Source organism: Peromyscus eremicus, chromosome 18 (assembly GCF_949786415.1).
Source record: "Peromyscus eremicus chromosome 18, PerEre_H2_v1, whole genome shotgun sequence".
NCBI lineage: Eukaryota > Metazoa > Chordata > Mammalia > Rodentia > Cricetidae > Peromyscus > Peromyscus eremicus.
Window position 1 is genome coordinate 21,224,190 of NC_081434.1, and position 279,831 is coordinate 21,504,020.

Genomic DNA, 279,831 nt, shown 5'->3' on the forward strand with positions numbered 1-279,831 from the left:
ACTAGCACATTGGCTTCATCAATGCTTAATGAATGAGATACATATATACACTAATAATCTAAGATTTAGTGCAGTTGTTGAAGAAAAACAATTTTAAATTTGTAGAAGGACAGAATTACCCAGTCTCCTAATTTCCTTAGGAATTGGATTTTCTATGTAATCCTTTGTCCCCTTATTCTAATAAACCTAACTCCTTCCTTTAAGAATTGTAGGAATGGTTACAGGAGGAAACATTTCAGATTCTCATGTGTGTGGACTTTAAACAGCGGTCAGTCACTAATAATTTATTATGAATCGATTAGACTTTACCTGTAGGTTCAATCTTTGATTTTCAGTCTTTTGGCTAACTAGCGAGATTAAATGATTTGCCCTACATAATGTAATTGCTTTAAGAACCAAGATTTCATTAATAATTCATGAAGAATCATATATTGAGTGACTATGAGAATCAATCTTAGAGACTGAATTAGTGAAGACTTGTGACCACATGTGATCCAGTGTGAATTGCTGGATTGACTCAGTACTTTGTGACCATCCCATGGGACTGGAAGGGGAAGGGAGATGGAATCTCTCTCCAAATAGACCAACGAGATTCAAAGATAAAGAGTTCATCTGTATTTTGAACTCTGAAGGACAGGTTTTCATATTTTAGAGACTAGAGACTCAATTTGCACAGCATCTAGTATTTATCAAACATGTCTGTAAAGTTATTAGGCCATCTGTGTCACATTTGTTTGAACTGAAAAAAAAAAGCCTTCATGTGAGGAACCTGCTTGATTCTCTTTGAAGGCAGAAGTCATTATGCTGTATTGTTAAAAGTAAGTTTCCATTTACTGTAAGAGCTGGGTTTCTGTTTTTAAGTCCCTGTTGCCTGGAACCTAACCTGCCCCAACCCATGACCTTGACTTGTTTTGGAGAACACCCAAACCCTCTCTAGTCACCCTAACCCCACCTCACCCCAAATCACATGATGACCACGTGGCGATGGCTGGGTTTTGTTTCGTTTTCTTTTGTTTGAGATTTTTCTCCACTTTCTTACTGCTCCCTTGTCTTGGTTCTGTAAACCTAGTTTGCAAATACTTGAGATTTTACTTCTTAAAGGGGTCTTAAGAAATGGACTTGAGGCTGCTCTCTTTGACCCAACTTAGGAGCCAGTTGCTGGTCAACTCTCTGGTGCACCCAAGTAAGAAATCATTGCTTCAAATTTGGCTCAAAAATTGTGGTAGTGGTCTTATTTTTGTCTGGTGGGATTACCACATGCAGGTCAGTTATATGTGGGGCCTAGGGCAGCTTGGCTACACTGCTACCATGACAGGCTCAATAAAAACCAGCTAGAGAGTAGGCCTAGGTTTTGGTTTACTCTAAGGCTCTACCCAGTTCCAGGAAAAGCCATAAACTCGCACAGCCCTGGAATGGGCGAATCAGCACCCAAGGGGTAAATATTTAACATTCTCATCCAAGGGAAAAATACCTAATGTTCCAGTCATTATAGATAAGATCACCAGATGCTCCTTAGCCCTGCGTACACTTATCCTCTTTCACCAAGACATCCTTAGAAATGTCAGCCAATCAGGGTCCTGATCCCTGGAAATCCCCTTATTCCAACCTCTGCTATGATAAAAACCCTATACTGATCATGCTCGACCATGCTCAGGGCTTTCTGCTCTCACCACTGCTTTGGACAGACAGAGAGTCCAAGCTCAAGCTTGAATAAAGGCTCTTTGTTTTTGCATATGGATTCCATCTCCGTGGTGGTCTTTGAGGATTTTCTGAGATCTGGGTATAACATTATAGTTATTTTTTTTCAACCAACCAACCAACCAAACAAACAAATATCAGTCTATAAATCTATAAAATAAATTATTCTGTTTGGTTAAATAAGTGGTGAAAAATCTAAAAATCAAAACATTCTTTTAAGCTAATAAGCAGCAAGATCCTCATCACCTTCTTAACTAGTGATTTGGGCAGGATAAATCTGCAGAAGCAATCCTTGGTCCTGGAGAGTTATCCAAATTTTTCTAAATGTTTAATTTAATATTGGATTCTATTTAGTGCTCTATGAAACTCACAATAAACCCATTAATTTTGTTATGTGCTATCTCCCAGCAGCTGTAATGCACTGTATAACTCAGTCTTCATGGCCATAGTTCATTGATTCTGGACCTAATGTGGGTTACAGCTATTTCCTCAAAACAGGGCAGTAGGTACTGAGAGAAATGGTGAGCTCGGGATGCACCATGAGGGTGGCATCCTCAGTGTGTGTGCGTATACACACACACACACACACACACACACACACACACACACACACACACACCAAGCAAAGAAATTACAGGATCAGGCACACTGGGGTGAGAGTGAGTATAGAGAATAGAGATTTGAAGTCTGAGAAACAGCCCTTTATAAATTGTCCTTTATAAATTCTTTATCTGCTTTAACTAGAGAAAAGCCTTTGAGTTTACAAATGCACCTCTCTGAAAGGCTGAAAGTCAGGTCCTTTTTTAAGTTAAACACTACTGAAGTCATCTAGGGGGAGAGAACCGGAAGAGCCCCAGGTGCCATCAAAACAGGTGTAATCACTCTCATTTGTTTCTCCACAGAAGGCAACCTCCCTCTTCTGCATTTACATTTCTTCACTGACAAGGAGACTGAGCCCAAGAGGGAAGGAGCGACTGTCCATCCTGATCTGCCAGTCCTCAGGTTTGGCAGGGAGAGAAGAGTAACACAGAGTGAGTGCCCCAGGCAGCGCTGGCCTGCAGCTCACCTAATTTCACTCTGTGGATATAGGATAAGGCTTGAGTCTTTCTGCAGGTATCGGCATTAAGGAGGCAGCCCTCAGGCACTGTTAGGGAGTGGAAAAAGCAAGAAGGAAGTGAATGTAAATGGCTCATCTCCTGAGTATCCTTTCCCTGACCCCTCCTTGTGTTTTGCCCTAGGCTAGCCTTCACTTTTCTTCAGCTGGCTAGCTCAAGAGAGCCTTCTTTCTCTCAAGGATTATTCCACTATTATTTTCCAGATTTGCTTTTGTAAGGGTGTAGGGAATGTTCAGACCTAGCTGTCTAGCTTATTTTGCCATTTTGGCAGGATTCTGAATTCCATTAGATTTTTAAATAACTAGTTTAGACTGAAGAAACTCAGACAAATCCAGTAATAGAACAAAGGGCTATACCTTCTGGGGGAAAAACACTGTATTTATTTTTCTTCTGCTTGCCTTTGTGTACCTGCCAAAGTACATAAGAAGCAAACCCTTTACCACACTTGATTAAATTTTAGAGCAGGCAAGTCCACTGCTATGGTTTGATTTTATTGAAACATAAGTATTTGCAAAATGGTAAGATAATGAGAATATATCGGAATCGGACTGTGGAATGGGTTTATTCAAGGCTCCCGTACCTTGGAGTCTGAAAATGTTTCTGTTCTTGTGGTTTCCATTTCTTGACATTGTTTTTAGCAATGATTTCTGGAATTCCTTCTTGCATATCCATTAGGCTGTATCATAGGCACAGTCTGCAACTTTCTGGCACTTAATGTTTTACAGAAATTAAAACTTGTTCTATTATAAACGGCAAATCCTTTACTTATATAATCTAAAGTCTTTTTAATCCAAAAGCAATCTTTGCCATTGTGCTGGTTAACTTTTTGGCCACTTGACATAAACCTAGACATATCCAGGAAGAGGGTATCTCCACTGAGGAATTACCTTGGCCAGAGTGGTCTTTGGCAAATCTGTAGGGCATTTTCTTGGTTGAAGTTGCTGTGGAAGGGTCTAGCCCACTGTGGCGCATCCTACTCCTGGGTCGGTGGTCCTACGAGGTTGAGGAGAGGTCACTGTAAACCTGGAAGCAAGCCAGTAAGCAGTTTTCCTCCATGGTCCGTTCCAGTTTCTGCCTCCAGGTTCCTACTTGAGCTCCCTTCCTGACTTCTCTTTACATGGACTGAACCTATATGTTGAAATAAACCCTCGGAGTTGGGGGGCCTCCCCCGCCCCAAATTGCCTTTTATCGGGGTTTTGATCATAGCAATAAAGAATCCAACTGGGACACAGTGTTCCTTAAAGTATGGCTCAGGAACGGTTTGAAATAGGCCAGAGACTAAGAACAAACAAACATTTAGAAATCTGTATGTAATTAAGTTTTCTGTTTGTTTTGTTTTGAGGCAGGGTCTCACTATTAGTTCTGGCTCACCATTAACTCTCTACATAGACCAAGGTGTCCTTGAGCTCACTGAGATCTGCCTGCTTCTGCCTCTGGAGTGCTGAGATGAAAAGCAGGCGCCACCGTACATGGCTGGAATTAAACTTTATGTAGCATCCAGGCCCATCTAAGCCTGTCCTCTAACTTCAATGCTCACAGGGATAGAGTGGAACTGCTAAGACCCTCTCAGGAGACTCATGAAAGACAAAGAACATGGGATGAGGGGGAGATTGTCCTCATCTTCTCAGGCAACACATTCAGCTTGGCACAGACCTATGAGAGGACAGAACCAAACTATCTTTGTTTCCATTCGCATTGGCTTTAACCTGAGAACCATCTCAGAACACTCCAGGAGCCTTCTGATCTCATTCAACTATGGAAGAATGGACACTCTGTGGAACTACGGGTTTTTGTAGTTCAGCATTATCTAGCTGGAGGTTGTTGGTTTTGAAGTGTGGCGCTGTTACCGGGCGAGAAAGGTCACGAGGCACAACAAAACTCATTATCAGAGCAGAGTTTTATTAGAAAGGAGAGGGGAGGGACAAAGAGAGTGTGGCCAGGCCTGTTGGAAAGACACGTTTGGATGAGGGAGAGATGGGGGAGGAAGAGAGAGTAGAAGAGAGGGGAGGAGTCTGTGACTAGCTTTTTAAGGATTCCACTGCACATGAGCATGTGGGCTTACTGAGCTATGCCATGCATGCAAAGATTGCATGACCACGCTGCACACATTGCACAATTATGCCTTGCACAATTATGCAGCGCATGGATTACATAGGACATAAGACCCCTTGCTTGGCTACTGAACTGCAGATGTGTGGTCATATAGCTGGAGGAGTGGCCAGAATCCTAACAGAGGTGAGTTTCTTTCTTTTTTCTTATTGAAAATAGATTTTTTAATAAGATATATTCTGATTACATTTTCACCTCCTCCAACTCCTCCCAGATCCTTTCCACTTCTCCACTCACCCAAATTAAAACCTTTCCTCCTCTCACTAGAATATAAACAGGTATCTAAAATAATAATGATAATAAATAGTAATATTTTTTAAATAAGATAAAATAAAAATAAACTAGAATAGGACAAAACAAACAAACAGAAAAATGAGCCAAAGAAAAAGCAGAAAAAACATTCATAGACACTGAGAGACACACTTGCCCACACAGAAAGCCCACAAAAAAAAAAAAATGGAAACCATAATATGTCATTGTTTAGTTTTGCTCTTTTGGGGGACCTGCCATCCAGCTCCCAAATAAACCACACATGGAGGCTTATTCTTAGTTATAAATGCCTGGACTTAGCTTGACTTGTTTCTAGCCAGTTTTCCTTAACTTAACTTATCCTGTCTACCTTTTGCTTCTGGGCTTTTCCTTTCTCTTACATCTGTAAAGCTTACCCTTACTCTGTGGCTGGCCGTGTTATTGGGTGGCTGGGTGGCTAGCCCCTGAAGTTCTCCTCCTTCTCTGGCTACTTCCTTCTTTTCTCCTCCCAGATTTCTCCTCCTATATATCCTCTCTGCCTGCCAGCCCCACCCATCCTTCCTCCTGCCTTGCTACTGGCCATTCAGTTCTTTATTAGACCATCAGGTGTTTTAGATGGGCACAGTAACACAGCTTCACAGAGTTAAACAAATACAACATAAACAAAAGCAACACACCTTAAAATAATATTCTATAAGAATAATATATAAACAAAAGATCTGTAAGGTAAAAATGTTTGGCTGGGACAGCTTGCCCCTGAGAAAGCCCCATTTCTACCTCTTCAAACCCTGCCCCCTCAGAGAGTCCCCAACAAAGAAAAACCACCAAAAAGTCCAGTTCTGCATTCTTGGCAGCAGCTGGTAACTTCTCCCTGTAAGTTACCAGCAGCCCAAGACTACCTAAAAGCGTACCATACTTGGGCACAAACCCAGCTTATGACAGATATGTCATCACCTGTGGTGATATTTTATTTGTGCACCCCAATAAAGCTTATGTGGTGATCAGAGGACAGAGCCAGCCACTAAATTAGACATAGAGATCAGGCAATGGTAGCACATACCTTTAATCCTATCACTTATCACTCGGGAGACAGAGATCTGGATCTCTGTGAGTTCAAGGCCACACTGGAATAGAGCCAGGTGTGTTGGCACACCCCTTTAGTCCCAGCAGTTGAGATCTTGTCCCTTTGGTTGGGAAGAACACACGCCTTTAATCCCAGGAAGCGATGGCAGGACACAGAAAGGTATATAAGACGCGAGGAGACAGAAACTCGCGCTCTTGAGCCTGAGGATTTCAGTCAGAGGATTCGTGGAGTTGGTAAGGTGAGGTTGGCTGTGGTTTGTTCGGTTTCTCTGATCTTTAGCTTTCACCCCTGTATCTGGCTACAGGTTCTTTTATTAACAAGACCATTTAGCAATTCGTGTTGCAATCACCCTTTGACTGCAGGGTACATAAGCTCCCCTTTAGTTCAGCTATGTGATTCTCTCCTGCCCCTCTCCCCTCCATGATCTCTGGGGGCTGCAGGACTAACCTGGGAGTTGCTTTGCTCAGAATAAACCTGGTCTTTTACTTTCTAATTCAGCTTGATCTGGCTTACTGCATCAGAGGAGAAACCTATTATCGGGGTACAGAAAACCTGTGTAAAAAAATCAATTAATTAAAAAAAATACCCAGATAAAGCATTATGAAATGAAAAACTTCCAAAAATATATATATGTTTTTATGTTGGCCATCTACCACTGGATGTAGGGCCTGCCCTTAAATGTGGTTTGTTTTCCCAGTGAGACTCCTTTGCAGAAAACTATTTTTTCCTTTGTAAGCAGTTGTCAGTTGGAGATAGCTTTCTGGGTTAGAGAAGGGAGCTTGTTTCTACTTCCACTCTCAGTACTGGGACTACAGAACCTTGCTCAGCCATCACTAGAAAAGCTTCTTCCCGCAGCAGATGGGAACCAATCCAGAGACCCACAACTAGGCAATGTGCAGAGCGAGAAACCTCGGAACATTCAAGTCGAAAAGGGATGTCTCCATCAAACAAACCTCTTCTCTCAGGGCTCCGGGAGCTCTGTGGAAGAGGAGGCAGAAAAACTGTAAGAGCCAGAAGGGATAAAGGATACCAAGGAAACATGGCCTTCTAAACACAACAGGATTGATGCCCATATGAACTCACTAAGTGTGTGGCAGCATGTACAGGGCCTACACAAGTGTGACCCAGAGGAGGTGAGTTTCTTATTGTTATTTATTAAGTGGTGCAATGTTATTCATTAAGTGACACTGTTTATTTTTGAGAAAAGCCATGAGATACAACAAAATCCACTATAAGAGTTTATTAAGAGAAGGGAACAGAAGCAGGTGCTTAGGCCTATGGAAAGATCGTGCAGGAAGAGAGGGAGGGATATGTGGAACCCACTTTTGTAGATTCCCCTGCACATATGCATATGGGTTTATGTAGCTACGTTACACACGTACATAGATTATGTGATCACGCAGCACATGGATTACATAGGACATAAGGCCCTGGGATGACTAAGCGTCTTGCCAGCACATGTGTGGCTAGGAATTCTAACACTTATGGTAATTTTTTTCTTTTAGAGATTATAATTATATAATTACATCATTGCTCACTTCGCTTTCCTCTGTCCAAACCCTCCCTTCCATATACCCCTTCTTGTTCTCTTTCAAATTCATGGCGTCTTTTCCATTAATTGTTGTTATGTACATATATGTATGTTTTATATGTATGTGTGTGTGTGTCTGTGTGTGTGTGTATTCCTAATATATGACCTGATCAGTCTGTATAAAGTTACTTGCATTTATTAGGTCTCAAAGAAACCTGGGGCAAGTCTCACTCAATACCTGTGGCTCCTCCCAGTTATTCTCACCCTTCCCCCTACCTTCTCTCTTCCAGGGGATGAGCTCCTGTTTCCCTTCCCCTCAGCTTCTCTTTCCTACATCTTTCCTACATGATCTCTTGCTCTCTTGGCTCTTGATCGGCTCTGCTCCTGCATCTCTCTTGGTTCATTTGCTTTTCCCCTCCTCTTCCTCTCAGGCTCTCCTCCCCCTCCTCTCATGGCCCAGTTCAGTCTGTTGGCCATGCTCAGTCTGGACCCTGCCACATGCCTCTGGCTGTTCTCTCCTTCATGTCTACAATAACTGTCTTTGCAACCATACCCTGGAGCAGCCCATGTCCTCATTTTTTCCTTCACTGACATGTTTTAGCAATTTCAACATCCTTAATTTTAGAGAAACAGTCCACTAGGACAGTCTTGATGGAGCTTATTAGTAAAAGAAACACAACCAAGTTCAAGATCAGGAATCCCTTGTATTTTTTGAGCTCTGTTCTTTATCAGACATCAGAATACTTTGCAAAGTCACTGCTTGGGTTTGTAACTGTGTACATTAAAATTGACAATTACTAGAATGGATTCAACATTTTTTTTTCTCCTAATGCAATCTAGAAAGGCAATTACGATAAAATGCTGAAGGGAGTTTTCTCTTTTCATTAGCCCAGAATTACAGCTAGGAAGCAAAATTGAAATCAAAGTGAACCACATATTTTCATAATCTAAATAGAGAATTAGATTTTCAGTAAGGAGGCTGCATTGTGCCCATCTACTTCAGACTCTGCCATCAAGCATGACACAAGAAATCTTGCCCAAGCTATGTGAATAAGGAAGGCTTTGAGATAAACTCCCATAGCTGATATGGAGGCTCACACTTTACAATCCAAGTACTTGGGAGCCTGAGGCAAGAAGATTACTTTAAGTGTAAGGCCTCCTGGGATACATAGTGAATTCCAAACCAGTGTGAGACCATGTCTAAAAGAAAACAAAACTGTAACACGAATTGCTAAATGGTCTTTTAATAAAAAAAAAAACAACCCAGAACCAGATATTGGAGTAAATGCTGAAAGATCAGAGAGACAAAGGAACAAGCCACCTCTTACCTCTAGGACTTGTCAGCCTGAAAGCCTCAGCCAATAGGCCTCTAGCCGAATGAGCTTCCTCAGCCAAAAAAAAGGCTTTAGTTCCTTATATACCTTTCTCCACCCTGCCATATTACTTCCTGGGATTAAAGGCATGTGTGCTTCCCAAGCAAAGGCATGAGATCTCAAGTGCTGGGATTAAAGGTGTATGCTCTGTTTCTCACCTAGACTGAGTCAATCTCATGTAGTCCAGGGTGGCTTTGAACTCACAGAGATCCAGATGAATCTCTGCTTCCCAAGTGACAGGATTAAAGGTGTGTGCCACTACTGCCTGGCCTCTATGTTTAATCTAGTGGCTTGTTCTGTTCTCTGATCTTCAGGCAAATTTTATTAGGGTATACAATATATCACCACACAAAACAAAATAAAAAAATATACAAACCCTAAACTATCATAAAGAAGTATGAATGATTATAGAAAAAACACACATATTACTGGATGAAAAAAATGAGGACATGACTATTCCAAGGTATGGTTGAGAAGAAGGTTTACTGTAGATATGAGGGAGAGTACAGCCAGAGGCGTTTGGAAGCCAGACTGAACATGGGCAACAGACTAAACAGGAGGGATGGAGGAATGGGAGAGGAAGAGGACAGGGCAAGTGGACCAAGAGAGGTCCAGGAGCAGAGCCAGCCAGAAGTAAAGAGAGCAAGAAGGCAAGAAAGCACATGTCCAAATGGCTGAGTTGAATAGGGATCAGAAGCTGAGGGAAGAGAAACAGAAGCCCAATTTTTGGAAGAGGGAGGTTTAAGGTGTGAGAGGGTGACAGTTGCTGGGAGGAGCCACAGGTACTGAGTGGGACTTGTCTTGGGTTTCTTTGGGACCTGACATTTCAGCTTTTTTTGTTGACGAGAAAAGAGCTAAGTAATCTCTTCCATAACTACTTCCTGCTGAAATGTGGGTATTTTTGTAGGGGCCCCAGAAGGCTGGAATGATGGTTGAAGAACAGCAGAAAGGAAGGAGTGTAGGTTGGGGGACATCTGTTTCCCTAGCTGCTTGCTGCCCAGGGTCTGGGGGACCACCTTGGGGCTAGTGAAGTGCAGGCAGTTTTGGAGCCTGGGGCTGAGGGAATGCAAGCAGCTTTGGAGCCATCTGGGATGCAGAGGCTCAGTCTGGTTGAAATCCATCAGAAGCATCTAGGGCTGGCTCATTTGGAGCAGTTTGCAGTCTTCAGTTGATTGGAAATCTGCTGGGACAGATATAGACTAGGGACAGAAGGTAAAGTTAAGGAGTGTAGGGGACAATTTTTATCTTGGGTATATATTTGAAACGTCTAAGTCCATGTTCCTGGTAGTTGGGCAGGAGAGTCTTAAGATCAGGGGAAGGCAGAGTGGGGGGTGGAGGGTTGGGTGGAGAGAAAGAGAGATTGTAGATTGTAGAAAAAGCAGTAGATTTGAGTCAGAGTAAATCTTTAGGACTCAAAGAAATTATTTTGGGTTAAAAACATTAACACTGTTTCCTCTATCCAGAGGGCTGGATATATAGATAGATATTAGACAGATATTTTCAGCACAATAAGAAACACTTTTTGTCTATACGTAGGAAATAATCAAAGAAAATTTTAAAATTCAGATTTAAGAATTTGAACTTGTTGACTATGATAATAGTAGCAATTTTTACCAGGGCAAGATTAATACCTTATCAAAACTCCATTGATTAATTTTAAAACAGGACTTTTGAAGTCTTAGTATAGCAATAACATAAAGAGGGAAAGAATTCTCAAACATTTTTCCCTTAGACCTTCACAACTTGCATTTACTTTCTTAGATCATCATAACTTGGATAAGCTTCAAACCTTTTTCTTTCTGTCCAGTCATTTACCATGAGACACATGGGTTGATTATTGTGAGTAGTCGTCACAAAGCAAGTTCCTTTGAATAAAAGGATAGTAAAAAATTATATTGGAACTTGTTTTGTGAGTTTAACTCTTTCAGAGTCAGCCAGCAAGGTAAATTGTAAGTCTGTCTCAGCAGGAGACCTAACAGCTCTAGAAAAGTAAAGCCTGAGTTTTACATATGAAGTGAACTAAGAAGGTAGTTGAAGTCTTGGGGAAAGAGCTGGTTTTGCTTGCTGCTTTTAGCATAAAGTTAGAGTTAGCTGTCAGTATCATCAGAGATCTGAAAAAAATAAATTATAGCAGGAAGTATAATCCAAATGACTTATGTATCAATTAAAATGACAGAGACTTACCCACAACCTAGATGGTTACCCTTGGTTTCTGTGGTCTCAATGGCTTCACTGGGAACAGTGGACATAGGTCTCTGGCTGTCACATAGAGCAGCAGTGTATCTTCAGATGCTGCCTAAGACAGCAGAGGCCTTTGGCTGCCAGATCCAGAAGGTCTGAGAGATTTTTCTGTGGAGAGGGAACCTGGGAAAACTGACCTGCTGTGGCAAGGCAAGAGTCAAACAGTCAACCCAACAGTGTCCATGATGTGAGCAGAGCCCTGGTAGCTGGTGAGGCTAGGAGTAGTTCCACCCAGTGGTTAGAGCTAAAACAATTCAGGTGGAGTCTTCTGTGCCCCATCTTCTTGGGAGACCTTATGGTGGCCTCTAGGAGCTGGCCTTTCTGTTTATCATGGGAAGCTTTTCACTAAGCATTTTAAATAACACAGTCAGCAGATCTCTGAAGAGTTTGACGACCATTATCTATTAAGTATAGCTGATTTTAAACAAAAAGTACATATTTTTAGTTACTAGTTTTAGGCTTAACCTTGAAAACATATACAAGAGGCTAAATAAAGCTTGTCCCTAGAAATGAATTAATTACATTTATAGTTTTGAGCACATTAGAGAATTTGATCATACATAAGGTGACTGAGCATTGGCTTGGATGTCTTAATTATCTTCAGGAGTTTACAACAAAGTAGTAGCTTTTATAAAATTAGGATTTTACAGCTTTATTCCTGTTCAGCTTGAGCCTTAAAAATTTGAGTTGAAGATTTAGTTAAAGATCTTTTAGTATCAAAATAGAACTTTAATCTATAAATGCAGTAAACAGTAAATCATAAATGCAGTCCATAGAGAAACTTGGAACTTTATTGGATAATAATTACAGTCCATAGAGACTGTGAACTCTACTGTTTTTGATCCTTTTTATAGTATACCATTACAGAATATTATTTTCAAGTCAGTTACTATTAACCTGAGTAGACCTTAGGAATTTATAAACATTATTTATCACATACACATTATTTATTAAACATATGTTGTTACTTATCTAAAACTTTCTAGAAGTCTGGTGTTGAAAATAGCAAAGATATAGTAGTTAGACATACATCTCCAAGTCAGTATTTGTTAACCTGATTATACTTTTATAACCTTAGGAATTTATCTTCACATAGAAATCCATCCTAATTCAAAATACTTTGCTTCCTTAGTTTTAAAATGAGATACAGTGATAAGCAGAGAGCTCAACAAGACTAAGAAGTTTTATAATTATTGCTTTAGTTGCTTTGTACCATGTGGGCCTCTTACTTAGCATGGTGGTGAAGTTACATGGCATGTACTCTTTAACCTTAGTAAAGATGGTTTCCAGCCACATGTTTGCTTCCATCCCTATTAGGCCATCAATCAAGACAAAGACAAGTTACATGGCTGCTACATAAAAATATCTATTTTTCTAATAGATCTATTTTTTAAAATTAGAGTTAAATCTGTTATACACAATATATATATATATATATATATATGTGTATATATGTATGTATGTACATTATATGTGTGTGTATGTATGTATGTATATATACCTTAAACAAGAGTTAAACCACATATAATATGCTGTAGCAAATTAAAATTGCCTATGTATAGATTTTTTTAACTATAAACTTTTTGTTAAGGTTTTAAGCTAACTTTTTATTACAGATTTTTTTAAACCACACCCAGTGAATTTGTAAGTCCTGAGATGAAGAGTGTTTACATAATAGTCCTAGAAGATTTCTTGTGAGCACAACACTGAGAAGTCACAGCAGTTAAGAAAGTTTTGGGGAGCATAGAGCAGAGAAAGCTTAGATAGAGGAGATTTGGTGGTCACTTGTTTGTGTGGTGGCAGAAGTTGTTATGATTTAGGAGAATTTGAAAATCAAGTATGTCAGTTTTTGGCCATTGATTGAGCTGTATTGAGTCCAAGCCATTTGCAGTAAGACAGGAAGATTTAATATAATCTCTGAGTCCAAAGAAGAAAAGAGAAAAGATCAGAGAAGCCCCAGAAGAGTGTAAGGAAGCTAGAGGCACAGGGAAGAGATAGAGCAGGCAGCATGGAGGGAGAGGCAAGGAAAGGGTTACAGGTCCAGAAGGGCTTAAGGAAGTAGGACTGCACCTCCTGGGAGGAGACAAGGAAATTCCAGGGAGAAACTGAGAACAAAGGGAGTAGAGGAGGGTTAGATATTGTAGAACAAGGATTTCAATCCGGAGCATCCCCAAATGGACTGAATGACTTGCCCGAGAGAAATATCCCAATCACAGAGGAGAGGCATCCCTTTCCATGTTATAGGGTGAGAGGAGCATCCTGGTACACCAGTATGACTTTTGTAGTAACAGAAAAAGCAGGCAGCTCTGGGGTGACACTTATCTAGTAGAGGAGGAGAGGCTTTTGGGAAAAGGGGTGGTTCCAGTGGAGTCCAAAGAGTGTCTTAATAAGTAGCGAATTGCCCACATGGTTGGGGGCCCCAGAGGGCATAGTCAGCTTGAGATGTCTACATGATGAGTTCTCTGAAGGACATAGGAAGCTCCATGAGCAAGAGAAAGACCACCTATTGAGTAGGAGAGGAGAGATGGATAGTCAGAGCAGGTGAAGGGAAGAAGCAGCTGAAGAGGCAGACTCTAGGCATTGGAGTCAAATTTGGTGGGTAGCAGAAGCCAGCAGAAATATATGATCTGCACATACATACACTACGAGGGTCAAATCAGCAGCCTGGTTCAGAGAGGCCAAGTCCCTTGCAAAGGAGCTCATATATGCTACTCCCATGGTTTTGGCACCAGATGAATGAGTAAATGAGGACATGATGCTCCTAGGTAAGGTTGAGGAGGTTTATTGTAGATATAAGGGAGAGTATAACTAGTGGAGAATGGAACGGTCCATACTGAACATGACCAGCAGAGTGAACCAAGGCATGAGACTAGAGAGAGAAAGAGAGAGCAAGAGGGGAGGGGGCAGGTAAGTGGATCAAGACAGATCCAGGAGTAGAGCCAGCCAGGAGCAAAGAGAGAGCAAGAGACCACCTAGCCAAAATGCCTGAGGTTATGTAGGGATCAGAAGCTCGGACAAGCAAAATAGAAGCCCAGCCCCTGGGAAGGAGAGGTTTAGGGTAGGGAGTAAGGTGAGAAGTACTGGAAGGAGTCAGGGGTACTGAGACTTGTCCTGGGTTTCTTTGGGATGTGACAGCTAAGAGATACAAAGGTCTTGAGATATGAAAGTCCTTGATACTGAGTAAGGTACTTGATACTCAGTAAATACTCATATGTCATCAGTTTTATGTTGTGATGACATGCAAACAAGTTTGTTCCCATTGACACAATTTTCAGTTCACTGTCTCCTCTGACTTTCTGAAGGTGGTGTATTTCGATATCTGCACGATGTAAGAGCTTCTCGGTGATTCCTCATTGGTCATTTAACTGCTGTGCTCTGTAGAAGCTACAGAAACAGAGATTAGCCACTTACCCAGAATAACTCCCCAGCTCATACTGAGATAGGTGACCTTCCTTGTTATGAGGCAAGGTTTGTGGTACTGAGCCTCTTGCAATCAATGTCTGTCCAGTGCTAATTCACGTGGCAGGTCCCACTTACTTTGCAGCACTTGTTTGTATGGCTTCTGTTCCAAGAAGGTACTTCTAATTTTTCAGGTAAAATGTTATCTCAGTAACCCAATGTTATCAAAATAACTCAATCTGCTTTTGGATATCTGTATTCAAGGGCAGTTCTTGGCTTGCTGTATACTAGAGCCATGGTGTTCCTCTCATCCTGGTTTCTGTGCAGCTACTACATAAAGACCCAATGGATATGAGAATCTTGCCTGGGCCTGGTCGGTCATTTAGCTTATAGCAATTTGCTTCATTAAGGGACCAGAACCACGAAGAGTTATTCAGAATCTTCCTATAAGATATTGACACCAAGGAAAAGAGAATTTGCTTTCCTATTTGTTTGTTCATGCATTATTTTTAATTACGTGTATGTACGAGCCTCTGTGAATGTGTGTGTAAATACCCAAGGAGGCATGAAGCATCAGATCTCTGGAGCTAGAGTTATAGGCAGTTTTGAACTGCTCAGAATGGGTGCTAGGAACTGATCTTTCTTAGCCACTGAGGCCATTTCTCCCGTCCTTAGTTTTGCTCTTAGATTCATAGCTTCAGGACTGGAGGAGAGTGACTTACAAGGAAAGAAAATGACAGTAGCAGGAGAAAAGAAACAGAAAGAGGAGAGATAAGCAGATCCAAGGAAGAGGGAAGAGGAAAAAGACAAAATTTTATCATCGCTGAGGCCTAGATTATCATCTGCTTTCGAGCTGATTTATTTTCTCTCTTTAAAACGTGTGTTCAGTTGTTGGTTTTGGTTTCTTGCAACAGAAAAAAGAGAATCCTTTCAATCATGTTGTGGATCGAGGAAGGTTAATCTGGTCCTTGGTCACACCGTTCCTTCTTCTTCGTGGGTTGACCACACATTGTGTTCTCTACAATGAGACACTTCTGGCAAATGAAGGGGACCAGTGATATCGATCTGAAATATACATTTTATTTATTTATTTATTTATTTATTTATTTATTTATTTATTTATTTATTTATTTATTGTTTTTTTCTGTTTTCTTTTTTTTTAAAAAAAATTTTATTTTGCAATACAATTCAGTTCTACATATCAGCCACAGATTCTCTTGTTCTCCCCCCTCCCGCCCCCCTCACCTTCCCCCCAGCCCATCCCCCATTCCCACCTCCTCCAGGGCAAAGCCTTCCCCGCGGACTGAGATCAACCTGGTAGACTCAGTCCAGGTAGGTCCATTCCCCTCCTCCCAGGCCAAGCCAAGCGATCCTGCATAGGCCCCAGGTTTCAAACAGCCAACTCATGCAATGAGCACAGGACCAGGTCCCACTGCCTGGATGCCTCCCAAACAGTTCAAGCCAATCAACTGTCTCACCCATTCAGAGGGCCTGATCCAGTTGGTGACCCCTCAGCCATTGGTTCATAGTTCATGTGTTTCCATTCGTTTGGCTATTTGTCCCTGTGCTTTATCCAACCTTGGTCTCAACAATTCTCGCTCATATAAACCCTCCTCATTCTCGCTAATTGGACTCTCAGAGATCCACCCGGGGCCTAGCCATGGATCTCTGCATCCAGATCCCTCAGTAGTTGGATGAGTTTTCTAGCACAATTAGGGTGTTTGACCATCCCATCACCAGAGTAGGTCAGTTCGGGCTGTCTCTCGACCATTGCCAGCAGTCTGTTGTGGGGGTATCTTTGTGGATTACTGTGGGCCTCTCTAGCACTTTGCTTCTTCCTATTCTCACGTGGTCTTCATTTACCATGGCCTCCTATTCCTTGTTCTCCCTCTCTGTTGTTGATCCAGCTGGGATCTCCCACTCCCCCAAGCTCTCTTTCCCTCGACCCTCGCCCTTCACTACCCCCACTCATGTCCAGGCTGTTCATATAGATCTCATTCCATTTCTCTGTCATTGGGCGATCCCCGTGTCTTTCTTGGGGTCCTGTTTTCCAGGTAGCCTCCCTGGTGATGTGAGTAGCAGTCCAGTCATCCTTGTTCCACATCTAGTATCCTCCTATGAGTGAGTACATACCATGTTTGTCTTTCTGAGTCTGGGTTACCTCACTCAGCATGATTTTTTTCTAGATCCATCCATTTGTCTGCAAACCTCATGATGTCATTGTTTTTCTCTGCTGAGTAGTATTCCATTGTGTATATGTACCACATTTTGTTTATCCATTCTTCAGTTGAAGGGCATCTAGGTTGTTTCCATGTTCTGGCTATTACAAACAATGCTGATATGAACATAGCTGAACAAGTGCTCTTGTGGTGTGGTTGAGCATTCCTTGGGTATATGCCCAAGAGTGGTATAGCTGGATCTTGGGGGAGATGGATTCCCAATTTTCTAAGAAAGCGCCATATTGATTTCCAAAGTGGTTGTACAAGCTTGCATTCCCACCAGCAGTGGAGGAGTGTTCCCCTAGCTCCACATCCTCTCCAGCATAAGGTGTCTTCAGTGTTTTTGATCTTAGCCATTCGGACAGGCGTAAGGTGGTATCTCAGAGTTGTTTTGATTTGCATTTCCCTGATGATTAGGGATGTTGAGCAATTCCTTAAATGTCTTTCGGCCATTTGAGTTTCCTCTGTTGAGAATTCTCTGTTTAGTTCTATAGCCCATTTCTTAATTGGACTGTTGGGCATTTTGATGTCTAATTTCTTGAGTTCCTTATATATTCTGGATATCAGTCCTCTGTCAGATGTGGGGTTGATGAAGATCTTTTCCCATTCTGTAGGCTGTTGCTTTGCCTTGTTGACCGTATCCTTTGCTCTACAAAAGCTTCTCAGTTTCAAGAGGTCCCATTGATTGATTGTTTCTCTCAGTGTCTGTGCTACTGGTGTTCTACTTAGGAAGTGGTCTCCTATGCCAGTGCGTTCAAGACTACTTCCTACTTTCTCTTCTAGCAGGTTCAGAGTAGCTGGATTTATGTTGAGGTCTTTGATCCACTTGGACTTAAGTTTTGTGCATGGTGATAGATATGGATCTATTTGCAGCCTTCTACATGTTGATATTCAGTTATGCCAGCACCATTTGTTGAAGATGTGAAATACACATTTTTAAGTGGAACTCTCTGTCTCTAGTTTTCTTAGAGAAAATACATGATCTAGGATCTTCAAAGGTGAGGACTAGATTCTGAGTCACTGTGTTACAAGGCACATGCATGCACAGCTCCTCCACATGTCTCCGTCCCTGTGTCAGGCAGTCTGCTTCTCACTCTTCCAGCTCTTTCACTATCTTTCTAAAGATATTACAGTGCAGTTAATAAACAAATGTTCACAGGAAGCTTCCAGGTAACAGTGAAATTCTTTGAAACTATACTCATGTGATGTGTTTCTCCTTTTTGTAATCCAATTTAATGAAAAAAAAAAAAGGTAGGTTGTAGGTCTGTTGTATATTTCCTTCAGGGTATTGTAGATTTTCATCCTTCAAGAACCAAATGACACCTTGGGAAGGCTCAATGTGGGGGTAATCTGTGTATGTGTCAGTCAGCTTTGTTGTCCCCATGACTAAATATCAGAGTGAAACCAATGCATAAAGAGGCAAAGTTTGCTTTGCTCAGTTTTGAAGGTGTCATTTTGTGACAGGTTGGCCCTGTTGCTTTGGGCCTGTGGTGTGTAGGGGGAAACACACAACTATATGGCTGAAATGTGAGAGAAAAGAAAGGGGCTGGAGACCCAGTACCCACTTTCAATGGAACTTTAACAACCTCCATTAACCTTTGCCACCTCTCAATAGACTATTCTGGCTACTAAGCTCTTTCTATTTCATTCTCTAGGGACACTTGTCTAAATGATACCAGAGTATAATTATTAATCTCAGATAAAACATGACGTTGACATGCTGTGGATATTACTCTGTATAAATAAAATGCTGATTGGCCAGTAGCCAGGCAGGAAGTATAGACGGGACAAGCGGAGAGGAGAATTCTGGGAACAGGAAGGCTGAGTCAGGAGATGCTGCCAGCCACCATCATGAGTACCAACATGTAAGATACTGGTAAGCCATGAGCCATGTGGCAAGGTATAGATTTATATAAATGGTTAATTTAAGATGTAAGAACTAGATAGCAAGAAGCCTGCCACGGCCATACAGTTTATAAGTAATATAAATCTCTGTGTGTTTACTCTGTGTGGTAACATCCAAAGCAAATGATTAGATTTCAAAAACCAAACTGGTATCCAGACAGGACTGGAGAAAACTTCAGTTACACTGACAACATGATAAAAAGTCTAAGGCTGACTACGTGTTTTGAGTTTTATTGGTAACTTCCATTAACTTATATAATCAAAGTAGTTATGAGGATGATTATAAGGCTCACAAGCCTTACGACTGGAGCAGGATAGGAGAAGCATCCTATAGCTGAGTTGATAAACTGAAGCCCACTTTTGCTTTTCAGAATTTCTCCCATGGAGTATTGTATGTGGGGAAAATGGGAGATGGTGAGGGTGTCATGAAAAATATTGAAACAAATCTCCACGCTCATTCTGAGGATAAAAATCAGATCAGGAAAGCTGAGAGAATAAGAGATAAAGATCTATCTGGGGACCCAGCGGTTAAAGTACTATATCAGCAAGAGAACCTGAGTTTCAAATCCCCAGCATTCATGTCAGAAAAAAATTTTAAAAAGCTAGGTGTGGTTGCATGTGCAGGATTATAAAACTCAGTATAACTTCTCTACAGGAAAACTTAGAAAGGTGTGGCAGATAACATCCAAAGCAAATGATTAGATTTCAAAAACCAAACTGGTATCCACTTGTAGAATGACTTAAAGATCTCCACTTTTTTTTTTTTTTAATTTTTCGAGACAGGGTTTCTCTGTGTAACAGTCCTTCCTGTCCTAGAACTCACTTGGTAGTCCAGGCTGGCCTCGAACTCACAGAGATCTGCCTGCCTCTGCCTCCCGAGTGCTGGGATTAAAGGCGTGCGCCACCACCGCCCGGCCGATCTCCACTTTTTGATCTCCACTTTTTAATTTAGTCTCTGAAGTTCTTACATGGGACGTGAAGGGGGAAAGAAGGAACTGTGTTCTCTCTTTCTTAAGAGAACCTCATCCCTACACGGAAAGATCTCAGTATGTGTTAGGTATAGAGAAACATATGAGTCTTCACATCCAAATACACACATGTATTAGCATCTGATTATCCCCATGATGTTAATAAAAACAATACTTCCAGTCTGGTTTCTAATACGTTTACTTCCCAGCAGCATAATATCACTTTGGTCAGGTTTAACCACTGCACAATTTTGCAGCTCTTTCATAAAAACAATGAAAACAATTGGAAAGACACGATGTACATGCAATGGTGGAAAAAAAAACGGTACAATTGGCCAATCCTTCCCTATACATATGAAATATCCTTGGTTCATCTCTACACTGTGTATTTATAAGCCCTTAGAGCAGGGGTTTTTGTTCTTTCGGTTTTTGTAGCACCAGATAGACACAGTGGCTGACAATAAATAATTCTGAAGTCATTGAAACATTTTCACAAATAGAAATTTTCCAGATCTGAACTTGTATGCATGTCCCTGGCTTGAAGTACTGTTCATGAGAGTATGCTATAAAAGTAAGATTCAGTTCTAACCCTGTTTTGTGTTTCTGATGTGATTTGTTGACTATCATGAGTTATAATTTACTAATATCTTTTACTACTTTACAAATTCAAGGTATTTCTATATACAACGACTCATCCATTGTAATGTAATAGTGCTCCCCAAGCCCACATATGGTTAGGCATATGAACTATTCTGTTGGATTTCATAGGTTCAAGCCCCAACTCCACCAGCTAATCAGGTGACCTTGGAAAAGTCATACAATCTTTGCTTTCCTATTCCCAGGTATAAATAGAGCCTAGTAAGAAGAGCTGTTGTGGGGAGGAGTTTGTGAAAGCATTCAGTACAGAAGCTGCAACCTAATAGGAACTGATGCAATTGTTAAGACTGTTACAATTGCTTACGTCACTGGGTTGTAACTTTGCTTTATGGCTAAACTATGTGGTATATTTGAGTGGTATGTTCAGAAATTAGCAAGCTCACATAAGTTATGCAGGAAATATTTCATGGTTCCCATGAGGTGGGTGATAAAACAGTTCGGCCAGAATAAGCGCTAAGGACTACACCTTAGGATGGCATTACATTTGACTTGTTTCATAATGCATTTCCAGAATCTAGCATGCACCAGCAACACAGGAATTTAAATAACTAAGTACATGGAAATATATATGTATACCTGAATTCCCAAGCATTGCCCCTGACCTAAAGGTCCTTAAATCTTTGAGATATTTCATGTAATTTGATTCCACATCATATCTTAGAGAAAATCCTGGCTCTGCTATGACATGTGAAATTCTAGTGCCAATTAATAAGGTATGTCAGTCAGAAGTCAAAATCAATTCATTTATCCCCCTCCTCAATCATTCATTTATTCAACAAATATTCATTGAGTACCACACAGTGTGCCAGCCCATCCCCAGGAATGTAATCGCATCCATTGGTCTTATGGACTTTGGGATCTAAAGAAGGACAGGATGGTGGGGAAGGTCTTCCTTGTAGGGCTCCCTGAACCCTCAGAGAATGATTTATATTTATGTCATAATTTTGTCTGAAGCTACTCTTAAATATAGGCTATGAGTGCTTATGAGCAAAGCCCCGCTAAAAGGTGAGAAATCCAGGCACTCATTCACAAAACCACAGATAGTCATAGATGTTGAAAGCAATGTACCACATTTGGAGCCCTGAGTGTGCGTCTGCGTAAAAAGAAATAAGATCAACTTGATGTCACGTTTGGGAACCGCATTTGTAAATGGGTGTAATTCGTCTCTAAGTTCTTTCGAGATAAGCTCCAGTTCTTAACAAGCCCCTGAATGCTAGAGTTTTCATCTAGATCTTAGCATTGTCTTAAAAGATAGGGGTGACTCTCCTCGCTAGAGAGTTCCTTATTGATTACATGATTGAGGAACACAAAAGTCTGTTATTCTTCCGAAGTCGATTGTAATTTAGGCTCATTATCTCCCTGCAGATGTTCCCGTTGCAAATGGTGACAGAATCAAAATGTAAATGCTCCAATGAAAATGTTCAGGGATTCTTTTACCTTCTGTGCTTGCTTCAGAAATTGCAGGAGGGAAAAAGTACAAAAGAGATTTGTTGCACTGCCTACCACCTTGACCAGAGGAAAGAACTGAGATTCGATTCATCAGGTCCCTGCTAAGAAGTCACAACCATTTCTCCCTAACTTTTAACAACCTGTTTATTATATTTATATTGAATTGAATGGAAGAGTAGTCTATTATGCCTTTTTTTAAAAAAAAAAAAAATGGATGACATCAGCCATGTCCGTGGCTCTGTATGTGATTCTTAGGAATAAAGAAGGTCAGGACAAATTGTGATGGATTTGTTCTTTCTTTTCCATCTTGCTTCAGGGAAACTTCAGAGACCCATTAGTGACATGCTAAGACATGTGTCCCTTTGATTACAATTTTAGGGAACTGCTTACATTTCAACAAGGTAAACGTCACTAAAGTGAACCAGCCATTTGTATGTAAGACCACCAAGACGTATAACCTATCCTTGGCTTCTGTAGGTATGATGAATTGCTTCATTTCAACAAACAACTTGGCATACATTTATCAGCACTACACATTGTACAAATGAAGCATAAAATACAAAGACTTCTAGAAAACACCAGTGTAAAGTATCTGGTGATTTCAGAGTTGCTTCTGACAATACTTGTATTGATGTGAAACCATATATTAACTTCAATATTCACTAAACATGTAACAGCTAAGGGAAAACATACTCATCTTAAGCTCCAAATTTATACAATGTACTGAAACTCGTTGAAATGACCATTTTCTCATTATAAGGGTGAGATGGTTTCCTTTTATGAGAGTTTTGTGGCATCTCCTGAATAGCTTTAATATTTCTTTGTTAAATGATAACTAAAATATATGTTTATTACATTTTTTTCTTATAAAAATGAGAACTATCTTTCAAACTGAATAATATTCATATAGTCTCCACTTAGTTCTTTTTTGCCATGCTTGTCCCTTTCATTGACCTATTTTATATAACGTTCTGGGTCCTTGCTGACCCCTCCCCCAACCTCTCTCTAGTAAAAAATGATGTTTTCCAGGATGGGAACCTGTTACCACAACAGGATAGTGTTGAAATAAATTGGTGTAGCTCTCGGGTTTCTCACTCTTTGTCACCTGGTGGGTGATGCACTATCTAGAGTAGGAAGAAATTGCTATTGACAATAGTACCACCCGACGGCGTGAAATAAAACGTGCTGGGAAAATCTAATTGGTTTTGTTTAGTTTCAAGAAGATAGCCTGCAAGCCAAGCTTCACAAATTTCTATGCTGGAAGACTATCTGAAATATCAAATTTGTTGTATCTTTGGAGGGGGACGGACCATTTTCTGCATTTGAAAAAACGAACATGTTAAAATACCTGGCTCTATTTCAACAGTTTAACTTGGCAGTTATTCTTGTGTGTGTGTGTGTGTGTGTGTGTGTGTGTGTGTGTGTGTTTGTGTGTGTGTGTGCATGTACATTTTTGTGCTTAAGGTGTTTAAGTGCCCAGATAGTTATAGCTTCCTTCCTTTTCATTACATTATGGAAAACCAGATTAGGAACCCAGATTCACCCTAAATTAAAAAGTATTGTGTGTACAGGAAGCACTAATAGTGCTTTGTGAAAACTGAAAAATCTGATTGCATGTTTGCAAATGGAAATATGCAAAATGAAACACATTTGCCTTTGGAGGAAGCAATGTCTATCATTCACAATACTGGTATCGCTGAGTTCCACATACCTCAATGTAAGAGGGCCAATACCTTTGATATTAGACTGTCAAAAAATATGCAGTTTGCATTTAGGGAAACTGATGGAAACTTTGTGTGATATATCCCCTTGGATATATATCTATGTGCACCTTTTATAATTCAGTTTTATAAATCTCCAAGAGTTAAAATATCAAATAGATATCTATGAAAGCACATCAATGTGTGCAGGATGGGTTTAGACTTCTCCAAAGTTTACCAATAAAAATAAATAAATAAAATTTCACAAGAAAATATGGAGGGCAGGTTATATATCAAGTGAGGATGAGTTCATAAAGTGGAGATAATCTCTTACCAGGATAGTAACCTTTGGTAAATATAGAACAAATGTACTCTGATCTTATGTATTTTGTGGAATAAATGTACATTCTACTCTGTTGAAATAAATAATAGATATAGGCAATGCTTAAATTTTTAAAAAGGACAACATTGAGTTACAACCCTTGCTTCTAAAAATTAAAAGGTCAGGTAAAATATCCTACTCTGTTAATACAGCCAGAAATTGATAAAAACAGAAAATAGAGAGCCAATTGTTTCTAGGTTCTGCAGAGATTGTGTGGGATAAAAACTTGCCATTTTCAAGAGGAGAATGGAGGGAGGTTGAGTTTGTAACTAAATCCAATTCCAATACTGACAGCTCAGCAATACAGACTGTGGAACAGGTGAGGGCAAGGGACAATGTGCAGGTTCCTTTCAAGTGGCCACAACCTTGAACTGATGCAGTTTGAACTATAGCCTAATGAAGGGTTTGCTAATCTCTGGAAGAGCCTTAGACTAAAGATTCACATCATCCTAGCCCTGGTGATTTATTCAAAAGTCACAGACTTTATTCTTACACCGCTTCAGTCTGCAGACTGGAAAGTTCTTTCCCTCAACACACCGAGAGTTTCCACTGCCGTGAATGGAAGGTCTGAGTAGGTAAAAAGCAATGAACAGGGGGCTGGTGCCCAGAGGAGGAAGATGTTGAATTGCCTTGGTAAAGAATGGATACACCAGGTGTTCACAGCTTTGTAATGGGTGCGGTTATTGGTGTCGCCTTTCCCTTTTTCTATGTGCTGGGATTCTGGAGCACAATTCCAAATTAGTGACTGTCTGATGACTGACCCGGTAGCTTTTCTTCAGGGCCTAAAATGGGGGCGGGGGAGACAGTGGAGAGAAATCAGTGATTAGGATTCATTTTTAAACTGTAAATCACTAAAAACATCAAGAGTATGCACTGTATCTTTTAAGACGATAAGTCACTAAAAACATTAAGAGTATACATGGTACATGTCTTAGTTACTGTTCTATTCCATGACCAAGGCACCTTATAAAGAAGTCTTTAATTGGGGGATTGTTTATAGTGTTAGAGGGTGAGTCCATGACCGTCTTTGGGGACAGTATTGCATCAAGCAAGTGGAAATGACAGAGAAGCAGTAGCTGAGAACTTACATTTTCTCCATATCAGGAAGCAGGGGGTAGAAGGCTAGGCCTGATAGTAATCTTTTGAAACCTCAAAGCCCACCCCGTATGACATAACTCCTCCAACAAGGTCACACACCCCCTAAACCTTCCAAAAATAGTTCTACCATCTGTGAACCTAACATTCAAATATGAGACTATGGGGGTGTGCTGGACGGTTTTGTGTATTTGATATAGGCTCTAGTCATTTGAGAGGAGGGAACCTCAATTGAGAAAATGCCTCCATAAAATCAGGCTGTAGACAAGGCTGTAGGGCATTTTACTGATTGATGGGGAGGTCCCAGACCGTTGTGGGTGATGTCACCCCTGAGCTACTGGTACTGTGTTGTGGAATATTTAACTATGTAAAGGTGTGTTACATTTGTTTATGCTGCATTTGTTTAACGATGTAAGGATGCATGTTTAATTACGTAAATGTGTTGCATTTGTTTCACCTTGCCTGCTTAAGGCACCTGATTGGTCTGTTAAAGAGTTGAATGGTCAATAGCTAGGCAGAGAATGGATGGGCAAGGCTGGCAGGCAGAGACAACAAATAGGAGAAGAAATCTAGGCTCAGGAGAAGAATGAGTGAGAGAAGGTAGAGAATGAGAGAGAAAGAGAGGGACATGCCCATGCCCAGGGCAAGAATCCAGGCAGCCACCAGCCAGCCAGACACTGGAGGAAGCAAGAGAAAGTAAGACATACAGAAGGAAAGAAAATTAAAAAGCCCTGAGGCAAAAGGTAGATAAAGAGAAGCAAATTAATTTAAGTTAAAAGAGCTAGCCAGAAAGGAGCCTCAGCTAGGCTGAGCATTCATAACCAATAAGAAGTCTCTGTGTCATGATTTGGGAGCTGGTTGGTGGCTCAGAAGAAAAGGCCTGGTACAGTCCTGGGTGCTATACAAAAGTAGGAGGAGCAAGCTATGAAAAGCTAGCCAGTAAGCAGCACTCCTCCATGGCATCTGCATAAGCTCCTGTCTCCAGATTCCTGCCCAGTTTGAGTTCCTGACTCGGCTTCTTTTAGTGGATTCAGGATATGTAGGCCAAATAAACCCTTTCTTCCCCCAAAGTGGCTTTTGGTCATTTTGTTTCATCACAGCAATAACCCTAACTAAGACAGGGGGCCGTTCTCATTCAAACCACCACAGTGGGAATGGCTTGGATTACTTGAGGCATCATCATTCATTCACGGTCTTCCAACATGAAAAAGCAAAACAAAGCAACACCAACCGTCAACCTGTTATGAAGGAAGTAACTGATGAGCATGACAGGAAACGCCACAGCATTTCCCCAAAATGAAACAAAGAATTTCAGCTTGGCAACGTGTCAAATACTTAACATTTCTTCCTATCCGTGCTAGATGATTCTAATTCTCTCCACGCAGGCAAAAGGTACAAGCCATGTTCATAGTGTGGCTATAATTAGTACAAGAGCATTTAGTAGTGCCTTTCCTGAGATACAAGCCTGCAAAGCTTATGACTGACCAGTTGGAAGCACCAATATCCCTTCTCTGAGGCGGAAATTAAGTCCTCCTTCAGGGTCAGCCTAACGCTATTTGTCTGACCAGATTTGAGGGTGCTGCTTCCCTGAAACCCTCCCTCAGAACTGCCACGCTTCCGCTACTACAGACTCATTTCTCCCAATCCTTGCTTTAAGAGACGATGCTATTTTCACTTCACTTAATGCCAAAAAATTTAATCGCACACGACAGATTTTCAAAAAATTATTCTGCCTACTTCTGACCGACCCACCAGCTGAAAGTCGTCTAGTGATGTGCCAGCAGCCCCGTGGGCTACAGAACAGACAACAGACACGTAAGGGGCCACTGTGCAGAAGCAAATTGCCTTCCTGCATTGTGTAAAGAGTGAATGCCATTGATTGACATTTTTACCCACTGCAGCATCGGTAGCAACAGTATCATCATGACTGAAATGTATTAAATGGTCACACATTAACTTTTTTATTGTTTTATTGAGTTTACATATTCCCCTTGTGACAGAGCTAGAGATTTTTTTATTTTTAATTTTAATTTTATTTTTTTTTCTTGTTTTGTTTTTGTTTTTCAAGACAGGGTTTCTCTTTGTAGCCCTGGCTGTCCTAGAGCTTTGTCTGTAGACTAGACTCGCCTGGAACTGGCAGAGATCCACCTCCCTCTGACTCCTTGAGTGCTGGAATTAAAGGCATGTGCCACCACGTTCTGGCTTAGAGATTGATTTTTTTTTTTAAAGTAACCAAATTATCACAGTCATATGTCCTAAAGGAATGGGGATCCAAACACAGTTTATACATTCAGAATTGTAGAGTTTCTCATATATCCAGGAAGGGAATGGAACTAAGAAATATAGCAGTAGCTGAGAGGGTAGTAGGCAAATGAAGTAGAGGTCAGCATAACTCCTTCTGGGAGGAACCATCTGATTATTTACCTATCACATGATTTATAACTCAGAAGATTAGTCATTCATTTTTAAGTGGATTTATTTTTAAGTGTGGTGTGTGTGTGTATGTGTGTGTGTGTGTGTGTGTGTGTGTGTGTGTGTGTGTGTATGTGTGTGTGTGTGTGTTAGAGGTCAACTTTGTGGTCTTGGTTTTTCTCTTCCATCTTTATGTGGGTTCTGGAAATCAGACTCATGTCTCCAGGTTTAAACATGGCTAAAATTGCTCAGTTCGGAAAGGGTTAAGACTGAAAGTTACCAGTGTTTTGTGACAAGCGCCTTTACCAACTAAGTCATCTTGCTGGCTACAGTAATTTATTTTCACGCAACAAACTTGGTTTGTGTTTTAGAATGAATTTTGTTGAACATATTTCTTTGTCAAATCTCAGAGGTGCCGCTGTGGTCTTCAGAATTATTCCTCCCATCCCTGCCTTGATAGGTATACCTTCCATCTTGTAGGGTCTGTGAATGTGCTGGATTACATATTAGAGGATGACTCGGGTTGTAGATGAAGCAATGGTTTGATAGTCAGTTGATGTCAAACAGAAGGGACTGAAGACCATCATAGTAAGAAAAGTAAACCAGGCACACAAAGACATATATGGCATGTTTTCTCTCATATGTAGAAACTGGGTTGAGCATACATGGTATATACAACATGAAACATGGGGAGAATAGCAAAAATGGGCAAATGAAATTTTTGAAACAAAAAAAAGCTTCTTCATTTCAAAGGATACAATAAAATGAAGAGACAAATGACCAGAAACTGGGAGAAAAATACTTATGAATAATACATTGGATGAGGGGCTAATATCCAAAATATGTTAAAGAACTCAAGTCAAAATCAAAACAGCAAAACCAAAACAGTTAATCAAAAAGGAGCCAAAGCACTTAGATGATTATTTCCCGAAGAAGATAAATAGCCAAGAGACACATGAAAAATAAACAAATAAATAAAACACTCATCATCATGAACTCTTGGGGAAATAAAATTTTAAGTCAAAATGAGTTTTCTTGGCTACCAGAATGGCTATTTGAAAGATTAAAAAAGACAGCAAATGTTAAAACAGTGCAGAGAAAAGGCAGACCAGTATTGGTGGGTGTATTATTTGTGATTTACAACAGTCATTGTGTAAAAACAGCATGGAAGCTCCTCCAGTACCATGCTGTTTGGTTTACTATGATTAAACGATTCTGCAATACATTTCGAAGGCAGGAAGTGTGATGATCCCAGATTTGTTCCTTTTACTCTAGATTGTTTAGCTATTCAATGGTGCAATGGTTGAAATTTTTTGGACTAGTGTTTATATTTTTGGCAAAAAAATGTCCTTGGGATTTTTATAACAATTGCAATGAATCTTACAGAACTATAAGATATTAAAGTTGTGTTACCTTCAAGCACTAAATATATAGCGAATTTTTGTGACAAAAATGGACAACTAGTACTATTGTAGTAATGAAGCTTTTTTAAGGGTGGTGTACTGCTTTGGAGGTGACTGGGGAGGGTGGTTTCGACGTGGATAACAGTAAGCAATGTAAAATTGCATCTCCAGGAAGTTCATGAATGTGAGGTGGAATCAGCAAACACTAAGTTTGAGTGCCTTCGAGCAGTGACACAATGTTTCAGTGTAGTGAGGAATAAGAGGTGTGGAAGCACATATTTTTTCAGTCTAAATTCTGCCCTGTCATTTTCTAGTTGTAAAATGTTCCATTTGTTTAAAAATCATTTTATGTCTCTCACTCATGACTTAAAACACAACTGAGATGTAGCTAGGCATCATGGGGCTATTGTGAAGAAGTGCCATTTAATATGTCTGAATCACTCAGAGGGGGTCTTGCTTGTATCATTTCATAAACATTAGCATTCTCGTTATGCCTGCTCCCAATTTCTGCTTGATGGACTCTGGACTCCTTTTATTTACCTTTATCAGGTTGCCTTATAGGATCTACTGCTCCCAGTGGCTTGATCAGTGGTTTTGGCAACTATTCCTTGATATTAACAGGGGGTAGAGGAAAATTTCAGAAAGGGCAAAGTAAAAGAAACAGATTTAAAGAGCAGAAGGTAGGGTCAGCCACATTGCTAGCCACTGTGTTCACCTTTGGGAATTTATGGTGGTTTCATAGCTGGTGAATTCTTCATCCTATCCTTGCCCAACAATGGAGGGAAGGAACAGGTTTGGTCTTGGGATGTTTCTTGGAATATTAATATCTGAAATATTGTTCGTGTTCCTCTTCTTTTTATTCTTTGAAAACCAGAGTGAAAACCCAAATGTGTACACGAAGTCGTGTTTTAAAACTAAAAATCCATATAAGATGAATAAACATAGCACTTTCTCAAAAAGTGCCATGACATGACAAATCCTGTAATCATATTTTCTGTTTAGATTCCTTTCATGTAACTGTGGAGTATTCCTATTTTTACATTTTTGGAAACGGGATCTAATCTTCTCACTTCACAAACACAGAAGTGAGGATGAAAGACAATTTTAGTTCGGCAGAATTTAAAATTCAAGTAGGTATGAAAGACAAACCCTGTACAACTTACATTCCATCTGGTTTTCTTTTTTATCCACTTCCCATTCATAGTGACTCCATAATTTCTACCTTCTCAGATAACATATATTACTTCTGATTTTGAGAATATCAAGTTATATTTCATCCAATAAGCAGTGAGACTGTATCTGACAAATATTCTAATTTGATTATCTGGTTTTGGCTTGAATGGCAACAAAAACAAAAAGTCCAAGATCTGTTTCAAGTTAAATAGATTTAATAAGCTTGAAAATTCTTAAAAACAACTGTAGTATAACTTAGTAAGTGTTGTAAATCTTTTCTGACTCCCTCAAGATCAAGTTAATTAAAAATTAAGCAAGAGCTAATATGGGTCTTTTTGACTGAATTCACCATAAATCCATGGGTGCCACAAATTGGGCATATTCTCATTGTTCTTGAAATGGTCACTACCATTTAATCTCAAGGGGCAGACACTGTGTACTACAATATCTCTCTTGACAGGCATAGATACAAAATTCATGCTCAAGCAAACAGAACTCTTCTACATCCTACGTAAACAACAAAGGACAGCCTGTGCTTTTTTTCTGGTTAAATATGTAAGTAAATTTCTAATGAGACATAAGAAATCTTGAGGTGACTTAATGAAGACTGAACAGGGAATAGAGATCCAAATGGTTGTCTATGTCAAATTGTGTATTTCCAAAGATAATTGAATTAGCAAAACATGGGCAGCTTTCAGTAAGAGCTCAGAAGTCTGATTGACACATATTGCTTTCAAAACATCCCTGGACAGTTTTACTCAGGGTTGACATCATGAATCACTCAGGAGAATAGGTATGAGCTTGTATTACCAGGAAAGCGTGCTAGTGGTTGATTAGAGAATCATGGATGTCCTCTATTACCAAAAAGACTTTTGATAGAATTTTGAGAGTACAGAATGGATAATTGAGAAGAAGGCTTTAGGCAAAATGACTAGTCCACATCTATTCATGGTATCTATCCCAACCACATAGTCTAATTTAATCTATCTCTTGCTTGGATCACTATATTTTAACCTTCCAACTTGTCTCTTTCTGTTATAACCCTGTAATGCTCTATTGTCACAGGAATCAAATTATCTTTATGGAGCGTCAATCAAGTCATGCCACCTTTTTGCTTAAAAAACTTCATAGTCTCCCATTGCAATAAAATCTAATTTCTCTCAGGGGGTGGAGAGGCTTTCTGTACCCAGTTCCCACATATCCTTTGACCTCACAATCCACCACTATCATTATCACTCAAGGTTTATCATTTCCAACTCTCAAAGTCGTCTTTCTGTTCTTCAAATATAAAACCACTCATACACTAGCACACTGCCCATTTCCTCTCTTATAATCTCCTTGGGGGCTGGTCCTTGGCATTCAGTTTCATCTCCAATGCTATCTCTTTTGAGGGAGTCTGTGTGGAGTAACCTCCTAGCCAGAGTCCATTCAAACAGCCTTAGTTAACTTTTCAAAATATTGCTCCCAAAAGGATGTTGACTTATTTTCTTGCTTATATATTAATTATTCCCTCTTAGCAGAATGCAGCCTCATAGAGATAAGGTGTTTGCTCACGTTACCTCTGGATCTCACTGGAGAGGGCCTGACCACAGTTGTGTCAAAAGACATCTGGTGTTGGAGCTAAATACTTTTGGGGCAAGGGATATAATTTTTAAAAAATGTATGTACATGTGTATGTATTTCATTATTTAGTGTGTGTGTGTGTGTGTGTGTGTGTGTGTGTGTGTGTGTAATTGTCTTTACATGTACCATGTGTGTGGTGTACTCTCAGAAGCCAGAAGATCAGAAACCTTGGAGCTAGAATTGCAGGTGGTGTGAGCTCTGTGATGTAGGTGTTGGGAACCAAACCCAGGTCCACTGCAAAATCAGTAAGTGCTCTTAACTACTAAGCCATTTCTACAATCTCTAAAGTATGCTTAAAAAGAAAACTCACTATGTAGATTTTCTTTTTTCCCAAGTGTCATTTTTTAAAAGGCATGTTTCATGTCTCAATCAATATTTCTGTTAAGCAAACAGTAAACCAATATGGAAAAACGGAAAATCATCATCATCACCTGTTGTCACTTTTCTAAGAACATTTGAATGTCCTTACCAAGGCACACTGAAAGACATTGTAGTACACAAATGCCTAACGATAAAATTGCTCTTTTTCTAGTGAATAGCTCGGAAAATATAAAAATAACTTCAGAGCATCTTACACTGCCAGAAGAAGAACCCTAATTCCAATCTACTTGTTAGTGTTGGCTGATCACAGCTTCAGACTGCTCATATCAATGATGTGGCTTGTGGTGGTTTGAATAGGAATGGCCCCCATAGACTCATGTCTTTAAATGTTTGGCTCATAGGGAGTGGACTATTAAATGGTGTGGCCTTGGAGTAGGTGTGGCCTTGTTGGAGGAAGTGTGTTACCATGACGGGGGGGGGGGGGGGGGCACGGCGTGGACTTTGAGGTCTTATATGCTCAAGCTAGGCCTAGTGTGCCAGTTTCTGCCTGCTGTCTGTGGATCCAGATATAGAACTCTCAGCTTCTTCTCCAGCATCATGTCTGCCTGCATGCTACCATGTCCCACCCTGATGATAATGGACTAAATCTCTGAAACTGTAAGCCACCCTCAATTAAATGTTATCCTTTATAAGAGTTACCATGGTCATGGTGTCTCTTCACAGCAATAGAACACTGACTAAAACATGGCTTTAATGTTAATTTCCTTGAAAGGCTCTTCAGAGGCTTAGGGATATGTGATAAAGGTGTCCCTGACACATAGTACACACTTCAAAGGTGGCAACTTTTACTATGAATAATTTTTTCTTCAATTTTCTTGAAAATAGATGCAAACCTTGATTTATCATTTCTTGTTGTGAAGTGGAATTTGGGAGAAGGTAAAAGAGTCAGATATATTTCAAACCCTTAAGTATGTCACATTGTGTTGACTATCATTGTGCTACTTCATTCTTAATGTGGAACACATTTCCAATACACTATATCTCTCTGATCTAAAGTATATGTAGCCAGGTATAGCACTATTCTATTATGGAGCTTGTATACTAGGTAAAAACTGCTAGTCAAGGGGATGAGTACACTAGAATCTACTCCCATTCCTGCATTCATCTGGGTTGGCAAAGAGGATACATCACCCTAGTTTATAAAAACGCATCATGGATTCAGTAGCTACCACTGCCATAGCACATTATTTTCCAAAATATCTTACACAAGCAGAGGCTGTAGTTGAATGACACATAGAAATGGAATAACCCATTTATATTTTCGGACACCATCACCTTTCATTTGATTAATTTTCCTTGGAGTGTCTATTACACCTGACAGTTTCATTTCAGTTGGCCCAGGAGCTGTCTTTCGGGAGTGAGGCACTTGCACACGGGGAGGAGGGTGAGTCTCACCTATGACATGTGGTTTTGTTGTGGCTGCTGTTGCTGCTGCTGTTGCTGCTGCTGAATGAGCAATTGCTGCTGCTGCCGACGCCGAGCTGTCCGAAGCTTTTCAAAACGAGCCTCCATCTCCTCCAGGACCTTCGGGGTGTATCTGACCACTAGCTTCACGCTGTCCTTCGCAGCCTTGAGAAGTTCCACGGCTTTCTCGTGATGCTCCCCTTCCACACTCTAAACAGATAAGGAGAGAACTCATTTGTTTCCTCCGGGCTAATGTGAAATAGCTATCCTAGTAAAAACCCAAACTTTGAGGCAAGCATAGCTCTTAGCTGTCAATCTCTGTACTCACAAGGCTGAGATAGGAGGGTTGCTGAGAGTTCAAAGTGAATCTAGGCTGCATTATAAGCTTCAGGTCAGCCTGATTGACAATGTGAAAACCCTATTTCAAAAATCAAAACCAAGGGGCTTGTGCTGTATCTCAGTTTGTAGGGTACTTGCCTAGCATGATGATGCCCTGGAGTCTATTAATATCACATACAACCATAGTTGGTGGGACATGCTACTCCCCAAACAAAATCATCAGAAGCTCAAGTCATTCTTGGCTATATAGTAAGTTCAAGATCATCCTAGGGTGCAGGAGATCATATTTAAAACAAAACAGAACAAAATAATAATAATAATAATAATAATAATAATAATAATAATAATAATAAAGAAAACAAGAACACTATACTACAACAAAATCCTATAAAACCCTGGACAAAATATCTGAAGTCAGCAACTTCCAGAAGACACGGCAAATAAAACAATATCATCACCATTATTATCTATGTTTATAACTGAACTACAAGTTGGTTAGGTGGTATTAGGACGTACAGGGTGGATTACATGGTTTGAGTCAGGAGAGCAAAAGATAGGAAAGACCTAATAATAAGTCAAATATTCAAGTGGAATTTCTAAATTTCACCTGGAAGGGTAAATGAATGAATCAGAAAATATTTTGAAAAAGAAAAGTTAAAAATTACAATGAAGGGAAGTTTTCTCAATCAGATAATAACCCCCACTAAGCATCTACAGTGATTGAAGTACTAGAATTTAGACACAAGGAAAAGATTATTAGATAATGATACCGAAACAAATAAATAATAAAAGCTAATTGATATTCCATTCCCATACTCTAAATTTAATGTCTTCGTTCAAAAGCTTAATGCTTTGAATTACAAAGGCTTAAACTAGCCTAGAGGGACTTTTATCATCTCGCAATGGAAAGGGGATTCATAAGTGAAAGGCAGGAAGGAGTGGAATCTCACAATCGGATGTCCAAAGTTTAAGTTTCTCTGTTTCAGACACTGCACAAGGAAAGTAATACATTGGGAGAATGTTGGCAAAATATCAGTGAATTTATCAAGTTTTTCACATTGGGCCCTCTTACAAGTCTAAAGCCCAGGAAAATAAACATGTTCATTGATGGCTTCATTCTTTTGGTTATTCATTCAATCATTGACAGTCACTAATCAGACTTTTATTAAGCATTAATCTGAACTATTATAGTCCACAAAATTTTCAAGTAAATAAAAGATAAGAGAAAAATCTTGATAATAGAAACCTCTTTTCAAGTTTGCTTGTTTTTTACTTTGTAATTTGTCTCAAGATGATTTATTACTGTGTGGATTGTTACTTTCAAATGAAAGCTTGGTTTGTTTATCCAAACACTTTTTTTATTTTTCCACATTAAAACTTACATGAGATTTTTGTTATTGTTTGGTTTTATAGGGGTCTTACGTAGCACAGGCTGGTCTAGAACACCATATGCAGTAGAGGAGGACTATCAACTTTGGTCCTTCTGTCTCTACTGCCAAGTGGCAGAATCAAAGGTGTGTGCCACAACACCAGATTTTCCTGTTTAATAACAGTGGTTCACCACTTCTGAGGCCAACTGGTCAACCTCCAGAACTTGCTTTTGCATTTTTGTGCTAGTTGCTCTCATTTAGTTGAGGCCAGACCTGGAGGGGCTCATCATTTGCCTTTAAGCACTATTGTGCTCATTCAGAGTGTCACCAGAGGCCTCTGGCACTAATGCAGGGGCCACCAGGCACTCCTGACAGGGGAGATGGCAGATAGAAAGCTGAATCCCATGCCCCATACTTTGGCCCTGAGAACCACTGTTGCCTTCTCTAATCCCTGGCTCTGCTGTCTTTCAGGAGCAGCTCACAAAAAGCAACTCCCATGCTCTTCCAATCTAGTAACCTGGCCTAGATTGTGACAGAGATTCTGTCTCAGGGGCTTACCAGCATCAATAAGTCCTTGCCTTTGTTTTCCACACCAGAGCACAAAGCCACTAAATGAACCCGTACTCTTTTCTTTATTTCTACTACATGAAAAACACTTACATGGCTGCAAGTTACACAACTCAGTAGTATCATGGAAACAAAGATGGACTACAGAGGTGAAGGAATATAAGCATGCTTGCAGTTCATTTCAAATACTCTGATGTTGTTTTCACCAAATGTCTTCACATTTGTCTTAAGGATCACTCAGAACACCACACTTTTCCCTCTGTTTGTATCCATTCATGCTTTGGCAGACATATGCTTGTCTTGACTTACCATGTGTCTATCCCTAGAATGCTTTTAGCTCTTCAGTAAACCTTTAAATAGGAAAAGATAGATTGACAACCCTCCTCTCTCCTTTTCTTTTCTTATTAGAGTTAGAACAAAGAAATGGATCATCATCCTATAGAATTCTAGTTTTGTGAGTTAGAAGAGGCCAGAACACTTGCTTAGTTAGGAATATACATTAATTCGCACTCAGGACAAGTTATGTCTTAAGCCCTGAAAGTTTAGCATCTTTCCTGTTTTGGACTTTATTTCTTATTCTTGCTGAAAGTATCCCTCCTTTCTTATTAACTATTTAAAATATGTTTTAAATTGGGGCACATTATAGAGACTATTTTGTTGAAAACAAAATTGGCTATATAAATCTCTTCTAATTTAAGGATTTTTTCTTTACAACATTTACCTGAAATTTGACTAATGCTGTAACCTCGTGACAAGAGCTTTCTACACAGATGGCAACTGTGGTTCTTATGTACATTGAGGAGAGCTAGAAAGGCTTCCAATGTTGAAATGAAATACCTCTTCCCTTTTAAAACCAGAATTCTATACTTTCGGTTTTCATCTCTTTGCTTGATGGGTTTTATTGTATCGGTTGCAATTTGAAAGGGTACTTAGAAAAACCTAGTTCAATGTGAGTCTTCCTAATGGACATCTAGGAAGAGGTTTTATAAATGTGAATGGCAATGAAGAAGGCATGTGAGTATACTAGGCACCCAGAAAAGGTTTGAACATAGTGTTGTCCTAAAACAGAAAAACACTAAAAAGCAACTTTATGAACCACAGTTATGCCTCAAGGGCTGTGAATGTTCACAGAAGTAAATCAAGTGCACCAGGAAGAGTGGACACTTCAGTCCTGAAAACATTCATGTCTATCTGACTTCAAATATTTAACACTTATAAAAATAAATATGGAAAAATTCAAACCATTTTATAACTACTTTTGAAACTCATAAGGATGGGGCAATAAAATACGCAAACCCCTAAGTGCCGGGTTTCCTGTCAAGTAAATGTATAAAGGAATATTTCCATTCAGGAATCTGGAAAAGAAATGAGCTCAATGAATAACCCACTATACATTTGTTTTGTTAGCAATCTTGTGCAGTAGAAAGTAGTAGGACACTTTAAAGTTTGTTGATTTTTGGAAACTTTAGCAAAGTTGTGTCTGCTAAATGAACCAACCTTTAAACTCGGGTACATTCTGACCTTTGAATACCTTAGCAATTTCACACAGAGAGATATCAAAATACTATTTCTAGTATGGTCTATTTCCTAGATGACTGAGAATTCTCTTAAAAAGAATTTGGATTGTGCTACCTACATGAACTTGCTCACTGTATGTGCCTCCCTTTTCAACACAGTTACATTTGACCTTGCCTAGACAGCAGAGAGAGGACACCCTTGCCCTGGGAAAGAGTACTATACATGATAAGTATCAACTATGCACTATCAACTGTGAAGTGCCCATGCCCAACACTTTTCTCTGGCTTTTCTTCTTTGAAACTAAAATATAATTACATCACTTCTCCCTCCCCTTTCCTCTGTCCAGCCAGGCTTTTCTCATAAAGAACATTTGGGTCTTAACTTGTTGGAGTTTGTTGTTGAATACCTTCGAGAATCACTATTGAGTAACCAAGAGATAGTATGCCTCATGGGTTGTTCCTGGCATGCTCAGGTTTCCAAGTGACATCTGTCATTTGGATTGGGGGCTAGATGATTTTATCAAGAAGGAAAAGATACAAAAGGTATGAGATTATAATACCTTAGTATATTAAGTAGCTTAACATGTTATCTCTGAAAGGGTCCTTATTCTCGTGTACCTCCTTGTTTTTTCATAATAAGGAAATAGGGACCAAATCAGATGGGACCCAGCTCACTGCATAAAGCTATTTGTTCCAGGATTTATTACTGATGAGCGATTTTAAAACAACCCCATCCTACTATTCTAACTGCTCCAGAAATGAAGCACATGGCTGGTCTGTTTTTCTCTGAGGTGAAAAGATGGGAACTAACTGCAGATGAAGGATCGGTCAACTCCTAGCTAACTGTGAGCTGACTGGTAAGAGAGCAGTGGGAATTACCTGAAGGGGTCTCTGTTTTGAGTTATGGTTCTCAGGTTTGAAAAGGCCCTATGTAGTCACACAGAAACCAATTCTTTTCCCTCAAAGATGATTGTGATTATATTTTACTTTTTATTCTTTTTACAGAAATATATTGAAGTTGATAAAATGTTAAATATTCTAAGTAGCATCCGGCCTGCTGTCTTTCAAAGGTTAAGCTGCACACTTAATGGTATCAGGAAAGCCCTTGAATATGTCAGAGTAGCAGAAGGTTTACCTGCATTTACCAAACATGACTGTTTAATCCTTAGAGCAAAGGCAAACATAGGATAAGATATTTACAAGCGTCATCATAATCCAAACCTTTGAACAATTTCTACATAATGATGGAAGACTAAATTCTTGAGAGTATAAAACTGTATTGTTGCAATGAGAATGGATCACTTTAGTCTTATGATGGTTTTTATGTATCTATGTTGCTTTAATCTTGTTAAATTTGAACTTGCATTTATGCATATGAGTATATGCATGCATGTATATATGTATATATGTATATTTTAATACACCTACTTAGTGAAAGGCTCATTTTTTTCTTTTTTTTAAATGTGTATTGGATGCACATCTTACAATAAGTATATGAGACAGGTCTTGGAAAAGCTAAGAAATTTGTCCTAGTTCTGGTAGTTGGAAAAGCACAGTCACAAGCTGACATTTAGCTCTTTTGAGAATCTAAGCGCTTCCTGGTGAACTGACATTCTAAAACAAAATAATAAAAAGTAAATATGGAAGTGTTTCTTTCTTTTTTTTAGGAAATTTTTAGACCAGTGGTTTCTAAACCATAGCTGAGGAACTTTGTGAAGAGAGGTGACTTGGAGATTCCACCATGTGTTCCGTCAAGAGCCATTGCACTTTGACCTAAGTATTCATGACCATGTGCAACTCTTGGATCTGGCTAGCCAATCACCAATGGACAGCTTATGTTTGGATGCCATGTTCTAAGCTTATGCTTAAGGGTTTTTTAATGTTGTTATTTTAGTGTGGCCAGATGTGAGAAATCTAATCATCTTGAGCTTGGTGTAGAGCTCTGCTGAGTTGGTATTTAATTAGGACAGGAATATCTTTGAACATTTAAAGGCGGTGTTCAGAAAAGAACTCTATGGTTCTTTGATCCTTCCCTTTTCTCAAATATGCTAATTTCCCTGTTCTAAATGCATTATCTTCTGCTTAAGAAAAGTGGCAAGTGTATGAAAAGTGTCACATTTATCCCTTGGAAACAATATGCTAATGTTCTCTCAGAGTACTTTTGTTCCTGCCTACATGCTAATATCCATCTCTGCGTACTATAATTTGTCAGTTCACAATCATACTCTGCTACTCGATTCTCCAAGGAGAGATGAGCCTTGTTTAGCAATCTCAGTACCAGCTTCGACTATGGACCCAATAAGTATTTGGTCAATAAGTCTATCTATCCATTCATCCACCATATACCTCTTTCCTTAATTTACTATTTATTTCTTTAGCAATCTATTATCCATACATCCAATTATTGATGTATCTATCTACCTATCTATGCATCTATGTATCTATGTATCTATCTATGTGTCTGTCTCTCTGTCTGTATGTTTTGTCTGTCTCCTGTCTATATTCTACTAAACTAAGGAACCAGTACTCCTTGGGACTGAATTTGAGCTTTTTCACTTACCAGGTCTGTGAACCTAGAGGATCTACTTCATATCTCTGGGCCTCAATTTTCTTATTTGCAAACTGAGTATAGAACTATGCAAAATCATTACAAACATTGGAAGAATGTCTTCTTTTGCAAGGTTCCAACAAATATTAGCTCCTTGCTTTATTGTTATTTATTTGTTGGTCTTCCTGTATAGCTTCAAATACTTAAAAAAAAAAAAAAAGAAGATCAGGAAAAAAAATGTAATTGTAGTTTTGAATGGGTAAAAGTTTGCTTTATATTTTCTGGGAAACAAAGGTTTACTGCGTAAATTAATAGAGTGTGGGACTTGTTAGAAATGTGCTTGAAACCACTAAGATGAATCCACAGCCTTACTTACCCTCATGTAAATTAGCTGCATCATTTCCATACATATAGTGATGTGCTAATTACAAGTGATAATTAATTATTGAAAAAAAAAAACCTGTTTCTTTCAGTTCCTCTCTGGTATCATGCTTAGCTAAGGACAAGACTACTGTGTAGGAGATTCTTTTGATAGGAGCATGCACAATGTGAGAGACCTTGAGAGGAAAAAAATCAAATAATTGAACACTAGAAAAGAGCATGGAGGTTAATGGGAAGGAAAGTACACCTAACTGTACATATTTTTATCCTATGAGAGGAGTTACAAATATAAAAAGTTTTGAACCATGAAAGTGGAGAATGCAATATATTATTAGCACTAGGCCTAGGGGGCAGAAAATCTAAATTGAGTAAGTGCTTCAAAAAAAAAAAATCCTGCCAGAAATAAGAGATTCAGAAATCTAACGTTTAGTTGATCTCAGCCTGTCTTTCAGATCCGGGGACTAAAATTGGAAATGTATTCAGCTTCTTCATCTTAGCAGTATCTCAGTAGTGATGCTTCGTAGTAACTCTATGGCATCTCAGTAGTAATACTTCATAGTAACTGGACCTCAGTAGTGATGCTTCATACTAACTCTACTGCATCCCAATGGTGACGCTTCCTAGTAACTCTACTCCCTCCCTATAGTAACATATCATAGTAACTCTATTACTATCATTCATGGAGTAGGGGGAAATTCCCAATAGTAGTAGAGCTGAAGACTGAACTCTACCTCATACAGGTATCTGTACACACACACACACACACACACACACACACACACACACACAGAGAGAGAGAGAGAGAGAGAGAGAGAGAGAGAGAGAGAGAGAGAGAGAGAGAGAATTGATATGCTAATATTGAGTGGTAGGTTTTGATAGTATCATGCCACTTTGTAACACTTTTTCATTTTGGTTGCTCTGTGACAATTGCTGAAACTACAGCAATTTGGTTTCCAGAAATAGATCTATCCTTTCTGTAGATTCTTGCCCTCTCTGTTCAATCAACCCCCAGCAAAGGTTGGCCCTGGAAGATGCTTATCAATCACCTGATACTCCTTTTACTTATCACTACCTGATTATTCCCAGCGATGGCTGGCCAACCTCATTCCAAAATAGGAAACTTGTCAATCACCTTCCCCTATTTTTCTAGATTTACCAGGTCTCTTGACTTAGAGAATGCACACCCCCCACACGCTGTAAGTGTTTTCTGCTCTGAGATTAATCCTGTGCTGTTGTAGAGTCTTTTTTTTATTTATTTTTTATTTTATTTTATCACTGGCCTTGCAGGTTACATGGCAGAACTTGAGATTCCAGGGACCTATTTGCAATGGGGTTGCATGGGGAGTTTTTGTACCCACCTATGCTGTGGGATATCTTTCTGTACACTGTGAATATATACTGTTCCCATTGGTTAGTAAATAAAGCTGTTTTGGCCTGTGGCAAGAAAGTTTACTGCCAGGCAGGAAATCCAAGTAGAGATACAGAGAGAAGAAGGACGGAGTTGGGAGAGACACCACCCACTGACGATCAAGGAGCAGCAAGATGCCAACAGACCAGTAAAGTCATGGCCACTTGACAACATATGGATTAATAGAAATGGGTTAAGTTATAAGAGCTAGCTAGCCAGAAGCTTGAGTCATAGGCCATCCTGTTGGTAGTTAATACAAGCCTCTATGTAATTATTTTATAAATGGCTGTGGGACTGTGGATGGGAGAGATTCATCCCAACTGTGGGGCTGGGCAGGACTGGAGAAATTTCCAGCTACACACTTATGTGCTCCAGGTGCATGCCACTCAGACACCAAATCCACAGAGGTCTTCTTCCTTTCTTGTGTTTTTAACTTTTTTCCATACCATGTACTTTTATGTTTTTCCCCTTCCCCAACTCCTCCCAGGTCTTCCCCATCACCCTACCTACCCAACTTTATGTTTTCTCTTTCTCTTTTTCTCTCTCTGCTCAAGTAAAAACAAAAATAAAAACAAAAAACAAAAAACAAAACTCTGAAAATCCGCCATAGAGACTCAAGTGTCCTCATTCCTGATTCTCCACTTTGGCTTCCAGGTCTGGATGAACACTGGAGAGGGGTTGTGGCAGTCGTGGACCTCTCTCCACATTCACCCCAAAACTTTCTTCCTGTACCAAACACTACCATAGCGCTAGATAAAAAGCCCAAATATTTAGAGACAAAAATTTAGTGTCATTCCTCAGTGAGATCACAGATACCTAGCAGAGCCTGCGTGACAGTCAGAAAGGCTAGAAATTGGCATCAAGATGGTCGGTGTTGTATTATGAAGATAGGCTCGATTAACTGCCATCTTTAGAAAGTGTCCTTTCCTCTGTCCCAGTTCCCAGGTTCCTGTTGTCCTGGTTTTAGCACTCAAGGATCCAGGGAAGGCTTTAATTCCAGGGAGACTAAAATAATTGATCACTAATTTGTTCAATAATGGAAAAAATAATGAATATCCCTCATGGGACTAGAATTTTCAGAGGAGAAGAGGGGAAGCGATTGTTTAGGAAAGAAGAGTCATTGGGCACAAACAAGATGCACAAACAGCAGAGAAGGGTTGAAAGAGTAGCTTTGAGCACACCCAAGTCATTTTTACCCTCTCTGCCAAGACAACAAAGGCAGATATAGTATTAAGGGACATTATCTCATTTTTTTTTCTTGTATCATCCCAAGGATGAGCCAGACAGGTGAGAGCTTTGGAATGCTATGAAACAGTTCTGGTATACCAGACGCTGGCTGACTTCCACAGGGCCAAATTAAAAGCCCCTGCTTCCAATCTTCCCTGCTGGTTTTTATGGCAAGTAGTTTGCCAATATAACTGGTACAGCTGTGTAAGGTCCTGTGAGAGATTCTACAACTTAGAAATGAGATGGAACCTTTAGGACTTCTTTTACAAAATGAAATCCTGCTATCCTAAACAGAACATAGGCCACTTTGTGTTCTCTCCCAGACCACAGCATCTATTATGTGGCAATGACATCTAGTATTCATTCAATTCATTCAATTAGAATTTATTATTTTTGTCTAATAGAGTTGTACTTCTAGCAATCTCACTGAGTTAATAGTTTTCTAAAGGGTATTGTAAGAACAATGGATGGCTGCAATATTTCAACCATTCTCTTCAAAAGATCCATTTTAATATCTAATTGTTTTGGAATCCTGGATACCCAGACAATGGGACATAAGGGAGAAATACAGTGTGTTTAGGCACCAGCTCTCTGTGCCTGGGGTTGTCAAATATATTTCTGGTGAAATGTATAATGGATGGACATTTCTGCTGCTGTGTAGCACAAATAGTAGAATGTAATAACATTTAATTTAATTGCAGAGACTCAACATTGCAGCTGCCTTCTTCAGAAGTAAAAATTTAGAGAATATATCAGTTTTACTGTCTAATATCTCTTGGCTCTAGATGCAAATGTCTTTTCCAATTAAATGCATAGCCACAAATGATTCTTTGCGTTTGTTGTCATTGATTTATACTAAGAATTTTTCAGTTATTCTAAATGTTCTAACTTGCTCAAACTTTCAAAAATTCTTTCAACTCTCTTTCATGCCTCCTACTTTAACTGATCATGTAAGTAGCCAAAACTACACATTGGAGGCATCTTTAACTCCTTCCTCAACCCATATTCAATCTTGGCTGATATCCATTTACCAGTACACATCAGTCTTTCTGCTCCTCTCTTGTTTTAATTATTTCTTTCATTTTTTTTGGAGATAATATAATTACATCATTTCCCCTTTCCATTTTCACCCCCTGTATCCTCCCATATACCCTTCCTTGCTCTCATTCAAATTCATGCCCCCTTTTTTTGTTAATTGTTACATACATATAAATACAATCTGCTTAGTCTATATAATGATACTTGTATGCATATTTTCAGGACTGGATAACTAGTTGGTATGCTCTTCGGGATACATCTACAATACAAATCCCACACCTAAGGCTCAGGGATCATTTTGGAAAGGAGGGGGCAGAAAGATTATAAGAGCCAGAGGATTAGGGCATTTGCTGTGAGATTGTGTCTCCTAGGACTGTCAGAAGCCACACTCATAAAGTTTTACCAAGGTGACTTGAGCTGCCTAAAGTTGAGCTGAACAAGGACAACAGTAGACATGCTAATGGATGAGATTTGGAGACCTCGGAGGCCACAACCCTACACAAAGGACTATAGGTAACCAAGGAATGTGGAGGGAGGGAGAAATAGCCCGCTCTTTATTTCTTATGTCCTCCAGGTTCAGAACTGAGTCATCTTGACTTTGCGTGCTTTTGTTTAAAATCTATTGGTAAGTGATAACAACACGGCCCTGTCAGATACTGTCCCTGACTGCAGGGATTTATCTATATCACTCCTTTCCCCCTCAAATCAAGTGTAGCGTACAGTACTCACCTCGCACTTGCCTGCCTAATGTAGAGTATGCTGGCTTTGAAGCGTAAGCTTAATGAATATAGCAATGTACATGGTACACTAAGAGTAGTGCTCATTTCTAGAAATGAACATTAAAATATCTTAAGCATATAGCACCTGCCATGAATTCTACTTCCTAATATTCATCTTCCTCACAGATAGAACATCGTGTTGATTTTCCATAGGTTTGTAAGACTCCATAATCTTTCAGTTTTATTCGTTAAGTCTACGATACTCTTTATGCATTTCTTTGTTTCAATAAATCCCCATCCATTGTTCAATCCCCTTCCAAGTAGCACTCAGTCTCCACAATTCAACTTTCCCGCTCAACTTAAAGCACTGTTGTTTTTTTTAATGCAAACAAACAAGCAATTTAGCAATAAAGTAAACATCCAACAACTGAGGATGGTTGCATCAATTATGGAACCCATGTGTCCCAGAATATTATACACTGGGTTAAAAAAAGTGTGCATACTGATAAAACTAGCTCTCTAAGACACATTTCTGATCAAGAAAGCCAATCAAAGAATAACGAATATACACAAAACTATCCATTAAAAAAACCTTAGTAATAATATCATTCATCATTCACTGGATATTTATGATCAGGCAGTTTTCTGATGCTTTAGATACGTCAAAAAGTCTTAACAGTGCTGTTTTATAAAGAAACTGAGATTATGTAAAGGTTAGGAAAATTTCTAGGGCCTCACACAGCTTTAATGAATCACAAGTTTATTGCTGGAGCCTGACCTTTCAGTAGTCAGTTCTCACACTGTCTACTTTTTACACTAGAAAAAAAGAGAGAGAAAAACTAAAAAAGGAAAAATGTAAGCATGTGTGCCTGTGTGTGTGTGTGTGTGTGTGTGTGTGTGTATACTTCAATGCAAAAAGAAGTTTGCATAAATATCCATCATGAAAGTATTTTCTTGAGGGAGGAGGGAATAAACTGGAATGAAATAAGAGAATAAAGAACTTTATTTTTCTCTAATTTTAGTCTCTGTGTGTGTACGTGTGTGTGTGTGTGTGTGTGTGTGTGTGTGTGTGTGTATGTGTGTTTGTCTGTTTGTGTATGTTAAAGAAAATTATCTGGTAGATCTATAACATCCTAGAATAAACCAAAGAAGGTAGAGCAAATGATAATGTTGCTTAAATAGTGCTATGAACTAATTTGAAGTAAAAAAAAAAAAATACTACTGTAATTACCTAGGCAGCTTAAGTGAAAGGCAGGGATTTTAACTGAATTCCGTCAATGATCATCGGTGCAGAAGTGTGTGGTCTGTGGGGTGTTTGAATACCCTGACTCTGTGATGCTGTTTCAACAGTCTCCACCAGATCTGCTTCCTTTGGTATCACTAGTGAACTGGAATGTGAGGATTTTCTTTTCCCCCTACATCCTCTTCGCAGTTTATTTTTGCTGCCTGTATGTCAATAACATGCCTGGGAAATAATTCATACTCGTGTCTATTGGCTATAAATCCATATTTTTAGGGATAATGTTTGACTGAGAAATGGTGAGGAGAGATTGCAAAACACTTAATGTTTAATTTTTGCTTTTCGTTTAATGGCTCCTGAGATGAAAAACTGGAGTGCTTTCAACCTTGACAGATGTGAGACTGCAGAGGGAGTTACAAATCAATCCACGCAGGGATTTTTCTGAAAGTGAAATGAGTCAGCTTTGTATTTCTACGGAACAACTAATATTGATCCTTTCTTCTCCCCCACCTCCAAATAGCATTCTGTTGTAACAAAGAAATACTACTATTTCCTCTATGACAGATTCATACTGAGATATGTTTCTTCTCTTAGCATTAAATTATTTCTAAGCTTTGTTGTCTTGCCTCCAATTCTGTCTCCTTTGAGGCTACTCTTTAAACCCTGTAATCTCAGGAATGGCTCAAAGATTCAAATTGGATTATGTGTTATTCTTGCTTAAAATTTTTGTAGTGTTGCTGAGGCCAAAATCTACAGCTCAGGGTAGCGCACCTTTCTAGGTGTGCCCGTACTTGTATTTTGTACACTCAATTGTGAATTCTTGAGACTCTAAACAAAAGAACTCAGGATTTTCTCCAATGCTGGAATCTCCATGTTTTGACCAGGGAGGTTCATCATTTACTGCTCTGTGGAGAACTGTCTGCCTAGCTCAACCTCACTTCCCATGCTTTGGTTAGCAATACTGCTGTGATCTTATTGGTCATAAACGAATCTGTGTTGCCCAGTTGATCTATTTTGCTATCCATTTCTTCCTGGTATCTTTGGGTGAAATCAGAGAGAAATGACTTTAATTTTTTATTTCATTTAGTGACTAAAACAATGCCAGGGTTACCCAATAACATTTGGGCAAATAATATCTAAACTTTATGGTTTAGTTAATGTTTGTCAATGATTTTGAAACTGAAATGTGGGATTATTTTTAAAAGACTCTTATTTGTTCTTAAAACCATGACTTCAACCTTCATTAGAAAATAACAGCAAAAAACCCACAATTTTGCTTAGTACTTAGAGTATATTCATAAGTTGCATTTTGCCATGTAAATACTAAAAGTATAGAGACTAAGTAGCTACTATTATTATCATCTCCTAGCAACAAAGACACTAAGATTCAAGAGTGATTAACAAATGAGTCACCAAACTCCATGAGTTACATAGAGTAAGTTTGTGTCTTATGGTGATTGGGTTAATTAAATAGCCTGGTGTATCTAGAGTGCTTCCCAAGTGCCTGGCCTGGTTGATCTCTAAGACAGTGAAGCCCTTTCTTTCTCTTACATTTTGGTCAGTGTGGTTACTACACTTGGGGCTGCTCACTTTGTTTCTAAACCTGTTGTTAGGGTTGTTATCAGTAACAATTTAACTTAGTGGCATCTGTGTGGAGTAAAATATATATCCTTCAAGCTAATTTTTAAAATAAATATGTACATATAGGCAACACTAACTGGATTAAGTTGATTATATATTCTATCTGTCTATCTATCTATCTATCTATCTATCTATCTATCTATCTATCTATCTTCTATCTATCTCAATAATAATTGAAGAAGAGGCCATGAATTTGAGGGAGCTATGTATGGACATAGGAGGAATTGGGGTTGGGAGGAAGGGGTGAATATGATAAAAATCCATTGCATTAATGTATGAAGATCTCAACAAGAAGTTCTATTGAAAATTTTTTGCTGAAAGTCATTGGTTATTGCTGGCATGTCCTATTACTTTATTTTACTTAAAATAATGAATAAGGAATAAAAAGTTATTTAAAACAAACATCAGTGGAATTAGGTTTACTGGTAGAGTGTTTGTCTGGCATGCATGAGGCTCTTAGCTCAATCCCCAGCATCCTGTAAAACTGAGAATGATGGTGTCTGTCTATCATTTCAGGATTTGTGAGGTGGAAGCAGAGAGGTTAGAAGTTCACAGTCATCCTTGGTTAGAGACCTTGTCTACACTAATTAACTAGTTAGCTAACTAGTTAGCTAGTGAGTTAGTGGTGAGTTACTGTCGGTGAAACTTACTACATTGTCTTTGATCTGTCTTCATGTCAGGTTCACTGGCTCCATTCTTGCCTCTCTGCAGCACACAGGTGTCCCTCCACCACAGACATCTTGCTGCACTTTGCCTGGGGATGGGATAGTCTTCCTGGCACACTCATGTGGCTTACTTCACACTTTTGGGATCTGCTTTTGTAATGGTTTCTTTTCACCAAGGCTGTTCTGCCCTGCTGCAAGATGTTTCTTCCTCTGGAATTCCTATCATCCCCCAAATTCTTCTTTAATTTTGTATATAAATTCATATATATATATATATATATATATATATATATATATATATATATAAGAATTAGGGAGTTGGATGGATGGTTCAGTGGGTAAGAGTGCTTGCCCACATCAGGAGGACCTTAGCTCAGATCTCTAGCACCCATGGTAAAAGCTGGGCATGATTGTGAGCACCTGTAACCACAGTGTTAGAGGCAGGGACATACACCATAGAATTACTGTGGGGCTTGTTGGCCAGAAGGCCTATCCCTAAAACATTAAGCTCTGGGTTCGATGAGAGACTCTTTCAGAGACTAGGGGAAAAATGATACAGGAAGGTATCCATGTACTTCTCTGGCCTTCACGTGTGCAATCACATGCACATATACACACATACATATATGCACACATACCACACATGACACACACATACAACACACATGTTAAAAAAATTAGAAACCAATAAGAATGAAATTGATTTGGCTTCTTTGTGGAGTATACTAAATATGTGCAAAACTATATCCAACACAACTGAAAAGAAATATATTTTAAATATTGATGCCATAAGATGATGTAATGCTGTGTAATGTCCTTCTGTATGCTGTGAATATGTGTTTCTCTCATTGGTTGACAATACAGTTGTTTGGGCCTGTAGCCAGGCAGAATAAGGCTGTGCAGGAAAGACAAATGGAGACACAGGGAGAAAAAGGGTGGGTTGAGCAGACACCAGCCAGCCACTGAAAAAGCAAGACATGTAAAAAAATAAGGTAACAAGCCACGAAACTACATGGTAAAACATAAATAAGAAATATGGGTTGGTTTAAATATAAGAGCTAGCTAATAATAAGCCCGAGTCACTGGCCAAACATTTATGAGTTATTAATATAATAATGTATTAATTAAATGTCTGTGTGTTTATTTAACACAGAAAGGCTCCGCCTCCATTTACAATGTATGGTTGACAGTCAACATCATACAGTAATGTGTCAATGTCACCTAATAAATGTCAACAGTTTTGGGTGACTAGCTGCATCTAAGTTGCCAAAGCATGGGCAGCACTATTGGAAAGCACCTTCACATTGCTTAAGAGTGACTGGTAGAACAACCATCATTTGGTTTGGACTTTGAAAAACTAAAAAGAGCCTGAACACAGAAACAAGACGAACTTCAGGAAAAACAGCAGCCTGCCCTATAGCCTGAATGCCAGTCTCCTTTCAGACTCATTATAAAACTGGAGAGCCGAGAGGTTCCCTGTGGAGTTTAGTTATAGACTTTATTGAATTTTCTAGACCTGAGCAGAAGGGCAAAGTGGCAAACTTTCGGTGTATTTCTTTTTTGTGATGTGTTGGCACGATATTTCTTCAAATCACAAAAAGCTGAAGGGAACGCCAGTGTTGAGTACTGCAGCCATGAAAAACGTAACTACAAGCTTCTAGAGCTCCCAGGTACAACAGGCTCCTTTTGGGGACAAGCTGTGTTTTCTTTGAACTGTTCCTCTCCCAGTATTAGGCACAGGATGTGGCTGACAGATCGTGCCGGCAGTCTTATTGAGGACTTTAAAGTGATATTCTCACAACAGTGTTTTCCTCTAGAGATGAAGCCAATGACAAAGCTAATTATAGGGAGCTGCTGGTGACTTCGCCTTGGTCGCCTGGGTAATTAGCGTCAGTCGGGGTTCTTGTGCCCATAGAGCCCAGTCTGAGACAAGATTTGGGTGAAGTATCTTCCAGAATGGTTCCCATTTGTGGATTCCCATTTGCCACCATCTCAAAGAAACCCCATTCTCATGTACCATACAATATACGTTCTGTGGTGGTATTTTACTTGTACTGAAATGTGATTTTAATTGTATGTTAATAAATAAAGTTGCCCGGGGGTCAGAGCTATTAGAGCCATAGCAAGAGCGTGGCGGCAGTGGCGCACGCCTTTAATCTCAGCACTTGGTAGACAGAACTAGGTAGATCTCTGTGTGTAAAAGGATACAGCCAGCATTGGAGACACACGCCTTTAATCTTAGTACCATAGAGGACCTGGAGGGCTGTACATACAGGCAGTGACGAGGCAGTCATGTGTTTGGGTTTACAACCAATGAGAAGGCAGAACAGCTAGACTATATAAAGACATACACACAGGAAGTAGGTCCCTCTTTTTGGAGAGCTCTCTTGACTTAAGAGGCTAGCTGGAGCAGGAAGGGTGAGGCTCTTAGCTCTGACCTCTTGGCTTTCTTCTCTGAATCGGCTCTGTGTTTCTTATTTAATAAGACGGTTGGTTACATCTACAACGTTCTGTGCAATTAGGGCTTAATAATTCAGTTGCTATGTAGTTTGCATCAGTTTTTTTTTTTTTCTTAGTTTGCTGATTTAGTTGAAGATCACGGTTCTCGACTAGACATAATTTTGCCTTTTGGAGTGGCATGTCTGAAGACACTTTATTTATGGGTGTGGGGGGGCTAAGGTGTGGGTGTGTAGTGCATGTGCATGTGTGTGCTTAAGAAGGCCAAAGCTAGATGTTACGTGTCCTCTTCCATCACTTTCCATAACATTTTTGGAGATAGAGTGTCTCACCACACATAGAATTTATCATAGAACTGACTGGACTGGCTGGCTGGTGAGATGCAGATCTCTCCTATGTCCATCTTCTCACTGTCAGGCTTATAGATTCCCAAGGTTGCACCAAGCTTTTACACGGGGATCTGAACACAGAGTGCTCCTGATTGTGCAGCATCTACTTTACATACTGAGCCAACTCCTCTGCCCCTGAAGACACTTTTTGATTGACGTGTCTAGAGGGCTGGGGTGTCATGTTGTCAGGGAGAACATTCTCCAAAGTATAGAAGAGCGTTTCCAACAAATAATTATCCATTTGAAAATATAAACTATTTGAAGGGTAAGAAATCCTTATTGAGACACATGTAATTTACTGAAAGGCTTTCATAGTCAAAACTGTAAAAATATAATAATGATAAAGATTTTTACATTGAATTGCTGTTAGTTGGGTGGAACTCAATCAATTTTTCATTTTGCTCTTACAAAAGCTAATGCTAAATTACCACTCCATCCCCATGCCATCTCCAGTAGATTAGCCTGCAAATACTACATATGGCTGGGCAGCCAGTCTCTTGGCTTTCCCCCTTCACTATCATTTTTTCTTGTGACAAAAAAAAAAAGGCAAGATTCAGGTTTGGGGAACCCATCTTTGGCAAATTCTTGCTCTTCACCTATCACCCTCAGTCAACTGTGCGTCTTACTCTTGGTATCATTATCTCCAAAATAATTTTCAAATCTTTTTTTTAACTTATCACACTAGTCATTATTCTCCCATGAAATATCTCCACTATGTCTCTCCAGAATCTTAACAGTTTCCTTGTTGCTTTCACTAACTCCATATTTTCTTCCAGAAAATTCTTGTCAGAATCATCGAAGTATAAATAAAGCCATTGTGAATCAATTTTTTTTCTACCTTTAAATGATAAATGCAGGCTCCCAAACAGGATTTTGTAGTGCCTTTTGTAAATTCTTCCAATCCTACTTTTTAGCTATAGACTCCTATGCTATTGTTATGCTATATTGTCCCTTTAATGGAAGACATTCCATCAACCTTATCACACTGATAGTTCATGAATTCTTAAATCTTAAAGCTCATTAACGCTTAAAGAATTTGGAGTTGAAGAATGGATGTTGAAACATTGGACCAGGCAAAACCTGAAGACAATGTTTGCTTTTTACAAATTAAGAATTTGTCATGAGAGGAAACACAGACAAACTCATCTGGGAGTTGGATGAAAAGGCTGTTTAGAAATTTAAAGACATAGCAGTGGTGCTGTCTTTGGGGAAAATAATTAAGGCATATTATTACAATGCTTTATCATTCCTCTTTTTTTATCTTGATTGTCATCAGCAGAGCAACATAGGACGGATATTGTTACATTGGTTCTGAAGGTGTAAGGGCACTGGAATATCCAGTGACTTTCCCGTCATCATCCTGCCAAAAACTAGTATACGACTGCCTTTGATGAGGTTTTTTTTTTTTACTGTCTCTTGATAGAATGCTGTAGTAGTTTGAATGTAGTTGGCCCTTATAATCTCATAGGGAGTGGTACTATTAGGAGGTATGGCTTTGTTGGAGTGAGTATGACCTTGTTGAAGGAAGTGTGTCACTGTGGGGATGGGCTTTGAGGTTTCCTATGCTCAGAATACCATGCCATCCAGTGTCAGAGTAGAATTTCTGTTACATGCAAGATGTAGCACTCTCAGCTCCAGCACCATGTCTGCCTGCACACTGCCATGCTCCCCGCCATGATGATAATGGACTGAACCTTTGAAACTGTAAGCGAGACACCCCAGTGAAATGTTTTCCTTTATAAGAGTTGCTGTGGTCATAGTGTCTCTTCACAGCAATGAAAACCCTAACTGAGACAAATACATAGTGAAGGATTTAAACTGAGCTGAGAGGTTAAGTTCTTCTGTGGGCAAAATTTTAAGATAGGCCCAGTCACTGGGTATTGCAAATATATCCAGCATAATAATAGACTGATACACTGCCTCTCATGTAACCTTCAGATTACCCTTGCCGGAAAGGCATTGCTATTTCTGCTTAATGGATGATAAAAGAAAGTCACAAGATAAATGAATATACTGTGGCTGGGACATTCTCAAGCTCCCAAGAAACTTAAAGAACCTGAAAATTAATACATCCCTTCCAAGAGATTGAAAATATCAATTAAGTATAAAAATTTCCAATTTCCATTAACAGTAACAATAAAAAATAAAGTTATACCACAGTTATCAGATGCTAGATCCTAGTCAGGTGATTTAATGATGCATAAAAAGGAATTTTATTAAGGAAAAAAATTGAGCAGAGATTAAAACTAATGGAATTTATTTCTTCATGAACAGCTTCAGGAAATACCAGAAACTCTAAGCACATCAAGGGACTTAAGAGTTGATGTACTGGGTTGAGATTCATATTATGCCTAAAACAGAAGTAAGGCTTTTGTGAACAGCTGGTAAGGGTCTGTTGGTTGGATCTCAATCTTCTGCCTCATTTTATCTCACAGACTATGTCCCTCGTCCTCCTGATCTTCTTTTAGTTACATGGAAAAAACCTTGGGACCATGGACTTTCTTACCTTGGTAACTCCATTCAAACTCTCCCATACTCTAGCAATGAATTGGTTTTTTTTCCCCCCTTTCCTATGCAACATCAGAGTGTTTAATTACAATGCAGTGCTGCACCCTAAAGTATCAACTTGTGTTCTTTGTGCGTCGTCCCTCTTCCTTCATCCTAGGCCTAAGAAGGACAAAGGACCCCAAGACCCCAGATACCTAAAGCATTTGACAAGGTAAAATGATGACTTCATCTTTTCATATTGCATTGGAGCCATAGGGAGGAAGAAGAGGAGACTTGGGGGCATCACTGAATATCGGATAGAAGTAGAAGCAGTAGAGCAGCCAAACAGGGAAGGGAAGAAGGAACTTACCCAGGGTGCAATAGAAAAGACTCAGTACATGGTGTCTGAGAACAGAAAACTGACATCCCCCTGGATGGTAAGTTGATATTTAGTCGGTGTGATCCATGGGGTGGGAATGCTTCCTTCATCTGGCGGCTGGTCCTATAACACTGCCTACCTGGAAGCATGTCCTGTCACTGTCTACTTTGGTGAGTTTTGTCAACATAATCCCAAGTGGTTTCCTAAGAGGTAATAGGTGGGTTTCCTGATACTAGTTTTGTAGGTTGGAGTCACGGGGGAGATACGGCAGTTCTAGCCTGTGACTTGCAGTTTCCTGTTCTACTGAGATGGGGCAATATTTCCTTCTCTTTTTTTCAAAACTAAAGATCTCTGTCATGAGTCGGCTCGGACTGAAGGGGGCAGTGTAAAGCCTGCTCAAGGTTGCCATCACACAGAGGCTCAAACTACAGTGCCTCAGTCATTCTGAAGGTGACTGTGATAAAGCAAAAGCGTTCATCTCTTGGCTCATTCACAACTGTGAGTGAAGTGTCACATGACGTCATCCCGAGAACAGAAACGTTCCATACATAACTGAGATTCCAGCTTGCCACTCCTGTTTAATTCTAACCCAAGCAATCTCCCACGCTCGGCTGCCAAGAGCGGGTAGAAACCTGCAAATGGCACAGAGGCAGAGGCCGGATGTGATAATAGCTTTATTTCAGACCTGGAAGCCTAGAGTTAAGTGGGAGATCCTCATGCTGAGCCCATAGGGAAACTGAGGGTCGAAGCCCTTCACTCCCCTTGCCAGTCATTGCGGATCCTTCTAAGACCCAAATGGGTTTGCACAGTGGTTGTGAACCAGGGTCGCTCACCTTGCTGAGGGGAGGTGGTTGGCTGTTCGGGCCACACTGAGGTACCCAGTAAAAATTGCATTGATGGGCCAGGAAGGGATGAAACAGCTTTAGACACAACCAGGCTGAGGGTTTGTTTCCCACTCCTCACTACTCCGAGACTTTGAATTAAAGTGCACTTGTTTTTCAAAATATTACGACCTTTATTGTGGTTCTCAGCTTTTGAAAGGTCAAAAGTGAGTAGTTGAGAAAAGCACTTCACCTTCTCCTCCCCGAAAGTAGAAGCCCATAAAGGTTAAGAGGTCTTGATCTTTTCTATATCGTGCATGAAAGCACAAGTTATTTGTGGCTGTAATATTTATTTACTTTTAAATTATAAAGGGAGTCTGAGTCAGAAGTCCAGCTCTGCCATTCAATAGTTGTTAGGAGCTTGCCTAAGGTACTGGATCTCTCTGTTTCCTCATTTATAAAATGGAAATGATATTAACAGCGCTTGCCGCAAAAAATCATTATGAGGAAAATAATACATTCATTATGTAAAGTTCTTACAGCAGTGCCCGGCATCCAAAAATATTTATCGAGCATCATTCGACTATGTACTGGGCCTGTTCTTGGACTGGACTCGAGACAATGGAGAAAAATTATTGCTGCTCATGGTGAATGTGTTTCATTGTAGAACTTGCAGCTCACAGAAATATCTTGTGATCTATTTCAGAGGAATTAAAAAAACCCTTTGGTTATTTTATAATCTTCATGCCAAGAACAGAGGAATAAGATTTGAGTTCAAGTTTCTCTACTGGGATGGTAAAGCTTCACACAGTCTCAAATCTAACTCTTGTTTTGCTTTGTTGGTGCAGGGTATCAAATTTCAGGCGTTGTATATGCTAAGCAAGCTCTTTACCACAGAGCTACAATCCCAGTCGCAGCTCTAATTCTTGATTAATCTTTACTACCCACCTGACAGCTCTCTGGGTAGTTAATTTCAGCTGTGAATCCCACCCTTAACTTGGCATAGGCATTTATAAAATGGGGAAAAGGCCAGGGACCAAGAAGACTATTTATTCTCTTCCTTTCCCACATCTTTATTCATTCATCTGTTATGCTTAAAAAGCAATTAGCGATGTGCATGCACTGTACTAACAACGTGATTTAGGTTTAACTACAGAGAAGCAGATGTAATTGCAATTGTCCTGCCAGTGGGGCTCTGAGGCAACCTCTGGATATCCAAAGCTAGCCAGGCCTCTTTTCAACAGGGCGTGTGATTAACGTTCTCTTGCTTCTGTTTCATTTTTCTTCCTGTCCTTTGTTATATTTCCCACCTTCCCTTGTCCCAGTAGTACTGGTAGGCTATTGTATTTGGGAGTGACTGTTCAGGAGCTTCTCCTTGTAATAAAAAAAATATCATGAACTAATTATAGCTTTATAAAAGGATGAAGAATTGTACAGGGGCCTCTCTTGTACCTTTTATCCAGCTTCGTTCCATATTAACATCTTACAAAACTATAAAATAACAAGACCCCCAGGAAATTAACATTGATGTGGCTGCAGAGTTCATTCAGATTTTTCTGGGATTGATTTTTGAACAATCATTTTTTTTTATACTTGGTAATCAGTTAACACCACAGTAAAGGCTGAAATTCATTTCATGTGTTTATTGTGGGTCTGTGTGTGGTCACTACTGTGTGTGTGTGTGTGTGTGTGTGTGTGTGTGTGTGTGTGTGTGTGCACATGTGTGTAGTGCCAAATGTCTGTCCCATTTTGTGAGACTGATTTGAGCAACCAATGGGAAAATAATATGTAAGCAAGCTTAACAACTATAAGATATTAAACATAATGAAGTCTGGTGTCCCAAACTTTTAATTCTCTCATTTAAGGACAATATCTCAAGAATAGAATCCATAGACAGTAGGTTGTATCAACCTTCCAGCTTTAGAATATAAGGTGGTATATGTTGGGGAACTGTTGTGTACAGTGAAATCAACAAAAATTTCATCCAAGCTATAAAATCAGAGTCACAGAGATGGCAGGAACCTTTGAGCCTAATACAGCTATGTATCCATTACCTGTATTTTGAAAGACTGAATGCAGATAGTCTTCTAATCTCTGATTAAAACGTCAGACAATGGGCATGCACTCTTTATGGGTGAGTCCCCTTCTGTTTATATAGCTTTACACGTATACAAGGTCTTTATTATGAAAGCTGGACTTTGCTTTCCCTGCAACATTCATGCATTGGTCTTGGTTCTGTCATTTGGGACCTGGCACAATGGAGGTCACCTGGAGATATCATCATTCTCCTAAACTTTCTCTTCTCTAGCCAAATGACTTACATCCTTTAATAATGTGTGCTTCAGGGGAATATACTAAATTATGGTTGAGTTCACTTGATCAGAGTCCAGTAATATATAGACTGACCACCACACACCACATTCAAGGACTGCACCAAGATCTTTGTGTCTGTCAAAGATATTTGAATTAATGTTCCTACAAACACATTGACACAGTTTCATTTTTCTCTTTTACTTCTCAACCCAATTTACTTTATATTGCTTTTAAAATCAGTTACTACCCCCTGGGTGTATTTTTCAAGCTTTGATATTTAGCGATGTCTCCCTGGTCCTGTATATACACAGTCTCTGGCATAAGATCAGGACTTCAGGAAGAGCCTTCTTCAGTGAAGCCTATTGTGCCATCTATTGAGATTTTCTCATATCTGGGCTCCACCACTAACTATATTTACTGTCCCTGTTGGATGCACAATCTTTAGAAATAGTCCTTGGGAAAACACTTGCACATAAGAGGGTGAAAAGGAGAACAATAGAGAGCTATAGATTCTAACTGCAACATTTTGACCTCCTATTAATGTTAAATTTTAATACAGTTATTAGTTTTTGCTAACATTTGACACACGAAGTAGCCACACATAAAAGGACTCTGTATTTTCAATGAAGTTATATTAGGTGATTCAATGTCTCATTTATAAGAACCCCATGGGAAATTTCTTTTTCTAGCCAGAAATGATAAAAAAAAAAAAATCCTTCAGTGAGAGTTGAGCTGTTATGAGTTTCCTTCTGTTTTGACTTACAAGAAGAAAAAAAAATCAATTGCTCAATTGCTGTATCTTTTTTTTGTTTCTATTTATTGATCTCCCTTCTCTCTCCCTTTATTATCTAGCATCATGTTATCATCTTTATGTTAATACATGATAAATTTTGGCAGATATCATGGCATACCCTTCCTAAATGTAACCAAGATATAAAAATAACAAAAAAAATGGTGCCATTAGAAACATCATTTAAGATTCTTGGGTCCATAGGATAATTTAACACTTAATTATGTCAGTAAGGAATTGTTGTCAGTATGCTTACTAAAGTAACATTTGCCTCAACCTTTCAAATCACTTCTCTCTAAAGTTTACAGCTTAGAATGCTATGTTCTGAGAATCTTGCAAATGGTACCTTGTTTCAAAGCATACATAGCAATCACTCGATTATTTGTTAACCTTGTCTTTGGTTTGCTTTTGGTCTTTCAAATGCAGGGCCTCCAACCCCATTTTACTGTAAAGTATTTTTATGTTCACTAAATATCGTGACCTGTGTGAAATTATTTCTACTGAAAGGAGCTTTGGACCCAGAGCTAAAGGCCCAGGCTCCTGGAATTGCATTAGCTACTATTTCTGTGACTAGGAACAGGGTGGTGAGCCATGTAGTTTCTCATTATAGAAAAATATCTTGAGATGAGTACCTGAAAAAATGGACATAGCTTTCTTTCTGATTTACTTACAAGACATTTTTCTTTTTTTTTTGAGATTAATCATTTCCTCCTTTCATTTCCTCTCTCCAAAATATTCTCTATACCTCCCTCGCTCTCTTTCAATTCATGGCCCTTTTTGATTTCACTAATTGTTATTCCATAGATATGTGTATATATGCTTTACTCTTAAACACGTTAAAATAGGTAATTGTTACCATGTGTTGTATGGAGGTGCAATATTTTAAGTTGCAACTCTTGGAGCTTGATTAAACCAGGCTACTGTGAGGGTAGTAATCTAGCATATGTCTGAAGCAACACACTAGCCAAGACAAGGAAGGGTGAGCATTTGTTAGACTTACTGCAGTCAACAAACGTTTTGTTTTCTTTAACAAACTTTGTCGGAAATTGTCTTTGTTGAAATTAGTGCCTTGTTCACAAACATGATATGGTTACTAAATGGAAACGACTAGTAAATTGCAGCTTTTAAGTAAACGCAGACTCTAGGGTTGTTGGAAACATAAATGGGGTGTAAGGATCCTGTACATGGGGTTAGTAAGAATGTGAACATAGGATAAAAGTTAAACTGCATGCTTAATAGAATTTATGGTTCTCCGAGGCTGAATATCAGGCTAAAAAATTTGACCCTGGAGTATTCCTAACTGACTCAAGTGGATCTTTCTTCCAAGTTTATGGCTGGAACACCCAAATGGACAGAGAAGTATGACCTCACCAGCTTCCCCGAAGAGAGGCAATGGCAACTTTACTACTGATAAATATTTGCTAATTGGCATATGGCTTTATGTCCAGCAGAATTTTCCTTAAGGTTTACTCCTCACAACATTAATAAAAGCAATATTCCCGGAGTTTTAAAAATCTCACTCACTTCAACCTTCTTTAGTGGTCACAACTTCTTCTCAAAGGTGCCTATGACCAAATGATCACAGGACGACTTCAGGTAGACATGTGGCCTCACTAATTTTCACTAGTGCTCTTATGATTAGCAACTCCTCTGCCTGCTTGCCTTTTAGATAGCAAAGCTGGGGATCAGGCACAATTAGTCTGTAACAATATGGTAAAACTAGGTCTGTTTGATTTCATTGTTGCATTACTCCCTGCTGCTTCCCAGGTTCATCCCAAGGTCACGGCAGGAATAGACACCAGATTGTGAAAGGCTTGGAGCCCGGCTCCTTACAAATGCCTGGGTTAAGCACAGGCTGTTTGCTCCCTTGATAGATAGTTCAAAGTCAATTTACCTATTAAATTGATGATTGATGTCATTATATGGTTATGATTGCTTTCTACACCTACGATGACTATGCACACATTTGAGTGATTTTTTTTTGCTACCCTTTTTCCTGTTTTTAAACCTATACATTCTTTAGGTCTGCAAAGTATACTCAGAGAAATGATAAATTAATAGCCCAAAGCATAGCTTACTGTGGATAATAATGTTTGACCCTGTTTGGGATCCTCTATCAGAAAGCTGGGCTCTACAATTATCATTGGATACAAGCTTTGAAAAGTGATAGCTATTGAAAGGTCAATAAAGCACTTATCTCAAAGCACTATCGCCTAGAGAAAGTAGAGGGAATGGTAATTTGGGGGTTGGAATGATGATATAAAATATTCATGGACCGCTAGTTTTGATGTTCACTAAAGAACAGCAGAGTTCAGTGAATAGCTTTTGCTAATATAAAATAACTATTTCTGGTGTATGAAATAAGTTTTTATTTGTCTAAATATAAACAAATGCAAACAAGATTAAAGTTATAAACACATTTTTTAACCATAGTTACGAATAGAATATCCCATTTCAAATATGATGTGTTAGATATTTTGTTTTGAGTGTAAATCAATGTAGCCACAAAGAATTAAAATCTAGCTTACGTATTAAATCTTAAGTTCTTATAGTAAATGTTTATAGGTCAAGGGGTAAGTATATTTTGATAAATTCCTGTTTATATTTCTGGAATTTGGGCTCTTAGATTGGTTATGTTTGATACAAGTGGAAGATAAGGAGAAATACTCATTTATTTATCAAGGCTATTTCTTGGGGTGGGGTTGTGGTTTGGTGGTGCAGTACTTGCCTAGCATGGGCTTGGTGGTACAACACCTAGCATCGAAACAAATGAACCAACAAACACTCAAACTAAAACAAAACAAAACTTCAAACCCAACTGCTTATAGGAATTTAGGATGAAAATGCATTGACATCATATTCTTCTGAAGACTAATTTAATAGCAGTATTCTGAGGGGGAAATTCTTGGCGATAACTTCTTGGAATGATTTTCCATCTGTTGATATTTACCGTGCATGCGCAAGATGAAATGAGACATAAAAATATAAAAATTACTGCCTTTATAGGTTTGTACCCATCCAACCCCAGGAAACTGGGTGGATACGGGTATGAAATTATTGTCTGTGCTAGGATTTCAAGACTGGCTTCAGTAACGGGAGCGGGAGGGCAAATGTACTTAGAGGGAAACATCTCTGTGTATTTTATCAACATACCACTCCATTCACTGACAGCAGCTGGTCTCCTCTTTTGAGGCCTCCGTGTCTTTCGGCTACCCCTCCAGGGATGATGCGGGAGATATAAATTGGGGAATTTTGTTCCTTTCCTCCCATCACGTTAAAACCCAGGCCTTCATCGGTCTTTGGCAGTTCGACTACCCGAGGGTGGGAGTGACCTTCGCTGGCTGCAAAAGCTGCAACTGTTGCCTGAAAGAAAAGATGGCCTTTTGGTAATAAAACAAGGGAAATAAGGCTAAGTATCTGATCTTCAGGGAACAACTTCTTAGACATCGCGCTAGCATTCTCCTGTAGAAGGAAGAACACAGAATGTCTTCTTTTAGATGCTGTATAGGACTCTTTTCTTTGGTAAACTCTCAGCTAGTTATATCCATCTTTGTAAGGCTTATCTACTAAGAAAAGTAAAATAAAAAACAAAACCAGTGTGAAAGCTTTCAGACTTCTGTCAGCTGCATGCAAATCCTGATTGAGGACTCCAGATACATTTAATACACATACTGCCCATGTAAGTGCTGAATGCGTATTGACCACAAGCATTTTATGGGCAGTCTGTACCATGCTTTTGCTATGGCACACAGTCTGTGTTGTTACCTGCACACACAAGTTCATAAACACTATTCAGTAAACTGATGAGCTCTTTTGTATGTGTGTGGTCATGAAAATACATGTCATCTTGCTATTGCTGAACCACTGGTTTAGTAAATATAAAGGTTTTTATTTTTTAAATTCAGAATGTCTAAAAGAAAATTAAAATTAAAATTGAGTACTAGATCAAAATATATTATTGTTCTACCATTATTCCATATTACTAAGAACGATGTCTTAATAGGTCATTGATTATATCTCTTTTAATTCTACACTAACATTTCAGCTAGTATAATAAATGGCACAGGCAAACTAAACAGCTTGGGGCTTTATACCTAGGTATACAAAATGTTATTTAATATGGTCATAGTTCTATTTTAAAATTAACATATTAGTTTCTTTAAGTTCACGAAATCAACTTACCATTAGTTCCCACCCAATAAAAATAAAATAGTCATTTCAATCAAGAAAAGATTCTCTGCCTGCTCCTTGTATTCCACTTCCATTAGCTTGCCTTAACCACAGTTGATTAGCTGCCTAGCATAAAGTGATTTACTCTCAACACTGTGAAAATATTGATTTCCAACTACTGTACATTCTTTTTCCACACACCACATTATCACATCAATTTAGCATTATGCTACGGCCTGCATTTAATGAAAGATAGTGAATGACATGGAAATAATGGCTTGGTTTTTAGCTACATGCATTTGCTCATGCAAACCCTGCTGTCATGCAGAGGTTTTAATGGCTGACATGGATGCAATTCAGACAGCCCAGAAACAACCAGAAAAATATTGTGTGCTATTGCAACATTATGCTGCTATCCTGCTGTTCTACATTGAATAAGAAATGAGAATGGTAAAACACGACATAATTCACTTTCCCCTTAATTAAACCATGGAGGGATCATTTTTCTGTGTGTGTTCCACTTCAGAACAAGCAAAGCATGATGTAATGGTAATCATACCCTCTATTTGTCAGGGTGAGGGAGGAAAAAAAAAAAGGAGAAACTTAAAAATAATCCACAGTATTTAGTTACAGAATGAAAACTGAAAATATCAGGGGAGAAATCAAAGAACAGGTGACGTAACACAAAGGGATCAGATGAAAAATTCTGAATATTCTCAGTGGTTCTCACTTGTTGGTATTATTAGGAAGTTACAAGCTCTGTGTGAAGAAAGTTGTATTCTGTTAAAAGATTTCTGTATTTGTAATAAAGAAAAAAAAAAAAAAAGGAGCTGCAGAGCTGCTGGAGCAACTTCAGATTACCACCATTGTTTCCCAGTGATCCACCTTCCAGAAAATGTCATGATCCTCTTTCTGTATCCTTTTCAATGGGACCTCTGTAATCTCTGGGTTTGATCCTTTAAGGAACAAAAGCGGTCCCTTGCCATCAAGGTGCCAGGCCTTCCTTTAGGTCAATGCCGCGTTCAGCAAATTATCCACTGCCCAGCGGAATACAAAGAAGAGTGCTGGATCAGGGGGTGTCAGGTGAAGCCTTTCGTGTCTGACTTACATCAGGGCTTTCCGCCTGTGCAAATGAGCTTTCATGCTCTACATCGGACACAGGTTCTTTTGCATCCGCGGGATGTACTAGAAACCATGTAGAACTTGATACAGTGAAGCAGCAGATTTGCTTGTGCCAAATGGACATTTAGTGAGTTTAATGAAATCATTCTCCTTCCTTAAGCTACAGAAGCAGCAGAAAAGGTCAATTTTTCCATTAGGATTTTTTTACCTGGTAAGTAGTACTGGTTCTAGACTCTGGGCTGCCACTGAGGTCTAAATTCTCTTACAGTGTACACACGAGAATACCTGAAACACACACGCGCACAATCAATTACTACATCACTGGGGTCGAGTATACTTTTAAAGTTGCTCAAGTCTTACCTTTGCCGTGGCCCTCGCACGGAATTCAGGGCAGCCATTAACAGTAATCGTTTCATGCATGTATTGATACACCTAAAATAGTCATGTAAAAAAAGAATGTGTAAGAATGTAATAAGAACATCAATTCTTTCATTACAGATAGGACAACAAATTTTCATTGTAGGATGATGGGTGCTCTCTATCACAATGGGTGAATCAATTATCTTGATGATTTGGACCAAATATACCTCCTACTTTCTGTGTGTGCATGCGTGCATGTGTGTGCATGTGTGCGTGCGTGCGTGCGTGCGTGTGTGTGTGTGTGTGTGTGTGTGTGTGTGTGTGTTGGGCCAGGGAAAACTGTTGCATTTATTTAGAAGTCGTTAATCTGTCTGTCCATATATATGAACTACAACAGCCCTTTTATTTCTAACTTTATAAAACTCTATGTTTTAAATATTTTTCTATGTTTGTATATATGTATGTGTAGCTATAAAAATAAGCTATTAAGTTACATGGATAGTTACCTCTTGAATTTGGCAAAGTGTTATAAAAACTTTTCTAAATTAAGATCACAGTATTTTTACTTTTGCTTTAATTCCAACATGTTGGGAGGTGTGTTGTTATTAATGATACACATTTAAAAATTTGAATGCCCAGAGCTAAACATTGTGATAAGCAAACAGGATACTCAGTTACTCCCTTAAGCATGGAGGTAAAACTGGTATTCTAGAGAAACAAGTAAGGTAAGAGATTTGTAGAATTACGGTATCAGCTGTCATGATGCGTTGATACCTTGTACATGATAAAATTGAGGGGAAACAGAGAGGAAGGGGTAAGCCTGGAGTCAGGAGGCTGTTGAAAGCAGGCAGTGGATGGATTTAAGATTGTACTTTATAACACAATTGAGGAACCCTGAGGTCGTGTTTCCTAATACTTTCCACCTTTCTGCCAATCTGGAAAATGGGGAAGGAATGTTTGCTAAGTAGGTTTCTAAGTAGGGGCCTGGCTCCTAATGGAACTCTTTAAACAGCAGATAACACAACTAATTAGTGTTTCAGACACAACGATAGAAGAAATTGTTGGGACATAGTAAATAAAAACTGTTTTCTTTCTCCAAGTCTAGTGAGGAGATCATAAAATCTTTACATCGGTGATAAAAACAAAACAAAACAAAAAACTGCTTCATCTTCCAAGAACTGGAGTGTAGTAAGTGGCTCTTAATGATATAGCTTAAACAAGATACTTGGCGGAAAAAAAAAAAAGTTAAGAATGTTGGACTGTATGCTGTATGCTTATTTTGAATTTAAATAATGAAGTTATAGAATCTATCACATAATGCATAGAGATAAAAAGCCCATTTGGCATTATACTGCAGAATTTTATTTTGGAGAGAAGGATGAACCATTAATTATTTTCTGAAAGAATGAAGTAGGAAAAAAAACAACTTCCACTAAAGGTCTAAAAGCGTATTTCTTCCCTTTAATTATTCTTATGTTAAATGCGTGAGTCAAAGGTTATTAAAAAGAACTCAAAATTTGATTAATTACCATTCAACAATCATTTACTAAGATTTGAGGCTAGTCTCTTAACATATTTAGCTGGCTCCTCATTTATCAAATATATTTGGTGGAGTCTCTGCCAATATTGACTCAGATTAACCAGCTGATGTTCTCAGAGGTAAACTGGTGCAATGGTCTAGCTTAGAGAGAAATGCAACTTCAAACCTATCTTATAGCTTGGAACCTGCCTAACTAATTCAGGTTAATTTGGGTGTTCAGCTTCTGTGGGAAATCTGGAAGGGGTAAGAAGATCCAGAAGTATGTTACTCCATATTCTGCAGGTTACTGAAATGGCTGTTAAACATATTACCATATTATCCCTGAAAGTGCGTTATTTTGCTTCCTTCATAGTTCTTCCACACAAGTGTTCTACTTACTTGTTCTTAGAGCTCATTAAGAGAAGCCACACCCCCTACTGTCTGCTTTTCTTCTCTTGTTAATAAACTCTCTCACCTGACCCTTCTGTCCACCTCAACTCTTTCTGAATGGCCCTTGCTCATGTATGTAATCTCACCATGATCAAACACCCTTCTCTCCAGCTGCCTGGTCAGGTACCCACTTGACCATGTGTCTAGTGTGATTTTGGCTTGTCTCCTGACCTCAAGTGACAAAGCCAGGCCAGAGATCACTACGCAGAACCCAACATTTTCTTCATTTTTTTAGCCTCTCTTGTGTTCTTGGCTCCTGCAATTCTCCAAACATAACAAACCCTTCCACTTGTCCAGATCTTTGAGCACCCTTATAACTCTCATTAAAATACCTCTCCACCTGGCAGGCCTTTATTTACCCAGCTTTAACAGGGTGTCTAAAGACCCAATTCAAGATTTATCTCCTTTGTTAAATCCCCTCCCTCATACAGAGTTACATTTCTCCCTTTTCACTCTGGGACTTCTGAATTGCCTGTGCCTCACACTGATTACCTTTTTCCAGGGAATGTGATGTCTTTGCTTGCATCCATAGACGTTTATAAGAAGCGTCACTTAGCAAGTAATTAAAAGATTGTCACCAACTGATTAAGATGAAAGGTCATCATTTTGTCAGTGGGGAAATGTAAATACTTAATAAATATGGCAAATTAAGAATTCTCAATTAAAAACTGGGTTCCGAAGGGTTAGAACTGTCTAGATAATTGCTCAGACTCTGGAGACGGCTGGCAAACAAAACCTGGCTGTGCAGCTTTCCAATTGTATGATGTTGGTCAGTTAAGTGCTTGATTTCCCTGGGGCTCAATGTTCTCAATCGAAAAATGTGCCTTGCAATGGTAACTTCCAAGCTTTTTGTGAGGATTGGATAAGAGCATAACCGTTTGCCACATGTAGTTAGATAACCAACAGTTTGCTAATAACACTGTTTTCACTGTGGCTGTCTTTTTGATGTTGCTCATCTTATTTGACCCTGGGATCTCTAGGGGAAAATCTCCCAGGATAAACAGTCTATGAACAGCTGTAGCTCTCAACTGGGGACAAATTCGCCCTCCAGGAGGAGACATTTGACAATGTCTGCTGCCATTAAACAAGTGGTAGCTGCAAATGCACATGGTAGCAACTCTGTATCCAAAAAAAAAAAAAAAAAAAAAAATCACCACTGAACAAAAGTGAGTGAGATAGCGTATTAATCTTTTTTTTAAATAATGCTAGCACACTAAATGAAATCCATCCAATGTTATCACCTATCTTTTTATTTCTGTAATGCACAGTAGATTCTGAATGCTTGGTCTTCAGAAGTGAAATAAGGAACATACAATCTTGTGATTCAGTCAGGCCAAAGTTTTGAGATGTGCGTTCTGTTTCCATTAGCTGTTTCAACTAAGGAGCTTCCACTCATTTCCCAAGAGAAAAGATGTATCCTTGCACATCTTTCATGTCAAAGACAACTAGAAGTATGTTTGTATATTTTGAAGAAAGTTATCAGGGCAAGACAGTCATTTTCCCAGCTACCCAGAGAGGGTTCTTAAAGGCAAAAGAGAAAATAGTTGTATATGATTCAGCAAAGGAAAGTGGGGCTTATTACCTGTTGTTTGAATTTTAAAAGGTCTTATTAATTTAAAAAAAAAACCAAACTTGGAACCAGATATTGGGGTAAATGCTGAAAGATCAGAAAGACAAAGGAACAAGCCACTGCCATGTCTCATCTCACCAATTCCACAAATCCTCTCACTGAAATCCTCTGAGTCCTCACTGGAAAGACTCCAGCCAAAAAAGCCTTTAGTTCCTGTCTCTTCACATCTTTTATACCCTTCTCCACCGAGGCATCACTTCCTAGTGCTGGGATTAATGGTATTCTGTTTTTCTCCTAGACTGAGACAATCTCATGTAGTCCAGGGTGACTTTGAACTCACAGAGATCCAGATGGATCTCTGCGTCCCTAGTGCTAGGATTAAAGGTGTGTGCCACCACTGCCTGGCCTCTAGGTTTAATATAGTGGCTTGTTCTGTTCTCTGATCTTCAGGCAATTTTTATTAGGGTACACAATATATCACCACAGTTGCATTTTAGCTTTGTTTGTGATAGTCATCCGCACTTTGATATTCCACAGGCTCTGTGACACAGTATGTCACCACATTCCCCCTTTTTTTGGTCTAAAATAATATTAGGTTATAACTAATATAAGAAAAACTATATACAATAACTACAATAAGTATCTACAGTATATACAGCCAATAATTACATTAACAATGTCCAGCCCATTAATATTTGACAAATTCAGAGAAAATACTCCATTATTTATCTGATTTTGGTGAGTCCAAAATGATGAACCTAATTCATGTTCTATCCTAACTTGTATTACCAACTCAAAACTGTCTTTTGATGTTTTTTGAATATACACATGTTACACTTCTTTAGTGAGTTTCTTTTCTGAATTTGTTAACAAGGAAAACTATAACTATAACTGTCTAGTCTTCAACTCCATCAGATGTCCAAGAAGGAAATAATATTACCTAAGTAAGCAGGAAGTGCAGATAAGCAGCTTCCAAAAATGGGAGCAATGAAAGAAACAGCTGGCTGCCTGGATAATCACCCAAGGTTCCTCTACAATGATGGGGCATCCATCTTCAGCCTACAGGCCTAGTATATCTGACAGACTGATCTGCAAAGCAGGATTTTCTGAAGGGCCTTCCCACCTTGTCTTGGCAAGGTACGGTAGTCCTTTCATTTGTGTCCTGCTTGTCCATTTTGGACAGCATACTGTCAGCAGTCGAGGCAAAGTTACTTTCTTGCCCAATGGTAAACATTTGCTGTAAAGAAAGTAAACTCCATAAGGAGTTTCTTCAATGCCCATCATATTTGAAATATATTGGTGCTGCCAGGAACAGACATGTTTCATTGTCATAAAAAAAAGAATCTGTGTTATTAAAACATCTTAAATGCCATATTCTGTAGATCTCTGAAGTGTTTGAAGATGACCTGTCCATCTAAAATATATGTTTGACCTTGAAAACATACCTAATACATACAAGTTGGACTGCAATAATTAACTACTAACTTTCATTTATTTGTATCCTAAGTAGTTGGTAATAATAACTTTTAAGGACTAGCAATTTGCATTACATTGTTAAATGAGCTGTATAGGTACAATCCTCTGAACAAGATTAGAAATGTATGTACAGCATATTCTAACAAAAATAATCTCAAATTTGTATCAATATACAAAATTTGTATACAATATACAAAAATCCAATTCAATGCAAAATATTTAAAACTAGTAGTTGCTTTTTAAAAGTAGATTCAATAATCTACCTGTTTATCCTATCATTTCTATTTTTTTTCAGAGCAGATTCAATAATCTACCTTTTATCTTATCATATCTATATCCTCATTTTTTTTTCTTTTTACAAACAAGAGCTCTGAATCTAATTTCCTTTGTTTAGCTTTTTTCCTGATCATTATCAATTAACAACTTGTAACCATCCATCCTAAACATTGACAATTATCCATAACCCAATGAATCCCTCAGCTCAGATGTCTAATAAATTTGTGCTACTGCATTTGTAGGCAAATTCCACTAGGCAGGATAGGTTTCATTTCTAGGCAAGTGAGATCACTGCTAGAAGGTTAATGTAGTTTTACCTTCTTTTACAACATTAGCAATTTCCCAACTTTAAATACTTTCACAGGTTCCATAAATATTTAGAATATTTTGATATTTATAATTTCACCCAAGCTGCTGGAAATTTAGAAAGGCAAGTCAACTAGATACAAAGAACAAGACGATGGCATATTGGTTCAGAAAGTGCATTGAATCATGTGTTTGGCTAACAGTTCTTTCTGAGTTATTCTGTGTTAGCCAGTTATACTAAATTATTAAAGGACAAAGTCTACTTCCAAAACTGAAAGAACATTATTTTCATTACTGATTGGTTCTTTTACATTTTTTGTTGTTGTTTTTATTTTTTAATTTTAATTTTATTAATTTTTATATTTTTATTAATTTTACATATCAACCACAGATCCCCCTCTCATCCCTCATCCCGCTCCCCCCCCCCACCTCTCCCCTCCATCCCCTCCTCCAACAGGGTAAGTTCTCCCATGGGAGGACAGCTAAGCCTGGTACATTCAGTGGAGGCAGGACCAAGCCCCTCCCCACTGCATCAAGGGTGAGCAAAGTGTCCGACCGTAGATAACGGGATCCAAAAAGCCAGCTCATGCACCAGGGATAGAGCCTGATCCCACTGCCAGGGGCCCCTCAAACAGACCCAGCTACACAACTGTCTGCTGTATGCAGAGGGTCTATTTTACTTTTCTGTGCAGAATTTTATCAATGAGAAGCTAGCTGGTACACATGAAGTAAAACCTTCACTTTGAGTTCAGTTTACCAATGAAGCCCTCAATAGCATTGCCATTTAGATAGAGTGAAACCAGACAGCTAAGAGTCTAGTATGAGAAGAGATTTTAGATTTGGACCTTCACTTATACAGAAGCTAAACACCACAATAAAAGCTTTCAGTGTACACTTCCCAATCTTGAAAATTCTCAACAATATACAGAGGTAGGAAAGTGTGGTCAAGTCTAGGCTATGAATTTCTCACCCCAAGTCCCTTTTCTAGGAGACCTTAACAGTCCTCATTTGTGAACTGTATTTTCCACAATGTATCAAACAGGCAGTCAAAGAAAGATAAAACACATGACTTTTTGGCATAACTCATTATTCATATGCTCTAGTTGTAGTAGTTACAATAGCTTGTATTTCTATTATCACTAGCTCCTGCCTAACAAAGATCTTTTTTTTTTTTTTTTGGTTTTTCGAGACAGGGTTTCTCTGTGTAGCTTTGTGCCTTTCCTGGGACTCACTTGGTAGTCCAGGCTGGCCTCGAACTCACAGAGATCCGCCTGGCTCTGCCTCCCGAGTGCTGGGATTAAAGGCGTGCGCCACCACCGCCCGGCCTAACAAAGATCTTTATAATGATATCTTTAATAGGTAAATGCTTGGCTGGCTGCAAGTTGAAAGTTTTTCTTTGCATTTAAACCTAGACTTTGAGTTTTTCTGTCTTCTACTATAATAGAAGAATAGTTTTGTTGTCTTTTGTATTTTGAGGTTATTTAAATATTTCTGTGCTCACCCAACGTAATCAGCATTTTATCTCCCCATCACAGTTTTGCCTGGCTACATGACTCAGTTGCGTTCAGGGAGAATTAAATTAGGATTAAGTGGGATGCCTCTAGGAAGCTCTGTTCTTTCTCCATTTTCTTCCCTAGGGTGCATATGTCCAGTGTAGTTGCAGACATCAACTTCCAGAGAAGGGGCATGGAAATGTATCATCATCAGATGTGATTAATTGAGGGCCTTGAGTCTATGGCATATATGGCCACTCATTTCTCTGCTTGCTGCAATAATGAAAAATGGTATTTTTAGGAGGCTGGAGAAATACCTCAGTGATTGAGGACCCAGATTTGCTACTCAGCACCCGCTTGTCACCCTACAATGGTCTGTGACTCCAGTTCCAGGGGATCTGATGTCCCCTCCTAACCTCCACTGGCACCAGGCACACACCTGGCAAGTAGGCAAAACATCCATGTACCACAAACACCAAATAAAAATTAAAATAAATAAAAATTTTAAAAAATATCATTTTTAAGTCAAGCCAGCAAATTTAGATTTTCCTGCTGCTCTTGGCCAAGCATTCCCAGTTGCTATATTTTCCAAGTAAATTTTGTATAGAACCATGCTATCTTTAGTTGCTTTTCTTGTATTTCTTCCAGTGCTGGAAGTTATGATTTTGTTCATTAGAAATTAGAATTTTCTAATATAAAGAACAAGATATAGAGAACAAACTAAGACACAGTTTGAAAGAAGCCAAAATGAACTCTTCGCAAACACTGTTAGGGAAGTGAAAAGACAAAATGACCGGGACAATAATGCTTGCAAGAAACTAGCTTATCCGACAAAACCTTCCTATCCAGAATGTGTAAAGAACTCTTGAGGTGGTTTATTAAGAAAAATCATATCAAAATATGATAATTTTAAATATCACTAAAATATTTGAGCAGGCATGTCATCAAGGAAGATACACATGCATGTGTGGAAAATACGAAAAGATAGTCATGAGGGAAATTACAATTATAATAATAACTATATCAATCTGCATACTTACTAGAATGTGAAGTTTAAAAATATGAACAATATAAAATGTAGGCAAGAACTTGGAACAATGGAAACTTTGAAGCATTGCCAGTGGGCATATAGAATGGTACAGCCACTTGAGGAAGGATGATAACAGTTTTCTATAAAGCTAAACCCACATGTACTCCAGAAATCCATTCATCTACTCCTACCTATTTGTTCAAGACAAATCAAAGTTGTGTTCACATAAAAATGAGATGTGAGTGCCAAATAACTTCTTTGTTTGCAATCGGCTTAACCTGGGAACCGTCAGGCTAGCTTTCAGCCACTTCGTGGAAAATGAAAACGGCACTAGACGCAGCTAACTCGTGAGCAGGAAGAGCAGGAAGCGATAAGCATTCAGCCTAATAGGAACAAACGGGGGAGAAGGAAAGCGCACGTGACCAGTGAGGTGGCCCAGTGTTCATCACACTGGCGTGTGCATTACCACTGGGTAGAGACACGGCTTTTAGTTAGGAGTGTCAGGAGTTTTGAATGGAGTTCTTGATTCTTCAGCTTTGAAGGCTCATCATCAAATTAAGAGAGGGTATTTCGTGTGGCACCTTACTTTAAGATATTTAAATATTTCTATCTCATTAAAAATTAAAACTGGACGCCGGACGGTGGTGGCACGCGACTTTAATCCCAGCACTTGGGAGGGAGGCAGAGCCAGGTGGACCTCTGTGAGTTCTAGGCCAGCCTGGTCTACAGAGCGAGATCCAGGACAGGCACCAAAATGACACAGAGAAACCCTGTCTTGAAAAAACAAACAAAAATTAAAACTGGACTCTATGTATTCTTTTAGAGCTATTGGCCAGCTGAATAATCACACAACATTCACAAAACTGAGCCCTGAGGTATTTATCACAATATGTAAAAGCACTGCAGATTTTCTGAGACTGTATTTTAGTGTGGGGAACATAGGAAACATGAGTCACTGGCTTACTTATGCCTCTAAATTTAATCCCACTCAGGAGGGTAGAGTCTGTGTCTATGAAATTAAGGCCTTGATATGAATGTGCATACTAATTTGATATGACTAGACGATAATCAAATATATAATGGCAACTTAAATGAAACACACAAAACCTCAATTTAGGGTATGCATATGTATGTCTAGATGCATAGATATATGTGTATATACATTAACAGAGTCTCACATAACCTTGGTTGGTCTCAAACCTTCTATATAGCCAAGCATGACTTTGGATTTCTGATTATTTTGCTTCCGCCTCCAAGCACTAGGATTACAGATACAGTGTCCGACACTCAGGGCTCTGTACATAAAAGGCAAGCACTCTGACCACTGAGCAACTTCCCCAGCCACATTTATGGAATGTAGAAACAACTTCAGATGAATTGAAAATTGATTCCTCTCGTAAGGAGGAGATTACTCCAAGGTAGAGAAAGACATTCTATCTTCAGTGTCTTACCATTTGAAACAAGGGCATAGGTTTAAGTTTGGCTTAAAGCTGTAATTGTCAATTTATCTTTTATATTTATTTTCATAAATTATTTTGCAGTTGTGGAAATCAATATTTTAAATGACCGTTTTAGAATTCTTATAAACTAAGGAATTTAGATTATAAACTTTGATATCTGGTGCCAGTTATTATTAAGTGGCACACACTATTTACAAATCATGACTATTCGAGTCAGACGACACCATTCAAATCAATCTAGAGAAAGGTCCAAGGCAATGGAATCCCACAGTATACTTTTTAATGTTTCTCTGAACTCATTAATTGTATTGGAAATAATATCATAGTATCACTTACAATTAAAGACAAAATAAGATACACTGAATTTAAAAACCGAAGAAAAGCACGATGCTTTGGAACTGAAAGCTTCTGACTTGCCTCACACTTTTTAGCTTTTGCACCTAGTTTAATTTGCCGCCCCACCTGCTATGAAGGAAGACCTGCTCGTGTGGTTGTTCAGCACCCAGCAACTGTATTATTCACTGGCTTAACTAGTGGTGGTGATAATGTCCCTAAAAGTGTATGAGACAGCCGTGAGACAGGCTGAGAGAGGCAGGTGTGTGCAGTGCTTTTATTTTATGTTGTATTGTTAGGTCAAACCAGTCAGGTTTGATTCAGACTAGAAGAAAAGAGAGGCTCGCCTCGAGTGTCTGGGCCCAAGTGGCATCTTCTAATCTCTGTCTTTCCAGAAAGAGGTGCATTAGGGGCTGGGCGATGGTGGTACATGCCTTTAATACCAGCACTCGGGAGGCAGAGCCAGGCAGATCTCTGTGAGATCGAGGCCAGCCTGGTCTACAGAGTGAGCGAGATCCAGGACAGGCACCAAAGCTACACAGAGAAACCCTGTCTCGAAAAACAAAACAAAACAAAACAAAACAAAACAAACAAATAAAACAAGAAAAGGTACATTAGGGAAGATCTGACAAAGTGGTACTATATCTTTCATTTCCGGTAGTGCTCTCATTGTGCTTCGTTGGGCTGGTAGGGTCAAACAGAAAGAGCCTGCAAAAGAGAACACAGACTCACCTGGACTTCAGCTACACTAAGCTCTGAATACTAAAACCTCAAGCCTAGTTCTCACAGTCCACACATATACGTATGTCTAAGCTCAGCTCCTTATCTCGGGCACTCTGCTGCAAAGAGATCCATGCCATTTCCAGTTTACTTTCACGTACATTATCTGGACTACAGCTGTAGAAAAAGCTGAGTGGAAATCGTCTAAAATTTGTTGCCAATCTTACATGTTAGAGATGAAAATGGCGTTACCAGATTGAAGGAAAACGTAGTCTCAAATTGTAAGTGATCTCCAATGTTGGGATATAGATGAAAATTCAGAAAATTTGGGGCAAAATGATGTCCTTAAATATATGATCGTTTGCCTACTCAATTTGCAAAGAAACGAAGGCTCTTTTCTGAATTACTATTTACAGATAAAGGTTATTGAGAAAAGCACATTGAGAAACTTCTCTAGTGTTCTACCACCTAAACGATATGGAAAAGATACAAGGATTCTTTGGGATGGTATTTGAGAAAAAGAAGATTAAATGTTCCCTCTAGCCTGACAGTAAATGGCTTTCCCTTTGTTTTTAGTGTGAAAATTCAGAAGGATGGATGAGAACTGCAGGTATGTTACATAACACAATCCTTAAAATCTCTACTAATTTGGAAAATTCTGGAAGTTATTTTTAGCACTTGTTTTAAGTGAATTAAAATGACTAGGCAATATACTTAATTTTCCAAAGGGAACAGAAAATACTTGTTCAGTTTTATGGCTTCACAACTAATTATTCTGTTATATAAAAGCAAAATAATTAGTTGTAGAACTATAAAACTGAAGAATGACTCTAATTTTAAGAAACTGTGCCATTAACCTTTATTTCACTGCTTATTTTTATAATTGGTTTATAATTCCAGTGGGTAGTTAGAACATATCACTTTCATAAGGTAGCACACACTAATGCGTATGGATAAGTTAATAACTTCAAGGAAGAAATAGAGAGCACAAATAACAGCAAATTTCTGCAGGGTCCATATGGCAGGTGGCCAAGCCACCAGGGAGAAATATCTTTCCTTGCAGTTCAAACAGAATATTCCCTTGAGGCAGATATTCCTGTCCTGTTCTTGTCACACAGCCAGACTCTCCTGTGACAGGAAACGCCTGAGCAAAATTTTGGGAACATGTCATTTCCAATTAGTGTTACAGTATTTAAAGTGAGTGGATTATTTCCACTTGCTTATTTTGAGCGAGATTAAAAGACGCTTTTTCTTAAGATTGTTTGTTGGCTGGTTGGTTTTCGTTTAAAAATTCGGTTGGATTAGGTGACTAGAAATCTCACCAAGACCCCCAAGGCACAAAGATGTTGGTTCCGAAGTTTCGAAATTTGCCAGAGAAAGTTTGTAAAATTTGTAAAATCTGTTCCACTTAAAATACGACTTTGTCAGGAAAGTGAGTCAACCGTTTTTGGAACCTTTAGTTTTGGAACCTTTAGGTGTCTGATGTCATTGTTATAGAAGCCATATCGGCTAATCACATGAACGCCAAAGAAAAGAAAACAACTCCAGTTACTTTGAACTAGCCTGATGATTCAGTTGATTGGAATTAAAATTATAGCCAGTAAGGCTGTCGGATGTGGCAATAAAAATTCTGGATACTCAATTAAATTGGAATGTTAGAAAGGTGATAAATAAATTTGTAGTTCATGTTATGCCATATATACTATTTGATATATGTATATTTCATAGCTAATACTCCATCACAAATGCATTAAGGTTGAAAAGGAGATTATAGTCTTATCAGGGAGCTGTTAGTCATGCAGCTAAGGGGGAAACAGAATTTGGTTATGTTTGGCTCCAGAGAAGAGAAGGTGAAGAGAGGCTCAGTAGGGTCATGGTGAATGACGTGAAATAATGAAGTTAACTTGGACAATGTCATCTGATTTCTGATCTTTAAGAGATAGTTTAGCAGACAGCTAAGTATGTAGGCGTGGTACTCAGAGGAAAACTGTAGGTTATAGAATATAATTTGTGAATCTTCTATTTAGTTGTCTTACAAACCTCTGTGTCTATGTGGTCCTCTCAGAGAAACACACAACAAGAAATTGAGTCAAATTCAACACCTACTTTCTTTTAAATAAGCCTAGCCTTCATCCTATATTGAAACCATTGAAACAAGCAAATTATTTTTTAAATTGGGGTAACTTACATATGTTCATTTTTCAGTTCAATTATATCTCAGGAGAAGAAGATAGAAGTGTAACACAATTCTTAAATGGTGTTATTAATTAAAAAAAAAAAAACAACTCAGTGCCAGCTATTGGGGTAAATTCTGAAAGATTAGAGAGACAGAACAAGAACATCCAATCTCACCTTGCCAACTTCTCAGTTGATCTTGTTTCCTCAGGCTGAAAGCCTCTAAGTCCTTATCAGAATGGATCTCAGCTGAACTGCTGCTAAAAAGCCTAAAAGTTTAAAAGCTTCTAGTTTCTGGTTTTCATGCCTTATATTCCTTTCTGCTTCCTGCCATCACTTCCTGGGATTAAAGGTGTGTGTTACCAAGCCTGGCTGTTTCCGGTGTGACTTTGAGCTCACAGAGGTCCGGGATCTCTGTCTCCGGAATGCTAGGATTAAAAGCTTGAGCTACCCCTGCCTAACCTCTATGTTTAATATAGAGGCTGTTCTGTTCTCTGATTCCCAGGTAAGTTTACTGGGGTGCATAATATATCAACCACAAAGAAGCAAACTTTTAAGAAGTGACTTTTAAAGTAAAAATAATTTACCCACACCACAGAAACTGTAAAATATAGAACTATACAAGCAAGGAATTGAAATAATCTGTAACTCACCCCAGAAGAACAACTGGCAACAGTTTTTGGTATTTACTCCTTATCCATTTCAGTTAACAATTTAAAGTATCACTTGCTATTATATTCTTTTATAACCATTTTTTAATCTTTTAGAATGATCTTAGAAATTGTGACATTAGGCCTTAAGTTGAAAGAATATTGAAGAGCCAAAAGTATATGCATTCCCAACATTAATAGATATCAATATATTGTCCATTCCATAAAGTTTTACAAACTGCAGCAGCATTTAAAAAAAATCTAGTCTAGTCTGTCTACAGATGACCCTAAAAGCAAGTCCACTCCTGTTGGAATGATCCAGATGTCCATCAATGGGTAAATCAATAAAGAGAAGTATAATTCTAGAATGAATTACTACTCAACAATATAAAAGAGATGAATCATTGATTCATGTGACAGTATGTATGATCTTTATTCTGAGTGAAAGAAATTGAACAGAGAAAGAACAACACTATATAATTTATTTATGCCTAATTTGCAAGAGATCATTTATCAGAATTTAGTGCTAGATTCACTGAATGTCGTTAAATTATAAGAGGAAATTCCAGCAATATCACAGTTCACCATTAATAATTTATTAATTTTCAGATTGTCAGAGCTTTAGAATACTATTGAATATTAGAAGTAAGGCTATTTCAGAAAATTTATCATTGAAAGAATGAATGTAAGTAATGTTATTCAAATTGTAAAACAAAATCTCTCCAATTGACACTCTGGGGTTCATACTAATCTCTGGGCTTTTTCTTTAGCAAAATAATTGCTGGGATGGGATCTTAAACAACGCAATGACCATTCTGCAGCTGATTGTCTGGTGGCTGTTTTATCCTGATGGGATTTACTTTCCAGTCCTGAAAGAGAGTTTTTGCAAATCCTTCGGGTACATTTGGGTTTGTGAATGGTCCATTCCCAGCAATGTTGGCAGGGACTGATTCCTTCAGAAACCAGAACAGCTGAATAAGCTATAAATATCTTTGAATTTGGATGAACTAATTGGCTTATTCTTCACAAATGGCATGCAGATTTTTATCCTTTGAAAGAGGTAGATTAGGATGTGCTGTTTAGAGGTCCAGAGGCACATCTTGAAGTTTGGGAATGGTTTCTGCAGAGTGGATGTTGTGGAGGAAGCTAACACCCTTTCTTCCCTAACTGGGATGACTACAAAGCTAATGTCACCAAGATTCATCCTATCCTGGGTCTTCCTGACACCCTTCAGAGATTGCAGTCCCGGGAGAAGTGTAAACTCTCCTCTGCTACCTTCAACAGACCTCTGAGTGTGGCCATTCAGATAGAAAAGGCTGTTAGGTATGTCCTGAGCTGCTGTGGAATTTCCTACTCTTCATTAGCCAATCTTGAAAGAACTGAGTCTTCCCATGCCTGAAAACCTGTTTCAGAACTCAAAGTCTAAGAATAATTACTGTGTCTGGTTTTCCACACTACTTCTGATGTCTAAGGTTTGTGTTCCTTGTACTGTGCTCTGTGTGGTCCAGAGAATGATTTAGAATAGCTGTGGTCCACTCGTAGAACAGATGAAGATCTGATTGTGCTCTTGCATAATCATATTCCTTATTCCTGCTCTTGATAAAGTGGAGGAACTTCGGTCATTTCTGTCCTCCTGTCCAGCTGGATGTTCTTAAAGTGCCCTTCCTGAGACCCATGATGGCAAACAAGCAAGAAAAACTGTTTTATACATCTATAAATGTCTCTCAAAAGAGTGACAGAAGTTGTGCCCATATTTGATGATGATGAGGTCACTCAGGAAACCTAGACAGGTGGCATAAATGCCTTTTGCCTGGACTCCTACCAGAACTGCCAGCTGGGCCGCTGTATCTGGTCTAAGGTAAGTTTCGTTCTGGAAGGCTTAGCTCTGGTTGATCTGCAGTGAGAAGTAGATACATCCTTGGATCTCACTGTCCTGCTGTGTGCTATTTTCTTGCTTTAACTGGACAGCTTAACATTTTGGGGGACCCTTTGTTCTCAGTTACAGAGGGTGGTACCCAGAGGATCTCCACTTACAATCTGGCATGATCTGTCCATTAGTTAGGTGATAAGTTATCTCTGGAAGAGCAGGATATCAAGCCTAGATAAAGTAGTTCTCCTGGTCAGAAAGCATATCCAACTCAAATGTGCCCAGAGCAGACAGTTATGTGGTATGTCTATGAGGTACATATGCAAGAGATGCAAAAAACATCTTATTTTATCTAGATGATATGTATAGTCTTATATTTTAAATATAGAAAAGGTTTTCCATGAATTTAATACTCTTCACATTATCTTAAAGATGGTACCATATTTAATTTATAAATGTACCATCAAATGTATATAGACAGATAATTGAAAGATAAAAAGCCACTGTTTATTTACTGACTGCTCCATTTATGAATGCTGAATGTTTGTGACCCCTTCCAAAATTCATATGCTGAAACTTTATCACTGATTATATTAGGTTTACTAAAGACTGATTGGATAGTAATAGTAGCTTTGAAAATAGATCTCAACATAGAGAAAAGAAAGATTTGGTTCTTTCTTTCTTTCCTTCCTTTCTTCCTTCCTCCCTCTCTCCCTCTCCCTTTCTTCCTTCTTCCCTTTCTTCTCCCTTCCTTTTTCATCTATTTATTCTTTTTCTTTTTGTGTACATGTGCATGCTTGCTTGCATTTTTTCATGTTTGGGAAAGTACACTTGTGTGGGAGCCCACAGAGGCTTCCTAGTGAGAACTTACTCAAGGTCAGAGAATCTGAGCTTGCTTTTACCCAGCAAAGCTGTGTAAGGAGATGATTTGGCCATGGGTGTGTTTACCAGGTGTTTGGAAGGGTCTACACTTGGCTGTACTGTGTGCTTTGATCTTGCAAGGGGGAGGTCCTTTGCTCCTCCCCTTGGCATGTTATAAAAAGCCCTTTTCAATAAAAGACGGGTGTTGGGTATTGACCCAGGCACTCCTGAAGCTATCCTGTGTTTCTGTCTTTCTTCTTTTTAACCTTGTCTCTCTTTCTATCATTTCTTAATTCCTCTCTACTCTACCTAAGAACCCTTTGAAAGGTGGGAGCCAGACTCCACAGATGGCACCCAACGTGGGGCTCAGAAGGAACACCTCAGAGCAGGGAGCATGTCCAGTAATTAATTGAAGGAGGTGGTGATATTCTAATCTTCAGGAATAAAAGTGTAAATATAAAGCAGAGGAGTTAAAATTAGGCTGCAGCAAGTATCTCTCTAAAATTGTAAAAAAGTTTTGGTGAAGGTTTAACTTAGGGTAGAGTAGTTTTCTCCCAAGCACAGACAGGACCTGAGATGCAGAAAGCAGGTCTAGGACTGAGCAGACACTGCGAACCTGGCAGTCCCAGTACAAATAGCTGCTTCAGAGATTGCCAGTTTCAGAAGCCCCTACCACAAGCAGCGGCAGCCAGGGATCAGCAGCTGAGACCTGTGGATTATCATCAAGTTCACAGGCAGTGGACACTAAGAGTCAGCACAAACAGCGAGGTCCTGCATGCTTTCTGCCATGGCTGAGCCTCAGTGAGGAGAATGCAGTCAGCCAGCTTGAGGACATGGCTTGAGGCTACGTGCAAATGGCAGGCAGAGGCTTGGAGTGCAGCAGAAACTTCAGACCTCAGTGGCCAGAGCAGATCAGAGCTGGACTCCCGCAGACACTCCCCTGTGTGTGTGTGTGTGTGTGTGTGTGTGTGTGTGTGTGTGTGTGAAGACCAGAGGACAATCTATGGCATTAGTCCCCAGATTATTATCTTGCTTTTTGAGACAAAAAAAAGTTCCCCTTGGTCTGGAACTTTTCCACTGTGCTAGGCTGGCTTCTCAGCCAGTTCCAGAGATCCACCAGTCTCCATCTATCTTTATATCCCTAGTTCATCACACATAGTTTTATTCTGCGGTATCCAGGGAATCAAAGTAAAATCTTGGAAGACAAACACTTTACTGACTGAGCCCTCTCTACTTTTAGTCCTTTGCCAGGGAAGTTATCCAATGGTTGAGGTTATAACTGTGTTCACTATGACCAAGTAAACTTTTGCCAATGCTACAGTGGGTGGGTGAAGCTCAACTTCATTGCAGGATATTTGAAAATGTGAAAATGTGCTGCTGTTTTACCTTACATGCCTAGGCACCTTCTGATTGCTTTAATAAAGAGCTGAACAGTCAACAGCTAGGCAGGAGAGGGTAGGTGGGACTTCTGGGGCAGGGACAGAGAGAGAGAGAGAGAGAGAGAGAGAGAGAGAGAGAGAGAGAGAGAGAGAGAGAGAAGACTAAACCAGTATAATTACTAACTACATTCTAAATATGGTCCTTGTATCCACAAACAATTGTAGTCCTCACCCCTCATCTGGGAAATGTCTCTTGCAATAGTTGAAACCACAACCAATCAAAATACAGAGTTATGGAGTCCTGTTCCAATGGATACATCTACAATACAACTCCTGTACCTAAGGCTTACGCAGCATTTAGGAGGGTGTAGAAAGACTTTAAGAGCCAGAGGATTGAGGATTTGCTATGAAGTTGTATGCCTTAAAACGTATCTGGAATTTTCATTTTACAGAAACCTCAGCTGGATGCTACACTCCTCTTTCTACTCTCCAGTGCCGGCTCGCTCACCGGCTGTGAAAATGGTGAAAGAAACCACTTACTATGATGTTTCGAGGGTCAAACCCAATGCCACCCAGGAAGAATTAAAAAAGGCATACAGAAAATTGGCCTTGAAGTACCACCCTGATAAGAATCCAAATGAAGGCGAAAAGTTTAGACAGATTTCTCAAGCTTATGAAGTTCTTGCTGATTCAAAAAAAAAAAAAAAAAAAAAAAAGGTAATTCTATGATAAAGGAGTTGAACAGGCGATTAAAGAGGGTGGAGCAGGTAGTGGTTTTGGCTCACCCATGGATATCTTTCATATGTTTTTTGGAGGAGGAGAAAGGATACAAAGAGAAAGAAGAGGTAAAAATGTTGTGCATCAGCTCTTAGTGACCTTAGAAGACTTGTATAATGGTGCAACAAGAAAAGCAGCTCTTCAAAAGAATGTGACTTGTGACAAATGTGAAGGCCTAGGTGGTAAGTTCCTAAAGACAGATGTAAAAGCTGCAATGGAAGAAAGGTAGTTCGAGAGAAGAAGATTTTAGAAGTTCATATTGATAAAGGTGTGGAAGATGGTCGGAAGATAACATTCCATGGTGAAGGAGACCATGAACCAGGACTGGAGCCACGGGATATTATCATTGTGTTAGACCAGAAGAACCATGCTGTTTTTACACGATGCGGAGAAGACCTTTTCATGTGTATGGACGTACAGCTGGTTGAAGCATTGTGCGGCTTCCAAAAGCCAATATCCACTCTTGACAACCAAACCATAGCCATCACCTCTCACCTGGGTCAGATTGTCAAGCATGGAGATACAAAATGTGTGCTAAACGAAAGTATGCTGATATACCATCGGCCATATGAAGAAGGATGTCTGATCATTGAGTTTAAGGTGAACTTTCCTAAAAATGTCTTTCTCTCTCCTGATAAACTCTTTTTGCTGGAAAAACTCCTTTCTGAAAGGAGGGAAGTAGAAGAGACTCATGAAATGGATCTGGTAGAACTGGTGGACTTTGATCCAAACAAGGAAAGATGGCAGCATTATAACGGAGAAGCATATGAGGACGATGAACGTCACCCCAGAGGTGGCGTTCAGTGTCAGACCTCTTAATGGGCCAGTTACTCTGTCATTCTATATACAGTAGTGAATGTGGGAAGGACTATAATCATCATATGCTTACTACTTGGCTATTATTTTTGTTTTAATATGCAACTATAGTAGTGTTTTAAAAGTTAAATGAAGAATAAACACAAATATAAAAGCTCTGAAAAAAAAAAAAACAAAAAAAAACCCTCAGTTGAATTTTGTGCATTTTTTCTTCTGCTTTTTAAAACTACTTGTTAATATATTATTTACTCAGAGCTCCTTTCACTGTTTCTATCTACTCTACTTAAATGTCAAAAATCATCCCTACCCATAACTCCAAGAGTACTGCACCTCTGTTTACTTCTGTGTTGAAAATGGAACAATTGACCAAGACATAAGGATTGAGATGATGTGGTAAATTGCTTTTAGGGGACAACTTGTAAGATTTGAACACAGTTATAACTCCACTCCATTCTGGACCTGCATGAGACTTTGTTAAAGTTGATTCCATATCAAAACTAAAGAGGGAAAAGAGTAAGAGAACAGAAGTAGATCACTTATTGATGCAACAGAACTCAGCAAAAAAGATGTGGAGAAAACAATGGTTGTTTACGTTTGCAATGATAGGGTGAAGGCATTTGAAATTTTTGTTTGGAAAAAAATTTTTCCTTTATTTGCCAGGAAGTAGGCATGCATTTTCATTAGGGACATTGTTGGAAAATCCCCACGAAGCAAAACATCTGCATCATGACCACAACTGTCAGAAAGATTCCCTGGCATGCAAAGCAGTGAACGTGCTTGTCTCAGTCAGTAGAGATGCTAACTCATTAAAAAAGCCCAGGCCTGAAAATGAACCAAATTTCATTTAACATTTTGAAGTGATATGCCAGCTTTAATTATAGTATGAGAGAAGAAAGGCACAAAAAAGCAACATTTCGATATGAAAAAAATATTTCATAGGGCATTTTCTCCTGAAAGATGAAAAGTAGGTCAGTTTTATCAATGTGAATAATGATTTGAATCTGAATGCATTATTAATCTGCCTTTGGGGATGACAAGAATCTGCCTTTGTGTTTTCATATCTTTCAGATTAAATCATATTTTAAAAACTGGAGTTTAGTTTAGAAAAGGTAGAGGACAGATAAGCTCAGAAAGTTTTAATTGGGTTGACGTGTTTCATTAGTCACCTCTTCCCATCAGATGAGGATTACCAATTTGGGATGGACACTCAGTCTCTTTCAGGCATGGATGGTTCCTGTCACACTGCCCAAATCTTTTTTTATCCAAGATAATTGTTAGCATAACTCAATGTTAAGGGAAAACATCCTTGGATATACATCTGTTTCACAGTCTACAGTTCCTTCTCCATGTTCTCACTGCCCATCTGAATGCACATTTTACAACTTTGTGTTCAGATACATATAATTATTTAATCGCTTTTATTATCTAAGGGGCAAATTGCCTACTATAAAATTAAAGAAATTCTGTGTTGATGTAGCTGAGAGACGTGAAACCTAACATCTGTATTTTTAAACTGAGTGGTCTGTCCTGCTGGGTGATAAGACTGGGGAATGTGTGCTTACTTGTATCCTGTAGATTTCATTTCTATATCATTATTGCTAGGAAAGGAAGTAAAGGACTGGGTCCCATGACTGAGCAATGGAGAAAAGATCAATAACACAAGAAAACTATCAAAAAATCCTTAAAATGAGAGATTTTGCTCTGGCAGTTGTCAAATTTGAGTAGGATGGCTAATTAGATTATGTGATCACAAATGCAGCTAGGATGTGCATTGTGTGGCTACTTCCTACAAAGTGAAACATTCTCTCCTGGAAGAAAATCCAGAAAGCTTAAGAAAGTCCCAAGGTTCATAAATCTTAGAAAGTTATGAGACTGATAAAGTCTCTCTTGGATGTTACATAAGTATTAGATTATTGAGAAAGAGAAGAGCATCTGTTGGCGCTGCCTGTAAGTTGGGCAGCGAGCTCTAGGCATGTAGCTTTCATGACTTATTGTCCATGCAGAGGTGGACTTATCACTGATGCAACTGCCTTTGAGTCATTCGAGACCCTATAAGCAAGCTTTCTCAGCCACGATCCTGTATGTAACTCCAAAGGTCACTGAACCAGATGGGTATAGTCACTTCTTCAGCTGGTGCCCTGTCTCGAGTGAGCAGATATCTGTTCGCATCTTATCACTGAAAGTCATGTGATAGGGTCATTAGGGCACCACACACATCAACTCATTGTGCATATTAACGCAGAAACTCTCAGGAGATCTTGGATCTAATACCCACTGGTGTCTTGTGAATGTGAGGATGAACAGGCAACTGGGACTGATATAAAGAAGAGTTAAGAATTGACACCGTGTGGTGTTTATTGGAGAGAAGGATGAGACATCTCTTTTCTCGAGATAAGAGAAAGCAGCATATCCTTCCAGGGAGTTCAAAGTGTTTCTTCTTTAAGTTGGCAAGGTCTCAGAATTGCTGCCAGAATTCACACTGAAGTGTGGGAGTAGTTTTGCCTATATCATTCCCGTTGGAATGTAAGCCACTATGGGCCATTTCAGAGATGGTTTGTTTCTTAAACAGGAATTTGTGGACTAGGTAAGGAGATTCGATGTTAGAGGGACTTAACATAGTGTGTGTGTGTGTGTGTGTGTGTGTGTGTATCTGTCTTGGGGGACTTTGTCACAAATGGCAAGGATAACACTTTCTTCTTTTTGAAATAGAAATCAGTATTTGTTTCTATTCAATAAACAGATTCTTCAAGGACCAACATTAATAAAGATAGGAGTCTCTCACTTTTAATATTTTACATAAATTAAAGGTTATTTGATAGACATAAGGTTTTATAAAAGGAAGCAATCAGTGAGGCTAGTCTATCAAGAGTAACAGGTTCTTGATTACATTTGAATATTATTCAGTTTGACTGCTAAGTGATAACTAAGAGTCCCTTTCAAAAAACTGTGAAGTGGCTTTTTGCTTCTTCAATATGGTTCTTCTTAACACAGTTTCTTTCTTTTATCCAGCTTAGTTACTCACACAAATAAAGTTTTCTCTTTCCATGTGTTTTCATTTAAATTTCTGTTTGGGTTCAGAAGAACTCAGACAGAAATGAAAGTTTCAATTCAGGATGGCTAAAGGCAGATGTTCCCCAAAGGTAGCTACATTATCAAATCACTTGGAGACCTTTAAAACACCCTGGAGACCCTCTTGCTCCCAGCCCCAAATCCTGACCAAACTGAAGTGAGGTGGGAGCTTGGCAAAGGATATCTGAAAGCTTTCTAGGTGATTCTCATATATGAGAAGGTAAGAACCAGTGGATCAAACACTAAGAAAAGACAATAATGACAAGAAAGTTCGGGATAAAGTGAATCTGTATTAGTAGTTTAGGGCTTTCATCTTTCCAGCAAGGTCCCAGATGTTTTGCCCAAAGGAAGCTTGAGAATGCTAGCTTTGCTTAGAGACTTGTTTTTTGTAATTGTCCTAAAACTGCCATAGTCTCAAAACCCGCCTTTAGACGGCAGATGACCACCCTTGAACTTCCAGTCAGAGGACGCTGTTTGAGTAAGGACAGCATGCTTCACCCTGCCCTAATGCTTAACAAGGAGAACGAGACCAAGACGGCTGCCTCCGATTACATGAGTTAGAGAGAACCTCCTTGTTTGCGGAGGCACACCACTCCGAGGCCGGATTTAAGAGATGGGTGCAGGCACCTGAGAGCAAGCATACTCCAGCCAGCTGCAGAGAAGAGTCAGGGCTCCACTCGCACGGAAGCTGGGGCTGTTAATGCCATTCGTGTTTTCACATTCAAATCCACAGCCTGAGACATACTCGGATAGACTGCCTCTCATACAAGAATTCTGTTAATTTTCTTCGGCTCCTCTTTTTATATAGACGCGTGTTCTGTACTAAGGAGAACTCGTGAAGATATCAAGGCTCAGAGCAGTATCAGCGGGAAACTTGAACCATTTACCAAAAACCATGCTTTCCTGGGTGCCACCGTGTTACTCTAAACTTCCTTCCGTTTTGCTCTTCCTAGTGTTGTGTAAGGACTTGGTGTCACAAAATATTAGCGCCTTTTCACTCACACTTTGATATATTTGCTAGTCGTCTCTTTCATATGCACAAACACATGAGAAAGAGTTCCGAGATGTGTTTTATGTTGCCAGTTTAACAGGATAGCGTTTCAAATTTCATTTGAAGAATATTTTAAGTTTTCAGTCCATATAATGTCTGTCCCTTAAGTGTTCGCTTACAGCAAAACAAACTGAAGATTAGAAACAGATGTTTTTAGCTTCTTGTGTCGTCAAAATAAAAGATAACAACTTGACTCAATTTTGGTATCATTTCTTTTCTTTGATAAGGCTTCAGTCACCACCCACAAGAGTTCAGCAGTAATTATCAGAGGCCACCTACCTAGTACCAAGGTAATCATTTATGAAGGTCTTCTGACATGTCAGTATTTGCATATGCAAGGATGAAGAGACATTTTTCCTGCTGCTAAGAGATGAAAGACACTGCAGGGGGTTCCACATTACCCACATAATGTTACTTGCCTTTTGATATATTCTCAGTAGAAGTTCTCAGGAATTAACCTACTAATCAGAGAGTGACTAGTGTCTATCTCGTGTAACAGTCTCTGACCTGAGAGATCAGTGAGATGCTGCCTGCCCAGCTGTTCGTCAGAGATCATTGCTTACTTTAATTACCAAATTGGGAATATATAACCTTTGGATATGGTCACTGGACGGTAGGATTTTTCGTGGAGCAGGTTTCATAGAAACTTACATTTACGTCCATCCTTGGGGAAATCGTAGCACAGAGACTAGTATTCAATGTCAAAGATTAGACATACTACACCTCAAAATGCCCAGCACTTGACACGTAAGGAAGATGGGTGAGATACCCATTCTAAACAAGGTCAGAATTGGTGTCGAGGAGCTGGAGTGTGAAGCCAGCGGAAGATAAAGTTAAGGTGGCCAGGTCTTAGTTTAGACATAGAAAAGAAAAAGGAGGCATATAGACAGTTAAACCTAAGAACAGGTCAACTTAATTTTTTAAAGAATGTAGTTCATGAGACACATGGCTCATCTTCTCCAGCTCATATTAAGGCCCGTGGAAACCCACTTTGATAATTTAACGCATGTTTTCTACTCACAAGATCAAGATAATTTCAGTCTCACTTAGAGGGTTTTTCTGAAGGAGTTCTAAAGACACCTCAGTATGTTCCGTTTTTCCAAATAATTCCAGGTGTTAAGTTGGGTTACTTAGTTGGTTGGGATAGACTCATCTGCAGGTAGAATGCATGGTACCTCACCTGAGCACCATGAGAAACACTTGGCAAAGATTCTCCAAGGCTTAGAAAGAAAACCATGATGTCGAATTTTTCCAGTTACATTTTAGGAGTTTGTAGAATAACCATAATACTTTTTGAAGACTATACCCCCTTTAAACAATTTAATTTTATGTTTATGAGTACTTTGCATACATGTATGCTTGTTCATCATATGCATGCATGGTACCCATTCATCCTTTGGGACTGGAGTTACATATGGTTGTCAGCTGCCATGTGGGTGCTGAGAATTGGACCCAGATCCTCTGGAAAAGCAGCTAGTGCTCTTAATTGCTGAGCTATCTCTCCAGCCCAAACAGATAGAGTTCTAATTTTCAATATTGTTAAAAATCATGTCACAATATGTTGTGTAACAGTTTCCTCTGAGACTGAAACATTCCACCCTGTAGGAAAGCTCCTTAAGTGGAAAATTAAACAACTCAAAATAGTTTCAGGAAGTCCCTGAAACTGACCAGAGTCACTGCACCTCTTCCTGGCAGGGCAAACTATAAAGACCCTGAAATTCTGTCATAAATGTAAAGAACATTTCCAAAGAAAGGGTCAAATATCCAAGGTTATAAAACTAGCAACTTGCATTTTGAAGGACTCTCTGTCATAGGCAAATGTAAGGAAGCCTAGGTCAAGAACAGTAAGAACTGAGGGACTGTGTGAGCATCTCGTGTAGCTTCTGCTCCCCTCTTTCAGCCCTTCTGGAGGACAGGGAAATGAGAGGAGAGAAGGTAAAGCAAGTCTGCCAGTCATTTCTAGCTTTGTTCTTATAGGCCAGGGCAAAGGAAGGTCAATGGAGAAGAGAAAGGAACAGGAATTGTTCCTTGGAATTAGTGTACATCCTTGGGTGACTTTAATTTCTAAATGAAAATATGTTTATTGGAAGGCAGTGTCTGAAATAGTATCTCTAAAAGATTATTTTTTTCTATTACTAAAGCAAAATAAGATTGGTTATTATCCAGTTGCTTTCAAATCCAATTAAACAGTTTTGTATATTTAAATTAGTTATTGTAATGAGAAATCTCAATTTTTCTTTTTTTTTCCAGTTGTCAATGTCAACATTGATTCCAACATTGACATAGAATTCAATAAACAATTTTCTAATCAGTATAGAAAGGAAACAAATAACCAAGATATCCAGATGTATAGAATTTTACATCTTTTGTAAATATTTTGCTTATAGAATCAAGTTTAAGGAAATACACATTATAAAATAACTTTTAAAACTAATGTTAATATTGAGTGGTCAAACACTAGAATCTGATAATACAATGTAAACATTCATCACTGAATACTGAGTCAAGGGAAAATGGGTTCTATTTTCTTTTATAAAATGGTAATAGTTTCTAAAATACAAGCACAATAATTTACACTGAAATTATGTTTTCACTATTCACTATGATTATTTAACTAATAAATGCAAAGGTAGGAAAAATGTTCGGAAATTGCCTTTAAAGGTATAACTTAACAGAGGCCAATATTTATTTTATGGCAATTGAAGTTGGGGACAATTCACTTGCATAGTTATGGGATCAGATTGTAAATAGTTCCCTTTTTGCTACTGAACTCATTACTTGGAGTATTATAATGCCATAATTTGAATAATGCGTACATTTTCATGATTATGCCATAGTGATTAAGTTAATATATTAAAGCAATTCTTTATTATCCAAGTTTATCTTTCCTTGACTAAAAATTTAAATATCAAGTATGATTCAGTGGCTTTATTACTTGAAGTTCTAATGTCATAAAGATCTTGAAAAATGCCTCTCTTGGCTGTTATAATGTACCCAAATTAATTAAGGTAAATGAACACTGTGAATAGGTCTCTTCCCCTTAATGATTATTTAAATAATTGCCTTTGCTTGACAAGGTACTTTGTATGAAATGTCAGCACAATGATTTAGATCACACTCATAAGTATAACTTTTCAACCACAATAATGAATTAATTGTGGTCTTCTCATGGGACTATCCTCAAACATTTTAAATATTTACTATTGACAACTTCAACTGTCCATAATGTTCTACATCATTTGGATTTCTTCCAGTCTTCCTTTCTCTTGGCTATTTTAATTTTAATTTTAACTAATTGACAAATCCTTATTACAGCTGCAGGAAGAAAAGGCTTTCTAGCTTGTTTAAGAAAGTTTGTCACTTAATCTCCAGCATTCCTGTTCCCTCAGTCAGCCACAGTTGTTGGTTGGGCATTCTCTTGCACTGGAAGCAAGACCTTTCTCATGAATATGGGAACTGAATACTATTAGAGAAATTTCAGTCGAAAATACTTAAATTTACTTTCTTAAACAAGGAATCAATGATCAATGGTAATCTTGCTCACTTTTCCTATTGATTTATACCCCTCAGAATTAGCTTGAGAATTCTGTAGAAAGATGTATGTGGCACTGTTGTCTTTGTATCATAATATGCCAGCTGAAATACTGAAGCAGGCATCCACTCTTATAACAGGACTGACCCTAACAGGGCCATTTTTTTCCTTTTTCCCAGGGGCCAATTTGCTAAGACTTCTGCCCCATATTATCCCACCATCCTATGTTGACTCATGTCTGGCTTCAATCAGACCGTACATGCAGTCTGGTAGCCAATCAGGGTCCTACCCGGCCATAAGCAGGAATTGTTCTTGCTATTTTCAGTCAAACAAACCCCTGACACAGCAGACAGACCCCTGACACCACAACCACAATTGCTGACCAGATGTCATGAGCCAATCATAAAGTGATTCCTGTACCAGTAAGAGTCTATACCCACTCACTTCAAAGTACACTTAACCACAGCTTGGAATTCCCCTAGGCTGCTTAAAAGGAGCCCGTGAGTTTCTCTCAGAGCCACATTTGCCACTGTGTCAGATGGTTGACCCCTGCATGCTGGAATTTTGTTTGTTTGTTTTTTCGAAACAGGATTTCTTTGTGTAGTTTTGATGCCTGTCCTGGATCTCGCTCTCTAGACCAGGCTGGCCTCGAACTCACAGATATCCTCCTGGTTCTGCCTCCCGAGTGCTGGGATTAAAGACATGCACCACCACCACCCAGCGAATGCTGGAACTTTTTATTAAATGAGCTTGTTGATTGCATATGTGACTGGTGGTCTTTTATGGGACTTCTTGCAGACCCCAACAATATCAGGTTAGAGAGATCTGACGATTTTTGTATATGTAAAGAAAGTATGTGAGCTGGTCATGGTAGCACACCCTTTTAATCTCAGCACCAAGTGAGGAGGCAGAGGTAGGAAGATCTCTGTGAGTTAGATACTACCTTGATTTCACAGTGAGTTCCAGGTCAACTAAGGCTACATAGTGAGATCAGTCTCAAAAACAGAAAAAAAAAAAAAAAAAACCCAAAACAGAATAAAGAAAATGATGTCAACAAGATCAGGAAACAGAATCAACTAACTTGAGCTCTTAGGGCCACACAGAGACTGAAACAAAAATCAGCGAGCCTACCTGGGTCAGACCTAGGCCCTCTGCATATATGTTATGGTTATGTAGCTTGATCTTCTTGTGGCACTTCTAACAATGGGAGTGGGGGCTGTCTCCAACTCTTTTGCCTGCTTCTGGGACCCTTTCCTCCTACCAGGAAGGGGAGTACCTAGTCTTTTTGCATCTTGATATGCCATGTTTGGTTGACATCCTGGGAGGCCTGCCCTTTTCTGATGGGAAACAGAGGGAGAAGGAGTGGATGGGATGAGGCTGGGAGGGGAGAGAGGAGGGAAACTGCAGTAGGGATGTAATATATGAAAGGAGAAGAAACTTTTTAAACATTTAAAAGGTGATAAAAGTGAAAAAAAAAAAAAAGATACGATTGAGTATTCCCAAAATCTCAATTGTCCTCCCTGTTTGCTTGGCCCGCATGCATAAGGATCGTTATTGTTGCATTTAGTATGAAAAACACATGTGTCCCTTATAATCAAGGTTACACTTCAGTCAGTCACCCAGACCTTCATGATTATGCTGCTACTGCTCATTGGCCCATTTCTAGAAGCAAACCAGAGGAGAGGGGGCAAATGCTTTTTTGATGGCGATGAGCCACATACCTAGGTAGCCTTTGATTGTTGTTTACTTGGTTACACATTTGATTTTAATGTTCACAAAACTTTTTTTGTTTATTTGCATAAAGTTCTAGTGACACGTTCAAAAACAACTTTAATTTTATGCTGCTCAGCACCAACTAGATTTGATGACTGCTTAAAATCTCTCAATCTCATTTTTTTCCATCTGTGAAATTATTATACCAAGGTATGATAATAGATAAGTCTCAAATCACCAAGCCCTGAATTTTAAAGAAAAACATTTTGACCACATTCATTTTCCTGGAAAAGGGGTCAATAATTTCATCAGACTCTTGAAGAAACTAATGATTCTTTGAAGGTGCAGAACAGAATAACTACATGTATCTCAAATTCCTTTTAACCCCATATATACTGCTGTCATTTGGGTCAAACACAACATTATATAATTACCACAGGAAAATCTGTATAATTTAGTCTTACATAGAACAAATATTTGTTGATTGCTCATTTCCTGACAGACATCCTATATACTAATTTCCTATTGTAATTAAAATGGAGGACAATTTTTTTAACCTCCTGTCTCATGAGCTATGTGACTCTTAGTAAAACTTAATTAACTCTAATAAAAGAAATGGAGAGGAAAGAAATCATGAACTTGAAACTTCTGTCTTTTAATGATTAGGCTGTGTTCTATTTCTTTCTTTCCTCACTGAACCTCAGATACAAAAGACAAAACAAGAGTCATCATTTTTATAGCACAAATTCCTCATTGTCTAACAATCCATGGATATCTTATATTTATTAAGTTAGTATCTCTCTTTCTCTCTGATACACACACACACACAGAAATATGCACACACAGAAACACACACACAGAGACACAACCCTCTTAGAAATAAAAGTGAAAATAGCTAGAATCTAAATTAGATGCTGTCTCACCACATTCATAGCTGTGATTCTTCTGAGAAAGATAAATGGGCTTTAGTGAAGGGATAAGTAAACTGACTAGTTAAACAGAGAACCCAGAAAAAAAAATCGTGTGTGTATGTGTGTTATGATGTATAATCATGTCATAGATTGAAGGGCTTTATGACTTACTCTGTACATAAAGTTGAAACTGAAGATTTATCCTGAGGCCAAAATACGAACTTGAATGTATGTTCATACTATATATGAAAGTAAACTCTAGAAATATATGTTTGAAAAACAAAATTTTTACTTTAGTAGAAAATATAGGTTAAGTATTTGGATGTTAGGGTTGGGAAATATTATAAGATTTCCAAAGAGCAGAGATTATTTTAAGAAGTGACTATGTAAAACTAAGAATTTTATTCATGAAAGGCACCTTAGAAACAAATCAACAAAAAAATTGTTGTCTTGATGTGTGGGTGTATCTGTATGTGAGTGGAGGCAGATGTCTGTCCTTTCTTTTAACCTTGTTTAAGAAAGGGTCTCTTGTTTTGCTTTTTAACATGCCAGGCTAGCTGGCCAATGAGCTTCCAGGAATTATCTCTGGCTCTCATCTTACTGTAAGAACATTGGCTTTATGTGGATTATCATTCACAGTAGAATTTTAGGTTGCAGTCAAAACAAATGAATCATAACAACACAAAAAATATGACTAAATCTTAGTAGTAACTGTTAATTAAGAAAAATTTGATTTCAGCAATATAACTTTTATTAAATTTTTAATAAATAAATTAAGTATATTTAAAATATATTTTTAAGAAACATTATATATGTAATATGCCCAGGTCACAGGGACCCCCTCAAAAAAAGACCACCACAGAGACTGAATCCCACATGTAAAAGCAAAGAACCTTTATTTTCAAGCTCAGAATTGGACTCCCTGTCAGACTCAGAGGTGAGAGCAGAGAGCAATGAGCCCAGGCAGGGTGTGGTTTTTATCATAGCAGAGGTTGGGGTATAGGGAATGTTTGGAATGTCAGGTATTTCCCCTTAGATGCAGGCTCTCCCTGGGTGGGGTCAGCTTATGGCTTTTTCTGGATCCAGGTGTTACCTGCCAGTAAGCCTGTTACAGAGCGTCTGGGGCTCTAAGCCTGTCATGGCAGTTGTGTGGTCAAGCTGTTTTGGGCTTGTATGTATGTATGTATGTATGTATGTATGTATGTATGTATGTATGTATGTATATTTATGTCTTTAAATCTGGAATGTGTCCTTTTGAGTGAAAAAGACAGGATGGGAGGATGAAAGAAAGAAAAGAGAGAAGGAAATAGTTGTTTTGCATACATTTGTGTTACATATGGTAGCAATTTTATTTTATTTTTTTTGATACACTTGAATCACTGTTAGAAATAACAGAAAGCTGGTTGAAGACGTAACAATTTGTAAGCTAACAATTTCAATGGGAGTCTATAAATAGACCTGTCTCTATCTACATTGGCAACACTAAAGCAAGAAAAGGGTACGTGACTTGTCCAATGGGGGGGAAGCAGTTGTCATCTATGGTGCCCAGAATAGAAGTTCTGATTTCCACTCCTATGATCTCAATAGAAGACAGAATGTTCACTCCATTTGACTGATAGAAAATACAGCTTCTCCAAGGAGTCTATTATTTTGAACTACTGTGTGAGTACATGCAATTACAAGCTTCTTGAAACATGTACTGTTTATTTTATCATTTGTAATAGCAAATAAAAGCTTGCACTGAGTATTTACCCAACAGTGACGTTAACAGCCTCCAGTAGCATTGCACACTACTGTGAGGGTCTGTTTAGAAAACTTGAAGATCAATGACCCATTAGAGCAATTACAGTCTAAGAAGGTTCCTGCCACACAGACCTTCTTCTTGCTACAAGAAAATGACATGTTGAAAACACTTTACACATCGTAAAAATAAATGTGTCTACTCAGATAGAGCGGCAGAAACAGAACTACAATTCTATTTTATAAATTCTTCTTCTTCTAATGAATGAGGTACTCATTCTCCTCCTGCATTTTCCCAGATGAAATTATGAACCATATCCTCAAAAGCAAGTGCAATGAGTACATCTATTCTTTGTTGTTATTATAATTATTATTTTAATATGCATAGCATTTATGCAAAAGCAGAAGAGGAAGTACATATGGCTGGTAATTATAAGAAGGGATGTTCAGCAATTTAATGATCAAATAAATGCAAATTCTCACTGCAATGAGATACCGTTTTAGTGGTGAATATTCAAATGTCTTCACTTTCAATTGGTGCATTTTAAATGTCTCATATACAGTTAAATATCCCATTGCATATGACCCCCCCATTCTATTCATAATGTTCTCATATTTCTACTATCCGCATACGATGCCTTCTTTCCATGTTGATGACATACAATCCACATGAAGAAAATAAAGGCTGTGTAACTACAGATTTACAAAATTGGCAAGACTTTAGAGAAGAGACTAGTAGAACAACATTCTCATATTGATCCCATAGTCTCTCATTGTGGGGACAGTCTTTATTTTGAGGATGAACAATGGGGAGGTATGTGATAACTGTTTCTGATAATCTGATGGCGTGGTGAGGATACCTTGAGCAAAATCACTGTTATGCATTGCTAGAGTTTGAATGTATCCTTTCCAAAATCCAAGTGTTGTCACTGTGATAGTGACAGGGAATAAGATCTTTCATACCTGGTAAGCCATTGTTTATTCATTTGTGGAAGTAAATAATAGGGATTCACAACACGCCCCCAACGGTTGGGCATGTTTGCATGCCCAGCGGACCTAGCCACTTCCGCCTAGCCATTTCCGGGTCAAAACTTCTGGAGTGACCAGTACCCGTGGCTTTGCGTAGTTGCGTAAAGCACACAGCGCAGCCATGTGATCTACGCACATGCGTGGAATAGCCACATGGGCCTGTGTTCGCAGGCGCGGCCCGGCCTTTATAAACCAGCACCATATTTCCGGCTCCATCTTTATTCACGTGTCTTTCCCACAGGTCTGAGCACACCTGTCTCTCTCTCTCTCTCTTATCTTAATAAAACTCTTGTTAGTGGATTCTGTCGTGTTTCGTGACATTTCCTTGCAGGATAAGAGCGCCGCTAAATAATTAACAGTTAAGTCCTTAAAAAAGAGGCTTCTGCCATGTGGGAGTGAAGTAAAAAGACCCAACAGGTGTTAGATGCTGTTGCTTTGGCTCGGGTATTCTAGTGTTTGTTCCTTATGAACTACGCAGTCTCAGGGTTTTTTTGTTTTGTTTTGTTTGTTTTGGTTTCTTTGGTAGCATTAAAAAAAGTGGAACAAAATATATTTAAGTGCTCTTTTATCCCAACCTCTGCATTTATCCTTAATTTGTGTCCTATACTACAAAGTATTAAATGACTTTTTGTAAAAAATAAAAATAGATGGCTGCTTCCTGGAGAGTAATAAACTAAATCCACCAAATCACTTATTTAAAAAGCTTGATTTTTTTTTATATAATAAATTTCATTGAGTAGTACCTTTTATCAGCTTAGTCAGATGTTCAAATTAGAGAGGTTCTTTTTTTAACATGAAAATGTTGATGTTATTCTTAGTATTCAATCGTTTTTGTGACCATTTCAATAATTGTGGGTGCTCCAAGTTGCAACTTATATGAGTTTCAGTTGCAAAGAGGATCAACTACCTATCATAAGCAGGACTCTTATTGCTACACTTGAGTTTTCTAACACACTTGCCTTGAACTCAAGCTTTACCCAATCCTTTGTCTCCGAGGGAAATGAAATCATCTTGGAAAGTCCTCATCAACAGCCTTTGTTAGCAAGTGAAGGCATTTAAATCCTTCTTTTGAATTTGAATGATCTGAACAGAAGTAACCTTTGAAAGAGTTCTGCCCTCTTCCCAGGTGTCTGTAGAGCCTCTTGTGGATGGCTGACAGCAGGTGTCTTCCTTTTAACTTTCTTGACCCTTCTTGTAGCAGGGAAGGCGCTCCTGTTTCTACCTCTAGCTTTTCCTTCTAAAACTGCAGGCATTCAGTCTCCCACCAACAGAAGAGACTGTAATTGCAAGAATATGGAACTGCTACACCTCAACTTTAAGCCTAACATTTACAAGAAAGTCTCAGCACTGAAATAAAATTCTCTTGTTAAACTGTTCTAAGATTCTTCTATACTCAAAAAAATAGAGTGAAATTTCTGACCCTGGTTCAGCAAAGTACATGAACAGTTTTCCTCCGGAAAAGCCATGAAATTTCACATAGCTAAAACAACGTCTTTAGTTCAAGTTCTAAACAAAAACCTTTCAAAATACAGTTTCAAAGATATGGCTATGAAATGACTAGCACACTTTCAAGGGCCCAGGCAAGGCATCTGTTAGGGATATGCAAGGCTTTGACACTAATGAATGCTGATGGCGAAAGCAGTACATGCCTCTGGTCTCATTCAGCGCACTAGGAGAGCTAGATTTTGGATGGAGACATTGTAGATCTACTCCACATATACACACACAGGCTCTGCCGAGACGTTTCTTCCATTAGGACTTCTGCTTGATTAAAAAACAGTTCGCTGTTGGAAGAACTTGGCCTTTAACGGTGCCCAGGAAGCATCATTCATGTGCACCGTGGGTCATTAGCCTTCACATGGTACATAAAATTCAGTGTTTTGCTGCAACAGTGACAGTTTTCACCCAGTTGCACACAAAATGGGAAGGACACAGCTGTTATTCTCACCACAATTGGCTTCAAAATATGAGCAAAATGTCAGAGTTCAGGAGGAGGTTATGTCAAGTGAGCAGAGCCTCTCCGTGAGCTTTCTTCTTTTTCTGAACTACCCACCAGTTCAAGCATTTCTAGACCACTTGACTTGATGAAGCTCTCTCTACTTACTTAGGGGTTCTTTTCCTTGGAAAAGTGTCAGGGCTTTCATGATGGGCAAATGTAAGCTTAGTAATGCACTTCCTTTTAAAGTGTGTGGCTTTTCTATAGTGAAAAAGTAATCTATGCTGTGCGATGTAGTTTCAAGAGGTTCAGAAATTAGCTCTCCGGACGGTGGGCTCATTGGTAGGAAACACAGCGCAGAACAATCTGGCTTTTGTGTCCCATTCTGTTTAGCAATGCAAATAAAATCAAAGGAAATGTGAGGGCCATTCCTTCTCGTTGACACTTGCCAATTTTAGTTTAATGTGAAGAGAAAGAGATATGCACAATTAAAAAGTCAGATACATTTTCTTTACATCTGTTCAATGCAGTGGTATCCTAGATGTCTTCATCCAAGGATGATGGTTGTTCGTGCTACTCTATCCATACATAAAGAAAAGCATTAAAATTTTACTAAAGCAGAAAAAAACCCCAAATCAAAAAACCATACATTTTACCATGAATAACTGTGGCTTTTGCATTATAAAGGAAGAAAACAAAACTGAAAGTTAAATAAAAAAATGTCATGCATGTATATATACACCTATGTGTTAGCTCTTACTTTACCATGTCTATACATGACTTTCAGTTTAGGATTGCCTGTTACTGAGAACGTACATATGGCACAATAATACATGAGCAACGTCTTCCTCTGTTGAAGAGCTAATGTCTAGAATGTTTAAGGAAGTTAAGTGCAATTTTTCTTTCTCTTTTTGGTAATTTTATGTAATTTACAGGCAAGTGGATGGAACTAGAAAAGATCATCCTGAGTGAGGTAACCCAGACCTAGAAAGACAAACGTGGTATGTACTCACTCATAAGTGAATATTAGCTGTAAAGTAAAGGATAGTCATGCTACAATCCACAGACGCAGAGACGCTAAGCGACAAGGAGGGTTCAGTGAATCCTCCCAGGAGGGGAAAAGAGATTTCTCTGGTGGACTGAGGGCAGGTGTAGAAGGAAAGAGGAAGGATAGGGGCAGTGGAGGGAGAAAGTACTTAGAAAGATGGCTGGAACTTGGGGACATTTTTGGGGTGATGTGGCAACCTAGTGTGATGGAAACTCCCTGGAATCTTTGAGGGTGACTGTAGCAAAGACTCCTAATAACAGAGCATATGGAGCCTGAACCAACCATCTACTGTAACCAGGCAAGGCTTCCAGTGGTGGGACTGGGACATCAACACAGCCACAAAGCCTTTTCAACCTACAGTTTTTCTTGCTTGAAAGATGTGCTGGGGCTATGGAGGTGCAGAACTTGTGGACTGGCCAAGCAATGAGTGGTCCAACTTGAGGCTCATGCCAGAAGAGGGAAACCACACCTGTCACTGCCTAGATGGCCAGGAACCAGAGGCTGGATATCCCAGAGACCTTGGATAGAACCAAACACAACTGGACAAAACCAAAACAAAACAAGTCAATGAAATGATTCCTAAGGATAGTCTGCTATACTCACAGATTGGTGCCGAGACCAATCATCATCAGAGAGGCTTCATCCAGCAACTGATGGGAGCAGATGCAGAGACCCACAGCCAAACATTAGACAGAGCTTGGGGAACTCTGTAGAAGAAGGATTGTAGGAGGGAGTCAAAGACACCACAGAACACGGCCCACAGAATCAACTAAGCAGGGCTCATAGGTACTCACAGAGAATGAAACAATAATTAGGGGGCCTATATGCATCTGAGCTCGGTCCTTTGCTTATATGTTATGGTTGTGTAGCTTGGTCTTTTGTGGGAATCCTAACAATGGGAATGGGGATATCTCTGATTCTTTTGCCTGTTCTTGGGACCCATTTCCTTCTACTGGGTTGCCTTGTCCAGCCTTGATATGAGGGTTTGTCATGTTGGGTTAATGGGAGACCTGCTCTTTTCCGAAGGGAAAGGAGGAGAGGGGGGATCTGGGGGAGAGGGGAGGTGCCAGGGAGAGACTGAGAGGAGTGGAGGGTGGGAAAACTGTAGTCAGGATGTAATATATGAGAGAAGAATACATTTTAAAAAATGGGTGAGAGTGTAGTATTTGTTTCTTAAAGCATACAAAAGGTCATCCTCCCTGGAGAAATACATGGGAAACCATAATTCGCTACTTCCTCACTCTAGTTGGCTGCCTGTTATCAAATAGAGACAAGGTAACCAGAATTATCCAGGATGGGGAGAGAAGAGGAAACATGAACACTGTTGACAGAAACGTACATTTCTAAAACTACTTTGAAAAATGTCATGGAAGTTCTTCGGAAAATTAAAAATAGAACTAATGTATGATTCAGCATTTCCAGTCTGGGAATATACCCAAAGGAAATTAAGTTGGAATGCGAAAGAGATGGCTGTGCTTCTATGTTTATTGAAGGATTATTCACAAGAACTAAGCACTAAAACAAAGGCAGCAAGACAGTCCCATGAGTGGGTGAAGATGCTTCCCAGCAAGCCTGATAATCCAAATTCAATCCCTGGGACCTCCACACTAGTGCCATGGTATGACCCTCCCTGCAGATACATGTAGAGGTTTTTAAAGTATTAAAACAAACCAAAATCTGTAACAAAAGAGGAATAAATAAAGAAGACATGGTGCAAATATACAATGGAATAGTATTTAATCATAAAAAAAAATGGATGAAATCCTGTTATCTGAGACAATATGGATGAACTTTCAGGGCCTTATGCTAACTGAAGGAAGCTAAGTGCAGAAGAACAAATGCAATGGTGAATCTTAGTGGCCAGTTTGATTAGACTTGAAATTAATAGCAGACACACCTCTGGGAATATGCGGGGGTGGGTCCATCCATCCCCGTTAACTGAGAAAAGAATGTCTGTTCTGAAGGTGGGAGGTCCTATACTGTCAATTTAGGTGCCAGACTGAATAAAAATTGGAAAAATGAAGCAAAACAAACGAATAAAAACAAGCAAGAAAACCTGAGTAGTGCCAGCACTCATCTCTCTGTGTCCTGGTAGAGAATGCAAAGCTATCAACTCTGTCCTCACCTGCTGTGTTTGGACCACTTGTCTTGGGAAACCATGAGCCCAAATCACTCTCTGATGGTGTTTCTTTCAGGTGTTTTGTTAGAGAAAGTAGGAAGCTAAGTATCACAGCAAACACTGGATAATCTCACTCAGTGTGAACTCTAAAAGCAGCTCCTTTGAGGGAAAGGAGAAAAGCAACATCTGGAGATGGAGAGGAAGTGCAAGGGGAAGGTTATCACAATCAGCAGAAATAAGGTCCGATGTTCTGCGGTACAGTAGGGAGATCACAGTCAACCAGAAGGTTTGTGTTTACATTTAAGGAACTTTGGAATAAATGATGAAGGCAGTGGATGATTGTAACTACACTGTTTGACCAATATACAAAGACATCATGTATCAGACATGAACTCATATCATCTAAATAGAGATGCAAATCTCTCTGCCTTAATGGAGCTTGAAAAACATTCTCTTGCCTCTGCTGTTGCTATTAGAAGACCCCTTCATTTTGAGAGAACCCATCAGTGGATAGTCTCCCATGTTTTGGTTATCTACATCCTTCATTTATTATCTGGTTCTCTGGCATGGTTTCTTATTTCTCCCCTTATCCAATCTAATCGGCTAACCAGTCTTATGTTACACACGATTTCTCTCCTTTTGACTCCATTGTTAACCTTGCCTTGTAATTATATGACAAGGTATTCAGGTGTGTTACAATGTTGGGTGAGTTATTCTAAAAGCAATACTGTGTGTCAACGTGTCTCAATATGTGGAGCCTCTTATAAAAACCTTAATTTTTTTTCATGGTTTTAAAAAATGCAAGAAAATCTTTTTTCCTAACTAATGTTTCTATTGAAACATATCAAACATTTCAACTTTTACACAAGACCCCTTGATCAAAAAACAAGTTGGGGAGGGAAAAGTTTGTTCTGCTTACACTTCCACAACACTGTTCATTGTTGAAAAAAGTGAGGACAGGAACTCAAACAGAGTAGGAACCTGGAGGCAGGAGCTGATGAAGAGGCCATAGAGGGATGCTACTTACTGGCTTGCTTCCCTAGCTTGCTCAGACTGCTGTCTTATAGAACTCAGGACCACCAGCCCAGGGATGGCACCACCCGCAATGGGCTCCCCACACACACATTGATTACTAATTGAGAAAATGCCTTACAGCTGGATCTCATGCAGGCATTTCCTCATTTGGCTCCTTCCTCTCAGATAACTCTAGCTTGTATTAAGTTGACACAAAACCAGCCAGTACAACTCACCCCTACTTGGTACCTGGAATGGGGTATTGCTGTGATAGATCTGTCCGTGTTTTGAGGAAGATTGTGGAAGGACTTTGGAATTTTGGACAAGAATAGCCTTTGAGTGTCGAGAGCTCAGTGGGGTATTCTTTAGGAAGATAAGAATGCTGAGAGTAAGCCGGGTCGTGGTGGCGCACGCCTTTAATCCCAGCACTCGGGAGGCAGAGCCAGGCGGATCTCTGTGAGTTCGAGGCCAGCCTGGGCTACCAAGTGAGTTCCAGGAAAGGCGCAAAGCTACACAGAGAAACCCTGTCTCGAAAAACCAAAAAAAAAAAAAAAAAAAAAAAAAGAATGCTGAGAGTAGTAAAGAAGACGGAGGTTTGGCTTGTGAATTTCAGAGGGAAATTTAAAGACTCTATCAGGGCCATTTGCTATTTTGAATTAAGATTCTGTCATTCTGGGCAGCTGGGGCTGAAGAGTCATCCACAATTAACAAGAGACCAGCACCACTGAAGTGGAACCTTTGTGTTAATGCGACAATTGATGCTAGTCAGCTGGAGCCAAGAAATTAGTGGTGATTAAGAAGAGACCAGCATCGCTGAGGTGAAATCTTCCGGGAAGTGTTTTCTGAGAACACAGAGAAGCTGCCAAGTTTGTACCTCCTATTTACAGCCAGATTTGGGAATGTGTAAGTGTAAGTAGCAAATCCAGGTGGTACTGGATTTGAATGCGTGAAGGGGTCATGGAGAGCAGCTGAGGCTTGGCACTATGAGAGGTCAGGAGTGGCCACTGGTGAAGATGCAGCCTTAGTAGCAGTTTTGAAGTGCTGAGCTCAGGATTAAAGGGTTCATGCAGAGAAGCTGAGGTATGGCATCATGAAGAGGGCCTATGAGAGGTTATTGGTGAAAGTACAGCCCAGTAGCAGCAGAAGACTCCAGCAGTTTTTGAGATGCCCGTACCACGGGAAGACCACCAAGAACAGCAACAGCAGTGGAGTGGAGTGGGTTTGAGCCTAGAAGACAAGCTGTGTGTGCTGCAGAGGGTGGAGCCAGAGAAGTGACCCAAGCCCCTTGGAGGAGCCCAGAAAATTGTGAGTGAATCCCAGATAAATTAGACATGGAGTTATGTATACTGTTGGAGTATTGCTTGGTTCAGATTGTGACGGTGCCCTGGTTCTTTCCTCTGGAAGAAGGTATTTAACTTAATTTGATTTTTTACAGGAGTCTATAGCTGAAGGACTTCGAACTTTTAAAAGAGATTTTTGGAATTTTAGAGAGATTGGGTATTTTAAGGACACTGAAATTTTAATGTGTTTGAGTATGTAAAGTATATGGGACTTTTAAAGTTGTTTATGTTTTTTCATGTGAGATCTTGGAGATAAATAAGAAAGGAAAGGTTGTGGCTTAATAATGATGCGTTTGTGTGTCAGGTTGACAGGGGTCAGTTGTACTGGTTGGTTTTGTGTCAACTTGACACAAGCTAGAGTCATCAGAGAGGAAGGAGCCAAATTGAGGGAGTGCCTGCACGAGATCCAGCTGTCTGGAATTTTGTCAATGGGGGAGGGTCCTGGGTTTTATAAGAAAGCAGTCTAAGCAAGCCATGGGAAACAAGCTAGTAAGAAGCACCCCTCCATAGTTTCTGCATCAGCTCCTGCCTCTGGGTTCCTGCTCTGTCTGAGTTCCTGTTCTGACTTCTTTCAAGGGAGTGTTGTGGAAGTGTAAGTGGAATAAACCCTTTCCTCCCCAATTTGCTTTTTGGCCATGAGTTTCATCACAGCATTCAAAACCCTAAGACATGTCCATCTCCAAAGACATGCCCATTTTCTTCTGCCATTTACTGACTACTTGCTCTTAAATAGGCCTCATATTAATCAAAATATTTAATATTTTATTTCACTTTATTTAGTCTTCCCATGAAATTATCATTGTCTTATCGTAATTTGAAATAGAAGGTAGATTCAAGACATAGAATGTAAATAATTTAAAGGTTTTATAGTTAAGTAACCAAGCAAAGGAGTGGACTTAGGTTTGCCTGAATGCATTGTTAATAATCTTTCTGCAGTTTTCTGTTTATTATATTAATCCACAGTTCTGCTTATCTGCCTGTGTCCTCTCCTTTTCCTTTCCTTCCTCTCTCCACCTTTCTCTTGCTCATACTTTTCCCCATTCTCTTCCACTCTCTTTTCTTCCCGGTTCTTTTCTCCTCTGTTATCCTTGTTCAATCTCTTGTTACTACTAATCCATGTACATGTTTCTCTGGGAAATTCTGGTTTTATGCTCTATCTTCTAAATAATCATTAGTTCCCTCATGAGGCCATTTTCTACATTTTGGTTCAAATGGTAGACTGAGCTGTATAGAACACCATCAACATATTCATCATATGACTTTTCTCAAATGTGCCGCCCCCCCCACACACACACATTGGGAAGCACTGGACTCTGGAAAAAGCATGTCTTACTAGACAGTAGTCTGATAACCCCATAATATTTTCCTTTATCTTGTCTATACCTTTAAGTCTATGGTATGGAAACTTCATATAGAGAAATGTATATAATTTAGATGGAGAATAGATTGGTAATGGAGGGCTAATGAATTATATCCCCAGGAACAAAAGAAAAGACCAGAGAAACAATATAAGAGCAATCTATGACTCATGTTTTTCAAAACAGTTATAAGGTACATAGTAGCCACAGGTTTTTATATTGGCTCTTACTTTCACACACACTTATTTATTCTACAATTGAGCTACCATCCAAGCCCCCCTTTTTCTTAATTAAAAAAAAGGTGTGTATGTATCATATCAATTAAAGGTACTGCTTATAACCATTTACTAAAATAAATTTGGTTTGACTGTGGTAGTTGGTCAGTCAGGATAACCTTGATTATGCTATGGAACAATAGTCTTAAAGTCTTGAGGACTTCAACATGGAATTCTTGCTCTGGCTATGTGTTCATGAAGGTTGACCAGAACACCTATTTCTCACTCTAAAACCCTAGCAGACTGACAACATCGTATTACAAGCCTCCTAGGAAAAGGGACAGGACATGGTGAGTCATTCATTAACTCAGCAGCTTCCAGAGGAAGGCAGAGCATAAGGCTTCCCTTCACACACCGCTGAGCAAAGCAGTTGGGATAACCACGTCTAACTTTAATGAGGATGGAGAAATCTAACTCTGGGGTGTGATAAGCAGTAGATGAGAATTAGGATATTTTTGTTCAAACCTTACAGACTATGGCAGAATATTATGCATATGGAGGAGCTACATTTTTTCACCATTTCACTATATTAGAAAATTTTAACATGTAATATTTGGTGATTGGCTAAAGAAAATAATTGGGGTTAACTATATAATTTTATTCTATATTTTTGGTTCAAACATGCACATTACCGTAGTAAATACTGGAGGCCATTCTCCCCAGCATCCATTCTTGGCAGTGTGTCACACTCAGGTCTGGAGTACATGATCCTGGGGAGTGGGAAGCTTGAATGCTTTACCACTTGGAAGATGGTCACAGTGACCAAATTTTTTTCCCCTCTCCCTGCTAATGGTTTAGTTTTTATTATTTTTTTATTTGAGAATTTAATACAGTATATTTTTGTCATACTCTTTTTTTTTTTTTTTTTTTTGCCAGATTACCTTCTCCCAACTTCGTGTTCTTTCTCTCTCTTAAAGCAAAATCAAAAACAAGGGAAAAGGCCGCTAAGACTCATGGAGTTCTGTTTGTGCCAGCCTGCCCTGGAGACCACCTGGTACCCCTAGTGCAACTCCACTTTTCAACTCTCAGTAGCTATCATTTGTGAATAGCTTCTTGACTAGGAGTAGTACATTGTGCCCACTTCCCTGCTTTAGTACTGGGATTTTGTCTGACTTGAGTTGTGCGTGCTCTCACAGTTTCTGTGAGTTATTATGCGCACTAACCCTGTTGTGTCTCAAAACTGTGGTTTCCTTCTACATCAAACAGCTGTGGGTCTCTGTGTTAATTGCCATCTACTTCGAGCACAATCTTCTCTGCTCAGGGTTGTAGGGTGCACTGATCTGTGAGTACAGCAATATGTCATTAAGAGTCACTTTGTTGCTGTTTTCATTTAGCAGAATAATAGTAGTGGGTTTCCCCCTAGGTCCTGTGATCTATTTTGTCTCAGGTTCTTGATCTGATTAACAATATAAGGTATGAGTTCTAGCTTTGATGGGCCTTAAGTGCAATGAAAAAGGGGTTCATCACTCCTCTAGCATCCATGCCACAATTGTGCCAGTGGGCATACGTTGCAGACAAATCATTATTACAGCTTGCAGGGTTTGTAGCTGGGTGAGACAGATGATTATTTTTCTCCTCTAGTAGCCTGTATAGTACCTCCCAGAGCTATGGATGGATGGTCTCTTAAATATGGTTATTCACACACTTCTTTCTTTATCTGACACACAGAACATGCAATATTAGGGGAGAAAGCCTGTGACTTTGTAATCACCTGCTACTCTGAAGTCAAACATTACCATTTTGAAATCATTAAATTTGAGCCTTAACGTTAAATTTTAGTCCATTCTAGCAAATTATTCAGTGTAGAGCTAAAACACGCTGTAGCTACTTTAAAAAAAAAAATCACAAAAATAGCCGGTGCTATACAATCTTTACTTCATCTCTCCTTCAAACTCTTGTGTGAATATTCTCTTTTCTATCTGTATAGATATAACTCATTGTAGAAACATAGTATCACATATTAGCCCATTTCTTGGTCATCTACTCTGAGGTTACAGTCACAGAATGGGTACAGTTTAACTAACAGTCATGTTCTTTCAAGATCTGTCAACAACAACAACAACAAAAACCAACTAAGTTTAGTGTGCTAAGTTTAATGCTGTGTGTGGCTTGGCATGTTAGTTTGTATGTTGCACCTATCTACTGGTAGAACAACACTTTTGCCAGCTATATATGCTGATCGTCCTCTCTTAGTACTGATCACAACATGCATTATTTTCAGACATTAGTATTACAGATTACAGAAAAATAGTTAAGAAAACTTTCAATATTTTCTGATCATTGACTTTTTTAGCCTAGAACACATGAAATTTCACCTAACTCTTTTCCTAGATGCATTGTATGTATGCCAAGAGTTGATTCAGTAGTTTCATGTATAGCAAAATATGAAATTACCTCATACAATAATAATTATTGTTGCATTTATATAAGGCAATATTTATAAAAAGCTGACCCTACCTTCTTGTTTTGAGCATATGTTATTGGCAGTTGTGTGACCTATATCTGGCTTTGCACTTTTAACTATAATGTAATGCAGTTTAAATGGCAGGTAACAAATATTTATGGAAAAAAATGAGTTAACTTAACAACAAAAATCCAAAGATCATTTAAATGAAAAACAAAATTTCCTTATTCCTTGCCAGCCACACAGAGGCCAGGAATGAAAGCATTCTTGGCCCAAGCTTATTTCGCTTTTGGATATTCGTTGTGAGACTTCCTAGAGTCAATTTCTTTATTGGCTTTTGATCCACCTATCTGGCAGCATATGCTTATATTTTATGATGCATTGTCATTGAAGGCATTTTCATTGGAATGCTCTTTAAAGTTGTGTTACAATTTCGCCATTGCTTCCTACAGCACATGTAATGTAATGCAGAGATAATAATGATGATAAGTGCAGACTGTAGATGTGCAACTGAGTCTACGTCACTGCCAGACAAGATAAGTACTGACTCCAAGAACAAAATTATGACTAAGTACATTAGTGTGAACATAAAATTACTTTTACCAGTCCAGGTTTATACAATGTAGGTAGTTGCATTCTCGTTTTTATGAACATCTTTTTGTATTCCTGAGTGTTAGCATGTATTGATTACATAAAATAATGTACTTCATTATAACATTTTCATGCACGTCTGTCCAATTGTCAAGACCCAGACTAAGAACCAATGGATACTTCCATTGCTCAGATGCTGTGTACTCAATTCATCAACAATCTCGGTTCATTTTCATCTCAGAAATACATGAAGCATTTGACAACTTTCTGCGACTGGACTGCTGCCACGTTCCATCTCTCCCTTGATGTTTTTATTACTTTGTTTCTGGTCTCTGGGTTTCACATTTGTACCAGTATCTGTGCTTTTGCAGTAGTTGGAGAGACCTTTCCCAGTGCAAATTAGGTCTGGTCAAACATCTCCCAGACAAGCCTCACAGAGAATAAAGTCCAATGTTTTCATACGGCCTATGAAGCTTTCTGTATGAAAGGCCTATGAACCTGCTCTCCAGCTGCTTCTAGGGAATGAATCTTGCTCACTCCATGAAGGCTTGCTGCCTTCTGGGGTATTCATTCTTGTCTTGAGACCATTCTTGCCTTTGAGGTTTAGCATTCATTGTTTGCTGTGCCCGAAATGCCATCCTCCTCAGGATGTGTGCGACTTTTTTCAATATACAATTAGTTTTTTTTTTCCCCTGACGTTCCTAAATTGGTAAAGTCTTGCTCCAATCGTTTTGATCCACTTTTCTCCTGTCTATGGCATCATTACTCTCTGACTTTCTATTGTAAGCTGATTTATCACCATAGTCTTTCATGAAGAGTGCAAGTTTTGTGACCACAGAGACTTGGAATTGATCGTGAGCCAGATAGTTACTGAGCAGAGATAAATGTTTTACGTGCCTTGTCCTTGAGTCCCTTCTGCAGAAATCAGAATGCTGTGACACAGAAGAGATGATTTAATCTCTAAAAAAGGAAAAGTTGGCTACAAATTCTCAAGAGATCACACAATCCAAAGGGAAAGAAAAAAGAGCCCGGAGAACTTAGCTGCTGCTTCTGTGAGTTCAGAGGAGGTTATATGAGAGGCGCCCATGAGTTTCTCGGCACCGTATACTTTTTGTACTAAGGTGAACTAGCCATAAAACTAGGACACTTTGAGAAATTTCCTTCCAGCTTTTGATCAACTCACAGCTTGAAAATTCAGAAATGTAATTGTAGTTGTTTATTTAAGCTATGTTTAGTATTAACGAAAAGCAAATAGTGAACAACTTCGTCTGAGAAACACTGAGCACAAAGTCTAAGCCAACTCTCCACCAAGTCTAAACTCTAAATACATTGCAGAGGCTACGGTTTAAATCAACAGAGTATGTGCGTCTCTGCTACAGTGAACTAGGGAGGTCTTTGGTGCCTGTCAGCGACCCACAGACCAACATCATCACTTGCAGAGTTACAAAAGAAGATGGAAGCCTGGTGCATCTGTCCTTCAGAGGCATGCGCTCTATGGTAAAACAAATTCTGCCCAGTATTCAGTGGTTTCACATAGCCTCAAGGAGGAGACAAATAGAAGATCCATCAGCTGTGACTCCTAAAGCAAAAGCTATGCTATGTTTATATGCTCTGGGTTCTGATAAATGGATTTTTATCTAGTGAGTGACAGATAGGCTATAATAGGTTACTAAATAAATGAGTCAGCTTCTATATCTGAAGGAAATTTTCTTGTGACTAATTAAATTAATCAGTTGAGTAAGTCAATTTTACCACAATCCAATTTATGAGATTTAAATTGTCACATGAACACACTTGTTTTTAACCTCACTTAACAAAAACAATGATTAGCTAGGAAGCATTATGCAGATTTGCTACAAAGGCCTGCTAGCCTATTTGGAGATTTTTTTCCATGATCACACTAGACATTGATATTTAAGTAACCATAACTTCAACTGGTAGGAAGTCACTCTTTCAGATTTAACTATGAAAGGTTTACTCAGGTATACCCCGAGGAAATCACCTCATTAATTATGATTATTTCTACTTGAATTTCCAGGTAGCTTCATGAGACTGCTAAGTAGTTTAGAAAGCATGCTACAGTCACCTGTGGAAGCAAATCCTGTGCTGGTATCATAAAATCAACATTTGGTTTTATATAAATGTATAATTTCTGCCTGGGTCTAATTTAAGCGTTCAGCAGACTAAATTATGTTTTATCATCTGTCCAAGGAGCTAAAAACAGCAAGCAAAGATGTACTTCCAAGCTTAACAATCTCAACTGTTTATATGGCAAAACGTGTTTTCTACCCAGAAGACATATGGCCAAATGTAGTTGTCAAAAATCTGGTGTCCTACCTCTCGGATTGCTGTACAAAACTCACTCTGAAGCACCTTTTTAAGAGACTGTAGCTTGTGCACGGGTACTTCTCCTGATTCTTGTAGCTTTTCCAGTAGCTCGATTGCTCTTGCCACATCTGAGTGGAGGAAAAAACAAACAAAAACAAACAATTAACATGAGACAGAGAATAAACTATCACATCAGCAAAATGCCATCATTTCAAATGAGGGATGACGCCATGCCCATTGATAATCAGGTGGAATTCATTATAGAATCAGAATATAACTGAATATAATATAATCAGTTATAACTTGGAGCTTATTGGTTTCATCTTCTAGTCAAAGGCCACTTTAACTTGCCAAACATTAAGCTTTTACTTATATCTTTGATGGCATTTCTTAGCACTAAGCTCACTAAGGATTCCAGATCTTTCTAATTCAGTTTCTTAAATACTGCGTGTCCATTACAACTTTTTTTTGAGTTTGCCTTTTCTTTTTATATGACATTTATCATACATGCAATGTTATAGTTATTAGCATGATGATTTGGCTGGTGTACAGCTCGTGTCGTTGTCTATAAACTCTTCGAGGAAGAAACTTTACTGGTTTGTTTGCCGAAGCTCCCGTAGTCCGGTACGATGCTAATTGTAAGTATTTGGTGGAGAAAATGGTTTGATTGACTTTCTCCATTTCACCACTGTTCATTGTTGCATTGTTCTAGGTCCTCCTCATCTGTTTTCTGCCCACCTGATGTAGTTTATTCTCCAACTTCCTTGTATGTTCTACAATGGATGTTGCCTTCTAAACAGAAATCTGATCATAGCCTTATCTACAGACAGCTTCTAGAGCAGCATCAAGAGAGTTTTAAAATATTAATATCTAAGGTTAATGTATCAAGACTTAGGTTATCTTCCATAGCCAGCAAAAAAGCTTAAATCCTTGGGTTATTTCACGTTGCCAAGAGAAAATAATGTAATGAAAGCCTATTTAAAAATATTTATAGTGATCCCTTCCCACACAGTTGCTGCAGTCAGCACCCCACCAGAAAGTCACTTAGGTATTAAACAGTAGGATATTAAGCTTTCAATTCCTAGGCAACTGGCTACAGAAAATATTACACATCACTGTAGTAAAATTACAAATCCATTCATTCATCCATTTGTTCATCCATCCGTCCATGTCCATGCATCTATCAATTCAAATTTCTGTTATATGTAATACAAAGGTTATCCAGAATAATCTATTTCTTTTCTGAAATGGTGGAATTTATCATCAAACAAGAACAAAGAAATATACAACAGCACAGTTACCTATGGGAAAAAATTGTTACAGTTCTGAATCTGGGCAAACTTACCATGGGTGTGTGTATCTAACTGAAGCAAATGACCGGGAAGGGGATTTTAGAATCTCCCCCCTGAAGCAGTTATTTTGATTGCCAATTGTAGCCCACAGTAAAACAAATCATGAAATCAATGCGACACTGTCAGTTTCCAAAGTCCGTCTGGTAGTACATAAACCGGAAGACGGCACGGTCAATTGGACAACACCAGGCGCATCCACAATTGATAAAGTGCCCGTGGAGATGTTATGCGTTTCCAGCACAGGAAATGCTCTACCCAGATACCCCATGGGCACAAAGAACTCAGTATGTTTAAAACCGAGCTCATTATTTTTTTTTTTCCTTGAAACCAAAGCAGGAAGCTTTTCTCTTCCTGCATTGTATCTTTCCATTAATAGGACCCCGAGCAGCCTGACTCCCAAGCTAGACTGTGGCATCATCTTTCACACTCACTCCCACACGTGGTTAGTCAGCGAGTGCTATAGAGTCTGTCTAAAAAGTGCCTTCTGAACGGTATTCTCCACTTCATTATTTCAGGGAAGCCTTCGTCATTTCTCACCTGTGGTACCGGAACATATCCTGACTGATCTCCTTTAAATTAGTCTTTCCCTTTTCAGACCACCCACTACATTGCTTCTAGAGTAGCTCTCCTGAATGACAAATCTAGTTCTTATGCCCTTGTACATAAAACTTCACTGATATTCCGTGACCCACTGGATAAAGTGCAGGTCGTTTGGGGGTTTATCGAAGGCTTTAGCAATCAAATTCATTTCCTGCATTACTAAACCCCACCACCCCCAGGCTGTATTTTGGAAATCCGTTTTTTTTTCCCCCTTTCTAAAACAAGCCACAGAATGTCACACCATTATAGCATATTTCCTGTCCATTGGCATGCGATCCATTCTTTTTGTACTGCTACCTTTTTCTGTGTGTGTGTGAACAGAGACACATGACAGAAGAGATAGTCCTTTCTCCTGCTTTTGTGGGGTGTGCTGTCTTAGGGTCCCAGATATGCCATAATAATATATATTCTTTAAATAATGCATGACAGAGGGTCCAGGTGTGTATTGGCAAAGGCATATTTCACCCTGTGGGAGGCCAGAGAGGACTGACATCAACCAAACTCCTAGGTAGTGCTGGTGAAAACAAAAATGGTGAAATTAGGCAAACAGCATCAGTGAAGATGGAGGGCTGAATTAAGGGGAGTGGGTCATCTAAGGAACTGAAAGAAGTTAAGTACAGTTATAGCTGAAACAGGAGAGAGTGTACCAAGAGATGAAGTAGACAGAAGACATATTACGAAGGATGTTTTAGTATGTGTAGGGGAGACTTAGCTCAAAAACTATCTCTTCCAAGGATGTCTTCACTGACACTTGCGTTCCTTTTAGTACTCTTTGCTCACTCATCTGTTATATCTGTTCTTACTCTCCCTCTATCTCAATTTGCACACCTGTCTTCCACTTTTGTCCCTGGGAGTTGACACATTTCTTACTTATGTGTTCCCATGTTTGTGGGGTATGTGTCTGTGTTCATATGTGTGTCCATGTGTGTGCTGGTGTGCAGGAGTATAAGATGGCTGGACCCATTGGTCTGCAGTCTCAGGAAACAGAGATATGAATGTTGGTGTTTAGCTTTCTTCCTTCTTTTTATTCAATCCGGGATCCCTCTATTGATGGTTCCAATCACATCCAGAAGGTATTTTCTTTTTTTCATTTGGAACCTTCTGTAAATAATATCCTCAAACACACCCAGGCACATTTCTATGATGATTGTAGATTGAGTCAAATTGACAGGGAAGATTAACCATCACAGCTATATACTATCATCACCCAGGGAGCTTTAAAACATGGATGCCTGGTGCAATCACATGTAAGGGATTCCAGTGTGACTGGCACTGCATGGTATCTGGACATGAGGTTCAAATGCATCCAGGGTAGATAACCCTGCTCTAGTGAACATGACTGTTTTAAAGTCCCTGTGGGATTATATTGTGCAGCTAGGGCAGTTAAAAAAAATCTGTGACAGATTAATAGCTCCAAATATAATTGTTCCTGAGATCACTAAGAGAGCTGACTGAGATGCAGACTTCTAGCCATCATCCCCGTTTGAAAGATGTTGATTAAGAAGGTGTGAAAATGAGGCCTGGGTATTTTATTTATAAGAAATACTCAAAGTGACTTTGAAAATACAGGTTCATTATTTCCTAAGTAATAAATTTGGACAAAATGATCTTAGTTTCTCTTATCCCTAACATTCCTGAAAGCCCTGTATTCTATTATTTTTTGAGATAGTGTATAAAAAGGATGCTAAATTGGATTTTTCAAGGCATACCAGAATTACTGATAAAAGCCCAGAGTTTAAAGTGATTATGTTGAGTACCGTTTCATTTTAATACCTTAAAAATGACGTATGAATCCTGACGAATGAACCCCCAATCTCTGAGTGGTACCCACCCTTCCTCGCTTTTAAGTTTCCAGATGATTTCTATGGCCATTCAGGAATGAGAAAAATACTGTGTGAGAAAGATTCCTGAAAGAAACTAGACACATCTCCAGTATGACTTAACTGAATTTTAAATTGGTTCTGTTATATTGCACCATTGAGTCTTTGCCAGGTCTCACCTGGGGGACCTCGGCGAAGACCGAATATTTTCAAGGAGGCTTTTTATACACTTTTGACAGAATCACAGAACATTTGCTTCTGCCCCATTAGCCAAGGGTGGGAGGTCCCCAGAGAGCAGTTGTAGAGATTGGAAGTTCTGGGAGGAAGAGAGACTAGCATACCTTTCTTGGCTGCACGGGCAGCGGGGATCACCATCACCCTGCCTTCTGTGCCTATCTGAGCAGTTAAGAGAGTCTAGGAAGAAATGGCTATGGGGCCTTGAGCCTTCTTGCTGATATCAGTTCATTTGAGTCCTGCAGTGTGAATCCTGGGGAAAACACGGAAGGTGATAAAAGACAAAGGGATTCTGAAAACCAAACGTGGAAAACAATGGGCCCTCCAGTGCAAGCCAGCCTACTGTGACTGGTAACTGGACATGAGACCTGGACCTGTATACAGAGTTCTGGTTCTGTATAAAACAACCTTCAAGACCAGGATCCTGGAAGGAAGACAAAGAAGCTCTTGAGTCAGCTCAGTAATTAAAACTGCTACAATAAACAGTGTGGCTTATTTATTAGAGCTTTCTTGTAGTTCTTGCTGAGAACTCCCCTGTATTTATTTTATGAAACCTAAATTGGTTACTAACAAAAAAGCTTGAATCTGCTAGTGTATCTTAGATTAGGATGGGTACTAGATAAGGGCTAGAAAGACTGTTAAACAACCATAAGATAAAGAAGATCCCCAATAGTTTTTTTTTTTTCCTGAAAACTTCACCTTAATGACTCTTAACATTGCCACACCTCCATGAAAAGAGGACACTTGGGAATCACACTTGTATTCCCATTTGTATCTTCAATTCTATTTGCCTTCCTCTTAAAAGTGATGGCAAACTTTAACATCTGCAATTTGGGAGTGTTAGTCCATTTTCAGATGGTCTGTGAGAATGCTATAGACTTGTGATATTTTGTTGTACTCTAATAAAATTTCCCTTAAGATCAGAGGACAGAGCCAGCCACTAGATTAAACATAGAGGTCAGGTAGTGGTGGCACACACCTTTAATCCTAGCACTCCAGAGGCAGAGATCCATCTGAATCTCTGTGAGTTCAAGGCCACACTGGGCTACATGAGATTGATGCAGTCTGGGAGAGAAACAGAGCCAGGCAGTGGTGGAACACACCTTTAACCCCAGTATTTGGGAGGCACACGGGCCATTATTCCCAGCACTAGTAAAGTTGAGATAGGAAATGAAATGACTGGGCAGAGAAAGGCATATAAGGCATGAGGAGACAGGAACTAGAGAGCTTCTCAGCTAGGGACTCAGAGGCTTTCAGTCAGAGGATTTGTGGATTTGGCAAGGTGAGAACTTTCTCCAGTGGCTTGTTCCTTTATGTCTCTGATCTTTCAGCTTCCACCCTGATATCTGGCTCTGGGTTTTAGTATAAGATCATTTAGGATTCATGCAACACAGACTGGCTAATTTATAAAGAACAATTTATTCCTCACAGTTTCTAAGGGCTGAGAAGTCCAAGATCAAAGGGCTGCAACCTGGTGAGGGCTTCCTTACCGCATCATGATGCAGCAGAGGCTATCACGTGGGAAACAAATAAGACAGAGCTAGCTTCTAGAACAGAGCCACTCTCAAGAGAACTAGACCACATCTACAACAATGGGAAAATGCTGATGATTAACCCATCCACAAAGGTAGAGATCTCGTGATTCATCCCCTCTCAAAATGTCCTGGTTGCTATTATTGTTAAAATGGCAATTAAATTTCTACTTTGATTTCTACTTTTGATTATTTTTTGTTTCTGTTCCTCCCTCCTATTTAGATGCCTCTGACACACACAATGTATTCCTTCCATCTCAAGAGCTTCAAACGCCTAAATTCATCCCAGCAACAACCCTGAAGTTTAAAGTTCAAACTTTCATCTCAATCAGATATGGGTGACATGCAATTCAAGACTCAAGCTGAAACAATCCCCTTTACTGGTGAGACGTACGAAATCAAAACGTGATCTACTTTCAAAATACTGTGATAAGACAGACGTGAAACAGAGCCTAGAACACCAAAAAATGGAAACAGGCAAAACAGAATTCCAAACAATTTTATCATTAGGACAAAGTACAAATAAGGCTAAAATGTAATATGAAAAAAAACACATTAGATCTTAAACCTGGAGACTTAATTTAATTCTGTATTTTGCAAGGTGGACATAGAGGTATAGAAATTAGAATGCTATGTCTACAGGTTTATGCCTTCCTTGACTCTCCCATTGTTCTGTTGATCAGTACTTGGCTCCTTTTTACCAATATTAATCACTTTAACAAATGGTTCCATGGCCATCCCATTAGTATTCTTTTCCAAACAAAATTCTTTCTTTTACACATATAAATTTCAGATTGTACAAATCTTTTTTTCCCCTGATTTCCAATTTTCTTTTAACTCTGTCTTCCACCTTTAAGTGACTTATCTGCTGTCTCACAAGGTATATAGTTTAAAGTAGCCATGCAGCTGCCTGAATGCTCGCTGCTGCTTAGATATTTTGTCACTGCTGGATATTTTAGTCCATCACGATGAAGTTCTACATCCCACAAAACCTTAGAACATGGGCACAATTCCAGCAACTTCTTTGCTACCATGTAAGAAGAATGAGTAAGCAAAGGCTTGAGTCTCCATTATCTTCTTTCTCATTTCGATCTGAGACCTCCTGGCCTTTACTGTCCGCATTTCTGTCAATATTCTCACCATGACGACACTAAGTAATTCTGAATAGTTATAAACTTTCCCTATTTTTCCTACTTCTGATCTTTCATTAAAGTCACCCATCATACTTTGTTCACAGGAACACAGCCTGTTGCTAACCTCTTCCAGACTCTCTTAGACCCTCTGCTTGGATACCCGTTTTAAAAGCTATTTCTTCTCCATTTTCTGATACAGGTTGTTGCTATCACTCCTCATCTGGATACCAACCTGTGTTAGTCTGGTCTCTGTGGCTATAACACGAATTCACAGACTGGGTCACTTGTAAAGAAAATAAATCTATTTCTCACAGACCAAAAGGCTGGTGAGTCCATGAGCATGGTGCAGATAACAAGGAACACTGTATGCATGATAATGTAGGAGAAGGGTAAGCAAGCAAATATGAGTCAGAATTCATCCTTAGAGTAACATTATTGAGAATTCACGGCCAAATCTCTGTTTAATGGTATGGATCCATAATAAGCATGGCCTCTATTTATCTAATCACCTCTCCAGGCTTTTACTGATTAGCATTGCACTACAATTCATTCAGCACGAATCTGGGGAGGGGGCACTAAAACTTGCAGTATAAGGCCATTATATGTTAATATCTTTAGAACTTTTAACTCATTTTATCTTTACACATAATTGTAAATGGGGTAAATAGCTGTGTTCCAAATGTTCTCATTGGGGTTATGGAAGGTTTAAGTAACTCATTAGCAAATAAAAAATTTAGTTTGGAATCTGGTTCCGAGCAACGCTAAACGCTAAACCCTGTGCCTTTTATTCCCATTTCCAACACGACTTTACTTTCAGCAGCTTTTCTTCTTTGACATTCAGTACTTTCACAATAGCTCTGTGCTCTGCAGGTTTTCTTGGTCAGACTCTGAGCTCTTAATTTTTCCTCTTTCAATAAAGATTAACCCTTATGCATTTACCAGTGTACCTCTCTCAGGTGGTAGTTATTGATCAACAGGATCGCCTGGAGAGCTTTCAAATGACAGAAGAGTGTGGTTATTAGGCAAGGCAGCCCACTGGAATTACCTGAGAGCACTGAAAATCACCGATTCCTGGATTCTACTCACATATATTTCTGATTTCACTGATCGTGTGTACGATCTGGGAATCTTCAGACTTTCCCAGGTACTGTAATGTAAAATCATATTGGGAACTATTGCCATAGAATCTCAATGTATCCTTGCCATTTTAATTACAACTAAACTCATTGTATAAAGGCAGAAACTCAGATCCAGAGAATAAAGCTTGTTCTCCAATGAAAGAGCTGGTAATGAAAAAATAGAAAATTGAATCGAGCAATAATAGGGTTCTAAAATCTGGGCTACATTTGAAATGTGACTTTATAGCCCAGATGGAGCCAGATGTTTGTATCTAGAGGTTCTACTCTGGTATAATTAAACATAGATGCAAAATAGAGTTAGGTTTAAAGAATGAATGTGTCCTGAATCTATGCAGATCTTTTTGTCTTTATTCCATAAATAGTAAAATATAAAAATGATGTATATGGCATTATTTTACTTATGAAATAAATTGGGTATAATGAGTAATCTTGATCTCAGAATGCATTTGTTCATAGTAATAGCATTGAATTGTAGAGAAAAATGGTCAAGTCTCTCTTGACTACTGATAATAGTAATAGGAAAGATTTTGGAAACACTTCATTAAAAATAGTGGAATGCTGTAAACAAAATAGCAATATCAACAAAATAATAGAGTTTAAGAAATGGTGGAACGCAAGCAGAACAAGTTATCCAGCGTACTCATGGAGTCATCTTTCAGTCCTTAATGATGACTTTTGGCTAACTCGATTGGCGTGTAGATTTTGGTCCATAATTCATCTGAAATTGGAACTTCGTCCTTTAAAGCTAATATCTACTAGGGCAGCAAAAATGTATTAAATACAATGACAGAGATATGAAGTATGTGCTCCAAAGTCACTTATCCCTTGCGGCCATCCACAATAGAAAGCAGAAAATGAACAAATTTCTCCCTCCAGAATCTATTTTAATTTAGAGCCAGTTATTTTCAGTACAAAGTGCAAAAAGGGCCTTTGACATGGACAGACTGCCCACGTATGCTGTCAGAAGTTTGATCGTCCCTTCTTTCTTCTTCCCCATTTCTCTTGACATCTAAGTGTGTTAATGCGACTAGAGTTGAAATAACCATTGTGTGATCCTGAGGATGGCTCTCAGGTACTAAGGACACAGAAGCAGGAAAGGCAGGGGCCTTAGCTGCTGATGTCTTTACCCAGCTGTTGTACTCTGACCGTCTGACCTTATGATCCTTGTCTGTTGGAGAACTATATGCTTTACTGTTTCTTCCTCTGTGGTGTGAAGCCAAATGTAAGCTACCTGGGGCAGAGGAACGTGACCTCAGCAGCATTGTTCTAAGTTGCAGGGCTGAGGTTACAGAGAAAATAGTTGCGTGGCATGCAGTGGTCCCTTCTGATTAAGATAGTCATGGAAAGCCTCTCAGAAAAATCTTGTTTGGATTTGCTTGTTTAGATTCCTAGCAATGTGAACACTCAAAACAGGAGACTCATGAAAACAACAATATAAGTAAAGGTCCTAAGTGACAGGAGGAAAGCACACATGCTAGAAAGTCAGTGTCCTACTTGCTTTTGGTGGCTATAGATAAAATACTGACCAGAACTGACATCAGGGTGGAAAGGGTTTATTACAGCTTCAGGGTACACTCCATTATTGACGTAAGCCAAGGCAGGAACTAAAGCAGAGAACTTTTTTTTACTGGCTTGCTCCCCATGGGTTGTTCAGACTGCCTTTTATACCACCAAAGACCACCTAAACCAGGGTTGGCACCACCCACAGTGAACTGGGCCCTTCCATATTGATCATTAATAAAGAAAATGCCTCACAGACATGCCCACAGGAGAATCTGCTGTAATGACTCCTTAATCGAGAGTCTTTCTTCCCAGATATGTCTTGACCTTGTATCAAGCTTACAAAAACTAGCCAGCACAGCATCAGTAGAAATTTGCAGTTGAGGCAGAGAGCAATTCCAACAGTTACATAGTGGTTGATGATTAACAACTAGCTCTCCAGAACAAACATGCAAAATCCAAAACAGCCTTGACATCTAGTACTCACTGATTTCTGTTGTGTAAATTCTCCTATCATATCGTACTCAAAGCTACTGATATGGTAGCACTTTGCAAAATTGATAAATATTTAATAATGGTTCTCACAAGCCAGGGAGCAATAGATCTGGTACCCTGCTGGATAAGGGTCAACGTCTGAGAAATAAACAAGCACTCAGATTTTGTTCAAAGACTTCATAAGTGGGTTTTGTTGTTGTTGTATACAGTTATTAGATATCATTTGGCCAAAAAATAACACAGTCTGATTCAAACTTCATAACCATTCCTGTGGATGCCATCTGCAGGATTATTTATAGTGGACCGAGTGTGCATATAGGACATTAGTTAGGAGGACTGGCATTCCAGCAGCCTCACCAAAAGATAGAAGAAGCTTAGCTGAGCAGCGGGCAGTGAGGACATGTCGCAAGACATGGAGATAAAGCCCAGGTAGGTATGAAAAGAATCAGTGTCCTGATGTTTACCATAGCTGTCTGACAAGGTCACCTGTTAAGCAGAAAAGGATGTGTTAATTAACAGTAAAATCCTTTATCAGTGTTACATTGATTATTCTGGATATTTTGATTGGTGGATATATCTTAATTATTCTGGATAGGCAGATGGTGTCAACAAGTTTTGTAAGTATCAAGATGGAAAGATAGAAGAATCATGCCATCTAAATTGTTTTGAGCGTAGATGATATCAAGGTGATAGGTTCTTTTCAAGTTGATATTCTTGTTATCCTCTTTGCAGTCACAGAAGACTCAAGTCAGTAAGGGGTTATCTAAAATATTTCATCATTGCATCAATCAGCAGAAGGATACAGTGAAGAACCTAAAATCAAAGAACTCCAAAAGTTATAACCTGGTAGTGCTCACTCTAGATAGTTTTGTGAGATCTAAATGAGAATGTGAGTACATTGAAGTTTTAGTGGAGTTCCTGGAATATCATCTACATTTGAAATACGCTTCTTATTTTCTCATTATCCCTGATTACTGTGAGTTTTCACTTCCTGTTTTATTTCTGGCGATGAAATGTAAAATTAGAGAATGAAGTTCTTGGAATTGGAAGTCCTTTCAGTGAAATGACTAGATGTCTTGCTTTAAGAGACATATTCCTATGCTTGACCAACTAAAGTTTGAATGCAACCCCTAAACACAACTATATCTACCCCTAAGTCAGCATTCCCTAGAGGTATTCATTGGTGAATTTACTATTAAGAATACATTCTAATAAATGCATGTGAAACACCAGCTGATTGTCTTTTTGATATATGAAAAAGCTGTGTCTGAAGTGATGTAGCTGAGCATGTGTACCCACATGAAAAAATCAGTGGTCAATGGAGCTTTGTACTTCTACTGTGATATAAAAGGAGATCCTGCCAATTGGCAAGTTACTAATGAGAAATGACAATTAATGTGTCCTCCTCATTTGACAATGTCATTGCTTTGATTTGCCAACAACTTGCCATGTTTCTTCGGCGCAGACTAATTGGTTCACCTCTTGAAGAACGGGTTCAAATGAAACAAAACAGTTCCTCATTTCGCTGTTGAAAATATTCCACTTCGTACTTATTGTCAAACACTGGGTGATCTCTTCTGTGTGGGGTTTGGCTCAACACCGAACTGCGTCACGCACAGACAAGTTTGACAACACTGAAAATTTAAATCATGAATTTATATAAGGACAAATCCTGGCTGAAGCTGCTCAAAAGTGTTTGCCAACCCTACTGCAGCCAAGAGAACAATTTATGCTACAAAATGAAAAGCTATAGTTGCTAAGAGATCCTCTGCAGTGGAAGGTATCTCTTTCACTTGGAAGTGATTACTTTCCCAATAAACAAATCTTTAGGTACACAAAGCTTAAGATACAGCCTTCTTTGTTAAACAATTGCTATAGTGTAGTTGGAATGAGTAATGAATACTGTGTTCCCGTTTTCTCTAGGAACTGTATTCATTTTGTTCTTTTTTTTTTTCCTGTACTTAACAAAAATCACCTTAGTTTTCTTTCTCAAGAAACTAAAGTTGAAACTTGATTTGCTTACCATCACCTGGGAACCCAGGAGTTTAAAAGTCTTCCCCTCTCTTCTGCATGCATTTTCCTTTCTTATTTTATCTCGTATCTTTCCTTTTCTTCTGTATTTCCCCCTTCTGTTTTCTAGTTAATCTTGTATCCATGTCTTCACATGATTATAGCCCTTCACTGTGCGATCTTATTCTTAATCAGAGTGAAATCAGTTTCTTTCAGTGTTCTGCTTTCTGACCTTGCTGGCATCCACACGAATGCATACCTGATGATTGCGTTTTCAGAGCTCTCGGGACTGATTTGGACAAAAGGTAACTTGTCTTAACATGATAGAAAGAAGTTGAACAAATCACTGTTCTCTTTGATGCTGAACACTGTAACACCTATTGTGTTGTGCTTCATTTTTTCCCTTTCTTGGATTTCGTGTGTAGGGGCATGGTATTCATGTGTGTGCACATTTGTATGTGTGTGGGTGGGTGGGTGCACATGTGTATGTGTACCCATGCATGTAGACTCCCAAGGTTAGTCTTCATCCTTCATAGCTTTTGCAGTACAGGGGAAGGTCACTAGATCAAACTCAGAGCTACCAGATTTATCAAGACTCACTGGTCAGGTTGCTATGGGGAATCCTCTGTGTCTGCCTTCCAAAGCTGGAATTGCAGGAGGGTAACCACACTCACCTGACATTTACTGAGTTCTGGGGACTCAAACTTAGGTCCTCATGCTTGTATAGAAAGCACTTATCCACTGAGTCATTTCCATAGCCCCAGAACACTCTTTTTTAAAATTAACTTTTGAATTTGTCATTCAATACAATAGTGTATCATGACAATTAAAGACACTTAACCGCGTTTGCTAAACAGAAAGGATTGTATTAAATCCAATTTCTTTATGTCATATAAACACTCTTACTTATTAGCAATGACATTGTGTCAAGTTATATTTGGCAAGATTGAGATTACAAAATATAAATTCTGAATAAAATAAGATTCAAGGGACTGGAATCCATTTTTCATTAATGGTCAAATTTCACCTGCAAATTAGAGCATCAGTGACTTTGGCTAGAAGGTAGACCATAGTTCGTTTTAGCACTCATGGAAACATTTAGGGAATTCAGTTTCCTAAGCTCTGTCAACAGAGTGAATCGGAACTGCACAGTCCAAAGTGCATTTTGTAAATAGATATTTTTGTGTGGAAGTTTCTAGTATTATCTCAAAGAATTACTTTAAAAATGAATGCACTGTGGATGTATCCACTAGTTAAGTTCACTGTGTAACTATGAGAAAATATCAAAACAACATGGGTACGTTAACAATATGAGATCTCAACTACACACGACCAGCTTTCTTGGCTATCTATTCACTCTGTTCCTTATTCTCAGTTCCTGTATGGTGTCAGCTGACTTTATGCAGCTCTATGTAAGACAAACAAACAACAGAACACTTTCCACAGGACAGAAGTGAAGTCTGTGCATTTTACCTTTAAAGTTTAAATGATATCTATGTATTCTACCTTTTCTTCTATAACTTGCCTACCCAAGAACCTTTTGGTAAAAATTAGCTTATTAGCTGACATCTTAAGATACTAGGCACAAAAATAATTCAGTTGTGTTATTTTCAAAGGTTAGTAAATACACAACTAGATACTTTCTATAATAAAATGATTCCACCTGAGCATGAGGCAATATTGGAGTATGTGTGTGTGTGTGTGTGTGTGTGTGTGTGTGTGTGTCTGTCTGTCTGTCTGTGTCTGTGTGTGTGTGCATTGTGTGTGTAATTATTGGTAAATTCCAATTCCCCTTTCACTGAGCCACAGAAACTGGAAGAGAAACACACTCATGAAATTGCTGCAGAGATGAGCAATGAAATTGGGTATTTTCTGAAAGGTTGTTATAAAAAACAAAAAAAATTCAACTATTTTGTCCTCAGGTACATCTGATACTAGAAAACGGATGAATATTTTTATTCAAACTGACAGTTTGATACATTATTCTGCTATCAAGCTACTTAATAATAGGTTTCCTCTTTCACCCTCTCACTACCCTATCATAACGCCTTCCAATCTCTTAGCTACTTTGGAAATTGTGTAGTCAGGTTAGGATGGTGCAATCTACATCTTTAAATGATGATTAGAGTGCAAAGTAAAGCTGGGTGGTTTCCACAGTTACAGTGAGTGGCGTAGACATCTTGTCGAGCACTTGGTTATTATCAGGCAGCATAAAAAAAAAGCATTTTAAACTTCTAAGTAAAAATATCACAAAATAATGAGATTTTTCTCATTATTCTAGATTCCCTGGAGCTACTTCTTCAAACTTTCTATTGATGTTTCTCTTGTAAATCAAACATTAGGAACAGAGAAGGAAGAAAAGCAATTGCTTTGGAATCTTTCACATTTGGATAACAAATAAGTAATGAAATGGTATTTAACCATGAGCATAGTTTTATGAAATATTAAATAAATTGTAAACAGTATAAAAATTCACTGGAGTACCTTAAGTACTTTATTTTCTAATTATAATATAAACTAACATCTGGGAGTTTTATAGAGTAAACATGAAGCCCAATCTTATGCTCAAGATATTTCTCTAGATTTACATCTTTTAGTTTCTTTTGTCTATGTTATTATCACTGGCACCAATCACTTTTTTTTAACAAAGTAGAAGTTTATAGCATAAATCAAAATAATTTTAATTGAGTAATTTTAGCCTCATGTTAAAGTGCATTTAATATAATTTTCATATTATTTATTTATTCATCAATTATTATTTATAAATTCATCAATTTATTTATTTATTCTTCTAGGGTTGGGAAGGGGATACAGATCCTTTCATATGCTAGGCAAGTATTCTCTCTGAGTTATATTTTTAGTCCGTTTATTCTCACTAGCGTTTTAAAGATTTATTTGTTTTTATTGTATGTGTATGAGTATTTTGAATATATATATATATATATATATATTCATAAGTGCACAGTGCTTGTGGAGGCCAGAGAGGGCAACAGATCTCCTGTAACTGGAGTTACAGACTCTTGTGAGCTGCCATGTGGATGCTGGGAACTGAACCCAAGTTCTCTGTAAAAACAGCAAGTGGTCTTAGCCACTGAGCCATCTCTCCAGGTCCTTTATTCTTATTATTCATGTGTGTGTGTGTGTGTGTTTGTGAGTGTTTTACATGCATATGGTGTATGTGTGTGTGAACCCACACACTCCTGTGTAGGGATGCAGAGGGCAGGAGAGAGTAGGTGCTGCCTTGTGTCTTACTTCTTGGAGACAATGTTGCTCAATGAACCGGAAACTGGCCATTTTAGCTAGGAGAGCTTCCAGAGAGCTTCCAGGATAAGGATCTGCTCGTCTCCTTTCCCAGTGCCAGGGTTATCGTCACACGTGGCCGTGACCAGTTTTTTGTATGTGGATGCTGGAGATTCAAACACTTACTGAGCCACTTACCCAGTCCCTATTCACGTTTTTATAGACAAAATATTTGCACATATTTTCATGTACAACAGAAGGTTTGATACCTTTGCATACTATGGGCCTGTTGACAAAGCCCATCAACATATACCTCATACCCCACACTAATTTTGTGGTGAGAACATTTAAATAAAATTTCAATAATTTTGTACACTAGGTCTTTTGAGTTTACTATTCCTCTCTTCTGATATTTTGTATCCTCTGGCCCACCGTGTGTGCAATACATAACCAACCCCTGGAAATGACCAGTCTGTTCTCTGTTTCAGTATGCTCAGTTTGTTTTAGTTTTGAAATGTCAGTGGGATAATATAATACTGTCTTTCTGTGCCTGTTTCATTTTACATTACACTTATCTGTAGCTTGAAGTTTCTCTGGTCCTGCTTGGGCCCTGCAGTCCCGTGGCCTGCTTATAAAATAATCACACAGAGGCTTGATATTATTTATAATTGCTTGGCCATTAGCTCAGGCTCACTACTGACTAGCTCTTACACTTAAACTCAGCCCATTCCTATTAATCTATATGTTGCCACTTTTTCTGTTGCTTTACCTGTGTGCCATTACATGCTGCTCCCTGGACGGCAGGCTGGCATCTCCTGACTCAGCCTTCCTCTTCCCTCTTCTCCTTGTCTGCTTATCCCACCTATACTTCCTGCCTGGCTACTGGCCAATCAACATTTTATTTATCAATCAATCAGACCAACATACAGTCACAGCATATAGAATTACATTCCACAGCACTTATCCATGTTAGGTGAAAGGAATTCCTTTTTTCTTAAAAGCTGAACAGTGAAATACTATATAGAGAACATATTTCCATATTTCCTTTATTCATTTATTTTATGGGCAGTTAGGTTGACTCCATATTTTGGTAATGGCCAGTAGTGTTACAGAGAATCTAAGAATGTAAATATGTCTTCAACACACCTTCAACAATAAGCTACTATCAGAAAGTTGTGATAGAGTTTATCTCCCTAGCCTTACATTTAACCTTTAAAAAAACTAATATCAAAGGACAGAATATAATTTTCCTGAGGTTCTGAACACAGAGATATTTAGGGGAACATCAACATTGATTATGAAATGGAAAACAATTACTCAAGAGAGAGGACTTCGGGCACTGAGACTAGAAATAATGCTCGATCATGAGAGATGAGCCGTTTTTATACTACACTCATGAGAGTAATAATGTAAAGTTTACCACCTTCAAGCTCATACATACAAATGAGGCCTTTAAAATTTGAAAAGGAGTATCTAGGTGCCATTTTAATTTGCTTTCTCCCTGAACACTAATGGTTGAACATCCCATATGCTTAGTCCACGTGCGTCCTTCTTAGCAGAGTGCCTATTCAAATCTTTAAGATTGGATTAGCTTCTTTTATTTTTGAACTTTAAGAGTTATTTATATTTTATGATACAAATCTCTTATCAGTTGTGTTTTGGAAACATTTTTCCTAGTCTTTTTCTTCCTTCCTTCCTTCCTTCCTTCCTTCCTTCCTTCCTTCCTTCCTTCTTTCCTATTTCTTTCTCTCTGTCTTTATGTGTGTGCATGTGTGTACACAGGTGTGTTTGATTTTGGACATGTACATGCCACAGCATGAGTGTAAGAGACAGAGAACAATCTCAGAATGTTGGCATTCACCTTGAGACAGAGGCTCTTGGTGATTGTCTCTGTGTATACCAGGCTAGCCCTTGTATAAACTTCCAGGGATTCTCCTGTCCCTACTTCCTTACTTGTCATAGGAGTGTGAGAACAACAGACTCCACTAATGTGATCAACCTTACACAATTCTGGGGCAGCTAAACTCAGGTCCTCACACATGCATGGTGTCTTAGTTGGGGTCATTATTGCTGTGATGAACACAGTGACCAAGTTGGGGAAGGAAGGAAGGGTTTATTTAGCGTGCACTTCCACATTGCTGTTCATCATTGGAGGAAGTCAGGACAGGAACTCAAGCAGGGCAGGAACCCAGAGGCAGGAGCTGAGGCAGAGGCCATGAAGGGGTGCTGCTTACTGGTTTGCCCCTCATGGCTTGCTCAGCCTGCTTTCTTATAGAACCTAGGACCATTAACCCAGGGGTGGCCCCACCCACAATGGGATAGGTCATCCCCCATCCATCATTAAGAAAATAGCCTACAGGTTTGCCTGCTGCCCAAGCTTATAGAAACATTTTTTTCTCAACTGAGGTTCCCTCCTCAATGACTAAGCTTGTGTCAAGCTGACATAAAACTAGCCAGCACACACAGCAAGCCCTTTACCCACTGAGTCATATCCCTGGCTCTAATTTTATTAGTAGATTTCTTTTTTCAAAATTATTTCTTTTTTTTTTGAGATTGTATCATAATTATATTATTCTCCCTTTCCTGTCCTCCATCCAATTTTTTTCTATTTATCCTTTCTTGCTCATTTCCAAATTCATGGGCTCTCTTTTCATTAATTAGTTACATATATGTATATGTATGTAGGAAGAGAATCCTAAATGCATAAATTGACCTACTCTGTCTATATAATGTTACATGAATATAAATATGTTTTCAGTGTTGGCCATTTAGTATTAAATAACCAATTTGTGTGCTCACCCCTGGAGAAGACTATTTCTCCTGCCCTCAGTATTTAGTTATTTGTGTAGAAGTGAGTACTCAGTAGTGTTTCCTAGTCCTCATTACTATGCCTATTTGTGTGTCCTTGCTCAGCTCATGTTTAGGCAGTCATGCTGGTGAGAACTTATGGGTGTAGCTTCTGACATTTCTAGGAGACACAATCTCTTAGGATACTTCCTGATTTTCTGACTCTTATATCTCTCTGTCCTCTCTTCTATAAGATTCTCTGACCCTTGGGTGTGGGAGTTGTGTTGTAGATGAGTGAATTGTGACTGGGCTCCACACTCTGCATTTTGATTGGCTGTGGTTTTTCTGTAATGGGCTCAGTCCATTGCAAAGAGAGTTTTCCATGATGAAGTGTGAGGTTTTTGTACTTTTATCGGTAGATTTTATGGGATTTTCTATGTAGACAAACACTGTCTGTGAATAAAGTTGACTTCCATTCATAGCTGTGAATTTATTTATTTCACTGTTTTGATCTTACCACATTGATGAGGACTTCTTGTGAAATGCTGAATAGAAGTAATGAGAGCACATATGTTTTACTTGTGCTCAGGAGGGAGGAATTCAGCTTTTACTATTAAGTAAAGTATCTGATAAAGTTTTTATATAAACGTCCTTTATAAGTTTGAAAGAAATTTTTTCTTAATTTATTAAATGTCTATACCATGAACGGCTATGGAATTTAGACAATGCTTTTTATTTAATTTTTTAAAAATTATTTAAGTTATTTATTTTATGTGTATGGATGTTTTTTGTCTGCATGTGTGTCTGTGCATCACAGGCATGCATGATGCTCATGGAGGTCAGAAGATAGTGTCACATCTTATCTGGAACTACAGATGGCTGTGAGCTGCCATGTATGTACTGAGAATCGAACCCCAGTCTCTTCAAACACTTAACCTTCATTCTCTCCAGCACTGGCAAATTTTGTTTTTACATGTATTGAGATTATTTTTTATGTTAGTGAATTTTTGAATTGACTGACAAATTATAAAGCTTTTCTGATTTTCTTGGTTTGGCTCACATGGTATATATTACCTTCTATTAATATATGTGTCTATGTATATGTTTCTTTTGCTGGATTCTATATGATAACATTTTGTTAAACACCTGCACATTTATATCCATGAGAAATACTTAGTCTGATTTCTTTTTTATATTATCTTTGTCTAGTTTCAGACTTAGGGTATGTCTCTACTACTAAAGTGATGGTAGAATTTTGTAGTATTTTTACTAGACTTTGCATTGACTTGATAATATTTGTTGCTTACATATTTGGTAGATTTTACCAATTTACCATCAAAGCAATTTTATTATCTTGCATTTGTATGCATAGAGGTGAATATTTTTAAATAAAGATCAGTTTTTTAAAATACAGGCTTTTATCCTTTGAATTACCTCATTTCAAATGAATTTTTATTTTTTATAATTTACTGGTCATTCTCACAACTTTGTTTAAATGTCCCCCTTTTATATTTTTATGCTTACTTCTTTATATTTTCTATGGGTAATTTAATTTTTTCCTATCTCTTTAGTTTTTGCTATAGAGTTTAACAATGAGTATAAATTATTTTACAATCATGTTTTTATTAATTTAAGTGAATGCTCATCTGTTTCTACAAACATTGACATTGGATAAGTGCCCTTTAAAGGCCATGTGTTAAATGCACTGTCCCTGGTTAGTAGTGTTATGAAGAGGTAGAATCTTTAAGATATGGCCTTAGTAATGGGTATTAAATCATTGAGGGGAGTATGCCTTCAAGGCAGATGGTGGGATTCAGTCTCTTCCTCTGCCTTTCTCTCTCAGTGGCTGGGCCTCCTCTGCTGCATGTTCATACCACATAACCTCAAAACGTTGGAGACAATTGGTCATGACTGAAACCTTCTACACTATGAACCAAATAATCTTTGCTTATAAATTTATTGGCTCAAGTATTTCTCTACAGGGGTACCAAACTGACTGACATAAGGACAGTACAGGTAAAAGTACAAGGTAAGTCAATTTAAACCCACGTTCAGAATCTCCTGTGTAGGTTGATCTTTCTACCTTTCCCTACCTGTCTATCTCATTATCTTGAATCACTTAACACAACATCTCATTGTTATTACACTGCCACCAGAGTTTTCTCTATTGCCTCAAAAGCTGTTCTTTTAGATGCACTCTGCCTTCTGTACAAAGACCATCACCTGTCATCTGAGGTTAAGTTTTACAGAAGGTATTTATACCCAATGGTTTTGTGTTATGTATCTCACAACTACTGGATCATAAACATTTTAACTTCAAATGTCTCTTCTGACACCCAGATCAAGTGATGGACAAATCTACCTAACATCTATTCTTCAGCCATTAACTATACTTGAAATTTAACTTTTTAAATTACTTTTTGAGGATTTCATACATAGTGAATTTTTATTACTTCCAACCCTCTATATTCTTCCTTCAACTTCTCCCACCCCCAATCCCTCTTGTGTGATCTCTTTTACTCCCCCTCTCAAGACTCTTCTTAAGCATTAGTGTGTGTGTGTGTGTGTGTGTGTGTGTGTGTGTGTGTGTGTGTGTACCAAATACAACTTGCTGAGTCCAGTTAGTCTTGCTTGTATGGGCTGACCATTTGGGATTGGATAACCTATCAAGGAGCTAATATTACCACTTAGCAGCTATTAATTGCTTGTATCTCTTCATCTATGCATAGAGCCTTCTGAGATTTCCCCTATGCACATTGGCATATCATCTGGTGTTGTGACTGTGCAGGTCTTATTTAGGCAGCCATACTATTGAGATATTATGTGTATAGCTCTCTGTCATTGTATAGAAGATGCTACGTCACAGCAGATATCTTGGTCCTCTGGCTCTTAATCTTTATATTTCCTTGTCCATAATTTCCCCTGAGCCTTGCACATAGGGTTTATGGCCTATGAACCATAGCAATGACCAACATGACAATATATTACCAATGATGTAATAGTGTCACTTCTATCTTGGAGTAACCAATGACCGTCTAATTGACTTCAGGAGTGATCCATAGGAGAGAATTTATGCCTGGTACTGCAAATCAAACCAGCTACCGTGACTGTGAGGTCATGGACCACAGAAGAGAACCAGCTACAGCGATTTCCCTAAAACACTATAATTTCCAATTACATTCTTATCCTTATTCCAATAGAGAAATGCAACTTTTGCCCCTCATTGAAGATGCTCCTTTTTGCTGCAGATGGAGACCATTAAAGGAATTCAAAAAATGGTCTAAATGTAGACAGTTACTGACTGTGGCACATCCACACTCAATTGATATTTTTTGTCCACAACAAAATTTAATTTTTTAAAGCTTGAACTCAATTACTCCCAGTTTAATTTTTTAATTTTGTTTTTAGACTTATCACTCGAAGAATATCCTATCTCAGGATCTAGATACGGAAATCAGAAATACAACACTTTTCTTTGTGGATTCCCCAGCTCTGATTACATCCTTATAAATTTTACAGTTGTATGGGATATCTTGTCAACCTACCTATGCCTGCTCGTCTTCCTCAGTCTTCTTCCTTTCTTTCTCCTCCTCACTTGTCTATATTGAGAGTTTTCTAATTTCTGTATTTCCGCTTGGCTCATACTAGAATCTCTTTTCTATACAAAATACTCTTTTGATGTACATTATTTCCTTCTTTTAAACAAATTCAAATACTTTGCTTTGCTTGGGGGATGAGACTAAACTTTTTTTTTAACGTAGAATGTAAGTCCTTTATAAACGCCATCTACCACTCTAACTTCTTCTGGCATCATGAGCTATTTTAAAGTCTTACAACTTTGTCTTTACTATCTGGTCATAATGTCTTTATTTCTTATTTTTTTTTCAGTTTGTCTTAAACATTCTTCCTTATGTTTTTTGTTTGTTTTTTTGTTTGTTTGTTGTTTTTTTGAGACAGAGTTTCTCTGTGTAGTTTTGGTGCCTGTCCTGGATCTCGCTCTGTAGACCAGGCTGGCCTCAAACTCACAGAGATCCACCAGGCTCTGCCTCCTGAGTGCTGGGATTAAAGGTGTGCGCCACTGCCGCCTGGCTTCCCTCTGATTTTTACCATTGAATGATTGCTTATTCTTCAGGTATTAAGAAAAACACCACCTTTTTTCAGATCTTTCTTTGGGACAATTCCCCATTTTATCCATATCATTCAGTTTTACTTTTATAAATCCAGCTAACTATTATTAGCTATCTACCAATGAATGTTTAATGTGTTCCACAGTTCTTTCATAATACCACTTATTTTTGCATTCACATACTATCATTGTTGTAATTTAACATTTGTAATCATTATTATTTGATGAAAAACTATCTTCTAGTTTATAAACTCCATGAGAGCAATAAGCAAGAGTAGACTTTAATTTTCTTAGTGACTTAGCTTCAAGCCATTATACAGTGAATAAATAAATGAGCCAAAAGAAAACACCTGTCCAGAAAATGAAAGCAACATTATGAGTGTTTTTTTCTCATCCAATGCTAATCAACATGTGCTATTCAATGTGTTTTCTGTGACTCTGTAATCATAATTCAATCTTTGTGTACATAAAAGGTTTTAGAACACTTTATAAATATAATTTTAAGAAAGTTCCAGGAAATTCACATTTGGAAGTCAGGAAGACAGCAAGATTGAGTAGTTAATTTTACATTTTATAAATAAAGTATTTAGATGTAAAACGAGACACCTCCTATTCTACTGTAAAGTAATTCAATATTTTCTTGGCTGATGAGGAAAAGCTCAGCTTATAAACCACTAGATGCCATTAAAATTATACTTGTATCTTTTCAAATTTATGAGTCATTACGCTCTAATTCACTCAAAATAAACAGGCAAGTGCAATGCACTTACAATGACTTGCTCAGTAAAGTTTTGAACTTATAATGAATAGCTTGGTTTTATTTCATTTGGGAGAAGATTAATATCAGCTTAGGTTTGTTTTATCTTTTGAACAAGCTAACTAAGATCCCAGTACTTAATTCATTTTTAAAATACAAGACAAATTACTCATACATAAACAAATTTTATTTGGAAGACATTAATTTTCAAGTGGCATTAACATAAACAATTCCTGCTATAATTTACTATTTTTATCTTATCTGTAGTGGCACATAAACTGAATATTTAAACTTGGGTACAAGTACTTCATCACATTTTATCAGTGCATTTATCATTCTGCTACACTCATTAAGGGTGACTCTAGCAGATAAGGAAGAAATGTAATATGTCTCTCTTAGGAATCTCTTCTTTCCTACATGCATCATGTGTCAGCACTTATTAATTTACATATTGCAAAAGAAAGAGGAAGTCATTGTGCTGGTTTATTAAGCCCTGATGGGAGGGGTGGCTTCCTATCTTTATCTGACATTTCAATAATAGAATGCCAACTCAAATGCCAGAAGAGTTTGAAAGCAGTGACTAAGAAAAGCACATTGCTTACCACATTGTTTATAGAAAAAGGCAGTATGTTCTTCTCATGCATGGAGATGCAGGTAGGGAGAAATACCCAATGCAATGTTTGGGTGCGTGCATTCCAAGAAACTGTTTAAACTGATTATATATGAGAGTCACATAGCTATTCTTATCATTATTAATAGAACTTTTAAAAATGTCTATTCTAAGTAAGATAAATACCACACTTAAAAATGCAAAGGTCTCAGAGTTCACTCAAGCCAGCCTCCAGAAAAGGGCAAAATGAAACAGTTGTTGTAGGTTTAGTCATTATGTCTGTTTTTGACGATATCAGCTAATAAACTGTAAAATTCAAACAAGCATTCAAGGGACTCTAAAATATTAATTTCATTCCAAGAAAAATACAACAACTAAACACATGAGTTTCTTGGGGACCAAAAAAAAAAAAAAACATCAAGATTTATTGTTTTTATTTGCAATTAAAATGACAAATATAAGAATTCACCTGGCAGGGGGAGCATTGAAGAAAACACAGGTGCCTAATTCACAAGCTACAAAAAAACAGTATAAAGGTGACCATCTGGGGAAAGCTGGCTGACTTGATTTTCCTATGAGCTTACCGTCTGGCTCCGTATTTCTCTTCCAAACTCCAAATTCTGACCTTGAAAATGCATCTGCATGTTTTGCTACATGTATTTTCTGCACAAGCGATGCAGGTAGGCACTATTATGCAGTGGATTTAGATACAACAAAAGGGCATCTCGTGTTGCATTTCATTTAATCTCAATTTGTTTGAGGTTTAGAAGATATTTAATTTCTGATGCTGGCACTCCAGCCTTTCAGCCGCTGTAAACCCCTTTCTTCACTTGCCTCTACCTGCAATGGCTGACAAGCACAGCTCTGAGAAACACGTGTTGCCTTGAATTGGGAGGCACAGAGAGTGAGCCCTGAGAATGTAGGGGAGAGGAGATGGGAACTTAGAATTGTAATTCAGGTGTTCACCCAGGATTGCCATGTCATTAGCACAGGATGGAAGAGAAAGCTTAAACAGGGAGGCGAACTCCTGCTCTGTCCTATACACTGACTTTGTCAGCACTCTGAGTGTGCCTAGGATGAGTTTAGGGGGAGGTATCTCACTTTACTGACATGGCATACAGATTTCCTGAACAGAAACAAAACATTTTTTTACTCGGCATTCTTTACATATTTTAATCTGAATACTGAAAATTATGCCCAGGAGACCCAAAAGAGTTCATTTGAAGTATTTAAAGAATATAGAGCCATTTCTTCTCAAGATCTTAAGGTAACTCTTGGGCATATACCCAAGGGATGCTCAATCATACCACAAGGACACTTACTCAACTATGTTCATAGCAGCATTATTCATAATAGCCAGAACCTGGGAACAACCTAGATGACACTCAACTGAAGAATGGATAAAGAAAATGTGGTACATATACACAATGGAGTATTTCTCAGCTGCAAAAAACAATGGCATCATGAAATTTGCAGGCAAATGGATGGAACTAGAAAAAAAATCATCCTGAGTGAGGTAACCCAGACTCAGAAAAACAAACATGGTATGTACCCACTCATAAGTGGATACTAGATGTAAAGCAAAGGATAAACAGACTACAACCCAAAGCTCCAGAGAAGCTACCTAACAAGGAAGACCCTAAGAGGAATGTACAAATTACCGTGGGAAGGGGAAACAGGAGATCTCTATGACTCCTGGGGGTGGGAGGCCAATAGAAGGGAGGGGATGGGTGATGAGAACAGAATGGGATGGTCAAGCTGGGGGAGGGAAGGAGTGGGAGAGCAATGAGAGCTATCTTGGTAGAGGGAGCCATTGTGTGGTAAGGGAGAAACCTGGTGCTAGGGAAATTCCCAGGAACCCGCAAGGATGACCCCAGATTAGACTACTAACAGTAGTGGAGAGGGTGCCTGAACTGGCCTATCCTGGTAATCAGATTGGTGAATACCCTAACTGTCATTGTAGAGTAACTGGTGGAACCAGATGCAGAGAGCCACAACCAGGCACCAGGCTGAGTCCTAGGAGTCCAGTCGAAGAGAGAGAAGAGGGACTATATAAGCAAGGGGAGTCAAGATCATGACGGGGAAATCTTCAGAGACAACTGAACCAAGCTCATAGGAACTCACCAACTTTAGACCAACAGTGGTGGAACCTGCATGGGATTGGACCAGACCCTCTACATATGGGAGACAGTTGTGTAGCTGGGTCTGTTTGAGGGGACCCTGGCAGTGTGATCAGGATCTATCCCTGGTGCATGAGCTGGCTTTCTGGAGCCTATTACCTATGGTGGGACACCTTGCTCAGCCTTGATGCAGGGAGCAGGGACTTGGTCCTACCTCAACTGCATGTACCAGGCTTTGCTGTCCCGCCATGGGAGGACATTCTCTTTTGGAGGAGGGGATTGGGGTGATCAGAAGGGGAAGTGGAGGCAGGGGAATAAATTTTTTTTAAATAAAAAAAAAATCCTAAAGTGAGCTTTATACTGATATTTTTCTTCAGCAGCACATACTATGTGGTATCTAGTTTCTAACATTTTATTCCAGTTTTGAATTGTTTTCCTATGCAAAAGCTCTGACAATTTATGCCCTGCTTCTGGAAGCTCACTCAGTACTAAGCTAATCTCATCAACTTCATGGACTGACATGTTTCCTTTTGATGTTTTCCTGTTCTTATTTTCACCACTTATTAGTCAATCTCACATCTCACTTAGAGCTTATCTTTCTGTCTGATTCCCCTAACTTCTCAAAATCTGGCCACGTCAACCAGATACCACAGGAAAATGGTCGACGTCACTGACAATTAAAAGAAAAAGAGTTTATTAAACAAAATATTGCACTGTCTACATATTTAATACAATCTGAAGATCTACAAAGTATGTCACCAGGTAAAGCCGTATCTATTAATTTCAGAAAAACAGCTATTTCCTAATTTATTTTATTATCGATATTTTGTTCAATGATGTTCCTTGAACAAAATCTCCCAGGATAATTTTTGTAAAACTTCGATTCTCCACAGAGTTAATTTACTCTGCTACTAATGTTCAAATTCACTAGTAAATATGGATCTCTGATTATTTCACTCCCTGCTCAATATATGGTGCCACCTGATTTCCATCAAAGGAAGTTAATCATCTACACCTACCATCATCCATGTTTCACCATGTCTTTCCATATTTCATTCATGTCTGTAGCTCCCCAGATGTCGTGCTGTGCATCTATTATACTACAACTTCCCAGCCTCATGTTGTACAAATATGTTCCGTTTAATAAATGTGCATCGTCGCTCAGTAATGAAGAAACTTTTCACACATAGCTATGAACTCTAGGCAATCTGTTTTAATGAACAGGTCCAGATGCTGTGAAAATGTGAATTAAACCCTACTTTGCAAAAGAAAAACACACTCTTTGTCCTTATCTGTGCTTTTTAAGACTCTGATGGCTGACGAAACACTACTTTTCTTGAATATCTTTACTGAATTAATTTTTCAGGGTGCATGTTTTTCTAAAATATTTGATGGTGTGTAGCACTTACATTACTGGATCAGTTGGAGAATTAATTAGTGACTAGTTTCAGAAAAATTGTATGACCTGTGATTGCTTTTCTTCTCCAGCATCAATATATATATTCTTGTCCAATTTAAAAGGAAATGTAAAGGAAACGACTTCATAGCTAATACATTCTCTGTCATAATTTTAACTTAGGTTTAGTTCTCCAAATTTATGTAATTGAGCCTCTGCTTTGGGGCAGGTGTCATACTTCATACAAAGTAGTCAAGAAGACAGACATACTTGTTACCACAAGATATAGGTCTTACCACTACTACAGATAGGAATTTCAAGTATGGATGAGTATTATTTCTCATCTAGCTGCTGTCACTCTCTTATCTTTTTTTTGTCTTAAAAAAATTTTTTTAATTCATTTTACATATCAACCACAGTTTCCCTTCCCACCTCCTCCCCTATCTACCCCCCAGCCACTCCCCAGAAAGGGTAAGGCCTCCCATGGGCAGTCATCAAAGCCTTGCACATTAAGTTGAGGTAGGACCAAGTCCCTACCCCCTGTGTGAAAGCTGAACAAGGCATGCCACCATAGAGAATGGGCTCCAAAAAGCCAGCTCATGCACCAGGGTTACATCCTGGTCTCACTGCCAGGGCCCCCACAAACAGACTAAGCTACACAACTGTCACCCACATGCAGACAGTCTAGTTCGGTCTCATGCAGGCTCCCCAGCTGTCGGTCCAGAGTCTGTGAGGTCCCACAAGCTTCTGTCAATTGTTTCTGTGGGTTTTCCCCATCATCATCTTGACACCCCCCCCCCTCATGTAATTCCTCCTCCCTCTCTTCCACTGGACTTCTGGTCATTCTCTGATCTTTGGAAAGTGCATGTTCTAATAAGTTGCTTATCCTTTCTCTCACATATGGTGTCTCCAACTCTCGTTAGCTCACACCAATAAAGCCCCTATATACTGTTTCAACTAAATGTCAGGTCCATCAATGACCTGCACACTGCTAGATCAATGGTTAATTTCTGGTTGACACTGTTCTTCACCCATGAGCACTGTACACACATAATCCTTCCCATCTCTTTAAAACACTCATACGCTTGGTTTCTGATGCCCACTGTCATGATTTTCCCACTGGCCAATCTTCTCAACTTATATATGTTTGAACTGCTCAGAAATAAACTCTCAAATTTTACATCTTTTCTGTCTCCAGATGGTTTTAAATGTCATCTATATGTTGATAATTCCTACATTTACATCTTCATTCTGGACATTCCTTCTGAGTTCCAGAATGCTGCATAGAGCTGCTGCTAAGTCAGATTCTTCATACAATGTTTTATAGATGTCTCAGCATGTCCAAAATGTATGTTGCTCAACACCATAGCCACTCCCAACGTATATCATTTCCAGTCTGTAAGCGTGGCTTCATTTATTTAGATACACAGACTAGACACCTGATTTACTGGTACTGTTTTTGTTATTCTCATATACTAAATCTGCTCTCTCTTCAAATCATGATAGCTTAGTCTTCTTAATTTATCCTAAATTGGATCAAGGACACTATTTTGTTTTTCTGCTACTACCTTGATTCCCATGACCATTGCTTCAAACACTGCAGTTCTAATAACTTTCTTCTCTGCCTATGCTTTCTCCTGTGTCTCACACATAAGAGTGAGCTTACGTAAGCATCAGTTGATCATGTAACTCTCCCACAAAATCCCTCACATGGCTCAGTATCTGAGAGAAGGGCACACAGTCTTTAAAATAGCAAACCCTGGCCTCAGCCGCCTCTTCTTCACACTCTCGTTCTCTTTATCTCTTATCACCGTCTCAGACCAGTCATAATGATCTGAAGTACGGTGTGTTTATATGTTACTCAATGCTGCCTGTCTCTCACCATTCTGCCACTAGAAAAGAAGTTCAGACTGACTCTACCACATTTACTACTGCAACACTAGAGCCCAGAACAAGCACTGCAATATGGTGGAATCTCATTTTTTCTTGAATGGTGATTGAATGAACTTACAAAAGTGCATTGGAAGGTATAGTGGAAGCACATACCGAAGGTTCGGATTCCTTGATAAGTCTGAAGCCTAAATGATAAGAAGGCAGGTTGGAATTTTCTACAAATAAAAGGGAGGATAACGAGGAGGAGGAAGGAGGAGGAGGAGGAGGGAGAAGAACCTTCCCTTAAACAAGAACTACAATACCCAAAAAATCATAAGTTTATGAATTCAATAAATATTTATTAAAAAATCTACAGTGTGCCAGATGGTTGTCTAGTCATTTGAGATAAAAGTAATAGAGAGCAAAGGGTACATATAAATAACACTTGGCACATAGTCAGTGTAATCATTGATTGTCAACTTGACAAGATCTAGAAAGAACTAGACAACAAGCCCTTGGGAATGCCTGTAGGGGACTATCTAAACTAGGTTAGACTCTGGGCATTGCTGAGGGATTATTTTGAATATGTTAAGTGAGACAGGAGGACCTATCCTAAATGTAGGCAGTATCATTCTATGGGCTGGACTCCTGGACTGAATAAAGAGGATAAAATGAGCTGATGAGTAGCATTCACTGCTCTTTGCTTGCTGATGGTAGACACGCCATGACCAACTGTCTCAAGCTCCTACTACTATGAATTCACGAAAAAGATGGAGCCACAATAAAATTTTGCTTCCTTAAGTTGCTTTTGATAGGTATACTGTCACAAAAATGAGGAAGGAAAAAAATAAATCAATAAAAATTTTAAGAAACAAATGAAGCTGGGATAGGCAATAAAGAACGGCTGGAAGTAGGGAGACAGCTTCACATATGGTAGAAAACATTCTGGAGAGATGCCATTTCAGGACAGAGAATGAACTTCAGGACAAGGCATTTTTCTGAAAAGATATTCTAAGCAAGGCAACAGCAAGTTCAGAGAGAGAATATGTTTACATGTGAAAAGAACTGAAAATACTGGCATTAACAATTGATAACAAGAGATACTGCAGGAGGAGCTATCAACCCAGTTGTAGGAAAATGCTACAGGACAGCTATAGTAAGAAATGGTGGACACTGGGAAGACACTGGAGGTTCCAGTGTACGGGATGGCATGAACAGATCTCTGTCTCAGAAAAATGAAAGCTGAGCATAGCTCACTCAGTTTTAACATTCATGTCAATACTTGCTTAAGGTCAAGTCATTTCAAAAATAAGGCCAGAGTGCAGCATTGCTTAAAGTGTACTTGGCTCTTAAGAGGACCACACTAGCTGGTAGATGGTACAGAATAATAGAATCATGCATAGACCGTTTGAAGTTTCTAAAACTTTAACAGAAAATTTAATTTCATATTTAAGAAGTCATTGAGCATTCTCTTTTTTTCTCTGTGTGTGGTATGGATGCATGTTGGCATGTTTGAGAGCACATGTGTGTTGATGTGTGCACTCATGGGCCCCTTTTCAATTTTGTCTGTTATTATTTCAATTATTTTTATGCACTTAACTTTACATCTTCTATTTTCGAAAGTGCGTATTTTTAGTCATACGTATATTTATGTCTCTGACTTTGCATTTTTTTCCAACAGTCTTTGCTCTGAACGTCTGTTGCCTCTGCGTGTGCCACAGGCTTATTCATGTGCTGCTGTTTCATGCATTGACTCTTGCTCACGTTCTCTGTCCACCTCATGTGGATGCAGATATTTTAGTTGTGAGCACATTTTTGGCAAGGGCTATTTGCAGGGCATACTTGCCAGAAGCTGGGACAGCCAGATGTTCCTTAAGAGTACTGATGGGGATGTCATTCTGTATGCTATGAAGATGTGTTGCTCTGATTGGTTGATAAATAAAGTGCTGATTGGCCAGTAGCCAGGCAGGAAGCATAGGTGGGACAAGCAGATGAGGAGAATTCTGGGAAGAGGAAGGCTGAGTCAGGAGTCGCCAGCCAGACAGAGAGGAAGCAAGATGTGAAGGCAGAACTGAAAAAAAGTACCAAGCCATGTGGCTAAACATAAATAAGAATTATGAATTAATTGAAGTGTAAGAGCTAGTAAGTAATAAGTCTGAGCTAATGGCCACGTAGTTACAAATAATATTAAGTCTCTGTGTGATTGTTTTATAAAAGGCTGTGGGACTGTGAGTGAGAGATTTGTCCTGACCACTGGCAGATGAGGACACAAGAAAACTTCAAGCCACAGAGTACCCCCTCTTATCTCCCCTAGCCTGGGAATCATTTGATGGACATACCTTGAGTAAGGTATGCATAGGTGAACTGCATAGGTGCCACATAGACTGCATGCTATGTGATGCACTTTGCTATGCAACAGTGCAGATCTACTGTCTTACCTCCATTACTTGTGGCTCATCCATGAGGCTTATTTCTAAGTCGGGGACTATATGAGTCCTTCTCATCTCCCTCTCTCTGCCTCTACCTAAATGGTTATGTTACTCACACCCCTACCATTAGAACTCTCCCTCATCTCTTAATTTCCAGCAACTGAAGATTTCAATTCATTGGTAGTCTAAAGCAGAGATTTTTTTTTTAATTGTTGAAATTTATCCTGCATACTTCAGCGTTTGTAATGGGAGAGGTTCTGTGTTAACTCAGCCTGCCATGTTATAGATTCACCTAAATTAGTGTCTGAAATGATTTTAATTTATAACATGGGTGTGATGCGTTTACCCAATCACCCCCACAGTTCCCCAGAGTTTTCTTGAGTGCGAGCAGCAGGAAATATTAGATAGAAGGATTTATTGCGGAGAATATCGTGGAGATAAACAGATAGAAAATAAAGGATAGCCTCGAGAGGGCCTGGAACCTTTTCCAATGGTCCCCCACTGTCTCTGCCCCAGGGTTTTTATAGAGACGCCAAGGGGTGGAGCAAAAGACCTCCTCCCCCAGCACAGCCAAGTGCAGACCATCTCAGACACCTGCACTCAGGCCCGTGGTCCTAATCATCCTCTATGCGGACCTGCTGGGTAAAGCCACGAGGAACCCGAGAACGGGCTCCCACACATGGGCAACAACATAAATAGTCTGCATAGCGAAATAGTGGCTCAGATGTGAAAATAAATGCCTAAGATCAAAAATGCTTTCAGTCTGCCTTCTCAACTAGGAACATAAGTTTTTAACTCTGAGGGTTTTAGATAAATTATGGCTTACAGAAGATGATCTAAGTTTTCAAGATGTAAGAGTGAAGAGTACAGAAACCCCTCCACGTAAAAATGTGGAGCAAGCACAAGACCCCCTCACTTACTTATGGCACAATATCAGAAGAAGAGACTCCAGTGCAAGAAATACTCAGGCAAGAAAAACTCAGTTGTTTTTTTTTAAACAAACGAAAGAAATCCAAGTGTGACCCAGCTGATAGGATAGCATCTCCCCTCTTAAAGTACAGACCCTCAAAGACTCTTTTCCGCGAATTCTCCCCTGAGCAAGAAAGCTACATCGGTAGAAGACTCCTGATGAACAAGCACTACAACCAGTAGGAAAGAGCGTTCCAGGCAGGAGGGAGGAGGCAGAATGTTGTCCTTTGTCCCAGATCCCACGTCAAAACTATGAGAGGCCTCCTCCCAGTAGGAAGGGCAGAGAACTACCCCACACAAGACAGGTTGTATCTGAGCAGCCAAAGAAGAAGCAGGACGTTCCAAGGGGAAATCCAGCATGCATGGTCTTGGCTACACTGAGGCTCTTTGGTCCTCCACCAGACTAGTAAGGGCCAAGCAACAAGCAACCGTAGTTTGCTCTTTTTTTTTTTTTTTTTTTTTTTGGTTTTTCGAGACAGGGTTTCTCTATGTAGCTTTGTGCCTTTCCTGGGACTCACTTGGTAGCCCAGGCTGGCCTCGAACTCACAGAGATCCGCCTGGCTCTGCCTCCCGAGTGCTGGGATTAAATGTAGGTAGAGGGCAGGAAGACAGGAGCCCTCTGTGACAAGTGCATGGTTAACACTGAAGGTTGAGAATAAAGCTCCACAAATGGCTAAATTGAAAGTATAAATAAATACAATTTTTCTTTCTGGGTTCTATTTTCTTTTTCTTTCTTCCCTTTTTCCTTTCCTTCCTTCCTTCCTTCTTTCCTTCCTTCTCTCTCTCTCTCTCTCTCTCTCTCTCTCTCTCTCTCTCTCTCTTCCACTCTCTTTCTTTTTTTTTTCTTTGTTTTTTGAGAAAAGGTTTCTCTGTATATCCCTGGCTATCCTGAAACTTACTCTGTAGAACAGGATAGCTGGGAACTCAGACATTCATCTGTCTCTGCCTCCCAAGTGGTAGGTAGAATTAAAGATGTGTGCCACCACTGCCCGGCTCTGTTCTGTCTTCTTAATGACTTAAAAGAGGGGATTGTCAGACATTATGACTGCTGTTGAGTGGACAGTTTAGGTTTACTGACTGTACTGCCTCTGTATCGACTAGTCAACAGTGCAGTTCTAGAGTCAAATCAGCCATAGACAAATGTGAATGGTGGAGGACAGCAGGGTTCCAATACAGCTTTAGAAGTGGACGGTGAAATGGAAACTTAATCCAGTTTCGTGTGTCCTGAAATAGTCTCTTGAGTTTTGCAACCATTAAAAATGTAGGCAGCATTTATAAATTGTAAGTATATGTGATCTAGAGCTGCACTTACAGGAAGGAGGGATTGGAAGTAATATATCTATATCTATATCTATATCTATCTATCTATATCTATCTATCTATCTATATATATATATATATATCATAATTTTAAGAAAAACAGGCTGGGTGGGTGGTGGCATATGCCTTTAATCCCAGCACACAGGAGGCAGAGGCAGGAGGATCTTGGTGAATTCGAGGCCAGCCTGTTCTACAGAGTGAGTTCCAGGACGAGGGCTACACAGAGAAACACTGTCTTGAAAAACAAACAAAAGACAAAAAAAATTAAATTTATACTATACACTCTAGACCCCAGGGCTACCAATACAAAGGGTACAAAGTAAACATCCAGGGGATTGTATTACATCAGTAAAATGTCAATTTGTACAAGGAAATCAATCAGACAGAACTATTTTACATTTGAAGAATTTATCATTTACAAAAACTTACAACTCAAAACACATTCATGGAGGACCTCCATCGCTCTCCTTTTCTCCTGTTTCTACAGTGGGGGCTTGAATGCTGGGCCTAATGGCCATGGGTCAAGAGCTCTACCTACTGAGCTATATACCCAGTCTCCAAGAACACTTCTAAGAAAAGATACGTATATTTTCTTTTAAAGCTCTGAAAACAACAGAAAGTGGCTCAAGAGTAGCAGTTTCCCAAAATGTGTTTAAGTGTGCAGGGTGGGTATTTCCAGAAGGGAACGTGTGAAGGCATGAATGCGTATCTTAATGTGTACACATGTAAAATGGTCTTGCCATGGCTCATCTGCTCAGCTAAGTAAGAAAGACTGTTCTTGAGGCTATTGTCACAGAAAGAAGAGAGCATTGTCTTAGCTCTAGCCATGCCAGTTTCTGACTACATCTATCCTTCCAAAGTTTGTATTTTGTACCGACCATGAGTGTAATAGTATTAGGAGGTGTAAGGATTGGGATACAAAGTCACAACAACAAGAGATCTCATATATAGAATTCATGTCCTAAAAATAGAGGCTCCAGAGAGCAGCAGTGCTCCACTGAGTGAGGACATAAAAATAAAATGACATCTGTTAGGAAACGGCAGGAACCAAACACTCTACTACTACCTTGAACTTGAGAAAGCCTCCAGATTTCTCCTGTGCGAAATGAATGTTCATTGTTTATAAAGTAACCAGTTTACGGCATTGTGTTATAGTCACTTGAATGAGCCAAATGACTATTATAATCAAACAGTACAGATAGTGTTTTAAAGAGCAGAGAAATATTTCTTGGTAGAGCCTGGGATTTCCTAGATGAAGGTTCTGCTGGGTTTGACCCAGAGATGATCCTCTGGGTTTACACAGCAGTTTTCGGTATCTATCTTCACATGAAGGAGTCTAAAGGGAGGTGAGTGGAAGGAGGGAAAACAGAGGGAGAGGGAGAGTGATAAAGAGGTGAAGGGAGGGAGCTGTAACCAAACTGCAGAAGAAAAAGAAAGGAAAGGAAGGGAGACAGGAAGGGAGGGAGGGAAGAAGGAAGGAAGGAAGGAAGGAAGGAAGGAAGGAAGGAAGGAAGGAAGGAAAGGAGAGAGGGCAGAGAGATACCGAAGAGTCTTTGTCTTGTTATGAACACAATAGTTCAATAATGGGATCCCCACCATTCTGACATAATCTAAACCAAATAATCCCATCCACGAGCACTTTCACATTGGAGAACACAACCTCAACACACACATTTTAAGGAACAAAAACCATTCATTCAATAAGAGTCTGTCACTGCAGCATCTCCCCAGTGGTAGCAATCTGTGGTATGCCTAACTGGCAGTATTTGGATGTCTGACCTAGAAGAAATTGATATCTGAGTGGCCACAGAATGCAACATTCATCCAGAGCATTTGTTTGTCAACTTCAACTCACTAAAATATGTCGAAACTGGAGAAATGCAGAACTTCTTTCTGACCTTTCAAGATAACTGTCAACATTCTGTCAGTGTTATATAGTCAGCTTTGCTGTCTCATTTATGTTATGTCCTACTATTCGCTTAGTCAAATTCCATTTGTTAGAAAATGCATGCCATATGCAGAAGAAAACTATGTTAATTTCACAAGTGTTGTAGGAAATGGTTAACAAAGACATTTATCTTAAAGGACAGTTGGGTGTGGCAGCTCATGTAGGTGATCTCCTCACTCTGGCAGCAGAAGCAGAAAGACTGGTTGCTGGTAGTTTGAAACCAGCCTGGTGTATACAGTGAATGCCAGGCAAGTCTGGCCTACAGAATAAGACCCTGTCTCAGAAAAACCAAAGCAAGCAGCCAAAGGAAACTACACAAGAAAAACGACACTTCAGATCCCTTTAAACTTTTCTTAGGTAGAATACCTCTTCCACATTAAATGATGGACTATAGTACTTGGGCCAAGGAAATCCATACTACAACCCCAGAGCATGTATTTCAGTTAGGATGGGTAAGCAGGGTATGTTTATGTAACTCAGGATGCCCAGAACTGCTCTTGAAGCTGGGAAAAATAGAAACTACAATTTTCTTCTTGAGCATGCAATTCAGGTCATGATATATCCCCAAATCCCTTTTCCTTTTCCTGCTGGGAGGCAATGGCGGCAGGGGAAGAGAACTTGGGGCTCTATTACCTTTGTGAAAACCTGTCAAAATTCCAAAATATAAAGTTTTGTTTGTTCACTAAAGATGACTGAAAGATCATCTAAAGGTCAGTCACTGTCTCTTGCTCCATTGGCATGGGCTAGGAAAAAGATATGATATTGCTGGCATATTCTGATAATGTTCTTGATAGATTCTTTTTCAACTGAAGCATAACCACTGTAAACAATGAACACAACCATGTATTAAGCACCAGCTATTTTCAAGCATTGATGTTACGATTTTAAAATACATGATTCAAATCAATCTTTCCTAGCAGCGTAATAGATATACTTTTGTAAGGGAAGAGAAAAATCTCTGTTCTCTTTTTCCTCTGTGGCTGCTCCATGCTCTCCTGTGTTCCTCTGACCTGCCTTCCTTTGAAGCCTTGGCAAGCATTGCTGCCTCTGTTTTTTCTTTGCAACTTCGTGTTCCTTGGTGTGTGTTATGTTATGGACCTATGAACTTGTTCTTGACAGTGTCGCATAGCCATTAAACCCAAGGGGTTAAGAATCAATCCACCTAAGCTAAAATACTCTTTGTGACTCAATTCCCAACTCTTCAAAATAACACTTACACTTACCTCACAGGTTTGTTTTAATGATGGACTGAAATGAAATATGTACAGAGCTAAGAATAATGCATGGCATGTCATCAGTGATCATGTGTATCAACTATAGCTGTATGACTCCAAACTGCGTCCTCATAAGTTACCTGCCAAGTGCCTCTTCTCCTTTGACTGCTATACTGAACTCTTGACTTGGCAACTGTCAGAGGGCAGGCTTTCCTTTGATTTTTTCCTGAATGGCTAAGTGAAGGGAAAGAAAACCAAAGACATGTATGACCATGCAAAGGATGTGTCACTGCTTTTATAAAAGGACACAAGACACATACAGCATGCAGAAATTAAGCACCATTCCAAGCCCCTGTGCACAGTAAGCAGCAGGGTGGTAGGGCAAATGCATATCTGTCTAAATCTCAAGGCTTCGTACTTCCTGCACTGGGGAGGTAAGCATGACCGTAAGAGCAAGAGATAGGAGATACCCCTCCCTGTTGAGCATTTCCTGTAGGGGTGGTCACGTTTGAGCACTTGCATGTGTATAACTGTTTGTGTATGTCTTTGCAGCTAACGTTTACCACAACCTCATGATAGGAAGTCTCATTATTGTCCACTTTACAAGGAAAACAAAGAGGATTGCAACAAAAATACACCAAGGATGCATAGTGCTCCAGTTTTCTATTTCTGTAATAGATACCATGACCCAAAAGCAACTTGGGGAGGAAAGGATTTATTCCATGTTACAATTTATATAGTTCACATCAAGGAAAGGAACCTAGAGGCAGGAACTGAAATAGAGACACTGGAGGAACACTGGTTACTGGCTTGCTCTTCATGGTTTGCTCACTTTCTGTTTCTTTCTTCTTTCCTTCCTTCCTTCCTTCCTTCCTTCCTTCCTTCCTTCCTTCCTTCCTTTATTTTGTCCTTTTTAATTTTACAAAGATTTTTCTTTGTTTTACAGAATCTAAACTGTTCACTTGGTCTGCTTAAAAATACAAAGGCAAGCAATGGCTTACATTTTAAAATAGTTTCCTTGCTCCAGTTACACTAAAGATCTCACGCCTGTACCCAAATTGTGTATCTTCCAAGCCAAATCTCACCTTGCGTTCTGATAATATAATCCAAGATCGCTTACCTACAGGTGGCATTGTACATAAGTGGTCTGAGCTCTCCCACATCAATTGTCAATTAAGAAAATGACCCCAGACAGGCCGACAGTCCAATCTAGAGAAAATAATTCCTCAGCTGAGTGACCCTCTTTCCAGGAAATTCTAGCTTGTATCAATTGACAAAACCCAACCAGCTTGCACAGATTATAAGCATAGTGAGGTAGAGGTTATATGCCTGCGACTGTAAAGGGAGAGACTGAACTGAGACTCAGCCATCTGGATCCAGACCTCCTTCCTTGAGATACCACATTTGCTTCTGAGAATCATCAGTCCCTTTACAACTAAATAACTTTTTTTAAAAGGGGGAGCCAAAATCACTTTTTAGCTTTTCTTCTCACCTTCTTAGTATATTATTAAAATACCTGTGTATGGCTAACTTATATTTAGAATCACACCACTGAGCACACCCTAAGCCATTATTGAATATATAAGTCTGTTTTGGAAAAAAATAAAGTTTGTTAATTATCTTTTCCCTGTATAATGTGCATGAACACAATGCTCAATAGTTTTATAAGGCACCAATCTAATTTCGAAGTAAACAAACTTGGGAATATTTCTGTTTAATAAAAATCTGCCCCCCTGTGTCCTCTCCTCCTTTGCTCACTTGAGGCTATGCAAGCCAAAATAATAACTCATTCAGTAAATATCGGGGAACATATATTTGTATTACTATGATACCCCAAAGTATACAATGGTAGATATTAGAAAGTTAGGTGAACAGTCCTCCTATGGTGAGATGGGAGACAGAGACAGGAGAATCCCCCAGAAGATTAGGGTCCAGCTAGCCTGTAACACAGACTGATAAACAGTAGCAGCAGCAACAGAGGAAGTAGCAGCAGCAATAAGTGGAAGGTAAAGGCTGGACACCTGAGATCATCCTCTTACCTCCATACCAGCATCAGGGCACATGTGAGCTTAGCGACACATGCACATACATTCATCATATGCACAAAAATATTAAAAGTATGTATGTTTAGGGTGAGAGCTATGTAAAGAAATATTTTTAGTCACCTCTTATTAGTATCCTAATGGAGTTTTTAAAGATCACTGATGACCTATGAACGATTTAGGGAAAGTGTATGTAGACAGTAAGTTACATATATAGGAAACATTTCATTTGGATCACTCAGTGTTTCCAACAACTCTCTCCAACTTTTGAATCCACAGCTAAGTGTAGTCCCAGCCTCTTCATGTATGATGATAAAGGAAGCATTTTCTATCCTTGCCCTGTTTGGATGTTGGCATCACAAGACATCCAGGGCTCAGGGAAGAAATGATGACGGCTATTGAGTGTTTACTATACATCAGACCTGGTCTGAGTATTTTATACATATTGGAATATTAAAACCAACAAACACATATCTTTGGTATTAGTTTTACAATTTGCAGCTTTTCAGATTAGAAAACTGAAACTCAAAACAGTGAAGCAACTTCTGTCAATATTGTAGAGTTACTAAGCAGAAAAGCAAGGATATAAAACGTAGGCAGGCAGGACATCTCTGGCCAGTATGTTTTTAAGCATCATGTTGCTTCCTAAAGAAGATGGTACCCTTGAAATGATGGAGAAAACAACAGTGACTGAAGGAAAATAGTATTGCGATGCCTGTTTACATTCTACACAGCATTTGCTCTCCGTCTACTCCTTGAGTCCTTAAAGCAGGTATTGCTACCTGCCACTCTACATCCTTTCTCATCTACCTCCTTCTTTTACTATGCTCTGACTTCTTCTTTCCCTTGCTTTTCCTCATCAAAATTGTCATCTTTGCCCTCATTTCTTCCACTTTGCACAGTGCCTGCTTCTTCTCGGGTGCCATGTCCTCATATAGCTTTCCAGAACTCACTGTATAAGTATCATTCACTCTCTCAGTGTTTTCTTCTCTGAACTTACTGTTCTCCGGAATCACACTGTGTTCTCACCTATTTAAACATTTTGTTTCTACCCTAACTGGGAAGTGTGCACACCATCGAGAGACCTTGTCCATCTTTCCTCCTCTTTATGCACTTTTCTCAAATATGTATCAGGTGTGTCACACGGTGGGCGGTCAAAATTCATTATTTTTCTATTCCTGCCTTTTGATTGTATTTTGTTATTGTATTTTTCCTTTTCATTGACTTTTAAATTGTCATTTGGATATTATATTATGATTTAAGTACTATGTGGATATGTGAGCACTGATTTGAGGCATTAGTGATTGTCTCTGGGAAATTCAATTATGCCTTCTAACAGCTTTTCAATTGATAACCGAATAGAATACTCTGAAAACAGGTAATTTTGATAGCTCCTTCTTTATATTTTTTGCTTGCTTTTATCTTATAGCATTGGTTAAATCTTTTGTATTGTTCTTGAGCTTAAATATACTGTTCTATGTTTCACCTTTACGCTGTGGGATCTTCTATATGCAGTGAATGTGCTGCTCTGATTAGTTAATAAACAAAGTGCTGATTGGCCAGTAGACAGGCAGGAAGTATAGGCAGGATAAAGGGAGAGGAGAATTCTGGGAACAGGAGGGCTGAGTGAGGAGACGCTGCCAGCCACTGCCATGACAAGCGAGATGTAAAGTACCAGTAAGCCACAAGCCACGTGGCAAGGTATATGTTTATAGAAATGGGTTAATTTAAGATATAAGAACTAGATAGCATGAAGCCTGAGCCATTAGGCCAAACAGTTTAAATAATATAAGTATCAGTGTGTTTATTTGGGTCTGAGCAGATGCGGGACTGGTGGGTGAGAGAGATTTGTCCTGACAGTGGGCCAGGCAGGACCTTTACTTCAGCTACACCTTTAAACGCAGCATTCAACAATGCATTTGATTGCTAATCTTTATCATGTTGATGAGAAGCCCTTCTTACAGGTCACTACTAGTTATGTTGAAAGCACATATTAAGCTGACATTTTATCACATATGTAAAACATTACAGTAAAGTAGTTCCTAATGTTGAACCATCTTCCTTCCTAGGAACTCTGTGGTTCACAGCTGAGTAGGGTGGTACTTCCTTCCAAGAGGGAATCTAGATATTTAATTCATGCTTCTAGTTAATACCATGATGAGGATGGTGAGTTTTAAGCAGGCCTTTACAATTGGGTATTCTAGATACTAAACTGTCTACGTGACAAATGGATTTAGGTCTGCTGCTACCTATCATATATCAGTTGAGTAACTTTTCTGTGACTGTGATAGTTTTCATTATGATCTAAATCATCACTAGCATAAGGAACATGCCAACAAAGAGTGATGCCTAAATTTGAAAATTTTTACTAATTCTTAAAATAATCCCCCATGGATTATAGAATATTAGTGTTTTATTATAGCATTGGTACAAGTTTTACATTTAATTTTAAAGAGATTGATTTTTAATATTTTGATGATTTACTCACGCAGCTTGTTTTGACTTTATTAAATAAAATGATCAATATTTTCCAAATCAACTACTCTTGAATTAGATTGTCCCGGTCCCATACCAATGCCATCGATGTGAATCTAATCACATTCTGACTTGATTCCATGTAATGAATGAAAGCTACATTTCCTTCCATTGAATTTTATCTGCTCCACCGTAACCTACCATTTTAGCTAGGTACAATCTTAGAATACTGATATTGTTGGCCCAATTATTTCTTATTTTCCCAAGCTGTATGCCACCAATACATTTGATTAAAATATAATTCAGGGCACTCAGCTGGAATCTCAGCAACGATGCAGAGGACTGAGACCCATTCATTCTTAGAGTAGCATTCAACCACTAGAAGCCCACTTCAAGTAGCTCCATGTTATCAACAAGGCCTCTTGCACAGCTAATAACATCCTGAGTGTGGAACACAGCTGTGCTGTGCCTATGAAATTTATCCAATCCATTCTCATCGACCCATGTACCTGCTGCAGAATCCCCACCTTTGTTTCTAATGGTCCGTATTTTATTATTCTAATAATATGCCTTATATTATGTTCTGCTAAGAGATACCACCAGATAGTTTAGTCTGTTGTTCCCTACATCATCTTTATGCATTTTCTCAAGGTTATGCTACATGTTCCACCTTCTGTTCTCTAATTTACCTCAATATCACTTTCAGTAGTCCCTTAGTCCTAGTGTTCAAGTACTCCATTGCTGTTGAATAGATCCAGCTGTCACTTGATGTTTACTTCTCTGCCATATAACCTGGGGTTTTAAGTCTTGTGAACATCCTGTGACTTCCATTAATCCATTTTTTTTTTGGGGGGGGTTAATTCTCGGCTTGAAGATCTTATGCAGAATTAATGTTACCATGACAACACTGAGCAAGTAAACAAAAAGAACAGAACCAGGTGGACTTGAAATTGCTCCAGTGTTTCTAGACATGGTGATTAGTTTAAACCAGGAGCCCGGTGCTTACTGTGCAACACAGACAGATGTCTGAGTACAGCTTCAAAAGAAATTTCCATCCCACATGGCTTTTAAGTGGTTTTAGGCATACTTGCTTTCACTAGGCAAGTCTTCAAGTGAAGCTAGCACATTACTTAGCAAAACTCCATCTTAAAAACTTCTCGATCCCATTGATTAGAGGTAATGAATTGGTGGGATCGGTATGACTTTTAAAGATGTTTTTTGTCAACAGAGAGTGCTTTCAAAATAAATCTATCTTGACCTGTTTATCAAGTTGGAGTTCTATCATTCATTAATTGGTAGTGAAAAATAAAATCACAGAGTAGCTCATTTTTGTGTACTGGGGTGGGACAGATGATTCTGCGGCCCCCTCTTCATGTTAAAAAAGCCTTCATGGTCCTGTTATGTGACGACAGGTTTACTTCAGTCACCACCTAAAACGGCAGGATCAATGCGGAAAATGGAGGTGAGATTATGAATATCAACAACAGGGCCTCTTATTGTTTCTGATCACTTGCTGGGCTACAGACAGATAGACAGAAACACACACACACACACACACACACACACACACACACACACACACACACACGCTGACCAAGAGATAACCTAAAGCAGTCACTGTTTGGGCATTATTTTAGGTTCATATTACTCAGTAAATGGTCTACTATATGGCTAGGAGCCTATAGTGATCTGTGAAAATATGCCACCAAGTAAAAACATTGATTTCATGAATGGCAGGACCACACCAAAAAAGACATTCAACAAAAATAGTTTGTAAAATGTTTATTGGTGCCTCCAGAAAATATTTTCTTAAAGTAAACAACTATTTAGTGTTCATCAGCTGAAATATATCAGGCTGCTGATGTTGCTGAGGCTTTAGGATAAGATATAACATATTCTTAACCTATTTTTTTCTATCAAGATCATCAGGCATGCAATTTTGAAACAGTTAAAATGATCACGTTTATTTTTCTTCTCCCTTGTCTTTATTTTTCTGCCATTAAAAAAATTCCTCCCAAATAAAAACAAAAACAGAAAACTGAGGTGCAAGAGAAGGATGGCCCTCTTTGGACTGTGAGCAAAAGCAATTTTCAGCTGAATACAGATTTTACAAAAACTGGTGAATGCAGTTGATTAGAAAATCTATAGGCTGCCCAGGGCTTGAATTGAAAGGTACATAAAGTAATAGGCTCTGTATGCCTTGAAAAGTGAAAAGGACAGAGAAAATGTTAATATATCCCAAATGTTATGAAGACTGTGGCACCGTGGGATTCTCACTGACATTCAATGTTTGTTCTCATGTTATTTTCCCCCCATAAAATTGAAATCCACAAAATAAAACTTCTTGGTTTCCCAGTAGAAACTTTAAAGGACAAAAGTTTGATCTTTTTAAATGAGGAAATGCACTTAAGACTAGTTTAATCAATAATTTAAATTATGATTAAAGGAAGCCAAGAAATAGCAGTTTCCATTTCTATTTTTGCAACTTGTCCAAATTGAAGTTGAAACACAGAAAAGTTGGATGAATGGCAATTGTAACAATTTACCTTATCGACATACTAAAATAGGTTGTAAGCTATTGATCATGTCACCAAACACCAACGATTTGTAAATCGTGTAATTTTAATTAACTCCTAGAATTTTATTTTGAAATAGTTACTTTATTTTCAATTACGCATATATTTTTTCCTGTGTGGGACTATGTCCTCATGAGTGTAACTGCCCAAGAAAGCTAGAGGCACTGGATTTCCCCTGGAGCTGATGTTACAGGTGGTTGTGAGCCACAGACATGGGTTCAGGTGACCAAATTTGGATTCTGGGATCAGCCACTTGCTCTTAATTGCAGAGTTATCTCTCTAAACCCATAGAAAAATTAAATTACTCATTTTTTCTATAATAGGTTTTGTATTATCACATTGTAGGCCACAATTTTTTTTAAAAAACCATTTGGTTTTAATTTGAGGGGAAAAGTTACACAAAGGTGAAAATTTAAAGGGAGTTTTTCATATTATCCTTTCTGACCTTGAAATTGGACTCAGAAGGAGAGTTGAAGCTACTGTACCCTCAGAAACTGTCTGGAAGGACTCAGTGTTTAATACAGCAAAGCATTTCTGTTTTCTATAAAGACGACAGTATTGAGTATCATGGGTTTTGTTGCCCGGAGTTTAATTGAAGGTCATTCCTAGTTTTAGAGATTAAAATCTGGCCAAGCCAATCTCTGAAAATAGGAAGAGGGTATGAGAACATTTAGAAGCTGGGAAGAGATAAATTTCATGTTCATCTCCTTATCAGAATCTTTACTTGGCCACAGGTTAAACTATATATACTGTTGTCTAACCCCCAAACTAGACATCCCATATTAAGACCACTCAGATTCAAAGTACAGATTTACGCACAGCACCGTGAAAGTTAGTGTTTAGTGCATCTTTGAAAATCAAATTATCATATATGATATTTTAGTCTGACAATGAAACCTGGTATAAAGCTGATCTGTACATTTATTTGGCCTACACAACCAAATTTCTAACCCAAGTTGTATAATTCATCCATATGGTATAACTGTTTTTTTGGTAGTTTTAATTTTTAACATTTTTTTTTTTTTGGTTCTCAGTGTATTAACTGGATGGTAATCAAGTAGTAAATCTGGAACTGCTATTATATATACTTCCTTCACTATGACTGCTTTTTCTAAAGATCATATTAACATAATAGATGAAGAGCAACTGAAAATTTTCCTTTCTTTGTGAGCCTTCTTTGATCATCAGCAATCAAGTAGCCCTCACCCCCATCATCTCTCCTCTGATTGTTTTCTTCAGAGCATTGTCACATTCTCCTGTACTCTAACATGGGACACATTATCTGAGCCCCTGGCTACTCATCTTCAAATACCCTTGGCTAGGGCTCCTCTTTTTCTTGCTTTTTCACAGTAGCTGTTGTGATGTGCTAGGAGGCTTGCTTTCTTCCTCCTGAGCCTCTTTACCCCCCAGTTATTGACAAAGCTTGTTTCCTCCCTTTTTCCAGTGCTCTTCTCAAATGTCACAATCGCAAGGGGTCTTTCCCTGACCAATGTATCTATAGCAATGGCCCCTTGTCATTTGATCAGTTTATTTTTACTTCATCAGCCTCGTACTTGTATAAATGTATTCATGGTATCTCTCTCACTAGCATGCAAACACCATTAGATTTTACCCATTTTACTCAATGGGCACTACCCATTTTCTTAAAGTAAGCAACCATTTAGTGTTCATGAGCTGAAATATATCAGTGTGTGTGTGTGTGTGTGTGTGTGTGTGTGTGTGTGTGTGTGTGTGTGTGTGTTTCTGATGTTGGTGAGGCTTTAGGATAAGATACAACATATTCTTAACCTATTTTTTTTTCTATCAAGATCATCAGGCATGCAATTTTGAAACAGTAGTTAAAATTATCATGTTTATTGAGCAGCGTTTGGGATAAGGTTGACACTCAATAATTTTTTTGAAAATCAGTCCCTTACCATTTGTCTCCCCTAGCAGAAAACCTTTCATCCTGTATTCCCATAGCATCTAGTTTGCAACAGGTGATGAATGTGTATTGAATGAATGGATGAATGAGTCGTTTGTATGGGCTTAAAAAAAAAAAAAACTTTCCCTAGTGGCCGTTACTTATGACAGAAATTAGAATTGTCATTTGTCTGGCTTCTCAGTACACTGATCCCACATAAAGTGTGACTTCCAGTAGGGGCCTCAGTGAGTAATCGAAGACTATCAAGAAACAGTAAACGGGAATCTACTCTGTCTGTAGCCACCCCCAAGGACTGCAGTGCTGACTAGTCCAATGTCTTGGTGCAGTGAGAAAATAATCTTTGGTTATACACAGAGATGTGAAAGCCACCAAGTCACCCTGACCATTCCTTTGGGCCAGCCTGGATTTTAAAGTCTTACTTCCCAGACAAAAACCAAGATGAGTGTAACTTCTAAGAGTCTTACTTTCAGTTATCACATTTGAATTTCAGGAGAGTAAACCTTAATTTAAACCCTTGTAGCTTTGATACGTTTCCTTAAAAACTTTTCCTGAAGGTTCTCTATGTGTGTGTGTATATATATGCATGCATACATTATGTATGTATGTATGCCTGTATGTATGTATGTTTGTTTGTATAGCCAAAGGACACTAAGCAAGAATTAAATCTCCCATTTAGAGGTAGCATAGCCTTAAAATAATCTATTTTCATTTCTTTTGTGGTTTTATATTTGTGTAAATGAAAACACTAGAAATGAACCGGGAGCCCTAAAATCACAGGATGTGTTTTCCGATTTGCCAAAATGCACTTGGCTGCCCCTGACAAGACTCTTATCTCCTTCTTCCCTGTTGCCCACCAGCTGCAATCCTACAGGCCTTTAATCACAGCGCTTGGGAGGTTGGGGCAAGCAGATATCTGAGTTCAAGGCCAGTCTGGTCTACAAAGCAAGTTCCAGGAGAGCCAGGACTACACAGAGATACACTGTCTTGAAAAAAACCAAAAACCAAAAACCAAAGGCAAAGCCTCGGTAAGTAGCTGTGGCTGATGGAAATCCACCAAGGGAACAGAGGAACGGTTCCTAACAACTTCGCTCTGGGTGCTCTAACAACCTTGCTAGCTCTGCAGTGCTGTGACTCCAATGGATTGTATCTCCGTTTGGTCTGAAATCCCTATCATCAACAGTTCTTGATTTACTTCAGGTTTTAGTCCACCAACACGAATCTACATTAGTTTTAGATTTCTACCACAAGTCAGGGACTATAAGGAATTCAAGGATGGATTCAGAAATGGCCTCATCCCTCAAGGAGCTCCAACCATTGTGGGGGACAAAAGTAACAACCAGTTGTAAAGGCTTTGAAAGGGCCAAAAGCCTTTGGGTATATCAAATGGTACCCCAGAGCTTGGTATGATCTAGTCTCCAGTAGGGGGCCAAACACTGAAACCTAAGTTAGGACAAAACTGCACAGTATTGCAATCATCAGCCCCAAATCCCTAAAGACCAACTGAGTCAAGCCCTTTACAATTTTATTTGATTGATCATATTAAGGTACTATCACAATGACGTAGAGAGAAGACACTTAATTGATAGTCTTCTCACTCACCTAGCAGTTAAAGCCAGTAAGGATAGATGGTTCATTCATTCAGATATTCACATAGTTAACTTAGCTTTGCTTCCGGGGCTACTGCATGGCTCTAATCACAGGACAGGTACCATCTGAATATAAACAAGATTTCACTTTAAATCGTCTATGTAATACCTCCTCTAAACAACCGACTAGGACACCTAAGGGCTAAGATAACCCCTTCAAAGTGGGATTATTGTATCAGTAATAGTAGTAGTGGGATATAAACTTGCTTGGGTATGTGGTCTTTTTGAAGTGTTTGCTTCTAACATAGTTAGAAGTTGGGATGTTTAACATAGTTAAACTTGGGATGGTTAATGACTGTAATTTAGTAATGGGACAATATAAGAGCTCATCACATTAAAACAGAAATACTTGGGAAACCCATCGTTTTTAATAGCATGCCATCTGCTTGGCACTTACCAGCAATGGATTTATCCTGCTTAGTACAGATGATCTTGGGGGTAAAAATCATAGATTATACGACGGGTTTCCGAGCTCTTTACTGTTATTAATTTGCAAGCCTGTAAATGAACATTTCTCCAACATAAAAATCAATTATTTTTCAACTCTTACCCCAACTAAGGTTGCTATGGGCACCGCATAATATCTGTTCTGACACCAACAGATTGAGTTAAAGTCACCAGAGATGTCTCCAAATTAAGAACCTCAAACAGAGTTTACCAGCTTTGCCACTGTGCTCCGCAGCAGGATGCTCTTTTTGCCTTGCTGGGCCCTCTAGTTTAATCCTCCAGAAAGAGAAAATTTAGAGGGACAAGGACTAAATCATTTTCTTTTGAGCACAGCATTTTCAAATGGCTGCCCTGGGTCCTAAGCCCCGCCGCAGCGGACAGGAGCTAGAGGTGCCCTCTCTCTTGCAGAGCAGGGACTCTGGCGCCCTAGTACCTGGACTGGGAAGGGAGAAAGGAAACTCCCACTCACAGTCAGGTACTACTCGGGTGCACTGGGCAGGCCCTGAGCCTAGAGGAGAAACCGGTAACCAGATTGGGGAAGGTTTGAGGAGGTAGCAAACGCTGTTTCCTACGCAGCCCAAGAGTAGGACGCACAGGTCACAGGCTAGAAGTTAAACTGTTACCCAGCCTGCGCTTTGTCCCCGCGTTGTCTGCAGCCCAGGCACGGAGGTACACTTGGCTGGGGAAGAACAAGGTTGGTTTGGAGCAGGAGACAGGAGTTGCTACCGCCCTGAAACTGCAGGGCGAGGGAGCACCGCGACCCAGCGACCCAAGCCGCAGCTCCGGACGGAAAGCTCAGAGCCAAGCCGGCTCGCCTCCGGGATGCAGCGTCCCCTAGCCAGCTAAGCTGCCCGGGTGCCGCTCTGCCCTTTCGCCGGAGGGCAGCGCCCTGGCTCCGTGGCTTCTTAGCCCCGGAGTGCCGTGGTGCACCCAGCTACCCTGCCAAGCACCCTCCCGCCCCGGGGCGATCTCCCAGTCACCGCAGCTGCACAGACCCTGTCTCCAGTGTGGGGGACAAACTTCCTCCCTCCGCTTCCCCAGGGCCGGCAGTTGTTAGCTGGCTTCCCCACACTGGTCCCTTTGCTGCTCTGGCTGCTAGAGAGCTTTCTCTGCCCCCTCTCCAACCTCCTGTCACCAGCGCTCAGCGGTTCCCGCACATCCTCTCCAACAAAGCCGGGGCCCGGAGGCGACCCGGCAAGGGACTAGGACCGGCGGCTGGAGCATCGGAGCCCTGGCAAGACATCCACGCCCCGGAGAGCGCAGCGAGAAGGGGCGGCGGGAACCAGGCGAGGAGAGAAGGGTAGAAAGTGTCCTGCTCCGGGCGCGAAAGCCTCCTGGGCTGATCCTCCTCGCCCAGCTGCCCCTGGCCGAGTGCATCCTGCTGTCCCAGTGGGACTGGGCAGGGCGGAGGGGGAAGCGGTGCGGGCTCTGTGGCCTGATGGACCAGCCGCTCCCTTACCTCTGTCCAGAGTAAGCGGCTGGACTACTGTCAATGTCGCCATGTCTGCCGTGGGAGCCGAAGTGACGCTCGGCTTCAGCATCAGCCACCGCTTGTAGTGAGAAAAAGAGGAGGAGATTGGGGGCGGGGGTGGAGAGGGAAGACGGAAAGGAGGGGGAGGAGGGGGAGGCAGGAAGGTGGTGATGGAGGAGAAGAAAGCTCGGGTGGGTTGGTAACCAGATGGAGACTCAACTGTTCCGCCGCCGAGGCGAATCTTCAGACGCGGCGCCAGGCAGGGCAGGTATCCGCGAGCGCCTGCATGGCCAGGCGCTGAGAAAGGAACGCTCAGCCCTAGAACTTTGCTCCTCCACCCAGGAGCTCTGGCTGGGTGTAGCTGGTTAGCTGTCTTTCAACTTTCCACCCAAGCTTAACGGTCAGAATGCACTTGTACACAGAGAAAGAGGGCACAGAAATGATAGAGAGAGTGGGGACACATTTTTTTTTCCCCAGATTAAGAGAATTTTCAACCTATTAATCCCACATCCCTTTAGAGAGAAAACACCGCTGTCCGTGGGAGATGCTGCTATATCATTGCAGTTGATGTTAATTTCTGTTGAAGCTTTTTTAGAATGTCTACTCCTAACAGTACGAGGTAACTGACGGAGGGCCAGGGTTCCATAGGTAAGTGTTCGTTTAGGAGTTGAATGTATTGCCTAGGAAATAGCTTGCCTTTGCAAGCAAACTTCCTTACAGTGTTTTAAAATTAAAAAAAAAAAAAAGTCATTGAAAAATATCTATCTAGGACCCTTTTACATTAATCTAGAAGAAGCATGTATTCAGGGGTGTTACTTATTGATTAATTAGCATATGTGACAAGAATTGATCCGAGGGTGTTACATACCATTTACTACATCCTAGATTTATTCTTTCCCTGCAGCCTCTGGATTAGCAGGAGATAACATTAAAACGCTTATTGGAGAGTCAGTTGACCAGGATTTAGTTGCTGGAGCCATCAAATACTGACTTTATCCCAACTTTCACTCAATTTCCACCAAGCCTTATTTTCTTATCAGACCATGAAGAAGCATGGATAAACCTCCTCTAGGCATAATGGAGATGAGTGAGAACAGTGCCTGGATGACCATGCTGCCCGTCCCTGTGACAGCTAAATCATCATTGTGACAACCAAGAAACTCTCAGAGGCAGACACTGGGTTGCAGCAAAGTATTTGCATATAATCAATGCCATATTCTTCTAATTACACCAAGAGATAGAAAGCAATAGACTTTCGCCAATGATTGAGATAGTCAAAGATGATTGGCCCTCTATCCATTCAACAGATCCTTAGTGGCACACCGATAGCATAGTCTTTAAACATTTTTAGGAAAAATTCGATCATGAAATTCAACTCTTAATCATGCATACTATCTGACAAACTCACAGTCTCTTGTAGATCTCCAGTCTCCTCATCTGCCAAGCAAGGGAAATAACTTCCTTCAGTTGCGCAGTGATCTATCTGGTAAGAGGCGAAAACTGAGTCTACTCTGCAATGTCACTGAGATTTATGAGCTGCTGCTGATCCTGTAAAAAGGGATATGTTCCCAAATCATAAACATACAAGTAACATTATATGGACTGAGGGGGTTGTATTTACATATTTACATATATATATATATATATATATATATACATTTATACACATGTGTGTGAGTATGTGTGTGTGTGTGAGAGAGTGTGTGTGTGTAAAACAACAATTAGAGAAATAGAGACCATGAATTTGAGAGAGAGAGCAAGGAGGCAGTACATGGGGAAGATTAGAGGAGGAAACAGGGAAATTATGTAATTATACTTTAATCAAAAATGAAGGAGAATTTGAAAAGGAATAGACTTTGTGGTGCTGCAGAGATGCTACAGCGGTTAAGAGCACATACTGCTCTTGCAGAGCACTCAACTTCAGTTCCCAGTACATCCATCAGATGGCTCACAGCTCCCTCTAACTCCAGCTCCAGGGGTCTCTGACCCCTCTGACCTCCCCAGGCATCTACACTCTTGTGAACAGATCCACACGGACGTATAATTAGAAGTAAAATAAATCTTAAGCAATGAATGTACTTTGAGAATAGCAGACTCTATAAATTTACTAGTAAAAGCTACCAATTATTTATTATTAATATTTACTAGTTTATTAGTAGCTATTTATTAGTTGAAGAATTTTGCTAGGGACTGCTCATGCCAAGGCTGACAAGATTTAACTCTCTTTCTTTCCGCTTAGTCCTGGTTACATGATAAACAGTGAACAAAGCATAGAATTTTGTTCAGGAAATGCCTTAAGTAATACAGAAAGAAAACATTGTGGGAGAAGGAGAAGGAACCAGTAACTCTAAGCAATTATCAGCATACACAGGTCCTAAAGGAGGTAACAAGAAGGAGAAATTCAGTTGTGTGCCTTGATAGCAGAATGTGTTTCAGGATTTTGCATACAATATCTAAGCTCATTCAATAACTAAGGATGGAAAAATACCAATCCCTTGGCCATTAATGTAATTCTTTAAACAACATTCTTGATTAGGAGTGTGTACATTAGCAACTTGATTCATCTCTCTAAAAGCCTTAATTGTACCTATTTCAACATAAACTTCAGATTGCAAGGTTTATGATGGCAGGATTTTTGACTTTTTGCTTCCTAATGGTTCTCCAGAACCAACAGTTTATAGCATGTTTCTTAACTTATATTTGAGTTTCTTAATTGAAGATTTACTCTACCATATTTTTTATGTTGTCTCTTTTATTCAAGAACTAAAAGAAGAAGCATCATTCACCAGGTATCCACCTGTTATTATTCCCAGTACTGGTAAATTCAGTATCCTTGCTGATGTCTAAACACTTGCAGAAAATGGATAATATGTCAGCAAGCATAATCAGTTGTTCTCAATAAATTTACTTGTGAACTAGAATTTGCCATCATCTTTCTGAGACATGGAGAGACATAGGAAAATGTCCTAAACTTCTTCTTGTGCTTGGATATATGTGCCCGTGCTCAGATCTCATGCACAATAGTCTGATCACCTCAGTTCCAAATTTTGTTTCATCAAGGTTAGTGTGCTTGACTTATCATGTGCTGTTTCCCTTTCTGTCGCTATCAGAGATGTTGAGATAATTACGTTTTAGTCATAACTGTTTGATTACCCAGTCACTATATTATTTCCTTAGAAGATATGCAATAGTTGAATTCACTGGCAACTGAATTTACAACATTATTGACTTAATAAACACTTTATTAAGCACCTTGCATGTTCAAGGGTTGCACTGTGATATTCTCCCAGTCTTTCCAGCCCTGATAAGCAGGTATTTTTATTCCATGTTGGAGATAAGTAAACTAGTGCTCAGAGATGTTAAACTACCTTCATAGTAACTGCATCTAGACATAGAAGCCACTATGGTTTTAGGAAAGAAACTTTATTGAATATTTAGTGTTTCAGACATTTATTTCACAGACACAGGTGTAAGTCTCCTTCATATTCTCTTCCCCCCGCCACCTCCACAGACGTTCTTCTCTTGCTTGAGACACAGTCAGAGGCAGGAATGTACGGAGGCAAACATTCTGTTTCCAATATAAACCAATACAGCTAATAATAAAACAACTGTCTGCTTTGAAATATAAAATCTGTTCTTGCTAGAAATTTCATTCAAAGCTAGTTAAATCTTCTTCCTTTAATTGAATCTTTTTAAATTACATTTCAGAATCAAGAAAAGGTTTGCAAAAAGCATTAGCATACCAAGAAAATATGTTTAGCCAAGTTTTCAATGGAGTATAATAAGCACAGTTTCATATGAGAAAAATAGCACCTTCTAACTGAAACTCTATCACCAGGAGCGTTAAACATTATTTTTGACTGATTCATGGTATCATCATAGCTTTCCTAACTCACAGGGCTTTGTCAAAACACCACTACATTAAGATGTAGAATCAACCTACATGTAATCAACTTCAGCATGTAAACATTTTAACTCATTATTAGAAAAAAATTCTGACTGTACTTATTGTCTTCTTATTTTGTTTTGGTAACTACTTGTCTATTGCTTCAACAGATTCTTTGTATACTTGCTCTTTGACAGACACCGTTCTAGGCACTTGAGATAATGAAGTATACAGAAGAATAAATCCAGTTTTTACTTACTTTTTGTATTACAAAGAAGAGACAAGAAGGAGTAATTAGCATTGAGTAATATGTAGAGATTGGAAAAGTTGGCAATTAAATTAGTTCTAGAAAAATTTCAGGTTCACTAAAGGTAGAGGTATAAAATATAGCCTCTTAGAGAGTAACTGAGCCTTGCAAGCCAGGATGGCAGATAGAAATACCTGGTTCAAATCAAGAGTTTGTTGTAGACTATGAGAAAATAAAAAACCACTGAGAGTCAAAGAGTGGAAAATAACATAATTAATAGAAATGTAATGAACCTCTTGCTTCACACCAATTGCAAAACAAACGACAAATAATATTGAAGGTTAAAGAAAAAATTGCTTGGTAGCATCTTCAGTAATACTTAGTAACATCAGAATGAAGAGATACTAATTCAGAGTTGGATATCAGAAAATTAAAGATGAAATAAAAATATTACAAGTCAGTTCTCATTATTTTTAATTTACCTCAAACTAATAAAAACCATTTTAAAGGGAGGAAAGCTGAAATCTGAATAATTATTCTTTAGTTGTAGGAGCTTATCTATATTTTCTCACATCATTAATTATCACGTAACTTATCAATCTAATTTTTTTATTCTGCTTCTGTGTGCAAATAGCATGATTTATAAATACAAAGAATTCCTGATTTGTGAATGTTTTGTTTATGTCTATTTGGTTCACATAATAGAAAATAATTTTAAATTATCGTCTTTACTTTATTACATAATTGGCATAAAGTGAAAGGTTCATCTTGTATTGGACATCATTTTGAATTTACAGTGTAAGTCATAGGTGATCTTTTAATAAAAGAATTTAAATTCAAAGCTTTTACGTTTCTTTTTTTTTTAATTATGCACCCCAACCTCACATTTTCCTAAATTCACACTTAATGTTTCTTAGGGCAGCACAGGAGATAAAAGAGATATGGTAAGCACAAATACAAGAAGAATTATATACAACTCATCTTTTCTCACAATTTTTCTATATTTATCATCTTTTGGTCCTCACAATATTTAACATTTTTTATCACTACAAGCTTAAAGTTTTTAGATTACTCTGAATAAAAGATTGCATTTGTTTGTTTTGGTGATGCTGGCAACTGGTGTAAGCTTTCACAGGTGCAAGCTACATTGTCTACCACTGGCCTACTAAGCCCCAGCTCCAGATAGCCAAATCAAAGATTTTGTATCTAACCTGCTGTATACCAACCACTAATCTATGGCTTTTGTTTAGTTTTGAGAAAGGAAGAAAAATAAAACGTAAACCACCAATAAACTGGACAAACTTAGGTAGAGGTAATCATAAACGCTGGTTCTGTAAGGCCTGGTTTTGCAAATTTTATCTAAGAAATAGTTCCAGGAATGCCTCACTGGTAATAGTACACTAGCCATGATGACAGCAAATACTATACAGGAAAGTTACTTTTTTTTTTTCCCCTAGAAAACCAATTATTATGCACTTATGACATAGCCCATGTGGTGGTTTGAATGAAAATGGCCCCCATAGGCTCATATAATTTGCAAGTTTAGTTCCCAGTCGGTAAACTGTTTGGAATGATTAGGAGGTGTGTCCTTGTTGGAGGAGGTGTGTCTCTGTTGGAGGAGGTGTGTCCCTGTTGGAGGAGGTGTGTCCTTGTTGGAGGAGGTGTGTCCTTGTGGGAGGAGGTGTGTACTTTTTGGAGGAGGTGTGTCCCTGTTGGAGGAGGTGTGTCCTTGTTGGAGGAAGTGTGTGCTTGGTGGAGGAGGTGTGTCCTTGTTGGAGGAGGGGTGTCCTTGTTGGAGGAGGGGTGTCCTTGTGGGAGGAGGTGTGTCCTTGTTAAAGGAGGTGTGTCTTTGTGGGAGGAGGTGTGTACTTTTTGGAGGAGGTGTGTCCTTGTTGGAGGAGGTGTGTCCTTGTTGGAGGAGGTGTGTCCCTGTTGGAGGAGGTGTGTCCTTGTGGGAGGAGGTGTGTACTTTTTGGAGGAGGTGTGTCCTTGTTGGAGGAGGGGTGTCCTTGTGGGAGGAGGTGTGTCCTTGTGGGAGGAGGTGTGTCCTTGTTAAAGGAGGTGTGTCTTTGTGGGAGGAGGTGTGTCCTTGTTGGAGGAGGTGTGTCCTTGTTGGAGGAGGGGTGTCCTTGTGGGAGGAGGGGTGTCCTTGTGGGAGGAGGTGTGTCCTTGTTAAAGGAGGTGTGTCTTTGTGGGAGGAGGTGTGTCCTTGTTGGAGGAGGTGTGTCCTTGTTGGAGGAGGTGTGTCCTTGTTGGAGGAGGTGTGTGCTTGGTGGAGGAGGTGTGTCCTTGTTCAGGGGGTGCGTCCTTGAAGGAGGTGTGTCACTGAGGATGGGCTTGGGTGTTTCAAAAACCCAAGCCGGCCAGATGCTGTTCTCTCTGCTGCCTGCTGATGAAGGGTCATAATGTAAAGCCCTCAACTACTGCTCTAGCACCACAGATCTGCCACCATGCTCCCTGCCATGATGACGATGGACTGACCCTCTGAAACTATAAGCTAGTCCCTAATTAAATGCTTTCTTTTATAAGAGTTGCTTTGGTCATGGCGTCACTTCACAACAATAGAACAGTAATGAAGACAGCCCACAAAAGAGTCACATTGTACTTGATACAACTGATCTTTAAACAATACATCCATACTATCTTTGATGTATTCCTTACTGACCAAGACACTGAACTTGGGATAGAGTTAGAAATAAGACCTCTTTATGTTATTTATTAATGAATTTATGAAATAATTGGAAAGGATATAGAAGCATCAAATTAGAATATGATATATCCCCAAGGAGAAATGATACTATAAATTTGTATGTTGTAAATGTATACAGAAACAAAAAGGAAGAAAATCTGTATTGGGAACTGTTTTGGAAATTGTTTCTCTTCTTTAGGGAGAAACTAGGGTTATTTTCTTTCTTTTATGTAGACAATAAGATGATTTTTCTCTTTGAGCATGAAGAGACACATTTTTAGACTTTGATTAGGGCCATCTAATTAAGCAGGCAAGATCTTCTAAAGGATTTCATGGAAAACTAAGGAAGGCAGTGAAGACACCATTGGATCCTCTGTAGTGCTGAGAATTTACCATGGTGACTGTAACCACCACATTGGTCTTTAACAAGGACCCTGAGGCCTTGTTTTGAATTGTAGCTTCAATTCAACTTTCATTACATTTATGCATTCATTTGTGGAGTGTTTATGTGTAAGGGAGGGATATGCAAAAGTGCCAGGGTGCATGAGCAGAAGTCAGGGAACAACTTGCAGAAAGTCAGTCTCTTCTTCCGTGAGTTCTAGGGATTGGACATAGATCATCAGTCTTGTCCACAGACACATTTGCCTGCCTTAGAATGAGGGAGAGGGAGAGAACGAGGCAGAACATGATAGACTAAGACACCCACAACCTCCTGTGCACAGGTGCATGCACCCTCCCTGCTACACATTCACAGTAAAATCTCTTGGGTCCAGATTTTAGCCTTATTTAAAAGACAATTCAAAGAGCTTTCTCTTGAAAAGCACCTCACCTTGTTGCTTTAACTTCTTCAAATCTAGCTCCCCTTCTTCCAGCCAGCAATACAATTTTCCTCTAACTTTAGTGCTATAGGATTAATTAAGGATATTAGGAGGAAATGGACATAAAGGCCATTTTCAAATTCTTCTCACATTCTTTCACAGCACAGTAATTGGGCAACAGAATTTACACAAGGCATGCTGAAAAACATGTATGTCAGTAATTAGTAACTTTAAGAGCTAAATGCACCATTGACATGGACAGCACATTCGGAAGAATCCCACAGTTGGTTTTTGTCCCCCACTGCTATCATTTAGTTTATTAGTGAGAGCAAATTCTGCTTCTCTAAAACAGAGCTCCCCTCTCGGCTTCTTGGCTCCCTGGTTCTTCTGCCATGCTTGAGCTCTGTCCGTGCAGGCAGACCTTTCTGGGGCTGATTCTCCTGCATCTCAGACCACTCCGAGTCTGCACATACTCCAGGCAGATCTGCTTCCTGGAATGCTGTGTCTCTGAGAAGTCTCCTCTTTCAAAGATTTTTTTTTTGAAAGAAATTATTTCTTGTTCAAATCATTTACTCATATATTAGATCTACTTAAGGCTTTGTTATGGCTTCTTGAGAATTTTACTGTGAAGAACAAGAAAAAGACAAAAGTTTTAACTCTGCATTAGTGTCTCAAGGTACCTATTACCTGGGATCATTTGAATCAGTTATGCCATATAATGTATATAAATATTTTTATCTAGACTCTCAAGTCAAAGCTGTCTTCCAAAGTAGAGAGAACAAGCAGACCTCACACCATTATCTAGGTAAAATAAAGTCAGTACAGCATTCTGGTAAGCCTTTATTTATCTATTTATCCTATCAATTTTATTTGAGGGGTGTGTGCTTTTGCTGTTTTTTTTTTTTGTTGTTGTTGTTTGTGTTTTGTTTTTTTCAGGATTTCTTAAAGATGTCTTCACCCCTAGAAAGCGGGAAGTAATTTTAAGAAAAAGATGCCCACATTCCCAAGAAGTGGGGTGGGTAGTTTTTGGTCGTTTAATGAGTTTTGGATATTGTCATTGTTTATGATGGTTGGTTACAAGTTGTTAATTGTTAATTGTCAGGTAAGAAACTGAACAAGATTCAGAGTTTTTGTTTAAAAAAGAAAAAAGAGAATAATAGGATAAATGGGTAGATCACTGAATCTACACTGAAAAGAAAAAGGGGAAGATATAAAAATAACAAAAGGTAAATTACTCAATCTATTATGAAAAGAAAAAATACTTTTAAAAAGGAGTTACTTGTTTTAAATAGGATAAATAATGAAAATTTTTTGTCTGAGTTTATCAAATGTTACTAGACTGGATATTTTTAATACATATAATGGAGTTTTTTTGCCTGAATTTGTCAAATGTTAATGGACTAGACATTGTTAATCTAAATCTTGACCGTGTATATTGTATATACTTATTGGATATAATTTTTCTTGTATTAGTTATAAGCTTTTTAAATTTTTAGACAAAAAAGGGGAAATGTGGTGGTATTGTGTTTCCCAAAATATTGTGCACCCTAATAAACTTATCTGGGGTCAGAGACAGAACAGCCACTAGATACAAAGGCTAGAAAATGGTGGCACTCACGCCTTTAATCCTAGCGTTCCAGAGACAGAAATCCCTCTGGATCTCTGTGAGTTCAAAGCCACACTGGAAACGGCCAGGCATGGTGACCCATACCTTTAATCCAAGAAAGCGAGCCTTTAATCCCAGGGAGTGGTGGTAGAAAGCAGAAAGGTATATAAGACGTGAGGACCAGAAACTAGAAGCATTTGGCTGGTTAAGCTTTCAGGCTTTCGAGAAGCACAGTTCAGCTGAGATCCATTCAGATATGAGGACGCAGAGGCTTCCAGTCTGAGGAAACAAGATCAGCTGAGGGTCCGGTGAGGTGAGGTAGCTGTGGCTTGTTCTGCATCTGATCTACCAGCATTCACCCCAATGACTGGCCTCAGGTTTGATTTTATTAATAAGAACTGTTAAGATTCCTGCTACATCATTTCTCTCTGTGCAGCCCTGGCTGTTCTGGAACTCACTCTGCAGACCAGGTTGGGCACAAACTCAGAGAGATCCCCCTGCCTCTGCCTCCCAAGTGCTAGGATTAAAGGCATGCACCACTACTGCCTGACATAGTCAATTCTATTGATAATTTTTGATAAGGGTTTTGCTTTGAAAATTTAAGGATGAATCAGTGCATATGGTATACAATTCAAGGATTATTCTAAAAGCCTACTCACCATGAATAAACACACACACACTGCCTTGTGTGTGTGTATGACATAGGTAGACAAGCAGGTTCATCTACATACAAAAAAAACTCAAATAAGATTCACATACACATATTTCATTTAATTGCAATAACATTGCTATATTCGTGCAAATAAAGCCACACAATCTTTCTTGCCTAATTTCAAAATATTTCATCAAAGAAGTATTTCATGCATTTTCAGATTATCACTAGGATTTTACTCTGAAATAGTACCCCCAAAAAAATACCCAAAATAAAAATTTAAAAAAAAAAGCTTTTTATTTATGTTGGACTGGGGAAATGGCTCTGGGTTACAAATTGCTTGCTGCCAAGCATGAGGATCTGAATTTGGATCCCAGAACCCATGAGAAATGTGGAGTGTGAGCAAACATATATAACCAAGCACTGGAGGGGGGGGGGGGTGTAATAAGACAAGATCACTGGGGCTTGTTGGCTACCAACACAACCAAAAAACAGCCAGACTAAGGTTCCATGAGAGTCCCTGTTACAAGGGAATGAGGCAGAAAATGATAGACTAAGAAACCAACAGCCTTCTGTGGACTCTGTAAGTGCACAAGGGCATGCAACCCCGCCCCAGTATCCTTTTTATATTTATTTATGAACGTGAGTTCTACTCATCTGTGGCCTTCTACACTTTAATTACCCACTGTGAATGTGCCCATTTCCACTTAGAGAATAGTAATTATACCTGTGACCAGCTTATTGCTGCCTTCCCACATGCCTGTGATTGCATGCCACTTGATTCCTTTCATTCACATAAATATCACAGAGACTTTAATTTTTAAGATCTGAAGTGATTAAAATAAAACATGGTTGACACAGAATGAGCACCATTTTTCATTTAAAATGTATATCATAGGCCTTCCAGGAATATAGTAGGTCAAAGTGATTGCGATCGTTTTCTGCTAAGAAACCAATAGTGTGTACATCTAAGGAAAGATAAAATCTAAAAGCTTAAAACTTCCCATAAAAAATTTCAGCTTACAGATAAAACTGTGTATATTTCTCATATGCACATGATATTTTAAAGCATGTAAACATTGTGGAGTGTGTGTGTGTGTGTGTGTGTGTGTGTGTGTGTGTGTGTGTGTTCTACCTAATGAAAATATGCATTGTCTCACATAGTATTTTCACAATTAGAACATTTTATATCCAGGATCATGGCTTGGGTGAAAAATATGTTATTTGTTATCAACTTTAATTTTAATGTTGCACAATAATTCATGGATAGATATTTGTATATCTATATGTTTGTATGGTTTCTGTAGGTATGATATGTTGGCATATATACATACATAGGTATGTATATATGTGCATGTGTATAAAGGCCAGAGAAGACCATAGGAGGACATTAGACACCCTACTTTATTGCTTTCTCTTTATTCCCTCAAGATAGTGTCTCTTATTAGACCTGGAGCTAGCATGATAGCAAATCCAGCAGTCCTGTCTCTGCTCACAAAGCATTAGGGTTATTATGGACCTGCACTTGACCTTACCTGGACATTTATGTGGGCATTGGCATCTGAACTCATGTTCTCACGCTTGAGCAGAAAAGCATTCTTATCAACTGAGCCATCTCTCCAGCATCTAGATACTGGTTTTATTGAGTATTTTATTTCCATCAATATAAATAATACAGGAGTGCCCAAAGGACATGGAACACTACGGTGAGATGTTGAAGTACCTTAATTTTCATGTAAAAAGAAGCCTGGCTCATTAATTAGCTAAAATATAAAATTTAAAACAACAAGGAATATGATTTTGTTAATTGTAATTCAAAGAAATTTTAAAAGCTAGTGCATACACTGCTCTCTACTGGCCTTATTGTTATTGCAGGCATAACCAGTGTCATATTTGTAGTTATGTGAGGTAATGAATTGTGTTTATTTCAAAGGGCTCATAGAAATTTAAGTTCTGTTGATTTATACAACATGGAGATCATATATATATATATATATATATATATATATATATATATATATAGAGAGAGAGAGAGAGAGAGAGAGAGAGAGAGATGTGCATAAATACTCCTTGAATTTTTATAGTGAAGTCAGTTGAGGAGTCTGTAAATGTATAGTTAACAAACATACTTACCACTAATTATGTACTAACAGGAAATATAAAAAATGATGGCTATAGACCATCAGCTCTAAGACATAATGTGTTTCAGTTCAGCTAATAAACTGTGGCCATGGCTACAATGCTTGCTTGTGCTTTCTCTCTGGAAACAAGTGGAGACCTCCAAGGAGCAGGATGGCTGGCTGTGAATATTGAGTAATTTACAACATTGTGACCCCACCACAATGAACTCCTGCTTCTCTTTCCTAACATTTGCATTCTCTCTCCTTACATTGCATCATTTGCCTCCAACAACTTCATTGGCACTCTTTGAACGCATAGGAGAACATTTTAATAGTAGTGGTTATGGGGGGGGGGAGAGGAGAGGGAGAGGGAGAGAGAGAGAGAGAGAGAGAGAGAGAGAGAGAGAGAGAGAGAAGAGAGAGGAGAGAGAGAAAGAAGAGAAGAGAGAGGAGAGAGTTCTTATTCATTGTGTACTTTAGGTGCTATAGCAAGCAATAAAGACAAAGCAGCATTCAACAGTACTGCAGACAGTCCATGTCCCGATGGAATTACTAGTATTTGTGGAATTATTACTCAGTTGAAACAGTTGCAAATGCTGTTAAATCAGGAAAAGGATGTGGTGTAATTTATACTAGTGTATAAATTGATCTGAGGATTCAAATGGTCCAGAAAAACACATTAGGGATTTATGATTTCATCCCAAGAGAAATGGAAGACAATAATGAGGTTATATAGGAGAGAGTAAGTAGGCTAAACATATTTAAAAAGAATTATTTGAATGCAGTATGTAGAGTGGTTGGGGCACAGGGAAAAGGTATACAGTTGAAGAGAAACATTTAAAAATGGAACCCAGGTGAGAGAGTTTTGGTGTCTCGAATGAAGAAAACGGAATTTTAATTTGGTAAAGTGAGTGCATACCAGACCTGTTTGGGAGTTATCACTGACATGTCTTGGTAAGAGCTTAGAGGCAAGGAAAAAACAACAACAAAAAAAAAGGAGACAAGATAGCAGAAAACCTTCCTAGCATTTTCTGGCATGTAAGAATGGATAAATAATCTTGAGAACATCGAAGAAGGGATTGTTTAGGGAGAAAAGAAGATGGTTTTAGCTTTGAATGCAGCGAGTTTGATGTGGCTTTGAGGTATGGAAATGGTTATGCTGTTAGTGATATATTCATCTTGTAGTTTAGAGACTTCTACACTAAAGCTATAAACTTGAAAATAATAGAGTTATTTGAGTGGAGAAAATACATAAAGGAAAACTGCTGAAGTTTAATTTAAAATATATTATTAATATCTCATGAAGTCCAATAATGTTTTAAGTTGTAAAATGTAACAAATGTCAAATTTGGCCAACAATGGAAAAATGAAACACAGAGAAACCACTTTAGTTCCCTAAATTTTCCTGGCTAAATCAGGAACAGGGCTGAGACCACATATTACCCACTCCAGTGTCTTTCTATTACACTGTTATTATACTAGATTTTCAATTATGTGAGTAGGGAGACAATGCTTGGTTTTCCACCATATACTCACTGCATAAAATAGAACTGATAGTTAACACATATTTGGGTATGTGAAAGAAAATATGTTCCAAAACAATACAACTTAGCAGACTACCTGCATTTTAAATATGTTTTTAGTATGGAAAACTGACTCAGCATCTCCTGATTGTTCGTTTTGCATAAGGCATTTGCTCTACTATGTTATGTGTGTATTTACAAGAAAAGGATAAGGAAAACATGCCCCTGTCCTACATGCACCTGTAATTATTACAATCATCTACCAAACAGGTTGGACATCATATATGCCACAGCATAGAAGGCAGAACAGCAAAGTAGTGCAGAGAGTGGATAAGTCTTTAGAAATGTGGTGTCATTTATACCAGCTCTTCATAACTAGAGGGTTTTCAGATGGGGTAGAACTGACAGGCATTTCAGCAGGACTAAGCAATATGTAGAAATGTTCAGTTAGGGAGTTATGACATGCACTTTTTTTTTGTTGTTGTTTTACTGTTGAAGCCATAAAAAGTGGGCTGCTTCAATGGTAAAAAACTTGACTGGAACAAAACGTGAAAAAAAAAGCAGCATAATATTAAAAAAAATTGGAAGAAACTGGTAGGTGCAGAAATGGCAGGTGCTGGACAATAAAAAAAGTTGCTGTATTTTATGCTTAGGGAATAATGGCATGTTCACTACAGGTTCAATTTGTAAAACATATTTTCTGTTGGTGGGTGATGAATTCTCCAGATGTAGAGTCCAGAGACACAAAGAGCCAATCACATCAAACTTTTGATGTCTGTCGATCAAGCTTGTAGCACACAGGAACATGGAGAGGCTTGGGTCTGATTCTAAACACTCGGGATTTCTTAGCCCCCTTCAACTTTTATAAAATATCCCCATATGTGACTGGAAGAAATAACTCTATTCTTTTTTGAAGTCATTCTGATTTTTGTAGTTTATCTTATCTCCCGGTAATATTAAAGCATGGTGCCAGTGAAATTGCTAATGGCTTAGGTATTATGCATTTATAAATGAAAAGGCAGTAACAGGATTGAACTATTTATTCTTGTTGTTATTGTTGTTGTTGTTGTTGTTGGTGGTGGTGGTGGTGTGTGTGTGTGTGTGTGTGTGTGTGTGTGTGTGGTGTTGCTGAAGATTGAACCCAGAGCCTTACATACATTAACCAAGTGATCTACCTCTGAGCTACATCCCCATCCTGAAATAGAAGCTATCTGGTTGAGGTAAGAGGATAGGACAGAGAGATGAAATGATGATATTTCCCGAGGAATTAAGGTATTCATTAAGGGAAGGTTCAGGGGAATAATGAAGAGCCTGCTTCATTCCAGACGAATGAAGATAGTTTCATTTTCACTGTACAGTGAGGACAAATTTTAAAATAATGGTACGTTCATTCACTTGAAGCGTTTGGAGGAAAATGAACTAGAGTTAGAGAGTGTGACTATGAAGATTCTTCAGTTCTGTTGTAATCACCATTAACACCAATTTTACAATTGCGGGGGAAGCTGAGGATAACTGATCCCACACATCCCGAACCTGCAGAAACTATATCATCAAGTGGGAATCCCTTAATTTCTGCACCTCAAGCTTTTCACATGTTCACCATGGATGTCCCCTGTAGATAAATTTCTAAATGATCTTATTAAATAAAAAACATGGAGCCAGATATAGGGGTTAAAGCCTGAGAGAGATCAGAGGAATAGGAACAGCCACAAGCTAACCTCACTGATACCTCAGCTTCCAAATGTGAGCGACTTCCTGTTAACCCATGCCTATATGCCTTGCTGTTCTGCCATCTGATTTGCCCTCTCTGTCCAGCTACATCACTTCCTCTTCCTTCCTAGCTCTGTCACTTCCTGTCTGTCTGTACAGATCTCCAGACCTCCATGGTTAACTAGTGTTGGAATTTAAGGCATGTGCCACCACACCTGGCTGTAGCATGAATCTTAAAAGTTCTTATTAATAAAATCAAACCTGAGCTAGGTATTGAGGTGAACTGGAAGATCAGACAACCAGAACAAGCCACAGCCTCCTCACCTTGCCGGATCCTCAGCTGGTCTTGTTTCCTCAGACTGGAGGCCTCTGAGTCCTCATCCAGAATGGGTCTCAGATGAACTGTGCTGCTAGAAGCCTGAATGCTTAACCAGCCAAATGCTTAACCAGGCCAAATGCTGCTAGTTTCTGGTCCTCATGCCTTATATACCTTTCTGCCTTCTACCACCACTCCCTGGGATTAAAGGCTTGCTTTCTGGGATTAAAGGCATGTGTCACCATGCCTGGCTGTTTCCAATGTGGCCTTGAACTCACAGAGATCCAGAGGGATTTCTGTCTCTGGAATGCTAGGATTAAAGGTGTGAGTGCCACCATTTTCTAGCCTCTGTATCTAGTGGCTGTCTGTTCTCTGACCCCAGATAAATTTATTAGGGTACACAATATTTTGGGGAATACAATACTACCACACCTGGCTCTGTTTCCAGTGTGGCCTTGAACTCACGTAGATCCAGACAGATCCCTGCCTCCCAAGTGGTAGTATTAAAGGAGTGTGCTAACATTGCATGACTTTTGTGTATACTTATAATGGCTTGGTTTTTCCTCTGATCTCCAGGCAAGCTTTATTTATTAAAGCACAAGTAAAATATCACCACAATCCTCCATAATAGTGTTTTTTTTCTGTACAGTGACTGACACTTTTATTCAGATTGTTGGACAGATAATCAATGACGTTTATATATGTACAACATATATATGATCTGGCTTTCGTCTTTATGTAGAGTCCGTATCTATAAATGTTAGAGCTCTTGACACCGTCTACATCTGTGTCAGTAGGGTTTCCACCTTGGCTGATATAAGAAAATATTTAGGGGATAGATGAGATGGCAAATGAACAATTTTATATAAGTGCAGCTCATAACTGTAGTAATGTGAAGAACTCAAGCTGAGTTGATGGGAGTGTGGGTGGAGGTGACGGCCAGGTTAATTTTTGCATTCAATATCATTCAGAAGAAAAAAATGGAGATAAAATTGTAGCATTTATATTCCTGCCTTTCAATTTTCTTTCATCTCTATATTGCTTTTATTTTTCTGTTCCTATTATTTGTATCTCATGTTTGATTCCTGCCCTCTGGATTCTTTGTGAAAGGATTTAGTTAATAAAAACACCTTTCCGTGACTTAAAAATTAAGAAAATTACATCCATTTTTTCATTTTCCATATAGAATTGGAAAGATAGTTCCATGGAAAAATTGTCAAATTGTCTGCTTGAAAACTAGGTCTTTTGAAGGGAGAAGTGTGCTATGAGATGTGTCCATGGGTTGCTATGGGTTTTAGGACACCAACAGTACCAAGCCTGTGGGTAATTTTAATTATTACCTGACATGTCATTTTTCTTTCTTAGTAGATTTCCAGCCATTTGGAATTCACTCCCAGGAATGATTATGGATGTTTCTATGTAATGAAAGAACTTCTGTCTTCAAATGTGAAGCTTCCCGTTTTTAAGGAATATTCAGCTTTACAGTGTGTCTGAGAGATGAATTGTGGTATAATCATGTGTCAAAGACACTATATCCTAACATGCCACCAACTTCAGGTTGAAAGTCTCCTTCATTTTACTGTAAGATCTTGTTAATTGAGAAAGTCCCTGGTTCTGTAAGTTAAAGCATTCTTACTATTTATTGCCTATGTACTTTCTTTCATGTCCTCTTTCTCAAAATAGCTCATATCTGTATTTGTTTTTATATGCATATTTGTAATCAGCATTAATGTTGACTTAGCAAATTCTTGATATTTGAAAAACTCACAATTTATATCTGATATCCCCTCAAGGGCCATGCGTTAAAGTCATAGTTGTCATCTGACTGGCTTTTGGAATGTGATGATCGTCACAAGTGCTTTAAGCTCACCAGAGGATTAACTCATTGATGATTAATTATTGGTGGATTCATACCTTCATGACTTTATTCAGGGGAGGTAGAAACTAGAAGATGGTGCCTAGTTGGAGGAATTAGCTCATTCCAGGCCTGGCTTTGAAGGATGTATTTTATATCCAGTTTAATTTCTTTCTTCTCAACTGTATCTCAACTGTGAAGAGAACCTACCACCATGATGTTTCTGCTGTGTTACTGCCCTATGGATTGAAATCTCTGAAACTGTCAGTCCACATTGTTCCTGCTGTTTTCCTCAGATATTTTGGTGTAGCAACAGAAAGCTAACTCGACATTCTATTCTTGTGTTTGGAAATAGTTTACACGTATGATGAGAGAATTGTAGTCAGCAAAAAAGTAATATAAAATCTTTTATGAACTATAAATTGCTGTACTCCTTAAATACAAAAGAGCATTTGGGGGCACTTTCCTACCAAACACAGGACCCTGTATTACTTTTCTTGTTGCTCTGATAAAATACTAGTGTTCAGCTAGCTTTATCTTTTTTATTCAGTGTAGGAATCCAGCCCACAGAATACTGCTACCCAATTAGGGTAATAGTCTCATCTCAGTTGATTTAAACTAGGAAACCCCTCATAGACAGACCCAGAGGTTGTGTCTTCTAGGTGGTTCTGGATCCTGTCAAATAGAAAATTAATATTAAACACCATAAGCTATAAGTTCAATTCCAGACACTACAATTTTCAATATTTGATTCACATACTCTAATTGTACACATTTATAGCCTAGCATGTGATGGCATAGATGCATACATGTGATCTTTAATGATTCGATCAAGCCATTTAGCTTTTACTCAATCTGAAATACAAATAATGCTTTTTATTTGTGCCTCAACCTTTCTAAGGGTGCATTGGAAAATAACTTTCCATTGAGTTACAAATTTTAGGGGGTATTTTATGGAAATAAATTTCAAAATAAATCTGTAAGGTTCTGAGATCACATACATTCAAGACTGAAATTACTTTACTTCAAAATTATGTCTTTGGATAAAATCAGTCATATTTTGGAAAAAAAATATTTTAAATTGAACTTATGAAAGCCTGGGTGCTTTCTGAGGTTGAAAAGCTTACATTACTATATTAGTTCATTCAGCTCATTGGGTAATTTTGAAGACTTTCTTTTGTCTGTATGGAAAGTGTTATTATTTGGTCATTTTTCTGCATATAAAATTATTTAAGCCAATTAAAATATGTGAAGGTGCCTATATGAGCCTCAGCAGTACTGTTATTGACATGAGGCTAGATCTTTTCCAGATGTGCACAATGCAATGAGAATACAAATGTTTTTGTTTTTCTGAAGAAGACATTTGAGGTAAACTTCATCTTCTCAGCATGAAATACCTACTTCCTCAAGAATTATCTTAATAATGCCATGGCGTCACCCATGATTTGGATGTTTTCAATGTGGATAAAAGGCAAACTGGGCAACAAGCCACTTGTGCAGCTGGAATATTCGAAAGTTAAAAATCCAACAGTTTTTACTTGAAATATAAACATAAAAATATGAAAACAGAACACACACCACCACAACTCACTCCCAAGGTTGATGACAGACAGAATGCATTAGAGCTAAACAGGCCCCTTTTTTTAATGATCTCCTCGTAAGTGGGAAATACCACAGTGACATATTCAAATTCAATTCTTGTAGTTCTCACCATACACAAGAATCTGCCCACTGCAGTTCTAAAATCTGAATATCACGATATAATTTCGTGCATCTGAAGTGTATTTGTGAATTTAAGTAAAAATTGTTTTTTAATTATTCATTTGTGTGTATGTGCATGTGTGTGTACACATGCAAATATTTGTGCTGGTGCATATGCACATGCATTTGCAGGGTGTGTGCGTGTGTGTGTGTGTGTGTGTGTGTGTGTGTGTATGTGTGTGTGTGTGTGTGTGTGTTTGTGTGCATGTGGTGATCAAAGGTCATCCTTGGGTCTCATTTCTAAGGTGCAGTCAACTTTACTTACTTATTTTTTTATTGTGTGTGAGTATTTTGCCTACATCTATATCTGTGTACCTTGTACAAATCTGGTGCCTACAGAGGACAGAAGAGGGAGGAGGATCCCCTGGAACTGAAGTTATAGATGGTTCTGTGGGTGTTGGGAATGGAACATGCATCCTCAGAAAGAGCAGCCAGTACCATTAACCACTGAGCCATTTTTCCAGTCTCCAACCTTCCGTTTAATGGCGTAGGTATGTCTGGGTGGTACATTTGAAGGTGTGTATGTGTACGTTCATGTATGAATGGGTTCATATGTGTGCATACAGAAGACCAAAGATGCTGTCGAGTGTCTTCCCTGATGAATACCTTAAAGATCTATGTAGCCAGCATCTCTCAAGAACCAAGAGCTCTCCATTTTGGCTAGTCTCACTAGCCAGCTTGTGCCAGGGATATTTCCCATTCCTTCTGCACCTGGGCTGGGGCTAAAGGCAGGCTGCCATCCCCACGCAACTTTTACTCGAATGCAAATTTGAGCAGCTCGCGGTTTACCAGCCGAGCTATCTTCTTATCACCCCTCTCCCCCTTAAATACTAGGTCTCTTACAGGCCTGTAAATTGACAAAGGTCTATCTGTCTTTGACTCCCCGGTGCTGGCATTATGGTGCATACAACTATGACCTGGCTCCAAAGAATTAGTTACAGGGTGGGAAGATGAATCAGTGAGTAACAGTGCTTGCCATACAAGAGTGAAGACCAAGGTTTTGACTGCCAGAACCTACATAAAATGGATGCTGTATGTCTATAATTCTAATGTCCCAGAGGTAAGATGGGTGGCTAGAAGAGACAAGAAGACCCCAGAAAACCTCTGGACACAGCAGCAAGCAGCAAAGTGATCGATCCTTCATCAAATAAGAAGGAAGGTGAGGACTGACCCCCAAGTTAGTCCTCTGACCTCACATGTGTGGCATATGCACACCTCACACACATGTCCACACCATACACAGAAATTTTTATAAAGTGAATTCTATTGGTTAGTATTTAACCCGATTTTAAGTTAATCCAATACTGAATGGTAGGAAAGCTTTGTTGTTCTGGGAAAGGGAGTAAGATGTTCATTAATGTGACCATGGGCAGTTTTATTTTGCTTTGTTCACAAGCCTGCACATGGTTGTGAATGAGTAATGAATAGATAGAATGGAAGAAAGGAAACAAGAAAGAAAAAAAAATGAATAGATAAGTGGAGGTTTCATATAGTAACAATACCTCATGTAGATTAATATTACTAAAATGTCTGGCCACTAGTGATTGTTACCTGTGATTAACATATCTAAGTACCGTGCTAAGGGACATTGGCATCACATTACAACCTGTATGCAATTTTGCATATGAGAATAAGATTGCCTCATAGGAGGGTTAATTTCTAAAGTTAGTAAGGCAAAACTTGTTGTTGAAATCCCTAATATTGCCAACGAGATTTGAGTTGAACTTGTATACTTTTATGTAAGAATATGTGAATACATTAAAATTTGAGAAGCACTACAATCAATTTAAGTCAAAACCCTGGATAGTAATTTACTCATTGCTCATTGGAGATGTAGCTTCTAAGAGTGTCTTTACTTGGAAATGAGTCTGCTTATTGTGAGTCCCTGATCCATAATTTATTGGCTGTGCAATGTTGGTCAAATCATTTAATATATCTTGCTTCATTTCCACATCTGTAAAATTGCAGTATAATTGCACCTGTAGAGTAAGTTGTACTGGGGGATCACATGAGGTAATCTATGTAGTGATTTGATGCAATATCTGGCACGCAGTAAATGTGTTTGCTATTCCTCCCAACTTTATGATGACTGTAAAATTTCTAATAGTGGACAGATGATAGATCAGAATTGTAAAAAAGTTCTGGATGCTTGAAGAATTTATTCCATTCCTTTTTAATGAATCAGCCTCTGTAAACTTAATGAACACATAGACAACGTTTCTTGGGAAGAGGTAAGAAGGCAAATATTGCCCTGCGCACAGTAGGTAATGCTTTAGTGGGTTTTAATTTGAATTTTGCTCGAGTAGATTGATGTGAACACTATTTGTAGATGCAATATGGAGATACCCTAGGCTGTTTGCATCTGATCTTTCCAGTCTCTCAGTATTATTTGGAGGCCCTATTGAACAGGAATCAGTTCCACAGTTTTAAGTATAAAATGCAGATTAAAGTCAGGCTAGATTCTCGATCCAGTTCAAAATTAAAATATACTGATAGGGTGATTCTACTTCCCCAAAACCAATGAACTGTGTCCTACTGCAAATGTTTCCAGTTAGTGCCTACATTTTACCTGGTCACATATCACAGATTTAAAAATCCCAAAAGGAATGATTCTACTTGTGTTGTTCCAAAGCTCCCGAAGTCTACTACCAAGCTTACACACACACACACACACACACACACACACACGCATGCATGTACACACACATATCTGAGAGACAGACAGACAGTCAAACAAACAGACAGACAGATACACTCTTCCTGTCTTACTCATTGCTGACACTTTGGTCCTTTTGTAGTCCTCGGGGCTTTTGGGCTGGATTCTGAGGCACTAGTGGAGTCTCAGTCTCTGCTTTTGCAAGGGTAAGGTTTCTCTTTTCCTCCTGGAAGTGCGATGGCAGATGTATTATATTACTGGCATAACCAGTCTGAACAGCTCATTTAGTTAGCCAAGAGTTGTTCAGTATTGCAACACCAGAGATCCTGCAGTAACCTTAGCATAATAATAGGTGAGCAAGGCACACTGATTTCATGATATTGGTGACCTGGAAGGGACACTTCAAAGTATATTAAGAAAACACTGTTAGACTATGTGCCAGTGGTGTGAGCCTGAAGCTAACCTATTGTGTAGATTGTTAGGAAAAGCACATCCTAAATAATAATATGAAATACTTGTGTGTGTCCAATTATGTGTAGTACTCTTATGTGAGTGTTAAGTCTGGCAATTTGAGAAGTAATCACGTTCTCCTTTCCCACTACTGTCTGTGAGGGGAAGGTCAGTAAGAGTCTGGCATGTTTCCTCTGTTTTTCTCTCTCTGCCAGTTTGTTACACGATCACTTGGAGGTCAGCCTTTACTTTAAACAGGGCAATGAATGAAAACCTTGTTTCTCAGACACTGACCCCGTGTGTCATATTCAAGTACAAATTGTTATTTTTCTCATCATTTTTACTCTCGTTAACGAGCAAGACGAGACCCCATGTTGCCTAAAGAGTATTAAAATCATTGGTAAACATTTGGGCATTTTAAAATGTCATAGCAGTGTTGCTTTTGAATCCTGGTTTATGTTATCTTATAAAATGAGATTCATTACTGACAAAAAAGGTGAGCACTGTCGTGATTGAAGACTTACTGTGTGTTCTAGTTATACAAAGAATGTTTCCCAGTATTGCTTTATTTAACTATTCCTGCATATCTATCTGTGAGGAAGATGACATTCTATATTTGAAGATAAGAAATGCAGTATGTGGGAGAACAAGGAACATAACCACTTTCTCTGGTGAGCCACGTCCCAAAGCCCATCTTATTTTCCTTATCCTTCCCTATCGCATGTTTCAGAAAATTACATTTAAAAATCTATTGTGGACTGGATTAGACAGGGTTCTCTAGAGGAAAAGAGCTGACAGAGTCAATATATATTGTGAAAAGGGGATTTTAGATTGGATTACAGGATGCAGGCTGAGGAGTCTTTAGTGTGGCCATTTTCACACTGGTGAGGCTGAGAACTCAGTATCTACCCACTCAGCTGATGATGCTGGATGCCTTTGGAGTCATAACTTGTCACTAGTGACCTGGAGGTTCCTAGAGAGTTACTGGACTTCAGTCTGTCTTAGGAGGTTGAAGAAGCCGGGTTCTGATGTTGGCGATGGTGGCAGAGGCAACAGGAGATTCTCAGCTGTGTCCATTTTTTTTTTTTTCAACTTGACACTAACTAGAGTTGTTTGGAAAGAGTGAACCTCAACTGAGGAATTGCCTTCATTGGATTGACCTATGAATATATCCGTGGGGGCATATTCTTGATTGCTAATCCATGGAGGGGGGCCTGGACCAATGTGGGCAGTGCCATGCCTGAGCAGGTGGTGCTGGGTTTTATGCAGAAGCTGGCTGAGCAGAAGCGAGGAATAAGGCAATAAGCAGCATTCCTCCATACTTCTGTTTTAAGCTATTGCCCCCAGGTTCTTATTCCACTCCCACTCTGGCTGCCCTTGTTGATGGACTCTAACCTGCAAGTCTCTTTTGGTGATGGTAATTACCACAGCAACAGAAAGAAAACTAGAGCAAGCGGCTCACCGTCAAGAAGTGAAGATGGAAAGCAAAGAGCCCTTCCCTTTCTTTGGTCCTCCTCATACCTGGTCTTTTGGCGGAAAGGGCTGCCAACTATGGAGAAGTCTTCCCCATCTCAGTTAATCATTTGTGGAGATGCACTCACATACCCATCCAGAGCTGTGTCCCTTAGTTGAATCTGAGTCCAGTGGAACTGACAACCGTGGATAGAGCTTTGATCCCACTGTTCAAAAGCCACTGCCTCTGACTCCAATACAGTATCTTTTTGATTAGTTTTTCAGATACGATTGTTCAAGATTGTCAGTTGCTTAAAAGCCAGCCAGGTCAAGTCTTTGAATGGATACAAATACCACTTTGATTAAAATTCTAAAGCAACTAAGATACTAACTACAACTAAAACAATGAGAGCATAATTATATTTATTTGATGCTCTTTTATATTTCTTAAGAAAATTAACACATATATCTTCTTTAGCTTCTATCAGATGTATATGTAAATATTCTGAAAACCAAGCGGTGGTTCGAGTGTACCACACACATGAAGAGAAACGATGTTTCTTTTTTCATTAAATTATGCCTCTATTTAGGTTCCCAGGAAAAGTCTTCGAGAGTTCTGAAAGCGTAGACCCAAGGACTTACACATTCCTTCCACTTTATACTCGGCAATTTCTATTACTGTTAATGGTTCCCTTTAGCTCTTGCTCTGTCTTGGAGCTTTGTTCTACTATCCAAATACCTTTGAAAAGTTTGAGAAGTTTGGAAAGTAGCAAAGGACCACATGCTTTAATCTTAGCTGACTCCTTTTATCTTCGTAATATTTCTGGTCTGGTTTCAAAGGAACTTTTGACATATTTTTTTGTTCTCTAAAATGATAGCTGTAAGCCAGTGTAAACCACAGACATGAACATAGCATCTCAAAGAAGTTTGTTTGTAGCCATTTCCTTTGGCAGCCTCTGGGCTCTGTATCTTTTCTGTTTTATTTTTAATAATCTTTTAAAACTTGTACCTTGTAACTTTCTTGTGAAAATTTCTATTTCTGTTTCATTTATTGTCATAGTATTTTAAAGATTTTTTTTTTTACCATTTCATAGTATTTATAATGATGTCATTCTTGGTGTGTGTGTGACCACACTACATTTCTTTGTATAGATATGTCATAATTTCAATTAACTGTTCAGTTAATGGGTATTTGGGTTGTTTCTAGTGTCTTTCTAATCATAAAAAAGCTGCCATTACTATCAATGTATGGATTTGTCTGTGGTTATGTCTTTACGTCCTTTGAGACTAAAACTGGGAGTGAAATTGATGTGCTGTAACACATCCTAACCTATCTCACCAACAACACGAAAATTCCAGTTTTTCTACCTCTTAGCCAGCGTCATTAATGCTGTTGTCTGCTTATTTTATCCATTGATTTGTGATGGATGTGGTACCACATTGTCCTTTCCGTTTTCACTTTTCCAATAACTAGTGATATTGAACATCTTTTCGTGCATTTATTGATCATTTATGTATCTTCCTTGCATATGTATCTATTCAAATACTTTAACTTCTTTAAATTAGGGTCTCATTTTCTGTTTTTTTATAAGCATTCCTTTACATATCTGAGTACATTTTCCTCATATTATTTTCAAACACTTTTCCCACTTGGGAGAATTCTCTTTATTTTCCTGGTAATGACTTTTGAAACACAACTTTGTTTTTGTTTTGATGCGGTTCAATTTACTGTTCACTTTCCTTTCCTTGTTCACGCTTTTGGTATTACATCTAAGTGACTATCGCCTAACTCAGGGTCACAGGAAATTACTCCTGGGTATTGCTCTAAGAGATTTATAAGTTCAGTTGTTACATTGAGGTGTATGGTCCAAGAACATTTGTGTGTTATATGAGGTGCATGTGTGGGGCTCACATTTTTTATGACCTCTATATCAAATATTTTGAAGAATTGCAGAACTGTACTTCAAAGTGGCTTTACTACCCTGTCTGTAACATACAGATTCCAATATCTAAACATATTAACCCACCTTTGTCACTGTCACTGTGGCAGACAGAAGGGATTGGACATTGAGTTTTCAAGCGCTATTTGTTCAAAAGAAAATCCTTTCCATTGAATTGTCCTAGCACTCTTGTTGAAAATAAATTGAACATACATCTGAAGTTTCTTTTTTGCCCCCTGGATTTTCTACTCCAATTATCTGTATTCCTGTTTTGTAAAAAGCATCCCATTACTTGATGACAATAGTTCAGTAGTGAATTTTAGAGTCAGAGAGTGAAATATTTCCCAACTCCATTCTTTTTCAAGATTGTTTTTCACTTTTCTGTGCCCACTGCATTTCAGTATAAATGGTAAGATAATTTGTTAAATCCTGCAAATGAGGCAGCTATGATAATAAATGGAGTTTCATTGAATATGTAGAGTAATTCGGAGTTGATACTGTTTCTTCATAGTGAAGAGCTTTAACATTAATTATGGTGTATGTCTTTGCACTTACAACTCATAAATAAAGTTGCCTGGGTTTACTAGGTATGTCCAAACTGTAGTATGGGTGGCAGGCCCCATGAGTCCCAGGACAGCTATCAGTGTAACCTAACATGTGTTTGCTTGTAGATGGCAAAACCATGTCGTGTGATGTTAATTTTTATTGTCAACATGACACACTCTAGAATCCCTTATGAAGTGAGTCTTGAGGAGGGATTGTTGATCAAGTTGACCTGTGGGTATGTCTGTGGGGGATTATCTTTATGGTATTAAATGATAAAATGATATAGAAAGCCATCGTCTAAATGTGAGCAGCAACATTCCCTAGGATTAGGTTCAGCATCCCGTAAGTGTAGAAAAGTAAGTTGGTACCGACAGGCATCCATACACTCAATCTCTTTGTTTTTGTGTATATATGTGGCCATTGACTGCAAGTTCCTTCTTATCTTCCTTTTAATGATGGACTGTTACCTAGGGGTGTGAGATTAGTAAACTCGTTTTGTCTCAAAGTTTCTTTTCTCAGTATGTTATCACAGTAATAGCAACAAAACCAGGGCATGTTGCATTGTCAAGATGTTGGATACACTTGCTAGATCTTTACTAGTGTAAATGAATCTTATGGCTAATCCTTTTTTTTTTATTTTTTGCTTGTTACATGCACATTCAAGGTTTAGATCTTTTATTTATTTAGTTTTAATAATTTTCATATTCCTAGGATTTGTCAATTGAATCTATGTTGTTTAGTTTTTAGTATCTCAATACCTATGGTATTTGCTATTTATTCATTTTTATTTTTGAGAGATAGGTAGTAGGATGCTCCTTATTCATTCTGATTTCACCCATTTGACTCATCTTCAGTATTCTTCTAGTTTATTTGGTCAAAGTTTACATATTTTGTTGATCGTTTTAAAGAAAAAATTACTTCATTTACTGCTTTGGAGCACTGCTTTTCTGTTCTCTTCTGAGTTTTCACTCCAATTCCTTTTATGTATTTTTTTTCTTATTTTTTGGGGCTTTAACTTGTTATCTTCTTTCTAACAGTAAAAAGAAGGGGAGGGACGGAGAACTGGGATTGGTATGTAAAATGAAAAAATAAATACATTTTAAAAATTAAAAAAATGATAAAATCAGTGAATAAAAAAAGATAGGCTATTCACTGAGACCTTTGTTCTTTCCAAATAAAGATATTACACATACAAATGTAGCACTAATCAACTTGTCTGAATCTCATAAATTTCATTATATTGTATTTTTTTGTTTTCTGCTGTCTCAAAATAACTTCCTTTGAGATTTCTTTTGAATCAATGGTTGATTGATTCAAAAGGCATTTCTTATTTAACATCTTTCTAATTGTAAATTTCCTAATTTGTCTGTTTTCTTCTTCTCTCTTGCTTTTCAGCTATGTTGAAGTAAATACACAAAATTTGTATAATTTCAATCTTCATAAATATACAGAGAATTATTTGATCGCCTAACATATAACCGATACTGAAGAAAGTTTGAGTTTTAACTGAAACAAATGTACATTCTGCTGTTATTCAGTGAAGTAGTCTGTATGTGTCCATTGAGTATGGTATTTTGTGGTTATTTTCAAGTCCCTCATTTTGGGGTTTAAATTTCTGCCTTGTTTCTAAAAGTGTTCATTTTAGCATTCGATCTTGGTCTTTGTGTTCCCCTTCTCTGGTTACTACATCTGTTGTTGAAAGTTGGGTATTGAAGGTAATATAATTCCCAACTCCAGAATTTCATTCTTTTAAATAATTTTTTTTTTTTTTTTTTTTGGTTTTTTGAGACAGGGTTTCTCTGTGTAGCTTTGTGCCTTTCCTGGAACTCACTTGGTAGTCCAGGCTGGCCTTGAACTCACAGAGATCCATTAAATAATTTTTGCTTTTTGTTGATATTCCATCTAGTGAGATGTCCTCATATTTTCTTTTAGTTATTTAAAAATAGTTTATTTTAGCTCTTGGGATATTATTTTAATAATTTACTTAAACAGACTTTTCTAGGGGCTGTTTTAATCTGTTTTCTCTTACTGTGACAAAGTACCTGAGATAGATCAATTTTAAGGAGGAAATATATGTTTTCTGGAAACATTCGTTAAGTCCATTTGATGTATAATTTCAATTAATTCTGATATTTCCCTCTTTATTTTTATTTTTTTTGTCCAGTTGATCTTTCCATTGGAGAAAATGGGGTATTGAAATCACTTACACTAATAGATTGATGTTAACTGATGTCTTTAAACCTGGTAGTAGATTTTTTTAAATGAAATTGGGCATCCCAGAGTTTGATACATATATGTTTAGGATATTAATGTCTTTTTGATTAACAGTTCCCATGATTAGAATGAAATATCCTCTTTATCTCTTCTGATTAGTTTTAGTTTGAAGTCTATTTTGTCAGTTATCAGGATAGCAATGACTGCATGTTTCCTGGTCTCATTTAGATTGTAGCATTTTTGTCTGTCCTATATTGTACAGAAGGAAAAGGTTATACATAGGTATCTGTACACATATTCATATACATATCAACATGCAACAACAATTAATAATAAAGAAGATATGTATGTGAAAGAGAGAAAACAGGAGTATATCGGAGGGTTTGGAGGGAGGACAGGGAAGGGAGAAATGTAAGTACATTATAATTTCAAAAAAATGAAAAGTAAAATAAAAAGGAAGACAATGCTTATGTTGGTTCCCAGTTTCAGAGGTATCAGTTCATACTTGGCATAGCTGCTTGATCTTATGAGGAGAACAAGTAGTAAAGGAGACTGCTCACCTTACAGAAAGCAGATAAAGGGAATGAAAGGGATGAGTGTCTTTCACAGACTATGAGGGCATGCCTAGTGACTTAGGTCCTCATAGTGAGCACTCACCTCTAAAGCTTCCAACTGCCTCTCAGGAATTCCATTTCATAAGTACCAACCCTTCAACATGTAAGCTTTTAGAGACATTTCAAATGTCTCCAAAATCATAACACCCTATCATTGGCCCTCAAAGGGTCATGTCCATCTCATACGGCAAATGTGCATGTAGTCCAGCTTCAAGATCTCCTATCATCATGATAGGTCTAGCCTTGCTCCAAAATCCAAGCACAATCTCTCCTCTGAGACACAAAGCAAACCTATTTGAGATATCCCACAAAATCAAAAAATAGAGTAACATTCCAGGATACAGTTGTGCAAAGTAAACATCCTTGTTTCAAAAGAGAGGAATAACAAACAGTATGGAAAAATTAGACCAAAGCAAGACCCAAAGGTATCAATATTAAATCTTTAACACCCTTTCTAGCATTGGTATTAATTACACAGTGGTTACCATATCATGGGAGTTCCAATGTTGTGACCACACAGTATGATAAAAAATAACTCTTGAGCTGGGCGATGGTGGCACACGCCTTTAATCCCAGCACTCAGGAGGCAGAGGCAGGCAGATCTCTGTGAGTTTGAGGCCAGCCTGGTCTCCAAAGCGAGTTTCAGGAAAGGAGCAAAGCTACACAGAGAAACCCTGTCTTGAAAAACCAAAAAATAAGTTAAATAAATAGATAAATAAATAAATAAATAAATAAATAAATATAACTCTTACATTCAAGGAAAGTGAAACTTTTGATGGACCTCACAGCCAGAGTAAATAATACACCTTGAGGTCACTTAACACTTAAGATTTCTATCCTATTGTACACTCAATCTGTTCATTTAATCTGCCTTTTGAGGAACAATGTAGTAACTAATTCCCATGTAACCAACCTTTACAACCTGAACTAATGCATAGATGTAAGCTTAAATTATGCACTCTTCTATGTCCCTGGTCTGAGTGTAAAGTGTATGACAGCAGCAAATACAGGTTGAAAGCAATCTTATAAAGTGAGTATCCACCATAAATGGTGAACACAAAACACGGATATTGTTTGATAAACACTGATATTTGTGGTACTGTTTGTTATTTGGGTCGGCTGGAGTCAGTGACTTAATCCTTTGTAAAATTCCAGTAAAGATTTCTATAAATTATCTTCTTTTCTTTCCCATTTGATGCTTCATGTGCTTGCTGTTTAATTAAAGAGAGAACAAAGACCTTTGTTAGAGACAGATACATTCACACAGACAGACAGACAGACACAGGCATAGGCACATATACAGAAATAGTGACAGATTCACATGACAGTCTCCAGGCAGGCACAGATTCAGATTCAAACAACAGGCAGACATGGAGGATGGAAGACACCTGTAGAGCAAAGTAGAGAATTTAAATCTTGACTCTCATTGTTAAGCATCACGAAGGGATGTGCTTTGATTTCTTTCCTTAACTTGACACTAGTGCATTATGGGTAACCCTGAGTTTATCGTTAATTTGTTTAAAGTGCCACATAAAGTATATCAGTAGTCCTTCCTTTCCGACCTGACTGGTAGACAATGCCAGCTGCGTGCAGTTTCCATTGGCAAGCCTTCAATGTTACTAGCCTGTCCAATTTCCTGGAGTCTCCATTCTAACTTCAATTTCACTCTTACAGCGTCACTTGCTGTTCACTCAGTGCACGTGTCAGGGCCTCTGACTCTGTCCTAAATCGCTTCTTCTTCCTGGTTTGCCTTTGAAATATTAGTAGAAACGTTCACGATACCATAACTCCTCCATGCTTCATGTTTGACAAACCAGTATCACACAGGCAATGCCGATGCAAATCACCACTTTGAGCAATGTTGTTACTGGAGATGTTGGAGTCATAACTGGATTTTGGCATCCCAACTCAGCTAGGCTCGGCCATCCATCCTCAGTATGCCAGTTACACAGGAAAGTACTGTTAAAAAGCAGAAGAGGGGGATTTAGTCATTGTAGCCATATTGAGAAGAGGAATAAAGATGCCTAGTGACTCTTCCCCTGATGTCTTTGGTGTTCTAACATAAGGTTTAGGTTGAAATAGCTTCCAACAGCTGAACAGTCCTGGTTAAGGTGTAGTCCCGGTATTCATGGACCCATCATTGTTTCCTGTTTAGTTTGTCCTACAAAGTGTTCTGGCAAATCATCAGAACTGTATAATAGCTCCTCCTGGGAGACGTGAGTTCCTCCTCCACCTGGGCCCAGACTTCAGGCTTTTCCTTCTTCTAGCATAAGATTCTTGGGGAAGTTTCAACTTCTTGGTATCCATTCTTTCAAAAGTCTGAAGACAAAAGGAGTGGGCACAAGCATTTCTTTAGAATGTCATCATTTCTGCTGCAAAGGCTACAGCGTCCAAGCCTGCCTGGATCATAGTTTCAACATTCTCTGAGTTTCCCAATGGCTAAATCTAGAGAAATAAATCTTAAGGAAACATCTCCCTGGCTGGTACCATGGTAGCAGGGCATCCAGAAGTCCTCATCCCAAACTGAAACGGAAATGTCTACATTTTTATACCACTGATCCTGTAATAGGTGCCGTCCTTCCGATTTGTAAAAAGGTTCTCAAGCTTTGCTAAACTGAGGGCTTACTATGAGCATTTTAGCCAAGTGTTCCACTCTTGAACTACATCCCCAGACTTTTTTTTATTTTACATTTAGTTTTGAAGCAAGACCCTATCATGCTGTCTGGGCTCACTGGCTGTCTAGCCAAGGACTGTCTTTTAACTTATAATCATCTTGCATCGGCCTCTCAGGCACTTAAATTACAGAACTGGCTCCTTTCTATTGGTACTGACCTTTAGAAACCACATCTTCTTTGGCTCCAACTTTGAAAGGAATCCTCTTTGGCCAAAGACAAAGATGCTCAAATTTTTCCACTCAGAGTTCTACGCTTGATACTCACTGTAGACCGAAAGGAGCCAGCAATTCCCAGGATACCACTTGAGTGCTGTGCTTCCCTGGCATGCCTTCCACCAGATTAACCAACCAGTCACCTTTAAACTTAACTCCCTAAAGACTGAGGGCATGGACAAACCTAGCTACTCTACTCCTGAATGTGACTCAGATGGCTTCTATTTCGGGTGTGTAGTGCATGGCCTCATTTTAGTCTGAAACAACATGAGCAGAGCCTTTATCGTCCACATTATCACCACCATTCTGGTTTGAACATGGACCATAACCACCCCTTCAACTGTCCATTTCTCTAGTCTTGCCCAGACACCTCCTGCAAGTAAGTTGGAAAGGCTTTGAATCACATGGCACGGTGCAATCAGAGCAATGATCCTACTTTTCTGATTATTACTTTTCTGTATTCATTGCCTTTCTGTGGCTGTGACAAAATGTGTTTGATAAATAAAGTTAAATATTTTTGGGGAGGAGAGAGGACAGAGAGATAGTTCGGTGGATAAAAGTACTAGTCACACAGGACTTGTGACCTGAGTTTGATTCAGATGAGATAGTGGACACCTGTGACCCTAGTACTGTCACCCCTAGATAGGAAGCAGAGATAGAGATAGGAAAATGACCTGAAAGCTTTCAAGTCATCTAGGCTGTAATATGCAACATGGCAGTAGACAGAAGGGAGACCCTACCTCAATGAATTGGAGGCCAAGAACCAACTTCTCAAAGTTGTCCTCTTCCACATGCATGCTGTAGCACTCACGTGTGCACAGTCTTGCACACGCATAACACAGCATAAGTAAATAAATATGATTTTAAAAGATTCATTGTGGCTTACATTTGTAAGTGGCCCCAGTCCATGCCTGGTGTCTTGGTGCTTTGTGGCCAATGAAGAGACAGAAGAGTCATGTCAGAGGAAGGATGTGATGGAGTATGTTGTTGATGTACTAGTAACCTGCAATAGAAACTGAGAGGAAAAAGCCCAGGCCCAACTATACCTTCCAGGGACACACTATCCCCAACACCTTTTCTTCTTTTACCACAGCAGGTACTAAAGCTTTCACATCTTCCCACAACCTCATCAATCAATCCTGCAACCCAGAAGCACTCTTGAGAGACATTTAGGGACCAGTGCATGATAGGGAAGCTTCCATTGACTTTGCTTTTATGTGACTATCCTCTGTATTCCTGTTCTTTTGTTGTTTTATTTTTCAATTTTCTGATAAAACTAGACGTGTAAAATAAGATAATAACACTCTAGATCTGAAAGACTACTTCCTGACTTCCGTCTTATTTTTGCCCTTAAAAATCGCTGCTACAATTGCTCTTTGCTTATTTAATGTATTTCTTATCTCAGTTTTGCAAAGTTTGTGTTCTTTGTTCTATGCAGCTATGGAATTTCTTCTCAGTTAACTTAGCGATTAGCTAATGATTAAACAGGCATTTCCTTAACAGCCTTGAACCAATAGCCAAATCTTTGCTATATTTACATTGTAGTGGATCCCTTCAGTGCTTAAGCTCATTTAAAAGCTTATAAGTCTTTATTCCTTGTTTGAACAGAGCATGAGTATGAATGAAAAGTGAGAGATTAAGGCCTTCTCAGGTCATCCCTGGGCATAAGTATAACTTGTCACTTAAGGTATGATCTCAGTTTCCAGAGATATGTCTCCCAGTGGGCAACTCATTTCCATTTTTCCCTTTTAGTAGTTTTTGGTAAATTTCTTGGTAGTTGTAAATGGTTTTATTGCTTTAGTCACCTGCAATATAATTTCACTCCCATTGACTTTTCTGCAAATACCCTAAGATAAGACCCATACAGAGAGAATCCTGAGTTTATATCAAATAAAGGCAAGCCCTAAGACTAACCTTTAATTGGGAGTTGCTAGGAAGATAAAATTGAAATACGTTTCCAGGATGGGGTGTTTAGAATCCTCCAAATCTACTTGCTCTCTTTACTTTCTGCTGGTATGCTGGCTGTTCCAGCCACATAATTGTGAACTTGCTGTCAGAGCTACTGTGGAATTATGCAGACAGTGATGGAGGAAGTGTAAGGCAAAATGCCACAATGTGCATTGCCTTTGATGACTGTCAGCCGTCTTTCTTCTCCATACAGTTGTAAGATTTGGGTAAATTTTCAAAGATGTAAGCAGTTAATTGCTTTCGTTGTCATTATTGTTTGAGTGCATGATTTTCAGGCTCCATTTATTTTTTATTCCAACATCCTGATGTGCCTTCTTCACTCATGTTTCAGCAGCATCTTAGTCTTTTGAAAGAGATTTGTTCTATTCTACATTGTCATCATCTACATTGTATTGATTTATATATATATATATATATCTCAAAGAATAGCCACAATATCTATGCTTCAGTAGCCAGATTCTTGAGGTAGCTCTTTGACTTGTCTTTCTTTATTTCCCTCTCCTAGAGGGTCTTCACATTTACCCACTTTTCGGCATCTTCAGAGCAGATAGCATGGGTGAAGTTCTCTTTATTTGACTCCTAATGCCTTAATAACCTCTGACCTGCCTGAACCCATGCCAGCCTAGACACACTGTAGACCACGGGTCGTTTGTAAAGCACAGAAATGGTCACTTATGCTTTTGTTAAGTGTTGGTGCTTCCCATTGCCTTAAGAGAAAGGTAAGCAACCTTACTGCCATCTTTAAAGCAATCATGCTTTCAACTGTCTTCTTGCATAAAGTATTACCTTAGATATTTCCTTCTGAAGTTATTTCCTTCCCCACATGGAGGCCTTTTAATTTTTTGCTCAAGTATGGATCCCTAAGGAACCTATCCAAGTTTCCTCAATGGACAACAGAACAACATTCACCTGCCTTTTCTACATCATTATTTAAGCAATTTCACCTTGGCTTTCATGATTATTTAATTAATATCAGCCTAGTATATCAGACTATTAGTTTTGTGTGGGCACAGATGGTGATTTTCCTGACAGTTCTGGCTTCAGAGTATTTGAACAATATCTGATGCAAATGCAGAGATCAATGAAGGTTTGTGAAGTAGGATATTGGTAATGAACTGGGTCCAGGCTACCCTGAGATAAGCATAATCAATCAATGGAACCTGTCTGTTGGCATAGTTCTCCATCGGCATTTTTCTCCCCATTAACAGAAATATCAGGAGCAGTTCTTTTTGTTGCTCGCTCCAAACAATGGTATCAGCCAGAAGCACACAAGCTTAATTTGTGTGCTCAATTTGAGTTAATCAGCATAATCTCATTTTGAGAATTATTTTGCCAATTACAGTACAATTACATATTGTACTGATTTTCTGTTTAATTACAATGTATAACACTGGAAGAAACTAATGAATATTTTCTATTTAACATACATGTCAGATATAGTATTATAGAATACATAGGTTAAAACACTTTTTAAAAAAAATCATGAGCTATGTGAAGACTAGCAGTGTTCTTAAAACATATATTTTAAATCAAAGTCAGGGTGACTTCTGAAGTTTTCTATTATGCAAGAGAAGGTTTGAAAGTATTGATTTTTGGTTAAGTATATTCATAACAGCGTGTCGTTTGCTGGGCATAACATTAGGTTCCTAAGTGTTTGAATTGCTTACTTATGTTTCTACAGATTGAAAACGGGATTTCCTGAGGATCGAATGAGGATCCATCTTGTTGTTTTGGACAGCAGAGGGCCGGGGTGCCAATGATATCCTGTCCTGACAGAACTTGACGCAACCCTTATACAGTATCAGTTTCCATTTTAGAAAGATTGTCAGCATGCTTAATCGGCTTAGAATTAGCACTTTATGTATGTCCTCATGGATGGCAGCTTTGTATGACTTTACTTAACTTTTTAAAGCTTTCAGACTTCAGCAGTGCTTAGGATGAACTGTGTGTCACATTTAGTTTTATTCCTGGCATAGAAATGTCCTTGTTTTATAAGTCACACATTTTCTAACAGGCAGTAACTATTTCTTAGGAAACATACTTTGCTATAAAATGCTTTTTTTCCCCCTTCAAACACAGGAATAGTCTCTTTCTTATGCTGATTTCCCTCCAAAATACAAATGAACTGTCTTTGTATTGCTTGCTAGAATTTCTCAGAGGTTGTACTAACACTTTTGTTGCTTTGGAGTTATTTCCAAAATACAATACTTGAATTAACTATGTCCCCAGCAGATTTTACTCTCTGACCAGATCCTTTTCTCTTTTTAGACTGTTATTATGCAGAGATTCTGAATTACTTCAATGTATCCAGAGCATGACTGTTATTTCCCACTATTTTTGTCTTTTCTAGAAATAGAGTCCTTCATTTTCCTTGAATTTTTAGGATAGAAGCCCATTAGTAATAAATGGGAAGAGGGCAAAAGTTTTCCAGTGAAATGTTCTTTTAACTTTTTACTCATTTCATCTTGCTTTATTAAAGCAAGTGACATAATTTTTACCTCAGAATACGGAAGACACACCAGCCTAGGCCCAATACATTTCCAGTGCTTTCTGCCAAAATTTAAAATCAACCTTTAATTTAAAAATAGCTTTAGATTGACTGACAGATTTAGATCACAAAATTTAGATTACAGAAAATACAGATTTTAATCTACCTCATATTTACCTTTTCCTATTATTAGCATTTTGTATCTGTCTGATACATTTATTACAACTAACAAGATAAAATACTGTTATGATATCATTATCTAAAATTCGTTAATTAAGATTTCTCTACTACAATGGTCTCAACCTGTGGGTTGCAACCCCTTTGGAGGTCAAATGAACTTTTTCACAGAAGTCACTTAAGACCATCAGAAAACACAGCTATTTATATTACAGTTCAAAACAGTAGCAAGATTAGAGTTATGAAGTAGCAACAAAATATGTTCATTGACATCAGAGAACCCAGGTGCCAAGGATATCATCTTCACACTTATCTTCACATAACTCACCATAATAAAACTGTTCAGTCCAGGCATCCTATAATGCGAGGTTTCAGATATCTTTACTAGTTTTGAAGGACTTTGACAATTTTAAGGAGTATTTGTGTTGTTAGCTTTCCATTAACAAAAGTTCAAAGTGGGGGGAGGAAGTCAAAGGACTAAAGATTTGGGTTTTTGTTTGTTTGTTTCATGGTTCATAGTCAGGGATTGCAGCTCATTGTCAGCTGGTTATATTGCTCATAAACATTAGTGAGGCAGAAAGATCAGGGAAGAGGGGTGGGCGGTAAGTCACTTACGTGGTGACAACCAGGAAGGATAGAGCAAGAGAATGAGGAAAATAGCCAAGGAGAAAATACACATTTCAAACGAATGTTCTTATATCCTTCATTGTGGCCCTACCTCCTAAAATTTCTACCACTACCGGATGGATAGCACCACTGGCCAGAGGCCAAGCTTGTAATTCATGAGTCATTGGGAGACATGGCAGATTCAAACTATAGCAGCAATGGTCAGATATTTTGCAGACTGTTTCTTAATTAGGATTTGTCTGATATTTTTCTGATGAATAAACTTGGATTATGTAATTTGTGGAGAAAGATCACAAAGGTAAAGTCGTTACCTCATCCCGTCATTTTAAGAGTGTTGTGGAAATTACTTTTCAACTATGTAAAGATGTGGTCCATTTGCTTATGCTGCAGAATATTTAACTATGTGAAGGGTGTGTTACATTTGTTTCTGCTGCTTTGTTAACAATGTAAAGATGTGTTCCACTTGTTTATGCTGCATTTGTTTAATTATGTAAAGATGGGTTGCGTTTATTTTATCTTGCCTGCCGAAGGCATCTGATAATAAAAACTGAGTGTCCAATAGCTAGGCAGGAGAGGGATAGGCAGAGCTGGAGGGCAGAGAGAATAAGTAGGAGGAGAAATCTAGGCAAGAGAAATTGGCAGGGGGCAGGGGGAAGCAGAAAAAGAAAAGAACAAGGGAGAAAGAGAGGGACATGTCTGGAGCCAGAAGCCAGGCAGTTGCCAGCCAGACTTGAAATAGATATACAGAAAGGTAAAAAGCCCCAAGGCAAAACATATATAAAGAGAAACAGATTAAAATAATAGCTAAAAACAAGGCTAAGCATTCATAATTAATATTGAGTCTCTGTGTCATGATTTGGGAGCTGGTTGGTGGCCCAAAAGAAAAAGCCTGGTACACAAGGATGTGTATTGTCAGCCTGAATTTTGTTGATATTAGCCTTAATCTCCTGGCTGATGTAGTGTCTATTGGATTTTTCAACTGCAGAGTTTCTACTTTTCCCACTCTGCTGTAGTCATTCTAAGTAAATGACCATGCATAGTTCAGACAGAAGAAGTAGACAGTTGATTCCCCTTCCAGAAGTTAGACAGGCTATATAAAAGTTTTCAGATTTCTGTACTGGAATGTGTCTGGTATCTCCATTATTTCTTTATTCTGTTCTTTTCTTTGTATTAGTACGGATTCATGAAGATGTATTTATGTTTTGAGCTAGAACGCAATATCTATGTGCTTATGCATTTCTTATCTTTCTCATCTTGGTCCACTTTGGCTGCTGGGAAGGTTGTCATCTTTCTCTTTTATCTTCATGTTTTGTTTGCTATTTATTTTTGCTCTTGTTTTGTGGCATTCTCTTTACTTTCTAACAAGGGTTCACAGGCAGAACTTGTGGAGTTGTTATACTAGTCCTGAAATAAGACATTTTTTTTCCCAGAATGCTCTAGTCCCTTTCTTGTTTGAGCTGCTAGCCAAGATCTGGGTATTAGGTACTCTGTTATATATTTCAAGCTAAAGGAAAAAAGAAGAGATACACCTATAGTTTCTCGCATAGTCTAAATTGGAGGCCAGCAAATGTTTCCTGTAAAGTGCTAAATGCTAATTAGCATAGACTATGCAGCCTTAGGTGTCTGTCTCTATGATTAAACAATTTTAGAAGCAGCAGAAGCCACCAGAGTTTGTATGTAATCAAATGGACTCGACTACGTTCCAATAATACTTTCCATATGAAATCAATAATGTGGTACATTTGACCTACATCCCACAATTTGCTTCCCCTGGTACTTTTCTATAGCTTCTTTGTATGTACATGAGGGGATCTATAAGAAGAAAGAAGACAAAAGAATGTGAGAGGAGGAAAAAATGAGGGGGGAGAAGAGGACAGTGAGGGAGGGAGAGAAGAGATGGGGGGATGAAGAGTTGTAGGCTGAGTTTAAATGCTCTGATTTCAGAACTAGTGCTGTTCTTTTGCTCTCTCTCCCTGTCAATGACTCTTCAAATTACATTCCAGGAGCTACATGTATTTTTCTTTGTCCAGCTTTCAGAAAGTAATAGACTGTCTCAAGTATACACTAATCTGATATCCCAAGAGGTGACACTGTGACAACGACAGTGATTGAACATGCTGTGCTTGAATATCAAATCCTCTTTGTTTGTATTCATGTATTATGCCGTTATATACTCTAGTTTATTAACACAAAGATAAATCTACCCAAAAGCATATTTCCTAGAAATGTTGCTGAAAAGGAGTTGTTCAAAGTACAACATCTTCTAGCTAACAGGTTCAATGCCCAGCTATTTATAGTTCTAACTGCATAAAAAAGAAGCCTGTTATCTGGAAGCACAAGCCAGCATAGAAGGTGACAAGTTCAGCAAATGTGCTCTCCAGAGCCCAACTTGGGAAGACAGTGAAGAATGATGGACGCGACAATTTAAAGACACAATTAAACCCTTAAAGAACGAGGAGAATGAGAATCAAAGCAAATTTAACAAATAGGCTGATCACCACGATCATGCTAGTTAAATTTGTTGCTATGACAAATACACTCTCTCTGCTCAATACTGATTTTTCTGGAACATTCTCCGAACTGTTCTTCAGTCCTAAGTCTGCACAATCACAAATTCTCATATAAATGTACCTTTTAGGATATTCAAGGCAGTGAACAATGTGCCTGCACCCAGATTAGCTGTTAGAAACAAACGACCTTTGCTTCGCTGTGAGACAACATTATCTGTGCAGTATATATTTTCTCCCTCAAGCGGTTACTAGTCATGGCTAATCAATAAAGAGCTGAAAAGATAGTGTGTTAAAGGTAAATCACATGATATTTCTAGACAAGTTTGCTTCATAGCACGGAAGGACTCTCCTATTATTGATTATACATCTTTCTAATTGCCCAAAAATCTGTATTCCAAAATGCCAGTGATCGTAGACTTACTTTAAATGAACTAAATCTCTCCTCCTATTAGGCCATTGATCAGAGATGAAGATAAACCTATAGGGGAGTTAAATGAAACCAGCTCATGTAACTATTAATCACCCACTATATGCACATCTAGGCTAAGGAAAAGTCTCTCTGGAACAGGCTGGGAGAAGTAGATTGCAAAAGCAGGGTAGGAATGTTATGCTGAGAGAGGTTTCAGTTTCTGGGAAGTGTTTCCGAGAGGTATAATAATACTGTTGCAATGAATATTGGCAACAGCTACAGCTGCTGTGCAGTCTGAAGGATGGAAACTAGGTATTTCAACTGTAGGCTGATTTACTGCAAGGAATTAGTTACAAAAGAGAATAGGATGCAACTATTGGTCCAGAGCTGGTATTATCCCAGTTTTAGTCTTGTTTTACCATTACAAGGCTGGAGACTGTAGCGTTGCAGGAGTATGTGGGAGCCAATACGTCTATGCCAATACTACATCTGCCAAAAGGCTTGGCAAGAAAAGGGGACAATGTTATGATTTTTCCTTCTTTCTAATCTCAGAGCAAATCATAAATGACATGTAGTCTGCAAGCCATCATGCCTATAATTTAAAGGTGAGCATAGAAAGGAAGACACGGAATGTATAATTAGAGAAAAACTGATAAAATGTGCTCAGGTATTTGAAGTGTTTGTCTTTAAGTGTATGAAGACACAAGGCAGATATAAACAGACAGATAGCCAGCCAGGAAGACAGATAGACGATATTCATTCAATTTGCACAACAAACTTCGTGGCAAACATGTTTTAATCCATATTTTAATTATTGGGAAACTGAAGCATAAATAGTTTTGTTGTTTGACTAAATTCCCATAGCAATTAGGAGGTGGAATTAAAATTTAAACTTAGGACATCTTTCAATACAATGCTACAATTCAACAATAACTGATAATCTGGGCTCAGTTGCTTGACTGAAGAAAAAAAATCCAACCCTTTTCAGAGTCTTCTCCAAATATTTTTTGATATGCATCTGCTTGGCTATCTCACAGAATTGATGACCCTCATGCGTTTGTTCCGGGCTAAGCTGGACCTGCATTGTGTTTCCATTTTTGGTAATCAACAATGAAAATAAGTAATTCCACATTTGTTTCATTTTCCTAGTCACCTTCTCTTGAGATATTTGCTGTTAACATTATAAGGATCTAAGATACTAAACAATTACTCTTCTGTTCTTTTTATGTTCGACTAACGCAAACACCTCATCCCCAAATGGAACATACCCTTGCTTTAATTTCATGTCAGTAAAGAAAAGGTTATAAATACCTGGCCATAATTTAATCAGGCCTGGAGAAAACAAAAGTCTGTTCTTGAGTGTCTCAGTCACACACACACCTCCTGACTTAGTTACTGGCCTTATCTCTATACCTGGGGTCAGGTGATGGCTACCTACATGGGATGACTAATAAGTCTGTATTTATTACAGTCCTTGCTGGTGACACATGCTTTTGTCAGTGAGAACATTCTTCCTTCCATTTAAATTTGAGATGAGATTTGCAGGTCTTATTTCTCTTTCAAGGAAATGGTCTCCAAACTTTGGGGTGCAAGGTGATGACCATATACCTACCCTTCTCCAAGCTAATCAGATCCTTTAAGAATTCGTATTGGTTTGATTTCTATCTACTACTGATAAAATTCCAGACTGTGCAATTAGGTTTAACCTTTAGAAAACTATTCAACTGCAAATGACTTTTGTCCAGTTGAGATGCAAATGATTCTGCCTGATAGAAAAAAAAATAACCCCAAAGGTCACTCTGTATGGTCTTGGTACTAAAGGACATCAACGGGTATTTAATTTAGTGGTGCTCTCAGCACTTTCATTTTTCTGTGAGTATACATACTATTGTACTCCTTCAAAAAATGCTGAACCAGTTTGACCTTTGGCATAATCCCTTATTAAGGTTTTAACATGCACATGGCACGTTTTTATATTTAGATGACTTATAGTCCTTACTTTTAGGAAAGTGTGCTTTGCCACCCCAATTGACTTGGTGAAAAACAAATCTCCTTTCCCCTTCTAAGCGTATCTCAACATCAAGTTTACAGCTGCTATCTGTGTGGCCTGGAGACCTACATTTGTAGGTCTCCATATTGTATGACTTCATACCGTAAGGGTCTGAATATTGCTGTAGGTTTACATACTGTATGACTTCACACTATAAGGGTCTGAATATTGCTGTAGATCTACATACTACATGACTTCATACTGCAAGGGTCCAAATATTGCCGATGAAGACCCCAGACTCAAATAGTATGCAAAAACAAAGAGTGTTTATTCTGCAGAATCAACCAGCATGCGGAGTCGACCATTTGTATGAAATGAAGACCATGAGAGAAGCACACAGGCTCCTTTTAAGCATAGCTAGGGGCATCTTAAACACGATTGCCTAAACAAGCAGCAGTTACATTAGTACATTTTTGATTGGCCAAGGTTTTAGTTTTTCCATCTTTGGCCATGCTTGGGCAACTCTGGGCATGTTTCAGGGAGATTATAGGAACTTCCTTTTTTGGCCATCATCTTGAGATCCTGTGGGGGATGATTCAGACTTTTTACCTGCTTTCTCTCTGGTCCTTGCTGTCAGGGGTGTTGTTGACTAATGGCCCTTTGTTGGAAATAAACCTAGTTTGCTCTTAAGAAACTGAAACTTAGGTCCGATTGTAAAATGGAGGAAGTGTAGACCTCTCAATATATGTTACAAACTGAGATTACAAGGTATTAAGCGAAATTCATTGCACACCTCTCCTTTGATTGTTAGAATAATTACCTTGAAAAATTGTTTTAAGCACTATATGTTTACTGACTACAGACTCACAACATACTCAAGGTTGATAAATATTGAAACTTCAAATTCCTTATACAACAATAAAAACATCTTTATTTTATTATAAAGGTGTAATTCTATACCTAAACATATCATATAAGATTCTCAGATCTTATCACATCACAAATCTTGTCTATCACAGAACTGGTCAAAGGTCAAAGGAGAATTGTATGCTTATGGCAAAATCTCAATAATTTAGGATTTCTCAGGGAAAATATGGAAAATGTTTTGCATTTTTTTTAAATCACAGAATTCAGAGATTCCACAAATCCCTAATAAGATAGAGCCAAGTGTACAAGGATCACCTTCCTCAGCAACTTTTGAGGTCAGATATTGGCTTCAACATTCATCCTTGAGAAATTTCTGTTATTTTCCTTAATTCCTTTTGTATATTTAATTTCTGTAGCATGAGATTGACATTATAGAAACTGAGTACTATAGTGGGTAGCTGTTCCAGCTTTGACCTGGAAGTACTACCCCCACTGAGGCTTTAGTAACTGTCATGCCTACAAGGTGGGCCAAGACAGGAGCCCCTAAGACCCAAGATCTGGATCTGTCAGCTCTCTTGGTTCCTGGACCCTGGACACTGGTGTTAGACCAAGCAGAGTTTTCCAGAGAACACTGCTGGACTGCGCTACACCTTTTCCAGACCCTGTAACCTATCCCTTTACTTGTGAGTTACCCCACAGAATAAACCTCCCTTTTAACTATGTGGAATTGCCTTAATACTACAACCAATAGAGCACTTCTATAATTTGTCTGAGAATGGCTAGAAGGTGTCATTTAGTATTTATTTTGATATTTGGAAAACTACTTTCAGGACATCTGTCTCCATGGATAAAGTCCTTGTTACACAGGCTTGAGTTTGGATCCCTGGCCCTCTTATAAAATCTGGTCTGCAGCAGCATGCATGTGTTTCTCCAGTGCTGGGTGGGGGTTGGCAATCAGATTTCTGCAGCCTATTGGCCAGCTAGTGTAACTGAATAGCTAAGCTTGCAGTTCAGTGAGATATCCTGTCTCAAAAAATAATAAAGCGCAGAACTCTAGAGGATGATACAGATCATTAACTTCTAGACTCCACAGTTCGGGATGTACACTAGCATGCACATATACACAGACATGCACATGCTTGCGCACGCACACGCACACACACACACACACACACACACACACACACACACACACACATGAAAACTCTTTTCACTGTTGGCATAGTGAAGGCGTGTTTCTTTGTGGCAGTTCAAAGAGAACCTAAATATAGCATGACAAATCCTATTTTTTGGTAATAGTTCTGGAAAATATATATATATATTAGCCAGACACTGAGTGTTATTTTATAAGCTTGCCCTTGACAGTCTTTAAACTAATTTTTTTAAGTGTTTGGATTAAATCACACATCTGCTAGTTGCTGTCCAGCAAGGTGCTCTGTGAACATTTGGTATCATATCCATATTAAGGATAGAAAGCAACATCTGGTAGAACTATGTAACACATACAGCATTTGGAACTTTTTTTCACAATTCAAAGCAACAAAAATAAAGGGTGAAGTTAATTTGAATGTATTTTCTATCCAAGATATCTAAGATAATATATGAGCATGCAATCAAGATAAAACATTATTGATATATGCTACATTTTCAAATGAAGTCTATGGAATTTCTTGTGCTTTGGCTAATGAGTATCGTGTTGGATAGTATCTGATCTATACTAACATAGATTCTAGAGAAAATTTCATATTTCATAATGTTTTCAGCTTCCATCAGTGACTTGTACAAGTGACTCATGTTTTGAAGGTGTCTTAGAAACTGCAAGTTGAAATAATAAAAAAGCAGAAAAATACTCAGTGCTCTTGGTATTAGCAAAGTGGTATCATCACAACTTTATTGCATGCCTGAAAAGGGGTCTGGCATGTTCATTGACTGTATCTCTCACCTTTCACCACACAGTCTCTACCGTTTAAAGGAGGGTACGATTCCACTTTCCTTGGAAGCTTAGTGACAATTCTCTTTGAAGGAAGGACAAGGCTGAAAGGAGCTCTTCTTGGGCCCTGATCAGTGTTTATGAAATGCGGAGGGCCCAGAAGTGGATTCCCAAGAAGAGCTCAGATGACTGTGCCCTCAAGTGTCTGGAACTCAGGTCCTTTATGAATGAAAGAAAATAAAAAAGGAAAAGAAACATGACTGCTCCTAGGTATGGTGGAGGAGAAGGTTTATTGTGAATAAAAGGGAGGCCTAGTCAGAGGCAGGGACATCTGGGAGAGTCTAGAGTGGACATGGCCAGTGAGTTATGCCATGTGGGGAGAGGGGAAGGGGAAGAGAGAGGTGCAGCACCCAGGAGGCACAAAGGAACAAAAAGAGCAGGTAATCAAAATGGTTGGATTATATAGGAGAGAGTAGCCTAGCCCTTTGGGCTTGAGAGTTTATGACTGAGGGTGGGTATGCCAGACAGAAGGAACCTGTAACAGGTAGAGACTGAGCAATGCAGGGAGGACCTGGCAGCCAGGTTCACTTGGATATATGAAGTAGATACCTCAGCCATTTCTTCCAGGTTTGAAACCTAATACTTTATTTCATGAACAGCTGATTAAACAAGAATACTCACTTAACCTTAGTGAAGACAGCTAGTACTGGATATCCTGCTGAAGGGAAAGGTGGGATGGGGGAGACTGATTCTGAACAAAAGTATGCAGAAATAAAGTTCTTATTTAAAAGACTGAAATGAGCCAAGAGGAGGCAGCACACTTGCTTCATTTGTGTATTACTAAATACCTATAAAATCTTCTCCAGCCCTATAAGCTGTGCTCCAAAGTGTGAACTGCATTACACTTTACCTCAGTTCCTCTCCAAGCTCCACTCTCTAATTTTATCTGACATCAGACGACGATGACATTTTTCAAAGCCGATAATCTGAAATGGTTAATGTGAGATTTTTCTAAGTGATTCATTTGTAGAAGCAAGCTTTAAACCACATCTGCTCCATTCCAGCTATTATTCTAGTGACTGGCGGTAAAAGTACACAAGCTTTGCTTTGGGTCTTTTAAAAATGATATGTCGTTTTCTGGATTATTTATTTGTCTTGGTGAAAATATTACTGTAGATAAGGTGCTACGGGAGCACGGAAGGAGCTATTAGAAAAATGGACATAGCATCCATTCCCAGAGCGATTTCTCCAGGGTAATAAGAATTAAATTCAATTCCCCACATTAATCTGCCTCCTTTTTCTGACTACTGGTGACCTTGAAACCGTGAATAGACACAGTTCAACTTGGGGGTTGATCTCAGCGGGAACTCCCCTTCAATAATGTGCTGAAGCCACAGGGGCCAAAAAAAAAAAAAATCCAACTCAGTTACAGCCACATGACTGTAATCCTCACAACTGTCCCTACAGCACACAACTGCTTATTCTGATGGCTGGATCAATGGATTGTCTGTAGCTTCTGATAATTGCATCGTTGCTCCTCTTTATTTAGGGGTGAAATGGGGGAACTGAACAGCACCACTAAGATTGAAAAAGCATGATGGCTTTTAGAAATGAATGCCAAGCATGCAGTTTATTAGTTCTAGACAGCCACTGGCTTAAGTAGAGTAAGACATTGTGTTTCGGAGCTTAGACTCAAGACTTTCAAACATATGCCAGGGAATCATGGCTCTTGATGACTTAATATAGTAATAAAAAGCAATGAGGCTTGGGAGGAAGAAAAGATCAGTAGTGTTTTCTGAATAACCTTAATCATAAGGTACAATAATTTACTGATTTCTTTATTGAAAATATTTATGACATTCTATTTGAATAAGAGGCAAATATCTCATTAAATATTCATTTTACAGCTCTTCAAAACAATAACGTCAGTCAAACAAACATGAATATATAAATACACACACACACACACACACACTCACACACACACACTCACATATTCGTCCAAGTACTTCAAAGGATGTGTGTTCACATGTGTTATCACACCGGCTTCACAATAGCCCCAGCAGGCACAGTGGAGTTGTGTGTATCACCCCCTTAGAAATGGGGGATATGAAAGCACAATAGCTTATGGGAACAGAGGCAACCATGCATTGATTCATAGCTTTAAAGCCCTGCAAAATGAAATCATGCTTAGTTTACAGTTTATCTTTTAAAAATATGGTTTCCCAGATGTTGTAAAGGTAATATTTATCACCTTAGATCTCATCTGATAATTGTAAATTGTAGCGTGTTCTTTTTTTTTTCAGTTCAAGAGACTCATTTTATTATACAAGATACAATTCACCTAAGAAAATAATGCCTGAATGATGTGTACCTAAATTCTAATAGAATTTTGATCAATAATTAACTAATGGAGAAATTTCAATCATTTCTGCGTATGCATGAGCATCTGAGTAATTAATTTATGGATAAATGTCAGCAATGCAATTCACATTTTCTGGTAAGGCTTTACTATTCTGAACATACCTCACATAATCATTCACTTTCAAATGTGTCATATTGAAAGGTTTCATGAGGATGTAAAACGGCTCATATACAATTCAAATTACTTTTATAACCTGGTTCAAATCAAAAAGTGTGAGAGGGGAGAGTCCAATATATTTTAGTTACAGATAAAACACAACAAAAGCCTAGACAATAAATAAAGAACCTCAGAAGCCTTGTGTTAATAAACGAAGGCTGGCCTTGGGGAACAGTTTAATTTATGTCCTGGCCTAAGGGATTCCCTAGGAGGCTTTCAACCCATGCCCCAGCATTTGCCTACTCTCCCCTTTCCTTCCCAGCACTGACACTGTTCTCTTTCCTGACATATAAATATAAGATTTTCTTTTTTAAAGAATCTGACTGAAGGTGGCAAAAATCCTTTGTTTATCTGCTCCCTCCACTCTTTTAAAGGAGAGCACATCTTTGTATAATTCACATACAGTTAAAACAAGGACTGTCTCTCTCAATACAGTGCTTGGGTTGTGCCTAGTTAAATATGCGCCACAAGAGGCACCAACTCTCTTGTCGGGTCTGCAGACAGGCCCTCCTGTACTGATTAACTGCACAGACCGCAGCTGTGGAGCCTCCAAGTCTGTGTCCTAGCAAACACAGCAGACCGACGAAGCGCGTGACGTTGAGGCTGTGTACAAGGACAGAGACCAATGCCTGGAGACATATGTCATTCGGACGTGCAAAGGCACAAGAATTGGAAGTTTCCAACGTCTTCTCTGAGGAGCACATTTAAGGTTCAAAAGAAACCTGGTTACCTTCCCTCTTCTCCTTTGGACTGCGTATGTCATTTTGGAAGGCCTGGTTTGCCTTAACTGTGAGAGGTGAAGAGGGAACACGTTTAGTTTCCTGTGCAGAGAGGCTCAAGAGCTCCCCTCCCTTGCACAGACAGGAGGCTCAAACTCACTGTCTGACGGCTGTTGACTGCATTACACTTAGCTCCTCCAAATAGCTGTTCCATTTATCATTAGCATGGAACAGTATACCTTTGATGCTACAAGGCACTTGAGCTTCATCTGGCTGACCCTTTTTAAATTTGGTTTTGATGAAAATAATTCTTCCCCTGCCGTCCGTTAGTAAAAACACTGTGGCAGAGAACGAGAGTGTTCGGTGAATGTCAGACTGATGACATTTTCAGATCTGAAGTGAATTGGCTTTACTCATCTCTGTGCCTGGAACACTGCTCAGAGCCAAAAGCAGAGAATCAGATGGTAATGTGATTCACCACATCCCTAAAACCCTGTTGTTCTGATGGAAATTACGCTAATTGTATTTGAAGTAGGCCAAATACTGGAATAGTGGAGGGGGTGCAAGTTGGCAGTGGGTGGACAATTAAAGGAGCCAACCAGGGCCTCTCTCTGGAGTCAAATTGGCTTACTATTTGTTTGGTTATTTTTCCCCCGACACTGCTACCATCTTTTTAAGCAGTTTTCCCTCTTTTGCTGCTGTTATTTACTTTTTCTGTGTACTACATATTACAACGTATGCTTCAGGTGAGGTTATATTGTAATAGGTATATCTATATCATGCTAATGATGTAAGAGTTATTCTCTGAACTCATAATCTAACATGGACTCCTTCACTCAAGTCCTGCACATTGCATCATTTCATCTTTTCAACTTTTGACATTTTCAAGTTCATTTGGTTTTCCTTTGATTTTCTGCTCTGTATCTGGTGTTCCTATGAGTATCAGATCCCTTAATAGGTAGAAAACTACCCCCACCTCCACACACAAGTAAGTGTGTGTGTGTGTGTGTGTGTGTTTTGGCACATGTGCCAAGGTGTGCATGTGAGGGTCAGATAAAAGATTATTGTAGTCATTTCTCCCTTTCCATCTTTTAATATGTATTTTTGAGAATTTCATACATGTATGCAATGTATTTTGTGTAAATCCAACTCCCTACCTCTTCCCCTTGAACTCCTCATATGCTCTAACCATTACCTTTTCCCTCTCAACTTCTTAAAAATAAAAAAATGAGATCACTTAGTGTTACTAGTGTCTACATGAGTTTAGACCTATCCACCAAAGCATAAGTAACCTACCAGAGGCTACATCCCTGAAGAAAACTGGCTTTCCTTCCCTAACCAGAGACTAGTTGCCAAAATCTCTTCAGCTGTGAATCCCCCGCTTATGCAGGCTAGAATTTTGGCTGGTTTGACCTTATATAGTTCTTGTGCATATATAGTCACAGCCATTATGAACTGTGTGTGCAATGGTCCTGCCATGACTGGAAAACACTGGTTCAAGGCAATCTTCCACTACATCTGGATTTCCACTTCTTCATTTATGATGATCCCTGAGCTGAGAGAAGGGAGTAACAGCTACTTTCACCTTTACATGAGTTCTACTTATCAAAACCATACCACCAGGCCTTGGTGCCAAGTGCCTTTATCTGCTGAGCCTTACTGTTCATGATAAAACTGTCTAAATTCTTGTGGCTATAAAGTAAATTGTTGTATGAGTAAATGAATGAAGAATGCCAATGTTTTAAAGAATTTCTTCTTGAAGAAATTATTATTCTCAGGGTAATGCCTTTAATTTAATTTTGAATTATAGATATACCACAAGTAAATAAAAATAAAAATAATCCTATTCTTTTAGCACCATTGATTTTCCTAAAAAGAGCAAATAGAAAAAGACTCATGTTCCTTAAGAACATGTTTCTTAAGACCTATGAGGAGACCTAGTGAATCTTTAGTACTATGAAAAAGAAGCCAAAGAAAACCTGGAGTGAATCGGATTACAGGAGTTTAGCTTATATCAGTCAAATAAGAAATAACACAAATCAAGCAAAATTTAACTTGTTATAAGAAGGAAGAAATATTTTTAGAAGGGTGCTGCACTAGAAAAGAAGGTTGGTTCTGACTCATTCTGATCCATTATTTATCAGGAAGAAAGTTAAAATAGAAACAGAGATCATTCTGGATGTGTTGGTGATCCACTATCATGACAGAAACTTATCTGGAGTCTTACTTCTTGTGGGGTGTATATTCCAGAAGCTCTTGCATTTGATTTAAAAAATACAAACAACAAATAATGATATCTGCCATAATGCTAAGATATTGATTGAACAATGATGCCATGAGGTCAAACTGAAACTCACTATAGCCAATGACTTATAACAGTCAGAGCAATCAACCCAGTGAGAAATACATGTCTAAGAAGTTGCTCTTCTCTGTAAACAAGTTGATATAGCAGGATCTCTTTATGGTAATGAGAGACCTAATATTTGTTTTAAGTCTTGGGCTTACAAAAATGTATATAATTTAGATAATTGGTATTCAATATTATTCAAAAAGATGTGCTACAGTGGAAAACACCAAAGTCCGAATTGTGGAAATCAATGTTTACTCCACCCTTAGGTTAGCCTTGGAACTCTGAATATGATGACGGCGCAAAGATCTAAATGCAAAGTTTGTGTAATTTTTCTGGTAAAGGCAACAGCAAGTTGGAGCTTCTGTATGTGCCCTGGGAAGAAAGGAGAACACAGGTGTTGGCTGTCCATTCTGAAATTCTATCAAAATCAGGCAATGACACACTCAACAGCTCCTCACATTTAATGAAACCAAGTAAGTCGACCTGACATTGTAGCGTTAAAAGGGATGTATTTTTTTTCTTGTTCACGTTCACATTTCATTCGAGGTTAAAAAATATGTGGCTGCTTAATTGTTGATTTGTAGTTGCTGTTTTTTTGTCAGGACCATCAGGTCCCCAATAATAACACATAGACTTATTATAATTATGAAGGTTTGGCTAATAGCTTAAGCTTATTTCTAACTAGATCTTATAACTTAATTTAACCCATTTTTATTAATTTATGTTTTGTCTGGTGGCTTTATTACCTCATCTCTGTACAGCCCATCCTGCTTGCTCTGAATCTCCTGACATCTCTAAATGACTCCTTCTTCTTCCTGGCGTCCTCTTTGCCCTTAAAATCCTGCCTACCTATTGGCTGTTCAGCTTTTTACTAAACAAATCTGAGTGACACAACTTCACAGTATACAAAAGATTATTCTACAAAATTGACTTCTACTGTGTACAAAGCATCTACTCTCCTAACTGATCTACCAAGAACTAGAAGTGGAGCTGCGTGGTGGTGGCTCATGCCTTTAATCCCAGCACTTGGGAGACAGAGGCAGGCGGATCTCTGTGAGTTCAAGGTCAGCCTGTTCTGTAGTGTGAGTTTCAGGACAGCCAGGGCTACACAAAGAAACCCTGCCTCAAAAAACAAACAAACAAACAAAAAAAATCCATAGCCTGTGAGTCTCAGTTTCGCTGCCTTTCGTGTGAGTGTATGTGTGTGTGTGCAGACATAATTATCATCATTAACACACTGTGGTAGTCAACAGCAGCAAAGGAGCTTGTATGTGCATCAAACCACATCCAAGTGGAAGTCACATGTTTCTAAGTTTTAAGCAACCAAACAGTTGAAAATATAGTCCTTCTCTGTAATCATGAGAGATGACTGGATAATCACTTCTTCCCAATCAATCACACTTACTGAAGTACAAACACATATGCTCATCATTGTGATAAATTGTTTTGATTTTGAGGAATAAACCGTTTTTTCAACTTTGGTTTGGTGACCACATAAACAGAATCTCAGCAGAAGGTTAATATTAGTTAATAAGCCATGAAAGGAATATCTCTAGGGTTTTCTGTGGTCATAAACATAAATCTTATGTTAAAGACTTTTAAAGTATAAAATGCAGAACCATAAAAATGGAAGTCTGTAATAAAAACATTAAAATGTACTAATTTTATATTTGAATAGAGTTAATAATAAAATACAGTGATTGACATTTTTAGGAACATTCCCTGTGTGACAGTATTTGGTCAGACAGTCTTATTTAATCTTCACAGGAATCTTGATGTAGAGAGCCTGTTATTCCCAAAATGACAAGTGAAGAGAAAAGACATGCAATAACTTGTGTTAGAGCTGGTGACAGCACCATGCTCTTTGATGTTAGTAGTAGAGCATATTTTTATAAATGCACAAGAAGCAATTATAACAGAAGTAAAGTTCTGCAACAACTCTTCCTGCAGAAATCAAATCATATGATCTTCATAGAGAAATGAAAACTTTGAGTCAGAATGCCCAGTGGTATTCTGCCTTTTCCAATCATGTATTCTAGGTAGAACAAAAATGTATAAAAATGAACATTAGAGGAGCATAGGACACTGACTTAGTCAGTTCCAAGGATAAAATTACAAAGCACATTTCAGACACTTTTTTCAAGTCTATCTTTGCAGAGTGGGTGTTGGGAAACAATAAGACAATTCTGAGCAAAATGTGGCTTTCTAATACTTGCTTATGAAAGGTACCCCCAGCAATAAAAGATTGACTGTCATTGTACCGAAGTAAAGTAAAGTTCTACAACATACTGAGTGAATCTGGGTTGGAGAATGAACTAATATGAAAAACACCGGGGTTTCAAAGCCACACATGCTGGAAGTGAAGCAAGTTTTAGCCTAATAACCTTGTGAAAACATTATATAACATTTTAAAGTCTGTTTTCTGGAGTAAAATGACAATGATAGCAGTTCTTGTCCATGGAAGTGTTTGATGATTTTAAAAAGATACTAGGTATAAGATCATTAGACAAGAGCCTTGAACATGCTCTTTGTTGGAACCCATCAACTATCATTACTGTGAAAATGCTTCAGGTAGTGTTAGACACAGTGCGCCTTCAGGAAATCGTAGCTTCTTTTTTTGTGCAGATACCAATGTCTTCATTAATCTGATTAATTATTTAACTCAGTCATAGCAGCAGAGGGTGTCCTAAAGAAAGTATTCAAACATCAGGCTAAAAACAAATACCAATAATAAATAACCCTTGCAAATTAGTTTTTCGTACATGAAGAAACAGAAAGTACGATCCCATCTCCTCCATGCACCCATACAAAGCCCCAGCACTCCCACAAGAAATCAAAGATGTTCTCATGCATTGTGGAGAAGGAGCAATCAGATGAAAGCTCATGGAAAACTGTGTGGACTGTGGATTTGGAGTAAAGCCTGGCATGTTACTGGCACAAGAATGTAGCCTTTAGACATCCCAAATGAACAATTCTCCCACATTAAAGTTGTTACAGAAAATGATAACAGTTATCAAGGCAAGGAAGACAGTACCATGAGAAAGGAAAACGCATAGTGGTAATTTAAAAATATCATGTGTACATAAGATTTTAATCCCCTAATACTTAAAAATAAATGTGGCATATGCACCAACATACATGTATCAGTTGAGCTTGTTATAAACAATGGAAAGATCTCAAAAATATTTATTTCAATAACTTGGAAACTCATTTGATAGGCAGTCAGAGGAGCCACTGTGTAAGATTGCATCCGTGAGTTACAAACAGCCCGGGCTAGAGAGTAGGACTCTCACAAAGAGACAACAACAAGAAACAACAAAACACACTAAAACAAAAACAGCAAATGCCTCCATAAATTGGCAGGTTACCCACTAGCTTTCTCAAGCATTGCAGCACATACAGGCATCCATTATATCTATTCATAGCTGCTTGTAGCCCCAGGACAGATATTTTCTGGAGTATTCCCAGAGGCTCTTGCAAAACTTCACATTGGCTTTAATTCACATGTATTCCACTATTGCCTCAAGAGCAATAGACATTTTTAGCCTGCTCCCTGCTTTTCATTTCTCACATGAGTGAGTATTATTCGTGAATCTAGGGTAGTATCATATAGACAAGAGTGGTGGGGGAGACAGAAAATAAGAATCAAGAAAGCTACCAAGTTGTGAACAATCTGTTATTTTCTATTATATATGTTTGCTAATTCTGGCAGTATGCTGTCATACAACAATCATAAAAATTTTAGCCAGGGCCTTTTTTTTTTTAAATGAGTAGTGGAATATTTGATATTGATTTGTGTGCTTTTGGCACATTTGTTGGTGTTCAATATATGCATGCTCCATAGATGAGCAATAAACAGGGGTGCTTCTCACGGATATTAACAGCTAGGATGGTCTTTTCCACAAAGGTGGTGGAACATCTGTTCAGTGACATGCAGATGAGTAAAGCCAATCCAAAACGTTGTATCACAATAAAAGCAAATTTTAAATAGGAAAAAAAATGAATTTTAAAAGGTGCAGCACCAATTTAGCTAAAACTCTAAAAATTTTTAGAAGGAAACTTTTATGGTTTTGGATTAATCCATTTCTTCTCAAACAGGAGAGAAGAAATATAAGCTTCACAAGCCAAAATAAGTAAATTAAAAGGAAAAATGTTGTCTTCAAAGGCATTCATAAAGTAAAATCATCACAATGGGGGCAAATTACTCACAAGTCATATCTAATAAAGGGCTTGTAACTTGTATCTAGAATATATAAAACTCTTAAGAATTCAACATCAAATTGGCAAGTGACCTAAACTGAAAATAGGCAAAGGATTTAAATAAACATATCTCCAAAGAAAATGAACATACGAAGATGTGTATGCAAAAATAAGTTCAACCTATGTCCCTCATGAAGGACATGTCAACCCAATCCACAGGAAAATTACTACTTCACATATCCAGCATGGCTGAAAAGAGAGGAGAGGTTGCCAAGTGCTGGTTAGAATGTAGAGAAACTGGAATCCCCATATATTCCTGATGTGGCTGTAAAATGGTCTAACTACATTGAGAAGTAGATTGGTATTTTCTCAAATGTCAAATATAGAGTGATTATACGAGACAGCAAGTCTTCGTCTCCATGTATACTCAAGATGATAGAAAACATTTGTTCATAAAATGTATATATACATGATTATTATAGTTCTATTTATGATTCAACCCAAATATCAACGTATTGATGAACTGTCAAGTAAAATAAGGTTTGCCCATACAGTATTATTTATTCATTAAAAAGAATGCAATATTGAAGCATGCTTCAGTGCAAATGACTCTTAAACATCATCATGCTTGAATGACATCATACACAAGAATGCATGTTACATAAGTTCATTTTAATGAAATGTCTAGAATAGACATACAGAAATTAGGCAGTGGTGTCTAGTAAAGGGAAAAATGGATGAACAATAAATGCTGTAAGATTTCTTTGGGGAGAAATAGAGTTTTTCTAAAATTATACAATGGTAACTATACTAAAACCCAGTGAATTGCACCCTTTAGGTGATTGAATTTTATGATATATGAATAATATTTCAGGGTTGAAATCTGAAAAAATTCTTAGAATAGAATTATAATGATTTAACTCATTTTAACAAGTTAACATTAAATATCTATTTGTGAAATGAAGAAAATACCATACAATGATAAAAAAGAGATTAAAAGTATTCATAGCTGTGTAAAATGAGGAAAGATTTAGACTGTTTCATACATTAGATAATGTACATTATATAATATATATTATACATAATATAATGCATACGACATAGTAGATGACAGATTGTCACAGGACAATGATTGAATATTCTCTGCACTGTGATCAATGTGGCGCACTGTGATCAATGTGGCATCAATACTATGTGGCTGCCTGATACACATTTTTAATGATTCTTCCTTCACCTGCAGCTTTGTTGTTTTAAGAACATGAATTGCTAATCCTTACACCTAGTGAAATTAAGGCCCTGGCAAAGGATTCTAAATTTTAAAAATCCATCACATTTGCATAAAATATGCACCATAAAATACGCACTATAACAGATATACCATAAAAAGTGAACTATAAAATAAACACAGGTAAAATATCATAAAATAAGGTCATAAAATGCAAATTTTAAGATATAAAAAGAATTAGTAAAAATGTTAACTTGAAGAGAATTTAGAGAAAAACATTTTTTTTTCTGTTTATTTTGTTGCAATTGAAAAGAGTTGATCTTCCAGCATTTACCCCGATATCTGGCTCTGGGTTTTTATTATTAAGACCAATTAGAATTGGTGCTACATGTTCCCAGAAAAATGGTCACTTTTAGTGCAAATAAAATAATCAGCATATTTAAGTGTTAAATATATAGATTTTTACACACTTAAATTTCTAATTAAATCTCTATTTTTCTTACCATCAACACTGTAGAAAAATATTATTTTCTTATTTACCAATAATTAATAAATAATCATTTGGATCTTTTCTCTTTGATTGTTGCTAATTTAAAAGTGAAGCAAATTATGATAGGTAAAATGACTCTTGACTAATCTGCCATTCATGTGAAACAAATTTTAAAAGATAGCTAGTAGCAGTTTTCTTTCACCTATCAAGATTATTTTATTTTTTTGGTTCTCCTCTGCCAAGAATAATTCACAGTTTTGATCATTTCTCCATTTTATAAGGCTTTGGGTTCACTCATTTGATGATAATCTTTGAGTCTGGTAGGGAGTATCCTAGAGGTCTTGCAGTGACACCAGTTACCAGAGGTAGGCGGGATTTCTCTATCAGGTGAAATGGAGCTCTTTGAGCTCTTGGTGGTTGAGTATGAATGTCTTTTCTTTCTCAGGTTGTCAGCAGACTCATCATTGGGCTGACTGGATAACTAAATCTCTGTTATAGAATCCAGAATACTGCATCTTTCCAAGAGTGCCACTGATTCTGAGTCAAATGAGAGGATACACCCACACCCATGGGATTTACCGACCTTACTAGGGACTCCTCTGCCTGGAAGAGGAAATGAGCAGAGTAGCTCATCTTCATACTGCTATCTCAGTGCCTGCTGGTCTCTGTGTGAGGATAGAGCAACATTCTTATGAAGCTAGAAATTAAATTTGCATCCTTAATGGTTCATGGTAATGAACCAATAGCCAAAGAGAGGTCCTACTAAATCGTTTGGACAGAATGATTCTGATTATTAAGAGAAAATGAGGTTGTTGTTATGCAATAGTAAGGAATATAAAAAAGAAAAAAATTCTCTTGAAAACTTTCCCTGTCTCTTTCTGCAATGAGGGACGTTAATAGGAGATTATAGCATTTTGATGTAGATAAGGTTCTAGGATCTAGACACCCCACACTGTTAGAACCATAGCAGTAAAGACACAAGCTGAGGACAAGGAAGACAGCACACAGCCATCAGAAACAAGAAAGCTATTTAGCACCTATTAGTGCTTTCTAATCAGGTTTAGAAATAACTATAGTACCCAGCCATCCTTCTGTAAGCTATAACTTTCTTTGTGCATGTTAGCTTATATAATTTTATGTGCTGTAATTTGCACATAAAAAATGCACAACCTTATATCTTGTGCTAAGGTTTGTGAAAATGTGTGGTTACTAAACATCACCCTGATTCAAGTAGCTGCTAGAATTTAGATTCATTTTTTTTTGTAGAAGAATTCCTCTTTGTTTGAATAAGAAACAGTTGCAATACAGTAGATTTGAGGCTGTTGTTTTATTGCAGTCTATAGGTTCAGAATAGCCACAGTAGTGAGTTGGTTACATAATATTTTCAAGAGCATAATTAGCATGCACCGTGGTTTCTTTTTCTGGCTGTCTTCATTTCACAGTGACTGGAGGCCTAAGAAACACATTATCCAGAATGCTTTGCCAGCAGCTTTCTGCTTTAGAATCTGCTAAACAGAGGCCAAAAACCTGGAAAGGTCAAAGACAGGAAGAAACCATTACTCTTCATCCAGTGGAGAATCCTTGTGGGTTTCAACAGATTGCGGTTCTTTTGTAACTAAAAACCCTGGGAATTATTCTCTGGCTGCTTTGTTGAACTGAGAGCATTGGGAGAAGAGTCCTCTGATTCTGGAACAATACTAGTCTTCTCACAGCAGTGAAATGAAACTGAGAAAGAGTGAGCACTGTGTATGGCCTCTGTTGCTCCCACCCTTCTCATGTACCTCTTAACTACCTAGTTGATACATTTAGTTTTTTCCTGTTTACAATATCAAGCGCACAGTTACTTTTTCTTTAATTATTTTTTTTTCTTTTTTTAAAAAAATAATAGATTTTACTTATTCTTTGAAAATTTCATGTTTGTGTGCAATGTATCCTAATTGTATCTTGATGTGCACACTGGTGCAATCGTAGCACGACTATGGGGATAACCAATTGATTTCTTGTTTGGATTTGCATCCTGCTCCACAGGAGGGAATTTATGTCTGGTACTGTAAGCATTATTAAAACACATAGATAGTTGGGTATAAGCCCTTGGGAGGACTCTATTGCTGTTGTTTTGCTAAATAATTGTGTTGTCAAAATTTCTTCTAAATATGTATTTATTTCTGTAGACCTGTGATTTTTTTTAACTTTAATCAGAGAAGTTTCTTATTATAATGGATACTGGTGTATTTTTCTTTTAAACCCTAACTAATATCACAATGTTACTGGAAACAATTCTGAAAATATCCAATTTGGCAATGGTACTAAATTTAGCTATACAATTTCAATAAAAATGGAAAGACCAACTCTTCACACTGAGAAAGTCTTTTAACCAGGCATTACAGGATAAGGAATGAGATAACAGATTCATGGGAAGTAACATCAAAACCCCATGCTTTAGGAGATGGCTTTGGCAGTACAGTGCTTGATGTATAAATATGAAGACCCAATTTAGATCCTGAGAACCCACATAAAAAAGCCAGGCACAGTGGCATATTCTTATAACCTCTGTCCTGGGGAGGTAGGATGGGATGACCTCTGAGGCTCAAGAGCAGTCACCCAGCCTAGCCTAGTGGGAGAATCCCAAAGTACAAGGTGGATGAGTCATCAGGAGCAACAACTAGGCTGATCTTTGGCCTCCAAATGCACATGTGCATAGGAGTACATGTACCTGACTCATACCAGTGCACTCGCACACAAAAGAACACACACACATACACACACCTATACTTTGTAATATAATTGAATTGACTTAATATTTCTTGAACACTTACACAGTGCTAGACTGTCCTGAAAACTTCGGATGTACTATAATTTAATTTAAACTGCACCATGACCCCATGTAAAAGGTACTGTCTGTCATAAATACATGCCCACAGAGGCATATAGAGGACTAAAGAAAGGAACTTACAGATGTCACATAGTTTGAATGTGATGAAATGCATTGTGTTCAGGCATTCCGGAGACGTCACTCATTTTTAATTAGAGAAGACAGGTACTGTATTCACTCAGACACTGTAACTGGGACAGAGCTAGAAAGTATTTAAAAAGAGACTCTCCCAAGAAGATGCTTTGGTTCCTCTACTTCTCTGAAAGCTTTTCCTCCTGACCACTTCAAGGTGCTGCTTTTGAAATAAACTAAAAGTCATTCCAAAGAAATACAACCAATAAAAAAGGTGGTTAGAGAACAGCTCTTTAATTAGACATGAAGCCCTCTCAACAAGAGAAAAATACTACTTGGTAGAAAAGGTAGATATATTCTAAGAGTCGAAGAAACAAGGATTTTGCTATGACATTGTGTTTCCTAGTAATGTCAGGCACTACACCTATGAAGTCTCACTAACATGGCTGCCTAAACATTAGCAAACCAAGGATGTCATTAGTCACCAATAGAAATGCTAATGCAGAAGGAGGAAATTTAATGAGTCTTCAACCCTACACAAGAACTACACGCAGCTAACCAATACTGAGAGCAGAAGAAACAGTTTTCCCCAGGAAAGAGCACAAAGATTGATTCCCCAATACCAAATGGTCAGCCTTGAAAACACATAGACATGTAACATGATACTGACTGAAAAGGCTGTATTTAGGAGTGTGTGTGTATGTGTGTGTGTGTGTGTGTGTGTGTGTGTGTAACAAAGAAAAAGAGATCATGAATTTGAAGAGAGTAGAGAAGGCATACATGGGGCAATTTAAGGAGAGAAAAAGTAAGGGGGTAATGATGTAATTATATAATCTCAAAAAATTAAAAGAACTAAATAGTAGTTAAAGTACATCACAGAGCTATGTATAAGTTTTATGTAAATTGAAGTTTCCAGAGGTTGCTTTGGAACATAAATACATAAACTTCCCCTGCATCTTCTCAAACCAATCCATCACCTCCCCTGATGCACGGGCTAAGTTGACAGCTGAGATTTGTGGAGCATGTATTGTCTGGGCACTGTATCAATCATTTCATGTATGTATTCTGTCTAAGTCTCCGTATCACCTAACTACTGCCCACATTTTATAGACTGGGAGATTGGGGCTCAGGTGACTTATTTGCCTGTTAGAAATGGCACAAAAATGGGACAAAATGGAGCCTCAGCCCAGTCAGGGCAAGCATGGCACCTACTTGCTAGTCCAGCATCCTCACCAATGTTTCCTCATGAAGGAAATTCTCTCTGTCCGTTGGAGAAAGGTCTGATCTCCTCAAGGCACTGGAGAAGTACAAATTTAAGGTTCTCTCTTTTTTCTCCTCTATAAATACCTTTGCGAAAAGAAACTCATACTCAGGACCTAAATTAAACTAAAGTGGCAAAGAAAATGAGGACAGTAACCTAAAATAAAATCTACTTTCGGCTTTGTGGATAGTAGCTGCATGGGAGTCTTCTGGTTCTCAAATACTCTGGATTTAGTTCCTACAGAAGGAAACCTCTGTTCCCCTCATTTAAAAGAAGATGGAGCCAGCTTGGAGAATGAAAACCTCTACACTTCTAAGGCAGAGTTTTACATAGGTCTTGCTGTTTGAAGCAACCTGAGACGTTTATTTGTCTTTTAATTATTGTCTTTCTCAAAGGATGTGAAATGCGTGTTTGAGGGTGTGTGTGTGTGTGTGTGTGTGTGTGTGTGTGTGTGTGTGTGTACACTGGATGGCTTTTTAGCTTCACAACCTTGAGAGGCAAAGGTTAATGAATGTCAGCAGATCTACTTGTTGCCCATTACCTTGAGTTTCAGTTTGATCTGTATCAAACACACTGGCTGGAGTTCTGCCCTGTATCCACAGCGACCAGTCTTATGGGTTGGGTTTTCAACGTTAGCTACCTCTTTAAAGTCCATTTTGCTTCCTTCCAAGACAGTTATCCTCAAGTGCCTCATTACATGTCCTCATCAGTTTTTGTTACACATTGTGGAGTTCAGCACAATCAGTATGGATTTATGAAACTATTCATTTCATAGTTAACATCTTCTTTGGCCTGGGGATTGTGTTCTATTATAGAGTAGGGAAGTCGGCTTAGTCATAATTTCTCTAAGTTAATGATGGGAGATTATAGCCACATAGTATAATAAAGGCAAAGTGAAGCAGTATTTTTAATTTTTTTTTAAAGAGAGAAACTGGAGAATGGAATTTCTTGTTTCAAAATCTCAATGGATAAGGAAAATAAAAATCATCAGACTTAGAGCAGGATTTAAGAATAATTCTGGTCATGCAGGTATTTTAGTTAATACATGACAGTATTTCACTGTCAAGCAATGAAGTTATACAACAAATTTACTTGGAATCGCATGTGCACACTCAATTTTAATGTAAATTGTCCAGAATTTTAAGCTTCTTTCTGCTTCAAGATGGCTTAGATAGAAAAGGCACTGGGTACAGGGCCTGAGGAATTGAGTTCTCTCCCCAGAACCCACATGATAGAAAAACTCATTTCCAAAAGTTGGCCTCCTACTTCCATACTTGCATTGTGATATGTGCATGCAATATAATAAATTAATGTAAAATTTACAAATCTCACAATGTGTAAAAATAAGCTGAAAATAATCTAAATTATAGTCAGATATCCAGAGTTTCCAGGTAAAGGGACAAAGTCTTAAAATCACAGTTATTAGCTTCAAAGTTGATATGAAAGGTGGTGGATTCTTTTCTAAATCAATTACCTGTACCAATAAGTAGAAGAGATTACTAAGTATCATAAATTTCTATCATTTGGATCATAGGATGTATTGCAAAAGGGAAAAATCAACTCTGGTTTGCTTTAGGAGAAATGAAATTGATAGAAGTATTTTAGAAACATGTGAAATAAAATTACTATGAACCAGTATCCTTAGGGTCAATAAAAAGGCAGGCTTGGGTCAAAACTTCAGCAACTTGTAATCAGCTTAGTTAATTGCAGTCACCTTTCATTTTCACTGCCAGATTGCAGCATCACTTTGAGAAACTAGGAATCTATGATGGTTTAGTACATCAAAGAACTGGACAAATCTTTCTCCAAGGTGCAGTTATATGGATGAGTGGTAACAAGTCCATGTAGGGAAACAAATAAGTCCAGTGTTTGAGCTAATATATTGAATCATCAATCTCCAAGATGTGTTCTTGTATTGACAACAATTTGAAAGTTCATTACTTCCTACTTGGTTAAGTATTCTTAGAATCTGCTTTCATTTATAATCCCTCACATTTACAGATACATTTGCTAAAATTCTGAAATTCCTCACGCTAGTTTCTGCTTCCGTCAGAATTTCAACTATGCAACAGCAACAACATCAATGACAAGGTCTAAATTACCTAAGGCAGAATGGATTCACTTTAGCTTATGATTTCAGTCAAAGTCCTTGGCTCTAGACTCTCCTCATGGTAGATAGGAGGGGAGAGGGAAGGAGAGAGAGAGAGAGAGAGAGAGAGAGAGAGAGAGAGAGAGAGAGAGAGGGAAGGAGGGGAAGGCTAACTCCAGGATAAGATATATCGTTCAAGGTCACACTATCAGTGAATTATTATATCCAATTAAGATCTACTTCCTAAAATTTATTTTCCAGGACCTCTCAAAGGAGGAGCCCCCTCTGGCTGGGGACTGTTTTATTTTTTTAAACCGCACAAGGCTTTTTGAGACTAACATACTGTGTGCTGCACTAAGACAACAAATGAGACTTTGTGAGGAACACATTATGTACAAATCATAACATGTATCTTAGGCTCCTAAAAGGCCAATGCGCATTTCATAATGCACAATGCACTTCATACATCTCCTAAAGCCCAAGTTGTATTAATCGTTCCAATAATACTCAAAAGTTTGGCCCCAGGTATCTTTTAAGATTCAAGGAAAACTTAATTATGAGTCCTTGTAAAATTTAAAGAGCAACTGGGAACATACAATAGTTCAGAACAAGCATTACCCTTTCAAAAGGAACTGGGGGATGCAAAGGAGGGATGGGACCCATGCAAGATTGAAAGCCAGAAAGACATTCAAATGTGGAGATCCATCTTGAGTGTTTGGAGCACATCATGGTATGTTGTGAGCCCTTAACGACATAAAGAGCCTACCCTATAGCTTTGCCATTGTAAGGTCATAAAGTCTCCTTCTGAGGTTGGCCCTACTTGCTGCCTGTGTCTTCCTTTGGTACATGTTCCACATCTCCTCCAGCTACGTAGGGTCTTTGACTGCTTCACTATCACAGCTGAATGAGTCACCATCTCAAATACTGTCTGCATGAATAATGGCTTCCAAACACATTGCCTGGCCCCACAGGTTTCCCTTCAAAGTCTAAGTGAAGCCTTTATAAAACTACAACTTGTAAATTTTGCATACTCGAAAAACAAGCATTATTTGGGTCACATCAATGTCTGTTCAACCTTGAACAGCAGAAAAAACATGACTCAGTGTCCTCTGAGATCATAAATGAATGAACCTGTAGACCACATTCCTTAGACAAGGTTTCCAAGCATCACCCTCCTCTCAAGGGAAAGTCTTTCAAGTGAGTTTATTCTCTCATACCCTTGAACCTGCAATGGAAGAAATTTGACCAATTCTTGACATATGGACAAGGCATCCTGTACATTTCCTGATGCAAAGTACTTGTTTCCTTTTAATGACAGCAATATTTTCAGAACCATTTGTTCTGCAACTCCAATTTTGCATGGACTTTTCTGACATGAACTTCAAGTTTGTCGATGTTTCTTCTCTGCCATTAACTCCTAATTCTCAATGTAAGCAGGGATGAAAGCAACTGATTGTAACCACACCATAGTCTCAATGCTGAGTTGCCTTAAGAGGCCATCCAGTAGATTAATTTTTCTCTTGGATAACTCCAACAAGAACATGGCAGGTGATCATTTTGATATATTTCTGTATTTGGTTTGCAACAATTTTATTGAGAATTTATGAGTCTATGTTCATGTGGGATAATGACTTGTAGTTTTCTTTTTATGTTGTATCATTACCTGGTTTGAGATTAGAGTAATACTGGTTTTGTAGAAGTCTGGAAGTATTCGTGTTTATTTCAATAGTTCTTCCTTTCTTGAAAATTATTTAAGAAATATTGCTTGTGGGTCAGGTGTAGTGGTACACACCTTTAATTCCAGCACTCTGGAGGAAGAGGTAGGTGGATCTTTGTGAGTTCCAGGCCGGCCTGGTCTACATAGTGTGTTCAAGAACAGCCAAAGCTACATAGTGAGACTCTGTCGCAAAACAAAACCAAATAAATAAAACAACAAAACAAACAAACAAATACCAAAAAAAAAAAAAAAGATCGATTGTGGATATTCTCTGAAAGTCTGATAGAATTCTGCTGGGATTCTCTCTAGATCTCTGCTTCTTTTAGTTGAAAGGTTTTCTACTAATGCTTTAATCTCCTTAATTACTGTGGGTCTATGTAAGTTGTGGGTTTCTTCTTGGTTTAATTTTGGTTGTTTGTATGAATTTAGAAATTCCTTTCTTTTAGGCTTTCTAACTTAGTGGAGTAAAGGTATTTCACAGTATTTCGTTATAATGTTTAGTTTCTATAGTGTGCAGTATGGTGTTTCCCTGTTCATCTCTACTTCTGCTAATTTGGATTTTCTTTGGCTTTATTTTGGTTAATTGGACTAAGGGTCTGTGGATCTTGTCTATCTTTTCAAAGAACCAACTTTCAGATTAATTGATTTTTTTTGTGTTGTTTTCTTTGTTTCTATTTCATTTCCGATTTCAATAAGTCAGTTAAAGAAAAAGTATCATTAATGATGAGGAGATGGTTCTGTGGGTAAAGTTCTGATTAATGTGAATCTGAGTTCAGATTCCCAGCACCCACATAAAAGGCTTGGATTGGCAGTGTCCTTCTTGTAATGCTATTACCAGGGAAACAAGATAAGAAGATCACAGGAGCCCACTGGCATGTTAGTCTATATTGTTCAGTGTAAGATGTCATCTCAGCAAGTAAGATGGAGAATGGTCATTGGAGATATCTCATGTTGACCTCTAGCCCCTACATGTACACAAACATATGTACTAACACATGCATGCAACATACGCACAGGCAATGGAACAATGTGTTGTTAATATTTTGACATGTTTCTCTGCCTGGGAGTGATATTTTTCAAGCTAGTCTGGCCAACTTACTTGGAAATTGTAAAGAAAAGATCTTTCCAATTTTATCGATTGTTATTTTAACAGAAATTATTTTTTTGAAGATTATATTTATTTATCTTTCTCTGTGTATGTGTGTGTGTGTGTGTGTGCATGTGTGCCACTTATGTTCGGGTACCCATGGAGAATACAGCAATGGATTCCTTGGAATTGCAGTTATAGGAGGTTGTGAACCACTGACTTAGGGGCTGGGAATTGAACTCTGGTCCTTTAGAAGAATAGCAAGTGTTCTAAACTAACTCGTCTTTTAAAGCCCTGAATAGTTATTATTTTTTACTTCATAGGAGTTATAAGAAATATGACAATGATATAAATGTAAGGAATATATCTGAGGAAAGGAAGGCAACATCTTTTTGTTTGTTTTTATTTTGGTAAGAACGCTTAATGCAAGACCAGCCATCTTGACAAAATTTTTGCAGTGCACAACATAGAATTGTGAGCAATAGCCACCATGCGATGCAGAAACTCTAATTTTGGTGTTGCCAGAGACTTAAAGTTCTTAAGAAAAGAACTATTTAAATCATTTGGTTCTTAGGATAGCATAAACAAACAGCAAACAACATCTTTGTTAGAGTACTCAGGCAAGAGTATTCAAAATTTGTCTTTTTTTTTAAATATAGTCACAGAACTCCACCATTTATGTTAATTTCAGTGCTACTATGCTAAGATACAGAGCACATTTTTATTGCCATTTGTCATGTCATCGCCTTCAAAGATGGAGAAAATTATGTACACTATGCTGCAATGCCACCCATGTTTCATTTTTCTCTATGCAATGAAATCTGAAAACAGCAAGCTAGTTTAAATGAACTCTGCAGGATCAAGGAGCTATGCAAAAACCTCATCACACCAACCCACAGAGTCTCTTAATCAACAAGAATGTATGCGTGACATAACACAGCTGAATTCTGACCCAGGGGCTAGCAAGTACGTAGCCACGGAAAACTAGGAAAAATTGAAAAATGAGTTGTAATCTAATTCTGATTGACTCACAATGGAAAATGCCACAAAGAAAATCAGGTGTGAAATATTGCAAATGCTAGTCTAATGTTCCATGTTTTTCTCATCTGATCTATCAGCATGAATTTTAACCTATTTAAGAGTTCATTGGTAAGTAAAACAGTATTTGATTGAGGCAAAGTTCAAGTCATAAAGTAAAAATAAGTCTAACATTACAAAAATCAGCTGTGATTTTGTTTTCTGTCTATATATTATAATGAACTTTTATTAAATGCTTTCTATGAGCACATTTGGAACACATACTATTAAATCATATACCTGGGTGATTAACTCACCTTCTGTACAATGATTTGAAATGCCAATTTGGTAAATGTGTCCCGGATGATTATATTGCAAGCAATTTGGTGTAATCAGCTGGCTAAGTGACTTATCTCCACCTGGCATATAGCTACTTTCCTTATCATGTATCAGTCATAAGTGCCAAAATGAGCTATGACTCCAGCTGCTTGGATACTGATGCCCCCACCTATTATGGCAAAGAGTGCTTTGCTCCATTAGACACCAAGATGAACCTTAACTCGAAGAACCCCAGCTGTATTTGCAGCCTTTATTTCTCAAGTACTATGTGCATCAGACAATCAGAAAAATCAATATGAGCAAATATACTTGATGTTTTGGCTTCTATTGATTTTCTATATAATATATATAGAATCAAATACAAAAGTCTGAATGTCCTCTCTATTTGAAGCTTAATATATATTCTAATACATATATATTCTACATGTATTATAGAATATACTAATATATTATTAGAATAATAATATTCTAATATGTAGAATATATATATTATAATATGTAGAATATATACATATATAATTTGTAGAATATACATATATTAGAACACTCATGGTACTGAGAAATGAGTCACACTGAGGATGCCTGAATGGGGCAGTACATCTGACTGGAACTAGCAGCTTATTGCTAGCACATTTGATTTATTGTTCTACCTCTTCAAACTCTCATACTTCGTAGCCAGTGCTCACCTCATCATTAAACTAATAGTTAAAGATCTGCACTATACACATGAATCCAAAGTATCGAGGTCTGCATTCTTCTTCTGTTTCAAGGCTTTTTTCAAATGTAGCTCAACAAAACTGTATATATTAAATGGGACTATAGAAATTTGCAAAACAAAACAAAATCCTACTTTTTTGGAAAATTAATTTAAATGCTATGCTGCTTAACACAGTAAAATATCTTATCAGGAACATTCTTTATTACACTTTGATGCCCTTGCCCAATACTTTGAATTTTATCTCATAATGTCTGTCTCACTCTAGGATTGGTTTCCTGTTTTTCCACAAAACTTTTAGTGAGAACCTAATCTATCTAGTGTTAGTTGCTAGAGCGTCAGCAAAGACAGACATTATCCCTGAGGTCATGAAACCACATTGTACGTCCCCTCACTACTCTTGTGATAGGAAGCAGACAAGGCAGAAAATATATACATCAGTAAGATATGTAGAGGGCAATAATTGCAAAATATAGCAAAATAATTCAGGTTAGATATGTTGCATATGATTTTTTTTAAGTAGGATGATAATGGAAAGAATTTCTAAGAAAATAGCACATGACAAAGTCTAGAAAAAGAAAATAATCACAATTCATTCATAAGAAAATGAGTGATTTTGAATTACATAAAATGAAGCATTTTTAACATCATATAAATATTAGCATAATAATTATATTATTTTAATACTTTGTCAAAAGTATTGTTAATTCTCATAAGTAAATTTCATGTGATGCTTGCTTCATCTGAGATTTTTTACCAGTTCTTGTTTTCATTTTCCTGCCTCAATCTCCTAAGTGCTAGGATAAGATAGGCATCCAAATGCCCTATTTTAGTATATATCTTAATGAAAAGAAACACGGTCAAGGTTCAAATTTTCATGATTTTGAAAACAGACTTTAAATGAAGGCATGATAATCACAAGTTAAGGCCAGCCTTATGCTATAAAGCAGACACTGTTTAAAGAAAAGAGAGAGATTATAAAACATGGTCATTTTTTTGCTCGATTTTTGTTGTCTGGAGGACTTTTCTATTTAAAGCTTAATAGAGTTCAAGATTAAAATTTTGATTCGACTACACACATATAAATTAACTCTATCAAACTCATAAAAGAACTCAGAAGTAGTTCTGGATGTCATATGAATGAAAGACTAAAAATTGGTAAACCATTAGAATGATTTCCTTAGGATTCTAAAAATTGAAAATGTTGAAATAACTCATTGTGGGTTTTAGATTCACATTTATTTTTATCATTATTCTACCAAAAGTCATGCAATTCAGCTATCATTGTAAGTTCAATTCCCTAGGCATAAACTCTATTTAACTTTAAAAATTTTAATCACACATTAAATAGGCTCAGGATACCTAAACATTAATTAACTTAAAATAGACTAGTTGATGAGAAAGTTTAACTTGACATTAACTTTAGTAGCAAGAAGATGCTATTAAAAGTATATTAATAGCCGGGTGGTGGTGGCGCACGCCTTTAATCCCAGCACTCGGGAGGCAGAGCCAGGCGGATCTCTGTGAGTTCGAGGCCAGCCTGGGCTACCAAGTGAGTTCCAGGAAAGGCTCAAAGCTACACAGAGAAACCCTGTCTCGAAAAACCAAAAAAAAAAAAAAAAAAACAAAACCAAAAGTATATTAATACATTTTAAGGAGTAGAAACCTCAGCAGGGAGGAAAATATCTTCTGTCTTAGCAAGAGTAACACATCATAAGTATTCTACAAGCTCAGTCTCCCAAAAGCAGTAGCAATGGCTTCTCCTTCCACAGTTCTCCTAAAATCCATATTAAAAATCAAGGAGAGTGTGGTTAAGGACAAAGGGGTTACAGACCTCCTCTCCATATCGTGTTTCTAGGAAACACAGGGATTCTGAGAACTAGGTGTGTAATGGAATTATATGATACTCATGGGATCTGAAGGAGGAGCCTGGTGCAGTGTGTCATGGAAGAACAAACTGTAGTGTTTGAAAACTTGTTAATTTTAAACATCCTCTGTGTAAATAATTGTTCAGATAAAAGATTAAAAAATCTCCATTCACAGATTACATATAATAAAGGAAAGCATTGGAGTGTATGGGTACAGCTGAATCAGCAGCCAAAGTTAATGACTAAGAGGCTCTTATGATCTTAAAGAATAATAACTTTACATAATAAAATTATGTAAAATAAATGTAAAAATAAATTTACATTTTAATAATAATAATAAAATTTATGTAAAATAAAATAAATTTGCATAATAAAATAAATTTATTTTCCAAGAAATAAAACATGATAAGATAGTTTTAAAAAACATGAGAGGGAAAGGATCAAACAGAAGATTGTTCAGCAATAATTTTTTTAGGAAAAATTCCTATCTAACTATAAAACCAAAATTTGTGATTATGTTTTGGTTTTTCTACGCATTTGGAGGGTAAGGATTGAGAGAAATTGTAATAAACCAGAATATAAACTGACAAGTACAATAACAGAAAAATATAAACTAGACGGTGCTTTAGACATAAAGCAGACTCCTTTTCATAGTTCTAATACATTAAAAAATTCAGATGGAAAGACATTTTTCTGAAAAATACTACTTCTGTGTTTGAATCTGAGGTGTCTCCCGGACGCTTTAAACTCTTGTTTTAAACACTTGTTCACTCACATAAAATTGTCTGGGAGACACAAGTAGGTTTTGGCAGGCAGAAATAGTTCACTTCTTTGGGAGGGATTCTGGATACAGGAGGGCCTCTGGTCCTGCCCAGCTCTCTCCTTGCTGGTGGGCAGGCTGTGGTAAGTGCATCCTCCTCCGCAGGATCCTGTTACCATTAACTGAACTGTTCCGCCATGGCTTCCCCAACATGATGGACAGAGAGCCTTTGAAACTGCTCTTTCCTTTTGTAAGTTGTTCCTGCCAGATAGTGTGGCCAGAGAAACATGAAAGTAACTACTGAAATTATGAAGATTGGCCCTAGGCTTCCAAAATAAGCTCTGAATAGACTACTAACAATGACAAAGAAAATCTGAAATATTATACCATTGCTATTAATGACTGTATTAAAGTATAAATGAAATTTTCCCTAATGGCTTTATTACAGATACATTTGGATTTATATAACATCACAGAATAGGAAAAATAAAATGTGCTTCATATTATTTTTAAAATTAAGATACTTGTGGGATCAGAATGTAGTAAATTTTTCTATCTCATTTATATGTACCTGCATGTGAATAATGTATATTTATATTCCATAAGAATAAAAGAGTTCATGGAATTTATTAAAACCTTAATAAACTAAAACCTTGTACAGCTACGTATCTACAGCTATTCATAGTTAAGGATAGACTGCTACTATGATATATGTTGATAGCATTAATGTATCATAGAAAAGCTATTTCAATCCACTTACATCAACATTTTATTTATGATATAATTAAATGCTCAGAATCTATTGGACTAGGAAGAAAATGAGGCAAATGTGCTACCACAGAGACTTAGAATTCACTGGTGTTGACTTGGGAGGTGTGTGATACTAATTTCAAATATGGTGCAGATGGAATGCAAGCCACTGCCCTGCAAAAGGTGGGAACCTTGTAAACAGTAAAATGGAAACCATTGTGCGGTTGGTAGTTTCAGTAAAATGCAGGGATAAGAGAAAAGGCAGAGAAAGTGCTCCAGGGATGTGTGTTTGTCCATGAGATTAACAGAATGTCATTGACTGAGGTGGCAGCCAATTTGTAATCTTACCCCTTGATGTTAGTGTTCATTAATTCTACAAAATAACGGGCTTCATAAGGAATTGGGGTTACATTTGCCCTTCCAGTACCTGCCTTCTCTTCTCACTCTTTACCATTCCTTAATAGTTCCAGTTACGTTTTCATGACACATTAATTCCATCCGTGAATGAAAACTTCATACTGGTCTTTCTATGCCTGCCCTACTTCATTTAACATAATGACCTAAAATTCAATAATTCTCATCTTAATTACATGATTGCTTTCTCTTAATGGATGAATAGTACCTTGTTCTGTATATATGCTGCCTTTCATTTATCCTTTCATTTGTTGATGGACATCTGGGCTGATTTCACGACTTGTCTATTGTAAATAGTATCACAATAAACATGAAGGGTTAGGGATCTCCATTATTGCTAACTCTAATTCCTTTAAGTGCATACCAGGTTTGGTTTGGGGGATCATATGATAGTAGTAGTTTAAGTTTTTTGTTGAGGAAACTATATATCCATTTCCATAATGGCTGTCCTAGTTTACGAAAAAAACTTAAGAAACTAGCATTGTTATGTGTTCCTTTTACTTGGCATCCGTGCCAACGTCTGTTGTTGATTTTTTTTCTTGATGATTACCGTTGTCACAGGGATCAATGAAATCTCAGCATATTTTTGATTTGTATTTTCTCAATGGTTTAAATATTGAATATTTTTATATGTTTACTACTCTTTAGTAATTCTGCATTTGAAAAATGGTTAGTTTGTAGTCTTACTGACTGATTGATTTATTCCCTTAGTGGTTAATTGTTCAGTTCTTCATATAGGCTTTTGCATATTGTGTTTTTTTCTTAACATAATATTTTGATTTGTTTGTTGCATTAAATATATTATTTCACTTTTGTCCATATTCCAGTGTGGTGATAAAGCAGTACTCACAACTCATGTTACTATTATTTTGAATGTAGTGTATCTTCTTCTCATCTGTGCTCATCTTTCATTTATCACTCATGCTTTAATCATGTTGTTATTGAGTGTATTGTCATATAATTTTCTATTGAATTACCTTTCTTTTTTTTGCACCAAATTTATCAAAAACTCCAAATCTTGTCTGTGTTATTGTTCCCTGATGGGTGATATTGTACTGTCTGCTGTAAATGTGCGTTGCTCTGATTGACTGATAAATAAAGCTGCTTGGCCAATGGTGAGGCAGAATAAGGTTAGGCAAGACATTCTAACTAGAGAGAGGAAGGAGAAAAGAGAGCAGAGAAGACACTGCAAGCTGCCACCAGGAGAAACAAGATGTAAATCACTGGTAAGCCACAGCCACGTGGCAAAGTATAGATTAATAGAAATGGGTTAATTTAAGATAAAAGAGATAGCGATAAAGAGGCTTGCCATAGACCATACAGTTATATAATATAAGTAATATGAGCCTCTGTGTGTTTAATTGGGTTCGAGCAGCTGCAGGACTGGGCGGGACACCACAGGAAAACTTCCAGCTACAGCTCTCACCTCTTTTTCTAGAACTTCAGTTCCATGTATGTCAGATTTAGTATTTATTAAAATTGACTGAAATTTGTTTATTTCAGTTGTTCCTACACCTATTCTCTACCTTCAGATAGCATAATTTCAGTTGATATGTGCTACTCTCTTCTGTGTTCTACAGCCCGTTGTTAGACACATTGAAAATATGCCCATTATCTCCTATGAATCCTCTGTCTGCTGTCTCTAGCACTGTGACCACCTGAGAGCCTTTTAAATTACATTTAACATTGACTGACAGTGAGTCATCTTTTGTCCCTTCTTTGAAAATAAAACTTTCACTCCATCTTACACAGTGTGCTGGAAAAGTATCAGAATTGTCTTGTATTATGTTCCTAATAAATAGTTAAATTTGTGGTCATTTTCTTGGCTGCATGGAGATTTGCTTAATATTTTCTTACAGGCTTTTAACATCTGAAATGTAGAGGTTTAATGATGATATGCTAAGTCCAGCTGAGGGATGCTTAAGCAGAAGCTGGGAGAAGAAATGTGCACTACTCATGGACCGAAATACTTGAAAACTCTTCTGTAGTCTTCCCTGAGCCTTGCTTCTGCTTTCCAGAATTTGAGCTACCTGGGGTCAATTATTAGGGTTTAGAAGCATTGCTTGGAAAAATTTGAAAGCATCTAGAAAAAGAAGGCAGAAGGAGAGTGGGAGCCAGAGTACGTGGAAGAGTAAAGTGAAGAGCTGTTTTCTGGATATGACATGCCAACGTAATCATGAACATATAGTAACTATGACCACCAGCACAAGGTACACACACACACACACACACACACACAAATATACACATTCCAACATACACACACAAAACACCACAAATACATACCAACACACACACACACACACACACACACACACACACACACACAGAGGAAGGAAAACTAAAGGAAAGGAAAAGGGACATAGATATAAGAGGGGTAATATTGTGAAGAAGAAGGCTGTTAACAGGAGTTGAAAGGAGAGGATGTGAGTACTAGCAGTAGGGTGTAGATACAATCATGGTGTATTGTTTACAAGAATGAAATTGTCAAAGTAAATAAATAAATGTATAAATAAATTATTTAAAACATGGTAAGCATTTTTGCTTGTTCTTGGCACATAAAAACAAGAGCCATTTGACGGGATGCCTTTTTTATCTCCTATAAGTGTCTAAAATATGATGAGTGCACTCAATGAATGAATGGATGGGTATCCATTCTTCTAGACTCAAATGTCATAGGTCAAACTTTATGTTGTTTATCTACCATTTAACTGTATTTTATATAAAAAACTCTGTTTAGGAAATACTATAAATGTACAACGACTGTATTGATTTCATTTGTTAAGTAATAACTGAATTAACTCCTTCTGTACTGCTATGTTATTTACTCATCCATTCTCTAAACATTCTCTGTACATTTATCTTCATTATAAACAGAACGATGTGGTAGTCTTTTCCATCAAGAGCTTATAAAATATATGAGAAATTGGTGTGCTTTTATTTGTATATAACAAAGTTGAGAACACATAAAAACCAAAATGGAATCAAATCATCACACAGTCAAAGGCACATGTAAAATACTTTAGCATCTGTTAATTTTAATTGTATAAAACTGCTAACACTTTAATGATTTTGCCTATTCACATGAAATATTCACATGGACTAAGACAGTAGCAAATAATAAAAAAAAATCACACGAATTCGAATAGTGTCAGTTTTAAGAGAGGGGAACTTTTAAATAAGATGAACACTTGAGATTTTTAGAAAGAAGGCAATTGGAATAAATCAGAAGAAAAAACTAAGGGGTAGAAAGTGATTTTTAAAAAGTGAGTCTCTCAGTGTGGTCCCACAGTATGATATGAACATAGCAAGTAATGGTCAGAGAGCAGCTAGTGTAGAGGGCATTGTTCTTGTGCTTACTAAAATAGTTACTTCATGCTATCTATTTAATTTCTTATGGTATACAATTCCCTGAAGCTGTGGAGGTTAAACACAAACTAACAAATAAACATGGGTGTGGACATAATAGCTAAAGACTGAGCATTTCCAAAATAAGGAAATAAATATTGCTGTAACTCGTAAAACTTTGAGAGCATAATAGTAATTTCAAACATCTAAAAGTGTGTTCTATGTTGATAAATAATATTTCTTTGGGATTTTTTTGCATAATCTAAATGCAAAAGTTCAAATGAGTAAGGTACATTTTTAAAGTTCTAAAAATTGTCTAACACTAAAATATCCACTTCCCAGTCAGGAAAAAAAATACACTTTATTGGTTTACTTAGATACTTTATTTACTACAGTGCAGCTACATGTCCTGCAAAATATAGGCTCTTTTATCCAAACAATTTATTTAATGAACAGGAACAAGGTAGAGCTCCAGGGCACTTCACACATATGTGTTACATGGAATTAAAAACACTGAGTTTAACAGAAACATTTTCTTTAAAGTGTCATGCTTTAAAGTACAAGAAATTTGAACTCTGATTAAACATAGACTTTTGATCTTTTGAACATTTGGCCTGAATTTATGCTTTTCTCAAGTGCAAATAATGTGTGTGTGTATATGTGTGTGTGTGTGTGTGTGTGTGTGTGTGTATGAATTTTGATTAGATTTTATATTAATTTCTATTCTTCAATACTTTTAATGCTATTTTTATATCTGCACATGACATGGATTTAGCTATTTAGTTTTTGAACAAAATGCTACACAGCTATTAAAATCATGGGAAAATTCAGAAACCTTCAAGATAATTACCCTGACTGACCAGTGCTGTATGCTCTTTGGTATATCAGTGGTGTTTCTGAAGACATCTACAGGGAAAATTGAAAAATGGTACACTAGAGAACGAATATTTTTTTCTAGTTATTTGAGAAACAAACTAGAGATACAGCAGCATTTGAATATCATGAGATGTAAACGGATTTCTCTTTGGGCCACCAGTTCACAAATAATGACTTGGAGACTTATTATTAATTATGAAAGCTCAGTCTTAGCTTAGACTTGTCCCACTAGCTCTTATAATTTAAATTAACCCAGTTCTATTAGTCCACATTATGTCATGTACTGCCCATACTTCTTCTTCTGTGTCTCCTCTCTGTGTCTCCTGACACCTCTGCCTTTCTTCTTCCCAGTCCTCTCTGTCCCCAGAAGTCCCACATAACCTCTTCCTGTCTAGCTATTGACCATTCAGCTCTTTATTAAACCAATCAGAAAGCACCTTTTCAAAGACACATCCAGTGTAAACATATATTCTGTAACATTGCCCTTTTTTATCTAAATAAAAAATGAAAAAAAAATAAAAGAAAAAAATGAAAAAGTTTAACTCTAAGACAATAAAACTACATATAATAAGAACAATTATCAGATAAGAATTATATTTACAATGTTGAGTCCATTTGTATTTGGCAATTTCAGAGAAAATACTCTATTATCTTTTGTATCTCGATGAATCCAAAGTTTTATACCTAAACTACTTTTTATCGTAACTTGTATTACCATTTAAAAAATATCATTTTAGATCTTAAAACATCTTCTCAGATAAACAACTTAAGCTTTTGTGTTTCACAACTTTATAAACTTTACATATCTTATATAAGTTTTTTTTTCTGAATTTGGAAACAAGAAAAATTATAAAACTGTAACTATCTAGTCTTCAACTCCATCAGAGACCTGAGAACGATACAATATATTACCTGAGTAAACAGGAAGTGCAGAGCAAGCAACTTACAAAACTATAGAAACTGCAGAGACATCTGGCTGCCTAGACAGTCACCCATGTTTCCTCTGTAATTTTGGGGCATCCATCTTCTGCCTACAGGCCTAGAATATCTGATAGACTTCTTTTGTGAAGCAGAAAACTTTTGAAGGACTACCCTGTTTTGGGAAAGTTTGGTAGTTGCCTTCTTTTGTGTCCTGCTTGTCCAATTTGGACAGCGTGTTGTCAGAAGTTGAGGCAAGGGGAGTTTCTTGCTCAGTGGCTAACTTTGTCACAGTAAAAGAAAACTCCATATGGAAGATCTTCAATGCCTATCATTCTTTTTTGAAATAAATTGGTGCTACCAGGAGCAGACATGTGTCACTGTCATAAAAAGCCTTATGTTATTAAAACATCTTAAATGCCATATTTTATAGGTCTTTGAAGTGTTTGAAGACCATCTATTTATTTAAAATATATCTCTGTTTCACCTGGAAAATATACCTAATATAACTATAAGTGTGATTGTTACAGATGAATTTTTTATTATTCTAAATAACTTTCAAGGACAGGAAATTTACATTAAATTGTTAAATGAGGTGCATAGGTGTAATAACTTAAATAAGAGTAAAAACATATATACAATATATCAAAAATAACCTTAAATTTGTTTCAATATACAAAAATGTATACCAATGTAAAATGTTTGAGAAGGGTATTTGCTTTTTAGTCTAAAAGTAGATTCAATAATCTACTCTTTTATCTCATCATTACTATATCCCCCCTTTTTTCTTTTTGGAAAGAGATCCCTGAATCTAATCTGCTGTGTTTAGCTTTTTTCCTAAACATGACCAAAAACAACTTGTAATCAGCACCCTCTAATTGATGACAAACATCCAAAACCACCCACCCCATCTATTGGAAATGTGAGCATCATGTGCTCTAGACTGCTCCCTGTTGTCTGGAGGTACCAGCATCTTTAGAGGAACCTTGAAAAATATTGGTATAATGGTCAAGTCCTGGGAGAGCTAGCTGTATTATTTTTTTTTTATTTAGTCTCTGTGTGATGGGAAAGTGTAGAGCTTATCTGAAGTCTTGCCTGGGTAGTCTGTGAGGCTGGACCATGTCAGCTAGCAGCTTTGAAGTTGTTCTGAGTGCAGCATTTTTAGGAAACTGAAACAGAGGCATTATGAGAGGCTGGATCACTTGGGCTACTTGTCTTTATTGGTGACTGGTCCTTTTTTTCTGGAAACATAAACTTTTAAAGGTGATTATATATATATAATCACCTTTATATATTATATATATATATATATGCATCTGCATTAACAAATGCAGTGTGCACAAGTCAGTTAAAGATGAGTTTTTGTTCTGTGTTTGAGCAGGTAAAAGGCATCTGTTAACTTTGTAAGGCTGTATGTACTGTATAACCAAATATCTATCCATGCTGTATGAGAGGATGGAATGTATTAATAAGTCATGAGAACTCTGTAGCTAAAAAGATTTTTTTCATGTCTCATCCAGTCTCAGAGCTGTTCCCATAGTAGAGGGATCAGCATATATGTTACCTGTCCTGTAGTCTTTCTTGGTTTCTTTTTCCATGTCTATAGCCAAGATTTTTAGGAGGTCTTTCCCAATCAAATCTTATCTTCATTAATTTTGAAGAGAACCATAACTTTTTGTTTCCTGTAGGAACAAAAGGCATAACTTCTCCCCCAATTCAATACATTCTCTGACTTCCATTTTGAAGTCAAGACATGTGTAAATTATATAGGCTGGTTGAATTCAGAAGTCCCTTTCATAATCCAGTATCTCTCAGCAGTTGCCATTCTTTCGCTCATCAGCATTTAAAAAAAATTCAAAGTCAACAAAGCACTATACAGGATCTAGATGCCCTGTGTATTTCCCTTCTTTGTATGGCTTTTTGCTTTTATGCTACTTACTCTCTCTTTAAAGACTTTAATTTTTAAACTTTTTTTTTCTATGATTGTCTATACCCATTTATTATTTTAAGGTTTTCTTGGTCTGAACCACTTTACTGTGCCCCTGCAGCCTTCTCTGACCATATGAGCCAAGCCTTTAACCTTCTTAGTGGCTCCACACACGGTGCCTACAGGGAGCAGCTGGGAGCTGTGTCTTTGTATACTGCAGCCCTCCTGAGAGAAGACTGCAGCCTGCCTGAAAGACTGCAGGACTAGGAAGTTACATCTGGCTCCACATGTAGCTAGAGTTTTCCTGCCTGGCCCACAGTCAGGACAAATCTCTCTCACCTGCCAGTCTCACAGGCGCTCAGACCCAACCAAGTACACACAGAGACTTATATTGCTTACAAACTGTATGGCCGTGGCAAGCTTCTTATAACTTTTCTTATAGCTTAAATTAATCCATTTCCATAAATCTATACCTTGCCACGTGGCTCGTGGCTTACCAGCATCTTTACACGCTGCTTGTCATCGTGGCAGCTGGCAGTGTCTTTCTGACTCAGCCTTCCACTTCCCAGCTTTATTCTCCTCCTTGTCACACTGCCTATACTTCCTGCCTGGCCACTGGCCAATCAGTGATTTATTTATTGACCAATCAGCAACACACTTGACATACAGACCATCCCACAGCATCCATGTTTGTGTGTTTGGAACTCTTAAAAAAGCTTTTTCGGGTCCTATGTGGAAATATGTGCCCCCATGGTGGATGCCATTCGTAGTGAGTCTTTCTCTGTCCTGCCAGCCAGCTCCTAAATAATGACACAGAGACTTATTAATTATGAAAGCTCGGCCTTAGCTTCGGCTTGTTCCCCTAGCTCTTATAACTTAAATTAACCCATTTCTATTAATCTACTTTCTGTCATGTACCACCCATGATGCTTCCTTTGTATGTCTTTATGACCCCAACTTTCTTCTTCCTAGGGTCCTCTGTCTCCAGAAGTCCCACCTAACCTCTTCCTGCCTAGCTATTGGTAATTCAGCTCTTTATTAAACTAATCGGAAGATGGCTTGGCAAAGACACATCTTTACAGTGCAAACAAATATTCCACAACAATGAGATCATCTCTGAACTGGGATGTAGAAAGCCTTGATCATCCCTGGAAATGAGGCACTTGGCTTTAGCCCACCTTAAGAAGGTTTAAAGTTTTGTGTTGTAATACTGGATTCACAGACAATTTGGAGATAATACAGAAATGCTAAGTAAAAAACATAAAGCTTGTCTTTGCCAGAAAACAAGCTGTGTTGTGTCTTGTCTATTTCTTTTACTTCCCCAGGTTAGCCTTATTTTCCATAGGTATCCTCTATTCGGAGAAGCCTTTATATTCATAAAAAGTGATTTCTATTTCACTAAAATCCTTTAAAATACAGTGGGAAAGAGAGTTATTTTCTGCATTTGAACAATTCATAAGAAAGGATTAAAAAGCCATCTATTAGTTTGTTTGTAATAGACAGTTGTCAGCAGACCTCACTTATAAAACAAATGTGTATGCACAGAGTAAATTGTAAGCAGAATCATGAAGAATCTACAGGAGATGCCTTCCTGAGCCAAATGTTTACTCTTAAGTACATCCTTCCACTGTCCCCACAGCTTCTTTAACTGAGGCATTTGTGATCTTTCCCAGCTTCTCCTGGAAAAATTTCTCCATTGAACCTTTCCTGTAGAGCAGCAGCAGAGAGCAGTTGAAAGTCTAGTTAACCAGTGATGGATGCATGGATCTTATTCTGGGAACTCAAGCAACTGAATACTAAAGTGACAACATTTCAATATTATAGTATGTTTTCATACTCCTTTCTGTCATCAGACAAGCAAGAAGACAGCTACAGGGAAAAGCTGCTCATGTGACTGTAGCTTTGGGTTAAATTTATGCAAATCTTCTCTCTTGAATTTTGGGCACAAACTACCACTCATATAGGCATTCAAAATATAAGATTTACAGGATAAAATTGAATGTATTAAAGGACTACAAGGTATGAAGTGGGCTATTTGGTAGGATAAAGCATGTCCATTATTTCTATCACCTTAAACATTGACAGATGTTTTTCTAACAGAGAAAGGAAAGAATCAAGATGATTTTCATATGATGGGTGAAATGGTGGTTAACATGTAGTTGAGGACATTCAACTTGTAGTTTGAATACAGCCTTGTCTCATACACCCTCTGTGTGAATGCTGATTAATTCCTCCAAAAATATCCCATATTTTTCAAGAATACCCAAAATAAATGAAAAATCTGATTACTTTTACTTGCCTGTTTTTTCTATCACTCTACAAAGTAAAGTGGAATAAAACATTTTTCTTTACATTTTATAAAAAATTAGGTATCTTTTTTTCTTAATTAGATAAGAGGAGAACATAGCATTTACAAAACTAGTTTCAAATACACCAAGATTTCAGTAAAAATACAAAGGTTGCTGATAGTTTTTTTTTAAATGCATGAAATACCTGGATTGGTGACAGGATAAGTGGGTAAGGCAATGGTGTTTGTTGCAAGAACGTTGAGTTCAGACCCTTGAAACCATATAAAATGAGGAGCACCAGGTTACGTTAGAGATCTTGTCTCAAGGGAATAAAGTAGAGAGAGAGGGGGCCAAGCAATGACTCTCCTCTGTCCTCTGCACTTATACATGGCCACATGCATCAGCACACATGTCTACATATACCTACATATGTCACACAGCCATGTGCACAATGTAATCTGGAATAGTAAATGCACAAATTCAACCTTTCTGTCTCTGTTCTAACCAACACATGTTTTGGGGATCAGAGTTCTACTTGGCACGCTTGTATCTATGAATTTGTACACAAGAAAATGGATTGCTGGGAGAAAAGACAGTGATAAAGAGAGAAATGTGAGTGAATACACCAAAAACATTTATTTGAAAATTGGTACTACAAAAACTATGATAAATTTAATAGGGAAACGTTACATTCATGTAACAAAGAAACACAAAGAATATGCAAGATGCTATGGAAGTCTTACTAATTTGACTATATCTTTCACAAAGTAAATTTTTTATTCCCAATAAAAACTCTTCAATTAAATATGCCACTTGGTTTTGTTACTTGCATAGAAACATTTAACAAGAGCCAGAGACAAATTTTGGTACTTGAAAAAAGCATACTAAACATTAATCTGTGAATCCTCAAATTATGCTAGTCTTCCTTGCCTTCTACTCTGTCTTTTGATTCTGCCACTTAAAGAGAAAGAAAAATAAAATAAGCCAATCATAATTATTTGACTTGTAGAAAGTATACATAAAGAAGAAGAACACTTAAGTCAACATACCACATGTGTTTGTGCATCCACATTTATTGTCACACTATTGACAATAGCTACAAATTGGAGCAAGCCTAGCTAGACATCTGATTGATAAACAGAGTGTGGTACCAGATATAAGATGAATTGCTAAACAGTCCTATTAATAAAAAACCCAGAGCTAAATATTGGGGCAAAAACTCAGAGATCAGAAAAGCAGAAAGAAGCCAGCCATTTTCTTACCACTTGAAAATCCTCAGCCAAAGAGACCTACTTCCTGTATACCCATGCCTATATGCCTTTCTGTTCTGATCTCACTTCCTCTCTCTGCCCAGCTACATCACTTCCTGTCTGTCTGTACAGACCTTCAGACCTCTATGGTTAGTGCTTGGATTAAAGGCGTCTGTCACCATGCCTGGCTTTCTTCCCCAGTGTGGCCTTGAACTCACAGAGATCTGGATGGATCTCTGACTCCCGAATGCTAAGATAAAAGGAGTATGCTACCATTACCTGACTTCTATGTTTAATATAGTGGCTGACTTTTTCCTCTGATCCTCAGATAAGCTTTATTAGGGTGCACAATATATTGGGGGACACAATATATCACCACAAACAATATACAACAGGACTTTATACATCTGTAAAGAAGGATAAAATATTAGCATTCACAGGAAAATGGATAGAGCTCAGGATCATTATATCAAGTGAAATTAGCCACATTCAGAAAAGTGAATGATCTATGTGGAATTTGGGTATAAAGATCTTTGAGTTTATATATGATACGAAAACTGAAGGGATTCTATTTGAGCGAAGAAAACAATATTAAGAGAAGAGGAGACAGGGGAGTTATAACATATATGTGGCATAAACATAGAAGAGAGATCTACATTAGGGGAGGAAGGTGACCAGCAAGAGGACACAAGGTGACAAAGACAAGTCAGACCAAAGGACAGTAGCTATTTTCATAGCTAATAAATATGATGATTTCTAAAGTGTATCACCATCTCAACCTCCCACCCCAAGCGTTCCTTTCTTAATTGGTGGCACGGTTGAATAGGTCAACAATATGCAAATTGAAGAAAGTGGTTTGCAATTATATGACTTCTACCCTAAACATAGAAACCATTACATTACAAAATTTTTGTTCCAAAAAACTTAAGTCAAGACTGAGAGATACATAAATAAGCGCTATCGCCTGCATGCTCTTTAGTCAATGATTTAGTTTCAAAAATTTTAAAGTTATTATTAAAGTATACAAAGTAATGTGCTCCATTGTGGCACCACAGAGATCCATCCAGATCTCTGTGAGTTCAAGGCCACACTGGGGAAGAAAGCCAGGCATGGTGACAGACGCCTTTAATCCCAGCACTAACCATAGAGGTCTGGAGGTCTGTACAGACAGACAGGAATGTTTTCATGAAAATGCCACAATGGAGCACATTACTTTGTATACTTTAATAATAACTTTAAAATTTTTGAAACTAAATCATTGACTAAAGAGCATGCAGGCGATAGCGCTTATTTATGTATCTCTCAGTCTTGACTTAAGTTTTTTGGAACAAAAATTTTGTAATGTAATGGTTTCTATGTTTAGGGTAGAAGTCATATAATTGCAAACCACTTTCTTCAATTTGCATATTGTTGACCTATTCAACCGTGCCACCAATTAAGAAAGGAACGCTTGGGGTGGGAGGTTGAGATGGTGATACACTTTAGAAATCATCATATTTATTAGCTATGAAAATAGCTACTTCAGTAACTTCAGAAATCAGGAATGTAAAGAGGGCCTAGTGCCATGGTGGGGGTGGGGTTGGGTAGGAAAGCAATAAAGGGGGGAATAGCATGATACAAATGATCTGATGGGGGAAATTAGAATAATGAAGGGCCATAATTTAGGGGAGAGAGAGAGAGAGAGAAGATGGCAAAAATAAGGGTCAGAATGTTTGAAAAAGCCGTAAGGAATCTTACTATTAACTTTTTAATACAAAAAACAAAACAAAAACAAAAACAAAAAAAACCTAACACACATATACACACAAGAATGTGTATAAATATGCATATATAGTTTAAATGAAAATTTCCCATCTGGGTTGATGATTCTTCCTCCAATAGTCTAAGATCACCTAACAAAACCCCCGTCACCAGGCATGGGAAGACTCTTTTTGTTGTTGTTGTATTTGAATTGGTGGTCAGGTTGACCAAGATATTCCCCCAACACTATAGACTAATGCTATTGCCCTCGGTTGTTCCCCAAGAGATGGTAGATAGGTCCCTTTTTTTGAAGACACTATGGGTTTCAGAGACAGGGCCAGAGGCCCCTGATCTAGAACTGATTTGAAAGCTTACTCCCTGGGGATTAACTTTCATGGTACCACAGGACATTATACAAGTTCCCTAAGGAGGGAAGAAAGTAACAGTCCTATAATAACTATGATGCCAATGAACCATAACAAACACAGCCTGGAACGATAGCCCTAAAACAAATAAATAAATAAATGTTATATTTTGATAACAACCTATAGATTATAAATAAATATCTCTAACACAGTCAACTATAGTGCATGGGTCTAACCTCATTAAGATTTGAACGTTTATGTTTATGTCCATTGGCTAGTTGTAGTCCAAAGCTCAAGGGCAGAGAAGCTGCTCTTTTGTAGATGGTGACTGTGAAGGCAGAGACTCATATTTGATCAAATTGTTGAGAATGTGTGATTGATGAGCACCAGTCACATCTATATCATGACCTTCTCCTACCAAGCCCAGGCAATACCACGTAAGTTTGATTCTAAAGAACATAAGAGCCAGAGGCTGAAGAGAAGTGTCTAGAAATGCTGCCATCCAAATATGGCATTGCCATTGCAACCAAGAAGATCCAGCAGCTGTGTATATTTAAAAAGGTTGGGCCTTCAACTTCCCATGATGGACAGACAGATGAGGCCCTGCTGATTCCTCAGAAGGTAACGACTATTGATGGTTACTGGAGGATGGGGTGCCATTTTTTTCTAATTGGAATAATACATAAGATGAAGAAAGGGTTCAGAGGGGGAAAGAAGGGGGATCATAGATGATGAAAGAAGTGAATAGAATCAAAATTCATTTTATATATGCATGAAACTATCAAGAATAAATAAGTGAATAATACCCCAAGCAAAAACAGATTAAGGAATGGAGATCAGCGGCTCAGAATTCAAGGTACAGTCTGTCATGATAAGGAAGTGAAGCTTCAGGGGTCAGAAAGACCTGTTGACATTGCAGCCACAGTCAAGAATCAGGCATTCATGAAGGGATGCTTGCTTACATTGCTTTATCATTTTTTCTTTTTCTTTCTTCTTCTCTCATACAACACATTCTGACCACAGCCTCCCCTCCCTCCCTTCCTTCCAGCCCCACTCACTTCCCTCTCCCCCAGATCCATTGCTCCTCCATTTCCCTTCATATAAGAGCAGGCCTCCCAGTAATATCAACCAAACATGCACAAGAAGATGCAAAAAGACTTGGCCTAAAGCCTCATATCCAGGCTAGGTGAGGCAACCCAGTAGGAGGAAAAGGGTCTTGTGAGCAGGCTAAAGAGTCAAAGACACCCCTACTTCCACTGTTAGGAGTCCCATGAAAACCCCAAGCTTAACAACCACAGCATATATAGAAAGGGACTACTGTAGACCCATGCAGGCACTGTGGTTGTTGCTTTAGTCTCTGTGAGTCTCTGTGAGCCCGCTTAATTGATTCTGTGGATTGTGTTCTTCTGATGTCCTTGACCCCTCTGCCTCCTAAAATTCTTTCCCACCTCTTCTGTGGGGTTCCCCGAGCTCCACCCAATGTTTGGCTATGGGTCTCTGTATCTGCTTCCATACCCTGCTGGAGGAAGCCACGTTGATGATGATTGGGATAGGCACTGATCTATGAGTATAGCTGAGTATCATTAGGAATCATTTCATTGCCTTTAAAAAAAATCAGTAGTGTTTGGCTCTACCCTAGGCCTCTGAGTCATCTAACTTTTGGATCCTGGCCATCCAGGCAGTGTTGGGCATGGTGTCTCTTTCATGGCTTGAGTGTCAAGTTAGAACAGTTATGGGTTGGCCACTCCCACAAACTCAGAGCCGCCATTGCACCAGTGCATCTTGCAGTCAGGGCAGGTTGTGGGTCATAGATCTTGTGGCTTGGTAGCTACAAAAGGTGCAATTCAGGCTCCATATCCTCCATTACTTCGAGTCCTCACCAGGGTCATCTTTACAGGTCCCAAGAAGCTTCAATTATACTAGGTTTCTACATCAACTCCTGAATGCATCTCTCCCTGAACTCTCTCCTTCCCCATTCTGATCCTTTCCATTCCTGCTGCCAGTCCACCCACAAAATCTATTCCATTTCCCCTCCAGCTATATCACTCTTGGGCATATACCTAAAAGATGCCCCATCTAACTACAAGGACACTTGCTCAGCTTTATTCATAATAGCCAGAAACTGTAAACAACCTAGAAGTACCTCAGCTGAAGAATCGATAAAGAAAAGGTGGCACATACACACAATGGAGTATTACTCAGTTTTTAGAAAAAAAAACAAAAACAAAAAAAACAAAAACGACACCATGAAATTTTCAGGCAAATGGAAAAAAAAAAAATCTTCTGAGTGAGGTAAGCCAGACCCAGAAAAACAAAGATGTTATGTACCCACTTATAATTAGATGTCAACTATAAAGTAGAGGATAATCAGGCTGCAATCCACAGACCCAGAGAATTTAGATAAAGAGGAGAGATCCAGGTGGCGTGCATGGATCTCTCTGCAAAGGGGATATAAAATAGACTTTATCTATTTTATACAGTTCGGATCTCATGCTTAAGGAATCTTCCTACCTACCACCAAGGCCTGTCTTCCCACATCAACTAACCTAATCAAGATAATACCTCCTGACATTCTGAAAGGCCCACTTTAATCTGGATAAACTTTCACAGGTGCATCCAGGGACTTGTTGTATATGTGAGTCTAGATCCCATCAATTTGGCAATTACCACTAATCATGGCATAAGGTATCGTACAGAAGCAGATATCACGATTGGAGTAGTTCTGAAAGAGATTATTAGAACACAGAGTTAGAGAAGATTAGCAGAACCTTCAGGCCTATGGTGATTTGGATGAGAATGTCCCCCATAGGCTCATGTTTGAATAATTTCCCCGACTTGGTAGAACTGTTTGGGGAGCATTAGGATGTGTGGCCTTATGGGAGGAGGCATGTCACTAACGGCAGGCTTTGACGTTTCAGGAGACAACTCCATTCCCCAAGTGCCTATCTTTCTCATGACTCCTATTCAGTTCAAATTATGAGCTCTCAGCTATTGCTCCAACACCATGCATGCCTGCCATGATGGTCAAAGGCTTTAGCCCTCTGCAAGCATAACCCTCAAATTAAATGCTTTCTTTTCCATCTTTCCTTGGTCATGGTGGTTTACCACAGCAATACAAAAGTAACCAAGACACCCCAACTCCCATAAAATCAAGTCCAATGTCTACAGGAAAGAAGGAAAGAGAATTTGGTTAAGGGCTCCAAATTGCAGCATAATTCCAAGAACGGTTTGTTCTAGTTGACAAAGTACTTGTCTTAAAGCCAAAGCTACAAGAAAGAAGAGGCAGGTCCATGAGTCTCACTGGGATGAGTTGCCATACCCAATAATTAGCTACAAACCACCAGAAGTGAGGTCTGAAATGTTCACATTCAAAATTAATGCATCACCAATAATTTGCTATACTTGAAACATTTGAATGTACAAATTAGATAATTTATATTTATGAAAGTTCACCCTGATCATATGGCATTACATTTTCCTATTATTTTGCTTTTGCCTTTGAGAAGTTCATTTTAATAATTATCCACCTTTTCAATACTGCTTACATCAACAACAATTGAAAATTTACATGATTCTCAATCATCAGGTATAATTTTAGGTTTTTGATTATCCAATTATGGAATTGGTAGTATCATTTATATTCATAAATATACCTAAAGGTGCAAATTATATACTCACACAAACTCATAACCCATGAATCTTGGGGTTTATTTGATCTAATCTTATTCTACAATGCAGACAAGGAAATTGAGGCTTATCTGTCATAAATTACTTATTTCTACAAGAGTACATTAAAGTAGCCTGATGTCTAGTCTAGTACTATAATTTGACCAATTCATGAATTATTCAATTCTTACTTAAAACTTAAGATAAATATTCTTTAAACATTTAACTATGTTACAACAAGTTCCATATTCCTCTGGAATTCATATATTTTGGTAAGATCTGAGTACATTTGTGTTGAACTGTCTTAAGAATTTTTCAAAAATATACTATTATAAGAGTGAAGTCATTTTTAAAAACTTACATTTAAGATATGAGCTACTGAAATTTAATTGATTGCTTAGGTTTTAATTTTGTCAGATTAGAACACTTTCAAATTATAAAAATATGGAAAGCTTCAATTTAACTTTTTTTGGGGAAAAATATCCACAGTATCACAGATGGATGAATGATAACGGGGTGCTGAAAAAGTCAATTAGGGACAATACTGCTCTGATGCAGTGCAGACAGTAATATGAAAAAAGACTTCGATTGTCTAGCCCATTTAAATGTTTTCTAACTCCGATTGGCAATGCATGAGACTTTACCAGTGAAATGTACAGAAATAAAAATAAATTAGGAATGGGACATGGGTTAGTGATATACTGCTAGTGGCATACAAAGGTTTCTGAGTTCTATCCCCAACTTTAGGGAAATGGGGTAGCATACAGAATTCAAATGAAAACTTATATTATTTGATTATTGGTTATATCTAATTAGCTATCACAAAGATATCTATGCCAATAACTAATTAACTTTTTATTTGTAGTTGGGGGTGGTGGGATATTGAAAAGTCTTTATTAGTTTGATTTGATTCCATTAGTTGGAGATAATTAAGACATTTGCAACTAATGAAGTCAGGAAAGTGCACTAGAAAAATTCCTTAACAGAGCAAATTTGAGCAGGGTGGTAGTGGTGCATGCCTTTAATCCCAGCACTTGGGAAATAGAAACAGGTGGATCTCTGTGAGTTTGAGACCAGCCTGGTCTATAGAGTGAGTTCCAGGATAGCCAGGACTACATAGGAAAAAAAAAAAAAACCTGTCTCAAAAAACAAAAAACAAAACACAGCAAAAACCAAACCAACAAACAAACCAAAAACAAGGAAAGAAAAGAAAGTGAATTTATCAAATGTAACACAAATAGTGTCTAAAAGTCCTTTATCTGGTGAAGAATTAGAATTTGTAACTTAAAACTTTCAATGTTAAGAGAGTAGTTCTTATTCTACATGCTCTAAACATAAAAGAGAAAACATATACACACATACAGGAATCTGAATCAACTTAAGGGGGTAATGGCTGTGTCTACAGTACTGAATGTGGCGTGATTTCACAGTAAAGGTCTGTATCAAGACTCAAAAATTTGAATACAGAAAATACATATAATTCATTACATATAAAATTTAGCCCAATAAAACTGCTTAAAATAAATACGGTATTTACAAGAATAAACACCAGATTTTATTGATTAAACACTTTTAAACATATAAGAAAAATAATATCAAGCTGTGAACAAATTTCCTGGACATTTAAAAGGAAAGAATACTTTGTAATGCATTTTATGAAGTTGAAATAGATCTGGTACTAAAGCTTGACAAGAATCATAAAAGAATGAAAAATTACAAGCCACTATTTCCCTTGACACGAAGAAAAAATACTACCATGTCAATAATGTAATATATGAAATATACAATGCATTGTGTAACAAGGAAGGATTTATTCTGTGAAGGAGGTATTATTTACTCTGAGAAAATTTAACATTCTGACTATCCATGTAAGAGAAGAATTAATAAACATTGCATGATAATCTTCATTTGACTCATTAATGATAAAATAACTTTCAAAATCCAAAAATGAAAGGAAGCTTCCAAAGTCTTATGAAGCATATTTATTAAAACAAACACCCAAACAAATAAATAAACCCTCAAAGGTGCTTGGAGGAGCTCAGTGGTAGAGCAATTGCCTTGCATGAGTGAGATTAGAGGTTTTTTTAAATCCCTGAGCCCCCTCTTGAAACTTAAATATTAACATAATATTTAATGGTGAAATATTGAGTGCTCTACACCTAGGCTAAGAACATGGCAGGGATGCTGCTCGGGCACTTCTATTAAACTTTAAACTATAGGTTCTATCTGGTAGAAAAGCCCATATATAAGACTAGGTGAAGAAGTGAAGTGAAACAGATAACATGATTTTATACATATGGAATCTTATAATACCCACCACTAAATTGTTACAATTAGTTTTGCAATATCACTAAGCTCCAAGATCATATACATTTGTCTCTCTGTGTTAAAGAGGAATTAGGAAATAATTATAACATTACTTATAGTGGCTTAAAAAATCAAATTTCTAGGAAGAAATATTTCAAAAGATGCATGAAATGTCTATGAATGTAACAAGATAAAACAGAGAGAAGTTTAAATTAGCATGGGTACAGTGTGGTTTTCTGCATTGGGAGACCACTGCTTTGGAAAAGGAAGAATCCCAAAATAAGCTGAATGATTCCTTGCAGTGGGATGGTCTGTATGACATATGTGTTGTTGATTGGTCAATAAATAAATCACTGATTGGTCAGTGGCCAGGCAGGAAATATAGGCGGGACTAACAGAGAGGAGAATTGAGAGAACAGGAAGCTGGGTGAAGGAGACATTGCCAGCCACCATCATGACAAGCCGCATGGGAAGATCCCGGTAAGCCACGAGCCATGTGGCAAAGTAAAGATTAATAGAAATGGGCTAAATATAAGAGTAAGAGCTAGACAATGACAGGCCTGAGCTAATGGCCAAGCAGTTTAAATAATGTAAGAATTTATGTGTTTATTTTATAAATGGGCTCTGGGACTGGCGGGACTTGGTGGCGGGAGCTGGAGAAAAGTTCTCCAGCTACAAATGGCGCCCAACGTGGGGCAAGAGTTTCCACCTAAAAACTGAGAAAAAAAGATTCTAAAACGGAGCTAAAAACAGCTTCCTAATTGTCTCTCTCAAATGAGCGGCAGCTGCTGGTTTCAGCTACTGGTGGGTTCCTGGCATGCGTGCTCAACCTGCAGTATGGCGGGAATCAGGCCTCTGCAAGTGGCACATTAAGCTGCATGGTGGATTTAGACTTTGCTAATACAAAGCAAAAGAGGTTTTTGGGCTACACGCTGCTTGGATAAAAGCATAGACCCACGATAGCTTCCAGAGCTGGCGGTAAACGTAGCCATGTTGGGAAGCTGAGGTGGGCGGAGCCAGCAGCCACAGCTGCTGCAGTTTAAGACAAGAGATTCACAATAAGACAAATTCAGACATAATAATTTACAATATATGTAAAAGATACATAGGCTTAAAAGAGACAAAAAAGATAATATATAGAGTTATAAAAACAAATACATAATTTTAAAAAATAAAATCATTAAAGAGACAATAAAGATAATATAAAAAATAAGCCACATAAAAATAGATATTACACAAAAAATCTGGATTATGTTGTCTTTGGGATTTTTAACTACAGAAAAACATTTAATTATAAAAGCTGTTGAGTTATGGCAAAATGTATATTTTAGAGATACCTTGACTTCAAAATTTGGATATAAGGATATGTTACTTTGAAAAGGAGACTCTGCTTTTGTTTCCACAGAAAGCCAGAGGCTATGGATTTGTTTCAGATTAAGATACATCAGGTTTGACCAGCCAAGACCCCCTGAAAGATCTCCGATGACACCATGGCCCAGATGATCCAACATCCAGAATGGTTTGAAGGCATCTGGCTCAGACGATACAGCCTCATGGACTATTCCATAATTCTAAAATTTTCTTTGTTTCCCCATAAGATACAGCGCCCCCTTCCAGCAGGAAGTAGTAAGAGAAGCTACGCCCAAATTCCCAAATTATATGTAATTTTACTTTAAGGTTAAAACCTTCTTTTTGAAAAAAAAAAAAAGGGGGAAGTGCTGTGGGAATGTATGGCAAATGTGTTGCTAATTAATCAATAAAACACTGATTGGCCGTTGGCTAGGCAGGAAATATAGGCGGGGCACGGGGGAGAATAAAGCTGGGAAGTGGAAGGCTGAGTCAGAGAGACACTGCCAGCCACCACGATGAGGAACAGCTTGTGAAGATGCCGGTAAGCCACGAGCCATGTGGCAAGGTATAGATTAAAGGAAATGGATTAATTTAAGCTATAAGAACAGTTAGCAAGAAGCCTGCCACGGCCATACAGTTTGAAAGCAACATAAGTCTCTATGTTTACTTGGTCGGGTCTGAGAGGCTGTGGGACTGGCAGGTAAAAGAGATATATCCTGACTGTGGGCCAGGCAGGAAAACTCAAGCTACAAATGGCGCCCAACATGGGCGCCTATATATGAAACAGTTAAATAAAACAGTATCTAAGAAAAAGGATTGATGCATCCTCTTTGAGATTAAGAATATAAGGAGACGTATGAGAGTGAAAATACAAGACTTTGCTGAGAAAAGACAATGGCTTGACATAATGAAACACAGAACTCATCTACAGAATACATGTCCCATTCAACTGATAATGAGTTTAAGACCTTCAACACATAAAACGATAAATCTCAAGTATATAAGACAACAGTTCAACAAATTGTAAGATTTGGGTGGCCAAACGGCATGAAAACCTGTTCAGCATCACTAGTTCTGAGGGAAATGTAATTTGAAACTGTAATGAGATTTCACTGCACAGATACTCCAATTGTTGACTAATGATACCAAAGACAATATCCTTACACATTTTTTTTGCCTTTTCAGCAAGCAAGCGTGTGTGTGTGTGTGTGTGTGTGTGTGTGTGTGCGTGCGTGCGCGTGCGTGTGTGTGTGTGTGTGTGTGTGTGTGTGTGCCCGCACATTCTCAACCTGAGTTAGAGGGAGAGGGACAGGGAAAAGGAGGAGAGGAAGAGGGAGGAGACTGCATGTCCACAGTACAGAAGACATCCTTCCTCAGGTGTTATCCCAAGAAACGCCATCCACCTTTTCCAGACAGGGCTTACTTTACCTGGATCTCTTATTAGGTTAAACTGACTATTCAGTGAGCCTTCCTGGTGCAGAGATTATAACGGAGCTCCCCATGCCTGCATTTTTATGTGGGGTTTCAGGGCTCAAACTCGGGTACTTATTCTTGAGAGTCAAATACTTTATCCACTGATCTATCTCCCCAGCCCATAAACACCCCTTTAAAAGAACCTGTATATTTGGTATGATTTAGATCCATGATTTTAGATTGAGTTTGAATTGAAAATGAAGGCTTAATATTCACCAACAGAATAGTTGACTCCATGAAAGAAAGTCTGCCATTCTTTACCTTAACAAGAGACACTGTGGTACTGTTCAGCATAATAAAGAATAGCCAGGAACAGCAGATACTTCTGGATAGGTATTGGTCACAAAAAAAAACACCTACAGTCTGTTAGCTTTTATGAAAAGATATGAAAGAACTTTTATGAACATTTTGTCCTAGGAACTGACTAATGTACATCTGAGTAAAATTCATTGCTTTATGGTTGTTGTTTATTGTTATTCTCTTTCATGTGTTTATGTGTTTTAAACTAATGAGTATAAGGTAATATTTCCATATGTCTACAGTCCACCATCTCACTGTGGTTGTGTGAAGGTGGCCACTTACATGATCTTCAGTCTCCTGAGCAGAAAAATCTGAACTCCTCTTTCCCATGAAAGTTTCCATCCTAATATAATGTAATAATACCAGAAATAGTCCTCTGATTCAAAGGCTAAGACACTGAATGAGAATGATTCAATTGGTACCACAGAAAAATTAATTAATGAGCTATAAGCAATTCATTGATTTCCCATGCTCATTACTGAAGCATTTGCTAAGATCCTCAGACATTAGCTAAGAAACTGTCTGTAACAGACCTCGCTCCCTTTGTGTCTGACATTTGCTGATCTTGGCATGTCCCCTTTTCTTCCAATCCTCCTATGCTCTGATGTGATATCCCTTCTTTTTATAAGAGACCTTGGAACAGCAAAACTAACCGGCCTATAATAAGCTTTATTCCTGATTTTTAAAGTATAAGATTCATCTTTTTGAATAGATGAGTGAATCACTCATGAACACTTAACCTCATCTGATATAATAAAATTTTCTTTTCCAGGAATGTGAAACTATGATTCACAGAGGTTGGCAGTTGGTGTATAAGTGAGTCTCAAATTTCAAGCCCTGGAGATGTGGGGGTCTCTGTGCACGGGCAATCATAGTCAATGCTAATTGAAGTGCTCCAGATTTCCAGATGTAGAATACAGCAGGGGTGTGTGTGTGTGTGTGTGTGTGTGTGTGTGTGTGTGTGTGTGTGTGTGTTGGTAGGTGGGTGGGTGAATGTGCATGTGCATTCTTTCTCATGGGAAATTATTTAAACTGAACAGAAAAGCAATTATGAAACATACCTTACTGTAAAAGATGGACTTGTTCAATGTTCCACAATGGTGGGTGTGCATCCTTGTGCACATCTAAAAGATCATTAAAATCTTTCACAATAAGTGCCACTGTCAGGATTAAAAGAGTTAATGCATATGAGAGACTTCAGATGGTCCTTGACAAATAACAGCTGTTATAGAAAGTGGTGTTGGATGAAGGGAAACAGAAACCCTTGCAATGAAGAAAAGAAGAGCGGGAAGAAATAAAGAAGGGGGAAATATAAATGACAGCTTCATCAGAACGTTCTTGAAAATGTTCCCAGTATGGAAAACAGAACCACAGTGTATGCAGCCCAGTTCTTAAGTGGATGGTTGACTTATGGTTAAGTAAGGAGTTTTCTTCCTTTCAATGGTCTTAAATATGCTTTTTTAGTTGTTAAAAACTACCCATTTTCTTTTAAGCATGCACCTCAACATTGTTTCAGTGAAGGTAACTGTGAACACATACCACTTCAGAGTGAATACATAAGCCTAGGCAATATCTGTAGTCGGTATAGACAAACTCAGTGCTGGTGAATGATTGAGTTCCATGTTTCATGGCAAATGAATGACAGTGCTGTAAACATCACTTGTACTGATATTCATAACTCTTCTCTTCCTGTAAACCAAATTCTGGACATAAAGCAACCCCAGTCTAGTTTAGTTATCCTGAGTAAATATTCTACAAAAATTATTTCCTACGTAGAGCATAATATATTGCTTTGGGGTTTTATATTATCACTAATCAAAGAAATCCAAGCAAAGTAAAATATTAGAAGCCTATTTAACGTTTATTCATTTTTTATTGTGTCACAGAGTCTCTGCCAAATGTCTGATGCACTGTTTTCGTTTGTTTGTTTCGCTGTACCCGTCCTCTGAGATGGCCTGCAGAGGACATTGATTCCTGCATGCACTTGACATCTCTGTCTCTTCCACCACCATGAAGGCATTATTCAGTTCAAAGACAAGCCTACCCCCTGACCAACAGAAGTCCAAACTAGTAAGCATACTCTCTCAACTTCTTTCTGTCACAGAAATGTTTCTAAGATCAGCTGCCTCTAGACCAGTGGTTCTCAACCTTCCTAATGACGCGATCCTTCAATGCAGCTCCTCATGTTGCGGTAACCTCCAGCCATAACATTATATCATTGCTACTTCATAACTGCAGTTTTGTTACTGATACGGATCACAATGTAAATATCTGATATACAGGATATCTGATATGAGACCCCAAAGGAGTCAGGACCCACAGGCTGAGAATCACTGTTCTAAACAATTCTATCTATATGCTTCTTTTTGACAGTTGAGCAAGAATCAATTTTTCTTATCCTTCAGGGAGTACCATGAGATGAAAGATTCAACATAATTGTTACCATTTGACTACCTTGCAGACCGCTATGACTCAAACGGAAATCTAAGAAAGTGGAACCAGATCTGACCTGAGATTCTAAAAATACTTAAAAGTTCTGAAATTTTTATTTACGTGGTCAAATATATTTTGGTTACTGTTGATTTGAGTTGGATTTTGTGATATGAGTAAGCATCACAAATTATGTATTATCCTCAATATGCACATGAGGAAGGGGAAATTTGAAAATGTTATGTGTACATCTAAGAAATTAGTCATAATTCCTGGAGTTAATATTCGTATTCTGGAAATCTTCAGAGCCATGGTGTATGATTAGAAAGATGGCCTTCCTAGACCACAGGGAACATTGTACTATTTACTATCAATCTGTTTAAAGAACTGTTTTCTATTTCTTCAATATACTTGAAATAAATTTTATTCATTTTTTAAGGTAACACACAAAATACTAGATTATATTATGGTGTTTTATACATGGATTGCAGTGTATGTTGCCCCGTCTTCTGTTTTTCTGGTGTGTGTGTGTGTGTGTGTGTGTGTGTGTGTGTGTGTGTGTGTGTATGTGTGCGTGTTTGTGTGTGTGTGTTAATCTAGAGTCTGCAGGTAGATGAAATGTGATATATATCTTGTTTTTTTTCCCTAGTGCCCTCTATTTTCCTACTTGTTAGTCTCTTTCCAATAACCATAGTCCCAAATCATACTCCTATTCCTGTGTCTCATATATATATATATACACATACACACATATATGTGTGTGTGTGGCACATTCTAAATTCCTAATATGAGAAAAGACAGGTATACATTAGACTTTGCATATGAAAAGAAATGTGATATTTTTCCTGAAACTGACTTATTTTGCTTAATATTATGGTCCCCAGTTCTATTAATGATCCTGTAAATGTCACAATCCATCCTCCTTTGTGATTGAACCAAATTCTACTGTGCACATTTACCAGTTGGTGAGGCAATTTTTAATTTGTTGGAAATTGATAGAGATGGTTCAGATAATATATGGGATGTTTTGAAATTCAAACACATGGGTGACTCTGTTTCGAAAAAGACAATTCATGCACAACACAAATAATCACAACAATGTTTCAGTTTCTCTAACTGGAAATCACTGGTGTACTGTGGATGTCCGCCACTGTTAATTCATCAGGCAGTCTATTTAAAAAATTGGAAGATGCGAATTCAGGTTCCTTGAAGTTTGGAGACCTCTAACCAGATGATGAGTCCTTGAAGGGCTATGTGGTGCTAACCAGCTTTGAAGCTGAGGATCTTCCTCTGTTATAATTAATTAATAATACTTGCTTGCTTGTTGAACCACTGAGATGTGATAACACAACTCCGAGTAGTGAAAAATAACACCTCAACAAATAGCATCTAAATTATAAAATATTTTATGAAAACTGTAATACAGGCCCTACTGAGACTGCAGTATTTTTAAATCCCTAGGCAATTATTTTTAGAAGTATAAGAACGTATATACATATTATATAAATATAAATACTTAGGTAAACATTGCTGGCAGCATATTTGTGATTTCTCAACAAAATAGGACACTCAGCACAAACTCATATTGAATATATCTGCACATTTTTTGTCTATGTCTCTGTTGCATAGTGTATTGGAAATGATTTTGCCCGTGTAGACAGAATGTACAGAGTTCCACTCTTAACTCTGGAAACGACTGGCTGTAGAAATTGGCTAAGTTGCTGTTTTCTCTCATGCCACTTGCCAAAAACAGAAAGTATTTTTGTGGAATAAATGCATGGATGAGAAGAGATCACTTTAACTGCGCCAACAGCAGAAGGAGCATATGCAAAGAGTCTTGCGTATAATAGCGATTGCTTCCATGTTTACTCAGTTCTCTCTTCTGGCCTGCCTCTCACTGTCACCACTGGAGCATCACCTCTGAATGTTTTTTTTTTTTAATCTGCAGAAAATCAGCATTTTTTTAAAGTGACTCACACTGATTTTCTTTGAAATTTGAGAAAAAAAATCAGGAAATACGAAAACATCCATCTGGAAATGCTGAATATAGTTCAAAGGGAGGTTTAAGATGAAACCAAAACTATGTCTCTCGCGCTTCTGATACACTCATGAACTTCTGAATAGTACCAGAAAACGGTTCAAAAACTTCACCTAACCTGGAAATTTAGGGCAGGTTTGGAAGCCTTTGCAGAAATTTTTTTTCCCCCTGAACTTTTAAAACCAAATGTTTTGAGCAGTAAAATGCACGAATGATCATTTTATGAAGTTTTACTGCATGTGCATGCTTGCATGGAGTCACACACAGAGACATTCCATAAGATAGCAAAGCTAAATTACTAGATCTTAAATATATCTTTATATATCTATGCATATATAAATATATAGAAATAGTTCATTTTAATAACATAAATAATTGCTTCAGCTCTCCATTTTTCATGGGGTTCAGTCAGCCTTAGATTTCACTCTTTTAAATTAACTTTGTTGGTTCTCCCAGTCGATTAGCATGTAGCATATATTAAATATGTAAAAATGATGCTTTATAATGCATTATCTGCACCACAGTAAATTAAAGCCCTCTCAAAAGGACAGGAGATATGCGTAGAATGCTAAGAAGTCTAATACTAACAACATTGATTCTTTAAAAAAACCATAAAGGAAAAGATGGGCAGAACAAAGCAGTTGCTGAGAGGAACATGTGAGCAGGTGCAGAGTACCACAGTATTCAGGGCACAATAATGGCAAGCTCTCCCTCTGGGCATTTGTGGTTTACATATTTAGCATTAGCACAGTGTCTGTGGAAGACTGACTTAAAAACAGATAACCAAGCTGGAGGTAAAAACTCCTGCAAACAGGAGCAGCATGTGGGGCCTATCTATCATCTAGCGCTCCCAAGATCAGTTCTAACAAGGGGCCCTATTAGAATGCAGACACTTGTCTTTTCCTTTTCCAGTTTTTGTTCTTGGAATGAGGTATCCCCATGAAACTCATTAAATCTCTCATCTCTGCAGCTGACACTCCACTCAGGCATGAATAATCAAAGGGGTAAACTGAATGTTGATATAAATATGCAAGTGTTTTTGATGAAACGTGATATAATAGGTAACTTAGGCAATAAAAAATACAGGAAGAAAATGAACTTTGTGCTATTATTATGGGTAGTTATGGGAAACTGTATTCGGAGACTGAAATGCTTGTCAAATTGCATGTTAGGACTCATAAACTGTCAGGTCATCACAGAGGTGTCAGGTATTAATATGGTGAATATTTGCAGCAGGGAACTGAGAAGATTCAAATAAATAGATGTAAGTTTCATTTCCTTGATTATGACCTGTCATAGTCCTAGGAAGGTATTTGGATACTATCTTGAAAGAAATAGTCTTGAGTTCACAAATTTACATACACTCAGAACACCAACCAATCATTTTGACAAATAATTTTGTAATATATCTTAAGGAAACAGATCAAAGAAAAAAAATGACCTCATATAGCAATTGATACATATTTAACATTTGATAACACTTGTAGTTATGTAGAATTCAGAGTCTATATGCAGAAATGTCAATTGGAAAATTTCCTCACAACAACTGGTTGCTAGTTAACAGATTTGAAAATAAATCTGATCTTCACCTCTGCAGACCCTTTCATAGGTGCAACCACAGAAAATTTGTCAGTGTGTATGTAGGGATCCTGATTGCAGAGCTGCTTGTCTTAGTGCAAATTTTCTTATAATCTGTGTATTATTATATCAAAAATAGATTGAATCATCCCTCACATTACGTTTAAAATCTCTTGTTCATGAAGGTTCACTTGTAGAAGCAGTCCTTAGTAAATTGTTACCTAAGAGATACACATACCTTTTTCTTATTGAGCAGTAAAGAAAAAAAAGCACAAAAATACAACAAAATAGGAAAACTTGTCAAAACGTACAACATTGACATCAGAAGGTATTGTTTTTGAAAGAGCACAAAAAGGAAAACCATCTCTATCACCCCACACCAAAGCTCTGGAAACATCGTGGAAGAAAGAAAGAATAGAAGAGCCAGAGGATGTGGAGGTGTGCTCCACATGACATGACATTATGCTCATGAACTCATAGCAGTTGTGATTACTTGGGCCCTACTCACATGAGATCAAGCCAGTCAGTATTAGAGCACATGCATGTGTTCCAAGGTATAGGAACAAAACAGTCAGTGTGTAAAAGTGAAATCTCATTCATTTTTGAGTATTGTTAGCTTACTTTTGAGTTTTTCTAAATCAAATCTCATGTTGTCATTGTATGTATTTCTTCCTTTATTGCTTGATGATAACTTGTTTTGAAATAATAGGTACAATTTGGGGATTTGTTCTTCGCCAATGTGTGTATAAATGTGCACATGCATGTATCTGTCTAAAGGATATCTTTTAGGAGTCCCTTCATTGCACGGACAGTATGTTTTTCCCTATAGTTGTCATTTATATTTTTATGTGAAATTACCTTTCTTGAAATCTTGTCTGTTTGGGAACTTTTATTTTTCTCATTTCTCAGAGCTCCCTCTGCTGTTTCCTGCAGCAGCTTGCTTCCTGGGATTCCTGCCTCTAAGACTTCCCAAATTCCTCTAGACATCTGCTTTCCTTCTTTTCTTTGACCTAAGTCATGAGTTACTTCCTGGGCCCCTGTCCTGGAATTCCCATCAGCAGATCATTATCAAACCATGGTGAGGACTACTTGTCACATCTCTTTGGATTTCCTTTCTACAAGTTTCTGTATTTACCAACATTTAGTCATAGCAAACTCCCTCTAGATTCGTTTCTGATGGTTGTCTCTCAGTACTTTTAAAACCTATGACCCTGAGGATGTTTTAATACCTCAGCCCTGTCTGTGAACTTATTGTTTTACTCTCTTCCTTTCTCCCCAGTGCTCTGCTTTTCATCCAAAAACACACATAATAGCTAAATTATATACAACCAGCTACAGCCTTCCAGGTAAATACTTAAATGATATACCACAGAAGTATTTGCATTTCCATGTCTATTGCTTCACCATTCATAATAGCCAAGATATGGAACCAGCCTATATGTCCATCAACAGACAAATAGTTAAAGAAAACAGGGTATATACACACAATGGAATTTTATTCAATTTTTAAAGCAGAATAAAATTTTGAAACATGTTGAAAAATGGGTGAAAATGTAGATCCTTATGATAAGCAAAATAAGTCATACTTATAAAGACAAATGTGCATTTTCTTTCGTATGCAGAATCCAAATTTAAATGTGTGTGTGTGTGTGTGTGTGTGTGTGTGTGTGTATGTGTGTGCAAGACACGAAATATGAAATGGGAAGGTGAAAGGGAAGCAAGAGATCTAAGGTAAGGTTGAAGAATGAACAAGAGAGGATGTTTGAATATAGATAGCATGAAGGAAGAAGACAGAGAACCAGCAAAAAAGCTGACAAACCACGGAGGAGAACAGTGGAGGCATGAATTAGAACAAAGTATAATGACTATATGTAGGAAAATGTCACCGTGACACCCATCAACTTGCATGCTAACTTAAAAAGGTAATACAAATGTATGCATAGATCTTGCAACTCCATCTGGTTTACTTCCTATTCATCTGTATTGGGAGTATTTCATATACCTTGCCAGAGTTTATTTTTATTTCAGAATTTGCCTATGGTTTGCCCACATACACTTTTCCTGGTTTTCTGTAAGAATTTGGGAAGATTGATAAACAAAGCCAGGATTATAACTGCTAACTCCTCGCAGATGTTTTAAGTGATGCAGTTTTAAAACAATGGAAATGTTCAGCAAGAAGGAGGCTGGGTAAACAGGTTACAATATTCAGAGAATACTGCTACAATTAAAAAAGTGGATTAACTAAAGTATACCTACATCAATCCAGAAGCCTCATTTTAAAATGTGGGTCTTTTAATACCAATGTGACTGAGTGGATCATCATCCTTTTCGTCTCTTCCAAGGATGATTTAAAAGCAGAAGGAGAAATGTGCACTAACCTGTGCGTCTATTATGTCCACGACAACACAGAACTCCGTGGCTTAAAATGGCAATCAGTTACGATTGCTCCCACACCTGCCTGCTGACTGGGCTCATCTGAGCAAGCTGGCTTCCTGCTCTGTGGCTGTGACAGCTGTGCTTTGCACGGCAGATCCCCGTGTCACAGGAGGTTGTTCTGTTTCATCTGACCTTTATTTTTCTTCCTTTTTTTAAATTTTTTTTTTTTAAATATCATTCTTAAGGAGCCCTCAGGCCAGGTTGTAGCAGTGACTGGCTTCAACCGCAGAGTTGGGAACGCAAAGACTGTGAAGATCTCGGTTTGGAACTGGAAACCATCTCTTCTGTTCTTACACAGTTAATGAAAGCGAATTCCATAGCCCAACTCCAGGTTAACGATGCCAATAATAATGAGAGGATGAATGTGGGGAGAGGAGAGTAAGTGAGACCAAACACAAAACGTCTTGAAGACGTATACTCTATTTTTGGTTAAACCTGTGATTATAAAAATAACCAATTTATTCAGCATTTCCTGTAAATCTTCCCTCAGCAACTGGGCTCAAACAGTAACATTATGGAATGAACTGGATAAAAAGCAGTATTTAGAAATTACAGTAGGTTTTATGCCATTAGATTCTAGAGTGTGTGTATATATATATGTGTGTGTGTGTGTGTGTGTGTGTGTGTATGTATGTGTATATATGTATGTACATAGAGTTATATACACATGTATGTATGTATATATGTATATATACATATATATGTAAAATCTAAAATGGGTTTATTTACAACATTAACAGTCAGATCGTTTATTTCTCACCGCATGTGGAAACAGATGTCTCCATAATTTTAAAAAGTTGAGGCATAGCTTCAAAACAAATCACAGAAAGTACCCACACCTGGAGGAAGATTGTTGTTTCCAACCCATTGGGAATGAACCATTCTCCCGCTGTGGACACTAGAGAGCCTCCGGCACTATAGATTGACCAACATTTTAACCTTTACTACAAAATGAACCTTTACTACAAAAATGTAAATATAGGTCACCCAAAGTCGTGAGTCAAAAGTTCATTCTATATTAAAAAAAAAAAAGAGCAGTGACTTTTGTAAAGAATGTACAAAAAATACACATGGAAAAACATTAAATATAGAAACGACAAATGATGCACCATAACTGAAAATCATAGTAGGAAAAAGACTTAAAAGATCAAGAGAATGAAAGCAAACCAAGAGGAGGAAAGGCAAGACAGAAATTCTGGACAACTCGGGGGGGGGGGGGGAATAGACGTGAGAAACATAAATATGACAGAAATTGAGAGATACAAAGGATTAAGAAACAAAAAAAATATAACCAGAGTTTTTATCAGGTTGAGACAATGTTCAATTCAAGAGACAGCCCCACCAAATGATATCAGAACAATGAATAGAACAAATATAAGAATGTAACATTCAATGGAGTATTATTCAACCGTAAAGAAGAACAGAATGTCATCATCTGAAGGAAATCTATGAAACAATTAGTACATGTCAACCAAAGTAAAAATAAGACTAGACCTCATTAAAACAAAAAGGAATAACAAAACAAAAATAAATATATTTTATGAATGATATTATATTAACCTAATAATTCCCATCTCTTAAGAAGTATCCCAAATATTCAATAGTGCCTTTTATGTTGATATTATGTGTAGATAGACTTCAATTTGAATATTTTATTGTGCAATATAAGAAGAACCAATAAATGCTAGTGAAAATACACACAAGACAGATAGTAGTTTGATATTTTAGTTAGTACTATTTATGATGTGAACTTCTACCTCTACAGGTGCATAGACAGTATCTAGATGGCTTCACTATTGAAGAAAAAATCCTTTCTTTTGGTAACCATTAACAGTAAATTCTTGGGGAGCAGTGTGGTTTCTTGAACCTTTCTTCTTTGTAACTCTTGACTACCTGTGAATGTTGAGAAAGCATGGAGTCTCTTGAGCCCTTTCCCCTGGTATAAATTATAAATTCTTAGTGGGGGACATTGTATATCGAGGCCTCACACCTTCCTGAGGGAAAGTTAATGGGCCCTTTTGTATAGGTCTCTTTCAAGCAATTATTGCTGTTGACAATTCAAGAGGCCAGGCAGTATGGCATGCCCAGAGGACAGCATTCCGGAACATTCATGCTGCAGGTTCTGGTATTTTAGTTGACATGATTGACAGATCTTTTGTGACTTAGGTGTGTTTGTTTGCCTTTGGACTAATATTTTACAGATTTTAAAAAACGTATATGACAGATAGTTTTAGCTTTCTGAAATTATTATTTTTGTGATTGTGTGTGTGTGTGTGTGTGTGTGTGTGTGTGTGTGTGTACAGTTAAAATGCAGGTGCCAGATAGGTTGTAGAGGGTTCTCTTCTGTTGCTACCCTCCTTGTTTCTTTAGGACAGGGTCTTCTCTGAACTTGAAATATACTGCTACAACTAGACTGCCTGGCTAACAATGCCAGTAATGCTCCTGCCTCCGTATCCCCATCTCCCATGCTGGGGTCGCAGGCATGCATTGCTGTGCCCAGCTTTCCACAGGGGGGCTGGGGTTTTGTACTCAGTTCCTTATGCTTGTGCAGTGATCACTTTCACACCCTGTGCCTTCTCTTTAGAACCCGTGCTCTGCTATTAATTACTAATTTCACTGCATTGCAGCCATACAATGTTGAGTATCATATTTCTGTTTGGAAATAATGCTTTAGATCTTATTTATGTCATACATGAACCGAATTTGTCTTAGTATTGTATAGATATTGGAAAATTATGTTTTAGATCTTCAAAACAGAGCATTTAATATACACATATACATAAATATATGAAGGCCATTATTGTTATTATATTAGGTATGACATGTAAGATTGTACTCTGCATGCATGTTCCAAGTTGTGAAAATGATAAGCAATGAACTAGCCTTTTGAGGGCACAAACATTATCAATCCTCTGCAGCCTGTGCAGAACAATGCTGGCACAAGCAGAGAACAATGTCACAAAGGAGGAAGCCCAGGGGCGGAACAAAATGCACTAGGTGTTTGTTTTTATAGGCAGCATACGAAATCCATGAAAAACTACGTATTATTCAGCAACTGCTGTTGACATAACTGAAAGCTGGCATTGGATGTACTCTTTCCCTTCATGTTACAGTAAATTCCAAGTAAGGGAAAGATGAAGTGCCATAGAAGGAAATGATAAAAAGAAAAAGATGATTTTTTTTTTTGAGGGGGGAGGTTTCGAGACAGGGTTTCTCTGTGTAGTTTTGGTTCCTGTCCTGGATCTTGCTCTATAGACCAGGCTGGCCTCGAACTCACAGAAATCCACCTGGCTGTGCCTCCCGAGTACAAGTGCTGGGATTAAAGGCGTGCGCCACCACCGCCCGGCTCAAGAGATGATTTTTATATGTGACATTTTTATTAGGAATAATAATAGAACATTTTGATGTTTGATAAATATTCAAAATAAAAATAAAGTCCCCAAAGTAGAAAAATAACCAAGAGAAGCTGAAATGCAATTGATAAAGTGAGAAAATTTTTCACAGCTCTCACAATATTGACAAGACTTAATATATAAAAATCCCCCTGTATTTTGATATCCCAAAAATGTGATAGTTCAAAATAATACAGGACAGTGTTGATAGGAAAAAATACAAATGGAATTTTAAACTATAAACATGCACAGTTACTGTTGTCCTACCTAAAACTTCAATAGGGAAAGCACCTGCAGTTCAATAATGTATCAGAAATACATGTAGAAATGGGTACTTTCTGATATTGTTTTTGAGAGTGCAATTTGTTATACTTTGGGCTGAACAATTTAGTGATATCAGTTGTAATTTCATATGCAGAATTGACTTGAACAATTATCAGTCTACGGACTTTTATCCTGAAGATACAGCCACGCTACAGCTAAAATGGTTCCAGGAATCCTGCTCTGGATGGGCCCTATGGAATCACAAGACCATGAGTGAGATGGACACACTGACTTCTCATGAGTCATATGCGGTAAGACAGTGATGACATTTGACTTCAAAGATTACCTAAAAATCCTCTCTCTCTTCCTCCTTCTCTCACTCTCTCAACTATCTATCTATCATCTATCTATCTATCAGCTACCTGTCAATCATCTATTTATGCTTTCTCTATCCCACTTATTTTTTTCTAAATACTTTCAATAATCATTATTTGAGAACAAATTTTTGCCATAGTCAAACCTTTAGATTAGAACATAGGCCTAGTTAACCTCAAATTATACTGATAAGCTTTACTAAGATAGAAAGAGTTCAGTCATACTTTCCTGGATTTTCAGCCAACAGAATTATTATACCACAGAAGGTTATTAGTATCACATATGTATAAAAGTATATGTTTATACCATATGTATTTTTAATAAATTATATTTCTTTGTTAAAGAAGGAGAAAGAATCTAAAATTGAGTCAATGAAAACTGAATTAAATATTGTATGGCCCATTTACTAGAAAAGTAGGATGATTCTACATGATGAAGAAAGGGATCTCCTTTGTGTCCTGAGAGGAAAAAGATAACTCACCAAATATTAACAGCAATGCACAGAACAGGACACATGCCAAGCTGCCACTTGTTTATGCATTAAAATATCTCTGGAGGAACACGCTAGTAAACAAGGGTACCTAGTTCAGGGATGAAGTGGGTGGAAGCTGGTAGTTGAGATCCAGCAGTGGGAAGACTTTTATCTCTAACATTTCCTACTTGTTGACTTCACAATCATGTGAATGGCTTAGGTATTCCACAGACTGTTTAAATGTTTATACAAGGAAAGAAATACCTAGGAGGCGTTTGCTGGTTTAGGAAAGAAAAGCAAACTTTGAACTAGAAAAAGCAAATTGAATGTTGTGGGGTACGTAAGCATTTACTAGGAAGCAAATCAGAAAGAGAAAGAGGTGAACAGGTGAAGAGAGCCCAGACGGTTCCAATTGCATCTTTTTATACTTTCAACTTCAAATTGGGTCAGATAGACAGAGAAAGATGGGTCGATGAGTGAAAATATTGATGATTTTAGATACAGGAATTGATTTAGTCTCGTCATTCAAGTGTATTTAAATTTTTTATCCAGTTTATTTATTTGTTTGTTCATGTATGCATGTGCGTGTGTGTGTGTGTGTGTGTGTGTGTGTGTGTGAGTGTGTGTGTGTGTGAGTGTGTGTGTGTGTGTGTGTGAGTGTGTGTGTGTGTGAGTGTGTGTGTGTGTACAGTACATGTTTCCTCTCATGCTTGCCATGTGTGGAGGTCAGAGGACAACTTCACAGAATCTGTTCCCCCCTTCACTATGTAGATCCCAGGGACTGAATTCAAGTTGTCAGGCTTAGTGAAAAGTGGCTTTACCCCCCGAGTCATCATGCCATCCTCATTTAAATTTATTTCATGGCTCAATAATTTTAATATTAATGTGATTTCTTTAAAAATTCACATGAAATTGAAAGCAGCCAATAAACAAAAGTCATTGTGCTGATGTAAGAAGATTCATACAAAGAAACGTAGAAGCCCATGCAGGAGTCTTCAGTCTTGGCAATTATGTGAGTGAAAACGTTAGCATCATTAGGACCCATTGGTAACGAGTTACACTAACAAGATGGTCACATTTCATGTTCACAATAAGCAAATCAATTTGAAATATAATTAGAGTTCACTTGGTAAAAATAAAACAGCTCACTATAGAGGGAAGCAAAGTGAACAAAGATTGCGATTTTTCTAACACAAAAGAGCTAACAACACATGTGTAGTTTCACTTTTACCACTTGGATAATCTGCCTAATGTCAGCGGCTTTCCAGTGCAACACACTAACCCCAAATGGTAGTGTGTATGGCGTTGCTGAAGGATGTTTTTCTTCCTTCTATTTCTCCTTGATTGATCCTCATTATGCCTTCCAAGAACCACGCAGAGCAAATTCAGTTTCTCTTGCAGCAGTCCTTTAAACATTATGGACTCTGTAAAGTATCTTCTCAATCTTCTATTTCCAAAATCGATGCACATTATTCTTAAATTGTTGTTTTTATGGTAAGTGGCCCAGCCTTTGGTAAATCATTCTTGAGAGGCTTAACTTTCTTATAAACTTGGCACGCAAAACATAACTGTCATTGAGGCATGATTTAGAGTAAAATATCTTTTTTTGTGTTAATTGAAAATAGATTCTTCTCTCATACAATATATCCCAACCACGGTTTCCCCTCTCTCCACTCCCGTCAGCTCCCCACACCAACTCCCCTGTCTCCCAGATCCACTCCCTCTCCATTTCCCTTCAGAAAAGAGCAAGCCTCCAAGAGTCAACAAACTAACAGGACAAAACAAGACACAATAAAACAAAGCAAAAGCCCTCATATCAAACTGGACAAGGCAACCCAGTAGGAGGAAAAGAGTCCCAAGAGCACGTAGAAGAGTCAGAGAGACACGCCTGCTCCCACTGTTAGGAATTCCACAAAAACACCAAGCTCACAGCCACAACATATACAGAGAAGACCTGGTGTAGAGTAAAATAGTTTAAGTGTTAATAGGTGTTTGCAAGATAAATCATGGTGATCATTGTAGCTAGAGTTTTCCTGCCTGGCCCACAGTTAGGACAAATCTCTGTCACCTGCCAGTCCCACAGCCGCTCAGACCCAACCAAGCAAACACAGAGACTTATATTACTTACAAACTGTATGGCCGTGGCAGGATTCTTGCTAACTGTTCTTATAGCTTAAATTAATCCATTTCCATAAATCTATACCTTGTCATGTGGCTTGTGGCTTACCGGCATCTTCACATGCTGCTTGTCATGGCGATGGCTGGCAGTGACTCCTTCTGCCTTCCTGTTCTTTCTTTTCTCCTCTCTGTTAGTCCCGCCTATACTTCCTGCCTAGCCACTGGCCAATCAGTGTTTTTTTGTTTTGTTTTGTTTGGTTTTTTGAGACAGGGTTTCTCTGTTTAGCTTTACGCCTTTCCTGGAACTCACTTGGTAGTCCAGGCTGGCCTCCAACTCACAGAGATCTGCCTGGCTCTGCCTCCCGAGTGCTAGGATTAAAGGCATGCACCGCCACCACCGCCCGGCCAATCAGTGTTTTTTTTTTTATTGACCAATCAGAGCAATTTGACATACAGACCATCCCACAGCAGATCATAGTGAATTACATTGTTGGCAGCTGTCAGGTTATGTTAACTGCAATAACTACAATCCACAATTCCTGTTAACTTAGTAAAATAAGTGTTGATCTAATATGTAATTTATAAACAGGATTAACATGAGAAAGGAACCATGGAGGTTGCAAAGAGTTGTTATTCAAGGGGACATGGTAAAAAGGGTGAAGAACAGAGTGGAGATCATTAGCTGGGAAAGTGAGTAGAGAGAAAAGACATGGAGACAGGAAGGAAATGGGAGGAGAGTTAACCAAAGCTAAGGCTGTATGAAAAAACTGTATGGAAACATACAACTTACTACAAAAAGAGAAGGGGCTGGGGAGATATAGCACAGTGGTTAAGAGTGCTTACCGTTCTTCCACAGGATCTGAGTTCAGCTACCAGCACTCACAACCACCTGTAACTCCAGATCCAAGGGGATCAAATGTTCTGGCCTCTGAGGGCACCTTTAGTGAAGGGCACATACCCAGGTAAAACACAATAAATTCCCCTTATGAAGGAGTTTAAATGGAGGTAGGTGAACAATGTTCATCACAAAAGCTACAGGCTATCAATTGCATATTCTAGTGCCCCATGAGTTATTGGTCAGCAAGGCCCCTGAAGCACATATAGCCTATTGCCACTGCTCAGAACTAGATGTAAGACCTACTGCTGAAGACATTTCACACTTCAGTGGCAGAACACAAAGAGACAAAACGGAGACTGTGCTAGTAGCTTCCTGCCTCCTGGCCAGAAGACACACTTCGGGTTGTTAAGAGAGAAAAGGCATCAATGGTATTACTCAGCTGTAGATCCTTGGTGTACAAAACTGAATTGTCAGGTGCTTTGTATACATTGGTATAATAGTCCATGAATATTATGACTGTAATCATGTTTTTTAAATTGAATCTGAAGCCTATTACATAGAAGAGCATCTTTGCTTGGTACTGGCCAAAAGTCTTGAAATATAACCTACTACTTTTGCTATGCTAAATGGTTGTGTCGTGCTCAGAAAACTGCCTTATAAATATTTCTGTTTATGTCCATAGACTAGTGATATACTCAGCTTTGGTCAGAGAAGCCTCATTTTGCAGTGAAGGCAGTTAGTGTTAAGACTGATAAATAGCCAAAGTGCTAAGAATACCTGTCTAAGTTTTCAGCATGAAACAGGACATCTATATCACCCTGTCTAAGGCTCAGGGGACATCACAGAAGGAGGATCAGAAAGTAGGTAAGGGCAAATAGGTGACGAGTGCTGCAGAAAACTGCCTTCCAGACATGACATAGCTGTTGAAAACATTAATTTACAATAGCTATGGCTATCATCATAAAGCTTCCACAGGGATGTGCTTGTCAACATTTTATCATGGACGGGGGTGGGGATTGTAAGACCCCACTCCTCCGTGAAGCATTATATGTAGCTAACAATTGCTGAATAAGAGGGAGACATTTTCTTCAGCAGTATAGCAACTGATATTTTGCCCATGCTGCAGCAACTAACCCTTCACCTCATGGTCATGGAAGCAAACCTAATTAAACTCAATGGGTCCCATTTCATAAATAAACTACATGAAAGTAGACTGGAGTCTAGTTGAGAAGAAGAAAGGGTTCTGCTGGAGAAGGTGGAACATAGGATAAGGTGACATGGTGAATATTATGAAAGTACATTATGCACATAGATGGTATTGTAAATATAAATCAATAAAAGACATTTAAAATGAAAAAAAAAACAAGTATCTTCACACAGTAAGCAGAAGTGTAGTTAATGAAAGGATGGGCAGGGATTCTGGAAGCTACACTAACTTTTAAGTTCTTCCTTAACTAGTTCCCTGTGGCAGTAGACTGCTAATTATTTCTCAATCACCATTCAAACCATTTTCAATTTTAGCTAGATATATGACTATTATTGCCTTTCCATTCAGCCACATGGTGTAATTGTAGCTATTAATAATAAATGTAAGAACAAAGTGTTCAACTTCCAGGGCATTCAGCCATTTCAATCTCTGTTCTTGCTGGGTAGAATGGACAATTAAATCTGGAACTTCAGCAGTTATAAAGGGTTGTGGGTATAGTATTGGACCCAGATCCCTGACAGCCATCACCACAAAGCTAAGGACCTTGGAGCAGAAGCTTCCTATCCCTCTTATGGGAGAGGTGTTGCCTATTGATTATTCCATAGCTACTCTCTTTATTGTTTTCTCATTCTAAATCCTGAATAAATTACCCTAATTCCTTCCACTGGAGAAATGAAGACAGGTTTATGTATTATATAAAGGATGTCTTTGAACTTTATCATTCTGTATCATTCAGCAGAAAATAATTGAAAACCTGTTTCAATAACTGTGTTATATCATAGTTGTTATAAAAAAACTTTATGTAAAAATATGATAATTCACCCACTTACTCAAGGATTTTTTTAAAAGACATTTCTCTCTAGAAAAGTATGATATTCATCAAGTTTAAAATGGAATATATTTCAATAGGAACTGAAGCACAAAAGTATTCCAGTTTTCTTCACTGAATGTCACACTTAAAATCCAAAAGTAAACTTCTCATAAAAATATAGGTGCTTTAAAACAGGTGACTGACAGCTTCCATTAGGCTAACATTCCCAAAGTGTACGCCTTTAAATTCAAGTCTTAAACAGAAGTGAACGAAATCCATATACCAAGATAAAAGAATGTTTATATCAAATGCCAAAAGTTGACAAGTAAAATCTGTGCACATCCTCGGAGTATTCTGAGATGGTGGATGGTGGCTCTACTTCTTCTTGGAATCATTGGCTACATTGGTCCACGAGGGTGGACGAGCAGAGGTGGGGTACAGGGTTTGGATGGCTGTAGGTATGACAGAGACAGCCCTCCAGGAGACAGACTTCAGTAAATCAGCTCAACTTTATTGCAGAGTATAAGGAATACATAGGGTTAGCGAGCCTGGGGACAAAGCCTAATTTGCCATAAGTGGCATGGTCCTATCATAAGGCTCCTAGCAAAAGTCTTAGTTATCATATGTGCAGAAAAGAAGGCTTCTAGCAGGAATCTGTGCTAAGGGTCAAGCTAAAGATAAATCAGGCTCAGAGACAGCATTCAGATAAGGTCAGCCCTCAGGGCCAAGCCACATTCTCCAGATAAGGGCAGGTAGAGAGCAGGAAATTTCAGTGAGCAGGGAGGGAGTGTTCATGGTGCTAAGCTTTTGTGAAAAGCTGCCAGGCCATGATAGACTCCAACCTCTGACCTTCCAACATGGGATGTCTGTGTACATGGTAGAACAATTAAGGTTTTACTCACATTTGTTCAGACAGATTCACTAAGTGCATCAGTGAAGGAAGAGCCCTGAGCCATCTCAAAAAGCAGATAACAAAAGCATTTTCCCATTGTTTAATCAGATATTTCTGCAACATGTTTGTCCATTGCTATATTTTTCTTTAGGAGACTCGGGAAACAGTGTTATATAGCAAACTTTTCCAGAATCTTCTTTTTGCATCTTACTGCTTCTCCATTTGGGGAAGTAAACAAAGCCCCAAGGTAGTAGCTAAGTTTAAATGGGTTTGCTATTTCACAGCACATTCCGAAAGAAAACTGTTTGTAAATCACAGCTTGAGGCTTGCAGAGGAGAACAGGGATGATCAGCAGGCTCTGTTCAGGCATCATATGCTCTTTTGCCTTTGGGGACGGGCTTCTTGTTGGTGATGCTCTCCTGTTGTTACTCAAAAGTCTTATCACCCTGGATGACATTGGACACATACACCCTGTGCCTTTGTGTCTGTGGAGAGATAATTTAAGAAGGAATTTTAGTGATTGTCTTGGGCCTTTCCTTAGCCAAAAACCTTACAGTCTTATATGAATGATAAAATATTTGTTTTTCTTTGCATCTGTTAAAAAAAATTGAAGCAAGAGTCTAACGCGAATGAATAAAGAGCAGCACGATACCAAAATAGACTCAGTACTTGGAGGCATGTTGCTTTTGGTACAGTACCATGTTTTTTGTTCTTTTAAGTGTTTTGTCTACCAAGAAAACAGGAGTTTTCAAGGGAGACCAGGAGATACCATCTGGTAATTTTATATTATATTACTACAAGAAAAAAAGGTTTCTTTTTGTCAGTTGTTAATGTGTCTAAAGACTCATTTTTCTGAGTTTTCAGACATTATGTCTATGAAACTAGGCTTTTTTCCCCCGGTTTTGTTTGTTTGATTTTGTATCTAAAACACCAAGAAGCCAGAACATATCTGTAATACCAAGTAAAGAATGAATAGAAACTAAGGTACAAACCAAGAAACATAAACTCTTTGAGTTGCTCATAGTCTAACACCTTTGGAGAATTGTTCTAAAAATGATGATAAACAGACCCATGTATTTTGAATACGATGAACAGATGGCAGATTTTCATCTCATTGAACTGAATTGTTTTACAAATCAGTGAATCAAGCATCCAGTAAAATTTTTATTTTTAATTTAATTTGCACTTATAATTCTAGTTACATATAATGGAGTGTTAAGAACAGTTAACAGAGCACCTTTTTAGAAACAACAATGAGGAGGTAGGATTATTGGTTCAAAGATATTACTAGGAAGACTCAGAAATCAGTCAATCACAAGGATAAGAAAACTTTTCTCAGACATAATTGGTCAGCTTCATGTTTTAAAATATCTGGGGGTCAGTTATAGATGTGTTTGCTATTGATTAGCACTGATAAACCTGACAGTTAAAATACTGAATAAAGTAGAGGAGGGACAGATAACATCTGTAAGAGATCACACAGCAGGCAGCCCCCTATGATTTTTAGTCAAATTGAATTCCACAATAACTTGAGGGGGATGGAGCACTTTAAAATATTTATTTCTGACACTTTCACATTTTACACGAGTATAAAATGTGATGATGCATATATAACCCAGAGTGGAAAATACGTTCTGCTGTGGACTGCAAAGGTTTCAATTTCAGTTTGAATTCAAACATTACATTGCCTATAGCAGTACTTTGTGAAGCCCTTGAACTTAGGAACCCATCAGTCTACTTGGATGGTTTAACACGCACAATGTTTGATTGTTGTTCTGAATAACTGCTTATGTTAAGATGTGTATACACTCCAGAATATTCTATTTTGAAGTCCAATATAATATTTCATTTCAATCTTTTTACTTAGCTCTCTAGGAAAGCTAGAGATCACTACAATTTCAAAGCCTCTTGATGCCTTTCCTATATCTAGTAGAAATGACCAACTGAAAATACCCTCCTCAGGATTCCTCAGGGCCTTTAGCTGTATCTTATTGTATACTGTCCACTTTCTGAAGAATAATATAATCACGATTAATCTTAGACTTCAAAATCTCTGCACTAGCCTTTGCAGACAATCATTTTAATGATACCAGCATCTAAAGGTTTCTAAAGATACAACGAAACTCTTTCTGTTAAGGTCATGTACCTGCTGTTGTAAAATACATTGCTTTATACACAACAAATTACTTATGCAAACATCAAGTATAATATTTTAATGGCATCTATGTTAAATACAAATCCTAATAAATAAAAACAGAATAAATAAAATAAAACTCCTACAAAGATAGATACCTACCATCTTGCTTTCATAAATAGAAGAAATAAGAACTCTAAGAATTTAGTACACTGCCTGGTATGCCTTTAGTGACACCTCAGTGGACAGCAAGGTTGAGTATGCTGATTAGCAGATAAAAGAGGACAACAGATGCATGTGTAGTTTTCCTCTCATCCTACCTTGTATCATATCTGCCATGAAGCTTTCCCCAAATCTGTATGCCTTAGCAGTAGACAGCATTTCTCATTCACATCACACAGGACGTGGTAGCTGTTATGACACTACTCTCCATGGAAATGAAGTAGCCTAGCTCTTGCATAGAAGTGTTTCTCATTGAATTCTCTACAGCTGGAAAAGACAGAAGAGAGAGGTTATATATGGTCCCCAAATCTTATTCAAGCTTTGGGGAACACTCTCAGAGGTGGTACACAACTAAGGTCACATTATATTGATTGCAACTTTATGAATGAGTTTTGTGCATGGTTAGAAAAATACTTTTGTGGCAAGCATAACAAAGAGGAGAGGGGGAGATGTTAGGCTCTTGAGAACCTGTATAGAAATTCAGAAGACTTGGTTCAAATTCTTGTTCAAATTTTTTTCTGATAAGGTAATAATAAGATATTATCTTTTGTGGATGTTTATATTGTTGGTTTTATTCACTCTTTATATTTAGTTATAACTGATATGAAATTATTTCTTGTTAACTGCATGAAAACCTTAACAATCTTGTATACATATTGGTCTAAAGCTATTGTAATAAAGAAATTGATTTAATTTTAGTAAAAATCAATTAAATAGTTGCCCAAGTTCATTGGAATTGTATTTAAATCCAGTTTCTGAAGAAAAAAAAATCCTCACGTAATTGACACGATGGCAACGCTATGGTAGCAAAGGTAACCAGAAAAGGCTTCACCCAAACCTTAATGGTACCATAGCTGACTTGTAAGCATTGTTTAATCCTTCTCTTCTGTCACACAGCAAGATAAAAGGGCCTCGATGGTTGAGTATTTTCAACAAGACACTTATGTCAATAACTTGGTGTTTCCTATGCTCACAAAATATTATAATTAAATGTACTGGGAGATGATTCAGTTGGTAAAATGCCTGACATGCAAGCATGGGGACCCAAGTTCAGATGGTCAGCACAAATGTAAAAACTGAGTGTGATAGTGCATATCTATAAGGCTAGCTCTGTGGGGAAAGTTGAGGGGGAGACGATTCCCGGAGCTTGTGAGCCAGTTAGTCTAGCCAAATCTGTTAGCTCCATGTTTGGTCAAAAACCTGTCTCAAAAAATAAGGTGGAGCGTGACGCCTCACATCAACTCCTGGCCTCCACACATTTCCATGTACACCACACACACACACACACACACACACACACACACACACACACACACACATACACACACACATACACACACACACGCACAAATAGAATTATTCATGCTTCTGCTTGGGACCTCTGATTTATTTTAACTAATTCTGCAATAAAAGTGTCGAGATTTTTGTGATATTCACTCTTAATTTATTCACTCAGATGGGTAAGAGTAGGAAGTAGGCTTAAGCTGATAAGGGAACTGGGGACAATATGGGGATATAAGAGAGATGAAGAAAGGTAGTTAAGATGGTCTGAATCATAAAGGGCTTTGTCAGACAGGCAGAAGTATTTAGAGTCCATTGGAGAGCAGTAGGTAAGCACAATTATCTGCATTTCCCTAATTCTATCTCTGGGGATCTCAGATGTTTTCTTTTGCCATAATTTGATTTGAACACCTCTATGCAGTCATGTGTCTTTTGCCATCTTCTTCAATAACTATCTCATATTTACCCTTTTAACCCTACTTTGCTGGGTTCATTTTGCTTCTATCTGTGTACATTGAGCTTCTAGAATTATAGTTGATGCCGTCACCAGGCTGTCTGCAACTTAAATTGATCATTTTCAACGTTGAACATTCCACCTATGTGTCTGTTTTCTCAGCAGCCTGTAAAAACCCATTGCTGTTCTTTTTTATCCTCAGAGGTAGGTTGGTACTGTCTAGATAAACAGTAACCCCCCAAAAATATCAGTCACCCATGCACACTCAGACACAAACACACCCAGACACCCAGACATGCAAACAAACAGAAAATCACATCCACAAGAATAAACATATATACACCTAAGAACACACATGTACAACCATTTTAAAACCTTCAGTGAGTCCCAGTTACTGTGAGTATGAGTTCTGTCCTACTTTCTGTGGCTTACAGAGTAGTAGTCTCATCTCATAAATCCTGATTATGCCTTCAGTTCACAGATTCACTGTATGTGCGTGAGGTGAGTTGGGGCAGACAGAGAAAGAAGAATGCTCCCAAGAGATGCCATAGCATATAAAAAGAATGAGAGAAGGAGTTTATGAGAACATATATCCAGCTGTAACTATAAAAGATTGAAGAGATTTCCAAATGCTATTTTGGATATAATTTTCAGTCTTGCTATTTTCTGCCCGGTCCTTGATCCTTACTTGTTCCTGCAGCTTTATCGTTCAAAACCAAAGCTGCAAGCAGCATTCTCTACTTTACCTCAGTTCTCCACCCTCTACTAGAATGGGACATGCATGCCCACTCTTTATCGTCTTTCTAAATTATAACTTTGATGATGAAAATCTAGTTGCTGTTATATTTGTGGTAGCCATCCTGGTAAATATCTGTTGAGTGCTTGAATGGGAGACTTCATCAATTTAGCACCACATTTAAACTAAGCATTGCACTGACTGTATACACTATATTACCCAGTTCCCTAATAACGTCGTGGATAATAAATATTATCCTTACATCCCAAGAAAACTGAGTCTTGGAATGAGAAACTTGGCCAAAAATCACATGATCGGTAAAATAGAAAGCATAGGTTGAAATAAAAATCTGACTGGACAGTCTATGTTCTTAAACCTTATCATGTAGTAGTTCATTCTTGGCATTTGTTTTTATATTTATACCTTTGGTTTGCCTGATCTGGGCTTTTTTGAAATACACCAAAGGATAGCACAGTGATGAAAGATTCACACCATTAAAATGTCTTTATTCTTTTCTTTTATAAAATAAGCTTTACATACCCAGTATGAGTGTTTATACCTATTTCTCAGTCATATATTCATAACATGTAGTTTTAATTTTGTTAGTTTGCCTATAAAATGACTATAAGACACTTCGTTGAACTTTTGTTAAAGAGACAGCAGATATTTTTAAATGGAGTGGAAATAGTTATGTCTCCAATAAATCTTTCATATTGGATAATATATTAGAAACTTTTTTGTTGCTGTGGTAAAACACCATGACCAAGACAACTTATAGAGGAAAGAAGTTTTTTTGTTTGTTTGTTTGCTTGTTTGTCAGAGTGAAGGCATGGCAACAGAAGGAGGAAGCTGAGGGTCTGCATCTTGAATTACAAGCAGGAAACAAAAAGAATATACCCAAAATGGCATATGGCTGTGAATTATCGAAGCCTGCCTCCAGTGACATACTTCTTCCAGCAAGGCTACACCTCTACTTCTACCCAAACAGCACCACCAATTGAGGACCATGTATTCAAGCAACTGAGCTTAAAAATGTTGTTTTTATTCTAGCCACCAAAGATAGCAGTTGATTATAATGTTTTTGGCCAATGTTCTCTGTCCAAAGAGAAATTTGAGGTAGATTGTTTCCTTCCTTTAAAAGATTCTGATTCTCTTTCTAATTTAAATTAATTGTGTATGTTTTTGAAAGGCATTGCCTACAAAACCCAATAATATTGTCTACAAAATCTGTCTCATATCCAAATCTTGCACAAAATTGTAACTAACTAAAAGCAAAGTTGTAGAAGTTCATTTTAATATTTATGCTGTATTCTAACGTGATTAAGATGTATGTTACAGTAAATGTCTTAAATGATACCATTTATATTTGTAGAGAAAAGGTAGATCTGTTTGTTTTCAACAGAAATCATACACACTGTTTCAGTGCTGACCACTCTGTATTGGACAACCAATTAGCAGGCTCATATACACACAAATAACAAAAATGAATATAGCAGGTTATATTTACAAATTTGTGCATACGTATACATACATATATATGTATATAATGATAATAATCAAAGAAAAAGAGGTTATCAACTTGTATATGAGGAGACAGGCATGGGAAGGTTTGGAGGGATAGTACCTGTGTGGGGTTGGAAGGAGGAAAGGGAGGGGGAAGTGTTGTAACTCCATTTGAATTAATAACTGTTTTTAAAAGATAAGGAAGTCTACAGTGTTCACCCAGAACAGTAAAGCTGCAATCATGGGATTTTTGAAAACCTTGCACTTTCCCAGACATCCTTAGAAATAGGAAAGCCAATTTGGGAAAGATACAAGCTTAAAACGTCTACATAGAGAGGATGGAATCAACCTCTCCTCTCTCTCTCTCTCTCTCTCTCTCTCTCTCTCTCTCTCTCTCTCTCTCTCTCTCTCTGTGTGTGTGTGTGTGTGTGTGTGTGTGTGTGTGTGTGTGTGTGTGTTTAGTCTTTATTGTCAACTTGACTGGGTTTGGAATCACCCAGGACACACACTTTTGGGTGTGTATATTAGTGGTGTTTTCATAGTAGTTTAACTGAAGGAGAAAGACCGCACTGAACATTGGTTGTACCATTTCACCGGCTAGGGTTTAAGACTGAATAAAGAAGAGCAAGTGAGCTGAGCTCCAGCATTATTTCACTCTGCTTTTTGATTGTGGATGCAATGTGAGCGGCTGCCTCACACCCCCACTGCCATTTTCCCGCTAGGATGGACTGTCTTCTCAAACTCTGAGTCAGATAAACACTTTTGTTAGTTATCACAGCAATGAGAAATGTCAGGAGCACAGCACATGTTACATGTTGACATGTGTTTGGGTGTTCATGTTGTGTTCTGAAGCGTAAATGTCCCCCAAAGGCTCGTGTATTTGAACACTTGCTTCCCAGTTGAGAATGTTGCTTGGGGAGTATATGGAGCCTTTAAGAGGTGGACACTTGCTGGAGGAACTAAATCACTGGGACAGGCTTTGATTAATTATAACATTGCCCAAATTCCTGTTCCCTCTTTATGCTTTCTGTGTGAGGATAAGATGTGATCTCTCTGCTTCCAGCTCCCACTCTCATGCCATCCTCATCATTATGGACTTTCTCCCTCTGGAACTGTAAGCTATGATAAACCCTTTCTTGAAAAAAATAAGTGCACATAAATGTGAATAAATGTAATTATTATTCCGAAGTCCTTAACACATCAAAATGCCTAGAAAAGTGAAATATTGTTATTGAAAAAGTCCTTTTCCTCTGCATTATTATTTGGCATTTCATAGAAATTGGAAGATTTGATCATGGATCGTGATGACAAGTTACTTAGGGCCGCCATTACTTCCTTTAAATCAGCACAAATGTACTTACATTGTTGAAGATCAATTTTATTTTTCCTTTATAGAAACTTGGAGTGTGACTATAGGCAACACTGTTAAAATGAATGGGGAGTTTCTGTGCATATACTATACACAACTAGGTAGTAAGCCTTAGTTTATTTTCTACTGTCTTTCTCCTATAGTCTTCAAAAAGGTAACATTTTACATTAGTGAAATGCTCTTTTAATATTAACATTTTATTCTGTTATTGTTGTGTCTCTTGTGGCATTCAGATCTTAGTTGCTCTTGGATCAAAGTGAGGTCTTCCTTCAATTCTTATTCGTCTAGTCCTAAGAAGATAAAATATAAAGGAGGTGACCATGTAGCCAAGTGTCTGCCTCTTCTTTAGTTATAACTTCCTGTTTATACTCAATATTATACCATTACAGAGGATCCATATAGACAGATCATTGTCTCGATAATAGTAAAGGAAATATATATTGGGGTGGAGGTAGGAGAAAAAGATCTCTTTATCTGGTATTTTTATTTGACATTAAATTTTTTTTTGTAAGTAAGCTGGATGCACTAAAACTAGGCTACTCATTGAGGGTACTTCAGACTACAGAACAATGGACCGTGTGACAGTGAACTCAGGTTATTAAGCCCACTTTGACTGCTGTTTTTGGTTTTTACTAAAGCCAATACAACTAATCTTGAAACTTCAAAAGGCCCAAAATGGGGTCTGGGGTATTAAAAGGTTTTCCTGTGGGTGCTAGGTTCC

The 279,831-nt window shown here is 38.2% G+C and overlaps 2 protein-coding genes, 1 long non-coding RNA gene and 1 pseudogene across 6 annotated transcripts in view; 3 read left to right on the forward strand and 1 right to left on the reverse strand.

Annotated features, from left to right (window-relative positions):
- Positions 1-24,541: 24,541 nt before the first annotated feature.
- Lin7a (lin-7 homolog A, crumbs cell polarity complex component) lies at positions 24,542-159,892 on the reverse strand. 4 transcript variants are annotated; one of them, XM_059245212.1, is made up of 7 exons: positions 159,539-159,892; positions 159,307-159,397; positions 110,144-110,262; positions 63,519-63,590; positions 61,020-61,229; positions 33,562-33,780; positions 24,542-24,861 (listed from the first exon to the last, which is right to left on the reverse strand). In XM_059245212.1, exons 2-6 carry the CDS (start codon positions 159,386-159,388, stop codon positions 33,562-33,564), a joined length of 702 nt encoding a protein of 233 aa, XP_059101195.1. In that variant the 5' UTR covers positions 159,389-159,397; positions 159,539-159,892; the 3' UTR covers positions 24,542-24,861. The 4 variants fall into 4 exon arrangements, with proteins under 4 accessions (XP_059101195.1, XP_059101198.1, XP_059101197.1 ...); XM_059245215.1 differs by lacking the exons at positions 159,307-159,397; positions 159,539-159,892 and adding exons at positions 63,367-63,443; positions 151,944-152,121; XM_059245214.1 differs by lacking the exons at positions 159,307-159,397; positions 159,539-159,892 and adding exons at positions 120,297-120,425; positions 151,944-152,121.
- On the forward strand, positions 81,587-82,679 carry LOC131894877 (dnaJ homolog subfamily A member 1-like; annotated as a pseudogene).
- LOC131894879 (uncharacterized) lies at positions 159,500-167,796 on the forward strand. Its single transcript, XR_009375047.1, has 3 exons — positions 159,500-159,966; positions 160,729-160,804; positions 167,701-167,796. It is a non-coding gene; the product is annotated as an uncharacterized LOC131894879 (long non-coding RNA).
- Positions 167,797-243,956: 76,160 nt separating this feature from the next.
- Positions 243,957-279,831, forward strand: part of Acss3 (acyl-CoA synthetase short chain family member 3) — a 199,845-nt gene continuing 163,970 nt past the window's right edge. The window contains exons 1-3 of the mRNA XM_059245803.1: positions 243,957-244,085; positions 257,999-258,089; positions 261,228-261,420. Coding sequence (XP_059101786.1) covers positions 243,957-244,085; positions 257,999-258,089; positions 261,228-261,420 — 413 coding nt within the window. The remainder of the gene's footprint in view (positions 244,086-257,998; positions 258,090-261,227; positions 261,421-279,831) is intronic.

Excerpts from the sequence above, each read along its gene's own strand:
- Lin7a (XM_059245212.1), bottom strand. The coding sequence starts at position 159,388 with ATGCTGAAGCCGAGCGTCACTTCGGCTCCCACGGCAGACATGGCGACA. Across the intron at positions 63,591-110,143 it reads TTTGTACAGCAATCCGAGAG|GTGTATCAATACATGCATGA; the intron begins GTAGGACACCAG and ends TGACTATTTTAG. Across the intron at positions 61,230-63,518 it reads GTGCGAGGGCCACGGCAAAG|GCAACAGTTGCAGCTTTTGC; the intron begins GTAAGACTTGAG and ends CTTTTCTTTCAG.